At 41.2% G+C, this 248,715-nt stretch overlaps 6 protein-coding genes and 1 long non-coding RNA gene across 26 annotated transcripts; 4 read left to right on the top strand and 3 right to left on the bottom strand.

Moving 5' to 3' along the window:
• Positions 1-66,173: 66,173 nt before the first annotated feature.
• Positions 66,174-71,607, bottom strand: BAG5 (BAG cochaperone 5). Of its 2 annotated transcripts, none has more exons than XM_063159869.1 (2): positions 71,545-71,607; positions 66,174-70,967 (listed from the first exon to the last, which is right to left on the bottom strand). In XM_063159869.1, exon 2 carries the CDS (start codon positions 70,936-70,938, stop codon positions 69,586-69,588), a length of 1,353 nt encoding a protein of 450 aa, XP_063015939.1. In that variant the 5' UTR covers positions 70,939-70,967; positions 71,545-71,607; the 3' UTR covers positions 66,174-69,585. The 2 variants fall into 2 exon arrangements, with proteins under 2 accessions (XP_063015939.1, XP_063015938.1); XM_063159868.1 differs by lacking the exon at positions 71,545-71,607 and adding an exon at positions 71,348-71,470.
• A 125-nt stretch (positions 71,608-71,732) lies between these two features.
• Positions 71,733-78,750, top strand: LOC134420110 (cytochrome c oxidase assembly factor 8). 2 transcript variants are annotated; one of them, XM_063159866.1, is made up of 5 exons: positions 71,733-71,859; positions 72,704-72,901; positions 73,897-73,960; positions 75,897-75,987; positions 78,499-78,750. In XM_063159866.1, exons 1-5 carry the CDS (start codon positions 71,734-71,736, stop codon positions 78,602-78,604), a joined length of 585 nt encoding a protein of 194 aa, XP_063015936.1. In that variant the 5' UTR covers position 71,733; the 3' UTR covers positions 78,605-78,750. The 2 variants fall into 2 exon arrangements, with proteins under 2 accessions (XP_063015936.1, XP_063015937.1); XM_063159867.1 differs by lacking the exon at positions 78,499-78,750 and adding an exon at positions 76,440-78,492.
• A 14,875-nt stretch (positions 78,751-93,625) lies between these two features.
• Positions 93,626-136,914, top strand: KLC1 (kinesin light chain 1). 9 transcript variants are annotated; one of them, XM_063159856.1, is made up of 16 exons: positions 93,626-93,923; positions 110,470-110,731; positions 113,849-114,079; positions 116,098-116,176; positions 118,042-118,267; positions 118,789-118,876; positions 119,542-119,643; positions 120,263-120,436; positions 120,528-120,627; positions 121,477-121,526; positions 121,613-121,680; positions 123,043-123,151; positions 125,139-125,249; positions 130,446-130,576; positions 135,145-135,211; positions 136,549-136,914. In XM_063159856.1, exons 2-16 carry the CDS (start codon positions 110,471-110,473, stop codon positions 136,612-136,614), a joined length of 1,863 nt encoding a protein of 620 aa, XP_063015926.1. In that variant the 5' UTR covers positions 93,626-93,923; position 110,470; the 3' UTR covers positions 136,615-136,914. The 9 variants fall into 9 exon arrangements, with proteins under 9 accessions (XP_063015926.1, XP_063015924.1, XP_063015925.1 ...); XM_063159854.1 differs by having other exon boundaries at positions 93,627-93,923; positions 125,139-125,276; XM_063159855.1 differs by having other exon boundaries at positions 93,627-93,923; positions 125,115-125,249.
• On the bottom strand, positions 110,729-153,652 carry XRCC3 (X-ray repair cross complementing 3). 2 transcript variants are annotated; one of them, XM_063159865.1, is made up of 8 exons: positions 153,268-153,525; positions 151,887-151,997; positions 151,396-151,533; positions 150,317-150,529; positions 147,305-147,459; positions 145,667-145,876; positions 144,277-144,323; positions 110,729-111,333 (listed from the first exon to the last, which is right to left on the bottom strand). In XM_063159865.1, the coding sequence occupies exons 2-8, from the start codon at positions 151,939-151,941 to the stop codon at positions 111,240-111,242; spliced, it is 912 nt and encodes a 303-aa protein (XP_063015935.1). In that variant the 5' UTR covers positions 151,942-151,997; positions 153,268-153,525; the 3' UTR covers positions 110,729-111,239. The 2 variants fall into 2 exon arrangements, with proteins under 2 accessions (XP_063015935.1, XP_063015934.1); XM_063159864.1 differs by lacking the exon at positions 110,729-111,333 and adding an exon at positions 141,318-143,231 and having other exon boundaries at positions 153,268-153,652.
• A 367-nt stretch (positions 153,653-154,019) lies between these two features.
• ZFYVE21 (zinc finger FYVE-type containing 21) lies at positions 154,020-168,528 on the top strand. 3 transcript variants are annotated; one of them, XM_063159850.1, is made up of 8 exons: positions 154,020-154,157; positions 158,895-158,945; positions 160,234-160,402; positions 162,086-162,161; positions 162,537-162,628; positions 163,435-163,488; positions 164,935-165,077; positions 165,905-168,528. In XM_063159850.1, exons 1-8 carry the CDS (start codon positions 154,035-154,037, stop codon positions 165,938-165,940), a joined length of 744 nt encoding a protein of 247 aa, XP_063015920.1. In that variant the 5' UTR covers positions 154,020-154,034; the 3' UTR covers positions 165,941-168,528. The 3 variants fall into 3 exon arrangements, with proteins under 3 accessions (XP_063015920.1, XP_063015921.1, XP_063015919.1); XM_063159851.1 differs by lacking the exon at positions 163,435-163,488; XM_063159849.1 differs by lacking the exons at positions 163,435-163,488; positions 164,935-165,077; positions 165,905-168,528 and adding an exon at positions 163,139-163,428.
• On the bottom strand, positions 166,967-236,623 carry PPP1R13B (protein phosphatase 1 regulatory subunit 13B). 7 transcript variants are annotated; one of them, XM_063159845.1, is made up of 18 exons: positions 236,519-236,623; positions 210,966-211,113; positions 204,267-204,386; positions 202,715-202,782; positions 185,418-185,519; positions 184,208-184,382; positions 183,640-183,836; positions 181,724-181,888; positions 180,739-180,919; positions 178,880-179,035; positions 175,944-176,113; positions 174,605-175,106; positions 173,314-174,080; positions 171,649-171,786; positions 171,415-171,548; positions 170,537-170,703; positions 169,377-169,576; positions 166,967-168,503 (listed from the first exon to the last, which is right to left on the bottom strand). In XM_063159845.1, the coding sequence occupies exons 1-18, from the start codon at positions 236,525-236,527 to the stop codon at positions 168,462-168,464; spliced, it is 3,441 nt and encodes a 1,146-aa protein (XP_063015915.1). In that variant the 5' UTR covers positions 236,528-236,623; the 3' UTR covers positions 166,967-168,461. The 7 variants fall into 7 exon arrangements, with proteins under 7 accessions (XP_063015915.1, XP_063015914.1, XP_063015912.1 ...); XM_063159844.1 differs by lacking the exon at positions 236,519-236,623 and adding an exon at positions 229,922-230,031; XM_063159842.1 differs by lacking the exon at positions 236,519-236,623 and adding an exon at positions 222,795-223,014.
• Positions 236,624-237,306: 683 nt separating this feature from the next.
• LOC134420104 (uncharacterized) lies at positions 237,307-240,062 on the top strand. Its single transcript, XR_010028248.1, has 3 exons — positions 237,307-237,474; positions 238,812-238,880; positions 239,920-240,062. It is a non-coding gene; the product is annotated as an uncharacterized LOC134420104 (long non-coding RNA).
• Positions 240,063-248,715: the final 8,653 nt, after the last annotated feature.

Below are 248,715 nucleotides of genomic sequence, written 5' to 3'. Positions count from 1 at the left end.
AGAAGAGAAGGATTTCATTTCTGTCTCTGCAATATTTAAAAGGCTTTCTGTGGTTTTGTTGCTGATGGCAGCCATGGCCAGCAGCACTGCACCACTTCCTGCTGCTGCTTTGTTGTCAGGGTCACAGGGAGGGTCCCACACTGTCCAGTGTGGGCAGTAGTGTCCTGCCAACCCCTCCACTGTTTAATGCTGCTTATGGTCACCTGTGTCCTACATTCTGGCCAAAAGTGGGAGATCAGAAAGATGGGTCTTTCCCTCCACGCTGGGGGAATCTGCCTGGGCCATACTTTTACATTTCTCTTCTGAATACATTTTGGTGTCCAGTATGGAACAAAACACTTCTTCCTGCCCTGGTGCGGTTCAGTCACACGCTCAGGTGAACCTTTTCACTGCTGCCGTGCACCAGGATCCCTCAGCCATGGATGGGCACTAGGACACAGCCCTGCACAGCAGCCAGGTCCTGTTGTGCCCCGTGCCCTGCAGGCTGGCATGGAGAGCAGGCTGTGACACCTGGCAGCCTACAAGGCACACAGCAGTGACTAAGATGAGTGACATGAGAAACACTCAGAGCTCTGCTGCTGTTCACAGTTTACCTGTGCTTTAATTAAAGCTTCACAGATCTGCATCTCACTGTGGTTGTTTCCTGCCTACCTGTTAGCACAACACTCTTCTCTGAAGATGATCATAAATCCTGCTTGAGAACCTTAAAGGGATAAAGTGACAAAAATTCAGAACTCTTCTGTTGCATTTCCTGCTCTGCCTTCTCCTTAGGTACTTTGGGATACGTGATGGTGAGGAGATGGTTCCTGCTGGGAAGCGTTCCAGAGATGAGGGTTCTGGCTCACACTCAGTCCCCTGAGAGTCCATCTGTGCTCCATTAGTGCTGGTGAGCAGGATGTCGTGGTGACCCAGGACCGAGGGGGGCCCAGAGATGCAGTGATGTACTTGGGAACGAGTGCTCATCCCGGCAGGGGCTGCATCACTTGGCTTCAGGAGTGCACTGGGCAGCCTGGGTGTTCATGCCCTCCCAGGTTTGTTCTGGCCAGACAATGGAGATCTGTGCCCTCCTGGGCTGCAGCTCAGGGTGTTTGGTGGTCCCAGCTCACCTCTGTGCCAGTGGGAGCAGAGCAGGCTCAGAAAAGGAAGGTTGGGAAATGCCTGAGCTCTTGGAGGCCATTGCTGGACTCAGTCTCAGCTTCTGCTTGCACAAGTAGGAGAGAGGCACGATAAGAGCAGAGTGGGAGAGTCAGTGTTGCATAACCATGATGTTACACCAAAGGTACGTGCAGCTGTGACCAGTCAAAGGGAGGAAAGGGGTTGCTGGAGTACCAGAAAGTTCTGTCTGTGTCACCATGAGGGAAAGCATTTACATGCTGCTTGGCCTCTCGAGTGCTCCTGAGGAATGATGTTGTTTAGATGCCAAAAGAGGGGAGCCAGACTCTGTTATTTCCTTTCTCCCTACGTGACAGCTTCTGAACTGGAATGAATCTGCATCAGCACCAACACAGGCAACAGAGAAACCTTGAATTAAATAGTGAAATAAAAATAAATCTCCTCACTGGTATGCAGCCCTTTACCTGCATATCTCGCCCAGGAGATCTGTGTCCTTTTGCAGGCTGTTGTCCTCTGCTGCAGGGCAGCAGCTTTGAACTCTGAGGTAAACTGGCTGATATGCTGCTGATAGGAACAACCACAAAGGCAGCTGGGAACAGTCCTTTGGGCATCTCACTGTTCCTTGTGCTTCCCCCTGGCTGCTAAGGTCAAGTGCCCACAACTGGGCTTTTCCTTGCTATGAGGGGTCCCCTCTCATCATCCCTGCTCCTGCCCTCAGACCCCAAGCCAGCAGCCATTCCTACAGCATGCACCAGCTCTTCCTGCTGCTCCCAGCCCACTGAGATTGCACAGCCAGGCTTTGGGCAGAGCAGTTTCCTCTCCTCTTTACTGCAATGCAGGACCAGGGCTGTATTTTGCCACCCCTCAGGACCTGCAGGTACAGTTGTGTGCTCCTGACCAGGCACCTGCAGAGAGCAGCAGGCTGGAGCTGCTGAAGACCTCAGCCTGAAGTTATTTCAGTGGGGGCTGAGTGGGTTGATGCTAAGCATCATATTTCTTTACAGTTGTTAAGAGGGCAATCTGCATGAGTGGTTCCAGTGGAGCTCTCCCCAGAGGTTCAGGTAGCTGCAGGATATGTCAGAGACCAGGACTGAGTGAATTCAGAGCTTCTGCTGCCTGAGGTGCAAGCTGAGCAGTCAAAGCTATGTAAGGAGGAGAAGGAGCCTTTTCCATCTCTTTCTGAGCCTTTTCCATCACCTTTCTGATCCTGATTCACCATGAAGCCCATGTGCATGACTAGGTCTAGCCAGCTCAGAGAAGCTGTTGCTTTAGCAACCTCCCTTTGTATTAGGCACCGTGCAGGAAGGGGAAGTCTGCAGTGGGATTTTCCTCTCCCTCATGTTGCTTTGGGAGAGCTGTATTCCCCCCTCCAAACCTGAGCCAAAAATACATTTGCAGTAGTTTTGCCTACCATGTGTCTGCAATTCAGCATGGCTGGTCCCTGGGCATGGGGAATGAAAGTTTGTGATGTCAAAATATTCTGAGCCAGAAGTTTATTCCACTTGAGGGGTGAGGAAGATGTTAAAGTTATAGGCTCTGATATTTTTTACACTGGCCCCTCCTCCCCTTAGAAATTGTCCATAAAGTACCATTTCAGAATAATTAAAGAATCAAGGGCCACCTGTTCGTAGGAATCAGCTGGATTTGAGAACCAAATCTGCTTGGAGAAAGCAGGGGAAGGAGCAGTAGTAAGGTGGAGAATGATTTCTAGGAGAAAGCTCTTCCTTTCCTTTCCTGGCCTTTTGCAATAAAGAGGCAATTTCCCAGGAAATTCCAGATTCTCCTCTTGAAAGCTGTGGCTCCGAAATGCTCATTAGTGAGGATGTCAGTTCAATCAGGCTGTTTTAACAGGGGATGTAGGGTGGGATCTACAGCTGATGGAGTGGAAAGGAGGGAAGGAGAGGGAAAGAAGTCTGCAGTCAGCTCAGCCTGGTGCATCATGTCACACTGTTAGAGGAGTTCAGTATGGTTTAAATTATGTCAGCAAAATACACAATGTAGTTATGTATTATACAAAAAAGAATGACCCATTTCAGGACATTACTGGGCAAGAGAATTGAGTAAGAGATTTGATTGCCTATGTTGAAAAATCAGATTTAACTAAGAAACCAGCTAGTTTCTGCATGTTCTCTTGATGTGTTTTTGTGTCCTCTGTTGGATAAGATTGAAACGTGTAAGAAAATGGATCATATTTGAGTGGAATACAGAGCCCACAAGCACATCAACCTTCCCAGACAGGAGACTGACTTCCAGTTTTTACCACCCAGGAGGATCCTTCATTGCTGACATTTCCTCGCTGATCTTAGCAGCCCTTTAAAGAGAGAGGGAAGTGCCCTTTTGCAGCAGGGTGTGCAGGTTTTTCATGGTCACAGAATCACAGAATCACAGAATTTTCAAGACTGGAAGAGACCTATAAGATCATCTAGTCCAGCCGATGTTCTAACTGTTCAACTAGATCATGGCAGCAAGTGCCACATCCAGTCTTTTTTTAAATTCTTCAAGGGATGATGCCTCCACCACCTCACTGGGTAAATGATTCCAGTTTCTGACCACTCTTTCTGTGAAGTATTTCCTTCTTACTTCTAACTTACATCTACCTTGACGCAACTTGAGACTGTGTCCTCTTGTTCTATCCGTTGTCGCCCGGAGAAAGAGGCTGACCCCCAGCTCACCACAGCCACCCTTCAGGAAGTTGTAGAGAGTGATGAGGTCACCCCTTAGTCTCCTTTTCTCCAGGCTAAACAACCCCAGCTCCCTCAGTCGCTCTTCATATGGCTTGTGTTCCAAGCCCTTTATTAGTTTCGTTGCTCTCCTCTGGACACGCTCAAGTAACTCGACGTCCCTCCTAAAGTGAGGGGCCCAGAACTGGATGCAATACTCCAAGTGAGGCCTCACCAGTGCCGAGTACAGGGGAAGAATGACCTCTCTGCTCCTGCTGGCCACTCCATTTCTGATACTGGCCAGGATGGCATTGGCCCTCTTGGCTACCTGGGCACACTGCTGGCTCATATTCAATCGACTGTCAACCAGCACCCCCAGGTCCCTTTCCACCTGGGCACTATCCAGCCACTCCATCCCCAGCTTGTATCGGTACAGGGGATTATTATGGCCGAAGTGCAATACTCGGCACTTGGACTTATTGAAGCTCATCCCGTTTGATTCTGTCCATATGTCCAGCCTTTCGAAGTCTCTCTGAAGAATCCTACACCCCTCTAATTGATCTACACTCATTCCCAATTTGGTATCGTCAGCGAAACTACTAATAAAAGACTCTAAGCCCTCATCCATATCGTCAATAAAAATATTGAACAAAGCTGGTCCCAACACAGACCCCTGAGGGACACCACTGGTGACTGGTTGCCAGCTAGATGTGACACCATTCACCAGCACTCTCTGGGCCCGGCCATCCAGCCAGTTCTGAACCCAGCAAAGGGTATTCCTATCCAGACCACAGCCAGCTAGCTTGTGTAGGAGTATGCTATGGGATACAGTGTCGAAGGCCTTGCTGAAATCCAGAAAAACAACATCTACAGCCTTCCCTGCATCCACTAGCCAGGTTACCTGGTCATAAAAAGTGATCAGGTTAGTTAGACATGATCTACCCCTCCTAAATCCGTGCTGGCTGGGTGTGATACCCTGGCCATCCTGCAAATTTTGCATGATGGCACGTAATATGAACTGTTCCATTATTTTGCCAGGTATAGATGTTAGACTGACTGGTCTATAATTGCCAGGATCATCCTTTGCGCCCTTTTTGTGAATGGGTATCACGTTGGCCAGCTTCCAGTCATCCGGAACCTCACCAGTGACCACCAGCCTGCAGACACATGTCAGAGCCAGGATGGCAGCACTTGGCTCCTTTAGGTTTTTACACAAGCTATAAATGAGACTGTGTTCCTCTGAAGGCATTACAGCCAGCCCTGTGCACTGCTGGCATTAGAGCAGCACCAAGAGGCCCAGGTGGGCTGAACACATGAACCTGTCACAGCTGAGAAAGCCACGAGCAAAGTGTGACCTGGTCAAAGCCACGAGCAAAGTGTGACCTGGTCAAAGCCAGGAGCAAAGTGTGACCTGTGCACAACTGTGTGGCACCACAGCAAGCCCAGGGCTTCCTCCACCTCAGGGACAGTGCTGGGCCTTGAGCATTATCCCTTGGAGCATCTTCTGTCCCCAAGGAACACAAGGGCTCAGTTCCCCTCAGACTAAACGCCTTTGCCACCTGCCATTTCTGTGCCACTTCTGACAGAGCTGTAGTCCAAGAGTCAAGGTGCAGCGTGCTTGGCTGGGAATAGAAACTGCAGCTCTTCCTCATGGTAAATCTCTGCGTGAGACAGGATTTCTGCTTCATAAGGAAACAGTTCCTCGTTTATCATGCAGTTTGACTTTGATCCTGCAAACATTTACTAAGAGAGGGGAAGGGCTTTCCAAAATGGCTGTGGCAGGAGATTGGAAATCCCCGCGGCTGTTGCGAGAGTGCAGTGGCACCTCCACGTCAGGGAGCTGCCTGAAGAGAGAACAGTTTCTCAAAGAAGGTAAAGGGATTTCATGCCCCAGCTCCTACTGATTTTTCTTATTTATTTCAGTGGGATTTCAGCACAACTCCCTTGATGACCTCGGCCCTGGTTGTGTAGGTTTCTTTGGGAATCTCACAGCACCATGCTCCTTCCAAAGGCTGATGCGTGAGGGGATTGTGCAAGGCAGTGGCAGAATGAAAAACAGGACCTGATGCTCCAGATCTCCTCACAGTTCCTTCTTAAATAACAGTGCTCTCCTAATGCTCAGCAAGAATCCCCTCCAGAGCAAAACTCTCACATGGCAGCACCCCAGTGCCCACAAGCTCTTACAGTACCTGGATGCAAATACAGTTAGATAATGTCTTGACTCATGTCACAACTCATTACCAAATCAGAGCATGCAGCCATATCAATGCTTAATGATCTTCTGAAACTTTAATTCATTTTACTCTGTAGCCATTTTCATTAATTAGCTGCATTAATTTTATACAGATTAAAAATGTAAGTCAAATCTCTTTGAAGTAGAAAAGTGGCATTTTAAAAATTGACATTCTATCCCAAGCCTATAAATACATCTGCCTTATAGAAATCAGCTGTTTATGGTAGTTCTTATAGCAGAGAGGGTGACTCAAAGAGGCTTATGTGCTGCATTAGTTTTATCAGAGCTGAAAAAAACCTCCCAAATTCCCTGTGAATTAGAAGGATCAGTGACTATAGATAGATCCTATGCTCTTCCCCCACCAGCTGAAACATGGCATTGGTTTTGTATAGTCTGGATCCAAAGCAGTCACACTAGCAGAAAACAGTCACATTTTGTTGCACTTTTACAGAATACTTTCTCAAGTAAAAATCAACAAAACAACAACACCACAAAAGCTGTTAATTGCTCAAAGCACAGTCAGTGTTTTCCTCCATGCCTGCCCCACTTTGTTATAGAAAACCTAAGAGTGGTTGAATTCAATTACACAGCCCAAAATAATATTAAAAGACCATGAATAAGGCTGCAGAGCAACCCATGGAAAAAGCTAGGGAATCTAATAGAATTAAGGCACTTTCTAAGCCATTAGTTGTAGGATAAATAAGGCTGAGTAACAAGCTCAGGGATAAGGGACAGAGGGTTGAGGTCCTAGCTGGGTCTCACAGGAGTCTGGAGGTCACCAGTGGCGTCCTGGAGTCTGTGCTGGTGCTTGTGCAGCTCAGTGTGGTTATAAACGACCTGGGAAAAGGGCTGAGCACTTTGTCAGGGGACTCTGCTGATGGTGCACAGTTATTTATGGCACTGAGCATGGGGACAGGTTATGAGGAACTTTATGGGTGAGTCCTGCCTGATGACAGCCTGGGCAACAAAGTGCAGGTGGAACTGAGGCAGATCAATGCAAAGGGGTGCTGGGGACTCCCTGTGGGGAGCTGTGAGCTGAGGGTCACTGGGGCTGCAGCACCAGGGCACAGGAGCTCCGTGCTCTGCTGGCTGCTCCAACTGAGGAACACCATGAGAGGGGCACTGGCATGCTCTGAGGGAAGTACAGGCTTGTTCCTTTCCACAGGAGCTGTCTGAAACCTCCTTGCAGAGCGTGACTAAGCAGAGCTAATCTAGGAGATCATTCCCATTAACTCCACTGTCCCACTGTCCTGCCAGTGATGGTCTAAAGCTCTGTGACACTTCCCAAACTTGTAATGGCTGCTTGTGCAAGTCAGAGTCAAGTTCCAGTTGTGTTTTCAACAGTAATAAGATTTATCTTGCAAAACTTTAGTGGTTCTTAACAGTACATTTGCCCACTTGTAAGACCATTATGCCTTTGTTTCCTAAACATTTGAAAGCCTTTGAAAAGCAGAGGGCTTGCTCAGCTGTGTCCATAAACACTCAAATTACACTTGACTTATTTTCTACCCTGTATTTATCCTCTGTGTGTGTGCATGTTGCTGTTTAGCAAGTGCAGCAGTCCTCAGAGACTGATGATGGAAGAAATCTCCTACCTGCAGCGCAGCCTGGGCAGCTAAACCTCCTGGCTCCATGCTTGAATCTGGGGTGGACCAGAGAGTAAGAATTGAAAATTACTTATTTGAGCACCATTACACCCCAAGAATGAGGGCAGCAGCCAGTGGAGTGCCAGGAAGGTGCTGCCAAGGGCACTGCCAGGTGGCAGCTTGGGGTGCAGTGGCTGGTGGAGAGCTGGGCACCCTCCCTGTCCTGCCACTGCCCCTCCCAGCCCACTGCCTGCTCCAGGGGCTGGAGCTGCTCCAGGGGATGGATGGAGCCTGCTCCAGGGGTTGGAGCTGCTCCAGGGGATGGATGGAGCCTGCTCCAGGGGTTGGAGCTGCTCCAGGGGATGGATGGAGCCTGCTCCAGGGGTTGGAGCTGCTCCAGGGGATGGATGGAGCCTGCTCCAGGGGTTGGAGCTGCTCCAGGGGATGGATGGAGCCTGCTCCAGGGGTTGGAGCTGCTCCAGGGCTTGGGCTCTGTGCCCGCAGCAGGAGCAGCCCCATTCCCCTGCCTGGCAGCTCCAGTGTCCTTGGAGGCAGCACAGCTCAGCAGCAGCAGCTCGTTTGCAGGCAGTGGGATTTTACAAGGACTTTTAAGAGGCAGCCCTGCCTTGGGAACAGGTGACACAGCAAACACTGGGGACGGTGCTCTCCCTGCAAGGCACCACGCAGCTGTGGGGCTTATCTGCTTCACTGCTGCTGATCACAGCTGCCCATCATATTTCAGTGTATTTATGACAACCATAGGTCCAACTCTTCCACTTCTTTAGGAAAAAAAAAATGCAATAAACACACGCTACAATTTGCACAAAAATTTTCAACAGCCCAGGCTAAAATCAGTCTTTATGTGCTTGGAATTTATTTAAAATAATTGCTATTTATGCTTTATTTTTTGGCTTTTTACCAATCTAATCAGCATAATTTGACTGTGCTGGAACAAATCTACAAGACTCCAGAACTGCTCTTGCAGATCATGCAGATTAAACATGAACTAATTAGTAGATTTCTGGATTTCTAAATCCACAGCTTTGGAAAAAGCTGACAATGTCCATCAGTCTTCACACAACGAGAGAGAGGCAAAACCCAGACATACAAGAAAAATGGCTACAGATGGACATATGTGTCAGAAATCTTTGCAAAGGGAAAGGATTTAAAAACATAACCAAAAACAACAGCAAAAAGACATTGGGATCATAAGCAACAGCATTTTGGGGTTTTCTTAAATATTTCAATAATAAATTCATGTGTCTGCTTTTTCTGTCTTTAGTTCTGTCTTTAGCTCACTCTTTTGTGGAAATTAAACATGGTTCTGTAAGAACTAGAGGCCATAAACCACCGTGGGATAAAAAGGAAAAAGTAGCAGAAGCTGCGAAGATGAATATTGAATTCACCCACGAGTTATCTGAGCACATCCAAAAGCCATGACGTCAGTAAAAAGGAAAAAGCCTGACTATTGCCCTGGGAATGAAACCAAAAACTTGCTTTGCCAATATGTGAAGGTTTCTGAAAGTCTTCTAAAAGTTTCCTCAGGAGACAACAATAACTCGATTAGAAATGTTCCAGCAGATGATGAAGAACAATAACAGCTGCTCCAAAGCTCACTGCAAACAATGGAAAGTCCCCGTTGATTTGTTCAGCCTTGAGCAGGCTCCAGAATTCACAGAATTTCACAGAAGAGGTAAAAGCAGCTGTCTGCCTGCGACAGCAGCAATGAGGGGACAGGAATTGCCCCAGCATTCAAGCCCTGTCCAAAAACTGCCACTGACAGGCAAGGGACTGAAAACAGGCACAGGGAAAATGGGTTCAGTGCTGGTCTGAAAGAAGGATCTTCTCTTCCCAGGTTTGATGGGGTAACACAGACAAACTCAGCAGGGTCTCTCTGGGACTGAACCTGTGGTGCATAAATTGACATTGTTAATTCCTACCTGCCTTAAGGAAGTGTTTTTACTTTCCTGCTTGGTTAGTCACACACAATCAGGATGTCCTCCTGACTTCACTGGTAGCAGTTTTATCAGTTTTATGGCAGGTCTCTCAGCTGCATTTCTTGGCACTGAGCTTATTAAACTGCCCATGGGGGTTGAATGGGCTGGGCAGGCTCTGCTCTTTGCTCTGATCTGATAAACACCCCAGACTGTGTCACCTTCTGAGCTTACTTGGGAGATACCTGGACATAAGTTTGCTCTAATGATTTCTCCTTGTCATCACCACCTAAAGCCTTCCTTCCTTGACTTCCAAGAGCAGGGAAGTCTCTGCCCAGAGCCCCCATTCCCATGCCCAAGGCAATTAGAGCCTCTTGCCCTATGCAGTGCAATTAGAATTAATGAGGAAGTTTAAACCAATGACATCAGAAATGTGTTTGGCTCATTATCTTTGAAACACAGATAAAAGAAGCAGGGCAGCCTCAGAACCATATGACAAATGTGACAGTGCTGGAGTCTGAATTCTGGGACTGCACCAGCACCTGGGGAGTGCTGGGCTGAGGGGCACAGGCTGTGGGTGATGGAACAGCCTTGGAGGGAATTCAACTGCAGATAGGGAAATGTTGGGGCAACAGAGTAAGCAGTGGGTTGTGCCAGCAAAAGGACAAATTCCTCTTTCACCTCCTGAGGACCTTGAGTAAACCTGCTCAGCGAGGCTTTGTGCCTTCCCAGTTCAGAGCAGCTTTGTGCTGCAGCACAGGAGCTGGGCAAAGGCAGCAGGAATAAACTGAATCCTAATAACATCTGCTTCACTCTCCTAGCTCATCCCCCACCACCACCTCACAAAAAGAGAAGCATTTGGGAAGTCCAAGAGATGCTTTCCTCATGATGCAGCCTAAAGTTTGTTTCAAAACAAAACCACATTTCTCTGCAAATGAAGCTTTAACTGCAGTATTATTTATTTAACAGGAAAAAACAAGACAAAGACAAAATAAAACTTAACCCTCTTCCTGAGCCTTTCACTAGGTACATATTATTTTGTACTTTCTCACAAAATTATGTAATCTTGTATTTGAAGGGAGCCTGTGTTGCTCATACTCTTTTGGCCAGGTACAATAAATACTCCCAAAAGTAATCCTAATAAATCTTGTGCAAGCATGCACATTGCAAGCATGCTCCCTTCCCAAATTCCCGTCCCTGCCCCATGGAACTGAAATCAGGCTTTTTCCATTACATGGTTAAAGCCTGTGCACAGGCAGAGCAGAGGCTCTGGATCCTTGTCCAAGTAGTTAAAATCCCTCTGGAATTTGTGTCAATTTATCCAAAGGGCTACTTGGAAGTACTGTGCAGGGCTTAAACCCCCCTCCTCTGCGCTATTTTCGAGCACAAGCTCTAGCAGCTCTGAAGCATTTATTCCCAATTGCACCCACAACTTTTCATTTTGGTCTCTTTAATGTGTCAGTTTAAATCCCTTCCCCTTCCTCAGGCAGCTCTCAGGCTGTGTGGTGGCGTTGGAGCTGATGCCTGAGAGCAGGAGCTGTGCAAAGTGCTCTCACAGCAGCAGCACTTTCTCATTTCATGGCATTGCACATCTTGGATGGCACAGAAAAGGTTGGTTTATGCCCCCAAAGGCACACCGGCACTTTGGCATGTACCAAGGCCATGCAGCCTTTGCTTTATCTCCAGAATCATCTTCACCTGCCTGGGTCATGTGCTGCAAATTCAGACATCAGTTATGGGTGGGGTTCTCTTGCATTCAAAGTTTTATTTGGGGAAAACAAATCAGTTGTACCCGCACCACAAACAATCCCACTCAGCCATCAGTCTGCACATGCAAAGCAACAGAAAGTTCCCCCTGAGGTGGATGTTCCCAGGGGCAATGCTGCTGTGAGCTGCAGGAGCAGGAGGATGACACGTGCTCTGTGCCCATCTGTCCCTGTCACCCGGTGGGACACTGCAGGGAAGGGATGTTGTCCCTCTGGAGGAACCATGCTGCCTCCACATCTCTCACCAGGAGCTCACGAGGAGGGAGGAGGCAATCTCAGAAACTCACACCCCAGAACTGGGAAGGCTTTTTCCATGTTCCTTGCTGAAATTAGTCTTTCCACTTCTCTGCCAGTCCTCCTCCTCCCAGTCAGGCCTGTCACTGAGGAAATGCAAACTCCAGGAACACCAGCGTGGGTTTGGTGCACAGGAAGGGAGACTGCCCCTGCCTCTCTCTGGGGAATGAATCCCTCCATGAGCAGGGCAGTTTCTTGCAAATTCTAAACAAAGAAATCAAGGAAAAAGTGATTACCTACAGGAAAGCCTCAGCTGATGGAGCAGGGCCAGTGTCCCTGTGACTGTGTCCGACCTTGGTTGGGTCACTTGGGTCCAGCACTGTCACAGGCAAGGGCTCTGCAGTCAGCCAGCACAGGGCCAGGCACTGCTGCTGGCTCTGCCCTTAGTGTTCTACTGTTCTTTTATTATTCCTATAAACTTTTCTAACATGCTTGTTTATAATATTACCTTCTACTCTAGGCCGTATGGACATGATGATCGATTACAGGCTAAAAGCAAAGTGAAGGGTGCTTTTTAAAGTCAGCTTATTAAGGGTTTATTCAGCAAATTTATGTCTTTTAGAATGCTTCTGTACACAGAAATAAAGATGTTTCATAATTACATCATTCAGGTCTACATTTTATATTTCTGAAAGCCAGGGAAAGTTCCAATATAATTCAGCCCCATCTCTGCACAAAATAAGGACCCTGCACTCTTCATCTAACAGGAGAGCAAAGTGTTTGGAGGTCTCTGGAGTAGAGTTGCAGTGGCCAAATTCAGCTTCAACACACACTATCAGGGAGCCAGATGAGCTTGTGGTAGCACAGATCATGGAGGGATTAATGTGATGCAGCCCTGGGGCATCTCCTCTCACCTGCATCCCACAGGCCTGGGTTACACAGGGGCAATGCTTCCCTTTAGCACAGAAAGTGTCCTTTTTTTCCAGATTGTCACAAGATATAGCCTGTTCTCAATGTAAATATCAAGAATCTCAAAAAGTTCTCCCTCACACACAAAGGTAAATGAAAATGCCCCTTCCTTGGAGCTGGCAATGTTTAAAAAGCCTTAATGAGCTTTTCTTATTCACAAAAATGCCTTGTTTTTAAAAGCTTGCCATTTCCTTAACAGCTTTAAATGTGTCTTTTGCATCTCTCCAAATCTGCAACTCTTTTTCCTCCCACTTTCCTCCAAAGTCCATGTTATGGAGTATACATGATATGGTCTTGCAGCTGCTTCTCCCTGAGGAAAGTCCAACAACCCAAAAAATGGCAACAAGGAGAAAGGGTCAGTGGGGAAAGTTAATTTTAATGAGAAGAAAAGAAAATGCCCAGAGACAAAAGCCAAAGCCGGCTTGTGTTGTCAGTGGAAACCATTTGGTTCTGTGGGACATTCAGAAAACACACTCAGGGAAGGTGAGTCATACATGCACCTTTCTTGAGCTTTCTCTCAAACTGTTTCTCCTAAAGTCCAGCCTGACACAGCTTAACATGGACATCTTGCATCATCCTTCAATTCTGCCTGCCTGCAAAAAATTGAATTGACATTCTCTTGTTAATTTTTTTTCCAAACAAGAACTATTTTTTAATTACAGGTTTAAAGACAATATAATGTCCCTCCTGTGTTCTCAGGCTCCCTGCTGTTTTGCAGAGCAACAGTAATATCTGGCAATGATAAGATCTTTATAAACCTGTTGTCCTTGTTAAACAAAGAGGACTTTGATTCTCCAGTAACATTGCATTTGGTGAAAGCCTGATTTGCTGACAGTCTTGTCCCATCAGCCTGCTATGAAACTCACCCAGTGACCTTCAAGGGTTTTGAGTTCATGTCTAGCGAAGCAATGGCACAGTGAGCACCTGACTTCCAATCCATTTGTCAGACCTGCCACTGCTGGCCCCACCTCTGCCTGTAACCTTCAGCCATGGATTTGGAGCTTGGAGTCAGCTCTTTCACCACCTGAGCCCTTTGAAATGCCTTTCAGCCCCGTTGCAAATGGCAATGCAAAAATGGTGATAGAGGGAGATTAAAGGCTGATGGCAGGTCTCAGAGGAACTGTGCTATCTCTACAGTTCTCTGCCAATATTTTCCAGGAATCTAGTTCCTCTTATATAAGTTATAGATATATTTTTAAGAAATTCAATCTGCCTTATGCAAATATTTCTTATCAGCAGATAATGCCCTTGCAGCACCAGACATATTGATTAGAGTACCTGGGCTCGAGGTGGCACAGTGGTAGCACATAGTACTGTGCAGAACAGCAGCTGGACTCCTTCCACCTGAAAAGTTATTTGTTCTAACTCTAAGGAATGACCCATTAAGCACAAATGACCCATTGAGCAATATGCTTTACAGACCACCACTCAGTGGACCCTCCAACTTAGCCATTATGTGCCAGCTCAGAAGTGGGGTGAGTGGAAAATGTGGCTTTACTCCCTTAAACTATTGAGATTAGTAAAATAATGTAAATGTGTGTGTGATACAAATTGCATGTCTGTGATCCAGGGTGCTTGCTACTGTGGCCCCCAGAAGGTCCCCAGCAATGCTTCCTTTCTTATGACAATAATCTGTGGATCAGTTTTTAAAGGTGCCATGTGCTAAGTGTTTTTCTCAATGAAACCATTCTCAGAATTGGGAGGTCAGCCCTACACCCACAGACATCACTGGCACCCTCCCATTGACTTGAGCAGCCTTTGAATCAGCCCCTGCTTTCTGGGGGAGCTGTGGGAACATGGATACACAGTGCTCTAAAAGGCAGCAGCCTTTTAAAAATGTATTTGGGATAATTTCTCCCTCAGGCAACCTCGAGTTTAGCAGCCTAATCATCAGCCAGGAAGAAGAGTAGCAGAAAGATCTTCCACCTTCCTGCAATGAGTTAATTCTCTCCCCTGCTATATTAGCCGTCATACATCTAAATATACTGGCATTTGTTTCTCACCCTCCTCCAGATCACAGAGCTGCTTAATCACTGCCTGTCAGCTCCTGCCTTGCCATATTTCAGCCTGTTCATTTAAAATGTTGTTATTTGCTCCCTGGGCAGCCAGTAGTAAACCAGAGAAGCGATCAATAAATGTCCTTAACCGGAGCTCAGGCTGCCAGCGGAAGCATTGTCTAAAGCGATGGGGGCAGGATAAATCCCTGTTTCCTTCCCCCAGCACTGCTGATGGCACATATGCACTGATTCACTTGTCAGCTTGCCATAGCACACACACTCTGCCTCCCAAAGCAAAGGGGTTGTGAGAGGAGAGAGAGCAAACCACACACAGGGACAGCCTCTGCTCCCGGGGCTGGGCTGTCTCCTCCCCTGCTGGACTCACACTCCAGGACAGCTCTCAGCTCTCCCTGGGCAGGGCTGGGAACCTGCAGCCTGGCCCCACTCCCAGCACCCGGCAGGGTCTGCCCCACAGCATCCCACAGGCAAGCCACGCTCCAGGGAAGGCCCATGGCATGGCAGCAGCAATCAGCACAGTGCTCTGCAAGCCAACACATCAAAGGGACCAAATCCAAGGTGACCACAGCCACAGCTGGTAGCCCTTGGACCTGCAGGTTGGAGCTGGTAGCCCTTGGACCTGCAGGATGGAGCTGCTGCCCCTTCAGAAGGGGGGAGGAGCTGGTCTCCTCTCCATCATGACAGCTGGTGCCAAGTTGCTCCATCCTTCCCACCTGTTGCCTGCTGTGCAGCTCATCAGCAGGAGCCAGGAATTTCATTCTGGCCTTGAGCAGCACCCCAAAGCCTCCATAGCTATTGTCAGAGCTGCAAACATTGCTCAGATGCAAGCAGCATCCCCTTTCCCCTGCCCTCCCAGCCTCCTGTGTCAAGATTATTCTTTGGATGCAAACTAATTTTGTTTCACTCCTGCCAGCCACCCCTTTGGAAACTAGAGGGATTATTACTGTTCTTACCAGCACTTTGCACTTGGATATTACCACAAGACTACAATACAACAAAAGCAATCCTGAGTGTTGGAAACTGCAGTTAAACTCAAAGTTGTGGTCCAGACTGTGAAGTTGCCTCCTGCTGTAACTTGGCAATCAAGCAGATATACCAAGTGGGTCTTTAAAGGGCAGCCTAAATAAGAGCTGTTAATTCCACTGCTGGCACAACCAGTAACTGCTTGGAAAAGGATTGGTGGGTGAAAAATGTGGTCAAAATCAGTTTTTATTTTATTCTGCTGTGATGGAAGCCTTTTAGATGGCTCAGCCCCTGCCAAAACTCCCATCAGTCAGTGTCTGGGTCACCACACTCCAGTCTGGCCTCAGCTCCTGAGCAGATGTTTCCATGCCATTTAATGCCACTGTGATGAACATCGTAAGGCATAAACCTGGCATTAGGTGAACAACAGGGACATAAGCTACCCCTTCTGGGGCTTTTGAAGTGCCAGACCAGCTCCTCAGGGCTGGAGGAGCTGCATGCTCTGGGACATGCCAAATGTGGCATTAAAAGGCCATGGCACAGCCACTTTGGGTGCACAGACTGAACTGCAAGACCAAACTGGTTTCTGTGCCCAGTGATGGGAGCTGGAAAACCCTCTAGGGGCAGATGCCACTTAGTTATTATTTTATTTTTAATTCAGTACTTATGCTCTGATCATCACTGTTGGTCCAAACGTAGCACGACAATTGTCCTGCAAACCCCAGAGACAGATGAGAAGCTCCTTTCAAGTCAGCAGAGGGATTACCAGGGGTGCTAAAGCAGAACTGAAGTAGATATAACATAAAGCAGCTGCAAGTCATAGAAAGGGAAAATATTGTAGGGAAAGAGTAAAGGAAAGAGAAGGCTACACAGATACCTCAAAATATCCTTTCTTTCCTGCCAGGTATTAATCAGTCTTGTCTCCAACCATAACATGTCTCCTCCTAAAAAATCACCATTCTCTGTCCTCCTTCTCCAAATGTGATCCAATATCTTGTGCCTTGACACTGGAGGTGGGGAGCAGGCACCCAGCTGTCACCTTTGCAGCTGCCAAGATGGAGACAAAATACCCAGGCAATCCTGGCTGATCCCCCCATGTCTGCCAGTGATCAGCTGTCAGCAGTGACTGGCTGTTCATGTTGTCTTGCCCCATGCACAAATGGACCTGGCCCATACCTTTCACAATTTTTTCCCTTCTTCCTCCACGTTCTCTTGTAACAAATCATGTCCCTGGATGGGTGACAGGACAGCAATACCCCACTGCAGCAGTTCTTGGGTACAACAAAAGTTTGAGAGATGCTACCACAGGACTGCTTAGAAGAAAAAACACCTTGTAAACTCCACTCTCAGATGATAAAATGTGTCACATGAATCATCCCCATCCCAGCCCAAGAGCTCTATCAGTGTCAAGGGCAATAATAAAGAAGATAAGAAGTGCAGAAGAGCACATGCAGCCCATTCTCATTACTCCCATCACTAACAAGTCAATGAATCAAAGAGTGAAAGTGAATGTGTGCAGAAATGTGTAAGGCTGAAGAAAGCATCCCTTATTCCCTGACAAGGAGGGAGAATGCCTCTGTCAGCAAAACAAACCTTCAAAAGCAGTGTGAAAAGTTGAGCCTGAAGCTGTGCTGGTCATAATGTCAATGGTCATTCTACAAAATATGGATGATGCCTCCTTTCCTGCACTGGTACTCATCTGGATTTGGTCTTTTTCCAAGTTCCCCTGGTAGGTGGCCATTCTCTGCCCAGCACACAGGAACTCCCACATTTAGGGAGAAAGGATCCTTAAAACCTAAGTAAAAATCCTCACAAACTGTCCTTGGCTGCATTGCACACAGAGGCAGTGGGCAAGAGGCTCTGTAGTGGGCTGAAGATTGCTAGATGTCCTCTCTGCAATCAAGACATCCCTGTGAGGAGACTGCAATGTCCTCTTTAGTACCCTTTCTCCAACACAATCATCATTACTGGTCCAGTACTCATTACTGGTCTTTGTATTCCTCTCTTGTCTCCACTTCAGAAGACCTTGTGATATTGCAGCAAATTGGCAGAGAATGAGAGCATTCAGGCAGTTTTTAATCAAATCATGCAATGGTTTTCCTTCTTGTTCTGCCAGACAGGGACTCACCATCATGCTCTGTAAACGTGTAAACGCCCTCTGCTCTGGAGCAGGAGCATCAGCCTGGACCCTGTCTCAGGTTCTCCATGTCTGGAAGGAAAGGACTCATCCAGGACCTGATTCAGAGCCTCCTGACACTCAGGAGAAGGGCCCATTCCAGTCCTGATTCACACTGCTGGGATCTGATTCAAACCCTCCTGGCCCAGCAGGGAAGTGGGACCGTGACTCAGATTTCCAGGTTCAGAGCAGGGTGACTCAGGACACACATGGACCACAGCTGGGACAACTTCTCCAAAACCACCTCTGCTCCTCTGCTCCCTACTGGGGGACGTGCTGCCACCTGGGAACTTGGCATGAGCTGTTCCAACACACTTTGGACCAGGTCAGTACAACAAAGCCGTACGCTCAGAGAAGAGTGTGGCACCTGGACATTCAGGCTGAAGTTTTCCCCTGGGCAAACAGGTGCTGATCCACCTCTGGCAATCACTGCATTTCCAACCTGTTGCTAGAACCTGCCTGGCAGAGCCCCTTCTCCTGACAGTGCCAGCTCCTGTTCTGCAGGCACTGTTGGACTGATGCCCTCTGCGTCCTGCCGTGAAGAACGCAATGAGCTCTTTCAGCTTCAGCAGCTCAGGGCTGCTGGGTTTGTACCTCGTGCTTACACTTATGGGACCTGACAGTGGCTCTTTAATTCCTAATCCTTCTGAGAAGCAGACTGTGTGTTCTTCCAACTTGGATCTGTCTGGACCTCATTAGCTCCTCTCAGTCACTTGTGCCCAGAGGAGGTGGCAGACAAACTGAGCCAGGAAAATCACAGTCCAACACTCTGGTGTCACTGTCATCCAGCCCTGGGAGTTTTGTACTAAATTGGAACTGAACTCCTCAATACAGACCCTGAGGCTTTCCTGGTATTTCTGGTTTTCCTTAATATACTTTCCCTTTTTGCCTTCCAGTTTCCACGTGTGTTCAGAGCAGGTGTTAGGCTGGACCACAGGATGCAAGGTGCTGATGCGATCTGTCTGAGGATCCTTGCTCTCAGTAATGGTGGGTGTTGGCTGGCCCCACATCTTCGAGGAAGTTTTGTGGGCATGTGTACATGGGGGAGGCTGGAAGCTTTAGAAAATCTTCCATGATGTCATTGATGAGCAGTGAGAAGAGCAATTAAAGGCTTTAAAGAATCCAGGGCATGGTCCATAATGTTACCTTGTGAGCAGTAAATTCTACTGGTGCTCTTGGTAACCACCCTCCTTGCATGAGGCCTGAACAGGTCAGCTCTCAGGGGGCTCAAGACATCAGCACATCCATGCTCTCCCCAGGATCAGAGATACATTGCCCATTGCTACAGGCTTAGATGGGGTTGGGCCAGCCTTCCCTTGGAATCTCAGATGGGCAAACCACACACAAAAAAGAGAAAATGAAGAAAAAGAGAAGAGAAGAAAAAGAGAAGAGAAGAGAAGAGAAGAGAAGAGAAGAGAAGAGAAGAGAAGAGAAGAGAAGAGAAGAGAAGAGAAGAGAAGAGAAGAGAAGAGAAGAGAAGAGAAGAGAAGAGAAGAGAAGAGAAGAGAAGAGAAGAGAAGAGGATTTGTATCTCACAGCTGCAGAAAAAATTAGCTGTGATGGAGGTGGACTGTTAACTTTGTCAGCTGGTTTGTATCTACTGGGACCAGCCTGGTACCAACAAACACTGTGGCTGCAGATTGGGCTTGTGGAAGCTGTTAGGTACTCCAAAAGGACCAATACTGATCAAAATCAAACACATATAAAAATGTCACTAAATACAGCAACATTTGAGCCCTCCCCACAGGCCTGGGAGTCAGGAACCAAAGAAGGAAGCCAGGATGTCTCCAACATCAGCTGCCTCTGGCTGTTAGCAGAGGGCAAGAGTGGCTTCAAAAGCCCAGTTCATAGCAGACCCCAAGATGCAGTGAGACCAGTAAGAACTTCTACCATTGAATTTTATACTGAGAAATGCAGAGTTTCTTTCTGCTCCTCAAGTTTACTTCTGCAGAGTGGTATCTAGCTCAGAAAGGGAAAAAATGCCTTGCAGGCCTGAGTGCTGCCTGAGCACCCAGAATGGAAAGAGGCAGAGCTTCTCCTAGGCACCACAGCCCTGGAATTGTTTGCCTTGCTAAAAAAAAAATAGTGATCCTAACTTGTTTTAACCCTGAGATCCCCATCATTTTCCATAGTGCACATCAGACCAGCCACAGGGAGCTGAGGCTGAGAGCTTGGCATTGCAGATGGAATTGTCCCCAGCTCAAGAAAAGTCCATCTCTAAGGGCAACAGAAAACAGGCAGGGCCCTTTGTCTAGAAGGAGCAGGATTATTTGGATTGGCTTTCCAAAGAAGCAAGCAAGGATCAGAGCCAGGTGCCAGCACCAATTCTGAAAAGTCCATTTTTTAAGAATTGAGAAAAGTTTCATTGTTATTTGTTGCTTTTGTCTTGGCCCTGTTACTTTAAGTGCGGCAGGGCCGGAGAGGAGGGGCAAAGTTTTGTTAAGGACTTAATCCTTCACTCTGCATCTCAGGGAAACTTTATTTCCCTCATCTTGCTCATACTGTGGGACTTCAAAATGCAGCAGAGTCTTGGCCACTAAGCATCAGCCTCCCAACAGTTAATGCAAAACACTCTGCAGCACCATTAAATAATTCTTTCTCACATGATGCAGCTGCAATCTGTCCTTCATTGTCACTAAAACCAAAAAAAGCTGGGAGTAAACTGTTCTAGGACAGAGCTAAGTGACCAACAATTCTGCTACTATGTTGGCCCTGAATGTATTTTTTTCCAGAGATATTTGCATTTGCTTGCTCACTCTCACATGATCAGCAATGTTCCACTCCCTGAATTTTCCTCACGAGAGGTTTATGGGCAGATAAGTAATCTGTGCAGCCACGTTACCATTTTGTTCTCTGAAGAGCAGCATGTGCACTGCAACAAATCCCTGGCACAGCCAAACACAGAAAGCATCCCTGCAGGCAGCAGGAGCAGCAGAGCTAACAGCCTGGCTCTGCACTATCAGCTCTCCCTCCAGTCACATCCTGCACCTTGGGCGACCTTGCTGACATTTCAAGCAACACAGAGCACTTATCTGAGCACTGTGTGAGCCAAATGTAATCCCACATATGATAAACTGAGCCACAGCTGCCTGAGTGAGAGCTGTGTGTTTGCAGGTTGTCATTTTTCTAGGAAAATATTTCCTGTCCCCTTTTTCAACAGGGGCAAAATTGGTAAATTGGGCAGAGCTGAGGTAAGCTCAATCTGAACAGTCAAACAAATGATTGGCCATGTGGTTTATGCTGAATTAATAACCTGGGCCTCTATTGATTTCATGGTTGTAGCTCCACTGGTTTCATTGTCATCTGCCTGTTCATGTGAACTTTCTTTTTGTAGTAGTTTGAAAGGATGCAGCAGCACATCTCTCTATCACCACTGCAGCTGCCCCCTGCTCTGCTCCCAGCCTCATCCCGAGCACAAGTCTACTGATGCCAAGGGTCTTTGCACACTGCAGAGGCCTGTTGGCATTCAAGTCACTCCCAAGATCTCTCTTTTAAATTAAGAAAACAAGAGGAAGTACAATCATCAGAGAAATTGTGCTTTTCTGTTATCTGCTGCCCATCTTTGGAAGGTGAAGGTACAATAAAAATGCTGTTTGTGGAAAAATAGCCCTTAGCTGAAAGAGGTTCAGGCTCTTGTTCTTCAGTCAGAGAAATCCCAGCTTAGTTATTAAAGTCACAATCTTCTTTCTTTACTTCTGATTTTTTTGTCCCATATCTGCACAAGCTCCCAGCCCCTGCTCTTATCTGACCTTTACTGAAAGACCTTTCTTAGACCTGGCTGTTCTGTACCCTGCTGCCAAACATCTCCTACCTTTACCAGCTGCATGGGAGCTGATTTAATTGCTCTTTAAAAAACCATCTTCCCCTAGACATTTCTTCTTGTAATTACCCAAGCCTTTGTTTCCCTTTCACTGCCTGATAAGTGCTATTTATATCCACAGCTGCTGAAGTATCTTCTTCCCAATAGCAGGTGAAGAAGATTCCTATCACAGCACATGCTCTAAAAATCCTAGTCTGTTTTCTCAAGTCATTTGATGCTACCTGTCTTTTGCCTTCTGGAAACTGCCTCTCTATATTTTGGTGGCACATACAAAATGACAGGACGGTCCCTGGGAGCGGGGAAAGCAATGAAAATTTAAAAAAAGCACCAGGACAACACAATTAAGCTGAAAATGGTGGTCCCACCTCCCCTCACCTACAATGAAGCAGGAGTTTCTCCAGGTATGTGGAGGAACCTAACAGATATTCTCCTTTTCCTTGTGGGATGAGTTTTTCAGATTATGCATCTCCTTAAACCTCCTCACTCTACTGGCACAAGAGGAAAACTGGAAGCTTGCAAGGGGAGAAGATGGTGGAAGAAAACAACTATCCCCTACATCCCTAGAAGTGTGCTTGGGTCTGGAGAGCTTTATCCTGGGGTATTTATTTTGATGGAGTTATAAATCTCCCCCATACTTAGAGGAGACACATGGAACCATACACCAGTGATTAAATTAAAGTCCATCCTAGACAAATAGGGAACAACACCATGGAACTGGCTGAGAAGGGAGCCATCCATGAGGTCAGCTGCTCCTGGCCTTGTAGCCTGTGTTGCAAACCTTGTGCAATGCTGCAAACCACACTCAGACTGTGCTGAAAGCCTCACCCAGACCCATTCCACACAGCTACACCCAGGCAAACATTCCCAGGGCCAGCAACACCTGCGCTGCAAAGACCAGAGTCAGAGATTTTCAGCTGGGGTATCAAGAAAATCAAACTTCATTACACCTGGAGATGTTGTTGCCAATTGTTTGTCCTACCACAGGGCAGAATTCACATCTGAATTCAAACGGGCTTGGATCCCTTTTGTGTCTGTCAGTTTTCAAACCAATTGTGGTTGAAATTAAAGCTTGTGCTAAAACTGACCCTCATATTAGCAATTTCACTATAATTATAGAGAAGCTTTTCTATTTAACCCTACACAACAGTCCCTTCAGGCTCTGCTGTGTGACCAGTGATTAAAATTTAAAAGTCCATCCTAGACAAATGAAGAGCAACGCTACAGAACTGGCTGAGGAAGGAGCTCAAGTACAACTCTCTGTAGCCTAAGGGCTGGTTCCTGCCCTTTGTGAATTTGCAGACCAAAGCACAGAGGCTCTGGTGAGAGCTGGAACCTACCCAGGCAGCACAACTGGTACAGGTTAGTCCCATCCATACCTCAGTACCCAAGGGAGCCTTTGCAGGATTCATCCTTCAAAATCTCTGCAAATTCCCTGGGCATACAAAAGGGAGAACAAGTGTGCAGTGATCACAGCTCAGTCTTTAGGAGTTTTGCAATTGCTCCTTGAACCAAAGGAGGAATGACCACTGTGAGCCCATCTGGAGAGAGGTCAATGAGCTGCCCCCCAGCAAATTGCTGATGGTGTCTGCTGGCTTCAGCTTTACCAGGTGCACTGCAATGTGCTACACAAATTCATTTTGATTTAAATCCCAGCACCTTGTGCTCAAGTTCAATGTCCTGGCCTCTCATGTGAGACTGACAAGATGTATCACTGTTCTGGGAGTTCTATTAACTCTGCAGTGCCAAATACTTTAAAGGGGTGTTGATGCTAAAAGGATGCTCTGAGTTATTTTCACCAGAGGCAGCTGGATTGAGCCACCATAACATCCATGGGGACAACTCCCCAAATAAACATAAAAAGTGCAGAACATGTAATGATGTGTCACATGAAAACAAAAAGCAGGCACTGCTGTGATCCCCAAGCTCCATGCCATGAGGAGAGGCAATCATTCCATATTTTGAAAGTTACAAGGTTTTCCAAGGAGGAGAAAGGGTAGGAAGTCAAAAGAGGGTCATGAGAAAAAGGGAAGAATCTTCCTGTTAGAAATGAAGGAAAAGTCTTCAGAGCAACACAAGCCATTGGGAGCAGACCCACCCCAGGAAGGGATCTGAAATGGCACAGTGAGAGCATTGATAAACCACAGTATGACCACGTGTGTCTGAGCTCTGAGAGCAAAAACGTCAGTTTTGTACAAACACCTCTGCCAGGACACATTTATTGTGGTTTCTACCTCCTGTGCCAGGCCAGCATGCCAGTCCCTGTGTGTCACTGAGAGCAGGCAGCCACTGGGAAACACTGTGTCCTGGGAATGCTGTACATGTGTGCACTGGGATGAGGAAATGTCTGGAGATACATTATGTGTCATTGGAACCTAATAACCTCTACTCACAAAAGCCACTCTGATTTTGGACTTCTCTGCCCTGGAGAGCCAAGGCAAGCACACGTGAGGATGTCTGGAGAAGATGCCAGGTAAAAAGCACAGTCCTTGTCTGGGTCAGGCTCCTGGGAACAGAGGGGCCTGGATGCAGCAGCCACATCCCTCAGGATCACCATGGAGCCAGCAGGAGGCACAGAGGAGGGACACAGCAGGGACAGTCCTTCCTCTGGCCAGGGGCACGGCAGCAAAGGCCCCTCCATGCCACAGCCTGACAAGGGCAAGGAGAGAAAATGCCCTTTGCCTTCTTTAGGATCTGTTCCCTCCCTGGGTGCCCTCCCAGGGCCTTATCCATGAACACTTTGTAAACAGAGGTGTGTTGGCTGCAGAGTGTTCCTGACTGGGCTGGTTGGAGCTGCCTTGGCAGGGCAGAGGGAGAAGCACCTGCCCTTCAGGTGCCGCAGGACAGGTGCTGGAGGCACGGTGCCAACACAGCCATGCCAGGCTCTTTGCTGCTCTCAGAAAAGTCCACATTGCCCAGGGGGATTGCAAGAGACCCCTGTCTGTCCCTGAAACCACATCCACATTTATGTGTGGGCACACAGGGGTTCCCACCACAAGGTGCTCTGAGCTCCCCTGAGCAAGTGCTGACCCACCACATGCATCCCCTTCCTCCTCAAAGCATCCCCCAGTTTTCACCAAAATGACCTGACCTCACCCCTAGGGGCATGCCCAAAGGTGGCATACATGGTGAAGACCTCTGGCTGTGCCCATCCCTTGAGGACTGAGTCCCCCCTGCAGCAGCTCAGTGCTGGGTATGAGAAATCCTGCTTGCCCCATCCCCTCCCAGGACAGATTTGCATATTGGGTCAGGCAAGTGTTTCCAGCCACTTGATTTCCAGGGGATAGTTTTATTCATGAAGCTATTTGCAGTCCCCCAATCCTTGGTTGCTGTTTGTTGTTTTCTTTCTCACTCCCTCTTCCCTACTTTTTACTCCCCCCTTGGCTGTTGGTCTGTTAAAAAAAAAAAAGTTTCCCTTGGCTGCACTTTCAGTAGGACATTCCAAAGTCAGGCTGAGATGTGTATTAAATGAGGATAGATGCCAGGTTCCTTTTCACTACATCCCAAACTACTAGAATAGCACTGAAAGCTGTAAATTAGGTCAGCTTTGCACAACAGCTCCCCGAGCCTTTTCTGGCTGCACAGCCTGCGGGTGACCGTCGCTTTAAGCAGATCTGGTGCAGCCTGTCTTGGGGGACTGGTGTGATGCACTGGCAGCTCTCCCAGGGCTGCCCCCTCCTCTATATAGACACAATTTGGGACCCAGAACTGCCCCTCTGAGGGGTGCACAGTCAAGGGGAGGCTCAGGAACCCCACAGCACCCCAAGGCTGCAGCCTGATGGTGATAATGAATGTGGGGCAGGAGCCCAGCCCGCAGAGGGGACAGGGTGGGTGGAGGCAAGATGGGCAGCAGCAGCTCCTGGATGAACAGCAACAGGCTGAGCAGCAATGCTGGGGTCTGAGATTCACTGGGGGAGCTTCCCATCAAGTCCTGTGTGGCTTCCAGCACACCACTGAAGAGCCTTCTTTTCGGATATCAAGAGCTTCATTTTGGAAACAGCCAGTGAACCAGGAGGATTCCTGGTGCTAAAATGGTGCACCTGCATCTGTGGACAGAGGGACTGAGAGGCTGCCATCTGCATGAGCTCTTTTTTGCCAGATAAACCATTGCCACCTTGGTACACCATTCACAAGGTGAAGCCAGTTTCCTGCTCCCTGTTGTGGATGATTAGCTCCCATATTTTGAAAACCTGGAAGCAAGCGAGTGGGAATATGGCAGGGGATATTTTGAGAGAAATTCCTGTGGAAGAGAATTTATGGTCTCATAGCTTTTTTCTGACTTTGCAGAGCATTTGCTGGTGCAGCACTGAGAGGAGCTACCAACAGAGCTAAACTATGGGCTCCATTCCCAGAAGACTCACCTGGCCCTGCAAGCCACAGCTCAGGGACGTTCTCATTTAGGGGTCATGTCTGTGTGTTTAGTAGCCCTGGGCATATTTGCCTTCAGTGAGTTTGTCTAATTGCTTCTTAAGCCTGTGTAACCTTGGGGTGACAAGTCTCACCCTTCACATTTGTGTTTGGGCAATGTGCAGGCTGTCTCCTCTCTGCTCACTTGGATTTCAGAGTCCTGCCCCATCCCATGTGGCACCCTCAGCCCTGGCTCTTTGCTAGGACAGGACCATCTCTGGGACAGGTATGCTGGGAGGAGAGAAGAGGAATGAGTCCAAGTCCTCAGCCATTAATGGAAACACAGGAGCAAAAGGAATGTAATTAGCATCTTGGCATAGTGCTTGGGAAAACCAGAGAGGCACGTCAGAGAGGGGAGGAGAAAGGGATCAGGGGATAAGCCAGGGAGCAGAGATCACAAAAACAAAATGCAAAGCACAGGGCCAACATTGTGAGGCCCTTGAAGGCTTGGGCAGCTCCTTCTTCTGAGGAAGAAGCCACCATGCCTCTTCTGGTGGCTTCAGGGACCTGTGGCACCTCTGGGGAGGAAGGAGACAAAGCCTATGGTATGAAAGTGTTTTCCACGGAAATGTCAGCAGCAGGAGAGGGTGCAGAGGTCCCTGCATGCTGGGTGGGATGGGCAGGACAGCAAGAGCAGTCTCATTCTCTTGCATCTATTACAAGTCTAAGCAAGTACACAAATACAGATCAGATAGGAAAATCTCACTGCCCTGACACTTGCAGAAAGCACTGTGAAGGTTCACACATGGTGCCCCCCTTGAGACCTTTGCATGCCAGAAAAGGCAAGAGGAGATGGAGAGGGGAACAGAGAGCTCCTTACTATGCTCGAGCTGAGCTCCCCGTGGCAACATGGTCCAAAACAATGAGAAAACAACCACTTTCTACCCTAAATTGCATCAGCAGACCTTCAGCAAAGCTTTAAGTTAGTTTAAATTGCAGGAGTGAGCTGCAGCTTGGGTCACCAGGGCCACCTGTCCCTGCTCCCTCCTGGACAGTGATCTGTCATCCCACAGCACAGCCACTGCCTCCTGGGATGAGCACAGGAGAAAAGGCTTGGAGTTCAGTGCTGAGTGTTTATTTGCAACATGCTGTTATGTTTGGACAGAGTTCCAGGCAGGATGTGTCTGCAGTAAACACAGGAAAAGGGCTGACGCTGGAGGCCAGAGGAAAGGCTGGCAGTAGTCTCAAGTTTAATTAAAATGGCCCCTCTTGGGGTAGCATGTGACTCCTGAACAATGGCTGATAAAGACAGGCCAGCTGCCAAGGGCTCATTTCTCAGGGTGCTCTGGAGGTGCCTTGGCCTTTTGAGTTTTCTTTCTAGGAATGGCCCAAAGAGACACCAGATACAAACATACACATGGATTTAAACACTGAAACCTCTGATTATGTTCTTCAACCTCAAAATCAAGTGTGTGTCTGGGACAGAAACAAAGCCAGAGCTGTGCAGAGAGAGTGGTGTACAAGCCTCTCTCGATGGCAATCATCCTGGACAGAGACTAAGAGGGATGTTAAAGAGGCTCCAGGCTGCTAGGCCAGGCCCTGAAATGTCACGGTTTCCATGCTCAAAATGGCTGAAGGATGGAGGATGGATTTTCCATAGAGCACTGCCCCCTGCTGTGGGCTCGCCATTCCCACACGTTTCACTCCTCACAAAAACCTCTTGGTAGGAAAAATCTGCAAAATCATGGTGGCCTCACAGAATTCTGGGTCATTCGCTGCCTATGCGTCAGCTTGATGTCCTGAGCGTCTACCACAGAGCAGAGGCTTCCTCAGAATGTGAGGAAGAAGTAATTCCAACAAAATTACTCCAAATGTTCATTAACAACTTGGATGCAGGAGTGGAAGGAATACTAAGTAAAGTTTGCCCACACTAAACTGGGAGAGTCGTCAGCTCCCTCGAGGGCAGAGAGGCCTTGACAAGTTTGAGATGGGCAATCACCAACTGCACGAAGTTTAACAAGGGCAAATGCTGGATTCTGCACCTGAGACAGAGCAAGCCTGGCTGTGTGTACAGACTGGGGCATGAGAGACTGGAGAGCAGAGCTATGGAAAGAGATCTGGGGCTCCTGGTCAATGGCAAGTTGAGCCAGAAGTGCCCTGGCAGCCAGGAGGGACAATCCTGTCCTGGGGGGATCAGGCCCAGCATGGCCAACCTGGCAAGGGAGGGGATTGTCCTGCTCTGCTCTGCACTTGGGCTGCCTCACCTCGAGGGCTGGTACCATGATATAAGAAAGACATAAAGCTGTTACAGAGCTTCCAAAGGAGGCCATGAGGAGGGTGAAGGGTCTGGAGGGGAATCTTTATGAGGAATAGCTGAAGTCACTTAGTCTGTTCAGCTTGGAGAAGAGGAGAGAGCTCATTGTGGCCTTCAACATCCTCACAAGGGCAGCAAAGGGTCAGGTATCAATCTCTTCAGCGACAGGACCTGAAGAAACAGCATGAAGCTGAGTTGGGTGGGTTTCTGTTGGGCATCAGGAAAAGGTTGTTCATGCAAAGGGTGGTTGGGCACTGGAATAAAGTCCCCATGGAAGTGGTCACAGCACCATCCCTGACAGAGTTCAAGAAGCATCTGGACAATGCTCTCAGGCACATGGTGATATTCTTGGGATGTCCTGCTCAGGGTCAGAAGCTGGACTTGATGATAATGAATGATCCCTTCCAGTTCAGAATATTCTGTGAAAACAAAAGGAGGAACGAGAGGCAAGGAATTCAGTCAATGTATCCCTTTACCTCCACAAAATCCCCAACTGACACCTGAGATCTGGGGGCATCTGGGTGTGCAGCAGCTGCAGCCCAGGCCCTTGACACCAGGACTTACCCTGCAGCAAGGCACATGGTGTGTCTACCACAGCTGCTGGTGACAGATGGGACCATTGAGCCCAGCTGCAGAAACCCTGGGGCAAGCCCACATGCTTGATTTCCTGCTCTGCAGGGATGGAGAAACACACACCTCTAAGGCATCACTCACCCCAGTGGCAGCGAGGTGCTGGCACCAAGCTGAGCCCTCAGCTGTGGTGCTTGGGGAGTTACAGCAATGGGAGAGGCACCCAGGAATGTTCAGGCTGCTCACAGGGAGCCACGCTCTAGGAGCTGTGTCCAGCAAAATGCTGCTGTCACCAAAACTCTCTCAACCAGTCAGGACATAAGAATTCCCCCCAGTGACATTGTATTTGCAGCTACCAAACCTCTCACTTGCTGGCACTGAGCATGTCCATTTGGAACGACAACATGATTTTCACTTTATGATTCTTTTCTCAGCATTTGCCAGGACTAATGTGTAAAGCTCAGGGTAAGTGTGGTAACTCGCAAGTGTGATTTCTGGTAACTCAATCTGCTGTTGAGTGAGTGGTCTTCCTGCAGCTGTGCTGCTGGATGGACTGCTTTTTATGATGGATGATGTGTTTTGAAGGTGCCCTCACACCCTATGGAGGTGATACTGTTCTCATTTCTGGTAGATGAGTGTGGTAGATGAGACCCAGCCTTTCACCTGCTGAAGTCCATCACAGCTTTGCCTTTGTCTTCAGGAGAAGCTGGTAGCAACTTTCAGTTAAAGAAGGAAGAGAAAATGTAGAGGAATGAAATAAAGTCCTGTTAGAAGCCAAGCTGCAGGAGGAAAAGCTGGTGTCTTTATAAAGAGGATACAGGGAGCACAGGAAATTTTGGAAACTGCACGAATTTTAGATTAAATGAGCTTAGTGTGCATTTACTCTGAAAAAACTATGAAATACCTTGTCAAAAGTCTACCCTACAGTAGATTGTAAAGTATTACATGTTAGATTATAAAATGACTAGTGGGAGAATACCTTGATTGGCAGATAAGAAGAGGTGGCTGCTGTAGTGAGATTCACAGAACGAAGCCCCGGGGCACTGCTACCTACAAAGAGCAATTCCACCCACACCACAAAGACATGGCTGCAAGCAAAGGAAAGGGAGATGAGAGTTTCTTACATGGCTGTAATTGGGACCTTGGGGAAGCAGAGATGGAGATGAGAGATGGAGATGACTCTGAGAGAGATTTATTTTTTTTAGCCAGGAAGAAGGCTTTCTTGGTTGACATTCATACTTGGAAAACCTGCTGGTGTTGGTGAACTGCCAAACACTCAGAGAGTCATTGCATCATTCCATGTTGGTTTGGGAGACACAAGGTTGGATTCTGCAACCAGGCATCTTATTCCTTACGTCAGCAACTCCCAGCAAAAGGCAGAAAATTTATCTTGGTTGTGACATCTGTGGCTGAGATAGGAACTGAAATAGCAGCTACTGAGTAACTGCTCTGCTGGCCTGGAAAAGTCACCAAGGTGGTGCAGTGTAAGGTGTATTTCTGCATTCTTTGTCCACTTTGCAGTCTGAGACAGCCAAAAGAAAAGGTTTGGGACGTTTTTTTACCCCTCCCACTTCCATTTATTTTCTTGGTGTGGCTCAATGTTGTCATTAAATTAAATGCATCCAGGCTATAGGAGAGTGAATTTATGCAGGGATTAAAATAGGCTAACATTATGCCATTGAAAAATTCCTTAGCTTGCTATTGAATGAAAGCACAGTGCTGACCTGCACAAGTATTTCTGCCCAGGAACAAAAACAGGTCTAAAAGACAGAACTGAGAAGACAGCTGGCAGGATGAAATGAAGAAAGAGAATGTCAGCTGCCTCTCCAGGGACCAGGCATCTTTGAAATGAGCCCTGCCAGACTAAACAGAAGTCTTGTTGCTGGGCTCTAGGAAAATGCTAGCAAAGGCCAGATCTGGTAAGCCCCAAGGCTGGGGGATATCAGTGTATGATTAAAGTGGTAGGAGTGGAAATGTGAATGCTCAACTCAGCATTAATGCTCACTGCTCTCTGCTTCTCAGCACACCCAAGAGAAGATAAATGAGTTTGCCCTGGCCCCAGGACCAGGACCCATCAATGCTGAGGGCAATCCCTGGTGTCTCTCTTGTGCCACCCCCCTGCAAAAGACCAGGGGCAAGGAACTGTGCCCAAAGCATCAGGGAGATGGACAGGGAGACCCAGCATGGGTGTTCTCCCACAGTGCCAGGAGGGTCTGTCTCAAGGTTAAATAGGGTTTCACAGTAAGATGCCACTCTGTTAGCTGGTGTAGGTCACGTGAGCTGAGGATCTTCTTGAAATGCCACCAGAGAAGAGAAAGATTTTTCCTTTATCATACTAGTATGACTGAAATCTCAAAGCCAGAAGGGGTTTGGACAGAAGGAAGGATTGTAACCCGCCTCTGGCCATACTTATTTCACGACAGCTGTTCAGACAGGGCATTGGCACTTTTTGTCCTGCCATAATTATTTTTGCAATGTGTTGTTTGTTTGGTTTTTTTAATTGATACATCCTGGAAACAAACTGTATAGGAAGTTCACTTTTATAAGATTCATACTGCTAGCCATATGGGTCCATACTGTGTCTGCTACATAGGACAGATTAATAATAAACCTGTACTTACTTCTGTATGGATAAGAATAAATATTCATCCCACTAGCTGGTAAATCCCATTTCAACTACTGTATATAGTTATATGACTAATTCCTTTAGTGCATAAATTGTTCTGGTATAACAAGTATATCTATTTTAGACAAGAAGAGTCATTTAATTTATCTACATGAGTAGCTATCCCAATACAGATGTATTTATACCAGCACATCTGCAAGAGAGCAGATCTACCCCACTCAAAAGGAGTTTTGCCATGTTAACTGTGTGCACAGCTTAGCATGAGGGTACCTTCCAGTCAGCAGATGCTGTCAGAGAAATACAGTCTGCTATAACAAGAGAAAATACAATCTGCTATAACACATCTCCTATGTAAGACCTGGTGAGTCCCTTTCCTCCAACAATACAGGGAGGTGAACAACAAGTAGAGCCACTGTTGAAAAAAAGTAAAACAGATGACCTCTGACATCAAGAGAGCTTCAAAGAAATTGTGTCTTTCCTCCTTTGGGGAAAGTAGAGTTGTTTACTCCTCTTTTGGTCCAGCAGCAGTGGGTGTAATTAAAGGCATGGCCTGATTTGTTTGACTCATTGACAGCCTGAACAGCCACCTCATGTTTTGTTTGGCCACACCAGAAGCCAGCCTGTTTTGCAGGCTGGGGTTTAATGGATGAACAGCCCCCATTCTCAGGAACTTCTCTTTTCCCCTGAGCCACCAGGTTCTTTCAGCATTTGACACTTCCGCAGAGCTTTCCCCCCGTGGGCTTTCCACATTGCTATTTTTGGGAGATTTCAGAGAGATTGCAGCACAACCTTCTCCTGTTCAGCTTCTCTCTGACTGTAATAAAGCCGCCCTGCACCCCTAATCATCTCAGTGTTTGGTATTAAATTATCCATCAGAGCTTCTTTGGTAGCAGAGGGAGTTGATTGTACTGTTTTTACTGAGGATAAAAATAGCAACCACTGCAAGCAAGGGCAGTGGGGAGGGCTGAGGCAAATGGAGGCAGAACTTCTACTGGGACTGAGGTTGGTGCCTTCACCTGCAGACAGCAGGGATTGCTGATAAAGGATCTAGTTTCTGTAATAGATGGAAATATAAATGTTGCTGTCTGAATCCATGCTGATGACTTTGATCTGTTAGGTGAGGAACAAGACACTGGATGTTGAAAACTGCCCTGCAGTACTCTGAAATCCCTCAGTCACTAGCTCAAAACTCCTTCCTGTTTCTTCAGCTGGCTCCATAAGACAGCCCTGCTTCCCTTTCCAGTGCCAGCTTGCAGCCTGCACACACAGCCTTTCAGGAGGCACAATGAGCTCCTGGGCTCTGACAGGGGAGAAAACAGCTCCTTGGAATTTCTGCAGCTGTTAAATAAGTGGGGCACCCTCCTGTGCTGCTCTGATGAACCCCCAGCCCCTGCCAACCCCCTTCCAGCTGCTCTGCTCCTAATCCAGGCTCTGACACCCCTTCTCCACCATGCCCACGGGTACCATCAATGCTCTGAGGCAGCTCTGTCTCCAGAGCTCACTGACAAACTCCCTGCCTGCAGCCCAGAGGCAGGGCTGACATGCAGAGGCAGGAGTCATCTGCTGATGGCGTGTCCTGGAGCAGGGAGGAGGTGGGATTTGCCTCCTGGAGCAGGGAGGAGGTGGGATTTGCCTCCTTTGGCCCACGCACCCGCGAGCCCACAGTCGCCAGGGCGTCGTGTGCCGCTTTCCTGCTCCCTCAATGGGCTGGCCTAGGAGAGCACAGCCATCTGGCAGCTCCCATGTGTGAATGATGCTGCTAAAAAAACGAGGATTTCACATTCAGATCCTTTTTTTTTTTTTTTTTTGCAGAAGTGCCAATCAAGCGTGTGCTACTTGGACTGGGAAAATGGTTTAAGAAGTTTGCCAGGATTAATGGAGCTTCATATCAGTTGAGTGGAAAGAAAATCAGTGGGAGCACATTCCCCTGCAAGGCCAGGTAATTTTCTGTCCGTAATTCCGTTATTCTGGGGCTAAAGGAAGACCCCAATTATCAGGAGCACTTCAGGAGACAGCAGAAGAATACAGTTCAGATCAAAGTAGACCTTTGGGTAGTGAGTTAATATCTAGAAAGGGATGCACTCTGGTAGCAGGCAAAGTCAGTTCTCCTTTTCACTAGGATGAGGTACTGGGGGCATAAATTTCAGGGATCTGAACCTACATCCTTTGGTACAATAAGAGCAAAAAAAAATAGGTAGTGAATCCTTTACTGTTTCCTATCACTTTTTAGGCCACTCTCAGAATTTATGCACCCTCTCAGACACATACCTGTTCATCAGGACCTCACAAGGGACATACCATTTATTGATCTGTGATCACCTTTTTGCAGTATTGAGCTTTCATTAACCACTAACTGGATGACTGTGTCTCAGAAATACTGATGTTCTGCTATTTCAGCACTGCACGTACAGCCAAGGGCAATCCTTCCCCAAAAAGCAGCGAGCCCTGTCCATCCCCACCCCATGAGCTTTCTGGGAGCACCTGGGCTCTACTGACCCAAGCAATCTCTGAGAGCACATCTCATACCAAACCAAGCCACTAGTGTCACCTCAGGCCAGCTCCTGAGGCTGTGTCTCCTAGAAAGAGAGCTCAGTGGTCCTGGGTGGGTGCAAAGGAACACAACTCAACACATGCAGACAGCTACAGTCAGAGGAGACCCAAACAAGGAAGATCTGCCAAGTCCCCCATGTTTCCAACAACTCAGATGTTTCCAGGATGAGTGCTGAAGGCAGGAGACCCTGGGGTGGGGAGAATGAGTGGCCACGCTTAGGCTGAATTTGGTGCTCACCAGCTGTAAGAATCTGCCTTTGTGTTTGTGGGGCTAACCACAAGTTACATATTCAGCCCTAGCAAAGTTTTTTAACTGATGGAGACTCTAAGGCACAAAAGGAAAAACAGTCCAAGATGATCCTGCTTTGCTGAAACTTACATCTGCAACTTATAAAGCAAATTGCTATGGCAAATAGTGATCAGTGAGGCTGAATCATCTCCCCATCCTCTGCACATTTTCACTTTGACATTTGTTGTCCTTCTTCTTCTGTTTAACGAGTGACTGAAAGATATTTGAAACTCAAGTTAGGGCGTCCTAGCAATTGAAAAAGTATTCCAAAGAAAATAAATGCATTTAAAAGCTGTTTAAAGCTTCTCAGTGTAAACAGAATGATTTACCTGTGCTATTATTAATTTTATTCTGGTCTGCAGCAAGTCAGAAATAATAAATCTGAAGATCCAAAGCAATTAATACACTGCTTTCTTTCTACCTTTCCTTGCCATCAACTCCATTAAATTTTACTTGGGTAAATTAACCTTTGATAGTTCAGCTTTACATATTATGCATAAGACATATGCATTGACATACAAATACATATAATCTAAATATCTTTGTATATACATAAAAATTCTGAGATAAATAATGTATAAATAAGTGTATAAATAATAATAATAAATATCCAATTAACATATGTAAATTCTGAGATATCTTATTTAGGAGAAAACTGAGGCTTCATGGCACCTTTAAAAAAGATGAGCATTTCATACAGATGAGTTTTGTGAAGATAGCAATGTGATGACTGGTCTCTGGGTTACTAACACTCCATTAGCTCTTTTTCCAGCCTATTACTCATGTCAGGAAAAATGTGTCTTTCTGAATAATCTTCATTTGAGTGCCATGTCACCCAAAACTTCACGAGGCAAATATCAAATTCAAGGAGCAAGAGCCACTGGATAAGAGACTTTATACTCTCTGTGAATGTGCCAGCAGTGTGCAGATAATACCTTTGCTTTTTTAAATGGGAATAAATTGTTGCAGATTCAAGGCCAAAGTTATTGCTACTGCAAATTAAGCAACTCTTCACTGACTTGAATAACTTGCAATAAAATATGGCAGGAACAAATCAGACCTAAATCCAGCCTGGAAAATATGGAACAGTCAACACAGCTTTTTGCAAAGCTGGTGACTGGGGTGGTTGGAGCAGTGGCTTGCTCTGCAGAGAGGAGCTGTGACGTGATGCACGGAGCTGTAGGCTCAGTTATTTATGAATCCTCAGGAGATTGGTGGGGATCCTTGTCAAAACCTGAGAATGCATTGAAAACAAGAGAAAGGAGCTCATTATACAAATAAGGAGCTCTGCTTGTTACCCAGTGCCAGCAGGACCTCACCTGTGAAAGCCTCCAAATGCTTTCCCTGACTCCAGGAGAGGATGATCATGGAGCATGGCACCGATACTGAGCCAGGGGACTAATGCCACCCATGAATTACCTGTTCCAGTGTGCAGTGCAGGGGCATGGACTGATCCCATGGCTGTGCAGCCCTGCCATGCCTGGCCTGCAAGAGTTAGTGAGACACTGAGTGACAGCGAGCCCAACAGGGACAGGGGACCCTGTGGGACAGAAATGCCATCCCTGTGACAGCTGTCTGTGGCAAGCAAGAGCCCTGCCCAGCCAGGTGTGTCAGCTCAAGGGAAACAAAGGTGAACGCAGGCAGGAGGGGAGGACGGATGTTGAGGCATGCTCTGAGTGATCTAGCACTGCTATTAAAGTGCAAATTTAAACAGCAGATGGATATGCATGTTTATAGACAGAGTGCAGAGCTGGTAACTGCCTGGGTTTGGCTGGTACATCTCTGTGTGAGAAGCAGAAGATGAGCCCAGACAATTATACCTTGAAGGGAGCCCTCCAGGTAAGACTTTTAAGTTATGCACTACTCAATTTCAGTCACAACCAGCATCCAGTTGCCTGAAATTCCAGAGGAACATCAAACTCCTCCTGACACATCCTCATTTTGCCCAAAGATTCAGTGGTTGCCATATCATGCACTCCCAGTGACATCTCCTTGCCCAGAAGCACCCACTGCCCAGTGAGGGACAGGAATTGCCAACAGCAGTACCTGAAGCTGCCCATTTTTCCATGAGTGATTTTGTTCCTTATACTCAGAATGCCCTTTTATTTACAAGGGGAAGAAGAAAGAAGGTTTGCTCCCCAGCCCAGGGAAATACCGCAGTCAGGTCATACATCACTGGGTAAGAAAGTCAAATAATTATTCCCCTGACAGAGGTATGACAGTCTTTGCAGAGATGCTCTACACTTAGTTGTTATGCCCGAGGCATCACACTTTCCCAGGGATAACATATGGCAGCATATTTATCCCAGGGCTTGTAGGGCTCCATGTTTTTCTTCATAACTCACAGGTATGAAATTTGTCCTTGTGACCTCATGACATTTCAAGACAGCACAAAATCAATAAAGCACATTGAATCATCAGCCAGCTTAAAAACCGAACCCAGCTGCAAGCATCGTTGTAACAGCGACAGATGAGCATTACTATTAAACAGTCAGAAGTGTCATTTGTCCCCAACCTGCTCCTCTGCTTTGGTCTTTGGGGTATTTCGGAGCAATTCCTTTCCATCGTGTCGTTTAAGCAGTAAAGGGGAATCTTTTATAAGCTGAGAAAGGGCTGCGGTAGCAGCTGACGTGATTTATGTTTAATAAAGGCCCTTTTAGCGCCAGGAAAGAGGGGCCCTGCCAAATCTCAGGCGTCTCTCGAGCCGCTGCTATTGTCCCTGGGGCAGGAGCACTTTTTAGGTTCCCTCTCCATCGCTGCGAACAAAAGGACAGCTGTACGCTTGGCTGGCTCGGGACGGGGCGCTTTGTGCGCCATTAGTACCCCGCGCACATCATTCACGGCTCTTGAATAAAGATGACCTCTCGCAGGACGGGATGAGGGGGAAAAAAGCCTCTTTATTCAGCAGCGCTTGAATTAGCATAAGGACAAGGAAACCGTTCCTTGGAAGTCACAGGATGAGCTAGAGACATAAACAAGCAAACTACATGTTCCCTGCAAATAGTCGGTGTTCAGGAGCTGGGAACTGTAAATCCGAGGGCAATTGTCCCCACTCGCGGTGGCTCCCGCGTGTGCCACCCCTGGCCCAGATGTTCACCCGCAGCTGGCGGAACAGCTTCGCCACGGAGCTTGTGCCCTAAGGAGGACAAACACAGCGTGCAACGCGGCCAACGTGGGCTGATTTCCACCACCGCCATCCCTGCACCTCCCTGGGCCCGGGGCAGCCCGGTGGCTCTCGGAGCAGCGGCGATATTCGCTTTATTCCCCGCATTGGAGTGCGCGGCTCGGCAGCGAGCGGGGCGGGCGCGCAATGAGCGCACACACGGGATTGCTTCACACGCGGGGTGACACGATGGCACACGGGATTGTTTCACACGCGGGGTGACACAATGGCACACGGAATTGTTTCGCTGCTGGGTGACACAATGGCACACGGGATTGTTTCACATGCGGGGTGACACAATGGCACACGGGATTGTTTCACATGCGGGGTGACACGATGGCACACAGGATTGTTTCACATGCGGGGTGACACAATGGCACACGGGATTGTTTCGCTGCTGGGTGACACAATGGCACACGGAATTGTTTCACATGCGGGGTGACACGATGGCACACGGGATTGTTTCACATGCGGGGTGACACAATGGCACACGGAATTGTTTCACATGCGGGGTGACACAATGGCACACGGGATTGTTTCACATGCGGGGTGACACAATGGCACACGGAATTGTTTCGCTGCTGGGTGACACAATGGCACACGGGATTGTTTCACATGCGGGGTGACACAATGGCACACGGAATTGTTTCGCTGCTGGGTGACACAATGGCACACGGAATTGTTTCGCTGCTGGGTGACACAATGGCACACGGAATTGTTTCACATGCGGGGTGACACAATGGCACACGGAATTGTTTCACATGCCGCGTTTCCCGGCCGGGCCAAGGCGATTCAGCGGCTTAGCCCCGTGAGTGCCGCTGCAATTAAGAGCCGTGGGAGCAGCGGCAAATGAAGTTCTCCTCCCGCGGTCCCCCCGGCCCCCATCCCTCCCCCTGGCCATAGGAACAGGCTGTCCCTGCCACCCACCGCAGCAGCACAATCGCGACCCTTATACTCGGGCTGAGCTCCGTGACCCAGGGCCAAGGGCATGGCAATGAGCACCAGGGTGTCCTCCAGAGCCAACCTTCGCTTCACATTAGATTTCAGCTGGAGTCCTGCTGTGTCAACTGGAATGGCCCTTAGAAACAGGGATTTCTCTCCTGGAAGTCTTAGCAACAGCAGAGTTAGCTCGGATTAAAAATTAGGTAAAGGCAGAAGACAAGGAGTGAAACAGAGTTTAAAATTAAATTAAATTAAATTAAATTAAATTAAATTAAATTAAATTAAATTAAATTCCAAAACTGTTTTTAAAGCACTATTACCACTTTGATTTTCAATGCTTACAGTAGTTGCTCCTTTCCTACATGTTTCACCTCTTGAAAATTATCCCATCCCTCTTTTTTCCTTTTTAATTGCACCCTTTTTGCTGAAAAAATTTGAATATGTGGCACTGGCTGTAGTTAGAGGCTCTAAGTAGAGGAGAAAAACATGAAAAAATGCATATTATTTCAGAATTTGTGATTTTCAAGTCTCATCGCTTCTAGTTCTCTGCAGATGACAGCACAATGAACAAACCAGAGTCCTTCTTGTCATTCTTGTGTTCTGTAAAAGCTTCATGACTCTCCAAAGAATCTGTGGCAGAAAAATGCACAAAACAGGGCAAACTAAGGAGATGGCATCATCCTCCTCCAGTGGTCAGGGTTACTTTGGGGTGGAAATTAACACAGGCCAGCTCCAGTGTGGGCAGCAAAGTGATTTACACAGGTGGGCATTCTCCTCCTCACTCTTGCAGGGACCATAAGCCAAGTGTTTTACCCCTAGGCTGTGGTTTATCATTGGAGAACTAAGTAGTAGGACTTCTACTCCATGTAAAAGATGCATGTATGTACTTACCACTCCGTGTAAAAGATGCACATACATGGGAGGACATGGCACATTGCAGACTTCTGACCGTGGGTGGTCAAGAAATATTGCTGGAATAAAGACATTTCCCACTGTGCATTAGTCCTTGTACTTTAAATGACAGAAAATTTTGAGCCATTTGAAAGATATTAAACCACTTGCTTGTTTCCTCCCACTCTTGCCTTCTTTCAGCTCCTTACCCTGCACCTCCAATGTGTCTTGTTTGCTTCTGTTCATCTTGTGGGGAAAACAACAGCCTGAGTGTAACTGAGGCTAAACTCAACATGTGCAGCAGCAGCCAGTGATGGATGTGATGGAACACACCTGCACCACTAACAGCCATGCTGGGCCTGCAGAAACAATGAATGATTCCACAAAGGAACTGAAATGCATAAAAATTTCTGAATGAGGCTGCGAGAAAACTCAAGTGCATCAAAGGGGATGCACTACAGCTGAATGAAGGGACTTCTGAGGAGAGTAGCTAGTGAGAAAAGATTATCCAAAGTGCTTGTTATTGAAGGATGTTATTAATACAAGGAAACTCCTGCCATCCTTGGAGGCACTCTGCCTCTCTGTTTCATTATGGAAATGCTTCCCTCAGGCCCCATCTGCCTGGTTTTCTGCTGCAGATCAAGGTGACCCAGAGGGAATTCATTCCCACTCATCTCCTACAGCAAAGGCAGCCTTGCTGCAAGCCAGGCAGCGCAGCCTGGGAGGCTCTGACAAGCACAAGGCTCACAGGACACCCCTGTCAAAAAGATCCCCGTGTGACAGTTTGTGCTTCCTCCTCATGCAGCTGGACCTCTTGGCAGCAGGGAGGGAGTTTGGGAGAGTGGTATGACTCATGTAGGGCTTTTTCTGGGAACATGCTCCAACAGGACACAAATTATAGTGTGTGCTTGGATCAGGCACTGTCCTGGGTGCAGGCAAGACGTGAGAGCTATATACAAAGGAGATGTCTAACCAGGGAAATCAGGCAAAATGCTGCAGGTCCCAGTCAGGGAATATATATATTTATCTCTCTTCTTCCATGGCTCTTCTAGAATCACTCACAGATTAACCACGCAGTGCAGCTAGGAGTACTAAAGCAAGCTTCACTAGTCAGTGCTAGCAGAAAAAAATGGGGCATAAAATGTGAAGTATTTCATTAAAGGCCAACAAGAAGTCATAAACAGACTTCCTGCCTGTTTTTCAGTATTCATGACAAAAAGGAAAAAAAAAGGAAAACCAAAACCCAAACAAACAGTGGAGTTAGGCTTTGCCAGCTTTAAAGGGAAAAATAAAATACATAGGGACAGATTTGGCAGGAATAGAAAATTCCCAGCTGAGGAATAGAGGTGAGATCCTCAGCCTATAAGTAAAGCCAGGGCCCATATGACAATCAGATTCTGAACACATGGCACCTTTTGCATATGTAAGTAAATCAGACAAAATTAACAATCTCATGGTTTATGTGTGTCATAAATCAGGGAGATGAGAGGTGAGTAGTGTATCTCAAGCATTGACTTTACCTTGGAGGACCAGGATTTTCTGACAACATCTGTGCCAGGTACAGTTCAGTTGGCTCAAGCAAGCAGTTGAGGGGAGTTCAATGCCAAAAGGCTCAGTCTCATAAAAACTGCTGGTAGAGTTACACACCCATGTGACTCAGGCTCTCAGCTTGTTCAGCTTTATTCCACAATAAAAAGAAACACAGACAGACCCTCACAGCTTTGACCAGCAGTGTTTGTGAGGGCCTATCACCCTGCAGGCTGCAGTGCCAGCCCAGCATCTTTGCACCAGTTCTTGGAGCTCTGGATGGGATGGCTGGACACACACAAAGGAGATGCTCAGTGGCTCTGGGGGACTCTGCCCTAACAAACCCTGGGGTCCCTCTGCTGCTGCTGTGAGAGGGCCTGGCAGGGGAGACATGGCATGAGCCTGCAAGGATATTCCCAGCAGAGGATGAGCTCAGCACCTTTTCCAGCAGGATGTAGGGCCAACACCAGTTCAGGAGAGGTTTGGGAAGGAGATTCATCCCCTCCTCCCTCAGGCATGCCTGCTCCAAGCTATGGAACACCAGACCCTGTGGAAAGGTTACCCAAGGAACGGCCATTGCCTCCTCTCCAGTGTACAAATGACATGTGCAGTAGTTCATTTTTTCACACATCCATGGAGCTGACTCCCTGTCTTTCTGGCAGTTTTCCATCTTTACTGAGCCCCAGCAGCAGCTGAAGGATGCAGCCTGGTGGGGCACAAATGGGAGCAGGAAGGGACCAGCAGCATGTGAAGGAGCAGGGCTGAAGATTCCACATCACCAGTGGGACAGGCAGCCTGGAAAATGGCATTTCAAGTGTTGTTTGCTGCAGCTTGGCTTGTAAACCCCAAGGTTTATAATCTGTTGCAGGAGAAAAATTGGGGTGCTTTGTGTGTCTCCTGCTGGAATTGTATGGACTTTCTCCAGCTGCTTGAATTTCTAACCTAGCTCTTGCTTAAAAGCCTTGATTTCAGTGTGAGGCCATGAACTCAGCCTGGTCTGTGGCATGAGCCACATGAAGGGCAATGGCAGAAATTTGTGTTTTCTGGTGAGATGGCATCTGTGTGCCCCTGGTTGGAAAGAGACATTCAGGAGCCTGTGCACCTCCCTCACTGCCCTGTGGCCTCTTCAGAGTGAAAACATGGGCAGACTCACACACCCAAACCATCCTTTTTGGAGTATGAGTAGTCCTTAAATACCCCATTAAAAAGAGATTTTTCTCAAGCCTCGACACTGACTTTAAAGAGCTGAATCCTGATCTTTGCTGTAGTGTGGCAACTTGATGCAGTGTTTACAAACATTGCAGGCATAGCATGGTAAAACAAATGCCACCAGTCCTCCAGCAAAATGCACGATTTATTTCCTACTTCACCCACAAATATTTGTGCTGTTCTGTCTCTGAGAGCTGCTGAGTGAGGGTAGTGAAGCAGCTGAGCCAGGAGCTCTGCCTGCACACAGCTCCTCCAGCCCCACTGGGACCCAGCCTGGCTCCCACAGGGGCAAATAACCCTGTGAAAATTCATTTTGGACAGGCTGTTATCTTTCTGAAGCAGGAAAGTTATATTTATACTAAGTAAAACCCTAAAGGAACTTTTTTTTCCCCTAAGAAATAACAAGATACTGTTTGTAGTTCACCCAGGCAGAATTAGTGGCAGATATATAAGACAAATTTAATGACAAGCTTGTAAGCTTCTAAGTCTATGTAAGAGCATAAAAATTTCCCCAAACTGTCCAATCCATGCCATCCTTCTCCCTCAGTGTTGCTCAAAGGCAGAGGGGCAATGGGGAGGATGCCCAGTCCCTCTGCCCCATGAGGAAAACCAGCAAAGGAGGATTTTGTTCCTTCTCCCACCCTCCCAGCACTGAAGCAGCTCAGAGGATTGCTGGAAAAGACAGATCCCACAAACCATCAAACCACCAGCTGGAAAAAGTGCAGATTAATGCAAACATGGTTTCCTTCCTGTCCACAGCACTGGTAAGGGGTTTTTCACCACAAGTGCATGGGAGGGGATATAAATACATTTACAGCTCAGGGGAATTTGCTGCATCACCTCTGCTCCTGCAAGCCTCTTTGCAGGCTCCTGTTTTAGGGAGATTATTTCTCCCAGGTCCCAAAAGGGAGGTTGCCCTTGCCAAGGGAAGGTTTATGTGAGGATGTGGCTGCACAGAGAGGTCAGCTTTGGGGCAGCCTGGCATCCTCACCCCAAAAAGGCATCAGGGGAGAGTGGGCAGCAGGACACCAGCATCAAACAGCACAGCAGGGTTGAAGCAGGCCAATCCAGCTTCCACAGGGAGACATGGGATGCGGGGAGGGCTCAGCTTTCTCAGTCTGGGGCAGCTCCCAGAGCTTCTTTGGTTTCGTGCAGACAAGAGCTTGGCCTCTGTCTCTCCCCTAAAGCATGTTTCCACTCGTCATCACTTCTGTGTCCATGCTCCATTTGCTTGGACCGATGACATGAACCCTGTCTGGGCAGTAAGCACTCACATTTACTGACCAGGGCAGGCTCACATGGGGAGGGGATGAGTCCCTGCAGGTCTCAGCTGCTCACTGCACACTTTGGTTCCCTTCCCCAGACAGGCTGAGGCAGCTCATCCCTCCATCTGGGCTTTGCCGGGAGGATTAGTTAGCACACATGACATGGTTACCTGAGATAGCCCAGGGCTGGATTCAGTGGCTGAGGAGCTCCCTCTGTTTCCAATGTTTGCACAGACTTTGAAGCCAGAAGCAATAAGCATTGCACGTAAATGTGCAGCAAGCTGTGTTTGCTGAGGGCCAGATGCTTACAGCAAACAGGGATGCAGCTGGGGAATGCTGCCAGTGGATGCAATGAGCACGTGAGAGGAAGGGGTTGGAGTCTGTTTGGTAGCAGGAATGACATTACACATATAAATTTGATTTATTTCCCCTTGCAGACGGTGCATGTGGTGGGGTTTGCACCCCAGGCTCCCTCTGCAGCTGTGGTGGCAGCACCCTGGGGTGCTGCAGCTCAGTGCACTGCATCTGACCTGGTGTTTCACCCCCAGGGACCTTCCCAGGCTACCCACTCCTCGCCCCATCTCCATGGCATTGCCATGGGCAATGAACCACGGGGCTCCTCTGAGGGCAGGCAGGAGAAAAGGGGATGTGACAGGGACAGTGGCAAGAGAAAGGGATGCCTGAGGGCTGTGGCAGCCCAGCACCAGCTCTGGTCAGGGATTGCTTCCCATAAAACATGGCTTTCATTAGTCAGACTCAGTGACATTTATTTCTTTTCCTGCCTGAGCTGTGTCTAAGTGCCTGCCCATATGTTGGCTCGCTGGCAGCTCTGGGCACCCGGGGAGTGCTGTGCCTGTGGTCAGATGGAGAGTGGCTTCACCCTGCAGGGAGCTGGCTCTGGGCTGCATCCTCAGGTGCTGGCTCTGCTTCCCCATCTCCCATGTCACCAGCTTTCACCACAAGCCAGCCCTGAGTGTGGCATCATGCCCTACCAAGTGTCACTGGGGGACCCTACTACAGCTCCCAGACCTGGCAGGAATCACATTTTGGCCTCTTTGGGATGCTTAAAATGAGCAGAGCAGCCTGGCCTGTTTTACAGAGAGCTGCTGCTCCAAGTCCCAGCCCTGCTCTCACACTTAACTGGGAATTTGCCTTGCTCCTGTGATTGTTTTATTTCTATTTCCCCGCTGTGCTCCCTGCATTGCTGCCTGAAGATGTAAATATTGTAAAAAGCAATCCCTGTGCAAGCATCATCTCACTGTGTCCCACAACTCTGAATAACACTGAACATGGCACTGCTTTGTGGTCACTATCCAGCTGTGATTTTAAGGGGCCAAGAGGGACACCATGCTAAAGGTCTTCCCACTGCTTCCCAGGAAGAAAGGAAAGAGAAAAGAGAACAACTAGTCCTGATTAAAAGCTTTTTTTTTTTTTTTTCCCTTTTTCCCAAAGCGGTCTCTGCATGCAAAGATTTGGTTCAAGGAGCATTAAAATCACTGCTGTCAGTTGAGAAAGAAGGGCTGAAGGGAATCTGGGCCACTGGCATTGTGCAAGGGTTGCTATGGCAATCCTGCAGAAAGGCAGCTTAATAGGCTTTCTTCCCAGGAAACTCAAAACTGCAGCTCGCAGGCTGCAAAGCGGCGCGTGCAAAAATATTTTCATGAATAGCATCTCTGTGCAAAATTGTGTTGGCTGTTTCCACCCTCCCTTTGGAAGCAGGGAGGTGAGGAAGGTGGTGGCAGATCACCTAGAGGTGGCTGGTGACGTGAGGAGGGGACAGGGACCCTGCCAGGGGATGCACAGGGAATGTGAGAGACTTAAAAGCACAGACAGAGGTGATCACACCAAAAAGATGCTTTGGTGAACAGGCAGGACCAACAAGGGGCTGCTTGCCCTGAATTGTCTGTCTCCATTCACTGTTATTCCCAATGCAAAGTTTCGCTGCCTCTCCGCTCTCCCCTGTAATATTTATTGTATTAAAAAAATAATGGCATCAGCTAAAATATTCATGAGTAGCTAGCTGAACACCCTGCTTTTTTCAGAGGAAGCTTCAGAGAATTCCAGTGATTCAGGGCTTACCTGAAAAGCCCTTAACTATTGTGGATTAGGGAAACATATTTTATCTTAATGAAAGGAAAGAAGGACTGGGGATTAAAACATGAGACTGTGAGAGAGGATATCTCTGGCTCTGGCAGACCTGGATTTTGTGACGTCTGAGTCACATAAATCCCTCTGTCCCTCCCTACCACCTGTAAACTGGTAATGTTACAAGCAGTTATTTACTTTTCTGGGTACTCTAAGATTTCATTGTTTTGGTGTTCTTGACTGCATGTTATATAATATATGATTTAACGTAAAGAAATTACAATCAAACATGTACATGCCCATCTTGCTGGGGAAAATATAAACGGCTCACCAGGCTGGCATATGGCAAGGAAGATTTTCCCTTTTCTTTGGCAGTAAATGCTTTGCACTTTGGAGCAAAGAGAGCTGAGTATCTCTTTCCTAAAGCCAGGAAATTCCACGTTATCACAATGTGTAGCACAGACCTAACCCACAAGTCTTAAAAGGTCATGAGTTAGGTTAAAGCTACTGTACTTTTTGCTGTAGCTCTATTTTCCATTTCATCTGCAATTCCAGTGTGGATCTCTCTCAGGGCACCAATAATGAGTGCATCAGCTGAATAAAAACCTGCACTTATTATAAAAGACAGATGTGTGGCCAGGAGAAAAAAAAATTAAATCAGAATTACTTTATATTTGAAAATCAGAAGAAACCATAGAAAAAATTACTTGGGATGAGTCAGGATAGGAAAACAATAGATAATGGTCTGAATGCTTTGCTCCCCACTGAGTCTGCAGCCTGTCTGGCAGAATTATGCCATTTCCCCTGTTATGTAAAGGGATTACTGCCCTCACAACATTAAGAGGAGAATCTGAGCTCCTAATTTTTAGATTCAAAGCCAGGCTCATATAATAAAATGGAAATCAGAAAAGGGTGAAGACTTTGGCATCTGTGACTTTTTTTGTGGGCTCACCTCAGTCTTAGGGAAGTTTAACAACTAATTACAAAGAAGGGGGGAATGGTCTGCATCCCTTTTAAATCTCCCTGTTAACAGAGACAAGTCAGATGTAGGAAACCCCAAACAAGCTATAGCAGCCCTTCCTCTGTCACTAGCAGATTGTGAAGCCAAAAATGTAACAACACATTAATTTGTAATGGCTGGGGAAAATTATGTCCAGAGGAGCAAAGCCATGCCTCAAGGTCCCACAACCTGTGAAGATTTCTTGGACTTCTTCTTGAGCTTCTCTCTTAACTTGATTATGTAACTTAATTAGATTCTTTATTACTAAAAATTCAGAACTTGGTCTATTCTTTAACCTATGAGGTAATGAAGAGATGGTATGGAGGCAGAGCTGCAGCTGCTTCATTGTACCCAGGTGTGCAGTGGGAAAACTCCTACAAGCTTGTTATTTCTGTTCCTTGCAGTGAATGACTACAGGACAGTGCCCTCTGTTTATCTTTCAAGCCCTTTCAGGTAGGCAATGCAGAGAAGGTTTGGGCTGATCAATTTTTCAGGAGCCAGGCAGCACATGAATAATTTTAGCAAAGTCTTCTTCCTTGGAGCCAAAGCTGGAGGAGAGATTATAGACCTTCAGTGACCTCTAAATTGAAAGCTACAGTGAATCCAAATGAAAAAAAAAATGCAATTTACATGTGATTATAACTCATCTGCATAAAATGAAGTTGTTTCACTGCTATTTTTGGCAAGCTTAAGCTTCAACAAGTCCTTTCCTTCGCACTTTCGAAATGACTTACTTTCATTTCTCACTTTCTCACCTTTGTTTCCCTGCAGCCCTGAATGCCAGAGGATCAGAGGGTTATCTGGGTTACCGGCTGAAGCCTGCACTGGGACCTTGCTTCCCTGAGCTCCAGGAGGTGTTTGGAGCTGAAACCCCACTGCATTATCTGAATAACCGGGGCTTCCCTGCATTCAGAAAACCTATTCTTATGCAGCAGCTACGAGCACTTAATCCACTCAATTTTGCTCCCTGAAGATTCAACCAAAGTTTATCCAGTGCTGGCTTGTCTGAAGGCATTCAGAAATTGCCATAAAACCTCCTTTGGAGCAGCAGCTAAAGCAGCCGGGTGATTACAATGGATGAGCTCATGCTTTTCCCTGGAACAAGCGCGGCTTTGTTCACGGCTCCGGGGATGGGAGCAATGAATGGCAGGGAATACACTAAATATCGGGGTCAGATGACTCAGGAGTAAGAAATTAAATTGTTTTCTGTGGTGAGTAGGTCAGAAAAGTTAAAAAATATGTTTTATAAATATGCTGGGCAGAAGGGGAGAATATTGTGCAAAAACCATTCAGCCCTGCTGTCTCCTGCGTGTGAGTAGTATTTGCCATCTGCTACAGAGCCTGATCCTTCTCCCATTGATGCCAGTTACAAAATCCTGGCTTCAAGCAGCAGAACAGAGATTTTTTTATAGTCTGCAGTGCTGTTCTGCAGTGCTAACCACGAGTCCTTTCATTTCACCCTTCAATTGCTGTCACTACAGTTTTTCCTGTAGAAGCACTAATGTAGAAGCAGTGCACTAATAATAAACTGCTGCTGGTATATCAAAGTTGCAAATGCTCTACTGCTAAAAAATGATCGAGGAACAAACCAGGAAGGCATTTGAAATATTATGTTTTTATCTAGATGTGTGATTCTAGAGAAAAAAAGCTCTCAAGTGAAATTCTTCCCAAATGAAGCCTCATGCAGAACAATAGCAGACTGCAAATGCCGTTAAATGGCTGAGAAGGTTAAGAAAGGATTTATGTAAAAAAAACTGGAGATCATTAATTCAGGTTCCTATTTTGAGATCAGCTTGATGATAGGAGATTAAGACAAAGACAGGCACAAACGCAGAACAGATGCCAAGATATGCTAATTTACTACAGGAGAACAAATAGTGGAATTATTCTACTTTGGCAAAAATCTTAAGCCACATAATAAATATTTAGATAAAGAAACATTAAGAAAATATGTAGTTTCTGTACTTCTCTTCTTGGACTCTTGTGCACTAAAACAATGCAGTAGCTGGATGATTAATTTTACAGGAATAAAGAAAGGGAGTTAACCTGAAATGAATCACAGCTCATGAAGCTTATGTCATATTCTTGAATTGAAGGAATTTCCTCCATCCCAGGAACCTGGTGAGTGACAGCTCTGCTGAACAGCATGCTCAGAGTGCCACCTGATGGCTGAGCCCTGCTTTCTCCTCATCCAGCTGCCTCCAAAGTGGAACAGGGCCATCCCTGGGCTCATCACTGTTTTCCTAAGTAATAAAAAGGTATTCTGCTTAATTTGCAAATGCTCCTTTGCTCTGGAAGGTGTATCCTCGGTGTTACATCTCCTCCAGTCTGACAAACCAGACTTTGGTCCACTCTGGACCTTCAGTGGGTGCATTTGGGGCACACCCTGTGGCCATCAGTGGGCCAGGGATTGAACGGAGGTGGGGGACACCTCACAACCAGGGAGGATCCTGGAGATCATTCACAGCTCCAGGTCACCTCCAGACAGGAGGGAGACAGCTCCAAGCTCCAGAGAACCAGAGTCTTATGGAGTTCAAAAGATGCCTCAAAATCCACATTTGTGGATTAAATAGAGACCCCTCAGTTAATACCTCATTCTGCCTTCTAAAATCCCCCCAGGTCTGCAGCTGAGGATGGCTTCTTCTGGAGGCATACACTGGGTGAGCCAGGTCACATCTACTGAGCTGCAGCCTGGATCTGATTCCTTTCCATTGACACTGGAGAGAAAACATGAGATTCTTGCCTGACCTCTGCCAAGTCAGCAGGAGCAGCCTCTTCCTTCCTCCAGCACTTCTTACAGGAGTGAGATCTTGTCCTTGACTGCCTGGTGGAAACAGGGCCATGCTCCCACCTTCCCTTGCACTCCTCTGCAGGTTTTGACACGGGGGAGGAGAGCATTTGCTCTTCCCACTGAGGACAGCAGGCATGAACTTGCTTTCTGGGGAGGGGATGTCCAGGTCCTCTTCCAGAGAGAGGCACAATTCCAACTGATTTCTACTAAAAAATTATCTCATTCTGCTTGATACCCAGTTTTAATGCAGAGTGATTCCACTTTGCCACCTGCATGGGCCAGCACCTGTCAAGTCACAGTGCAGCCTGAGGTTTGACTTTGTACCTGAACAGCTGCAGAGGCTGATGCCAGAATACAAAATAAGAATGACTGAAATGTTGCTTTGTGCTTCTACATATCTCTGGTTCTCAGGAGAAACTGCAGGCCAAGCTTATACACAGTAAGCCATGGTTTTATCTTCCCCAGAAGGAAGCAAGAAAGAAGCTCATCATTGTTCTTTAAATAACTATATTTAGTCTTTAAAACAGTGTCTCTCACTCCTCTCCTAGGGCATGATCAGATAAGATTTCAAAATAAGCATTCATTATGCTACTGCTTGCAGGAAACCCACATCAAGGACAATCTTACTTTATTTTAATCCTTGGGGGGTAAAACACAAATCCCTCTAAAATCTCACACTCTCTTCAGAAAAAGAGAAGAGGCAGCATTCTTTAAAATAGATGAAAGTATTGATCCAAGCTGATTTATAACAAAGCAATATTTCACCATGACAATAGTGGGACACTGGAGCAGAGGAATGGAAACAGGTGGACTCTTCGTCCCTCAAGAAAACTCATTTGGAAGATGCCTTGAGCACCTGGATCTGAGTTCAGTCAGGCCTGTTTTGGGCAGGAGGTTGGGGGGAATGACCTCCAGGGGTCCTTTGCACTTAGATCATTCCCCATTTCTATGATGCAGACAAGGAGACACGCCCTGACTCTGAGCAGCAGCCCATGAATTCAGCATTGCCTCTCTCCATGGGCAGGCTGCAGCCTCTGAGTTGCTGATTCAGCCAGCAGTGATGCCAGACCAAGTCCTGCAGCATCACCCTTTGGGAGCTCCTCTGGCTGGGGCTGACCAACGTGCCCGAGTGTTGTCTCACATTGCAGTGAGCTCACAGAGCTCATTACCACTGAGCAAACACAGTGTTTCAAATCCAGCTGACAAAACAAAGTTTGGGGACCATACAGCACACCCTTTCCCTTTGAAAATCCCCATTAAATGTGGGCACATTTCTTACTCATCGTGCTAGCTTTCCCCACTAAACCTTCCTCCAGTCCATACATCAGAAATTATCCCCTTCTCAACATCCAAAGGCAAAATTTTTATTAACTGCCTCTGTCAGCTCATTAGATGGGCCAAAATACAGCTCTTGCTGGGCCTGTGTGGATCTTTCTTGTGCTCAGATGGCTTTTGGTTTTGACTGCTTCCCTGAAATCCCACTGAGATGGACAAAACACAAATTTCCAAGTGACACCTTCTCTCCATTCTCTTACAGAAAACACTCCCAAATTTCCCTTCAGGTCAATTTTACATTTACTATCTAAGTTATTTCTGCTTTGTCACTGCAGCCTGTGAACACCTGGCCCTCTGAAAACAATTACTTTTGCACAGTGGATCTCTGCTGCATGTTTTGACCAGTTTGGATTGGAAAATTCCTGACCTAACACCTTTTTACTGCTCAATTTTCACTTTACAGTTGCCTGATTTTACAGCTACTCAGAGTTAACTGCTTGCACTGCAAAGCCCTTCAAGGTCTGAAAACCTCAGGGATGGCCTGTGGAGGGGCACAGGGATATGTCTGAAAAGACACTCAGAGCTCCTTATGGATGATGGTTACCCAAAGCAGGGAAGATTGGACCTTTCCCCAACTCTGCTGCCACTGGGGTCCCCCAAGATCAGAGCAGATCTGGGCTAACAGCACCCTCTGTCTGCCCTCATAACTCTATTTAAATGACTCTCACGATGCCAGATATGATTCACAGACTGTGAAAACCAGAGGGAGTGTTGCAGCACTTTGGTGTGACTCCTGAGCAGCCCAAACCAAAGTCTCTGCCTCTAACCCCAGCAGCAGAGAATTATTCTTGACTTGTGATGTGGACAGCTATCTGCTGGGACTCAAGCTCGTGATGTAGAGTTACCAATAAGGAAAATAAATGGGCTGTGTGTCATGGCCAGAGTTTCATTAAATGGGAATTGAGCAGCCCAGCTTCCCCAGTAAGCAAAAATCTTCAGGAGGTACTGGGACACATGAGCCTCCAGCTGATACCTCATGGTCACCACCCTCCCTCACCAAGGCCGCCAAAGGTTAAAATGCACCAGAGTTTCCTACACCTCTGAGAAGAGCATGACCAGCAGAGTCACCAGCTGACATCTTGTTCTTCAAAAATCTGAGGTTTTAATAGGGAAAGGAAGGGAGGGGAGCCCATGTGCCCTGACATCTCTGCTCACACGGACACAGAGCAGCTGAGGGCTTGTGTTTGCTCCTCATCAATGCAATATTGGAAACAAACCTGCCAAAGCTGAAACCCCATGTCCTTCATGCAACCCAAACCAGCAGCAGCCCTGCAAGCTCTGACTTTGTAAGTGACTTCCCTTCTTCCCATGGGCTCCTTATAACTGACTTGTCTTCTGCCCATGGGCTCACACAAACAGCCACAAGCCACCTCTGCAATCACAGCCCTGACTTCCACAGAGGTGAAAGAGAAATGAGGGAGATGCCTCCAGGAGCTGCTGGTGGCAGAGGAAGCCTGCAGAGGCAATCCCTGGCTGCAGCAGTGTTAATGCACCCACAGAACATGTTCATAAACAGCTTCAGCAAGCTCCCTGCCAATCCTTAATTCTAGAACATCTGTGGAAGAGCTGACAGCCTGTACAAAGGGTACATAGGCTGAGGCATGGACAGTTTGTGCTCCTTCTTTCAGGCATCTCAAGGCCACCAAGGCAGGGGTGAGTTCACCCAGTGCCTGGGGCTCAGTCCCTCCATTTGGGGCTGCTGGAGCTCATGTAACACCCTGTGTTGCCCAAAAGGACAGTGGGGGGAGGTGGAAATGCTGGAGGGGACAGATGGATGAGAGACCCAGGGTTGCAGTGGGATGCTGGCTTGCTTGTCTGTGGGTCTAATGGGCCCAAATACCTTGATTAAACACTGCTGAAAAGCATCTGTCATGTCTGCCACTGATTGGGCTGCTTAATTAAAGACTCCTGAGCAGTTACAGGGCATTGTCTCAAAACCAGAGGAGACATTACATTTGTTGCTTGCAGTACTAAGGAATTGCTGCAAACCTTTTCCTTAGGGGTGTCAGAGATAGAAAACTCTTAGGGTGGAAAACACAGTGGATAAAAAGTGAACTTAACCTCAAAGATGTAAGTGTGGACTGCCTCATGGGAGGCACAGTGCAGAGAATGCCAGCAGTGGGTTCAGGAAAACAAAAATGTATTGGTGCAGCTCAGATCATGGAGATAAACCTTTATTTGCACAGGGCTGGTGTTTCTGAGTCCCTTTCTGATTGCAGAGAACGCCAGAAAAGGCCATCTGCAGTGCATAGCCTACCCCAGGAGAGATGGGGCCTGGATGTCCCAGGTCACTGGAAGCTGCTGGAACATCCCCCATCCTCTTTGGGCTGAAGGGTCATGGAGCCACCCATGGCAGCTTGCACCCATCACTTCCTCTCCTTTTATTGTGGTTTCCTTCTTGGAAAAGAGAGATGATGGCTGTGCCCTGTGTACAAAAATGCTTTGGGACCCTTGAATGCAGAAGTGCAAAGGGAACAGGCAGCTGTGGGCTGCTGTGGCTGCCACTGTGCTGCCCTCAGGGAGCAGGCAGGGCCACCAGGCTGAGCCTTGGCTGGTTTGTTAGCAGCTGAATGTGCAAAAACTAATTAAATACATGTAAAGCAGAGAGCAGGTACCAAATTCCTTTAGTTTATTCCTCAGAAGTACATAAAAAATGTGAATGCTTTCAGATTTCAGCCATGGGGAAAAATCCAGGAAAAGCCTGTTTATTTCTTCCTGGCTTTACCTGGTTGTTCATCCTCATCATTGTCCCCTGATATTTGCCAGATCTCCCCTTCTTCCTGTCCATCCCAGCTACACAAACAATGCTCTGCTCTCTCTCCATTCAGCCAATCTCCCTTACCTGGCTCTCAAAAGCACAAATCCTCAGCTGGCTCTGTGACTGCAGATGGAGCCACAGCTTGCACAGTGAAGGACCCATCACTCAGAGAATTAAAACCCAGGGCACAAGGACCATGACACTGCAGAAAACACTGCTGGAAACAAATGAACCAGTGGTTATCTGCCATGCCATGCCTGCCCACTTCCAGGCTGCTCTGAATATCTCACACCAGAGCCCTCAGAAGCTCCCTGGCCATGCAGGGAATGTGGATTTCCCTCTTGAGCCTGGAGCCACAAGCACTTGGTGCCCACAGCAGGAGCTGAGTGCAGCCCTCTCTCCTCCCAGGTGGAGCTGATGTGTTAAATGACCTTCTACCATCTCCTGTTGTTTGCAGACAGGTCTGTCAGGCCTGCCTGTCACTTGTCCTGCCAAGTCCCTGAGGCAGATCAGTGTTGGCAGAGAGATGGAAAATTGCTGCCTCCCTTCTTAGCTTTTATTCAGGGATGTTAAAAAATTCTGCTGCTTACTGGCAGAATTTGTGGAGTTAACTACAGGAGATCAATAACTACCAGATTTTTTATATTGTTTGAGACTACTCAGCACAAGGATAACAGCTGCTTTTTGCTTCTGAGAAAGGTCTAGAAGGAAACCAGCACTCAGCTATTCAGCCAGGTGCTTCTCATCAAATGAAAAGTCATTTGCTTCACAAGGCAATGCTTCTAAATTTGGATTCACCTCATCAGGAGGGTGCCAGGTATGTGCACTCTGCTGTGAAGAAGGTCAGAAGAAAAATCCATGCTTCAAGCATTAGACACTGGGTTAGAGAGGGTGGACACTGCTGGGGTAAAAAATTAGGGAATGCAATATCAACAAAGGTAAATGAAGATTAAGCAGTGCTGTGTGCTGGTACCAGTGTGACAGCAGTACACCCTCTGTGGAAAGCCCTGTACCAGCCTATTTTTATCCCTTTCTTTGAGTCAGAAACAGCAAACACAACACTCTGGCGCCGTCTCCAGACAGTAGGGCTGGTTCTTGACAAAACATTCCTGTCAGAGCATCTGCACCTCTCACACCTACCTGCTCAGATTCAGCATCTCCAGAGAAAGTGGGCACTGTTCCAGCCTCCTGTGGAGGAGCAAGAGGATTTACTTTTCTCAGTGCCCTGGGCACTGGCTGTGTGCAGCCAGGCTGGTTTTTGGCAAGGCTGGGCTCTCCCAGGGCAGTGGGGATGCAGGGGAGGGCAGGAGCACCTCTGTGTGAGTGGTCACTGTGACACAGCCTGAACTCACACAGATGAAGCAGAGATCACAGCAGGCAACGTAGCCAGGAATGAATTAGTGCACAGATAAAGCTCTTTCTGGTGAGACATGGGAGACCTTTGGAGAAACAGTGAGAAAGTTGTTTACTGAGGAACGTGCAGGCTGCTGAAATGTGCCCACATGCCTGAGGACAAAGACCCCAAGGAAACCCCACACAGGCTGTGCTGGGACAGACTGCCACATAAACACAAACAGACCCAGGGGAGGATGTGATTTTGAATCTAAGGGACAAAGCCAGCACAAGGACAAACTTGGTTGTCAGCAATCCTAGGTGGGACACTGCAGCTGGCAGGGAGGCTTGAGACCAGGGTGATGGGAGTATTTTGGGAGGAGGCTTGATGAGTTAAAGGAGGGCATGAGAGAGAAGTGGTGTTTGCCACAGCCATGGTGAGGAGGCAGCAATCCCCACAGAGCCAGCCAGCCCTGGGGTGTGAGTGATGGCTCTGCTCCTTGGAGGGGCTCAGCAGGGCCTGGCCAGGGCTGTGCTCTGTGCCCAGGGCTGAGCTGTGTGCCCAGGGCCGAGCTGTGTGTCCAGGGCTGAGCTCTGTGCCCAGGGCCGAGCTGTGTGCCCAGGGCTGAACTGTGTGCCCAGGGCTGAGAGCTGTGTGCCCAGGGCTGAGAGCTGTGTGCCCAGGGCCGAGCTGTGTGCCCAGGGCTGAGCTCTGTGCCCAGGGCTGAGAGCTCTGTGCCCAGGGCTGAGCTGTGTGCCCAGGCATGAGCTGTGTGCCCCGGGCCGAGCTGTGTGCCCAGGGCTGAGCTGTGTACCCAGGGCCGAGCTGTGTGCCCAGGGCTGAGCTCTGTGCCCAGGGCTGAGCTCTGTGCCCAGGGCTGAGCTCTGTGCCCAGGGCTGAGCTGTGTGCCCAGGGCTGAGCTCTGTGCCCAGGGCTGAGCTCTGTGCCCAGGGCTGAGCTGTGTGCCCAGGGCTGAGCTCTGTGCCCAGGGCTGAGCTCTGTGCCCAGGGCTGAGCTGTGTGCCCAGGGCCGAGCTGTGTGCCCAGGGCTGAACTGTGTGCCCAGGGCTGAACTGTGTGCCCAGGGCTGAGCTCTGTGCCCAGGGCTGAGAGCTGTGTGCCCAGGCATGAGCTGTGTGCCCAGGGCTGAACTGTGTGCCCAGGGCCAAGCTCTGTGCCCAGGGCTGAGCTCTGTGCCCAGGGCTGAGCTGTGTGCCCAGGGCCGAGCTGTGTGCCCAGGGCTGAGCTGTGTGCCCAGGGCTGAGCTGTGTGCCCAGGGCCGAGCTGTGTGCCCAGGGCTGAGCTGTGTGCCCAGGGCTGAGCTGTGTGCCCAGGGCTGAGCTGTGTGCCCAGGGCCGAGCTGTGTGCCCAGGACTGAGTTGTGTGCCCAAGCCCGTGCCCCAGTCTGGCTGATCTCCGGTGAAGGGGCTGTGCTCCCAGCAAGAGCTCTGGAGCTGTTTGCCTGTGATAGAGCCCAGGAGCTGGAAGGGTGCCCTGGGTGTGTCCCACTGCTATCACGCTGCCAAGGGCCTCCCATTGCCTTCATCTGCTTGCCCTGCCATACAAACAAGATGGACAGCAATTCCTGGAACTGCTGCCCTTCTCCATATGCTAAACCAGCAGGAGTGGAAGAATGAAGCCCTGGGGACAGCACACCGTGATTCACAAGAACACACCAAGCAGAAAGCCAGGATCAAATTTTTGACTGAGACTTCCCACGGCTCATTTCTCTTCTGGCCACACTTATATTTATTTTTTGTTGTTGTTGTAAGGCAAATCTCCTGCCATTTTATCTTCAATATGGGGTGTTCTTGGTCAGTTCAAGTGACCAAGGGTGTTCCGGGGTGTTCAAGAGCTGGTTTAGGTTTGGTCTTCAGTTCATATTGATCCTGAGGTAAAAGCTCCCAGTCCCAAGCAGTGCTTGTTCTGCTAAGCAGGTCATAGTGCAGTTACCATCTGGCCCTTCATGCCATCTCCTGTGCATGGGTTTGCACTTTCAAATGACTTTGCTGGCTGAAGTAACAGAATTTGCATTTATAAGCCAGAAACAACAGAGAGACAAAAAAAAAAAAAAAAAAAAAAAAAAAAAAAAAAAAAAGCTAGCTAAGCACTAGTGTCATGATATTTTCTGAAAGGTTTCTGAAAGGAGCTCTATTAACCTAAACCTCCTTCTGCTCACTGAGTTGTTTAGTGCTTCTCCTAATGTTTACATTTGTGAAGGGCTTTTAAAAAAATCCTTCATGACAGCATTTATGTTGTTGAGTTGTATTTTAGAAATATAGTCAGTCTGAAAAATGCAGACACATGCATCTTCTTCCACTTTAGTATTTCAATTTTGGAAAATCACAGTCTTTTCTTGACTGGGCGCATGATGACACCAGCTGCAGTGCCCTGTCTGAGCCATTTATCTGCCCCCTCACAGCCTCACCCCTTCAGGAATGTAACACCAGTGGCTGGAGATGTATCTGCACCCTCTAAACATCTGCCAGTGCTTTCCTGGCTCTGTGAGCAGACAGGTTCTCCTCTCCCTCTGCACAGGCCAGGCCACTTGAAGTGAGGAGAGGCTGAGGATTTTGCAAGACTGCATTCCAGATAACTTTGGAGAACCACGTGTTTAGGGATGAAAGTCAGGGTTCTTTAGACAAGTGAAGGAGCTGAATCTTGTTCCCTACAAATCCTCATGCAATAATCCCTCTGACTTCCTGCACTGCCAAAATGCCATGTTTGTTTTATTTCTTGAAGTTGTTTTGCAAAAAGGTGAAGCCAACAAAGAAATAAAAGCCTGCTGCTTTCAGTTAGAAAAGTGACAAGTCAGGTTGGCAATAAAAGCCCTGATGAAAGCTAAGGAACTGTTTTTCCTGTTCTGCACCCTGTGACAGCACAGCAGCCAGTGAGTACTGCAGCTTATTTTGAGAAGTGCGTCATGCACTCCAGTTATAGACAGAAAGCAGCAGATTAGGTTGTGCCCTGTTTCTTTCAGGACCCTCATGAGATTTAGGGGACCAGGCACAAATCTAGTGCCCAAGAACAGGACCATGTCAGACAAAATGGGTAAGCAGAGAAGAAATGGAATTTCTCACACCCTGCAAGGCTGCAGGATCTGGAGCAATGTACAGAAATAGAAAATTGCTGCTGTGCCTCCCCCTTCCTTCCCATACAAAACCTATTTCCACCAAACTGCAGTGACACCTCAACCTAGGGACCACGTGCCTTCAAAGTGGAGTCATCCTGGTGAGATTTAAAGGTCACAGCAAATACCAAATCAGAAGGAAAATCAAGGAGCAGCACAAAACACTGCAAAGTGTTGTCAGGGTGGGTTTTCCACCTCCAGGGAGGAGGAGAGATGAGATATCCTACAGCAGAGTGATGTGCTGCCTTGAAGGAAAGAACAATGGTCCAGGCAGACAGCAGACACTCCCAACACACCCAGCAGCTTATACAATGCCTGGAAACATCCAAGTGCCTGTTGCAAAGAAGTGAAGTGTCTTAACTCTTTGATGTCAGGGAAGGGGTTGCTTTCATCCACAGTCAGAGGATTTTGCCTGCACAAAATCTTCTCAGTTTGAGTCTCAAAAAGAGTTGAGGTTGCCTTTTTAGTCCTGTGTTTCTCCAGGTGGGCTGATGCCCTTTGCTTCCACAGTGGGAGGAGGGAAGGAGCTTCTTCCTACGAGATGAATTCATGTGAGGAAGTGTCTGGGATTAAGCTAAGGCTGGCAATCAAAGTGGGAATTGCAGTGCAGGTGTTTGAGCAGGAAGGTGAGAATCCCATGGAAAGGCCATGGAGAGACCAAAGCTGACATCCCAATATTCACATTCAAAAATCATGTTGGAAACAGGCTCAGTGGTCTGTGAACTGCTTGACCTGTGAGAAGAGGCTGCTGTGCTGTCAGTTGTGGTGGCTTATCTCTGCAATGGTGGCTTATCTGTGTCTGCCCTCTATGCAGACACAGCCAGGGTTGGAGCTGTGGCAGGACACTGAAGTCAGGCTGGAAACTGCAGTTCAGCCCATGGCTTCAGACTGAGGCAGGTGCTGAAGTCATGCACAGACATCTACCCCTCTCTCCAGGGTCACCAGTCTAATCCTCACTGTGCTGGCTATTGAACAAAGATCTCACCATTAACCCAGGAACCAACAGCTCAGGGCCAGATATCAACATTATCCCATGCCTGTAATAATGATTGCCACTTACATCTATCTTTTTCCTCTTAAATATCATTCTCTTCCAAGCTAGAACACCAATCTGAAATACAGAGTACACAGAGAAAGCTTCTCCTTAAAACACAGCCTGGCAATCACTAGTGCAAGTGACACAATGCCCTGTCTGCCATAATCCAGACTGTGTGGAAGGGAATGTGTCCATTGCCAAAGAGCTACACAAGCCCATAAAACCCCAGGAGAGTGCTCTGGATTGCAGGAGCAGATGAGCATGCCAGAAAGCAGAAGGCACTCCTATTTTCAGCAGCTGAACATGTAACACTAAGGAAGGGTGTGGGAATGAGGAGAAGGCTTAGCAAAATGAAGTTTCTAGTGACTATGTTCACCTCTTGAAGTGCCCTGTTAGAGCTCTCTGAGCAGTTCTTTTTCCTCAGAAGATGTTTGGGAGGTTTCAGATCAAAAAGCTGAAATGTGCCCAGCACAGCTCTCCCCCTTGCTGTGGGCAGGCCAGGGGCAGGGACCAGTGCCAGGAGTCCTGCACATGATGGGAGAGATAGACAGGTCAGGGCTTATGCAGGATCCTGTGCTGAATGTGACTCAACTCCATGATGCTCTTGCAAGGAAGGGGTTCTTGGCTGTATTTATAGATCTGTAATTGCTAAAATATGAAAGGCAATTATGCCATGCTACTAATTGTCAATGACTCCCCAGCTGCAGTCCTGTGTCCATTTTTGGGAATAGTACTTCAAGAAAGAGTGAGCATATATGGCAGAGACACCTCAGCAACAAAAATGTAAATAACGTGGCGTTATTCTGTGATGGAATACTGAAGCTGTTTGGGTGCTTAGTCTATAAAAGCAATTGCTAAAAGGAGAGCTGAGGAAACAGCTATTTTCTGTGAATAATAAAGGATTAGTTATTTATTACTAACCATTACTTACTCTCCAGACTCATGAAGATAGAGTAATGAGAAAAAAAATCAGCACTATTTAAATCTTTAGATGAAGAGTCAAGCTGCTAGGAAAAAACTTGCTAATTATAGAAGTAAAGAGCTAGAACAGGCTGCCAGCAGAGCATGTGGATTCTCTGAGAAGGTTACACAGATATTGGTCACTCATGATCTGTTGATACAAATCCTCTCTTAATGCAAATGTTTTCAATAAATGCTCTCCTTACATCCCTCCCAGGTTACTAACTCTTTTGGGGTCTAAGTCACTAATTCTGTGATTTAATGTCTGCCAGACTTCTGCTTCCCATCTTCCTATGAAAAAATGCCTTCATTTGGTGGCCGTGGGCTCCTGGAAAGTGCACTCCCACACAGACAGTGAAGGCATCTCAGAGATGATCATCTAAATTTTAACAGCCTGCATACTGGGGATGGTGCAGCCTCTCCCACCAACTGTCTCCAAAGCCAATTAGGAACAAGGAATAATAACAGCCCTCAGCACTCCCCGTGGGTGCTCTGAAATCAAGCTCACCAATGTCAGTGAAATCTGCTGAGGCTGTGATGAAGCTAGTCATGCAATACTCAGAGTAGGATTTATATTATTTGCAGGAAATTATATAAATGTGGAGCCAGATATGGAATAAGGAATTTCAAAAGAAATATTGAATAACATTTTAAGAATTGTTACTTAACTGCATTACCATCATAGGATGGCTTCTTGTCTGTAAGAATTTAACAGAACCTTACAGCTACTCTGAACTGGGCATTATTTCCAAAGCAGGGTAAGCTAAATAGAAATATGTCACATAAGAAATATGTGACATATGCTAGCACATCCACAGAAGAGTTAAGAAGGCAGATACTCAAGGACTTAAGGTATCTTTTGGGTAATCAAGTCAATGCAACATCTCATATAGCTTCCTTCAGAAACTGCCTTTTTTTTTTTCCCATTTTCATGCTGGCTCGTTTCCATCTATTTGTATCTTTGCCCACACCATCCATTAGCTTAAGTAATTGTTCTTTCATCTTTGATACTTGACCTATTTAGACAGAACAATCTTACATTTTTTTCTCCAGTTTTCATTTTCCTGGGCTACAAAACCCAGCTCTTTTACTGCCTTCCACTAAAGCAGGCTCTTCACTCTTCTGGTCTGTGTTGCCTCTCTTGTGGTCATTAATCTTCCCTGAGTGGGAATGACCAAAAGTGAGTATGATATCTCAAAGTGGGTTCCTTATTCCCCTGTGCAATGTCAGTAATATTTCCCTTACTGTAATGGAGATATTGAATCTGGGGCATTCTAGGAACATCTTCATCATCTTTATGTCCATACCACAGGGATAGCTAGAAACACTCCAGAAAGCTCTCTGTGAGGTAGTGTCAAAACTGAAATGGGTACTGGAAGTGACCACTCAGATTTCCACATGAAGCTCTGTACAGCTTCAGTGAGTCAAGCTCACAGCATCATCCTATAAATCATCATCCCAAATAGCATCATCCTATAAATCATCATCCTATAAATTATCACCCCAAATAACATCATCCCATAGTAAGGAAGTCAGAATGCAATTGCATCATGAGCTTTGGGTGTACAGGTGTGTGGCTAATTTTGTATCATGTGATCAGAAATTGCACACTTGCTGAAGGTCCAGACCTTTTCCACACTCAGGTCCTTGAGGTATTCAGCAGCTGACTTTGCTCTCTGGATTTGTAGGAATGCATCCTTATACCTGAGACCAACACCAAATTTCCAATGGTTTAACCTTACCCTGTGGTCCCCTAACTGCTTGGCAGAGTCTGTCTCAAACATTGACCCCTTTGATTGGTATCCTTGAATATTTGGAGCTGGGGCCCTGCCCCCAACCCTCTGGCTGTGTTCCTGGCCTGCCCTCAGACCTGCTTTAGCACCAGCCTTGCCTTTTGATCTGGACTCCTGGCAGAGCCTGGATTTAGTCTCAGGACCTGCCCTGCTGTCATGCTGCCTGCTGGAGCCCCATGCCATTCTCCATTTTTTCTCCTACCTCCCATCAGCTGAGAATATCAGCAATATTAGTATTTTCAGTCACCTTGTTGGCTGTTCTTCTACCTCCTCATGGTTTCTCATTTGTTGCTGCAGCCTCCTAACATTCTCTTTTTTCTGTACAAGGAATGAAGCTCATTAAAATCCTCCCAGCTGCCTTGTAACTCAAACAGCTTCTTCTCAACTACCAGGCCCTGGGTCCCAGAGATCCATAACAGAGTAACTCGTGTGGAGAACATGTATTTTTCCAGTGTCTCCAGGTCTGACCAAGTGAGGAAAATTTATCTTTTCCAAAGAAATGCACCCAAAATGTCAGCTGTGAGGTTTGCACCAGGACAGAGAAATAGCTCAGCCATCAGTGACGTGGTGGAAATACTGCTCACAAAATAATTAGTAACTTGGGAAGAAACTCATGCTTGGGAAAAACAAGATGGACCAGATATGATGAAATCTGCCACAAAACTGAATTAATGGTTATAAATGAAAAGACAGAGACAAATACAGCAGAAACACAATAGCTCTGTAGAAACAAAGGAGACAATAAATTGGCTTCTGCTTTGAAAATAGGGATGCTGAGAAATGTTCCAAAACACTGAGTTGAAATGAGGCTGTTCTGAGGCTTTCTAAAACAGCCACTGGCTTTACTGCATGGCAATAATCTTTCCAGTTAGTATTCTGCAGACTCTTAGTGATCCCTGGCACTTTCAGAAGCTCCCAAAAGGCAACAGTGGTCAGCAGATTTTAATTTGCCACATGTATTTTTTGGAGTTTATAACTTGAAGAAGGTTGAAAACCACAGTGCACAACTCGTATGAATGTTCACTTGTGTATAAATGCACAGTAGGATGTTTTTGAGTTTATTGGATATTTTTTCTTGAGATTTTAGTACTCTTAATAATGAAAATTGGAACATATCTATATATGACAGCAATGTAAATCATTTTTCTACAGTATGGCCACACTTACTAAGCAGTCTCCTGTTTTGACTGATGATTTCAAAAACCTTTGCCATGAATTGGAGTGGACTCTCCCCAAAGAACCGTTTAATCTATTTAATCTATTGCACCTGCCAAAGTAAACTCACACTTCCAGTTGAGTGAAATGGTCAGTGAGATGTTCTGATACAAAATCCACTCACACATAGTTCCTTCAAACAACAACACACCTACTATTGATGCAAAACCATCCAACATAGCAGAGGTTGAAAACATTTCTAATCCTCTTCAGCACTCAAAACTATCAATTGCTAGAATATTCTAATGGCAAAGCAAGCTGGGCATGATGATAATGCCATGAAGAAAGTACTGAAAATAAGTAATTCACAATTTCTGTGCTACAGAGCTAATATTAAAATTTCTTTTCTATATCCTTTGAAACAATACATCCAACAGTGTACATGTATGGACTCCAAGTTGGAAGTTTTTTGTCAGAACTGGAAAAACTCCTGAAAAAAATGCAAAGTGCCAGTTATAATTTGTTTTGGATTCAGAGAATAGAGATTTTCAAAGGAGCTCAGCCTGTTTGGGTGTGTATCCAGAGCTGAGAGGCAATTCAGCTGTGGCCTATAAATATATTGCAGACTACACGCTAGGGGAGATGAAAAGCTTCTCATGAATATGTTTATGCTGGAAATTAGAAGGTTACTCAGTCCTCACAGCAATGATGCTTTGGAACAACCTTTCACTGGAGAAATGAGGCAAAGCCATTTAAGTGGCTTCTTGATTAGCTGCAGGGATGATCCTGTGGTTGTCTGTGACAAGAAATGACAGTGTTTGGGTCTGTGCATGGGCTCCTTTTCAAAACATGCCCTTACTTGTCGCGGTGGGAACTTTGGATGCTGAGTGTTTTGGAAAATCTGGGTTTCACTGCCTGTCTGAGAGTGAGCAGAGGCCATTCATAAATATCCATTGACATGGAGCTCTTCAAACCTCCTTTTCATGTGGTACTAACATGGGCCATTCTGGAAGGTAAGCAAGAGACACTTGATCACAGGCTCCAGGTTTGAATAAAATGTTATGAAGAATTTTCTTTAAAAACCTAATAAATTCAGCATAAACACACAAAAGATATCTTACTCAGACTTGCTAGCAGTTATTACACAACCCCTTCCAATTACTACTTTATTACAGAGTATCACCTTCATGCTGCACACTGCCTTGTGCAAGCCATGCTGATATTCTATGTGCTAGGAGTTGCCACAGCACACATTTCAGAGAGAATGAAGGCAATTATGGTATCCCTGGAGATGGGTGGCACCCTCTGGCCCGAGGGCACTCCAAGGCTAACCCCCATCACCTACTTCGTGCCCCGGAGGAGCACTTAGGGTGACATAGGGTGGAAAACAATGTGGAACTGCAGGGCGTAGACAATGTGCAACTGCACCCAGCCAAAAGGCAGCTTTGCTTTGCTTGCTTTTCTTGTCATAAAACGAAATTAAGTTGGTCAAACCTGACAACTGCACTAGTTTTTTGTTTTGCTTTCCTCCAGCCTTTCTTGTCTCTCTGCTTCTTTGGTTTGCACTTTTGGTGGCCATGATGACAGATTGGTTTGGGATGCGGGTTCTGGACCTTACTAAGGACATTGCGCTCCATCATGGTGTTTCCTCCCTCATGAGATGCTCCTGATTAGCTGCCTGAAATACAGGTTTCACAAGGAACTCCTGTGGCACAGAAGTTTGTCTGGCAAAACTAATTGAGGAGAAATGGCCCAATTAAGAAACTCATTGTACTTTTCCATTTCTAATGGCAAACTCTGCAACAATTTATGTCCTGTAGGAAGAGTTTGGAGACTTAGAAAAGGTCCTCATTATTTTTTGAGCTGTCAAGCAGTGCAACTCATGCAATCATCTGTGTTTGGCAGCCCCCAGAACCAAAGGCTGTGTAGAGAATGGGTAAGTGTTGTGCAAAGCCTTCAACAAAAGCCCAGCTCACTCTCAGCTTCTTCAGCTAATGACCAGCTTTTAGCTGACATGTGCATGCCTACCCATATAGCTGAAAACACCGTGGACATGGTTGTTCCATGGAACAAATCAGAATGATACCCAGGTCTGCCCCACCACACCTCAGCAAAAGCTTTAAACCTAATTTCTCAGTTTAATCTAAAACAAAAAGCTCTAGAGTGTTTCGGGGAATATTCCCCTAAGAATCCACTTTCTCAATGAAAGCTCATCAGCAGCAGAGGGACAGACACACAGCTCTGAAAAACATTTGGTCGTGTCTCTGCTAGCAGTCTCCTCTAGCAGGAACGTTTTCCTGGATCCTGCCATTTAAATGTCTCCTTCTGGCAGCCAGCTTGAACCCCCAGGCCTTCAATCTATGAGCTCAGTACTAATGTCCTTCCACCCCTTAAATTCTCAGCTGAGAATTCTCCAAAGGAGAGGATACACCTAAAATAAATATAGCAATATATAAATATAATAGTATAATAAAATATGGTGGTTTTCCAGTTGAACCATTTCAGGCACCAAAACACACACAAAAAATATTCTTACAAGGTTAATTCTCTTTGACAAGTAAACAGGCAATCAAGACAAACTGGTCAGCAGCTGGCTGAGCAACATCTAGAGCCATGGCCCAGAGGATTTACTGGTCTTTGAAAAATATATTTCCTTCAAATAAGCTCTATTGTAAAAAGGGAAAGAAAATACAGTGAAGTTGTTACCTATGGGAACATTCAACCTTTATAAACCCTGCTCTTACCCAGTATTTTCTGGGCAAGGCTTTTCCAGAGCCTGTGTAGTACTTTAACATGATTGTACTTTGTACAAAGATACAAAACCAGTCAGTCTTTTCCAACCTTACCTTCTATAAGGATCCTTGTGACATGATCATGAAAGTGCAGTTGAAAGCCACTGGTTTATTTTCCATACATGATTCATTTGTATTGCCTTCATCACAACCCATTAGTGAAGCAGAAAATTCCTACTTCTTTGTAGGAGTTGATAGTTGACACTTTCCTTTTTCCTCCTTCAGTTATTTAACTTTGCAAGTTGATCTAACGACTTGCTGCTACCAGAATTGTTACCATTTGCTCCCTAGTCCATGGCTGTACCACCCACCCCTTCATTTTGCAGCAGCCCTGGCCCACATGCATTTCTGAAAGCCAGTTTGGTTCATTAAACCCCCTTGTCCATTTTTGTTGTTTGTTTTCTCCCATTTTATTGGAGAGACTTATTTACTTCAATCACTCACTGAAGTTGGCCAAGCAGCAGAAACTGCACAAAGCTTTCTGGGCAGAGAGAGAATTCTCAATTTCCATCAGCAGCGAGCCGGTAACGTGGCTCACTGCACCTCCAAAAAACACAGGGAGCCATCAGAGCAATCAGGGAACACAGGGCACCTGCCTCATGTGCACAGCCTGAAACCAGCCCAGCTGGGCTCCTGCTAAAGGCTCTGGGATCCATCCACGCTGACTCTGCACCAAGAGAATCACTCCATCAGTTTCACCAGCTCATCTGCTCAGGCAGCATCCTCCAAAGGCAAAGAGGCAAGATCTGCATGCTGCCACCAGCGCTGCTGCAGCCATCAGCCAAGTGCAAGCCTGCAGGCTGCAAAGCTGCTGCTGGGGAATGCAGAGAAACCAACAGGCACCAGATTTAGCAAGTAGGAGTGGTATCCACACAAAGAACTTTATTTTAATCAATACAGCAGTGAAAAAGCAAACTTTTCAAGAAGGAGGGGGGGGAAAAAAGAGCTTTCTGTCTTTATGTTTAATAAAAACACTTGCTCTAAGACAAAAATAATTTACATTCTGATAACTCACATTCAAAAATAAATAGAGAAAGGCATCAGGGCGTAACATTCAAATGAATACCTAGTAAAAGCGGTAATGTATTTGTATTATTAATCAAGAATTTAACACTGCAATATTTAATCTTGGATCTGTGAACACAAATGTCAACTCCTACACAGCAATAACTGAAGACAGGTACACCATTAGGAGCACAGACACTGACTTCTGTTAAGTTTAAAAGGTAAGAATTGTACTTAACAAAAATCTTCTCCATAGATTTGGATTTCTGTGATATAGAAATCCAGAAAAATCACAGAAAAACCACTCTGAGTGGCAAACAACAACAACAACAAAATACTGAAGTAACTAAAGAAAACTGGTTTAAAAAGAAATTTGGTTAACAAACAGGAATCATGATGCAGGATTACCTCTCCCCCAGAATATCCACTCGATTATTTTGCTCTAAGGTACATAACGCAGCACACAGAAAAGTCATTCTATTTTATACAGCACTAAAATGCAGGCTTCTGCCATTTGGTCCATTTACATTTTGTTGATTATTTTAGCCTGCTGTATTGGAAAGAAAAGTTGTGTCTCTCTGAATCTTTGGATATGAAAAACAGAGAAATTACATTCTTCAGCATAAAAGCAAATTTTTGAGAAACATGTGCATTTCTTTTTTTGGTTTTTTGGGTTTTTTTGTTTTGCCTTTTTTTTCTTGTTAAGCACATATATTTTATTACTTTCATTCATGCAAAACCTGTGAATTAAACCCATTCCAGATGAAGATTATACCACAAAATTTAAATAGTCAATTTATCAGAGTACAGAACAAAGGAAAGAAGCTTAATTCACATAATATCTTGCTACTGGACTCTACTCAGTCAGCCAAGTTACACTATCATTACACATTTGCATTCTTAGAGATGCAGGCATAACAATCCATCCAGGAAAACTAAAAGACACATTTAAAATAGGACAGATCTGATAACTATACTTACTCATTTTTACATAAGAGGCTCAAATGCTTATAAAACTACACGTATCTGCCAGAGAACACAGACACTAAACTGCTCAAACAAACTACAAGTAACCACTGCAGACCCAACAGTAATACTAAAGAAAAATTATTAACATCATTACAATATCAAATCCTTATCTTTCCTAAAAATGTAAGTGCAAATCACAAGTTGCAATTCAAACATGTAGAGAGCTTGAAATGAGTAAAATAATTCAGGTGTATAACATTATTAATATTCTGTGTTAGCCACATAATATTCAAACAGAGATTGGAATTTTAATTGGGGGATTTTTTTTTTTTTTAGTGAAGGAGAGTTAAATTCCACGGGGTTGTGTCTCTGAAGGAGCAGGAAGAATCCTCCAACAAACATTCTGTCATTGCCAAATCGTGCCTTAGGCACTGTACTCAATTACGTCGGTTTTGGCAAGCAGATTTGCAAAGCAATCACCTGCACAATCACAAACAAAATCTATTCACACTCTGAAGGTATGCAGCCTTCAATCAACATCTCATAGCATGTTATGAACAAACATATTATTCTTGTAGCAATAGGCACAGAAGACCTGCCCAAAGTCCCCCACCTCCACACCAACACTTCAGTTTTTAAGCAGAATATGAATTTCCCAAATTTGATACTCATTCTCAGGACTCTATAGGGCAACTGTCACCTATTGTATTGTGTTAGCTTGACATATACTACGGTAGAATTAGATATATACCTGAAAAATCCAGTTTGCAAAGATTACAAATGTATCAAGCTGCCAGTAAAGAGTTCCTATATCTACATATGACGGTGCAAGATAGCAGTGTCATAAAGGCACTTGTCTCTCACAGACAGTACTGTCTTCTCTAATCAGTCAAAAATAGATCTTAAAAATATTTATTGTAACATCTGAAACGGTTTCTACTCCTTAAAGTGGTGCAAACCATCATCTATAGAATACTAATTCCTTAGTTCATCCTGAAAGAGCTGAGTGCAAATTATCCACAATTGAATATACCTTTATATATGTATCTATATTCTTTATATATATCTGTATATACTCAAATCATTTCAATGCCATGCTTTCAAAAAATGCCAAAAAACACGCTATAGTAGAAATGTGATTGGCACTAGCAGCCACAAATAAAAAGGTAGGTGCATACAACAGTACAAGCAAGCTTATTTATGAAGCTTCTGAAATAAGTGAATGAGTTGCAGAGAGAGACATTTGCCACAAGTCCTTCCAAGACATGCTCGAAGCCACACCTGACCATGTAGCACATACTTACATCATTAGGGACATCTTTATAGCTGGCTACCTAATTTTACAAAAATAATTCCAAAATGCACATTTCACTTCAAAGTGAAGTCTGTTTATGTTTTCGCCAAATGTGAAAACCAGACACAACAGCAGAGTTTAAAAAGACACCTAAGCAGCCACTACATAAAGTTCAGTGCAGTTTTCAAGGGTGTATGGATGGCAGTTTGAAATCCTCAAAATCCCCTTTATCTGTTTGGTATAAATGTACAGATTTTCCTCCCCAAGTCTCAGTACCTTAAAGCAATAACTTGAAAGAATTTCCACCAACAAAAGACCTGGTTTTGCAAATCAAAGGGCTCAGGTATTAAAAAAATTGACATAATTGGCTTTGCTATGTAAATGCTGATTTGCAGCTGGCATTATAGCTCCATTAACTGAGATATCTAGATGCTACGATGGATGGAATAAATCAAGTACAATCCAAAAGCCAGCAGGCTTTTTGCCCTTAGTACTTTATGTCATGACAGCACATTAACAGGACATCCAGACTGCTGTGAAGTTGCTGGATGGAGCCTCATGCCTTAATAGTAATTTTCATGTTCAGTCTCCTTAAATAGTTTTGACAGTATTGTACCATAAGAAAGTTTCTGTGTCTTTGAAAAACCTGCATTCACTGAACATTGCACAAGGCTATTGAAATAAAAACAAGAAAGAAAAAGAGAAGGGAAAAAAAAAAAAAAAAACCAAGAAGCTATTTGATCAAGTATTAAGCTATTCCTTCAGAGAATTGCACTTCTTTGCTTATATCAGTGACCAGAATTGCTGATGGTGTACTGACAGTTGCCATGGCAAGTGGGTGACTGCGTGGGACAGCAGACATATAGCCAAGTCAACTGCTTATGCAATTTCCATGATTTCAGCAGGCACAGAATACTTTATTATGTGCTGCCAATGATCTTCCTAAGGTGCCAAAGGGGAAAATGTTCTTCTGTGTCAGGCCATGGCTCTTTCAGTATTCCCATTCGTCTGTTTTCATGTCCAGGTAGTAAAGAATATTCTGTGCAAGCTTTACTGCCTGCTTCCTGGCAGCCTTACACCGCTCGTCACCTTGCGGATCAACAGCATCCAGGGCTAGAAGCTGTTTTGTAAGAAGTTCTTCCAGTCTCATGTAATTTTTATCTGTTCTGTTTCCATCAAACGAAATCACCTCCTTCTGTATTTGAGACAAGTTTCCAAGTACAGTCCAAACTGCTTTATGACAACGATGTTCAACAGCAGTTTGCTCTGGATACTTTTGCCTTTTTTCCAGCGCTTCATTCAAATCAATATATGTTATAAGAGTCTGAACTTCAATTACTGCTCTTCTCCTGGCCTCTCTAATACAGGGATTTTTTCCTGGACTCACTTCATCTAGGTGGGCAATTAGTCCCTGCAACTCTGCTTTCAATCCCAGATACAAATCAGAGGCATTCTCTGTTTTTAGAAGTAAGGAATGAACTTCCTTCATCTTCTTACGGATCTCTTCTATTTTCAGAATGGACTGATTTTTTGCCAAATCATAAGCCTGAGTAGAATTTGCTTCTTCATCCAAGTCCAGGTATTTCTGCAATTTATTGATCTCTTCTACTACTTCCTTTCTGTAGTTTCTTATTTCCGTGCGACCACAGACATCTAAAGCATCCAAATCAGCAATGAGGCCTGTGAGCACACAGGACAGATGCCTGCAGGTATCATTGCTACTCACTCCCATGAGAAGCGCAATGAGAGTTCCTCTGGCTTTGTTCACCTCACACATTACAGAGTTAATTTTGGAGACAGAAGGGTGAACATCATTAGAGAGTGGCAGGGACAGCTGTTTCTTCACAGCATTCTCTATAATCTCCTGGACAGTACATATCTTTGTCAGAGTCCGGTATCTTGCTTTGCGTAGAGAAATTTTCCCTCCAGTTTTCACCTGGGTAAGCCTCAGCACAATGTCCTGAATGCCTTCTTCAAATTCATCACTTATACCGTTTCCTCCTTCGTAAAAAGGTGTGATCTCGCGTTCCACAAGAGCCTGTGCCTCCTTGAATAAAGCCTCTATTTCCAGTCTGCGCGGATGGTTTGCATTTTGTTCCAGTTCCTTCAGCAGCCTCTCAGTTTCCTGGGCAGCTCGCTTTCTGGCCTGCTGGATATCCCCCTTCCCTTCGGTGTCCACAGAATCGATCTCAAAAAGCTGTTTTGTAAGGTTTCTTTCCAGTTCCTTGTAATCTCGGTCGGTAGACAGACCGCTGAAGACAGCCACTTGCTGTTCGATCTCTTTGACTTGTTTCTGTATCTCGTGTAACCGTTTCACGGATGGGTGTTGGTTACCCATATCCATTCCTCTTCCCCCGTCCGGCTTCTGACGAGCTACAAGGAAAACGAGAACAAGACTTGCTTAAGTGCTACACGAGCACACACTGCAACTTCTACATTGTGAAGCACTTCAGCAAGCTATTTTAAGTACCTTCACCAATACGAATAAACCGCTCAGCTGATATTTCATAACCCTTTAATTTTTTTACACCTTTCTCCCGGCCGGGCCGCAGGGGCGACGCTTTGGTTGCCGCACGCCCAGCTCCAGGCTGCTCACCCCCAGCCTTCCCCACCTGCTCTGCAGCCGAAGCCGCCGCAGAACAAACAGGGCACCCGCAGCCCAGGGAGAACCCGGAGCGAGGGGAGAACAGCGGCCGAACCCGACGGCTCTCGGGCGCCACAGCCGCGGGGCAGCGCTCCGACCCCGCACATACCTTGGTGGTGCTTCTTTGAACTCGTCGCCCCCGCCATGGCCGCAACCTCCCGCCTCCCCCGCGGTGGGGCCCGGCGCAGCGCGAAGAGGAAATGACACCGGGCCGCCGCCGAGGCACCTGCGGGAGGCTCGTCCCCACCGGCCCCGCAGCGAACCCGCGCGGCGCCCGCGACCCGCCGCCGTCGCTCACTCACTCACCCGCCGCCCGGCGAGGACCCGCTGCCCGGCCCGGCGCTGCGCCACGGGCCGAGCGCCGCGAACCGCCCGAGCCCCGCCCGGCCCGGCCGCGCAGAGGGAGGCGGAGGCCGAGGCGGGCCCGGGCCCGGCCCCGACCTGGCCCCGCCCCGCCCGCAGCCCCCGCACGGCAGCGCCGTAAAGCGCCGGGCCATGGCGGCCGCCCGGGTGCTGCGGGCCGGTGGCTGTTACCGCCGCCACCCCCTCGCCTCCGCGTCCTCCTCCGCCTCCTCCGGCAGCGGCCGCGCGGCGGAGCGCGGGGAGCGGCCGGACAGCGTGGTAAACCCGGCGGGGCGCGGCGGCGTTTCCTGCGGGGGCCGCGGGGGAAGCCTCGGGGGCTGCCGGCTCCGCGGAGCCCTGAGCGGGGAGCGCTCCGGCTGCCCCCCGGTAACGCCGGCGGGGCGGGGGCAGCCGGCAGCAAACCGCGATCCCCGCGGCTTCTGGTTTTTGATGAGCTTGCCGACGCCCCCGGTGTTGGAGGGGCGCTGAGGTCCGGACTGTGGGCTAACCCCAGGTGTTCCGAACCCGGCTGGGGCAGGCACACGCCTGTGTGTGGGCACAGGGATGCGGGAAGAACGCCGGGCTGGGGAAAACTTAGAATCGCAGAATTATAAAATATTAATTTCTAGGCCACCACAAGGATCACCGAAATCCTATTCGTGGCCCTGCACAGAACAGCCCTAAGAATCGCACCATTGATAGAGTTGCCCAAAAGCTCCTTGAGCTTGTCGTGCTTGGGGCCGTGAGCCCATCCTTGGGGAGTCTGTTCCAGTGACCCTCAGCCCTCTGGGTGAAGAGCCTGTAATATCCAGCCTAAACTTCCCCTGCCACAGCTTCACTGTTCCCTCGGGTGCTGGCACTGGTCGCCAGAGGGCAGAGATCAGCGCCGCAAAAAACTTGGATGCACTTGCTGGTTCTCTCCGTGAAATCAGTGGTAGAAAAATGAAAACAAACAACAAAAAAATTTTTAAAAAAAACCAACTGGTCACAGTAAATAAATGTGCTTTATTTCTGAACTTGCTATGCTTTAAGGCTTCGTGGCGTTTGGGAATTTATTCCAAATTGCGAGGTCCTTCAGCAGCTCCGCAGCGGTGCTGGTGACGCGCTGTGTCTGTGTTTGCAGGGCCTGGGTTTCCGTCCCCCTCCACACTCGCACAGTGACTGGATCGGGCCCCCGGACAAGCACTCCAACCTGCGCCCTGTCATCTTCTACGTGCCCCCCGAGGAGTCGGCGCTGGAGCGGCGCCTGCGGGAGGCGCGCCAGGAGGCGCAGGCCAGCAACCAGCGCTTCTGGGCACGGCACAACCGCGCCTTCCGCCAGGTGAGCCCGCCGGGCCCGCGCCCGCTGCTGCTGCCCTGCCTGCCCGGAACCCGGGGCTCGCTTCTGCCCGCTGTTAACGCGCTCAGGGTCACGGGGGAAATGATGGTTTTGTCCTTCATTTATTTAAATGATGCACAAAACTAAACATCCCACGTGTTTTATTGCTGCCTAGTGGCATAGAGTATTTGTCTTTTTCCCGTCTTGCACTGAAAGTATGAAGTTGTAGCTGCCCGACATGCTGGATCTGTGGATAGAGCAGCTGTTGAAAATTATTTCATGGCTGGTTTTTCTCTTGTCATAAGTGAGAGAAATTTGGTGTAATTACCAAGACTAAATGAGGGTAAATGATATGTCCCATTTCACTGGCAGCACATCCCAGCAAGGCTAAAGTGAGTCTGCCTTTCCTGATTTTAGCATCTCCCAGCCAATGTGGCATTTTTGGAAGAACAGTAACAGTTCAGTAATTCACCATTGTTTATGATGTTGAACATCATATCCTCTCAAAACTTGCAAAGATCCCAGAAAAAAATAAGCTTGGTGTTTTTTAATTCCACAGAACTGTTTTTAAGTCTGTAAAACTCACACACAAATTATTAGTGTCTAAATCATTTTAATTTTTTAGGCTGCATGTTTTCCTCTATGCTCAAAATCTCAGTTATACAGTACAGCACGTTTCCATAGTTTGTTTTATAAACTGAAAGTTTGACTCCTGTCAGTCAGCACTAAAGTTTGGCTGTAGCATTACTCCACAAATCAGTTTTATGAGTATCAGTAGGACACTTGCATGAATTAATTGATGCATGCAGGTAGCAGGATCTAAGTGACCAGAGTAACTCGCTAGACTAAGAAAAGTGTTCAGTTGACACTTGCAAGTATAACAAGTATTGCTAGTTATTTCAAAGGGTGTTGAACACCACATTGCTATGTAATTAAAACCAATGGTTAGATTCAAGGACTGACTACATCCCATTCTAATGTGGAAAAACATGTTTTAGGAAAAAGAAGAATTTATTTATTCAAGACTGAAAGCCAAGGGTCTGGAAATGAGAGATGAATCAGGTTAGTGAGATCTTTGTTAATAACTTAGGATGCATTCTGCTTAACTTTGAATTTGGTTAGTTTATGCTCTTTGTGTTCTGTCACAAGTAAATCTTAGGGGTAGGATTTAGAGCTGTTTTCAGGAGTGTGATAATAAGAGACAAGGAGCTTTTCAGAGATGTGCATGTGGGGGTCAGATCATCTCTTGCACTGTTCTCCCCCTAATTCCTTCCCTGCAGCCAGAGGGAATGTGCTGAAATCCTAGCCCAGTAATGTAATAATTGTGTAGCCTGAGGAGGAGGAAGGGACTTTTTACTTTCACACCTCCTAAGCCAGTGAGCTGCCTGAGATAAACACACAGAGCATTTGCCTGAAGTGCATGTTATGGATGGTGGATAAATAAATTCACAGTCTTGGGCTCCAGGTCCATGGTGTGTCCAATGAATACAATATTTTTCCTTGAGGCAGGGTAAGGCAGCTGCTATCTGCCTGTCTCTGCCTGGGCACAGTAGCTATAAAATAGTTGTCCCTCTAATTCATTGTGTGAAAATGAAAACAAAATGCCTTCATAATAATGGTGAATTGGGCATTGTAGTATGAGGTTGAACACTTTGTTCACAGAATAATGATCTGTTTGAGTTCAGTGAAGCATCTGCTCTGACGTTCTGTATGTCACAGACCATTATTTTTCTTTTCTGTTTGTATTCTGGTGATCACTGCCTGAGAAGTAATTTTAATTAAGATTTATGTTGTTTCAAACCCACTTCTTTTACATTGCTGTTTTGTTGGGGTTTTTGTTTTGCTTTTATACTCTAGAAGTAAAAGAGAGTGACCACATACTTCCATTAAAAATAAATCTATATCAACTGCATGCCTTTGGTGAGCTATTCTATAATACAGCTGTGAATGCTTGTACAAATAAAAATATACACAAACAGTTGGAACAGAACTTACTTTCCTATGTAATTAATCAGTTTTCTGATACCAGTATGAAGAAACAAATTAACTGTAAGTATTAACCTGGCAGTTTTCAAATGGTTTTATAGTTAATTTGTCCCATAGTATGTTAATACATTGTGGTATATTAGTTTTTTTAATAATGACTAATAGAACCAATCAATAATTTACATTTCTGTGGTCAATCTCAAAAGCCTTAAAATGCATTTTGGAAGCGTAGCAAGTTGAATATTGCAATTCCATTTCCCTTATCATATCCATGTTCCCTGGGGCACTGAGATTTGACTGTCATTTTAGGGACATTCTGTGCCAGAAGGGTTATGTAGGAATTGTCTGGTAGAGCTGAGAATATTTGCTGGTTCTCAGGATTAGACATCTTGTGCTGTAGCCACAGGTCTTCCTGGACCTTTTATATTCTGGTTATGAGTGACATATTCAAAATCATCTTTTGTTCTCAAAATAATTGCCTACTAGATTGTTTGGAAGTCTCATATCTCAGAACATAAACTTTTTGCCTGAAGTTACTTGGAATTTATTAACAGAAATAGAAAAAGAATTACATCTGAAAATACCATGTCAGTTGTGGATAGTGTTCTTTTGATATTTATGGACTTGCTTTAGGGGGGGAAATTAAGTTACTAAATGCTCTTATTGGTACTCTTTATGCTTCAGACCTGTGAGAAATTATTTTATTTGAAGGATAGATACTCCTAGATCTATGCACATTTTCATAGTAGCTCGCTGCTTCCCTAAGAGCTGATAAACTTTATTACTTGCACAAGTAATAGGGGTTTAAGAACTATGCCAGCTTCAAGATGATCAGTATTTTTAATCTGCTGTGCTCTCTAGATAAGTTTTAAAAGGTTAAAAGTTAAAGGCATTAACTTGTTCAGGTTTACACAGAAAGCTTGTAGGAGCAAGGAGTTAGACCTAACATCTGAACCCAGTGTTTTGGTCCAAAGAATTGCCTTGACTTTGTTACACCAAAACCTATTTTCAGGTCAAAAAGCAACACTGAGTGCAGAAGAAATGGCTGACTTTTACAAGGACTTTCTAAGTAAAAATTTAAAAAAGCATTTGCAGTATAACAGGTATGTAGAAGGTGTTTATGTTGACCATTATACGTTACCGTTTAAGTGAAAGATGTAAGATGAAGTTTAAAATTTGAATGGTTTTTCTGTAATTGGTAAAACAGCACAAACCCCTGTAATTTTGGAAAATTATTTTTTTAATGCTGTTATTAGCATTTGACAAATCTGCATTATCATTTGAGTTCTGCTGCTGCTTATTGTTGTTTTAGCGGAAAGATAAGCTCAAGTCTGAAATTCAAAGAGACAAGATCAGGCACATTTTATTATCTTAGGGCACAGGTCTTTTCATGCTGCTAATTGAAACTGATAAATATGCAAATAGACCACTTGAAAGTTCTGTATAACAGATTCTAGCTGACTGTTAAATAAGGACAAGTAAATGTGATTTATCTCGAAGGAAAATCATTTAATGGGAGTAATATTTAATAATCCTGGGTCTGTTATTTTGCCAGTGTCTAGTAAAAAAGTGATCAGCTTTTGAGTTTGACAAGGCATAAATTGATCACCAGTCCTGGGTAGAACCTCAGCTACATCTTGGTGAACCCACATCCAACTCTTCAGAGCATCTCCTGCCTTGTTTCAGTGTTACTGTGTGTACAACAACTCCATAAACTGGACTGGGGATCTGAAAGGGGGGAAAAATGACTTACAAACTCACATACCCCTGCAGGTAGCTGTGCACACTTGAAAAAGGGCTAGAAGTGAGGGAGGAATGGGAAGGTGAAGGAAGACAGCACTTAATCCAGGAATGCTGACCACTGAATGTGAAAGCACAACTGCAGTTTCCTCTCTGTACTGGATTGGGAGATTATTGGGCTCAAATATCAGGTGTGACTGGGTTTCTTATGGCATAATGCTAGTGAGAGTTCTGCCATCACTGCAGCTGATCTGTAACCAATGGTGGCTTAAGTTTCTTTGTATATTGTCCATAAACCATAAAACACTGTAAAATCCTGTAAGAACAATTTAACTCACAAATATTTAAACCTACACATCTTAATTTGCCCATGGAGGGTCAGGGGGAAACCTCACCATAATCCAAAACAACAGCATGAAAAGATGCAAAATAAGAAATTGTTTTTAGTGAAAGGATTGTCAATACATTGCCTATAATTGATAAGTGGGAATGCAAATAGTTTATCTTAGAACTGGTTTCCAGTTGCCATTGTTGTAGTGACTTTAGGATAGTATCCCATCTTCAGGGGAAGAAAATTCAGGCTTTGTACTTATATATGACTTTCCTTGCTACTGACTTGGAAAATCAGATTGTGTTGGCTGCATTGTTGTAGTTTCAAAGTGGAACTGCACAGCCCTGAAAACAGCAGAGCTTTTTACAGGCAGTCTGATTTTGAGGGGTCATATTTATAAAAATCTGTTTATGCATTTAGCTGTATGTTCTTTTGCAGTATTGCCAGCTGGCCTGAAAACTGGCAGCTGAAGTGTTGCAACTTCTAAAATGTAGTTAAAATTGAAGCAATGACTGTGCATAGATGCCTTGAATATTTAATTCAGGGTACTTAGATTGGAAATAGAGTTTAGTTTTGGAAAAAAATTCAAGAAGGATATAGAAAATTAAACGTGAAAGGGGAAAAGAAACAGTTGCAATGCTGGCATGATACTTTTATTTAACATGACAATTGAAGGGGTAGCTCAGTGCTGCCTGTCAGTGTGAATTTGGCTGCTGTCCTCACTGAGAGGCTGCTATCTGAGGCTTATGTTAGATCGGTGCATGCAAGGTTTGCCCCAGACATCTCAGGAGAAGACCTAAATCCTAGTGTTCTAGTTACAGAATTCTATGTATCCTATTGCTTCTTGTGAGCATTTTACAACATGGAAGTGAGATTCTTGTTAGAAACTAGAAAAAAAATTTGATATTATTTTAATTTGTAACAGGGGCAAAGAACTTGAAGCAAGTTTGCAGACAGAGGTTAAAAAGGGCTGATGCAGACTATACTGTGAATAATTGTAATTGGTTCCAGAAGCCATGCATGATTAATAAAAAATTGTTTAAAGATATAAAGACTAACTGACAATATTAAAGGCATTATCTTTAAAAGATACTGCAATAGAAGGGTAATGTTGGGTTATACAATTAGCCTTTGAAGTGTGATTTGATTTTATTTTTTGCCACCCTTGTATGAGACCAACTCTGCCCTTTTTAACACAGGCACCTTTATCCACACACAAATTTTACCTGAAGCACAGCACTGGCAGGTAGTCCAGATAGCTTGCTGATCTGCTTTACTTCTGAAACATGAGACATGGGTTTAACTATTGTATCTCACCTGATTTCAAATGCAGTTGCAGCCATGTAATCCATGTGCAGTCTGCTCCTGAATGTGGATATACACATAGACTTTTTCATAGGTTATTTAACTCTTAGTAGGCAGGAAAAGGGTTTCCACAAAGAACACAATTTGGCAATGCCAAAGGATATTTTAATATAATTGTGTATTTTTTTTCCTGTTCTTGTTCTGTGTGCTGATGATTTTCTTGGCTTTGGAATCCTAGAGATTGGTATAAACATAACTTTAGGATCACATTCCTCATGGGACAAGTTGCACTGATGAGAGCTCTGAGGTGGCTTCGTCGGAGAAAGAAAAATGTAGAACAGTAATCACAGCTCCATGAAGAATGCAACATTACATGTTCTAAAATTGTGGTTTTTAGTAATGTTCAAAATCTGAATGATTGATGCAATAATTACTTGAATTTGTTTGTTAAACTATGTAAATAAAAGTCAACACTGGTCTTAATTTATAATTAGTATGTAGATTTCCTTTACCCTTTATTCCAGGAATATCTAAAATATTTCTCCACCAAAACACAATGAAGAAAACATTTAAAAACTGTTCCTTGTCAGATGAAAAACTGTTCATGTCAGATGAAATGGGTAATGAGTGTCCTGTTTTTACTATAGAGTTATGACTGCTAAATAATATGAGATTGTGTGCTGCACCTGAAGTCTGGTCTCAGAATGCTATCTCCACTAACTATATTAATATATAAAGACAAAAATTCGTCATTTTGCAGCAGTTGCCCATCTGGGGCAGTAACTACCCATAAGTAATACAATAGGGATGAAGAAACAAGTTTGAATTGAGAGTATATATACAATCAGTTTAGAATAATCCTCTCTTCAGTGTGATTATCTGCTATTTTTGATAAAGACTTAAGATATGATTTCATATAAAGTGTTATGCAATAGAATCTTCTTAGATTTTCTTTTTTTTTAATTAAGAGAAATGTGCCTCCCTTGGACAAGAGCTCCTCTGATCCATAATTGGTAAATGTTTTAATTGCTGAGCAGTTTAACAAATGTGCTACCCATCATTTAATCTTGGTAGAAGACAAAACTGGTAACTCCTGCATGAAGAATGACATTACTACAAGCATGCACTGCTTTCTCCTGGTTCATCTCTTCCAAAAAATGTGCTCTTCTCACCAGCTTCTCCAAAGCACTGAAAATAACTTGTCTGAGGGTTGTTTTTGTGGCCTCCAGGTAGGTAACAGCAATTGAAAGGAGCTTGGTTCAAGTGAAATCCTGAAGTATTATGCCATTTTTAAATTAAAAGAAGTCTCATTCCTCACTATCTTCTCTCTGTCCATTTATACAGTTAAATTACTTTTTTCAATCCAGTACCTACTAAGAGGATTCTGTTAAAAAGAACGTATGCTGTCAGATGAAGTGTTTTCCTAAAGCTGGGCTGTAGGGAAGGTTCTGCTTTTGGAAGCATCATCTCAGTAGCCATTGACCTATTTTTCATATCCAAACATGACATGATTTGTTCACAGACTTTTTTCAGCTGGAGCAAAAAAGGCTTTGTCCACATCAGCTACAATAATTTTCTGCAAAATGAAATAAATTACTGATACAGTAGCAGATCACAGTGTTTTTCATACAGTTATGATATTATCAGGCTAAAGTGGCCACTGAATTGTGGTTTTACATATTATTAGTAAATGAAAACAGTGATTAATGGTGTTTGCTGAGATAATAACCAAAACTTTGAAAATATTTATGAATGTTACACTGCATCAGTTACTGTAAAGGGTATATATTAAAAATTTAGAAAATACCATGTTTAGGAAAATAAGTTTTTGAAATAGACTATAGTGGGTATGTCATATAATTCTTCAGGGCTTTACAGTAAATCATATCTTACAGTATGTAAGCTTTGACCTCTATGTGAATTCACACTTTAATAGGTAGTTCTGATGTAAAACAATAATTGGATAATACAAGAAAATATCCCAGAATGGGAGGGACCAGAGCCCCAGTGGACTGGTGGTTAATGGCCATATGTTCTGACAGCCTGTGTAGAACATCCCTAAGGTAGATTCACATATGCTTTAAATGGGTAGAGGTCAATCAAAAACATTTTCATTTTCTGAGCTGCTCACTTCCATTAGCACAGACATTTTTGTGTCTGCCTGCTGAACCAGATCAGGAAATTGATTCACTACTCAAACTAATCTAAGGAAAAAAAACTGTTCGATGTCAGATGAGTTAATGTGCCTCATCATGCAGATATGTGTTATTTGGCATGGGGGAGCTGTGGGAATTCAAAGGGAAGGTTTCGATCGTGCTTCTGTGAATTCACAGTTAAAACTGTTTTCTGAACATGCAGTTTTAGTGTTTGTCACCCAAAACCAGTATCAGCATACACTGGACCATGCTAGGATTAAGCTGTGAGCTGCTTTGTCTTTTAAATGCCTCCAGGGACAATGACTCAACCATCTCCCTGAGTAGCCTGTTCAGCTGCCTGACAACCCTTCTGGGGAAGAAATTATTCCTACTGTCTCAACTTCCCCTGGTGCAGCTTCCAGCCATTTCCTCTCCCATTGCTTGTGGCTTGGGAGAGTGACTCTCACCTCTCCAGAACCCCCTCTGGGGTGGTTGCAGAGAGCAGGAACACTCCAGCAGTGACCTCCCTGAACTGGGGGGCCCAGAACTGCACACAGCAGCTGAGGGGAATGGTCACTGCCCTGCTCCTGCTGGCCACACCACTGCTGACACAGGCCAGGATGGCTGTGACCAGTGCAGAGCACAGGGGAATGGTCACTGCCCTGCTCCTGCTGGCCACACCACTGCTGACACAGGCCAGGATGGCTGTGACCAGTGCAGAGCACAGGGGAATGGTCACTGTCCTGCTCCTGCTGGCCACACCACTGCTGACACTGGCCAGGATGGCTTTGGCCTTCTTGGCCACCTGGGCACACTCTTACCTCATGGTCTGACACTGTTGACAGGACCATGTTGACCCTCACACCATTGGCCTTGGCCCATCAATCCAGCCTGTCCAGAGCCCTCCTGCCTTCCAGCAGATCACACTCCTGCCCAGCTTGGTGTCTTCTGCAGACTGAGGGGTCCTGGATCCCTCATCCTGGTCATTGATAAAGATATTGAACAGAACTGGCCCCACACTGCTCCCTAGGGAACGCTGCTTGTGACTGGGTGCTAAATGGATGCAGCACCATCCACCAGCACTCTGGACTCAGACATCCAGACAGTTTAACATAGAAGAGTGCACCCATCCAAGCCATGAGCAGCCAGTTTCTCCAGGAGAATACTGTGGAAAACACTGTAAACAAGCTTTACTGAAGTCTAGAAGGAAACATCCCTTCCCCTCATCCTCTCTGCAGGTTATCTTGTCACAGAAGGACATTGGGTCAGTCAAGCAGGACCTTCCATTTGATCGTTCTCAGGCACTTCTGGGGTTTCCAACACATCAATATCCCTAGTGTCACTGCTGCCACATGGAAATCCATCCCCAGTCTCCATGAGACAACAGATGAAAGGAGATCCCCAGCACACCATCCCTCAGACACTGGCGTGTTGGCCCAGGCTATCTCCAGCCCTGGTTTTATCCTTTTCCCCCTTCAAATTCATTAGGATTCTGTGTGATGTGCTGAGTCCCTTCATCTAAAACCTATTGAGGGGGTGAGGTATTTATCTATTAGGTAAGTGTTGAGGTCTGATTTAAATAGATTTAAAATATCTAATAGAACCACTGTGAAAAGATGTTATTAAAATTAATCTGTCTGAAATTTTGAATCTCATTACTAAAAACCACATGCATTTACTGAGTTAATTACATTTTCTGAACAGCCAAGAGCTGTATCATTTTCACCAGTGTTGCATTACTTTTGTTGGGTTTTATCCTTGACTCAGAGCAATTGCAATAACACCAGCTGCTTTTAGATATTATTGATCATAAAACCTTTAGACATCAAAAGAAAGCTAAGGAGATGCCAAAGACTACTAAAAATAAAATTTTTATGTACACAAAAGCCTGCTACAGTAACTGAAGCTAGTGAAACAGATCAAAGAGTGACTTTTCTGTGCACATCTTCTGAATATAGGAAAAATACAGGGGAGTGTTCTTATCATTTAAGTATTTAGCTAATCCTGTCAGAAGGAACAGCAGTAGTTCATATTCAGTAGTGTCAGCATGTGCCTTTTTAGTCTCTCTCATATGCTTAGTAAGTCCACAGTAAAGCAACGTTATTTTGATAATATTCAAATAGGTTTAGTTTGTATTGACTTGAGGTGGTTTTGCTATTGTCTGAATTTCTCTGTTGGACCATTAATTTTGATAGAATATGAGAGGAGAAAGGAAGTGTCAAATGGGAATTAAGCTGCAGACTGACTAAAGGCTGGGTTAAAGTGATTGCAGCATCTTTACATATGATTAATAAAGACTTGGACTTAAAAAAGGGAAGAGCTTTTCTCAATTTCATTATGATATTTAAAAGCAATGATAGCAGCTATGGAGGAGACAGCTTCTATGTTTAACTGAAAATTCTTAGGCATGCTATTAAAATCTAGTTCAAACTTCAGATTTGCTGTTTAGAAACTGACCCTTCCTGGCCCCATTTCAAGTGGACTGTCCTGCTTTGCAATTTTTAGCTTCCACTGTCACTAAGCAAGATGGGTACCCTACAGGGTAATCAGATTTAGCCAAACAAGAACTTAATTTACATCCTGTGCAGAGCCCACGGGCCAATCTTTTGCATAAAGACTTGAAGATTGAAATGTTTTCATGAAAGGATAATGTATGCCTGGAACTGTAATATGCACAAATAACATTTTCATACTAAAAATTATATCCACTGATCACTGTAAACTGATTCACAGAATAATAAACCCATAATTGAATATTCAAGTTTATTTCTAAAAAAAAACAACAAACTAGTAAGGGAAGCAAAGCTCATTTTATTTCTTAATAGTTTATGTTTGGAGAAGAGTTTATAAGTGCATGGAATGTAATCATCTTGAAGCACATACTCATTAGTATTCACAATTATATAAATCACTTCTTTGTGCCTTGGCTTTGCATGCATTAATGGATTAAGATTTACCCAAGTATTGTGAGATTTACTTGAGTTATATATTCAAACAGCAGATGCTGTGGAAGTGCAAGAGTAGTACATGGGGCTAGAAACAGTAAAGGCAAAAAATTACATGATCCCTTTTCAAGTCTGATCTTACTCAGAAGAAGTATCACTATGTAGTGACTTATCTAGAGTCAAAATCAGCTCTAGAAGACATGGTCCATTCCATTCACTGGCTTGTAAGTTTTGGCTTGTGGTTCAAACCAAACACCCATTTAACTGAGTTTCTTATATTTTGCAGGGAAAGGCACAGTGATTTTGCTTACAGGTCTCATCCTTAGGGTGGTTCCAGGTGTGTTGTGACTGCTTGAGACAGCAGGAGGCAGCAAAAATGTCTGTATGCATCTCCTGAGGCTGCCAGGAGGCAACGAGCACCTGCCCAAGCCAGAGCAGCCCTGAAGCCACTGTGATGGACCATGTGTGGGATGAGTTTCCAGCAGCCCCCTGCCAGTCCAGGCTTTCTGGCACTCAGCAGTGCTCTGCTCACGCTGCTGCCTCCAAAGAACCCACTGATATGATTCAGCTGCAGACTTGGCTGTGATACTTCCATCAGATGAGCCAAAACACATTAACAGGCAAAACGCAAGTTTCAGAATCGTAAGAAATTCAGGTCACTATTCATATCTCATTGTAAAAGAACTTCCTGTTGACAAATTGTAAGAAATCCTTGCCATGGAAAAATGATTGGGGTGTAGCATACACTGGCTGTTTTTAAAGGGTTCCAGAAAAGCTATTCCTGGAATGACTCAAATAATTAAAAGTCTAAATTCTTGAGAGAGAGCAGAGGGGGTATGTGTTGTTTTGCAAAACAGACTTTGTAGTTAAGGCTATTTAAGAAGACAAAATCCATGAATTTCAAATTTCAAAAGAGTCTCACTGCCTTGATTGCTTTCCAAGTGGTTGTATTACCCTGGAGTGTCATATAGAAAATAGCTGGTATGACACAGCATAAATATTCTGCAACAAACCAAGTCCAGTCAGTTCTGACCTTAGTAACTCTACAATAAATACTTAGGAGAAAACACTTATTTTTTCAAAATTTTATAAGAATAGAAGACAAAATGGAAACTAAGTTCCAATGAATATGTAAGAAAATGTCTTCTGAATTTATCAATCTTCTTTTCACATTTACCAAAATAGCATCTCACTTTTACTGTCATGTCTGGAAAACCTCCAGTTTCCTCAGGCCTCATGAAAAATTCCATCATGGAAAACAGAACAAAATACTAAGCTGACATATGAGTAAATAGCCACAGGTGCCAATTTGTGCCAAGGAAGAAATCCAGCTCACTTCAAAGAAAAAAAATCAGTTCTGCCATAGGATATTATAGAGCAACTTGAATTGACAAGAGATGCTCAAAATTAATTTTGTTTGCTGCCTCTCCCCTTTTTGCTGCTGGGCAAAAAGGGCTCTATTCAGGGGGACACCTGAGGGCTTGATGGGCATATCTGAGTTACCAGGGTATCTCAGCCCTATATCTGAGATCCACAGGACTGAGTAAAACAGGGACAAGGTGGCTGAAGAGCTGCCACTGTGCAGAGCACTTCTCCATCTCGGGAACGTTTTTCTCAGGCTTTTAAATCATGAAGTTCACAGTTTCTCTAAAAGGAACAAAGCAGCTTATTACTTACTGACTTGAGTCTATAATTTATAGGTATTATCAAACAGCCACCTAGCACTCAATGTTTGTATGTAATTAACAATGTCATTTCAGTATTTATAGCTACTATATGTTTACATGTAAATTAGAAAAGCAACCTCACTTGTTTACAATATGGACTTTGGTTTTGGGCACTACCCGACAGAACTCATAACCAAAAATTCATAACCAAATTCATATGAGTGTTTGTATGAATATTCATTCAGAATTCATAACTAAAAAGAGATAGAAAAGAAGTTAAATTAATTAAAAAGATGGTTAACACAGCATTCCAGCCTCTTTTGGCTGCAAAATGAGTGGGATGGGAAATGACAAATGTGTGAACCATCCTTTAAAGGAATTTAGAGTGCTTTCTGCATTGGTGCACAGTAAACCTGGCAGCACCATTTTACAGTTCTGTAGTTAATTACAAGGATGGGGGGCACGTTCAGCTGCAGCCCACGATGGAACCATTTACAGGGGAGATTTCTGGTCAGTGCTATACGCTGGGGAAGGAAGATACTGTTACTCATCAGCCTCCTCTGTGTGAGTCATGGCAGCTTTCAAACATATGGTGATGGTGTACTTTGTGGCCCTTCAGCATGTAATATGAGGTGTAACTCTGTGTAGGCAGTGCATTTCACTTTCATGGCTAATTTATATTTATCAGTTGTTCCCAGCTTTGTCTTAGTTTTAAGTGAGGCATGTGTCAGTTCCTGTTTGCAGCCCCATTATCTTCAATAGGTAAACTTTGATAAAAAACTGCACTAAATATGTCTTTGAAACAATTTCAATATATTCAACAATTTCAATATGTTTCATTTTGAGCTTTCATTAAAATAATTATTTTAGACATTAAGGAATAATCTTATGTTAAAATACATGGATTCAAAATCTAAATGCCATGCATATGGCATGTTTCAGCAATTCCCCAGGACTTTCCCAGGAGGCTGTAGTTAATTGGTGTGGCAGAGTGAACTGCTCTCTGTAATCAAAACACCTCCAACAGTCCAGGTGTTTTAGGTGACAATGCTGTCATAGATAACCATGGCAGCATGGATTTTTTCCTTCAAAGAAATGACTACAATCTCCACTCTGTGAATTTTCCTATGCCCAGCTGACCACCAAAGTCAAAGGCCAAGGAGTCCTGCTTTAAATTCCTTTTTATAATTGTCCTCTAAAGCAAAATTGTAGTCTCAGAATATCTATAATGACCTACATACCAATGAGGTAACTGCCTTCTTAGCCAGTTGCTGCATAAATTACCTAAATTAAATCTAGTCTTTGGCACAAGGAAAACCTTCAGAACATGATGTGATGCAGCAGTGTCTGCCAAACTTGTCAAACTAATAGCATCCCCTCACTGGGTTTTTTATACCTATACTGGTGAATAAAAAACATCTACACAGGTGCAGGAGGAATTGCTTTCTTCATGAATAGACACCTACAAGGCTGCTTTCTCAGGCCTCCTTCCACATCCCCTAAATGCAGGGGGCACTCTGAGTGTGGGTAGGCTGGGTTAGAGATGGGCCCCATGGAGGGAGATCATCTGTCCTTATCCTGCATCTGCTCTGTTTCCCAGGAGACAGCATGAGGAACAAAATATCCAGCACAGACAGTTCTGTTTGCTATTGATTTTTAGAGTGACTCTGCCCTTCTCAGCCCCAGGTCCTGTCTACCATCCATCTTGCCACGGGCACATTCAGAGAAGCCATTTTCTGTACAGACATAATTGGTCATTGGCACAGAAATGACAGAAACCATTGTCACACAGCAGAAGCATTTCCATTTCCCTTTCCCTTGGGGCAAACTGTATTACCATGAAGTCCCCAGTATAGTGCAGCTGGGTACTGCCCCTGAAATACCCTCTTAACACAAACTTAAGACAAACTCCAACAATGAAAAGTGGATGTACAATGGCCTCCCATAAAAAATAAGAAATTCCAATCGACCTTGAATGCCAAGTGAATTTGGTATAATTCCATATAGAGCATTAGCTAAGGAAGAGAGAAAAGCATTTAACAGAAGAAAGGGCTATAAAATTTTGGCAAATACTGTGCCATGTGCAGAAAAGGAATACATTAAATGTAAGGGAGGTTTACTGGTAAATCTGACTTGGGAACAAACATTTTGGGTAGTGACCATGGCACAAACAATTGCAGCTCTTTAGGCTCAAGGAAGATGAAGCAAACAGAGCAGAGAAGGGCAAACTGAATAATCAGGGAGATGTAGAATCTCTTTAAAAGAGATTAAGAGTTCAGTTTGTTTAGCCAAGCAAATTGATGGTCATGAGGGGAGAAAGGTGTGCAGAATCTGCTACACAGGTGAGTGGAGGAAGAACCAGCTAAGAGAGTTAAGTAGGAAAGAATCTTCTTTTTATACAATAATTTAATTAAACATATAAAAAAGAAGTCCTATCTGTGAGGACTTCCTTAGAAATGCAAACATATAGAGAAATGAGGACAATCAGTAGCCAGGGAAAAGAGTCAGGAAAAAAAAATAACACAATTTGGCATAATATCTGTATGTATATATTATCCTTGAGAATGCACAGTGAAGGAGTGATGTTCTTGGGCAGGAAGGGTAAGAGCCTGCTTGGTTTTCAATGGACTTTGATAATTACATTTAGAAAAAGACCAGATTAGGTGTTCATCTGTAATGGCTTTTAGACTTCAGAGATTTAGTTGTCTTTCTTCCATCAGTAGGTGCAAATTTCTACTTGGAAAAGGTCACATACAGCCACATACTGGCATTAGCATTTCTTGTGATTAGCTTATGCATAAACTTTAATAAAAGGCAGCATCTGAAAAATCACAGCTTCCTTCTTCTCTAAATGTATGTAGGAACCTCAGTGAGAATAAAGAGAATAGATCTCCTATATCAGTGTGAGGAAGCACCAGTTATCCTGGTGCTGGGGCAAGTTTATATTCTAGTCTGTGCCTCTTCCTGATGTTGATTAGAAAAAAAATAGTGCTTTTCCTACATTTTCTAAGATTCACTTCTCAAAATAAGAAAAATCTCATACTGCTTAAAGAAACCATCCCAGATTTACACTGGTGTGTCACTGAAATTACAGCCCTCATAGGTTGGTTGTTTTAGGAAAAAGTGTTTTTCATAATGAAACTCTGGAGGATTTAATGAAAAAAGGTTATCTATAAGTCTCCTTTGCTGAGGATCCTAAAATGGCTACTGAAATAACCAAGGAAAGACTCTCACCTAATCTAATAGCAAGTAATCTGGCAGGCAAACCAGATGAATTAGCAGATCTCTAAAGGAATGCTGACAAACCATAGAGGTAATAAAGAGCTGGTGTTCTAAGAAAGGGAAGGGGATAATGGAAGCAGTAAGAAAGCAGACACTTAAAAATCTGTAAAGGTGATCCTTTTCTTCCCCTGCTCTTCCTACATGTTCCGTGGTTTGAACAAAGACACATGATGTTGTGTTTGGAAGAGTCTGTTTGTTGTGTTTGCGGAATAAACTTTTTCCCCATCAATACTAGGCTTTATCCCAATATAAAGGTAAAAAAGGGAGCTGAGTCATAGTTGGGAAGTAAGGATATAGGAGGATGAACAGGAAGTACTGTAACACAGACTGAATGTCTAGTTGTGTGATATTCCAGCCACAGCATGTTTTTTATTTCCTCTGGAGGACCAAATACACTTCTGCAATGGTTCAGTGGCTGAGGAAGGTGAATACAGAAATAAATGTAACTTCCTGTGACTCATATGCAGAGATTAATAATCCTCATAACCTTGAATAAGCAACTGGAACCCCAGGGGAGAATAAACTCACTGAGAAGTGAAAGTATGGAGGAAGGAAAGGAGGAACCTAAATAGGATGTTATCTTCATGCATAAGCACTAAAAGTCATGCAGAGTGAATATGGAGAAGGGAATATTTCCAAGCCTGAAAGATGCTGGTAATCAACCATCAGCTGAGTGTGGAACATGGAAACAAGTGAGGAAGAAAGTCACTTCATCTTTCAATGGAATTAGAGATATGACATCAGGCAGAGCAGAAATTGCTGCTGGAGCATAGTGAGTGTGGTGGTGTAAACATTCCCTCGTAGAGGTGGCAACGAATTCCTTGAATGCAAGGAGTAAAAATAAAAGTCTAATCATCATCACAAGCTCTCCTCTGTGAATCCTTAACCTGTTCAGAACTTTGATGTTTAAAGCAGGATCTTGGAGAATACTGACAGTGTCTGTAAACTCATATAGCACAGAGTATTAGAACTTGTCAAAGGGTGGAATCCTTAGCTCCTTGATCACTTACTACTTTGAAGATAACAGTGGAACTTGGGATATATATATATAGCTGTGTTGCTGAAACTTTCTAGTATTTTCCTCTATGTTCACATTAATATTGACATGCAAATTCTCTAGCTTTCCAGTGATTATTTTAACTGCATTACCTGAGGTTTAGAAGTCTGTTTTTCATAACATAATTGTTTTAAAGCTAATTGAATGGGCTGCTTAAACCTTTCATTCAGTATGTTATGTTCTTTAGCAGCAGCACAACTCTGTAATAACTGAGAGTTAAAAAAAGATCTTGTTAACAAAATGTCCAGTGCAAGTATCCTGCTCTGTTTTAAAAAATATAACAGAAATTAAGTGTTAAGATTTGAATTAACACTGCATGCTTTATTTCCTTGTTATTTCTCTGTGGAGAGAAAACAGCAGGGAAAAGCAAACTGGCTTCCATTTGTTAGAGCTTCCTAGAAATCCTTGTGACTCTGAAAAAGGAGAATTCACTTGCATGTAAATAAAGCTTATTGACTTGGGAAGCAGGATCATGATCAGTGTTTATTTTACTTAGAATTAATGCCTTGCCTGACAGTGGGTTCCCAATGGTAAGTTCAGGCATTTGACAATGAGTCAAGCAAAGCAAAACACAGTCCTTTTACCCCAAAGTGCCTGAACTCCCTGACAAAAAGGTAGCTCTGCATGCAGTAATTGCACATATGAACAAAAGAGCTGGGCTAAAATTGTGCCTAGGACTGGGTACTTGACACTTCTGAGTCTGGTTTTTATGTTTCCTCTTTTCCATAAAGGATGTTCTTTTAGGAAATACAAACTAAAACATATGCAAGTGTCAAGTGGTTGTGATGAAAAACCAGATAGGTTGCTGAATCTGGCCTTTCAATATTTATTATTGCCAGGATGCTTTTAAACAGCACTTTAGCAGCAGTTGAAATTACTCCAATATAGTACTTTATTGTGGCTGTATTTCTGAAATGAAGTCATAGATTTTATAGACTATAAGATTAGATTGAAAAAAAATAAAATTCTCTTTTGGTAGATTCTCTAAGATATATATCCAAGAAGGATATTTTTTTTTTAGTACAATAGTGTGCTGGTGGCATTTGGCCAGCGTCAGCCCATCACAAGTGGTAAAATAAAATGACTCACACTTCTTAAATGAAGTGAACCTGAATTTCTTTAGAGCCTTGCCCCATTTGTGGATGTCAGTTAAGCTGACCTCAGTTTGCTGTGTGTATTTCTCACACTGTTGCACTTCAAAAACCACTGAGCTTTGTGCTGCATTAGTTGAACTGTTTGCTTTTTGCTCTCCCACTGTGAATTACAAACCTCCCTCTCTCTTCCAGGGAAAGAGGGAAATTGGTATATTGGGACTAAAGAATCCAGCATTGTAAACAATGTGTTATGGGGTTATGTTTTGGTGTGCATTCAGAAGTCTGCAGAAAAGCATGGTGACCTTGCTGGTGATAGGCAAAGGATCACAGGAGCCACCATGCTTGGAGGTGTTTAAGCAAAGACTGGACATGGCACTTAGTGCCATGGTGATGTTAGGCCATAGGTTGGACCTGATGATCTCAGAGGTCTTTTCCAACCTAATTGATTCTGTGATTGTGCATTATACTAGAGACAGCATGTCTCGATAATTTTATCAAAATATCAGGGCATGCAGCATAACTAGTTCCTGAAGAGAAAATGGAAATGTGGGCAGTGAATAGTTTTAACTGCTAGATGAACTTGGATAATTCTCATTAGATGAGACAGGAAAAACAAGATCCAAATGAAGAGGAACTCTTTGGATATTTCAGGTCAGGCAGTAGCTTGAGGAAAAATCATCTTCACCAAGTCTGCCCTGTGTCTAACTTCTGCTGAGTGCCATAAACAGAGAGGAGCAACACTGCACCATAGCTCCATTGAGCTAATCAGCCTTCCTGCAGGAGGGAGCTTATAGTGTGTGCTGTTTATGTGGGAAATTGCCAGGATGCAAATACTTGATTAGCCAGCATATTATGAATCAGGGTCATAGCTGGAGTAGTTGCTTTGTTCAGAGATGCTCACATCCCTGGGGTAAACAGCTAATTGCAGGAAATCTTTTAAAGCAAATGTGTGATAGGAAGAAAGCAATGAATATTGTTTATTCAAAAGGCAGGAGTGGTTCCTTTGAATCAGTTCTCTTGCATAATTATGTAATTAGGGCATGTTCTATTTTTAATTAAATCTCTTGCATATTCATGAGAATACTCTGAACCTGTGAACCAATTGGCATAACTCTTTAAAATGTAGTTTGTGTAAAGGAATGCCCTTCAATCTTTTTTTCCCCTTTCATATTACTGTGCAAAGAGATATTTCACATTGTTATAATTAGGTTGTATTGCCTGTCAAAACTAGAATGTGGTTAATTAAACCATTAATATAAAATTGCCAGAGAAAAGTTGTAAATGAAGATGAATAACTCAAGAAACTGCTGCATGGAAATATTTGTATCAAAATTGGGTTTTGCTGGACAGATTAATCTGTGTAAGATATCAACCTGAGAGTGGAATTCAGTAAGTATACTTTATTTTCCTCAACTTTTCAAATCCAGCAATGATTCTCTGTATTTACAGTCTGAAGACTATCCATCCTCCCCTAACTCTGCTTTGTTTCTTGTGGGCTTCTGTCACTCTTCCTGTTCCTCTGCCTCTTTGACAACAACATTAGTTCTGATTCCTCTTCCAACTTCGTGCTTATTCTTAGGAGCCTTGCTTTGTCACCCAACTCTTGTTCTCACATCTGCTCTTCTGTAGACTTGCTCAGCATTGTACATGAGGGCAAACATACTTAAGCTCTGCTTTCCTTGAATATTTTAAATATTGCCACTTAGGTGAGGCTGCATATTTTGATTTACCACTATACCTCTGTTCTTCTATTAGGTTATGATTCATACCCTCTACATACTGCAGGGACTAAATGACCATTGCAGGTCCCCTCCAACTGAACAATGCTATTCTATTCTATGTGGAGCCCAGGTGATAATCAATATAACATCACAATATAACAATAGGTTGTCACTAATCCCAGATGATTCACAATGTACATTTTACTGCTTTGCTATATTTTGAGGTTTTTGTTGTGATTGGTTTTGTTTTGTTTTTTAAACTGTTCTTTTTCATATTTTTTTTTTCTATCTTATACCTCAATTCCTTCCATCTTTCCTTTCTGGACTTAACTTCTACCTAGTGAAATATAACACAAAGAAAATACAGTGGCTGTTCCTTCCTCTCTAGCGAGAGTGGGAATGAAATTGGAAGCTGCAAAGAAATAGTTCTTGTGACAAGTGTCACTGTGTTCTCATGCAAGTCTTACTTTTCATGTGTAAACCTTTGTATGAGCAGGGATTTTTCACTTACTTCCATGCAGAACAAAGACAAGGGCATTGAAATATATTAGCAACACACACTGAGCTCTGTGTGGGGGCCCAACCTTCAACACGTCCTTCAGCTGATTTCTCTGTGACTTGCTCCATGAGCTGCTGCACACTGCGAAGATTTTCAAGCACATTTCATGAAGTCATGGTTGGAAGAGGCCTTCAAGATTATTCAGTCCAATCATCAACCCACACTGCCCCTGTAACCCCATGACCACTGAACCACACTGTCCAGTGCCACATCCCCGTGCCTCTGGAGCACCTCTGGGGTGGCGGCTCCACCACCTTCCTGGGCAACCTATTCCGGGGAGTGATGAGGTTCCTCCTGAGCCTCCTCTTCTTGAAACCAAACCAACTCAGGTCCCTCAGCCATTCCTCCTAAGATATGTTTTCTAGACCTTTCAAAAGCCTTGCTGCCCTTTGCTGGACACACTCCAGCACCTCCACGTCCTTTTTAAAGGGAGCGGAAGATTTTCCCAGAGGCATCCAACTGAGATGGGGACATCAGTTTCACGATGCCATAACCCTGAACTTCTTTCCACCACAGAAGGTCAAACCAGCGCCAGGAGCATCAGCAGTGGAGCCCCCTTGGAGCGAAGCCGCCCCAGTGTCACTGAGGGCGCCCTGAGGAACCGCCGGGATCTGCTCTCCGCTGACATCCACTCGAGGCGGACGAGGCGAATCTCAGCAGGGTTTAGCGCGGCCCGCACCGGCAGCCTCGGGGATGCACCTGGAGCCCCGAGCTCCCTCAGAGCATCCCGCCGGCGCTGCCCGCTGCCGCGGAGGGTGACGCCATGAGGGGGGGCGGTGGGGGAGAAGGGCGCGCGGGCGCTTGTGGGAGAAGGGGGGGCGCCGCCATGTCAGGCGGGGCGGGAGGGAAGGAGGGAGGGGAGCGCGGGGCGGGACAGGGGCGGCGGCCGCAGCCGCAGCAGCAGCAGCCGGGGCGGTGGTGGCGGCTGCCGGCAGCTGTCAGCGCCCGCTCTGCCGGCGCCGACCACCGCGGCCCTGCCAGCGCCTTGCGGGAAGCACTGGGTCCGCCGTGGTGCTGACTCGCTTCTTTCACGCCTCCCCTCCCTCTCTCCGGTCCTCTCTCCCCCCCAAAAACCCTTTTCCTTCCTCCCTTTCGCCCGCCCATCGCTGACATCCTCCTCCGGCCGCCTCCCCGCCCCGGGCTGCGCGGCCCCCGCCGCCCCAGCGAGCGCTGCGCACATCGCCCGAGCTGCAGCACCGAGCGGTGAGCGGGGGCAGCCGGCCGGGCCGGGGCCGGCGGGCCGGGACCCGGGGCGGGTGTGTTTGGGTGTGGGTGCGTGGGGTGTTCAGCTCCTCTCCCTTCTCATCCGCCGCTGCGCAAACAACAAAAGGCTGCGCGGGCCGCCCGGTCCCCCCGCAGCGCCGCCGCTGACAGCCGGCCCCGTCCTTTGCGCGCCCAGGGCGGGGTGGCTTTTGGGGGAGGCTTTTTTTGGGCGTTTTGTCACTTGCGCTCGGCGCTCGGCTGCGGGCAGGGGTACGTGCCTGGGGATGGGCATCGGCTCGGCTTTGTCCCCGTTTCCTGTGCCGGCTCCCCACGGTGCTGCGGCGGGCGCCGCCCTGGGAGGGAGCGGGCAGAGAGGGCTGGGGAGGCTCCGGCCTGCGGCTCCGGGCGTGCGGCGCTTTGTCTGCGCTCCCCCGGCGCCGGGGCTGCGCCGTGCCAGGGCGGAACTGCTGCGGGAGGGCGAGGCTAGGACAGGTCTGCTTTGGGCTTTGTACACAGTGACCGGATTTATGCAGTGTAGGTCACCTGCCGGGCTGTAGTCCGAGGGGATTCATAGACTAAGGTCTTGCCCGGATTTCTGCATCTCCAGAATAAGGAAAGCATTGGTTAGAAACAGGTTATTCTAGCAAAAATACATAATTGATTTAATTGATAACTAATTGTATCTTTAGAGCAGAGATTGATTAGAAGGACACTTTAAAACCTTACTTATTTGGCTTTGGTCTTTCTGATATTTCTAAGTAACAAGATGCCAGATTTGCAGAACTGCATAGCAGTTGAATGTAATCAGAATAAGGAAACTTCTTGACACTTGATTGAATTCTGTGTTCTAAGCATATTGAAGCACATTTTAATGGCCAAGGTGGTATCACCTAGTGTAATACTCTTGTGTGGCTTTTGAAGGTGGCTAAATCAATGATGGTGCTTTTTTTTCCCCTTGTGTTAATGATTTCCATTAGTGGGTATGATGTAAAAGTAATATCAGTACTCAAGATACTCGTCATGAAGTCAGAATACAAACTCAGAAAACAAAACTGGCTAGGAAAAAGCAAAAGTCTGTTTTTATAGTTTGCTCTGAACAGCAAAATTATAAGCCAGTGTCATTCATATAGCATGCTTTCAAGTTTACACATAAAAATACAAAAAACTAAAACAGTTAAAATTCATTTTTAGCTGTGTTGTGCTTGACAGAAGATTTAACAACAACTGCTCTGCAAAGTAATTGTCTCTTTCACTTCCAGTTTTGCATTTGCTCATCACATAAATAGGAAACTTATGCACAAAGGGTGTGCATTGGAAGCTAAAGAGGAACTGTTGAGGTTTTAGACAGCTTAGCATTTTGATTAAAAAAAATAAAAGCCCAACAAAACGGAAAGCAACACCTTTTAGAACGCACTGTTGATTTAAAACTCTTTTGGAAAATAGCTTTATTTTAATTGAGTATGAATTCCAGAGCTTCAGCGAAACATGATAGAGGATGTTATAACCCTAGGATTACAGATACAATTGGAAGTTACACATTCAGCATTTACTGGCAGCAGAGAGAAAGCTGATCCATCTGGTGAGGCTGAGCAGAAGACCTTGCAAGTCACTTGCGCAATTATTTTTGTGACCACATGGTTTAGGAGGACCTTTCCCATGAAATTAGAACAGCTATGGAGAACTCTTGCAGCTCCATTTAGGTAGACATTTCACATAATGGAGAAGCATATGGGTAAAGGCAGGGAATTTAAATTGTCCATTCCTGAAACTCGCTCACCAATGCAGTATCACTTCTGCATCACGTTGCAGTTAAAGTTTGGCAACCTTCGTGTTTCTGAAGGTTGATGATGGAGCTGGACAGTTCCAGTAATCAGAAATTCTAACAGCAATTTGAGCATAGTTTCTCTTTACTTGCTGCTATATATAACTAAAAAAGAGTATAAGGTTACCCCCCAAAGGTCCTGTGAAGTAGCTTCATGAATTGTTTGTCAGATTCCTATGATATGGTTAGTAGTGCCTTATTAATGGAAATGGATTCTTTTAAAAGGTCTGTGTTTGACAACAGAGGAGTCACATACATAATTTGAAATTAAATATGCAGGAGTCATTCTGAATGTTTTTGACACAGAACAAAATACACTGTACAGACATTTAAGGGATATAAGGACAATTGCTGCTTCCTGTGTTTGTGCAGAACTTGCCATGCTCATGTCAGAAACCTCTCACTCATGTGCTGCTCATACAGTACACATATCTCTCTCTCTGTGTATCTTTTTGTGTATATACACATACCTACATATGTCTCTTATTTAATTGGGAGTTTGGGGAAATACTGTAGTCTTATATTCAGTTCTGAGTCCATTTAATGCAGCTTCTGTTTCTCTTGAAATGTGGGCTTGTGCAGTTACTCTTTCATCTCTTCTGTTTGACTTCTCTGGCAGACGTGCAATTGAATTTACTCTGGGATTGATAGCATCTCTCCAGTTGCATAGCTCATGATTATTTTAAAGCTCAATTTAGTGTACAAATACTTGTAAAATAAAGTTTTTCTAAGAGGAGTAACAAATACAGAAATCTGGGTAAATTCATGAATAAGCAAAGTGTACTCTGTGTACAAAGAAAAGTATATTTGGTGTTGAAGAGCAGAGTTGCAGATATTGATGGGGACAAGCATGCTAGGTCTAGTTAAATTAACATTTTTTGTAGTCAGTATTCCTCCAGGGTGTTGTTCAGTATGACACAACTGTTGTAAAAATGGACCAATTCCATCATCATGGCAATAAAGTGGGTAGCCACAGGCTTTCTCTTAATTCAGCCTTCATAATATTTCACATTTCTAAAGTATTTCTAATTGTTTTTCAAGAACACAGTATTTACCTTGACCAAAGTTTAGAAAAACATTTCTTTTCGATGTTAACTCTGATTTTCCTTCAAGCAAAAGCATGACAAACATAATGTCTAAAATGTATTTGTTGTACCCAAGTACCAGCCAGAGACACCTTGTTCACTCTAAAAAGATTCCTGTTTGACTTCAAAATAGAACTGGTTGTAGCAGTTACCCTGAGTCAGAGTCAGCTTCAGGTGTTCTCGAGGTAATAAAGTCTTTGCAGTGTTTGATTTAGTGAAACATTTTCCTCTCTGAGAGTAGGATATAGAAGGAATTGTGGTTCCTTTGAAAATTACTAAAAAAAAATGCCTGACCAGAGAAAGGTGCCCTTTTTGTGACTTGGATTTGCTGAGATATTTGTTGTCGTCATCTTCCGGGATTTAAATTGGGCACTTCGTTATGAGGATTAGAGCCAGAATTGCAGATGCTCTCAGTGATACAGGAATTACTTCCAGAGGATTCTGTGGGAAGTGTTTTATAGTCATCAGGCATGAGATGACCCTATTCATGGGGATTTTTGTGCTAGACAATTAACATGCTTAATAATAAGAGGCCATACTGAAAGGGCAAGCTTGAGAGCTGAAGGTTGTGTGTATGCTTCTAGTACAATAATATATTTGGGAATGTGAACAAAAGATGAACACTAAAGCACAGTTAACATTAGAGATGGTAAATTCTTTAATTGTATAAAGGCAGTCTCTGATAGTTGACAGTTTCTTCAGATTCAGTCAGCTAAGAAAACAGAAGCAAGTAATAGTATCTGTGTGTTGATTTAATCACTGTTTGTTTCTTTGAATGCAGCTTATCTCCCAGGAATGCTGCTATTTAACTGCAGTAAGAAACAAGCTTTACTCTGGAAGCTGTATTTTGGCATTTGGCATGTATGTAGAATTAAAATGAATTTAGTTTGTCAAATAGTTATTGTTGGTCGTGTTTCTTGCTGAAAATGAGGAATATGGGCTCATGCCATCTTATATTTCCAACATGCTTGTTGTCTGCTTAAATGGACATATTTTGTACATGGTTTCTCAAGATCAAGTCTTCCTTACAAGTGAAAGCAGTAAAATATCTTTTGTGAGTAGACTTAAAAGTGAGCAGTTTCATATTTTGATTATTTTGTAAATACCCACCATAAACCAAATTCATCATATTTAGATTTTCTTTCTGGGATTATGTCAGAAACCTAGCTGATTTTATTAAATTTAAAGTGACTAGAAGAAAGGATGTCACCAATCTAGTGGATTGTACTGGCTTCCTTACTATCTGTAGGGTTGGGGTGGGGGCTAATTATATTACATTTACTATGGGATGTACCCCAGCAAACCATTTCAAAAGTTAACACTGCAGTTATGTTCAAAAGTTTCAAGAAATGTCTGACATAAACAACCTTTTGATACTATTTCAAAAGTTATATCTACAAGTTAGTCTTTTTAAAGGACAATACATATATTTTTCAGGATTACCAGGTAAATTATTATCTTCATTCTCACCTGTGTTTGTATGTAGTAGTTAAGTAGTTAATGTTAACAAAAAATTAAGAATACTGGCAGTGTGCTATGATTAGAACTTGTGAGCCATTTCTCAGTGCAGAGGCTGGTGGTTTAAGCTTTGGAAAGGATTGCAGTAACTGCATTCCTGCCCTGTATCCCGAGTTTGTTCCTTCCAGCTGACAGTAGCTGAATGATTTGCAAACCATGTCATTATAGATTAGGGACTGGCAGGGAGGAGCAGGGTGTGTGTTGGTGTGGTTCTGCTGCTTTCTTTTTGTTTTTCTAAATAATATTTTATCTTAAGATTTAGGGCTTTTATGAATGTTCCTTTATCAAACAATGTCAGCCTGAACAATGTGGAAAAGCCAGAGTTTCTTTCTCTTCTGGCTTGAGCAGCTGTTACTCTGTCATCCCTCCTGTCTTTGCCATGAGCGGATTTTAGTGTATCCCCACCTTTAATGTTTCATTTGTTCATGTGCTTAAACTGGATGTTCCACCCTGCTCTCCCCCAGCTCCAGGTCACATTTAGAGTGTATTTAAAGGGAGGAGGGTTGATGAAAGAAGTGGATTCATCTCTCCCTCACAGTGGCAGAGTGCAGTCAGATTAATCCAACTAGTGGGATGGTAATATGTGAGGACACAGGGGAGGTTATAGTTCTGAGCTGGGAGGGGCACTACAACCTCCTGTAATGTTTCTGTTGACAGAACAGGAATATATAATTGATCTCTAAGGATGTAGATGAAATGTTCTTCAATCTCAGTGCTGGTTTATGTAGTTCCACAGTCCTGCTGCTTGTTCCCTTTTCCTTATTCCATCAACACAGCTGGGGAAATAAGTGTATTTTGGTTGGCCTGAACCTTTTCTCTTTTCTGTCCCCTCACTTCTGACAGTAAAATAATCCAGTAAAAGGCACATACCTTTATTTTGATTTATTATGACATGTGGATGAAGTGTGTGGCTGCATGAGGAGCAGTGCCAGGTTATGATGTGTAGCCATAGTCTTGGTGAGTAAAAGAGTGCTCAGGGTCAGGTGTTTGCAGGAAGCCTGACCAGATGATTCAATCTCTAAATTCCTCTGGACATAGAAGGCAATAATGTGTGGGAAAAAAAAGAATGTGCTGTTCTAGTGATGTAGAGGCCCAATTCAGTATAGTAGCATTCAGTATAATGAATATTACTGTATTGAAACATGGAGGGGTGCAGAAGTCAGGCTGACGATTGGCAGTGTGTTAGATTGCAGGATAGTGACCTGGAGGTCTTACTAGAGGTGTGAGGGAATGAATCCCCAGAAAGACATGTTAATTTTGAGGAATGTTGTATTTTGGGAAGATGAGATGTGTGAACCTGAGGACTATGGCTGTGGTAAGGCAGAGTTGTGTTTAACAGAGAGGATGTAATAAAACTGCTTAATAAGATTCTGGTCTGGGAGCATTCTGGAGCAGATGATACTGGTCCTTGCTAGGCACTCCCAAGGGCTTAAGAAATCATACAGAGATGAGATGTAATGTTTTCTTATGGTACTTACAGATGTCATAGCCAGGTGTCCTAATTTTTAAAGAATTTGTTACCCATTCTATACCTTTTGAAAAAGCCAAGAGGCACCACAGGGTGACTTTGTCTCAGAGTCTCAGTAATTTGCTGTTACTTAAATACATCTTTCCATTGTTCAGGAAATAGATAAAGGCAGATTAATGAATCAATTACTTTGCTTTTAAGTACTTTTTGTTCAATTAGTATCAATTTCTCTCCCTGGAGTTTTAAGAAAAAAATCATATTCTGCATGTTGATTCTAGCCTGCACTTAAAATACTGCCGTTGGAATACATTGTTTAATTAAAGAAAAATATCTTGGGTTTGGAATTTGTGCTGAATGCAGGTGGAGAGCAAAGATGCACAGCCCATTTTGGAAGGGGTTTGAATTACAGTGACTGCTTGTACTTTTTGTGGCCATTGAATCTTCATCCACACCCATTTGTTAGGATAACAAATAGCTTGAAACTTTGCTTGCTGACTTCTGTTTTTTCTTTTCCTTTTTTGCATTGCAGCCTGTAGTGTGGCTGCACATGGAGCAGTGCTTGCAGGCACACGACACGGTGCTTTTAATGGTGTGCTTGTTTTAGGGGCCACTGTTCTGCCATCCTCGGGAGGGGGTGCTTTCCAAACAGATCATCCAAGTGAGATGGTTTAAAAAACAATATTCAAATGAAACTTTTAGCTTCTGTGTTGATTTTCCAGTTAGTGTGCTCTTGTTCTGTGTCAGTCCACCAGAAGAGCAGTGTCCTGCAGCAGGGTGGGGGGAACTGTCAGGTGAGTGGTGTGACCACAGTGAGGATTTCAGAGTCCCAAAGGGACCCTCTGTGCCCAGCACTAGCTAAGGTAAATCAGGAATGTGAAAGATCACTGGAGAAGGGGTTGGGACTATGGTTTGGTCCTCAGGTGTGAGTGCACAGAATGTTAAGGTGCCTTTGTGAAGTGTTGAGTGAGGGCCTGCTCTATTGCTCAGCACCTCCTGACCCAGGAGAATTCAGAACATCAGAATCAGGCCTCCAGATTATGGAGTACTCAACAAGGAAATTATTTCCAACCTTACAGCTAAGTCAGCTTTCTGAAGTTGTAGGTAAGAATCAGTGAGTGATATGTTTTTCTAGATGGTTGTATCATTTGCTGTTCTTTTATGAACTAAAATATGTAAGGTATGAAAAAAAATGTTCTCATAACTGGTTATTGCTATTGAAAGTGTTGATTTTAATGTAATATTGAATGGGTTAGCATTGATTCTTTATCAATATTAAAGGTTATGCCTGAACAGTTTGATTGTGAAACTTTTTCTGTGGCCTTTTTAGTGTTTTGCATTTCTTTTTTTAATTATTGAAGGAGGAGCAGGAGGAAGATACTTTCCCTAAAGCTTGAAGAGACACTGCATGGTTTTGCATCTTAATGTGAGCTATTAAATAGCTTCAAAATCCAATGTAAGGATTTGTTAAAGCAAAAGGCTGCTGTGTGCTGAAACACTGTTAGTGGATGTTCCTTTTATGCCTGCAGAAGAAATTGCTTTTTTTTCTTGTTTCAGTCCAAATAACCCTTTTCTTCAATGTCATCAAGCATGTAAGAGCATTGTAGTCAGTACCCACAGCAAATTGTCAGCAGAGCTTTCTCACATGGATGCAGTGATATGAGGCAAGGTGTGGCCTTCTCTGCCCTTCCTGAATGCATTTTCCAGATCTTTATGGGTATGCTATAAAAAGTAGATTTGGTTAAGATAATAGAATTGATGTTAGCAAGCGGAAGCTGATAGCATTTCTAATGTATTCTGGAAGACTGATTTGATGGGAACATTCCTGTGCTTCTACTTAAGTGCTGTTTAGAGATTAGATAAATAGATAACATAAATGGATGCTTGCTTTGATTAGTCAATAAAGCAGGTTTTGTCCAAAAATAACAATGCAAAATGAAAGAGCTAGAGTTAAGCTGAAAAAATGTTTTGTCTACACTATTGAAAGCTTCAAACTGCAAGACAGGTAGCTTTGAATGTTGCTGTATTTCCTCTTATGCTATGTGCCCTAACCCTAGTCCAGTCTCAAAGTCTCTCACACCAGCAAGAACCAGCCTTATCAAAACATTTATCAAAATTCACTGAAGACCTGTTTGCACAAGGTGGCCTGTCCATGAAAAGCCAAGTGCTATTTTCACACAAAAATCAATGCAGGTTCTTGGAATATTGAGAGGAAAAACTGTGTAATTTGATAGTGATGATGGATCTGTTACTCAGACTTTCTTGACAGTATTTGTTTTAGAATACAGTCAAAATTTCCTTTCAATCCACTTAAAGTAGATAATTTATGAAGCATGTCCTTGTAACTACAAAATACTAAACTACAATACAATTTTTGAACAATTAGCCTAGATTTCTCCTGATGTATCTTTGATTCTTGTGACAAGACTTTTTAATAATTAAAGGTAATTATAACTACTTTTTAACTTGTTACACCTCTGCCTTCTGATTCATTTATGATAGTTTATTCTGTCTTTATGTAGCTGCTCTTGATACAGTCATGACCTTTTTGTTAAAGTGATCCAGTGAGGTGGGCTTTGTTGTCATCTCTCACAGGAGAAGGCAAATCTCCTGTGGCCTAAACTGGAGTGTTGTGTCAGTGTTTTAGGGAGGGAAAAAGCTCTCCTTTCTCAACATCCATTGGTGGCTGCTTGAAAGTGTTTTATTAGTGCTCACAGAAGCTGAGAAGTGCTGGCTCTGCAGGAGACCAAGAGACGCTGCTTCTGTTGGCACAACAGTGGTACAGGAGGGAGACAACTCCCTTGCTCCAAGGGGTAGGAGGCTTGGAGCTTTGCAGTCTGCCTGCCTTCAGAGATTCCATGGACAGAACTAAAATTAAAAAAAAAACAAGTTTTGCCCAACACTACCAAACAGCAGAAGAGGATTGTATGCAGTTTTATTATTCTGGAAAAGAATGGAGTTTGAATCTTGCCACAGGGCTGTTTCAGATTTTGAGTAAGGAAGTTTTGTACCACCAGCATGTAACAGATGATAGCGGCCTTGATTAACAAAGAGTTTATAAGCTGTACCTTGTTGAAAGTCTGGCTTTTAGTGCAGCTCCTCTGGACTCCTGGCTCTGGCTCTGTGGAGCTGCCTTAGACACACACATGCCTGTCAGATTGCTTTTGCACTTGTTTCAGCTTTGACTAAGAGTAATCTTTTGACAAAGAGTAATCTTTGATGTGATACCAAATTCATAAAAGGGTCTTAGTATCCATCCAGTTTCATTTGAAATCTGAGATATTGGAAGGGCTTGGGTATGTGTACAGAGAATTAATTTTCTCTTACATGCTTATAATACATCCAGACCAGTTGTAGTATCTAACACTTCTCAGAGAATCTACAGTGATTTTAGGATGTGTTGCTAGTCTGTGTTTCAGTCATTTTTAGGCCTTTGGAAGGTAAAATACAGTTGATGAGATGTGCAAAAAAGAGGGTACTTTCCCTTGATTCCTTCCACAGAAATAATTGGAATGGTATAATACTGTGTAAGGGGCAGTCACATCATCTGAGGGTCTCTGCTGCAGTATGTGAACAGGAAAAGCAAGATGGGATTTGGCCTGCAGCACTATGGAATTCCAGATATGTTTGAGTCTAAAAGAGATTTTAGAATTAGATGGGCAGGTCATCTGGATTGTCTGCAGTTAAAAGGATACAGATTTGCTGTATCATGATAATTGAAATGCCTGCTACTAGCCAGTGTTGATTCAGTGCAGCACGGCCAAGGGATTGACACCATAATCTTTTCTTTAAGAGGGGGGAGAATAATCTGTGTAGTTAAAGAAAGCTTTTGTGTCACTGAATACTTTTACACTGTATTCAGATTTTTAACTCAGTTAACTATTTCAGCAGGAAGTAATAAATTTCATTAAAATAGTTTGCTTGCTGCAGAAGAAAGAAGGCTGATGGCTGAAATAGCTCTCAAGGCATTTTTGCCAGCTATCTTTGAAACGTGCAAAAGTATTTTTTTCAAAATAGTATTAAATTTGTTACCTTTAAGAATCTAGGTATGATTGCTAAGAAAGTGTTCATTAGTGTTGAAGTAGCGTGCTACAGAAATCTAAATCAAAGGACTCTGCAGCAGAGCAAATCTTCTAGCTTGTACTTTCTCAGCAGTGCAAATCATCTTAGCTTGTGCTTTCTCAAAGAGAATTGTCAGCTTCACCCTTGGTAAGGGTTTTACAGGAGCTATTTTTGCTATCATCTCTTTTTTTTAGCAAATATGGTTTGTTAGTCTGAGTTTCTCTGTAATAATTTTTTCATTTTAGAAGAAGCTGAAGATTTCCCCTGAAAGGTATGATTTGTAATTTTTTTAATAGCAGGCCCCACCATTAAAACATTCCAAGATTATTTATCAAGGTAGATGTACAGTGGCTGTGTTCTTCAGCTAAACAAGTACATAATCCTCTTCACTTAAACATAGTTTAATGCAGTGCATGGCCTTTGGTAGCCATGGAGGTTTTCTAGAGGCTGGCAGTGTTTTTCAGGGGTGGAGCTGCTGTGCTGCAGGGTAGAACGTGAGGCCACCGCAGCCATGTGGAGAGTGGGCTGCTCCTGGCAGTCATGGCAGAAAAGCAGCAGCCTTGTTGGAGATGTGGGGATTTCTGCCAGTATTCCAGGGGGGTTTTGTTTTACTCCTTTTAGTCAATCTGTCCTTTGCTTATTATTAGTGTCCTGTGCATTTCTTCAGAAACCTCTGGGCTTGCCTTTAGAAATGCCAAAACTTTGCAAAGGTTGAGTGTTTGTCCAGTTTACTTACCAACACAGACATTTTGTGATGTTAAGGCTGTAGGTCAAATTCCAGATGTGATTCTGAGCTTTTCTTGGGATATGTGCCCTTGACATTAAGGAACTACAAATGTCCTTTTTCAGGGCATTTATTTACCTAGCATACCTTCACTTTAAACCAGGTGGTAGGGCAGACTTCTGCATTCAGGGCTAGCTCTGAATTGAAGGCTGGCAGGAGGAGCACAGTAGCATGATTTTTTAAATTCAGATGCTTACTAGCTGGTAATTGGTAGAAAAAGCAACTCCCTTTGGGGAAGGGGGAGTTTCTCTGTAGCTTAATACTGGTTGCTCGGTAGTGTGCAACTCCATCCTCTTACCTGCTTCTGGTCAGTGATTTACAGCCTCCAGAATGTGCTGCTGATTGTCCTCAGCGGGTTATTTTAAGGCAGCCGGTGTACCTGTGTGTTAAATGCTGAAGGTGCTTTCTGAGCTCACGCATTTGGAGAGCCGGGGCAGAGCAGAAGTGCAGCAGTGTTCTGTTTATAGAACTGGGTCAGCCACTGTGCCTTAAGTCTGACCTCCACCAGGACACTGTTTGCAGGTGCAGTTCCAGATTTTCTATTTTATGCAGATTCAAATATAGATGATGGGAAGAGTGATGACTAGCACTGGCAGGGAAGCTGCAGTCCTGAATATGTCAAGAGGGAAAAGCTCCTTTCCTCTGGGAGTTTAGGGATCATGTCATGGAAGAAAATTCCTGACTATAAGGGATCATTTTAAGTAAAAGGAAGGCAAATCAGACAAAAAAGGAAAGATTATAAATATTCCTTATGGGAATATGACTTGTGACAGTAGAAATAGTCTCGCAGGTAAAGAGAAATTTTACATATTAAATTTGAAAAAAACAACAGATAATCATTGTTCTTTCAGACTTGGAGATTCTGACTGAAAGCCATAACAGCAATATAGTCCAAATGGAGTGTTTGTTATGTGAGTGCTTTTACAAATACCTTTCTGAGCGTATGCAAGGCATCCGTGAGTGAGATTCATCCTTGTCCTCTCTGCTGTTGCTGAGCTGCCTGCAGCAGGGGTGCGGCTGATGCGGCGTTTGACACTCTGCTCAGTCCTTCCCAAACTGCTTTTCATCTCTTGCCTTTGTTGCTCGGTTTTTGTTCTTGGAACAGCCTGTAATGTTTTGCTGGTTGTTTGAGAAGGCAGTTTTCCACATTATGAAGATCAGCAGTTAAAGCAGCCCGTGGCATTTGAAGATGGTGCCTTCCATGATGTAATGAGGCGCGTTCTTGCTCTGAGCAGGGAATTAATGACTTGTAATTTGCAGCTCATACAAAATTGAAGCAAGTACATGGCAGATGTAGGATGCTGAACCTTGCCATTCAATTAGGAGGAGCTAAGAGTGAAATTAGGGTTAAAAGCCTTGAATAGACTGATTATTGTTAGGAAACTGGGAACTGTTAGGTTCCTATTAGAGATACAAAAAGCTCAAATTAATTTAACTTTTCACTGTAACTTTGTGGAATTTGCAGTACACGTCAGTGACAGAGCCCCTAGGTATGGCTTGAGCCAGTCTTGCAGCAGCTTTTACTATTGGGAAGATGATTTACTCTTTTTTATATGCAAACACATTCTTTGAATTATTTGAAAATGAATGAACACATTGAACACATTCATTTTCAGCTATGCTGCCTGTCAGCTGTACATTCAGAGAAAAAGTTTAGGGAGAATATCACTTGACAAAGCAGTTTAGACTTGGGGGGTTTTATAATTTATTTATTTAAAATTATATTTTGCAACAATTTTGATCAGACACTAAGTACATTAAAAATTTATCTTCCAAGCTTTTAGTACTTGAAACTCATTAAATAATAAAATTATCAATATAGAGAGGGGAAGTCTTTAGGGATTCAGACCAAGGAAGAAAAATTAGAATGGTTTTATTTATTTGTTTTTAGGATCCATGCTAATCTTTAGTCAAGGGAAAAAAATTATTGTGGATTTTTAGAATGAAATTCTTTCTTGATAAGTTTTCCTATGCAAAGAGGGATTCATACATGATTTGGCACAAGAATATTTTGAAGGGACCTGCAGGAAAGCAACTCTTCTTTAAAAGCAGCTGGGTAGGAAAAGCTCTGTAAGAGATCTTTAAATATGAGCTGGAGAGCTTAGTAGCTGGCTGTGATATGTGTATGTCTGTGGAAGAATTTAGGCAGAAATCTGTGATGTCAGCATTACTAGTGTAGTTGGTTTGAAAGTTTTATGAATAACAAAATACTTAAACTGATTGAAGATAGCAGCCACTTAAGTTGTTTGTATATGATGAGATTATCCCAGTGGTTACAGACTGAAAGCTTGGCCTTGCTTTCTTTGGTTCAGACTCTTGCTATTCTCAGTCCATTTCTTTGTTTTGAGTTTATGTTACAAAATATTGTGGAATCCTCTTTAGTTGCAGGGGTTTTTATGTTGATCTGTCAAAATTAATTTATTTTGGTGTGTTTTAAGGCAGTGACTTGGTTTTTCTAGAAGTTGGAAAGCATTTAGTGACTTTTGGACTTCAGCATAATCAATATTATTACAAACAAAGAAGGAGGACAATATTCAAGATCTACACAGACACATACTTAATATAACGGTAAATTTCTTAAGCCAGCTAGTGATCTGTAACTCTGGCTGCATTACATATTTTTTTTCCTCATCCAAAATTCTGTTTTATAAACCTTTGTACATCTTAATTCTTTGCTTTGTTTTCAGTTGTATACTGAGCTAAAAACTAGTATTTGAATCTAGAAATTTGCAGTGCAGTGGAGTGCAGGACAAAGCTTAGAGGAGCTTAAGAAGCCTTTCCCTACACTCTTTTTTTTTCTGTAAGGAAATATGTAGGAAGAAAGAGTTAACATTTTTGAGAAGTGACAATAGGCTGGCTAGGTTTTGTCTCCTTTCCTCTGTATACATCCTGCATATAAACTTCATTTGTTTGCTTCCTGTGTGACATTTGCTGCCTCAGGACATTCAGATCTAATTTACAGAATCCCAGAATATGCTGAGTTGGAAGGGACTCACAGGGGTCACTGAATCCAAGTCCTTGTCCTTTACAAAACCTTCCCCAGTTATATGATTATGTATTCAAATATGGGCTTGTTTGGTGAACAGGCAATGATCTTTTGTAAAATACATTTTAAAAAAATCATGATGGCACCACACCTTCACTTACTGCCCTTAAAGGCTATTAGATATTTATTCATAAATTTTACTCCTGCAGAGTCAGATTTGATAGCAGGACAAATTAAATGTTTGTTATCCTCCTGTTTTCTAAATTATTCTCCCAAGCACAATTGGTAAAACTCTGAACACCAACAGACACCCCTCAAAACTTATCCCATAATATTTATTCCTTTCCTGTTAGTGGGAAAGATTGGGATTCCAACAGTGTTCACTGGAGGAGGCTTGAGAATCCTCTTGCAGGCTCTGCAAGGACCTTCATGTCAGTCTGTCTTGATGCAGCTTTTGGCTTGGCTCCAGCTCCAGCAGGTCCCTTGTGCTGCTCGTGCAGAGGCAGTGGAAGCTTTTAGCTACATTGGGGTTGGGATGAGGCAGCTAAAAAGCCTGGCACACTGGATTGAGACAGGGGGAATGTATTCATAAAGCAGGTCTGCTGCTGGGATGGTTTGAGTGTGGTTTTGCCCCATCTTGTTTAAACCTGCTTCTCCTCTCTTCAAAAGATGCTGTGCTGGCTTGGCCATCCTTAGTTACAGCTTCAGTATATTCAGCCAGTATTCTGGGCCTTTTAATGTATCTGTATTCATCTGTATTCATCACTTAGAATTAATTTTATTTCTACTGAGGTGTTTAAAATGTGTAATTTTTTAAGACAGTGTCTATGTGTGCATTACATATATGTATGCAAACATCTGCTTTTCATTTTGCTGTAAAATGGCAGAATATTGAGGCGTGCAGAAGGAATTGCTGCTATCTCTGTTCACAAAAGATATACAAATAGTCACTTCATTAGATGTCTCTGCTGGTTTTACTTCTTTATAACCAAAGGTTCAGTTCTGTGCATTCAGGATGGAAATTGTTAATTGAGGCTGTGAAAGTGTGCCAGGGCTAATTAGGGTTGTGTGCTGAGGTTAGTATAATCCATAACCATTTCCTACATGACTGTGTGTTAGAAGCATTTATTTGCAAATTTGGTCCACATTAAATTGCAGTTCATTTTTCTACACAACTTCAGGGAGTCTGTACTTTAAAACTATCTTTTTAAGCATTCTGGGTCATAGTTCTCAGGTTAGAAGTGGGAAATGTGCAAATATCATTCTCCAGGCCTTTATGGGTTAATTTCTTATGCCATGCTAGATTAGTTGCTTTATACAGATTTATTTGTTTCTTACTGATTTATTTGTGAATACGAAGTTTCTGCATTAAATCTGGGTAGAACCAAATTCACACTTCCTCAAATTCTGTGTTTTCAGATTATTACAAAAAAATCCTACTGTCATCTACAGCTTTGGTTTGGTAACAAGTGGCTGTGCCTTTTGGGTATTGTATTGCAGGAGATCATCACAGAGAGGGTGATTTGAGCACATATAAACAAAGAGCAGCCTTTTATTTTTAATATAATACAAAAGCATAAGAGCACATCCTTTGTCTTCTTACAGCAGTTTTAATTCAAGAATTCAATGGTTCTAATTATTTTTTATTTCTCCTAAAATTACACTAGTTTTTGTAGTACAAAGTTTTAATACAGTTTTAATTCATTTTAAATGTTAGTTTGCCAGTGCTTAACCAGGTGTCTTCACATAGATGGGGTCATTTATTGCTTTTGAAAAATCTTTCCTATTTTATTCTAATTTATACTTCCTGGTTCACTCAAAGATTTAAATAGCTGAGGTATAGAGCAGTAATTTCTCAAGTCTTTATTTTCATTATAGAACATTTTTCTGGTGACATTTAAAAAGGGTCAAATGGTTTGTGTGTGTTCTGTTTACATTTTTACATTTATAAGCTTGTTTGTCAGTTCAGTAACAGCATGTGTGATAATTAGAGAATCTGAGTCTCTGAGCTTTTTTGGGTCTTCATTTGCATTTGGTAGAGGTGTTGACAAACATCCAGAAATTTACTATCTTTAGTGTAATGCTTTAGATCTGATAAAATAGCACAGTGAAATGTTTCTTGCTGCAAGGGCTGTACTGTACAAACTGTTTTTTCTGGCATGAGACAGGTGTTCCATCTTCATCAAAACAGCTGCATCTAGACCTGTAGGCAATTGAATATCTATGTGTTTAGAATTAAAATAATGAATTAAAGTTTCCTGGGGGTAGTTGTGATGTTCAAAATACGTAGTGGTAAGAGTTTTTGTAGTCCTTGGGAAAGGATGAGGCTGGTGTTACCTTTTTGCAGGAGAAAGATGACTTTTCTCATGACTGACTGATGAACTCTTTCAGAAGGCTATGTGATATTTCTTCAAATTCTTCAAGCTCCATTTTGTGGAGTTTTTTTAGAGAACTACAGATCAGTGGCATCTGGAAATAGCTATATTTATTATAGTGTGTATTTTATACACCACCTACTTTGCTTTTTCACAAACAGAATCCTGGAGTTGCAGCCCTGTTCCTCAGTAGTTGCTACAAATTCTGTTGCCATGTCATAGTCTGTGTTTCATGATATGTTTGGTTTTCTTGGTTTATCAATGAGTGTTAATGTTAAATCTGGAAATAGAAACTGGGGAAGTTGACACTGTACAAACTCAGGACATGAAATATTGTAAAAATTGTGCACAAATATAATTGTATTCTGAATATGCCTTTCAAACTTTATTCACTTATATGCTTATTTTATTTTTCCTTTTGTATTAACTAGCATATTCTTCCATTTCAGAATGTATGAAAACATGTCCACAATGGTGTATTTAAAGGAAGAGAAGTTGGAGAAGCTTACTCAAGATGAAATCATTGCCAAAACTAAGCAAGTGATTAATGGACTAGAGGCACTGAAGAATGAACACAATTCAATTTTACAGAGCTTACTTGAAACTTTGAAATGTTTGAAGAAAGATGATGAAACTAATCTGGTTGAAGAAAAATCAAACATGATTCGAAAGTCACTGGAAATGCTGGAGCTTGGCCTTAGTGAAGCACAGGTAAAATTGTGGTAAAAGTGAAGCATTTCAGACATTTCTCCCCAGATATTTGTAATATGCTGGGACATTTACATTATTCTTGCATATAATGGACAAAAGCTGCTGTAATTAATAGGGGTAGGTACTGTACACCATGCTGTGTTACAGAATTGATTATGAGGTTAATGTTAAAGCACTCATGACTAGGCTCCACTTGTCATCAGTGGCATTCAGTCTAAACATTTTCTGTTTAGACTTTCCACATCAGGCAGGTAATGTTGAAGCAGTTCAAGAACTGAGCAGTGGCATTTTAACTCTAAAAGATGACATAGAAAGGTCTCAAACAAACACACATATAATAAATGTATTTTTTCCAGCCTTTGAGCTTTGGTGTAGCCTTAAATTCATGTTTATATTCCCTTGCCTCAGATTTTTTATAGTAGCACATGATGCTTTTAGTGCTTAAGAATCTCTAATGTTTATTGAACATTTTATTTAACCAAAATTGAAACTAAAAGCATTTTAAAGTTTAAAACTTGAGTACAGGATCTGAACAACTTTGATGCATTAAAGAGAGGACTCTGAGATAATTTCTGTGGACTCTTAGTTGATGAAGATACCATCTGCAAAAGATAAGTGAAAAGCTGTATGTTTATTGGGTTGTCAGGACTATATTTATGATATTTTGTAAGTCAAAAACCTGAAATGATGTGGTATGACACTCATCCTTGTAAAATAGGAGAGTGTTTGCAAATGAGTTGAAATGCCCATGAGTTAGTTCTACATTAATAGGCCTTCTGTTGGTCTGTAACTGTGCTCAGACTTCTCTTCTGGACTGAGCTATTATTGTGTGCTGATCTGGAAGCTGTGTGCATTGGATCATGGTGAATTGAGGCTGAGAGAATGAAATGTGGGTTATCAGGCAGGGGAATATAGAAGCACTGGACAAACTGTCAGGCCTTAGTGTATATGTTTTATATTCTTTGATATGTTCTTGTTCAGGAGGAAAATGCTAGAAGATACATGGAGTAAAATTGCAATAGTTGAGTTACCCTTAATGGTTGTTTGTAGAAGATGTGCAAGTGAATGAGTAACTTCTGTGTAGTATTAGGACTCTGAGAAGCCAGTTCTCAATTCTGCTCTATCAGGAGCCTCAGTTGCAGATGTTCCTGCCTTGTTTGCCTCCCATGGTACTTTGTGAACTGCAGTGGTGAGGAGCCAAGAAGTCTGCATTTGCTGCCTTTGTTAGGGAGCCAATTACACTTCAGACTGCTGCTCTCAGACCTGATAAGGCTACTCTTCCTGAATGCTTTGAGTTATAACAATGTAATTTTTTTTTTAATTTTTAAATTTAAGATATGGAAATAGATTTTTTTTTGTGGCATGCATGTAGGTCTGGTGATGTGTTATTTCCATGAAAATGAAACTAACTTTGCTAAAGAAGTAATCAGACTTTTCTTTCAGTTAATTCTAGTGAGTAAGATTACAAAATATTTTAGTTGCCATTGTAGCTTCTTCAGTGTTTGAATACATTGACCCTATTATCACAATTTTCCTAAATCTGCTTTCTCATTATATAAATGCCACTGTTTGAATTGGCCAAGTAATTAAAATATTAGAAAAAATTTTAATATGTAAAAAGGTACATGGAGTCTGGAGATTTGGACTGGTATTAGGAAATCATACCTGGAGTTTTCCTTACCTTTACAGGAAAAATTAGTTTCTAAAGGCTTAATGAACATTTTGACAACTAAAACTTCAGCTAAGACCACCATCTGTTTCACATGAAATACTTAGTTTAACACCACTTAGAGATAACTTTGTTTTTAAAAAAACCATGAACCTGAGGAGATGAAATACAGGTAACTTGGGGATGTCTACCAGATCTGAAAGATTTGTACTCTCACCAGTGGTCCACTCTGGCAAGGTGTGCATCCTGGGACTGCTGCCAGCTGTTCTGCATGTGTCAGTGGGAGAGTGCATGAACAGTGAAAGGAGAATATCTTCTGCTGGTAGTGTTTGGCTTTCACTTAATAAGCTCCTTTTTCATTTAACTTTGCTCAGCAAAAAAAAACCAACCCAGTCCAAGTAAGCTGCTTTTATGGGTGTTCTATTTTTTGCCCTTAAAGTGACTGTGTTTGGAAGTCTGCACACTCAAGCTTATGGCTAGTAGTATGAAATGCACCTGTAAATTGTGTGTTCAGTTGCACATGCACATCTCAGTGAAATAAATATCCCTTTGAAGTGTTACCATTGTGCTGAGGTGTTCAATTTAGGAGATACAAGCATGTATACAAATCCCTTTTTTGTCTGGAAGGTGCTAAATTAGAACTCTGTGTCAGGTTTTGGGTTATTTTTATGATCCTGCAAATTGAATGTATTACTGCTCCATTTTATGTTAGTGGAACAAAGATTTCCAGTTCAGTAATCTAGTTCAAATTTTTCATGCATTTTAAGATTATATTCAATGTTGAGGGAATTCTGAAACAATTTTAACTTCTGATAGCATCATGGAAAACAATTATTTAGTAAAGAGTTCCTGTAGGTTGGGACCCCAGCAAGGGAAGGACAGGGACCTGTTGGAGCAAGTCCAGAGGAGGCACAGGATGACAACTGGGGCTGGAGACAGGCTGAGAGAGGGGGAGAAGAGGAAGCTGCAGGGAAATATTAGAGCCCCTTCCAGGGCTAGAAGGGCTTACAAGAAGAGGGGCTTTGAAAAGTCATGTAGTGATAGGACAAGGCAGAATGGCTTCAAACTGAAAGAAAGTAGGTTTAGATTGGATTTAGGAAGAAATTCTTCCCTGTGAGGGTGGTGAGGTAGGGGAACATGTGCCCTGTCCCTGGAAGTGTTCAAGGCCAGGCTGGATGGGGTTCAGATCAACCTGATCTCGTGGAAAGGTGTCCCTGCCCATGGCAGGGGGCTGGAAGGAGGTGATCTCAGAGGCTCCTTCCAGCCCAAATCATTCTAAATGGTAAAAAGGTTTAGAGGAAAAGTGAGAACCATATCTAAAATAAGAGAAATAGGAATGTTTTCCACATTTCACAGTTGACATAGGTTCAAATAATGAAAGCCTTGTGTGTTATGAACAGGACTGCATTCTAGGGGAAGGATGCCATGTGACACATTCTGCTTTTCAGGTAATGATGGCTTTGTCAAATCACTTAAATGCAGTGGAATCAGAGAAGCAGAAGCTGCGGGCTCAGGTTCGCCGGCTGTGCCAGGAGAATCAGTGGCTGCGGGATGAACTCGCCAATACACAGCAGAAACTGCAGAAGAGTGAGCAGTCTGTGGCTCAGCTGGAGGAGGAAAAGAAACATCTAGAATTCATGAATCAATTAAAAAAATATGATGATGATATCTCACCATCAGTAAGTACTTCCATAGTAAAACAGTAAAAACACCTTACATTTACATGTGTTGTAATCTGCCTGTTTAACAAGAAGTAACAGATACTTTTTATTTGTCCCTTAGATGTAATTGTCATTAAAATACTACCTTGTACTAGTGTCACATAGTTTGCAGAATGATTCTGAAAGCTCATTCTTATTTTAAGAGAGTATATATTTTACTGTCTGCAGATAATAAAATACATGAGGAACAGAATTGATAAATACTCATTTAGTAGCTTAAAAATGTGAAGAACTGGGCCAAAGCAAAAATCTCACTTCTATAAACTTAGCAGTAAAAATAAGTGAGAAGTATAAGCTGTGAGACATTTTACATACCTAGAGGACTTGGCTTATTTTGACTGCAGGAAAAATACTTCATTTTTGTCTTGTGAAATCACAGCTTTTGTATCTGTTGAGAATTTACACAAGGATAAGATGTTATTGAATCCCCTTTCAGGACCATCTGCCAGACACTGTAATCATCTGCATATATACAAGCCCATTGTGTTACATATTCTTAGATTCAGAGAGAAAATGGACACAACTTTAATTTACAGAAGGAACTTAATGCTTAAAAAGACTTCTGATTTATTTGCCCTTCATTTTATAATTTTATTTTGCTTCCTTAGGCTAGGTGGCGCAGTAGAGAAGAATCTAATTTTGTGTGTTCAGACCTTCTCAGTGGTGTCTGGGAAAGTGCAGTTTTCATAACTAATTATTTCAGCAATTTTAATGGTTGAAAATGGGTGTGATTTACTCATGCTTAACTGACTGCTTGACTAATCCTTTTAAAAATATTGTACATGGTGAGAGTTGTTTGCATCGATGGACCTGGAATTTTTCAGTGCTGTTCCATGACTTGGTATTTGTGGATGGATTTGCCAGTGAAGCCTGTTCAGAAGAGGGGCAGAGGAGGGAATGTTGGGATTGTGATGTGCTGTATTGTCAGACGGTACTCTGCAGATGAATTAAGTAGCTCCATTATTTGAAGTTTAATTAACAAATAGAATCCAAGTAAGCCAAGCATCTTTATAGTTTTGCTAACCATATGGATGGTGTCTGCTTCTAGCCTTTGTAATAGTTAGTTGTATAGGCTCAGTATGAGGTTGGAGTCAACATTTAAAATTATGAACATCTTATCTGAGATGTAGTCCCATTAATTTGCTGGTTTTACAGTGCCCTTGCTCTGCTAACATTGATTGAATGCCAGCAGCAGTTGGCTTTTTCTCATCTGTGGAAAAAGGTGTTGATTGGAGAGACAGAAATATAAGAATGTGTTCTGCTTCTGGGTTTTCTCCTTACTGAGCTCATCCTTTCTGAGAACTTCAACTATTTATATTGTGTAGGCTCAACATTTAGGAAACAGGACTGAGAGATGATCTGTCTCTTCATTTTATATTTGAAATTATATGTAGATGCTTAAAATCATTTTAAACTGATGGATTGTGTAGAAATTAATATGGTTCCAGATGGAGACTATTGGAAATGAACTTCCTTTCAAGTGTTCTTGTTTTGTTTTTTTTTTTTATTTTTGAACCTTCCAGACTAATTGCAAAATCTAATTATTTGTACAGAAGTTGAGTACTCAGAAATTGAGATCTCCTTATTCCTCTCCCTTGCCCAACTATATAACTGTGTTTATGACTGAGAAAGGTACCATGGACAGTTCTGTACTGAGCAGTGCTTTCTCTTCAGTGGGTACTTTCATGAGACCTAGTGCCTCTGTGAGAATGGCAAATGTGTTCTTGTGTGCTCAAATTGAGACTGAAATCTAGGAGACCTCATTTCTATTCCTGGCCCTTCTGAAGGTGTCCTGTATTGTTTTGGGACAGAGTGTGTAAATACATTAAAATATAAGACCTACCTTTATAAAACTTTATTGAGAAATGTTATTCTTGTCAATTCTGAATGTGGGGTTTTCCTTTAACATTGCTGGTTAATTGGCCTGCCCTCTTTTGCCTTTGCTTTAATTTGTTGGGTTTGGGCTTGTTCTGTAGGAGGATAAAGATTCGGATTCCACCAAAGAGCCTTTGGATGATCTATTTCCCAATGATGAGGATGACCAAGGACAAGGAAGTAAGTGTACTTCAGACTACTTTGTTGGTGTGTTTCTGCAGTGCAGAATATAAAGATGCACTTTTAAAAAATGCTTGCTTCACCATTCCACTGCAACACAACTGGAGTGATTAATGCCTCTGCTGGAATAAGGAATCCAGTAATTGATTTACATTTTTTACATTGGTGTGTACAGAACTGGGGCTTAGGTTTTTTAGAGTTTACTAGGTGCTGTAAAGTTCAGACTGATTTAAATTCAGAATTTCTCCTGTTTTCCTTCTTAGGGTTCTCAGAATGGTTAGTTGCAAGTGACTGAGGCAGATTCTAACCAGATAGTGGATTCTGTTTATGACCTCTTAAATTAATCTGATCTGAGACTTTTGTGGCAGGTTTCAATAAGAAATCTTTTTCATATAGTCTTTTGTCCTTTGCTAAGATTGTCTGCATAGTTTTAATACTAATTGTGGAAGCATTGTTTGTCTTCAGGTGAGCAGGACTGAGGAATATGCTGTGGAACTTGAGGCAGATGTTTGGTAGTGTGATTGAATAAAGCTCTTGGTAGATAAGTAAACTCTGCTTAGTGGAATGTGGTTTTTGTATGTTTGTTAACAGAACATATTGATGTTGTGGAGTCAGTGCAGTGTGGTGGGAGCAGAATGGTTTTTACCACAAAAATAACTTGAGGGACAATGTCTGAATGAACCCACCTTTGCAATCAGCAATTTCAAATTTCCTTTATGGGCATGCCTACAAGATACACTGCATTTTTGTCAGCACAGCAAAGCTATCCATAAGAGGCACTGAAGGGAAGGCTTGAAGGGTTTGCAGCAGGTCATTGTTGTCATGAGCTCCTTCCTTGCTCATCCTTGCTTCCCTAGAATTTTGTAGTTGGAAGGTTGAGAGGAAAAGCTCCCTTACTTCTCTTTACAAAAGACAAAGTTGACATGTCAGTGATTTCTCTGACCTTCCAAAAAATGCTGAAATTCTTCAGTGCTTTGGCAGGCAGTGACTCTGGGTATAGGCTTGGACTTGTGTGATTTCACTGCCATAAAAAGTCTCCCACTTTCTGTGAGAGTGGTTTCTGCTTAATAGAAAGGAGAGAGTAAAGTCAGGCTCAGAGAACGATAAACTTGTTCTCTAGAGTTTAATGAAAATGAACAAGACAGAATATTCTAAATCTCAGAAATTGGTCAGGTAAAGAGAAAAGGAGGCAGTAGGAGAGTAAGGGTTTTTGGGGGCAATAGGAGAGTAAAGGTTGCAACAACCAAAGGTTAGGAGCTACTGGGAAATAAGTGGCTAAGCTTGAGGGTTAGTGAGTAAAACTTGAAGGTTGACTTTGACTCGGGGCCTTTTGTCTTGTAGCTGTTGTTTCTGGCATCCAAAGTGTTTCAGTCCTTTATTGCTAATCTTAAGTGCTCCTTGGCATAGCAAACTAAGGAAAACAAACAAAGTATGTTTAGAGAAGAAGAATAAAGGAAAAAAGCTTTTCTGCAGATATTCAGCTTATATATGTTGGTGTTCCTTGCCATATGAAAACAGCAATATTTGTAGGTGCAAAATTGTTAAATCATCTTGAGAATGGTTTGCTGAGCCAAAATAGTTTCTTGCTTTCCTCATTAGTTTTTTATGTGTAGCCCTTTGAGCTATGAGAACTGTAAAAATAATTGTATTACAATACTGGACAGGATATGAGGACTAAAACAGTCATACTTCCACAGTCACTGTTGAAGACAGCCTGACTGCTGTGACCCATGCTCTAAAGCTAATTCTGTGTATTGAAGAAATAAAATTCAGTGAGTCTCTTTTTGTGCCACTGAGCACTCAAGTGAGATGTTTTATTTACAGTCATCTTTTACACAAGTTGAAATTTTGTGGATTTTTTTCAGTTCAACAGCAGCACAGCAGTGCAGCAGCTGCTGCCCAACAAGGGGGCTATGAAATTCCAGCAAGGTTACGGACCCTACATAATCTTGTTATCCAGTATGCTTCCCAGGGTAGATATGAGGTTGCTGTGCCTCTCTGTAAACAAGCTCTTGAAGATCTGGAGAAGACTTCAGGTCATGACCATCCTGATGTTGCCACTATGTTGAACATACTTGCTTTGGTGTACAGGTTGGTATGCTGACATAGATAAATACCAGTGAAATAAATACTTAGTTGTTTGGCTACAACCTTTTGATGTTCAGACTAGAATTTTTTCCCTGTTCTATTTTCCTTTTAAAATTATTATTAAAACCCTCCAGAAGTCCCTTAAATATTTGTATGTCTCCCTGTACTTAAACGTCAAACAAGTTGCTGTATTTTTGCCTATACCTTTGCTTTGGGAATGAGGCTGGGTTTGATTTCTGTTTTTTTTTTTTTGTCTACTGAGGGGATGTGTCTTGATTACCCACTTCGAGGTAATCTAGAGGTAGAAATTGGACATCAGTGTAGAAATGGTACATGCTCAGTATAGTCCTCAACTACTAAACTATTTGCAGTCACAGGCTTCAGGATTCTACTTCCTAATTTATTAATATATTCTCAATTATTCTTTAATAGTAGCATCTTTAGGTCAGCAGTGAACTCAGCTTAATTGTTATGATTTTTCATTCCTGAATCCCCAGTGTTAATTACATCTCTTTACAATTCAGAGACCAGAACAAGTACAAAGATGCAGCAAATCTCCTGAATGATGCCTTGGCCATCCGTGAAAAGACTTTGGGCAAAGATCATCCAGCGGTTTGTATACTTGCAATAGCATCATTTTAGTTTGCTTTTCATTCAACTAATTGCTTTTTATCAACTAATTCCAATGTCAAACTCAACAGGAAAGGTTGTAAGACCTGGCTTGTCTTTAAACAGTACAGGTAGGAGGCCACATTCTATTCAGTGCTGTTTCACCATGAATAATTTGCCCATACTTGATTTTGGATTGCCTGGATTTTTTGTGGGAAATCAATTTGTGAAGAAAGATTTTTGCTTACTCAAATCTCTTTATTATACTCAGATTGAAGGGGCATTTCTGGTTTCATTTACTGCTGCTTGTAAATGAAATGTAAATCAAGCATTTGGAAAATTCATGTGATACATTTGTGGCCTGTGGGACACAGGGCAGCTCAAAGTGTAGATGTGAGAGGTGCCTGTGTAAGAGAAGAACATGTGAAAATGTGTGCACTAAATGCCATGTCCACAAAGGAAGCAAAATTACTTCATGATTTAGGTTTTTCTTTCCTCTGTTGTGTATGTATGCATTTAATAATAATTACTTCTTCACTTCCAAATTTCAAGAGGTCTATCCTGTGCATGGAAAATTTAATAACATCAATGCCTTGCAGGTGTGCTCATTTATCAAGTATTTGTATCAGCACATTTCAGTGCACTTAATGTTTCTCTGCTTTTGACAGGTGGCAGCAACTCTTAACAATCTTGCAGTACTCTATGGTAAACGGGGAAAGTACAAAGAAGCAGAACCTTTGTGTAAGCGAGCTCTGGAAATCAGAGAAAAGGTAGGAGTGACAAATACAGAGCCTCTACAGGGACTTAGGGAAGGAGAAAGCAAAGTTAAATGCTTACTTTTTTGTACTTTGGTTGGGTAGATCTGTCAGATAAACCCCATTGTTAACAATGCCTAGTAGTTAGGAGTGTCTGAAATTGAAAACAGTAGGAAATTCCAGTAATGCTACGAAATTGCTGGAGCACGCTGGGTGTATGCTAAATTCTGTATTTTATGAGAAACTTCTTTACCTTTTTCCTTCCTCTTTGATAGCTAAATAATTGATTTGACAAGAGCATTGGAATTAAAAAATGAAACTTAGCTAAAATTTTTAAGTTGATTATTCTCTATGTGGATATTTATTTTAGTCCATGAGATTGCATCTTCTGTTTTATATAAATAATAATTTCCCTATAATGTTATTTTACTACTTACTTTGTTCCTCTTATGGATTGTTCTGCATGATTCTCAGTTTGCAGTAGAATTGAGTCATTTTCATATCTTTGAAATGCAGCTTTTGCTTTTGTTGAATTGAGGAGGAATAAAACTAACAGGATGTTTCTAAATTATTTACTTCTAGACCATGACATGATGATTAGAGAATGTTTTAATACAGTGTATTTCATTTCCAGGTCCTGGGGAAAGATCACCCTGATGTTGCCAAGCAGTTAAATAACTTGGCTTTGCTATGCCAGAACCAGGGGAAATATGAGGAGGTTGAATATTACTATCAGAGGGCACTTGAAATCTACCAAACTAAGCTGGGACCAGATGATCCAAATGTTGCAAAAACAAAGAACAATCTGGTAAGCCTTTCCCAAAGTAGACCTGAGACAATTGAAATGCACTTCTAATAAAGCAGTGTGCTGATATCTTTTGGGGGTATTTTGTTTTTAGGCATCCTGCTATCTAAAACAGGGCAAGTTTAAGCAAGCGGAAACTTTATACAAAGAGATTCTTACTCGTGCTCATGAACGGGAGTTTGGCTCTGTAGATGGTAAGAAAATGAGTCCCTAGATTTGAATTTATGTTTTATTTTTGTACTTATGGAATAAAATTTGCAAGAAATGTCCTGATTAAAATTGTTGTCTGCTTTAGGGGGACTTAAAAGGTGAGCTGATAGATGTGTTGGAGGTAACATTCATCATAAGAAGGCTTTTAGATACAGCAGCAGACATTTGATTCAAAACCATGAGACTTAGTGGGTTTATGTTTTATGGATTTTGTTTCTGGCCTAATTTATCTTACACCCCACTAAACCCAACTTTGGTATTTTTATAGAGGCAGAAAAATGTACATCACTTTTCAGTCACAGGAAAAAGTCAATGCAGGATTTTGGTGACATAAATAAAGACATTGTTAATGCAAGTTCCCCATTAACATATTTAAAGAATGGGGAAAATACCTTTAAATTGAGAATTACACTGTACATTGAAGTCATATGCATTTTATAAAGCAAAAATCCCACTAAAGCATTTCCACTGCATTCCATGTCAGTAGCATATGCACCACTTAGTAGATGACAAAGTAGTTGTTAGGATAAAATAAATAAATTCATGTTCTCTAGCACAGAACTAGACACATGACAAATGGGTGACAGTGTATACTTACTTCAAAGCTTCTCAGGAGTAACTGTTTCTAACTTCAGATAAGAAAGAGACAGAACTGTAAAACTGTAAAAGAGCTCTGTGTTTTATTTATCTGCTGCTTCTACATGGACAGTAAGTTTTTTTTGCAACAATAGTATAATTCCCTGGTTCTCAGCTTCATTTCAGAGTAGTGAAAATACAACAATCAATACTTTGTAGTTTTGTTCTTCTATAAAATACTTTTCTTGTTTCACCAGATGAAAATAAGCCTATCTGGATGCATGCAGAAGAGAGAGAAGAATGCAAAGTAAGGCTGTTGTTGTAAATCTTTTTTTGAGCTTATATTTGTTTAGGTTGCAAATCAGATTTTTTTCAACTGCACCTTTGTTCTAGGGAAAGCAAAAAGATGGCACTTCTTTTGGAGAGTATGGGGGCTGGTACAAAGCTTGCAAAGTTGATAGGTGAGTAACTTCTTCACAGGACAACTCATGAATGCTCAGTGTCTCAGATTAAAGTATTTTTAAAAATGGAACCAAAGCAGCTCCTTGGTTAGGAGTATAAAAATGAAAGTATTAAACATTCCAGGCTCAAGACTGGTTTTCAGGAATGCAGCAGCAGTTTTCAAGTCCTGAGGCTGCTCAGATCCAGTGACATGAAACTGCCCCAGTTGTGTTCTTGGCAGTCCTTCAGGTGGCAGCGTGGGTCACCTTTCCCTCTGTGCCCCTCCCTGCCTGGGCAGGGCCAGAGATGAGCCTGCAAATAACTGCACCTTCAGTTACATAGCTGGCACAAGAAAACAAAGCTGAACTGCCACAACTAAGCATTACTTGAGTTTGTCAATCTTCCAGAATGTAGTTGTGTGAATGACAATGTATACTTTAAAGTGAAATAAGGGAAACAAGGATTTCAACTTGGATTATAGTTGGTGGAATTTTTTTTTTGCTCTAATTTTGTTCCATTACTGAAGCTTTTTTAACATAACCACTGTAGGTGGTGCAGTGCCTGAAAAAATCTGCAACTAGTACTGATAGTCAGTGAAAATTTTTTGTTTATTGAGTATTTTAATGCTCATGTTTAACATAACTCAGAGCCCTTGTACTGTTGAAATCTCTTTTTTTCTCCATCCTGAGTTCTGTGTACAATACATTTTATTGGTTTGTTTTTCATGTACTTTTTCATTCTAATGCATGAGAAGATCTTTTCTCTGTTGTTAGTGGAGCAAAACTTCACTCAAAAATACTATGATTGAGCTAATTTTGTGCCATTGAAACAAAAGTGTCTTTTATATGAGACTTGTTAATGAAATGGGCGATTTTTTTGCTTTTGTTGTTCAAGCAAATTGGAATGCACAGAAACTGCAAATAGGTGTTAAGTAAAAGCTGATGAAAGCAGCTGTTAATTGCTTTTGTGACTAACACATGCTACATGTGGTCTCTCTAATAGTCTATGCATGAATAAGCATTTATTTTGGAAGCTGCACAATTATTCAGTTGGATACACTCCTCTAGAGCTAAATTTTCACCTTGAGGTGCAGCTGGGGAGTACAAGGTTCTGGCATTGCAGTTTCAGGGATGTTGGCTACTCACAGAGACACTGACAGGCTTTGAAAGGGGTCAGCAGGTTATTGTGTGTACATGAAGGACAGTGTAGTGCATTTCAATAATGCACTGTAAGTGCATTTATTCTCACTATGAGTGAGAATAAATTATTAGAAAATATCATAAACACTGTGTTAATTTAAGCTTTTATTAGTGAATTGAGAAGAGTTTACTGTATGAGTATATATTTAACATAACAGAGTTATTTTTCCTTTCTCTCAATAGTCCAACAGTAACAACTACTCTAAAGAACCTTGGGGCACTTTACAGACGACAGGGCAAGTTTGAAGCTGCTGAAACATTAGAAGAGGCAGCAATGAGATCTCGTAAACAGGCAAGTATGAAAATTCACCTGAATGGTCTTTCTGCCTTGTGGTCATGCAGATTTTCAACTTCCTGTATGCAGAATATAGAAAATTTCAGTGCCTGGTCATCCTCTAATTTCAGACTGAGCTGGTGATAAAGTGATACATCTTAACACTTGCAGTTTGGTTAATTGTTAGGGCAGTGGCACCATGTACTGGGGACATGATTCAAACTGGAGGTGAAATTATGTGGAAAATGGAAGAGCAGAAACATTGTTTTGGCCAGCAGTGCTCAATTAATTGGCTGCTTGTCCTGGGAAACAGACTGTAGCTGGGGGAAAATGGGGAGGTTCTGCTGGAAATCTCCTTTGCCAATCATGCTGTTCTGTTTTTAATAAGGAGCTGTCAGAATTAAAAATGTTCAGTTGCTGCCTACAACTGACTAACAGAAACCTTTTGTTACTTCTGTAAACAAATGAGATAAATATTACAGTTTCAGTGGGGACTTCCTTTTAATGTACTCTCTTTGTCCTCTCAGATCTACTCTTCAAGTAACACTTTCTCCCTTCTCTTGAAAGATAGAAGAGAGTTTGGGTTTGTTGGGGGTTTATTGACTTTTTTTTTCTTTCCCTTTTGGATGGTTTGATAATTGACACTTATAAGACACTTTTATAAGTGTCTAAGACTGAACAAGAAAACTTGGGTTGTCAATTAGTGTTAAAATCGAAAGCAAAGTAAGAAAATAGAAATAAATAAGCATCATAAATGTTCAATTTTAATTTCATTTTTTTAATATGAGAATAAATAGGACTTGTATTTTTTTCTTGAAGCTTGCTGCTGACTGTTTATTTTTAAGGATGCTTCAGATTTTCACTGTGCATCATATACCACCTCTTCCATTAATCCATAATATATGGCAGTCTACACACCCCTAGATTTAGATGTAGGAGACAATGTTGTGTTACAGCAGCATTTAACACTGCCTTTTTATTCTGGGTCATTCAGGAAATGCTCTTCACTTAGGGAAAAACAGTTACATGGGAACAAGAAACTGACATCTCCATGGCACTAAAACATCTTTCATTCTTTTTCATGCACTTTTAAGAACTTTGGCATCCTTTTCACTTTCTGTATTGTGGTTGGCTTTATGGGTTTGCCACACCACATCTCTGCTTCATTTGCTGCTAGTGCTGTACTGTGGAAGATGCAGAATATTTTCTTGAATATAAGGCATTCATCTGGGATCTCTTCCTGTCAGCAAATACTGGTTATGATGTGGAATAGGTTTATTATAAAAAAGACAAAACTGAAAATAAGTATGATTTGAGTTTCGATATTTTCTAGTTTCTGTGTTAAAGAATTCGGCTTTAGTGCAGGGTTTTCATAGAAGGTACTTTAGATATTAAAAGGATTATTTTATAATTGATAGGCATGCTTTAACACAAAGTAAATGTATTGACCATATATTAAATATGTTTATCACAAGTTTCTATTCTGTGCCATTTCTTTCTGAAGGAAAATTACATTAATGCCAAGTGTTCTATGTCAGCATTTTTAAATAACACAACGTGTTTCTGAGGTACTAGAGATTCAGACACCTCTCCAGAGGCAGGTGAAAACTGCACCATTTGATGGGTGAAAAACTTGAGAATTACATTGATGGGTCATGATCTATAAGTTGCTCAAATATTTAGCTGCTTGCCAGATTGCTTCAGGTAAGTGACACGAACACCACAAGGCTTAGACAAGTGATAAGAAAGGAAGAAAAGAAGGAACAAGTCAGGAATTCTCAAACTGCTAGACTGTTCCCTTGATGCTGTGTTGATCCTTGCAGTTTAGAAAGGGCAGCTGAGCTGCTCTCTGGGAGCAGAACTGGACTGATGGAATTGTGGGCTGGTTTTACTCCTTGCTCGGCCCAGCTGTGTGTGTAAGTTGTAGCTTAACAGAGCTTGTAACAAGATAAAGCCTCTTCCCATTCTATCAAATTCTCAGGGTCTTGACAATGTTCACAAACAGAGAGTGGCCGAGGTGCTGAACGACGCTGAGAGCGCGGAGAAGCGGCGCAGCAGGGAGAGCCTCAACGTGGATGTGGTAAAGTACGAGAGCGGCCCCGACGGCGGCGAGGAAGTGAGTATGAGCGTAGAGTGGAACGGGGTAAGTACAGTACACAGTTGCACACACTAGCTAGGAGCTCATCCCCTAACAGCTCACCAGCCTGCTGTGCTCTCAGGAGTCTCCTGCTTCATCTACTTCCTGGTTTTTAATTTTGCAGAAACAATTAAGAAATTAAGAATAACATTTTGTCTGTCATAATGCTAAAAAACTCATCATATTTAAAAGTTTTAAGACATCCTTTCTGTTGCTGTCCTGAATGGTGATATTTCTGCAAGAATCCCAAGCAGTTGTATCTAAGGCCAAGTTGTGTAATGCTGATTGAGTGTCCTGGTTGTGGTCTGGTGTACAATTGCTTGTCAGTGGTTTGTTTTTACTGGTAGAAATATTCTTGCAATTAACTCACTTTTGCTTTTTTCCTTTTGGTGCCATATTTCCTTGTAATTTAAATGTTTATTTAAAAAATACTCCCTCAGTTGGAATCATAAAAAACATTTCCTATGGAAATATACTGAGTGTTAGCAGTTTCAAAGTAAATTAAAATGACCAGTCTAACACTAAAATAATTCTAATCTCCTCCTTACCCAGCTTGCTGGAGGAAGGAACACAGCTTTCCAAAGTGCTGTACAGTCCATTTTAAGAGGCAGTGCCATCACATAACGATGTGATGGTGACTTCATTACTTTCCCATATTAAAATTTGTCTGGAGCCAGGGCTTGTTCCTATTTGTTTCCCATATATTGGCTTCACTGTGTTACACTGATTGTCATAAAGTAAAAACATAGATATAATATATATATATATATATAATGTGATTACATGTGCATTTCTCTAACCATTGTTTTCCTTTCATTGGAAGGACAGTGCAAGCTTTCAGTTATTACCTGGCCTATGTAGTTTGCTTCTGTCACCAGCTTTCCCATGCTTTATCCCATTGCTGGCAATGGGATACACATTGCACTCTTAACTAACTCCCAGCTGCAGTTCTGCTGAAAATACTCTTAGATAATAAAAGTGGTGTTGCTTTTGCTGTGTGGGAGGGGAAGTAGCCTACTTTGCAATATTGAGTGTTCTGAAGCTTCATTTCTCTTACAATAGCAATCTTTTTCTCCCCATCTTTTTGTAAGCCACATGAGACAAAGCTTAGCATTCCAAAGCAACCTTGAGAAAACATGTAGTGCTTTAGTCTCAAAGGAGAATGTTCTTTCCATCTTTGCTTTTGTCTCTTTATTACTGTTTTCTTGGCATTGGTGCTCTCAGTGCCAAGACAGTCAATCAGCATCTATTGTGAATTAATACTGCATCATTAATAAAGCCAAAGTCAGGTTGAATAACTCTCTTTTTAATTCTCATTTTGCCCATTCAACATTAGAACTGTGTACTGTACTCCTCCCCTAATTTTCACTATACTTTGCATGACTGTATATTCTAAATGGATTAAACTTTTTTTCTGTTGTAGACATTAATGCATGCAGGGTTTGGATGGAAAGGGCCTCCTGGGGAAAAGCAATAGACAGTATTTCTAGGTCAATATTCGAATCAAACTCAGTGATAAAATTTGCTGGTCTGAAAAATTAAATTTTGACATCTGAGAGTAATCAAACTTCATTTTTAGTGTGCTGAAGTGGCATTGCTTCATTCTCATCTTTGTTATTTCTTTTTCCCCCCTCTTGAGAGAAGGTATTTTGTATTACATGTTCTACGTGAAGTGGGCAACTCTCTCTCCCTCCCCTGCAAGTGTTTCTATCTCAGTGATGTTCTCTCCTCTTCTTTATATTGTGTAGTTTTTTTACCCTTGTGTGTTCCCTCCAGACAAAATACTCTGATTCATAAAGTGGTGTAGGATCTTTTATTTGTGTCTGCAGAGCCTGAAGAGAGGCCTTTTCCATTTAAATTCTTTTGAAGCGGTCAAGCTGACTGAGAGAATAGGTGGAGTATGCAAAGGGACAAACTCAACAAAATTCTCTCAGAAGATGTAATTAAGGGCCTTCCACATGTAATGTAATCCACAATAAGCACTGAAGGCTTTGATGTAATATTTTACACTCTTACAAAAGAACAGAAATCTCTGTTGAAGTAAATCAGCCAGTAATGATTAAAACAGACACATTTCAGTGAGGTGTTATGGTGCATCTTTACATGTCACTTTTAAAGTTCATGACTTAAAGTGAACAGAAGATACTTGAAAACGCAAGGAAGTACTTCCTCTTAAAAATATAAAGTGGGAAGGCCCAGATTTGAATCTCTTATTATACTTTTATATAAAAAATAACAGTGAGTACCTGTAACTGGCATTTTTTAACTGATCTGGCAGCCTGCTGCAGGACAGATGAAAATCTTTGTGCTTCTTATTATAATGTTTGTAGTGTGAGGAATTATCTTTTCATAACTCCAGCCCTATGCTTCAGAGAGACAGGCTTTTGGGCATGTAAGTGCACTTCCAGGTGTGAAGGGAGAACTATGGATTTCACTGCCACAGACAAGAATTACTCTTGTTTAAATAAGTGCCAGACAGAGAGATGTTGTGGCAAAGTGCAGGAGATGGTGATGGTAAGCAGCAGTAATAATGGGATTCTCATTCTGAATGACATAAAAATTGGCAATTAAACTTTGCCATAAAAACAGCTTGTGAGTTTGGTTTTTGTTTCCTCTGGAATCAGGAATGGTGTTGTGTTTTTTTTTTTTTTTTATCCTGAACTCAATATTTTAGAAATGTTTTGTTAATCAAGCAGTCAGTGTTTAACTTAGGAGTTTGATATTTTTATTTTTATTTGAGGTACCCAAAAGCTTGTCTGCTTATTCCTACTTTTCTAGTTATGTTTACTGTATAGAGTTATACTCTATACCTACCAAATTTGTCTTGCCTTTGGATCATTTTCACTACTCTAGTATTGCTGATTGCAAACCACAGGAATATTTAGCCTTTTCACTGATCTAGTACTCCTAGCTGGAATTTAGATTCAGTTTATTCATTCCTGCAAAGCTGAAATCTGTCTTTAAGTGTGAACAACATATGCAATTTAGTTTGAAGCATAAATACTCAGTTAGATTTAGGTCTTCTGATCACTTGGTAGCAGGGCATTTTGCCATTTCCAAGGATAATTTTAATTACTGTTTATTCCAGTTGCTATAGGCAAAGGCTCTCAAGACAGGTATCATGAACCTATCAGTAATTGTCTCTGTACTTGTACAAAGAATTAAAAGTGTGCAAATTGAACCACAGTTTATTTTAAAGGTACATTGTTTCAGCTGCCCCTCACTGCATTAGGGACAGTAGAGAAAATTCCACTTGGATTATAAATATAGACAAAAACACAGATATGTTCTAAAAATACTTGTGAAAGTGAACTGACCCAGGCCAGTTGGATTCTAGTTCCTTAAGGGAATGATGAGAATTTTGTCTGGAGGTTAGGTGAATACCTCTTTCTTCTTGCACTTTTGTTTCAAGGAAAATTCCTGACAGAAGTTAAAGCTGAAATGAATGCACTTTGCTCTATTATTTTTCCTTTTTTATTTTGTTTTCCTTTTTTTTGTGAATGTCAGCTGAAAAAAAATCCTTTTTTTTTTTTGTTTCTGAAATGTAATAGCAAAGCTATTTCTTGTTAAAGGTGTTTTGTGTTTCACACAAATTCTAATTTGAATGCACAGCATCAGTCATGCTCATTTGTCAGTCCCATCTCAGTGATGTAGGTGAAACTGCATGAAGATGTAGGTTCTGGTAATTGCAAGGGCCTGCACTTTGTACTTAAGGGCTGTCCAAATAATTACTCTGGAAAAAAAAACAAGTTTTGAACATGACCTAGAAATACTGTAAACTAACTGCTCAAAATTGAAAACTGTTGAATTTTTCCCAACAGTTTCATTCAGTTTTTCTCTCTCCATTTCTGACAGGCCTAGATGCCTTTTGTGATTCTTATACTGTCTCCTGCATGACGGGCGTGCACCATCTTCAAGCTTTAACTTCTCTCTTCAGTACTGACTGCTGTGTTTTAGCAAACCCCTTAAGATTCTTGTCAGAGCTACACTTCCCTGTAAACTGGCCATTCCTTCAGTGCTGGTGTCATTTTTGGTTTTCTATTTCTGTACCTGTGTAGCTTTGCCAGATATGTATCTAGTCATACCAAATGTTACTACAACCATTTGCTGTGTAATACATTAGTAAGAAAAAAAAACCAAACAAGTAACAATGACCTTTATAAGTAGCTGTTCACTATGGAATAAAGGTAGTTAAAAGTATCACACAAGGTATTATTGAAATGGCATGATGGTGATCTTTACAGGAGAAAAACCAAACCCGTAAAAGTAAAGCATGTTCTCCAAGTGCTTTAAAATGTATTTAGAGACCTATTATATGGTTAACATCAATATGGAACTCTGGATGTCTTCACTTACAATTATTCTAAAGTAGCATTGCTGTTTAGTCTTTGTGTGAGATTTTGGCAATTATGCTTTTCTCTACTAATCTTGGTGTTCAGTGATTTGTGTATTTGTCTTTCTAACTTCTAATAAACTCACTCCAACTCAGGTGTCTGTCTTTGCTTAGTAGTGCTTTTTTCTTTTTCAACTCTTCTTTCATAATCACATAGGTTTTCTGTGGAGTAGGAAGTGGTCACTTCTAATCTTACTAAACTGTTGGGGTTTTGCAAGAGCAAAAACATTTAAAAATAGAATCGTGGTCACTCTGGGTCAGCACAGCAGTGTAAAACATGAATGCAATGTATGAAAAATGAATTTCATTGTGGTTTACTTTTTTGGTAAAAATTAAAAATGAAGCACAGGAATTTGACTATAAGTATTTCTGATCAGAAATATTTTTGTTTAAGGATTTTAAGGTTAAACATGTTTGCAAGTAATGTAGATATGTAGAAAGATGATGGAATGCTTTTGCTTGGGGCTCGTACTCTGTAACCATGGTGTGCTCATATGAAATGGTGGTGGTGAATAGTTGGACTATTGTGGTGGGGCTTTATTAATGAAGAATTGTGGCTCGGGCATGCGTTCACATTTAGAAATCTTTGTTGCACTTTGGAAGGAACCCTTTTGCTTCGGTAAAGTCGTAGCTGTATGGAATTACATGTTTAGGTAAATGTATACAGTATGAGCATATATTAATAGCAATTAAAAAGTACTAATTCATGCCTGAGCTGTTTTCAGGGCAGGCTGGGGGAGGGCAGCAGCTCCTGCAGTTTCACATGTGTTCATTTCTTTCAGGATGGCACTGGATCCCTAAAGCGCAGTGGCTCCTTTAGCAAGCTCCGAGCCTCCCTTAGGCGCAGCAGTGAGAAGCTGGTTAGGAAGCTGAAGGGAGGCAATTCCCGGGACAGTGAACCAAAGAACCCAGGGTAATTCCTTATCTGCTCTTGGCTGTGCTCTGTCCCTTGCTCTGTGCCCCACTGCAGCCCAGGGGAGCTCCCAGGGCAGTGTTCCCTTCCCTGCTTAGCTAGCTGCATAGCAGACACAGCTATGTCTTAAAGAAAAATAAAATAGGAAATAACTTCTTAAACTTCCAAACTTCCATTGTAAGTTCTGTAACATCTGAGGATTTATATTTCCTTGTAAGAATTAACTCTATTAATTATTTTTTTTGTTGCTTTAGCTACTTGAAGATTAGAAAAGCTTCATAGAACTACTGATAAATGTTAATTACCTGCAAAATTATTCTTTTCACACAGCAGTGGAGAATAATAAATATTACTGATTTTTACAGTAAAAGCCTGAATACACTAAACCTGCAACTAACATTCTCGAAATAGCTTAGTATCTTGATATATTCTTGATATAACTTTATATGTTGCTGTGAGCATAAAGAGAATTACCAACTGAAGCCCCTCTTGGTTTCTGATTTTGGAAGACTCAGATGTCAGAGAGCAGAGGAGAAGTTGAAAAAACTTGAGCCTAGTTGTGCATCTTACTAACATTTTGGCTCCAATGAAATCTGGTAAAAATCCACATTTACTGAGTGTGACTGCTCACTCTTGCCAACTTGCCATATGATGATGGATTTTAATGTAATATTTCTTATAAATCCATAAAACCATTCATCACTTAATGGCTGCTGCAGAGAAGTTGAAATGTTAAAATGGACCTGCTACTTTTCATAGTGGCACTTCTGGGTGTTCCCCTCACCCCCAACACAATTGCAGTCAATTTTACAGGGTTTTTGCCCTTGTTGTGAAAAACTACAACTTATTTAGTTGTAGTGTGAATTTGAAAGTGACAGTGTGAATTTGTGCTTTAAAACAGTCATATTGGAGAACTTGGGGTAGCTTCTGATGGAGCAGCTGAATCTGAGTAATGTAGTAGATGATGATGATGATGGTATTAGTTAAGACAGTGACCTGGAGGCAAGGTCTCACTGTGTTTCTGGAAGTGCTCCAGAAAATTTGTCTTATTGTTTTTATGGCTGTAAAACATGCAGAATTATCTACAATAGCAGCAGTACATGTAGAATTATCTTCCTTGCATATCTGTTTCAAATTCAGCCTGATCTGAATTTTAGAGTTGTTACTTAAAATTTCACTGCCAAACACTTCATGTGGAAGGCATTGAATAGAATTGAAGGCCAAAATTCCTTTGCATTTATTGATCCATCATTAAGAACTACCTCTGAGATAAGAGGTTGGGAATAAACTATGGAAAGCACAAGATTAGAAGAATGAAATATGTAAATGTAAAATGCTTTAGGGAAAACAAAGGCAAGCCAAAATAGGATAAAAGGGAGATTTCCTTCTTTTTCTGCAGTATTAGCAGCTTTATACATTGGTTTTCTGTTTCTATTCAATTCTGTCCAGAGTTCATACATCATAGTTCAGGTGTATTGTTGTACGAATAGATACATTTATCCATAGCTGAATTTGCATTTTCTCCTCATTTTTGTGAGATGTGGAAAGGCTTTCAGTTTCACAAAAGCCAGGAGGTTTATTCCTTATTCTCCGTAGTATTTATAGCTAGCTCTTTCTGCAGGTAAATAACTCCATGTTTTGGGTGTAGAAAATGATGCTCACATAGAACTGGAGATGTTTGGCTTTGCAGTGCCTGTGAGAGCTCACCTGCCCTGTTATTGTCTGCCTCTGAGCTGTGTTAGCTGGGCAGAGTCCTGTCCCCAGGCTGACATGAGCTGCACCCTGGGCTCTGGAGCACCAGATGAGATTTCCTCAGATGGAGGCATTAATGTGAAACAAAACTGAAAGCAAAGCTGTATCTTCCTTGCTTTCCCTTTCTGACAAAATTATCTTGTTTTTAGATGTCACCATAGTTCTCAAGGAATAAAACTTACAATAAGTGTATTATATTGCCAGGCTTTTCTGTAGATAGGCACTTCCTGTGTATAGAACAATAAATGCTGTAATTTCTGTTCTTGTAGTAAACAGAGTTTTTAAATCCTGATTTATATTAGCTGGTTTTAATAACAGATGCAGAAACTTCTGGTATTAAACACCAGCTTTGTAGGTCATGAAGCATAGCTTACATATTGGTATTCCAAGAAAACATTTTGATTTCATTTTGTGAAGAAACTTAAATGAATAGAATTATTTTTTTTCTTCCTCTGAGTGTAGCAAAAGGCATATTCAGTTGTTACCATGCAGACCTTTGGGTTTTAGTGTGTTTGACAGCTGAATACTTCAATACAGACAGCACAAGCATAAATCATCCTTGCTGTGAAGGCAGCCACTCCAGGCAGAACACTTCTGTGCCTCCCTCCTTGCCAGTGCATTCCCTGCCTGTGTCTCGAGGAAGGCTTTACTTAGAACTTGATTTACACCTCTTGTTTGTACTCTGCTTCTCTAAATAGCAATTGACAGTGCTGGTGTGAGCAGAGTGAGAAATACTTGAATAGCAATGACTCACAGGATGAAGGAAGGACTTAGTGTCCATGTTGTTACTTGATACAGAAGGTTGAAGAGAATGAAATGGAAAGCTCATCAGGGAGATTGTTTCTTTACAGTCCTGCAAATGCCTTTTTTGACAAATAAGTATCTTAAAACTGCTCTTTGAAACATGCAATATCTGAAGCAAGGTATCAGTTCTTTAGAGAATTCAGTTCTGTAATAATTTACTTTGATTATTTGGTGTTCTTTATTTTGTCACTTCAAAAATAATGACCACACAGCAGAACAGTTAAGATCTCTAATCTAAAAGGAAAAATCAAGCTTTCATTATTGCTATTACTTATGCACAAAAAAAATTCCTGCATGTTCTTTGTGGAGTCATGTTTGTAACATGGAGGGAACAAAAGTGCAATTGCTAGACTTAAAGTTCTTAAAAGTGTTGATTTAAACAAACCCAAACAAACAAAAGACCAACCCACAAACAAAGTAGTATCTCAGGTATTAATATTCTTTTTTTAATTGGCACTTTAGCAAGAACCTAAAACACCCGTGTGAACTTCTACTGGTGGATTTTCTGTTTCCCTGGAATGTTTTCCATAAACCTTTGTGCTCTTTTGGAGAGTTTTCTGTAACATTTTGTTTGTTTTACAGATTAACTTCCTTTGACTTCCATATATAACCCCTGTTGTACCTGTTTCCTTGAATAAATGAGAGGTGTACACCATGCATGAGTCCTTGCTTTGTTGTTGCTAACACTCATGTCAGATATTGTAAATTCTGTGCTTCTGGCTTTGGAACACCCAGATCTAGTGCTGGGAGAACCAGCCAGGCTGTGCTGTGTGGAAGCTGCTGCCTCATGTTTTGGTTCATTGTCCTGCTCAGCTTTTGCTTTACCAAAGCATTTCAAACTTGTGCTTTGACTGTGAGCAGTGTTGCTTCAGTAGGAAGGAAATCTGGTTAATATCCAATGTGATGTGTATGGAAAAACCTTCCCATGTTACTGGAAGGCATTGGAAAGTTTGCTTTAGCTAGTTGTCCTGAGCTGCAGGTAGCACTGCAGGGTTGGGGCTCATTGTCTTGTGACCAGTTCATCAAATATGTATTCAGAGCTCTCATTTAGTTCTGAAATAGGTAAAGAGCTCGTGAAAAATCAGAGCAAATGCAGAATATTCTGAGGAGTGGACAGGCACTGGTGTGAAGGACATCAGACATCCCATGGTAGGAGTCTTAGGGCTGACTGTGAATTTCATGATTCAAAAACTTGAAAAAATTTTTTGTTAAATTTTGTGTCTATTTGAGAAATGGAGGTAAATTATTTACCTACAAATTAATTCTCATTTGAAAGAGCAGCAGATACTGCAGTTAATGCAGTGATATTTTGACTGTAGTAGCTCCTGGTTGGTGATGAATTTTTTCCCCTTTTCCATTGCTTTCCATACTGTATTCCAGAGTCCATGTTTCCACTGCTTGGAGTGTTGTAAAGCCAAAAGCACAACCAAAGTTAACAGCAGCAACCCATCTTATTTCCTTTCACTTTGAAATACTTAAAATAAAACATTTTAAAATGCTTTTAAAAATTTATTCTGAAGGCTTAGCTAAATGAGGCAGAAAGTACCAAACTAACTTCTGTTGTAGATTTTTCAAGGTAAATGCTGCCTACACAACAAAGTCATCTTTCAGATGTTTTTTCCTAAACTGTTTGAATGTTTTGATGCTTTTGTAAGAAGCCACTCAAAATTGAAACTGATAATTAATTAATTATTAATTAAAACTCAGTGTAAGTCACTGTATTAATTTGATATGCTTTAAAATTGAGATTTTGAGTTAAATCAGTTGCCTGAAATGTTTAAGCTCCCAGGAACATGTAATTTCGGGGGGGTTTGTATGTAATTAGAAGTGAGTGCAAATCTGTTTGAAGTTGTGTAGTTGTTACCCTAAAGGCTGTGCCTCACATCAGTTTTGAGGCGTTGTTCCCACTCCCTTCACTGTGCATTGCTCATTGTTGTACTTGTGTTTTTAGAGCTGTAGTTTTCAGCCATTCTGATCAGTTTATCCTTGCATGTTCACTGTCCTGGTTGCAGCATGAAGCGTGCCAGTTCTCTGAATGTTCTTAACATGGGTGGCAAGGCTACTGAAGATCATTTTCAAGTAAGAAGCCCTACAATACTCTTACAAAAATAAATACTGTTAGTAGGGTTTGGGATGAAAAGAGTGTGATAAATAATAACCCAACAACCTCACAGTGATTGTAAGATCCTACTTCAGTAAGGTGTTTGAAGGCTGTGCTTAAGGCATCATTCTCTGACACTTTGGTGAATTATGATTAATTTTAAGAAAGGGTTCAAGTCTAACCAGGAAAGAGCATTGGCTTTTATGATACCAAGCAGTCTCTTGCTTTGGACTTCTATCACAGTGGATATAAAGCTTATGGAATATTACATTCTTGTAAAAGCAACTTAAAAATGGAAGAACTGTTAAAGCCCAATATTTTCAATATTTTTTAATTCAGCCCATTTATTGCAAAGAGCCCTGTCATTGTAATTGCTGTATGTTACCAGGTGCCCTTAAACACTTCAGTTGTTTCTGAGGTGGCACAGGAGCAGTCTCAAAAGTTTGTCTGATCTGTGTTGTGCTTCTGCTAATATAAAAACTTATTTTGCTTAACTGTTCATGGTGTGCCCAAGTGCTATTCCTCATTGCCTGTTTTTACCTAACAAATCACTGTTTAAATTGTCAAATGAGTGAGCAATGTTCTTCTAAACACTGCTGTGTGTTTTACTAACACAGTAACTGCTACTAATTTTAGGAGGATAAAATTGCTTCTCTACTAACAAAACTGTAGGTGAGGATCTTCATCACCATCTCCTAAAGTAGCAGCAGGGAGGCCCCAGCTGTGGCTCTGGTTGCACTCCCCAGTGGTGTAGAGGTGGTGGAGCTGTGTGATCCTGATGAATGTGCTGCAGAGTTCTCTGTGGTTAAAGTGTGAGCAAAACTTTGCTCAGGGTGAAGTTCAGCCAAAACCAGTCCAGGGTAAAGCACAATTCTCTGCAGCCACAGTGCCAAGGGTGTCACAGAGCTGTGTCCCAGGTGCCCCTGACTGGATGGGTCCCCAGTGTGTTAAACTGGTGTCACTTCCAGAGGAGGGGATTTTTGTTGGTTGTACAACCCAGTAGTAAAATCAGTTCTTTCTTCTTGTGAACTTTTGTGGTCCCTCCACTATCCATACCCATGGCAATTCCCATAAATGGGCTCTTGCATTTCTGAGGCTTAGGCTGGATTGTAAGGGTGTTTATAGTATTGCTAGTTAAAAATTGGGGAAAAAGATGTTTATTGGACTCTGGAAAGCATCTCCCTATCCAGCATGAATGATTCTCAGTAGTTCCCTATGTTTGTTCCCATTTGTTAAAACTGGTACTTTGTTTGTTTGCTTGAACTATCTGGACATGTGCTTAATTTCTTTGTTTGTTTTTTTCCCCTTCACGCAGGAACGAAATAATTGTCTGACAGACTCGCGAGCTCTGAGTGTCAGTCATTCTGATCTGGCACACTGAGAGCTGGACAGAAGCTAGCTAATATTCCTTGTGAATAAAGAAGCACTGAGACCTTCAAAGCTTTGGTTCCTCATCCTTGTCCATAGGAACACCTAGTTTGTAGATGTTGTTGGTCTTTTTCCAATGGACTGCTGTTTTTACTTTTGAAATAGGGACAATTTTAAACACAGCATTAATGAGTGTTTTCTTCTAAGGGAAAACTATAGATAGGTATTGCTCATTGCACTGCCCCTGTTCATGCTACTTACATTAATTTCTTTAATAGATCTGACTATTACAGCAGCCAAAAAAAAAAAAGAAGAGTAAGAAAACAAACACATTTAATGTGTACCAAAATGCATTGGTGTTGGAAAATATAAGCAAACTGTGTGGCAGTAAATCCATGCAGTGCTGGAATGAGAAATGGATAAATTTATGTGCATTACTGTAAAAATTCCAGTTCAGCATTCTGTAGTGGTGGGTTTGCCCTTGCACTGCTGATTCTTGTAATGGTAGAAGCCTTGGCTAGCAAACAGCACTTAGACATGACTGACTTGACCACTAGACTGAGCTATTAAATCTTACAAAGTGATGGCTGGGGGTGAGTTACACTTAGATAGAATAAGCAGCAACACCTGTGACCATAACTTCTGATGTTGCAAGTCTTAGGCCACAATAGTCAATGGATATAGGATGGTTTGTGTACATCAGGAGAAATGGAAAAAATCCTTTACTTTGTGTGATTGAAGAATACTCAAGTTTTGGACTGCAACTGTCCCAGAGCAGCTGCTGCTGCTTTCAGGGGAGCATCGAGCCTCAGGTTGACTTTCTCGCTTGTCCACTGGAATTCACAATCCCATTCTGTGTTTGCTGAAAGTGCCCAACATTTCCTTATGCTGATCCCAAATCCTGCCTTTTTCCACACCAGCTGGTGACAGCAGAAGCAGGCACTGCACGCCAGGATGTCACACTGTGGAGTGGCTGCTCTGCAAGGACCACTCCCTGCTGAGGCCCTCGTGGAAGCACTCAGAGGCTGTAAGTGACCTGTGTGACCACATATCCATGTTACAGGTTAATATATATGTGCTGTCTGTATACAGGACTGCTGCTGGAACAAAGTATGTATGTATGCTTTAAGGATTTTACAGACCTTAGGATTTCCTTTTGCTTTTCTGTAAAGCTTGTAATTTTGTTCATCTTTTGTAAAAATTCCTATTTGTGTGAAGTTGGATAAGAAAGTAAAAAAAAAAACAAGCAGTGTGTGTAAAAATGTATTTGTGGTCATAGTTGTGAGTTGGAAAATGTCGAACAAAATTAACTTTGGGAAAAGCTGGAAAATTCATTCAAAGTCAGCACCAACTGAAGATAAAATACAAGAACATAGGAAAGTTTTAGTATTTGAACAGGCTGTGAAAAGTAATTAGAACTAGTACTTAGTAGGAGTTTCTGACTGGGTTTGCACCTGGTTCTGAGTTGGTTACAGTAACTGCTGCAGAAGTTGTCTGTGTAATGCACTTGCCAGTGTTTACCAGGAGGTACCGTCTGAGCACCTCTGCAGAGGGAGCCGTGCATGGTGCACCTGCTTTAGAGACAGTGTAGGAATGCTGAGAGACAATGCTGCTAATCATTTTGTAGAAGTTTTAGCACATAGTGCAATTCCTTAATGAACCTGAGCAGGAACAGGTTGTTGCTCGTTTATCTTAACAATAGATACTCATATAATGTTGACTCTTGAGTTTTAATCTTTTTATTAAGAGCTTTTTATATTAAAAAATATGTAATATATATACTTCTTTCCCCCCCCCCCCAAAGTAAAACGTGCTCTGTGGCCCTGCTGGCTGACTGGGCTGGCTTTGCTCAAAGATCCAGGTCAGGCTGCCAGGCCAGGGGGGCCCTTGTGCAGCCCCCACCCCACTGGAGTCTCCAAAAAAACCCACAGAACTATTCAGACACAAAATGTTTTGGTAGTAAGGAATTATTTAAACTGAAGGATGTGATTCCCACATTCAGCTTTGAAACAGAATTCTTTGCAACTTCTCAAACCCCCAGCCCTGTGTAAATAAGCAATAAGTTATGTAACCATGCCAAATGACAATGTACAGTAAGTTTGAAAGTGCAAGACTGTGGTTTGTAGAGGGTGATGGTGAGGGAAATTTCCTGGTCAAGATCTTGCTGGTGGTGGCATTACTAATACTGTGCTTTTAAATGTTCTAATCCTTTGTGTAGTATTTTAAAGTGTGATGGAAGGTTAAATTGTTGAGCTAATGCACATTAAACAACTTTTATATTTAAGAGGTTCATTTTTTTTTCTGGGAACAAACAAATTTCAAGAGTTCTTTAATCCATAATCCCTGAGAATAGTAGCCAAGGCCTTACTGTTAGGAGCCAGTGAGCTGTTAGCAGTTTGAGAACTTTTAAAAAACACAAACCAAATCAAAGTCAACATTCCCTGTAAGCATGGATGAGTTACTGTCAGGACATGGTTTATGTACGTTTGTATTTCAGACAGCTTCTCAGTTCACTTTTATGCAAGATTTTCTTCCTGGATTTCTTTTTGTAAGGTTGCAGTTATAGCTAAGAGTCTGCATAAAGAATATATCCAGAATATCCAGTTATATAATTCTGGGATGTCTTCAGCACCAAATTAAATCAGCAGCTCTGATGAAATGGAAAACCAGAAAAGACCTTCAAAATTGACAGACACCTTGTTAGGAAAACTGCAACAGTGCAGTTGTGGTTTTAATCTGGCATTTTTGGTCTTAACTAAAATTTTAAAGGTGAACTTGAATGAAAAGGTGATGAGGACTCCATGTTGGGACTCAGATTCTCCCACATCAGTGGTGAGTCTGGTGTACAGCAGGATGGGGGATGGATTGTCCATGGAATTGTTCCTGATGGAAAGGTGCCTGTTACCCTTCTGTCTCTGGCTGTGTGCTATATTGGCAAAATTCAGTCTTGAGTTTAGAGCTTACTGAATAGTCTTGTAAAATGTAATTGTTTCATGATTGGCTCCTCTTCTGGAGGAGTAACTGACCTGCTGCTGTGGTCACAATGCAAAAAGAGTCAGTTATCTACAGTTTGTGCTCACAGTAAATGACACCTTCATCCCCCAAGCACTCCTTATTAGTAAATTAAAATGGCTTTGAGCTTGAGAAGTATTTTTATGTAAATTGTATAATTTGAGTCCAGAGATTTTGCAGATGGTATGATTGTGTTGTAAATATCTAATAAAAGGTGTGTGCAGTGCTGCATTGCCAGTTGTGTTCACAGCAGTTGCTGATAGTTGGTTTTTGTTATGTAGGGCACACGTTGTGTCTGAAGGCTGCCAGGAGTGGCATTTTTGGTCCTGTTAGTCTGTACTGAGAGAATAAATGTTAACAGATCTGATGCTGACAAGTTTAGTTTCATTGTCATGGATTTACAGAAGTACACAGGGCTGTGTGTGTGTAAATATTTAGAATTGAGGAGTATCTCAAACATCTACATTGGATTGTTTTTTTCCCCTAAAACCATTCACAATTGTGCCAGTACACTGAATAGTTGAGGTCAGTTGTTAAAAAACCTGAAACAAGAAAGCAAGAAGCCAAACAGAGTGTGGGGGTCTGGTAGAGGTGCAAAGGCCCACGCTGGGAGGGTGCTTGTGTTCACAGGGAAGTTGCAACACTTCCTTTACATCTGCTTGTAAATGAGAAATATTTAGGGAACCATAGTTTCTCAAGTGTCATTTAACATTTCTTTTGAAGTGTAGAAGAATATTTAAGTAGTCTTGCAGGATAAAGACTTAATACATTCTAGACTGTAAATCTTCTTTGTAAAAACTACTTCCATTTTTTTTCCTTGTATAGAATACAAATCTCAGTTGTGAAACCCAAAGATGAATAAAGCTCTATAAAGGGAAGGTTCTTAATTTGCATTTATTAAAACTTAAGCACCTTTCAACACTTTTGAAACAGGCTTCAATGGACAGGTGCTGTGTTGGGTTCCTGTGAGGGTTTGCAGCCCCAGAGCTGTGCTGGGGTGGGACTGAGGGCTGGGGGAGCAGCTGGAGTGATTGGGTGTTGGCTGTGAGCCTCAGTGGGCTCAGCTGCATTTGAGACTGCAGGGTTTGTGTGTGCTCAGGAGCCAGGAGACAAACAGCTGGAGAGAAATAACCAACAAACCAACAGGGTACAGACACAACACTTGAGCAGGCAAAATGTTACTTCTGTTTGTTGGTACAAGTGTTTTTCACCAGGTAAATGAGAACTTTGATTGCACACCCATCTGTCACTTATAACACTTCAGGGCCATTCCAGCAAGCATTTGCAAGTTGCAAAAAAGAGTGATCAAAATATCATTGACTCAGATTTTGATCAAAATATCAAAATATGACTGAGCCATTGGGGGCTTCACACTGTTCTGGACATGGCTCACAGCAAGGCAAACTCCTGGGCCTGGAGCCCAGCATTTGATGAGGCTTCTCTGTAAATGCATAACCAGCTGGGTTTGGTGACTCCATGAAGCAGCAGCACCTCTGTGTGGCTGCTTTCCCCAGTCCCACAGTGGGATGATCACTGCCTTGGCTGCAGTTCCAGCCCAGGGGCACAGGGCAGGAACAGAACTGGAGTGGCACCTGTGCTGCTTTAGCTGACCTTGATTGAAGTTGATAGGGAGGAGGCACAGAAGGTGAGGGTTTTAGGGAGGAGGTGGCCCTGCCTGTCAATTTTCCTTAGAGGAGACAAAGGTTTCTAAGTTCCATGGTTGGATTTTATTAAAAGAAGCTGTGAGATCATTTCCAAATACAGAGAATTAAAGACATTTTACAAAAATGATTTGGACACAACTTGTGCTATTTGCACAAGGGCCCCTGAGACATCTGAAGGGGTTGCAGAAGGCACTGAAAGCAATTCATCCTTTCTGCTTGCTTACAAACTCCTTCCTTCAGCTTCAAGCTGTGCCTGTTCTCCTCTGGAACCTCCCCAGGCAGTCACTCAGGGTCTCTTTTCCTTGAGTAACACTCAGTGGTCCCTTGAGAAATCTGCCACAGTTGCAGCTGAGGCAGTTTACAGCCAGACAAAGCTTTCAGCTCCCCAGCTGCATGCTTGCACATGGAAAGAGGGTGAATGTCCTGAAGGAGGAGGCAGCTTTTCACAAACACAGGGTTTCTGGCCAGAAGGAACCTGAGCAATGCCACCCCACAGACACACATGGAGTTCCTGCCTGTGCCAGCAGCAGGAGGGGAAAGGTGAGAGCTTGCTGAGTGTGTGATACAAGAGAGCATGACAGCACCCACAGAACAGAGGCCTCTGGACAGTGTAACTCCACCTGGCTTGCTTTCTCATGGAACAGAGCAAAGGAAAAATTCAGCTATTGGAGAGTGGATGGCATGGCAGTGATCTGAGGACAGCAGAAAAACGTGACAAGTAGCAAAAAGACAGGAAGAATACCCATGTGAAGCTCTAACTAAAAAACAAAAATCACCTCAGAAGAGCAATAGCATCTGACTGGATGAAAAGAGCTGAAGGTGCCCTTCAGGATCATGGCTGAGCTGAGAGCCCACAGCAGGGACACAGGACATGAGAGGCACCAACCCAGCAGCCCATGAAGAATGCTGATTTAGCAGAACACAGAGCAGGGCAGAGCATCAGGGAGAACTCACAGAGCTTGCCCTGAGGCTACACAGCTTCAGCAATGGGCAAAGAGAACAAGGGGATGGGGGATGTGGTTTGCTCTCCTTCAAATAAAAGAGACTAAAGAGGCTTTTGCTATGAAGGGAAGGGACTGAAAAGCAGGAAAAGAGTAGAAATGAACCATTAAAAATTTTTAAAGAGTTCTGTGAAGCTAGATACACTCATCTAGTACAAAGGCAGTGCAATTTTAATTCTTACAGTAATATGTTAAAGTACCTTTATGGGATTGTTTTCTTTAAAATCTTAATAACAAATGGTTTTAAAATAGGCCAGCTGCTTTGTGACAAAGAATGGCTATCCTTAATTGGCAGCATGAGACCCAGAACCACCAGCAGGCAACATAAACTGGTTGAATTTCAAGTCCTGTTGGGTCTGGAAACAGGGTACAAAACTACAGTAAATGCTGTTTCTAGATGAGCATGCTATTAGAATAAAATGAGACATCAGATCTCCCCCATCCTGGGGATTGCTACATCCCACTCCATTGTGCAGCCTCCACCTGGCCACAGCTTCCCTTTCCTTCAGAACCTCCAGGGTGCTCATCTCCCAAGGAAAAGCTGAATATCCAAGAGTAAAAAGACAATTCTGCACAATGCAGACAAGGCTAAATGTAGCCATACCATTGTTCACAGACCTCACCATCAGCTTCTCTCATCTAGGAACAATTGCATTTCACCAGTAATTCTTCCTGAAGCAAAGTCCTGGTACGTTGTTGGAGCAGGAGCCTTTACTATGCAAAAGTGTTACTTTATTCCTTTTACACCTTCCAGCTGCACTGTGTAGTAGCAGAAGGATGGAGGGAGATGAGGAGCAAAAACAACACTTAAAGTCCTCCTGCTGCCAGGGCCAGGTGCTGCTGCTGCTGCAGGGGAGGGCTGGGGCAGCCACAGCCGCCGGGCCATCAGCCTCACCAGCAGCTGGTTGGACCAGGTTATCCCCAGGGCTGGAGTCACTCTGCTGCCCACCACCCTGGAAGGGAAGCATTACACATTTCTGCATGCATGGACTCCATAGGAAATACTTTCTGTTGTAACCAAACTGCACTAGAAGGCATCAGGTATTGTTTCTCTAACATTCTCTAACATTGAAAACAATGGGTCTTTGAAGACAGAGGTGACAGGGTTTACTCACAAAACTTAGATTCTCCCTTTGGCAAGGAAAGAGCTGGAGGAGAAGTGATTCTGCACGGAACAGCTGTCATTCTTTCAACTACAGCTAGGGGGAATACCTGCCTCCATCTGGACAGGCCTCTCTTGCAACAGGAAAACCACACGAGAAAAATGACTGAACTTTTAATATTTGAAGTGTGTAACTGCTGGCCTTGGATTCCATTTGCAGGTATATTTAGAAATGTTGGGTAAACAGAACACTGCATTTGTGTGACTTTCAACTCAAGGTTTAAAACAATTTTTTTTCCTGGAAAAAGTGCGATTTCTCCAGTAAAATAAATACAAGATAATCAGGCAAAAATAATAATTGAACCTTATCCTTGTTCTGTGTCAGTTCCAGAATCTGAAGGACACAGTGAACTACTCACAAGCACCCATTTATGTAGCACCCAGCTTATGCAGTAAATCAAGGTTATAGTTAGGATTCAAACAACAAATATGTACATTAATATCTTGGTGTCAGAAGATACTATTTTGGGTTTTTCCTCAGCTCACTAACAAAGCTTGCTGCTAGGGTTTGGCTGCTGTATTTTTAAAGTAGACAGGAGGTGCATGCAGTTACATCAGAGAAAGATGCAGAAATACCCTGGTGTCAGCAGGTACTCAGGCCATTGTTCCAGGGCATTTTTCCTGCTAACCTGTGATCAGGGATTACAATGTAAATGTGTGTGACAGTTTCTTCCCCTTCACAGCACAAGCTAGTGCTGATCTCCAGCAAATCCAGCATTGCTGGGTAAATGTCCCAGTGCTCCTCACATGATCTTGTAGCTTACCCTGGGGTGACAAAGATCAGAATGGCTCAGAGCTGCTGTGTTTGGCATTGTCACTCTGTGTGGGTGACTCACCTGCAGCTGCACTGAGCAGCTTCCGACTCGCTCACTGCGTCCGTCACCTGAAGCACAAACACAGAGGTGCAGCTGACCTGGGGTTCTGGGATTGTGTTCAGCAAGCACAGGGGCAGGGAAGGGAACCAAGGCAAGGAAATCCAAGTTATCACAGCATACATTAAGCTAAGTTAGAAAACACTTATTGTTTCAAGGCAAACTAAAATGGATTTGGGAATCACAAGCTGAGTTTACAGTGTTAGAACTACTTAGCAAGGTACAGCTTACATTAATTAAACTACTACTAGATGGATGCCTTATTTGTTAAAAAAGAAACCCAAACCACAAGCAAACCCCCCACATTCACAAAACTGTTCCAGTGCTGTAGCTGGAGATAAAAAGTACAAAAGCCCAGATCTCCCAAAAGTGCCCTGTTCTCAATGATTTCAAGACCTTTGAAGTTTCTCTGTGGCCTGCACATTCCCCTCCCAAGGCCACACTGGAGTATGAATGCTTCACCTCTGGCATTCAGATGCTCCTTCAGTTTGTGAGTGGACTAAGAGCAGTGTCTTGCCTTGTTTTCTCAAAAGAATACTCTCTGTGACCAGTATCATTGTGGGCTTTTGGTCCAGCTCAAGTCAGTTCATGCACTTCAGTAATCTCAGCAGTTACACAAAAAAAATGCTGAGTTCCACAGAAATGAAGCAAAGTCCCTGGTGCTTCACTGTCTCCTGGGACATAACTGCCTGCAGAGCTCCCAGAGCAATCCTCCTGACAATGGCATTTGAAGCCAGTGATAACAACTCTGTTATTTTGCTTTGATGCTCTGTGCAGTTGCTATACATATCTATTTCTGTTAGCTTTAGTGGACAACTTTTGAGAATGTTAACTCTTGTCATTATATAGCAAACATTCCATATTGTTGTCTCCTCATTGCAAGAGTTTCATACCTCCTTAATGTTTCTCATAGGGAGCTCCTCTAAGCACTGACTCTTCCTTCTTCACAAAGCAGCCAACTGAGTCCAGTTCCCTTTCAACCAACCACTCACTCTTTTATAGCACTCATCTTCTCATTGGTTACAGCTGTGGCCTGTTAAAGTCAGGCCTGTTCCTAATCTCCAATAATTGGCTCAGCTGCAACTCCTTTAGGGCTAAGATTACTTTCTATACTACCTTATTTTCTTATATTCTATCCCTCTACAATTAACAGCCTATAAAAGTTTAAATAATAAACTTTGAGTAGTTAACATTTACTAAGGCACATCAGTTTAAGGCAGCTTCAGTTTCCATCAGTCATCAGCTGACAGTGCTAAATACAGCACCATGAAATCTGCATTTTCACAGATCGTTCCATCACCCTCCAGCCATTTATTGAGCAGTGCCTACAGGTGAGAAGCAATGGACACCTTACCTGGTTAATGCACACGATGGGAGTCCTGAAGCTGGTGCTCAGGCTGTGCAGCCGAGCCCCAAAGGCCTGCAGGTACCGAGCCTTGAGGGCAGCGTCGGCCGGGCCGAAGTCGGCGCGGAACAGCGCGGCCATGGAGTCGACGAGCACGAGGCGCGCCATGCCCCGCGCCAGCAGCAGGGACAGCCTGGCCAGGCACTGCTGGAACGTGTCCTGCACACACACAGGGACAGTGACACGTGTTGTGGTGTGCTGTAATGTCCCATTTTGGCCTTCCAGGTCATTTCCCCAGGTGTGCCTATGCCTCTCTCCTTTCCCCCTTGCCCCCATGCTGAGTGAGTCCTGTCAATCAGGCTGAACATTCCAGCAAGGCGTCGTGTGGTTGGTCAAGTTCAAAAGATGCCCCTATGCCCAGGGGTCATTGGCCTGTCTGGGTGTCATCTTCCCCTGAGGACCTGCCCCTCTCACCTGGTTGCTGGCTCACCTGTACCTCCCCTCCCCCTGTCCCTGAGATTAAAAAGGTGATCAGACCATGCGGCTGAGGTTCTGTTGGAGCAGTTGCTCACGTTCAGACCTCTGTAACCTTGGAATAAACCTCTGGACATTAAACCCTCCAGCAGAATCCTCTCCTTTTTCTCTTCACCATCGCCTGAAGCTCTCCTCCTGAGGTAAACGGGGTTCCTAACAAGCCTGGACTTGTTCAGTGCCCAGCTGCAACCACCAGCAAGCCAAGGTATCTCTGGGGTGACACACCGCAGTTGCTGCCTTTGGCCCGGCAGCGAGGGTCAGACTGGCCCAGGCACAATCTAACTGATAATGTTGGGAGCCTTATTCCCATAGACACAGGCAAAGAGCCCTGCTGGACATCAGGAGACTGAACTGCAGCAATCACCATTGCAGCATGAGCTCGGGGAGTTCTGAATCACGAAGGCAGCTGGTGGATCTCTGAGTCTCACCAGTAACCACAGCTGGTGGTTTTACTGAGGAGGAGACAAAACTGCAACCTGCATTTACCTGCAGCTCTGACTTCACTGATACTTTTAAATCTCAAGGGTGTAGTACTACACTCCTAAACTTGCTGTTTTCATAGAATTATTTAATGTTAAGGAGTTGGAATGGACCTTCAAAATCATCCAGTCCCAACCCCCTGCCATGGGCAGGGACACCTCCCACCAGAGCAGGTTGCTTGGAGCCACATCCAGCCTGGCCCTAAACACTGCCAGGGATGGGGCAGCCACAGCTTCTCTGAGCAACCTCTTCCAGTATCTCAGCGCCCTCACAGTAAGAATTTCTTCCTAATATCTAAATTTCCCCTCTTTCAGTTTGTACCCTTGCCCTGTCCACATGTCCTGACAGAGACAGGTTCTCTAGGTTCCCTGCAGCTTCTTCAGACACTGGAAGGCTCCAGTGAGGTCCCCATAGGAGGGCCTCATTTTATTCTCCAGGCTGAACAGCCCCAACTTTCTCAGCCTACCTGGGCAAGGAGTGGCTCTCACTGAAACACTCAGGACATGACATTATCATTAAGTGTTCCAAACCAGTTACAAACTGTGCTGCTCTTCCACTGATGACCTTAACAGTAAAATACTGCCTCAAATCCATATTGATCAAGAGCCTTAGAGACATTGTGCTATTACTTACCAGGTCTGCTGCCTGCTCAACAAAAATATTGTTTCCAAATCTGATCTTCTGTATGATTTCAGCTGGAACATCTGCACGCAGCTTCTGCTGTTGGTCTATGAGCTGCTGCAAACGTTTGCTTGGGAACACATCTTCTGTACAAATGTAGACAGCTCCTGTAGCCAAGGAAACCACAGGCCCTTACAAACACAGTTTTCTTACAGCACACAAATGATAGCACACATTCTGCATTTAAAAGCTGGAAATTCATGTTTGTTTGGTTATTTTTTAACCATGTTTAATCAATGATGGAACAAAAACCGCCCTTCTGTGACTCTCCTGCAGATGGCTGGTCCTTTCTTCAGCACCAGCTGGGACAACTGGATTTGTACTCTGCACTGGGTGACACTCACTGTGCACAGCTGAGGAGCACCTGATCACTGCCCTTGGGATCAGGAGTATCACACTTGATCCAACCCACAGAGTGGCACTGCACAGTCTGCCTGCTTCAGCCAGAAATCCAAACCACAGAAATCCAATTCACACTATGAATTTCATGCTAAAACACCTGTGCTAACTTGTGTTGAGACAACAGCTCCTCAGTAAAACTTTCTGGCCTTCTCAGCTGCCATGCTTATTTAAGCTGACTACCTTTTGCACAGTGGTGCTTTAATGCTGACAGACAGGGATTTCTCTACCATGAACTGTGGGCTCACAGAGAAATCATCTGCTTTCTGAAAACCAGACCTGCCTTAAGCAGGAGGTCACTTGTCCTTGCCTTGGTTTACTTAAAAACGGTGGAATGTCCATTTCTTCAGATTTCACAGTCACTGGGGTTCTTCCAGATGCAGATTTGCATTTCTAGATAGATTGATGCTCTATTGATTAAATAATTGTATTTTGATCCACAGTTATTGGAACATTCAGGACACTGAAAACACAGTCACAAGTCCAACAAAACCCAAACAGAAATCAGCAATTTCATCAAACTGTTATTCAGGCCAATAAATGTGTTATGCTGATTGTTGACAAAAAATACCACCAAAAATCAACTAAACAGGAATAAAACCTATTAAAACCCCCCAGCCTCAAAAAGAAAAAAATTTGATTCCTATGATCATAATCTGCCAGGCACCAAACCAAGTTTGTTACCAAGAATCAGTAGCAAACATTATTTTCTAATTCAGAATTCTAATAAGGAAATTAATTTGTTCCATTATATTCACATATTACTTATGAATATGGGCATATAAAATAAATTCAGCCAACACAACTGAACACAACTGACATTCCAGAAGAGCAGAAAGATATCCTGGAGGCAAAGGAGGCTTTTGTTTACTTTCAGCATTTCTTTGCTGCCAACCTCCTTGCCCTGAGAATTACAAACAAGACTAGCAGTAAATTTAATGAAGTAACTGCTTAAAGAAATGTATTTCAGCTTCACCACTAATAAGAAGGGAGGGAAGTTTGTAATCAGTAAAAAAATAGAATGCAGGGATAATAATAATACAGGAATAATTTTAAATCAGTAGCAAAATCTTCCACTGGTAGTGCATAGTTCTGTGAGAGTTTCTAAGCATTGCTGTTCTCCTCAAGTTTTCTAAAGGATAAAACTCCTCACATTTAACCTAAGATTTAATTGCTGTATTTCTCATGGGAGGCTCAACACAAGAGTGCCAGTAGGGTGTTGGGCACCTTGCTCTGTTCCTTGATTTCAACACAAACAGGAAGAAGTGCTGGAGCATGGATAAAAATGTATTTATTTAAACTATGTGCAGCAGTTAGCAGCAGCACACAAAGGAACAGAACAAAATAGAATTGTTTCTGCTCTGATTAATGACACCATGTAGTGTAAGCCATGGGCTACTCACAGCCCTTTGAGCAAGATCTCAATTTGTACAGCCCATGATTTTTCCACAAGGGTGGATACAGTAAAAGGAGGAAGTTTCCCCACAAGGAGCCACTGAGCTGCCAGATGAAGGCAGTGCTGTTGGAAGGAGCAGCAAGGTCACAGGCAAAACACACCTAAGGCAGAGTACCAGAATCCTCAGAAGTGACACAGGCTTCCTCCCCTTCTATGGCAGCAATAGTAAAAAAAAAATAAAAAAAATTGGGAGTTAGATTAATATGACAGAAGGGTAAAAAAACCATACTCAAATCAAAGAATAAACCTGCATACTTTGGTAAAGCCAGGAAAATCACAGGTACAAAACAATGTTACCCTTTTCAACTATATTTCTGTTGCAGACATTTCTTCACAGAAATCCTTTCTTTCGGATTTCTGCATCTTCTGGAGGCCAGGGGCCTCAGAAGGGAAGGTAAACAATTATTATCAGCTGCTGTGGAATGTAATAGGATGCACCTTGATTGGCTCATGCTTCTTGTTTATAATTAAGGGCCAATCACAAAGTGTAAGCCAGGGTCTCAGTCCTTGGGCACAACTTTGTTGTGGAATTCTATCTATTCTTAGCCTAGCCTAGCAGCTCTGCAAACCTCTCTCTATATTCTATTTAGCATAATCATAATGTATTATATATGATATAAAAATAAATCAGCCTTCTGATTCAAGAAATAAGATTCACCGTCTCTCTCTCACCAGCAGCGACCCACACAGGACATTGTAATATATTTCCATTGATTTTACTCTGTAAATCAGTACAACTATTGTTATCAAAACAAATAATCTTTGAAATTTGAAATCCCCAGCTAAGGGAATATGTACCATAGACCTAAGACCCACTCTCTTTGTAGAGAGTGATCTGCTGAGCTGTGCTGCTGACCTGAGGAGCCAATGACAGCACCACTTCTCTTCCACTGTTTGTGTGCTGGGTTGAACCCAGAGTGGCAGGCAGGGAGACAACAGCCAGCAGGAACTGTGGATGAATTAAGCTGTGCTGCAGGATGAGCAGCTTTTCTCTCTGCAAACACTCACCAGCCACTGGCTGCTCTCCTGCTGAAGTTACATGCACTGAGCCTGTGCTGAGGCTCCTGAGGACAGTGCATTCCCTCAGCTGGGTTTAGTTCAGCACTCACCAGACTCCAAGCCCCCGTACTTGTACGGGTACTGCACACACAGGCACAGCTGCAAACCAAGCTGAGTCTTCCCAGCAGAACTCTCCCCAGCCAGCTCTGTGATTCCCACCAAAGGAATGCCTCCTTTCAACAAGCTGTCCAGCACTGCACACCCCAGGCTCAGCTTCTGGTGCTGGGAGGTGACAGGATCTTTATCTTGGTAGAGCTGAAGTGCTGCAAGGTTTAATGATTAAAAAGAAACAGGTAGTTTTATTTATTATTTTTCTAACACACAGTGATACAGAATAGATGCTGTACACAAGCTTTATTCCTACAAGAGATGCTTTCTTTGTTGATAGAGAATTTCCCTAATTCAGCCTGGTCTTCCCCACCTCTCTTTCCCCATCAGACCTCTGCTGAGTATCTGGACAAAGATTGATAATTTACACTGAGTTCTCTCCTGCTCTCAAACTCTTTTTTTGCTTTCTCTGCCTCTAAGGTGTCTCTGAGGAAAGTTACACTCTGAGAGGATTTTGACAGCAAAGGTTCTAGCACAGCAATTATGGAAATGGAAATAGCAGAGTACAAAACAGCACAGCAGGCATTTGCTCAAAGCCTGAAAACACATACAACCACAAGAAAATAGGTTTTAAACACAAAATTGTTATTAAGAATTTGTGCAGAAGGAGCTATTAGGTCCTGCTTGTTTTGGAATGAAGAGTTCATGACAAAGCAGTTTATGAAGCTTTTAATATATGATTTACATTTTTCAACTAGTCTTAGTCCAAAAGGAGAATAGTGAGAGAGAGGAAGAGAGTGTGAAAGAAAAAGGAAATATTTTGTTCCTGTGTTTAAGTGTTTCAGACTGTGAAACACGTTGTCCTGTTTCAAGCAGGCTCAATCCTGAAAATGTCACCCATTCACTTCCATTACCCCCAGGGGAGCTGTCCTTGGCACAGTTAAATAATTCACTACAGCACAATTAAAACACTTCCATTCTCATTTTAACCCATTTCTGTGTCATTGAGGAGCCAGAACCACATTTTCTCCCAGTGACAGTTCTGAACTTTATCTAGAAGATTTTCTATGCCCTGCATTACCTGTGAGCATGCTGTTCCTCCTCAGTGTGTGAGAGACTGTTTTCAGCAGGCACTGGGTGTCTGCACTGGAGAGCTTCATCAACCTCTGCAGGTCTGCTCCAGACAGGTTTAAAATCTCTTTTACTGATTTGATGTCAGCTGAAACAAGAGGAATTTTTATAAATACTTTTGGCTGACTTCCACGGCAAAGTTTTCCCAATTTCTAATTCTCATTTACTTGAGGTTTATCTATACTGCATTCTTGTATGGTGGGCAGGCAACACTCACGTGGAATGTACCAACACAAGCTGTAAAATTGTTTGGAAATTTATTATTGAAGCATGGGCAAAACCCAACACTTTTAATTACTCAGAAAACTTCTTTATGAAATACTTAATTACAGTTCTAAAATGTTAGTGTCCATCTGCCTGCTTATACCCACAAACACACAATTATGTCAAGGATGTCACCGTGGTGACAGATCTGTTAGAGACAATGGCAAATTAAATTACCTTTTTTCAGGGCAGCAATTGTTTTAGGGTTCAGGTCAAACTGGTCCCAGTCCATCTCCTGACACAGCACAGCAGTGAGCAGCACATCCCATAATTATCTGTGATAATTATCTGTGATAAAAGATAATTATCTGTGATTAAAGTGGCTTTTATCACAGACACGGGTAAGGAAAAAAAATAGGCATAAATCAGTGTCAAAAGTTTCCAGAACTAATTTTTTTCCTTCCTATTTTTAACACATTTATTAGTTACCTTAGAGAAGTAGCAATTATTCTGGGGTTATTATGAGAACTATTGCTGCTATTATTTTATATATTGATGTAATTTTACTTGGGAAGAGTGTGGCCAGCAGGCTGAGGGAGGTGATCCTCCCCCTCTGTCAGCCCTAAGTGAGTGCTGAGCTCAGTTCTGGGCTCCCAGCACAACAAACACAAGGAGCTGCTGCAAAGGGCCCAGCAGAGGCCACAGAGGTGAGGAGGGGTCAGGAGCATCTCTCTGCTGAGGAGAGCCTGGAGAAAGCAGAGAGGGGACGTCACAATCCAAAGGTGGTGCCAGCAGGATGGAGCCAAACTCTTCAGCTTCACCTCAAGGTGAAGAACAGCTCTTACACCGAGGGTGGCAGACACTGGAACAGCTGCCACAGAGACATTCCAAACCCACCTGGACTCATTCCTGTGTCCCTGCTTTGGGTGGCCCTGCCTGGGCTGGGTGATCTCCAGAGCTCCCTCCCAACCCTGGCTATTCTCTAACCCTGAAGTCTTCTCTGATGGCTGTTTACATTTATCCTATTAAAGAATTCAACCCATAATCCTGCAGTTCAGAGCTCCTGGTAGTTTGAATTGCCTGTAATTCTGCATAGTGCTTTTGCTCTATGTGCAGCTCACAAGCAAGCAGGACAGTGATTTATTCCTGCCCTGTCAGTCCTCACACGAGGCTTTCATTTTCTCATAGAAAAAAATCTCACACACCAGCAGTTTAGGATGACCCAGGATTATTGATGCATTGGACAGTCATTTATTTAGCTATAAATTTACATTTATTAGCTAAAAGCAAATTTAATATTAAATCGTTCAAATCTGTTTGCTACTTGTGACAATATTAAACAGATTTTTAATACTTCGGCGAAAACCACAACAATTTGGCCCCATGGATGCCTAGAAGAGGTTCTTAGCGTTATTCTGATAAATTTATGAAGGATTGCAGCAGACAGCCAGCATTTATACGAGAATATATGACTTTATGAACAATCCCTTTTTCAACACGGGGGGGAGAGGTTGTGATGGCCGCTAATAGCAGAATAAATCTAAAAGAGAAGCAAGTTACTTTTAAGTAACACCCATTTAAAGCAAAATTCTGAGAAGATTTAGAAGCCGAAACTTACCGACATCAATCATGGCTGTGACGGACCTCGACTGAAGGGCTCCAAACCATTGCGCGCTCTCCGCTCACAGGGAGCCGCTCCATGGATGAGGCCCGGGGGAGAAAAAACCACCGGGAGCGGGTCACGGTGCAGCCGGGGGGGTGCCACGGAGCAGGAGCGAGGGGAGGACAGCCGGACACACGGACAGCGGGACACAGGGACGGACAGAGCGGGGCACCGCCACAGGGCCCTCAGGCCGCCACAGGGCCCTCACGCCGTCACGAATCTCCCGCCGCCCGCGCAGCCAATCAGCGAGCAGCCTGCCCGCCGCAGGCCAATCAGAGCTCCCTTCCGTGACTGCCCCGGCGGGACAGCCAATGGCGGGGCGGTGCTCGTTCCCCTCCCGCTGGGCCGGCCGGGAGCGGCGGGGCCGGGCTGGCTCAGAGCCTCGGGCGGGCGCTGCGGCAGCGACCGGGGGCTCTCTGCGGAGCCGCGCCCTGCAGAGCCGCGCCCTGCGGAGCCGCCCCTCGCGGCCGCGGCGGTCCGGGCTCGGTGTGCCGCTTCCGGGAACTCGGCGACCCAACCCTTCGCTTCCGGGTTGCGGGACACGAAGGAGGCGGGACTAGTGCACCGAGGGGCTCGGGATTGGCTGGAAAGCCCTGAGCGCGTGGGCGGGGCCGGAGAGCTGCTGCTTCCCATTGGTTGAGTGCCGTGTCCATCGCGCAGCACCGCGCGGCTATTGGGCGGCGGCGCGGGCGTCCCTTGGCGGCGGCGGCGCGCGGGGGAAGATGTCGGGCGGCGACGCGAAGAAGCTGGTGCGCTCCCCCAGCGGGCTGCGCATGGTGCCCGAGCACCGCGCCGCCCGCAGCCCCTTCGGCCTGGACGAGCCGCCCTGGGTGCCCGACAAGGAGGTACCGCCGGGGCAGGGGCGCCGCGCTTCCCTTCCCCCTGTTCCTTCCTCCCTTTCCCTCCGCTTTTTCGCTTCCCTTGGGCTGATGGGTTAAAGGACGCAGGGACGGGGCTGTCACTCGCTCCTCTCCGCTGTGCGGCCCCGGCGCGAAAATTGGCGAGCGATTGGTGATGAGAAGTGTAGCGAGCTGTGCGGTGTTGCTTTAAATGCTGATAAAGGTGGTTCTGGTTTAAAACTAACTGCATACATTATTGAAGCATTAGGGCTGAGGTAGAACAGCCCTTCTGGCTCTTGGTGTGAGTGTTCGTGGTTAAACAGCCATTGAACAGCTCAGTCTGTTTCAGTCCGCTTTGCTTTAAACAACTTAGCGATGGTGATATTTTTAATTTCACGTAAGGAGAGTTGATTGTTGCCAGCCGCTGCACCCAGATGCACAAACAACATAGAATCCATTGTTGGTTTATTTATTTATTGCCGGCGTTCTGTGGCGTGGACACACGCCAGTGCATTTACATGTGAGCGGAATGAGGATTTATTTAGTGAGGATTTCAGCCGGGGTCAGCCAGCAGAGCGTTCCTGGGACGTGCTGGGCTGTTCTGCACGGGAACACCGAGTCCTGCTTCGGTCAGGAATGGAGAACAAAGCCTCTCCCTCTGCCTCGTATCTCTGCGGGCAGAACGTTCTGTGTAATTCAGCTAAAGATTGTTTGGGGACTGTGGTAGCATCTAGTTAAACTTGTTAGATATATGAAGAGAATTAAATCTGTGTATTGTGGCTGCATCAGTATAAAGTGCGTTGTTAGTTTGAATCCTCTATTACAATTCTATTGTAGTTTCATTCTCCTTAAAATTCAACTTTCCCCCTGTAGTCTGCAGATCTATAGGCTGAGGGTGTTGAATTGTGACTGAATGTGCTCAGTGATATTTGCTATTGAGAGGAAGTGTGATAGAGGTAAATATTTAAAATGCATTTGTTAATGCAAGATTAAGACTATGAATTGTTATTTTGTGGTTAGTTATTTTACTAGATTTCTGGAAGTAAAATATTTTTTTACTAAAAAAAATTTACTAGATTTCTGGAAGTATGCTAGAGTTCTGACATCCCTTTTGTTAACAATTGCCAAATATGTTGCAAAATTTTGCCTTAAATAAAGCAGGTATGTGATACACCGGGAAGCTTATAAATCCCAAGTTTTTGTTAAGAACAATTAAATTTAAAGGCACAGGGTTACCTGGGCAATGAATTAGTTGAGAATGCTTGCTCTTGTTACCATGTCAGACATAATTAAAAATGAAGGGTCTATGTCCAAGACCTTGAGTGGTGTTAGCAAATTCTTATCTGGCTTTTCAAATCCATTGGCTTTTGCTGTGCAGCCAGTAACACTCACAAATCCAGTAATTTTATTTTTCTTATGCAAGAGTCAACTGGCTTATTTTTTTAAATTAAGGCCACCTAATAATTATGGCAGTTGGTAGTTTTGTGCAGCTTATACAGCATTGAAATGTAATTAAGTTTTAAATTATTTTTATCACAAGATTATACAGTCTTAAAATATCGGTAGCTGTGAGGAATTTGAAATGCAAGGCTGGAGCAGGACTACTGAAAAGTTTACTTTTTAAAGTAATTTTATTTGTAGTAGAGGTAATGAGTTGAGGGGGATTTATGAAAGTCTGTGCTGAGCATCATTTAACTTAGGATGTTGGCATCTGCATGTGCCTTGTCTGACTCAGAATTTCTTTGTTAATCACCAGCAGAGCTCAATTGATGATATTTCTGTTAAGGAAAGCTTGGACTAGAAATTGAGTAAGATGTGTCAGTTTGCCTGCAGAGGTGGCCAAACCTTGTGATATCCAGCTGTGCAGCAGATGTTTCCATGGCTGAGGAGCTCTGTGTGCTGCCCAGGAGCTGCCAGCTCTGCTGGGAGGGTTCCTTCCTTGCTGCCAAGGCCAGGCTCAGCAGGGTCAGAGCAGCCCAGCTCTGCCTGCCCTGGGTTTGCATCCTGCCCTTTCCCCCTCTGGCCAGGTGGGATTCCCTGAACTTCCTCCTTTGCAGAGGTTTCCTGTGTTAGGGAGCTCAGCCAAGGCTTCCCAAGCATCCCTTCTTGAATCACTCTGTCATTATTTATGCAAATAAAGCATGTGGAGTGTAACTATTGATTCCTGGCCATCCATGGGATCCTCACCTCTGGCTGGATCTGTGGGATTATGGAAATAAGTTCTCACACTTGAGCAAACCCATGACAAGTTTGCAATGAACCAACTCTTGGTATTTTTAAATTAATGCCAAGATCCAACAGCTGTTGGATGTTCTTCCATTTTGCTCTTTCTGATAATCTGTAATCTGATACTGGCATTGGTGCTTGACTGCACATGAAATGAATGTACTTCTGACATGAATTCTTACTTAATTTCTTGCTTCACATCTTTTTATTTGAAGACACGAGAAGTAACTTGGACACTGTGCTTCCTTCTCTGCTAATGTGATAAAACCCCTCCAAGCAATAAAACTTAATTAAATGCTAGTCAGTCTCTGATTATGTCAGTGTATGGATGAATGGGAAGAATTCACATTTCAAGATGTTCTCAATAAATATCTTAGTCCCAGGCAAAGCAGAAATTGACATTATGCAAATGTTTCACTCCATTCTGGTTACTTAAAGCAGAAATACCTCGAAGGAACAGTATCTTGAGCTTGCTTCTGTCAGAACATTTTCCTAAGAAAATCCTATTTTGCAATGCCAGCTACCATGTGCTGCTTGACTTGTGATTTATTTAGGACTGCTGTTTGTATCAGGCAGGGCTCTCATAATGGGTCTGGAATTAAGAAATAATTTTCTATAGTTTGTGTTAAATAAGAGGATGGATAATTTTGTTCCTTCCTAAAAACCACTTTTATGTTTAGCCTAGCATTCTGTATGAAATCTATGTAGAACATAGAATCTGTGTAGAACATAGTATTTAGAAGAGTTTGGGTTTGATTTTTTTTTCCCTCTAGCTTGTGACTTGTGCTTTCTGCCTTTTGGCAAAAAAAACAAATTAAAAAATCCCAGTCCAGGTGAACTAAAAAAAACAAAACCCACCACCAAAACCCAACCAAAAACCTCCCAAATATTTTCATTATGAAAATTAATTAGAACTTGGGTAAATTGAAGGCATACTAAAATTATTGCCAGGACCAGCTCCCAGGCAAATTGTTAAGCTATATGTCAAAAATTAAAACCAGGTAGAGCAGAAGATGACATTAGCTGTAGAGTTCTTCTTGTTACAGAGGTGAAACCTGGTGTGTGCTGAAATTGCTTCATGCTGATGTTATTTATCAGTGAGTGTTGAAATAAGCTTTTCTGCAGCCATTGTGAAAAGCTGTGTTTGGATGCCTCAGTTCAGTGTTAGTGAAAGCAATTCAGGAACACTTCCAGTGCTCTTCTGTGTGGGATTTGGAAACAGCTTGTTGTAACAAATTCTGCAAGTAGGTGTTTACCTTCCACTACAGTGACTGCCATTACTGTCTAATGTGTTAAATGTCTGTTTAGACAGCAGAGCCGTTCAAATAAACTATCACCAATTATTAACAAGCTTGCACTTGAAAAGGACATGAAAAATTTCTGGAGAATTTTTAATTTAGCTGCTGCAATATTTTCTTGGCTGCAGCTGTTGGATTTGTGACAGTGATTGAGTATCTGCTGGAGCAAAAATCCCTGAATAGAAGCTGTTGTAACCTGAGGGGATTTATAGAAGAAAAAGGGTTAAGTATTGAAATGTGTTAATTAAAGGCAAAGGGTGATTACTGTGTGCTTAGCAAATAGCACCTGCTCAGCTCAGGGCATGTGGTGAAGAGGACATTCTGCTGTAGTCTGAGATAGTCTGCTTTGAGGGGTTTCAGTTTCTAACCAGGCATAATTTTGCATTAATATTTGCTAGTAAATACAGCAAAAATTGCATTATAAGCCTCAGACTGGGGTTTGATATGGTAGATAAAAACATGTAAAGTTTTGTTGAAAATCCAGTGACCTAAGGGTTGGGTATCAACCTTTTGGTAGGTGACTTTCTATACAGAAAATTTTGATTGTCCAGCAGTCACTGATCACTTCTGGTTGTTAACACAGTCAAAGCTGTCACCCCTTAAACTCTACTTACTTGGAAGGGAGAAACTCCTTCAATTTTTTTCTGTCATTTTTTTGAAAGGAGTGTGTGGGTGTAAGTTTGTTTTAGGAAAGAGATATTTCAGGAAGTGACTTTTTGTAGCTGGAATAAGCATTAGGTCTTGGTGGCTTGGAAGAAAACCAAATATCTCTTAGCATGTTTCAAAAATGTGTGAGTATTGAGAGCATTAAATTGTGTAAACAATGTTTTGGCGAGTCAGCAGAGCATGGTAGTAGAGTAAAGTGAGGACAACTTACATAAAACCAGTTGATTCTGGGATATGGGACTGTCTAGATAGCCAAACATTATCAATGTTTGAATGGTAAATAATTCTGAGATGTACTTTTGCCTGCTGGCAGGATGCACTATTCATTAGGGGAAAGTTTGGCAGCTCTTTTTTTTGTCTTGCAAATGGAGATGACATTATTTTGCTACATCAATATTAAATGAAAGCTATTCATGGTGAAAAGATAAGAGATGGAAATTTGTTGGAGGTGTTTCTTTATGGGGCATAATATGAAGCTCATTCTTTGTATATGGTGGTAGAATTAAAGGTTTAAAAAGATTGTAGACTAATCTTAATTTGTACTGTTTTCTAGTGCCCAAGATGTATGCAGTGTGATACAAAATTTGACTTCATAACTAGAAAGGTAAGATAATTTAATGAAATATGAAGCAGTAAGTGTTGAAAAATACTACAATTGACTTATTTTGAAAAGTAAACCAGGATTTGTCTTGAGTTTGGAAGAGAGAAATTCCAATTAAAGTAGAAAGTGAAAACTACATAATTAGGCTCACTGGATGAAGAGAAAACACTAACATTAAATTCTGTTATTAATGGTAAGAGGTCACTGTGGAATGCAGACTGGTGGGCAGAATATGACATGGAGAATTCTACAAAACACCCTCCCAAAGAAGGCCAGCAGTAATTTTTAGGAGGGAACATCATTCCTTTGTATAATTACATTGACACTTTGTTAGCACAGGCTTACAAAAGTGAAGAAAGATGTGAAAGTGTGACTTGTAGTGCAGTGACATGGTTCATGTTTTTCAGTTTTAAACCAGACACACTCACATGTTGTACCAGTTGACAAGCTGCTGTGTTTCCCTTGTGTTAGCTGTGGGAAGCAGTTGGGGGTAGCCCTGGGAAATGGGTACTCCAGAGAATTTTGCAGAACATTTGGAAGGAAAACCTAACACTGACCAAAAGTGCAGTGTTACCAGTTCCTTGTATCAAACTTTGAGGGTTGCTTTGAGCCACAGATGAGTTCCTGCTTGCCTGGGAGTACTTGTTCTGTCATGAGAACTTGCATCAGGAAGATCTGCTGGTACTGTCACACCCCTGATCTGGAGCACAGGCCACTGGTTGCAGATTTAGGGGCTGTGAAACACACTGCAAGACTTGTTCTGGTTTCACAACTTCCCTGGATTTGTGCTGTGCTGCCTGATACTTCTGATAAAAGGAATAGCTTTAGGTTCTAACTATGAAGATTCTTATATTTTTCCCATGGGAATAAGAGAATAAGTTTTAAAAGAGAGAATAAGTTTAAAAGAGAATAATAGTATTTGCAGTTGAAGAAGAATAGAAACTTCAGTTGAAGTTCTCCAAGATCTTTTGCCAGAAGTCCGAAGGCACCTGGAAACCACTCTTGTCATGGGTTTTTATTGACAGGGAGGTGAAGGATTTACTGGAAATTAAAGGATGCTCTTTTTTGCTCCAGAAGCATCTTTAGAGAGTGCCAGCAAAGGCTTAGAGTGCTGCTGTTTATATTATACTCAGTCCTTTGTGTCCAACCTTCAGAGATTCCTGTCTGCCCCTGTAACAGTTCATTTCTTCTACCTGTCCCTCAGCTTGCACGTTTCACACCTGAGAAACTTGTAGTAACCTCTTAGTTTCCTTAGTAAATAAGTAAAGGAGGTGTTCTCTCGTGCTTGTAGCATCACTGCAGAAGGTGTGGGAAGTGTTTCTGTGACAAGTGCTGCAGTAAGAAAGTGCCTCTGCCCCGCATGTGCTTCGTGGACCCCGTGCGGCAGTGCGCCGAGTGCGCCCTGGTGTCGCAGAAGGAGACCGAGTTCTACGACAAACAGCTCAAAGTGCTCATGAATGGTAAGCACCCAAGGTCCTGGTTGTGGTTATTCAAATTCCAGTGAACAGCAAGAGCAGTGCTTCTTGTCCCACAAGCTGTGGTTTTGTTTCCTCCTTGCTGTGCCTCTTGTTTTGCAGTTAGTGATTTTGTGTTACGGGTTTATTCAGAGAGAGGTTCACACTTCGTAGTCAGTGTTTGCACCTCTCAGTTTGTACTTCTTGGTCTTGATGGAGAGTGATTTAATTAAAGATAAATTTTAATACCTGTGAGAACAGATGAGTATGCAGTTGGCATTTTCCTTGAAATAATACATCTTTTAACCATATTCCTGTTACATTAAATAAGGATGAAAAATACTTGAGAGAATATTTTAACATTTTCAAACAAGATAGAGTGCTTGTTTCAAGCTTCATCTGAGAGCTTTGATCTTGTCCATGGCCTACAGCTGTGGTTGATGGCAGATCATCATGAGTACTCAATTTTCCATAGGTTTAAACCTTCACAATACAGTAATTCATGTTCCAATTACATTAAGAAAGCTGAAACTTCAGTTTTTAAAATAGTCTGTGATCCTTCAGTGCCTTTTGATGATCTCTCAGCATGATGCCTGTGTGCATAATGGGTAAGCTAAGCCCCACATGTGATGGGCAAGGATGTTCCTGGGAGATCCTGGGTTCAGAAGGGAGTGTGCTCATCCTGGAGCACATAAATCATTCTTCACTCTGCTTTACCATGAGGGCGTAGATGAGTTTTTAAATCCCATCTTTTAAATTGAAGAGTTTTTTTAAAAGCTACTCCTGTTTGCTTTCATGTTCTGAAGTTGTTCCTGCCTTGCTGTAGAGCCACAGATGGTGGTCAGAGAGGTGGTGGTGGTGGCTGTAATGTCCTTCTCCAGCCTTGGTGCTGCTGGCTCTGTCTCTCTTCAGCAGCACAGGCTCTGTGCTGGGGGTCAGTGAGCCTGGGTGAGCTGGCAAGTAAGGAGGTGGAACTCCAGGGCTGCGTGGTTCAGGCTGTGGGGATGGATTGCAGACCATTGGGCAGGGCTGGATGTTGTTTTCTTCATTTCCCAGGCCAGCCCTATTGGGATTGGGTAACACAGGGAACATGAGGAGGAAGCAGAGGGGTCGGGTGTGTAGGGCTGCTTGGAGTTCTGAGTCACCTCTCTAGTGGAGCAACAGTGACCTTCCCCTTGCCAAAGCAGTTTGGAGGGGGAAGAATCAACATGAAAGCTGAAGTTCATTGACCTCACAATAATACTGAGCCAGCCTTCAGTAATGAAAAAGAGATGTCTTTACAGCTTCTTAAGCATAGAACTGAAGGTCACATCCTGCTATTAAATTGGTTTTTTTAATACAGAAAAAATCATTTGTGTTACAGTGATGACAGAGGGTCTTTAGTTGCCTGTCTTTGCCACCTCCAAATTTTTTCTCATTTTAAAAAGATTCCTCTTGGATATCATCTGCATTTCTACACATGGGAGAAATTGCATAGCATGTGTGAAAGGTCCTGTAAGTCAGAACATGATAATTAAAGATCAGCTTTTTATACTTGAGTGTTTTGTGATGTTAATCAGTTTAATTTTTCAGTTACTCCCTTATTTCACTCAATTCAGTGCATTAGTAAGTAAAAGTTAGCTGTTCTTTCTGATACTTGAATGTTGCTTCTTGAATTCTGTATTAGAATACTAAACCATTTCTTTCCAGGTGCTACATTCTTTGTAACTCTGGGAACATCTGATAAATCTGAGCTCATGGTTTGTCGACTTTCCAACAACCAGAGGTGAGAAAGATTGATGGAAACTGCACTTGTAAACTGTAGCATTGATGTACTTACAGCTCTATTCTTACACAATAACCTAAAAAAATAGGAGAGTAACATGCCCTGAGGATACTGGAGAGAGTCATCAGACTGAAAGGATAGATTCAACAATACTGGAATGTTTGCTTGAATTTACTAACAGTGTGGATCAGAATGTCTTGGAAGGGTGAAATTTCAATGAAAAGTAACATTTTCTGCCTGATTTCTATCCCTCCTCACCCCAAAGAACAGATAAACAATGTCACTGAGAGATTGTTTAACTTTTTTCCTCTGATTTGGAATTGATCTTGTAGGAAAAAAAAAAAGTGAAAAAACCCTTTTTCTTCTATTATGTAGATACCTGGTTTTGGATGGAGACAGCCATTATGAAATTGAAATTATACAGATTTCAACTGTTCAGATACTTACAGAGGGATTTACTCCTGGAGGTAATTTTTTCTTTTAATATAAATGAACTATTAAGAAAAAAAAAATGAAGCTGTAGTTATTGAGCTAGACAGCGAATTCAATGTTTAACTATTGGTTACAACTGCTCTCAGAATAGAGCACAGTCTGTGAGACCCTGTCCCATGTGGCTGCTGGGAGTTGGGGGAACACCTACTAAAGATTTAGAAGTTCCCCCACAGCCTTAATGTGGGAGAGACTCTTGATAAACCTGAGTAAGGGTGGTTGTCACCTGTTCTCTTGGGTATGTAAAAGTATTTGCTAATTTAAGAGCTCATAGGAGGGAACTGTTAGTCTTTGGTAGCTTCCATTTCAGAATCCAGCTGGGATTTTGCCTTGACTGGTTCAAACATTGTTAACAGAATGAAATGGGGGAGGGGGAGTAAATAATTCAACTATCCTTTCTTAATTTCATTCAAGACAAAGGGGTGGCCAAATGAAACTGGTAACATATAAATTGGAGTGCAGCAACTTACTGCCCCATCTCTTACCAGATTTTAGAGTATTTCAGGATGAACCTGAATATGAATTGACTGAAATGAGAACAAACAAGGTCAGGAATTTCAATAATTGTTCTTTATCAACACTTCTGTCACTGCTGGGTTTTTCTAATTGCACAGCCCATCTGTGCATTATTCAGTCAGTACAGCATGTTAACTTGAATAAACTTACCTTGGTATTTAAATCACCCAGGTATATTGCTGAGTCACTTAATGCTCCTGTAATTCCTTGTTCACTACTCTTCTGATTGCTTTATCTCTTTTCTGCCTGCCTTCCTTGTTGATGGTAGAAAAAGATATTCACACTTACACCAGCCTCCTGGAGAGCCAGCCTGTTACTGAAGGTATCTGCAGTGCCTTTCAGCATGACTCACCCAAGCATGCCATGGCCCCCTCACCTCTTTCTTCTCTGCAGTGCTGATTATTTGCTTGATCCATAATTGCTGTTCAACTTGAGTTATGTTTGAGTCTGATACATATCTGTTCCTTCCCATATGTCTGTTTAATAAACCAAGAGTGAATGTTTCGTAACACTCTGGAGGAGAACTAAGGTACTCAAGGCCTTCTTTAGACCAAAGTGCTGTTGTCCGTGCTGGGAGAAGGAGAGATGAGAAATGCTATCTGCAGTAGTACACAGTGTTACAGATTACAGATCATCTGCTTAGCAGGTTGCTGAATTTGGCATGCTAGAAATAAATATACTCCCTGTGTGCTGTCTGGAAAGGCTTTGCACTGAAACTGTTAATTATTGGCTTGCATTTACACAACTTTAAAAGAAAGGCCTCTTTGTTATGCAAGGTGTATTCTGTCTTAGTAATGCCAGACATGGGCAAGCTGGTCAAGGCTGTGGGTGTGTGATTTCCACTGGTTTATCTTTCAGTAGACCCTTAATCCATTATTCTGACTAGTAGGTGCAGAGAAGCAATTGATGAAGTTGAATTTCCATTTATCCTAGGAGAGTAGAAAGTAGCTCTTTTATAAACCCTGCTGTGGGCTTCTGATTGGGTTGGGTACATTAACAGCACTAACTAGATCGAGTTTGGCTTAGATTGTGATTTGTTTTGGCTCCTCAGATATTGCAGTAACAGCCTCCAGGGGCCCTCTCATGCAGACACTTCTAAAAAGAGCTTTGTAAGAAGTGTCCTGTGTATGCTAGTGCTGCTCCTAGAGCTTAGTTTGTGCTCCACTGCTGCAGGAAGTAATGACAGCAATGTGTCATTCTAAAAGTTCTTGTTAAATGTTTGTATTTTTGCTTTGGTTTATCTTCATCTCTGCAGCCTCAGTAAGAGAGAAGCAAACACCTCGCTTACTGCGCTCTTGGCAGAGCAGTCTTTGGCAGCAATTTCCTTCAGGAAGTAAATGATGTTGCCAGCTGTTCTCTAGCCTTATGTAAGCATCATTCCACCCTTTGCCAGGTTTGGAGGGACTGCTGCCTGCTTTGCCATCAGTTTGATTGGACCCTAAGCCTACAGACTGCAGGCTACTGTATGAAACTGTAGTAACAGTGTCTTAACATGGTGCTAGTAAATCATGAAGGTGTTCCAGGTGTGTGGCTTTACCTGAAGGCTGATGCAGGTTCTGCCTTGGTGCTTGGCAGAGAGAATGAAGCAATAGGAGGCTGCAGGTCCCACTGCCTGCACTGTGGTCATGAGCTCCTCAGATCCAGCAGCTGCTTGTGCTCTGAACTGAGCAGTGAGCACATTTCTCCAAACATACTCATGAGCTGGAAAATGTTGTGTTACTTAGTTGGTAAAAGCTGCTGCTGTTCCAGATGTTGTTTCTCTTTCCAGGAGGCAACACTCGTGCCATAGGAATGGTCCTGCAGTACAAGGTCCCGGGGTCAGAGGAGGTGATGCAGATGAAGTTTACTGCTGGTGAAGACTTCAGCTGTAACAAGAAGCTGTCAGCAGCCTGGCTGGCAGCTATGCATAAGGTAAGCAAAGCAGCCAAAACTTAGACAAGGCTGAAAAAATCTTTACCTAGGCTGTTCAGCAGCACCAGAGAGAGCATTCAGCCTTAGGAGTATTTCTGTTATTTTTTTATCAAGGACTTCAGGGCCTTGTTGCTTGGAAAACAGAAGCTATGGCTGGGTGTAATGAACATGACTAGGTTTCTGCTCAGAGACTGAGGAATTTATGCACTCTGAAGGGTTTCCCAAGATCTTATGTATGTTATTAGATGAAAAGAACTAAGAATTTGGCTTTAAACTTCCTTGGATTTTCTTACTGGCTGAAGAATGTGCACTATGAAATGCTCATGTGACCCTAAGTTCAGCTAATTGTTTTTACTGCTTCATGAAGATTTAAAGAAGTTGTTGATTTTGGAAATGGAAGAGTTTAATCTTTTGGTGCTAGGTCCTGCATGGGTAATGAAACTGAAGGTTGGTATTTGGTAAATAAAAGTTATGGTGGGAAAAAACCAAAGCCCCATTCCAATCAGTCAGCTGATGGATTGCTGATCAGAACTGTCATTTATAATGTGTATGGGCGGGTTTGTGGCTCTTTGTTGCTTCTTTGCCATTTTAGAACTCCCCAGGTGCCCCACCCCAGCCTTTACTCTGCTCAGCAGCGTGTGCTCAAACTTCCATCACCGTTTAAGTGCATTCAGCACTTCCTGAATGCTAGTACAGGCCTCAGGTGGAGGAAAACAAGGAAGAATTCAAAGCCCTGGATTTAAAGGAGGTTTTTGGAGGGGTGGGAAGCAGATAACGTGCCTGCAAGTGAAACTTCAGTTAACACTGGCATTTTCCCTTTCTGTTAGGCAACAAAACTTCTCTATGAGTCTCGGGACCAGTGAGAACTGCAGCTGTGGCCTCCTGAGGGCACACACAGACACCAGCCTCCACAGACCTGCCTCTCACTTTGTGCTGATTTGACAGCTGGAAATATTTGCTGTTCTTGACTCTCTCTCTCATTCCAGCGTGGTTCATTATGTAAGAACTGGCAAATGCAATGTGAGTATTTTTTTGAACCATGAGTATTCACGGTAGTGTGCAATATGTATACAGTTAATGCTTTAAACAGTCTCACCTTTTAAGACTTTGTATATTTTGTTAAGCCTTTACTGGCACTTAATATGAAAGTGACCTGCACTACAGCTAATGTACAGCACAACTTTTATAGTAACCATTATATATACTGTTTGCTACAGGAAGCAAACAAATGTCTATGTCTCTTCTGCAGAGAATAGCTTTTGGGTATAGATCTCAGGTTTTTCCCTCTATCCAAATGTTTAAAATCAATGTACAAAAAGAAATCTGCCTTAGATATGATTTTATAGAAATCACATGGGTTTTTTTAAACATTTAATTTTGAACATCTAAATTTTTCACTGAATACCACCAGATTTGACTTGTATGAACTCGACCGTGAAACTTCACTTCTGTAATAAGCTTCCAGAATAATTTTTAGTTTTGTATTTTCTTTGGTAATGAGCTTTTGTTAATCTAACTGTAATGCTATCTGAAATTGTATACAATTTAATGTACAAATATGAATAAATTAATTCACTTATTTAAAAAAAGGTGTTATTTAATTTTGTAATATACAACTTCTTTAGTAATAGCCACCATAGTCTATGAACTGTAAAAAAATTCACTTTTTCTAAAGAAAACACTACTTTTAGTTCTAAGTTAACTTTTCCCAGTTGGAATACTGGGATACTAGTGTGTAAGCACATCTTCAGTGAAGCTGATAAAACAAGGAGGAAAGATGGGTTGACAGCTGTAACCTTGGCAAACTACAATCAGTGTTTTCATGCAGACTCTGACCAAAGCCACATCTGCTGTTGAGACCTCTATAAAGAGAGTGGAGAATGCAGCCATGCCTTAGCAGTACTTTATTGTGCACATTTACATGTTCTCTGAATTAGTGTATCATAGGCTCTTGAAATCATCACATTCATGTAGCAAATTCTTCAACAATAATACCCTTTCACTTTTCACCACAATATATACAGTTAATGCTGACCTGTGGTAAAAGCAAGTTACAGCACTGCAGAAATGGATATATAAATTATACACAGAACTTGTACATGAAGAGTTAATCAAATTGCATACTGTTAAATGGGAGAAAATTACAAGAAATATGGCTAAAACTTATAACGGGAAATTCAAAATATACTTTTGGTATATAAAATCATGTACAATTAAAATTCCAGTGAAGTGCCTGTTTGTGGGGTTTTTCTTTTTTGCTTGAAACTACAATGTAGTGGAACAGGTTATTGCATAACTTGCCTTGGCAGCAGTTGTAGGCTGCCAAGAACCACAGAAACTGTCCTCAAATAAGCTATTGCCTTTCTTAAATCCTTCTCTAAACCTTGTTTCTTTCTTCTCCTCCACTTGGCATCTACACGACCCTCTTTCTCTACTTCTATCCAGTCCTTCATATTTTCTTCTAGACTGACTACTCAGGCAGACTTCAGGTGACACAGTATAACCCTTACCAGACTCTTACCCTTTTCAACTATTGCACTTTCATCCCTGCAGACATACAGATCCCTTAAGCTGCTGCAACTTCAGTACTAACTGTTGTGTCCAGGCTGGATGAGCTCAGGGGGTTAGTAGGGGAACCTTTACATTCGTAGAGGTAACACCGGTGCTGTAGGCTGAATAATAAGAAAATAAAACACCAAGTGAATATTGTGTAGGGATTTTGAGAAGTGTACAAATACTGTTGGTTTTTGTTAGTTCTCTAGCTTGATTCTAAATGCAAATACTGCAAGATGCTAGACTAGGTAAAGCTTTCGTTGGGGTTGTCCAGACTAGGATTTAAGTGTTTACCATGTTGCCACCTAAAATCCCAGCCTTCACCAAGCTTTGGTAACTACTTAATTATGCATGTAACAGGTGAAGATCTTGTGTCCTAGAACCCAAAGAGCTGATCTGTAATGAGAACTCAACATTCACTGGTATGGAACAGAAATACCCAAAATCCCGACATGGGACAGTTGCTGTGGGGGGTTGGAGCAAACTGGACAGTGCATCTGCACTCTGCAAATGACACCTCTGAACATGGAACACAAGGAAGCTCCTACCACGGAACTCTGACTGAAAACACCGCGTGAGACGAGAGCTGGCACAGCACTGGCGGTAGCGGAGGCATCGCTCTCCTCCTCAGTGCTGCTCACACAAACAATCCTCGTTACAAACTGCAGATCTTGGAAATCGTGGATGCTGTCCATTTAACAAGAGAAAGCACCATTAAAACTAAATATCATAGTTTTATTTCTCTGTGTGAAATGACCAAAAATGATGGCTCCAGTGTATGTTCTAAGTTTCCAGTTACCAGCATGGTACTGCACTGTTGTACAACTGAATTCAAGCAAGGGTTCGCTGTCGAGGTTTTATTCGTGGATATAACTAAAAAAAAACCAGAATAACAGTATTAGGCTTTGCATGGTTAATACCAACTTAAATAATTTATAACTAAAGGGGTACTTTAGGCAGAACTTATTAGGCAGAACTGAGTGATAAAGTGTTTTAGGGGGTGGGGTTTGTGTAAGCTTGAGGGTGTTCTTAAGCCACTCCTGAAGAACAAGAAGCAGGAAGAAAAGGGCTGATTTACTCCTGCCAATGGCAGCAACATGGCTGCTCTGAAAATGACACGGTGCATTTAGCTCAAGATCCAGAACAGACAAAGGATGCTTTTACATAAGTACAAAAATTCCCTGTTGAGCACTCCAGAGAGCTTATTTCCTGCTCTGCAAGGTTCTCTTATGCATTTTGTCCTCAGTAGCTCTCTACTTAGTCACCTTACATTCCTGGCCTCTCCTGACAGTGTTCCATCTGTCTGAGCAGCATAAACAATGTGCCCACAGTTGTCATCTTCAAGGCTCTTTCCTGTTTTAAACTCACACACACCTATGTCCTTACCTTGTGCCAGGTATTAAAAACCTTCTCAAAGAACTTTCTGAACCAAGGCTTCAAAATTCCTAATAGAGCCACCATATTTTCCATAAGGGCTCTATAATATTTTACCAAGGAGGAGAAAAAGTCTCATTAAAGCATAAACTATATTAAATATACTATCTTGCTCAAAGACAACCAGTACCAATTTCCTAACAGTAGCCTCTCCTGTTTGTTTACAATGGCACAGAGGCCAGAGAGAATAATCTGCTTTACACCACTTCAGTGTGCTGCGAATGGTGCACAGAGGGATTCTGACTAAAGATCCATCTTTTGTTCCTACTTCAGGTGCAGGTGACAAATAGAAGGGAGAGGTAAAGAACTTACCCCCAGGAGGTTTTTAGGCACATAGCCTTCCTTGTCATTGAGGCGGGCCCACCACCACTCCGTCTCATTGTCATCCTTGCGCCGCAGGATAGTGATGGCATCGCCCTCGTGGAATGACAGCTCGTCATTGTTCTGGGCTTCATAATCCCACAGAGCATACACCACCCCTTTATTCATCACTCCAAGCTTCTCCTGCACTCCTGTTAACAACACCAGATGGTAAAATAGACTCTTTTTTCCCTCTGAGATTTTTATTATTGACACAGTGGCCCTAATATTAGTCTCCTGTTAATAACATTTCATGAACAGTTTTGAGCACTTCCATGATGAAATGCTGTCAGAAATTTAACTGCATGATAAAACAAAATCTTGCAGAATAATTTAGAGAATGAGTTTTTCTCATTTATTATACGTGCAGTGGAAACTGCTTCCTACAGCAGGCCTTCTACATAGACACTTGTGGCTTTCAAAGCTCATACAATGTCAGATCTGAAACAGCCTTAATGAAGCTTAAATCCTCTCATGGAAATAAAAAATTTGTCTGCTCCATTGAAGTGCTTTTCCTGCAAAATATATTTTAGTAACCAAGCACTCCTGTAAAATAATTATTCATAAAGCATATTTCTTTCTTTGTGTGATCTGCTAGAAATTTGGGTATAGATCTCAGATGATAATAGATAGTTCTGAATTTCAGCATAGGGATGAAAATCAGAGCACAGCAACACTACACAGACACATGCTGCCTTGTCAAAATGCCTTGGAAACACCAACTCTTAATAACATTTTATGGGAAATAAAAGGCTGCTCCTACTACTAGAATTCAGTTGACAGCCTGTGCATCAGGAAGTTAGGAGTCTCTCTGTCAAAACACTTGCCAACTCACTGTTATGGTCAAAACCTCCCTGTAGAAGCATTTCCTGAAATGAAGCCAAATTAAAACTTTAAAAATCTTAACATTTGAAGGAGCCTGTGAAGTAATTCAAAACCCAGAAGGACTAAGACCAACATCACAGTGAAAAGGTGATGCTGGTTTTAGCACTTAGAAGGCACATGGACGTGATGGGCCATATCCTCCAGTCTGGGGCCTAAGCAGATGTTTCACACAGATCAGAGGGACAAGTCAGGATGAAGCTTAAGAAAGATGTGGTGTCACAGCTTACCATACAAAAACTGGGAACACTGAATATAACCTTCTTCCATCTCCTCACACTTGTCTGCAGCAGTTTCTATATCACTTATAGTTGAAGCAAAAATAGCTGCCCCAGATTCAACCAGTAGTTTACAGAGATGAACACTATTGCAAGAAGCTGCACAATGCAAGGGTGTCCTGAAATAAAGCAAAAAAATGTACATGTGAAAAAAGAAGTTTCCATGAATTCTAACTTTCATCTTGCCCTTTACAGCCCGTCTATTTTAAAAGGAAATTTTTCTTTATGTTTAAAGTACGTGTATGCATTGTCTAAAACCTGTCAAGCAGCTAGGGTGGATTTCAGGATTTACCTGACTCCAGTAAAGCCAAGCATTATGAAACAGATGATAGCAAAACTAATAATTTTCACAGCTTACAAAGCTGTTGGGTGTGAAAGGGTATTTTCTAATACAAGGAAACCTGAAAGGTAAAACAAAGTTGAGGATTCACATTCCCACCCCTCAAAAAGACTTTAGGAATGCTACAGCTACCTGTAAAGTGAGATTCTTCAAGAACACCAACATCTGTAGTGGTATCTTTGATGAAAAAACTTAAGCAAAATAACTTTTGTCATTTGTTATTTATAGTTTAATTATTTCAGCATCTGAACAAGAAATGCAACTCTACCACTAATTATCACAAACTGTAATCTAATTTATGGTTTAAGTGTGCTTGCTTGGGAGCTGTAACCTTGCATTTGAGTTCATCTCCACCTACAGCTTAGAGAGTACTCATTTGGTAGGGATAAAGAGGAAGGAAATTGTTCCCAGAACAGGTTTCAATTAAAATCTGAATGTGCATCTAAATGGTGCTTCTCCCAGATACCAGGCTAAAAGTCTTGATACTTACCAGCCATCACTATCTGCTGCATTTACATTTACACCAAAATCAAGCAGGAATTTCACAATGTGGTGATGACCAGCACACACTGCATTATGTAAAGGTGTAATGCCTTCATCATTTGGTTTACTGGGATCATCAACCTGTCAAAAACATAAAATAGTTTAGCACTTCCTTTTCCCTGAATGGGAAAAGGGTTAAAAAGGGTTTAAACAATGGGGTTGCCATTGTTTAAAAGCTTACCTCATATATGATTCGTTGTACCAGATCAAATTCACCCTCCAAAGAAGCATCTAGGAGGAGAGCCAAGGGATTGAACTTCACTCTCAAACCATGGCCTGTTCTTTCTGAGTTGGGTTTCTTCAAGTTGGTACGTTTTGTCTGAATAAAGATGAAGGTTGGAAGGCAAAATTTCAGGTTGTACAAGTAGGAAAAATGATTCATTTATGAATTTCATCTTCCTTAAATGATATTTAGAGCTATGAAATCATTTCTATTTAAGTCTCTAAATAAAAGCCTTGATACATGACTACATTTTATGCAGTTAAAAAAATGAAAAAGCAAGCCAATATAGTTTCAAAGCTTCTAATTAAAGATAGTGAGTACAAGGCATGAAGTACTTAAGCCAGTGTTTTAAGCATCATCATCTTAATTGTATCTAATATAAGGTGTGGATATTACTGGTGGATTATCTAAGACACTGAAAACTTTTGCTTAGCCTGGAAAGCACCACACAATTAAGCCAGAGTCTGTACTTAGAGGAATCAATGCCTTGAATGAGCAGGAGTCTCTGTTGAAGGTCAGACCTGGCAAGTTGGGAGTTTTGTTGTAGGAACGAAAAGTACAGAACATGAAGCTATTTTATGTGACATTCTAGCTGGTGTTATCAGAAGCTGCATTTTCAAGATCTTAAGCACATTTAAATGTGTTTTGAGAATATTCTGAATCCCTTACATGTGTCCTTGTCACTTGCTGTGGAAAAAATAATCTATTATTAACTACAGCTTTTATAGAATGCTTTTGGTCTCTAGCTCTGTAGGATCTGTTTTCACTTATGGTCCTATATAGGATGGCTATTTCAGTTTGGAAAATAAACCCTTCATATTATGAATAATATTAGTTGATAGCATTTCCCATTCTCCCAGAAGTATCCTGGCCCTTATGCTCATGGGAAACCATACAAAGCCTTGTGCACACTGCAGTCGAATTCTCAGAAGAATGCAAGGTTCCTACCTGAATCTAAGAGTGAGGATGAACTTTGGTTTCAAAGAGTGATTGATATCACAACAACAAAGAATAAAATTAATTCTTTTCTGTATTTTTCAATTCTCCAAATGTGGTAGATTTTGTTAATGGCAAGTTAGTGCAGCTGGAGGATGAACTTTGAAAGCAATTCAAAGTATGTGACAGAACATTTCTGCTATCACAAGCCAGCTATGCTGCTGCTGGAGTTAGTCCTGTTCCATCTCCTCTGAGAGGGGAAAAGGAGAGCAGTTTCCCCAGAACAGCTATTTTAGCTTGCCTGCAAATTAAAAAGCTTCCCACTGACCTAACTATTTGTATGAAACTAATGGTAAACTATCTTTGAAGGCCTGAACAAATTAAAAAAAATAATGGAATCTCCAATTCCTGAATTAGTTCTACAACAAGAACCTCCAAAAAGTTGAGAAACACATACACAACCTCCCATTACCTATTTGCATATTTTCCTAATTAAGCAGGTAGAGTAGCAAAGAAACTAATCCATCAGAATTCTCCCTGGAACTCCCCTGGTTTTCTTTCCTTTTAATATCATGAGACTTCAAGTGCAAAGCTATTGCTGAGCACAAGCCTACCATGTTCCAGTTATGCTTAAGCACAAAGCTAATTCTGTAGTTCACAAAGTTGTTCTTTTGCTTTATTACTTACTGGAGGAAGTGGAGGAGGAAGAGCAGGTGGCAAAGGAGCTTCATCTTCTACTGGAGAACTGACCTCTGGCGTGGGACTGGGTGACTGCTCAGTAGAAGGAACTATAGAAAGGTTGTTGTTGTTGTCTTCAGTTGTCTCAGATGTTTGATTTGTGGTTTCAGTGCTTATCAACTCCTCGGTAGCAGGAGAAGGTAACTCATTGTCATTGGCATCTGACGAGGGGGGCGGTTCATCAGGGACAGGAACCGTAGGTTGCACGGGGACCGGTTCTTCAATATTGCCATTGGTGCTGGCGTTCCCGTTATCAACGTCAGCTAAGTTGCCTATGAAGTCCTGTGGATTACTGGGCTGATAAAAAGGAGCACTTTCTATCCCCCCAGCCAGGGTGTTAAAGCGCTGGTACAACAATTTCTGTATGTTTGGTCCACTGGGGCCCTCTGGCTCGGTGATGGAGCTGCGTTTCTTTAACGGCCTCGGAGCGTTGGCCAATTTCCTCCTCAGAGCCTCCAGGTCAGCATCGCTCTGATACCGCAGCGGCGAGTGCACGATAGGGGTGAGCTTTGTAGGACTGAGAGGACGGGGAATGTTCTCCACATTGCTGTTTTCACTGGGTGGTGGAGCATTTTCCAGCTCTTGATCCTTTTCAGTGACCTCACTCTGAGGCTGAGGTGGTGGCTGTGAGGGAGACTGGGCAGGCAAAGAGCCATGAAGGAATGGCAAGGGTGAGGGAGAGGTTGAACCAGACTGTAATACAGGCTTTCCATAAACTGAAGAAAAGAAAGATGGACAACAGTGAAGAGCTGTTTTTAAATTACATTATAAAATATTTATAAATAAACTATTGATACTTGTTTGACACTAATACAGAAAGAAAAAAAATATTGTTCTGGGGACTGTCAAAACAGAAATAAATAGTTACCTGTTGGTGATGCTGATGCTTACAATTATAAGCTACAAGGAGCATCTGGAATGGTTTTCCTCTTTCACAAGGAAACAGTAGGAGAAGCAAAACTCTTATCTAGACACTGGTTTTTCAACTTATTTATCAAAGTATTGATAAAGTATCCAGGCTATATTGTTCCAACTGCATGTTGCTTTAAAATAAAATCAATGCATACTTATTGATAACCTCAAAAATATATTAAATTATTTTTCTGCTATGCTGCATGCACAAAAATTATTTTCCTCACAGATTTAGACACGGTTTTCCAAACCGATATGGGAAGTCAACTAAGCTAAACAAGTAGATCTTAATGTATTTCAAAGAAAAAAAGAGCAAAATATATTCTACCTGCTTTTACCGACTTATTTAAAGTATTGTACACAGCTTGTTGGTAATTCTTTGGTGGTGTTGCTTGCTGAAGATACACTGAGTAGATGGAACTGGAGTTCACTGTCTGTGGCCCTTTTCTGGGAGACTGAGGTCTGGATCCTTTATCAGCGAGAAAAGGTCTGATTGCCACAGTCAAAGGCAGTTCTGGCCTGCCCTCTCCTCCTGGGAACAAGGGGGGGCCAGAGGGTTGATACGTGGGGCTGGGAGGGACAGAAATTCTCTGCTGGATCTGCTGCGAGGAGCTGGGCTGGTGCACGTTGCTGGGCGGCGGGAGCGGGACCGGCCTCTGCCGATTTGCTATGCTGGTGCCAGGCCTGGGCAGGCTGCCATCCTTCCTCCTTTCTAGAGAGTTTGTAGAACCTGTTCCTAAGGGAACTGGGCTTGGATAGGTCCCATAGTTCTGAGGCAGCTGCTTGCTTACACCAGGAACTGTTGGTGGCACCTTCCCCAGGTCAAGGCCCTGTGTAAGAACAATAAATAGTATATACCATTCAATTCAATAAAGTACTTCTGGGCAAGAACATTCCTTTTTCAACATACCATACAATCTTGTGGGACAGAAAAGGAGTCAACATAAACAATTTGTGTTCCTTTATCACTAGATAAACTCAGGTAGAATCATATCTGAGGATCTCATCATACCTCAGACAAAGGCCACTGTTGAAAGGCACTTTCAGCTCTAACACATTCATATCAATTTAAAACTATTTGCATACATGCAAAGCCTGATTAACTTGTTCTAGGTTCCAGATCTCAGTGTCTAGTTGATCTTGAAAACACATACTGTCAGAGTTTAGCAAAACAACTAGAAGACCAAGTCCTTATTCTTTAAAGATTATAGTCATAAAGAATTCATAAAGTACTATTACAACAGTGAAGACAGATACCACTATTAGTCTCACTTAAGGATGGATTTAATGACTTCTTTTGTGAGATTTTAGAGAAAAAGAGTACACTGAAAAAGTAATAATCTATACAAAGGAAAGAGACTAACAAAGATATGAATTAGAAAAACATGAAGGAGAAGGGAGAGGATTAGGAGAAGCAAAGAGGAAGAAGGGGAGACTAGATATGTAAAAGAACAGGAAGGAATACAAAGTACTGAAGTTGAAAGAAACCCACACATTTTAATGTGATAAGAACAGGAAGGAACAGAAAAAATATAATTTTCTTTATGACTTTTTAAATAAATAGTAGAAGGGAAATGGAATGTGTAATTGAAGTGAGTTCAGCTATGAAAGCCAAAGGTTCATAATTTCAGCAAAGCAGAACTATAAATATATCAGATGAAACCCACCAGCTTATCAGTACTTCCTAATACTGAAGTTGGCAAAGGCTGGCTGGATATAGTTCCTTGTTTTAAAGCAGTATCCATGCTTGATTCTTTCCAGTCTGTGTTGGAGATCTGAGGGGGTTTTACCACAGGGGCTGAGCTCTGTTTAAGTAGCGGCCAATTTCCATCATTAGCTTGAAAACAGACAAAAATACTAGATTTAAAATAATCCATACTAGCATTGCAAACAAGCAAAACAACATGTGAAATAAAATAGCTTAGATTACAGTGGGATTAGTTTTATTCTAGAAGAGAGATAAATCATTATTAATATTTGATTCAGAAATCAATATTGAAAGCCAAATCACTGCATAGAATGTGCTGTTCACAACCCTTTAAAATTCAAATTGCACTGAAAATTTCTATAGAAAAAATGTGATCAAAATTTTGGCTTGAGTATTGCATATTCTGCTATTAGAAAGCAAACAAATTCAGAGTAGCAATCCGCACAGAAACACTTCATCAACACAATTCTTTGGGTACTATCCAGAGACAAAGTCAAACTACAGTAAATGTTAAGTCTATGTAAGCCCTGAGTGGACTTACTCCAAATTTAAACTATGGTTACCAGATTCATTCACCCATAACAGGATGTAAAAACTCCCTTCAACAGCAGGGTGGAACAAAAGCACACATTCCTTTGCTGGAAGTGGTGGTTAACTCACCTTTTGTGTTTCCTCAACATACTCACCCGATTAGAATTGCCCCAGCAATTTAATATTAAATAAATTTATAAAGTCAGCTGACAACTTTAACTCACAGCATGAAGAAGCAAGTCATGGGCTTTTATCTTCATCATATGCAAAAAATCATGCATAGCTGCACATAAACTGAAGCAACAAATCCTTAATGGAGTCCTAGAGGCATTGATGTTACTTTATTAACTGTGTGGGACTATTTTGTTTCAGTTCTCTAAGTAAGCAAAAGAGTTTAAGTAGCCTAATAATTAGATATAGTTTACAGTAACTAAATAAATCCTATGTTAGACCCTAAGGATTTGATTTGCCTTTAAAAGATAAAACATCAGGCATGTCTTCCTGTAAGGAGACTGGAGATCATTCCTCCATCCCTATGGCTTGTAATTGTTGTAGTGGAGCACTTAAATGTGTAAAGGTGATGTGTAACATGTAATTGACTTTACTACAGGATAGGAGCTAAAATGGAGGGGATTGTGCCTCTGTGGAGAATGAATGAGATTTCTGGACCCCACAGTAATACAGTATCAAATGAAAATCAAGTATTTAGGGGAGGCCAGGTTTCCTATTTTAGTTCTAAGCTTCTGGAAAATAGAATCAGCAGGACTATTTCTAGAATTCTCTGTCCGGTATAGTAGATAGCCTCAAAATAAGCTGCATAGGAACATTCTAATGAGAATGAATTTTCCACCACCACTCTAGTTTCTACTCATGAGCCTTACCCTCTTTGTTGAGTATCTCTAAAAACAGGATTAACACTTGCATACTTTTACACTGAGAATACAGTATACAGTCCAGAAATCACTTTTCACACTTGCAAGCTGCTAGGAAGTAAAGTAATGAGGCCCAGTTTTAATATTGGCATTATCCACAAGCTGAAAATGTTGTGGGTTTTGTTTGTTATTGTTTCTAATAATCTGGTTATCAAGAGTGAGACCAAAAAGGTGTCTAAACTCTTAGGCCCTAAATAATGGCAAACTTTTCAACTATGCACTGAATTAATGCTTACTATACAAAACGCACAAGACATTCTATAGCTCCACTAAGGTTACAGTTCAGTAAAACCTTTGTTTTGAAGATCAGTGAAAGGTGTTATAATTGATTCATGAAAGCATCTGGATCTGTAAGTTAGTTATGAGGAAAGCACTTACAAAAACAACAGCAAGAGACATGACACATTTAAACATCTTACCTGCAAATTCAACACTTTTCTATTAGAAAGACAGATACACAAAAACTTATTGTAAACAGCATATTTTTCCCCAGATAACAGACTGGAAGTAAATTCAGACTCTCTCTCCTCTCTCTGACCTACACTGTGGGGGTGGGGAATCAGTGGCACAAGTTGTCCAGGGAAGTTGTGGATGTCCCATCCCTGAAGGTGGTGTTCAAGGCCAGGCTGGATGAGGCTTTGAGCAACCTGGTCTAGGGGAATCTGATGCTAACACTTCTTCTCTCAGCCACCCCAGCTGCTGCTCTCAGCCACCCCACAGCCAACTGGCTCCATCCACCCCTCCAAATGCACCCTCTTGCTTGTGCCTGTAAACATAACACCCACTGCATTTCAGCTCTCACCAGGCCATGGTGCATTTACAGAAATACGACAGTGACACACAGACACAAAAGGTTTTGTGCATTTTCTCTGACTTTCCCTAAAATTTTTGTAGGTCTGGATCTAGGCTACTTACTACAGCAATTGATGCATGCTCCAAGTCCAATGGAAGGCAGCAAGACTCTGGGTATTGACTTGGGCAGATTGGGCTTTTATCCCATCTCTGGAGTCAGTGCAACACAGAAACTTGAGGTTTCCCACAAAGTAATTCAAACTAAGCCTCAAATGAAGTACCTCAATTAAGATGTATTTTATGCCTCTATCCAATCCAAAACACACTAAAACCCTTTAGTGATTGCCAGAAGTTTCTAACATTGAGAAAATGTTGAGGTTTTTCAGAGAAGACAACTCATCCCTGGTATACTACTCCAGTACTCCTGGGATGCCTCCTGGGATGCATTTGCTGCAAATCTGTTTCATTCAAAGATGAAAAGCAACTTCTCAACCAATTTACATTTTAACAGCATCATCTACACGCCAGACCACGACACAAGTTCTAAAGATGCTGTTTAATATGCATCTGTGTGCAAGAGCTCAGATGACCATATTAAAAACTGAGTTCTTAGCTAGCCAGAGATCTTCTACGGACTCACAGTGCTGGGTGTCAAACAGAGTAGGTGCCAGGCGGATGACATTGTGAACAGCAGACTGAAGAGAAGTGGGAGGTGACAGAATAGGATCCACTATTATGTCTAAATCAGAAACCTTCCAGGTGTCTGGAGATTTTTTCACACACCCACAGTCTGTCTCTACCGGACGCACCAAGGCAGATCCAGTTACACAGAAAAAGAAAGAAAAAAAGTGGTGGAAAAATTATAACAATGACAATGGAGAACATTAGAACAGGAACACTCAGATAATGAGAAATAAAAGCATGACAGTTGAAATAAATTCTCAATTTCTTTTCTTCCTGGGAGCATGTATGCTTCTCCTTACATAAATCTATTTTACAGAATTTCATTCAAGTATCTTCAAAATAATAAATACAAAGTCAGTCCTAAGGCAGAATAATTACTTTTATAATATTATAAGTCCCAAGGTAGGTCTAGAAGTGGGTATATATATTTTGGGAGGTTGATATTACAAAATTGTGGTTTTTAGTTAGGAAACTTAAAAGTTAGGAACTGTCCTTTTCCGTATGTGGAAGAAGGATCCATGAATCTGAAAACAAAACTGTTGCAAATCTGCACCTTTACCCCCTCAATTAAGTCATTCCATCTTCTTGAGACTTCTCCATAAAACCACAGTGATGGGGTTTGCACAGATTTTGAATACTTTTAGCTGATAAAGGTATTGTTAAATCACTAATATCAATGGGAAATACTGGAGTCTTTTTTTTAAGTTCTGTTAGGCCAGTTTTACTTTCTGACCTGGGGCTTTTTGGGGGGGAGCATTTCTGACATTCTTTCCTACAGAGAGGTTCAGATTGTCTTCTCCCATCTCTTCCTTCCCATCTGGAAATCATGATGCGAATTTTGCTGGAATATTCAGTTTTAAGTCCTTGACTGTATGTGAATATTGCAACAGCTTTTGTCTCCTAGTCATTCCTTATCCCCTTTTTGATCTCTCCTAGGAGCCCAGGTAAAATAAACCCTATGGTTGGACCAATGGGATCATGCATTTTTATTTGTATTATGTATATTTTACCAGCTTATAATTTCTTAAAATTATGATTTTTCTAAAGTATGAGCAAACAGATGAGATTCGCTGGAATTGAGAACTTAAGGCACAAATATGACCTGCTTCCTTCAGTCTCTAACAAAAATTAAATAATAATTCTATTTGAAAATTTTAGATGGAATTATTAATAGTGGGAAACATGGGAGCCAATTTCAGACACAAAGTTCTGAGGAGTTCTGGAGGGGCAGCTTCTTCACTAAATGGGGCAGAAACAAGTAAACAACATCAATGTTATGGTTATTCCATTTCAAAAATGCTTCAAAGACCACAAATTCCCACATCCCAGATGGAGCAAAAACCTCTCATAGTTTTATTCTATTTTCCTATTTAGTCTCTTTCTGAGAAGTATTATTATTATTAACTCATTAGCTTTGTTTTACTTGACAAAAAGCAACAAGGTGTAAATAGTTATTTATAATACAGTTTTCTACAAATTTGATTTCATTATTACATTCAAACACACAAAATAATTGAAAAAGCTATTAAAGACACAACATAGAATCTGTGAAGAAAACATGCCCCTTTTAGGGATGTACCAGCCAGTAAAATTTCAAAGAAAACACTCAATTTCCTAAGAAAAATTAATGGAAAGAAGCAAAAATGCCACAGATCAAATGACTGATGTCCAATCCACAGAACAGTATTAACACATCTAAAACTTGCCTCCTCCCCTACACCAATTATGCCAACACTGGGTCTCTGAAAATTACTCCTTTTCTTTATTGCCCCTTTTCAAACCATTTGTATTAATAAACATCACACAAGTACTTACCAGATTTTGATCTTCCATGTGTTGAGCTGGGAGCAATGGTGAGAGACTGTGGCTTAACTGGATCTACTGGTACAGCATAAGTGCCAGCACTTGGAACTTGGATGTAAGGCCCTACTGCTGCCACCCTTCCTGAAGCACTCAGGGATGACTGGGGTGATGAAGTTCCATTAATTCGATTCAACTGAAAACGATCAGAAAAATTGACACGTGAATGTCCATTTAATCCAGGCCCTTCTGCATGAACAGGGAGGTCTAAACTTGATTATCTACAACCATGCACTGTAGCTAGGACACCTTACAATTAAGTTATCATACTCTATGCTTCTACAAAAAGAGAAAAAAAACATGGTAGGAAGCACGAATTTTGTTCCTTAAAATCAACACCTCAAAACTTAAATCTTTTAGTCACAGAACATGTGTCTCTTGTAGATACCTATTATCTCTGTAAAGTCTCTGTCACTGTGTCTTTCTCAAGCAAATGGTCTAAAATGAGTTCTTAAATGATCAAATATGTATGTGTTGGGTTTTTTTAACGCAATACCTCCAGCTAGTAATACATATAGAAATCCAGACTTCATCTCTTAAAATCTTTCTGAGACTCCAGACAACTATTAAGCCTAACTTTATCAAACTGTTTATATTTTTATCCATTTTCCATACTGGAAGGTAAGCATTTTATAAAACTTAATTTTTTTATGCATTCATGCTTTTAAACATGTAGCACATAGTCATACTTTCCTTCCTAGAAATATAAACTTTTCTGATTTTTAATGCAGTATCATCTGTGCCATAAAGAAAAATAAAAGAAAACATATTCTGTCTTACAGTTTTTGGATACCTATGAGAAACCTTAGAATAGTTTTAAGAGACCTGCTACTTTTATCATAGGTAACTGTATTATTTGGGTGGGAAAAAGGGAGATTCTATGCAGTTTTTATAGGCCCTTGATAAACTGAATTGTGGCCCTTTTAACAGTTTATCTTACAGGAATGTTTTCTTTTTGACGTGCCTCAACTTTTTTCTTGTACAGCCGTTCGCGCAGCTCGTTGATTCTCTTGTCCATCATGGCCACCTCCATATTGCGTTTGTTCAGGAGCTCTTTCTGCTGCTGGAGCTTGGAGTTCTGCTCCTGGTTGAGCCTGTTACGGATCTTCAAAAACAAACAAAAAAATAAAACAAATAAAACCCCACTTGTTAGAACAGTTCTCGGCAAGATGGTTTGCAATGCAGTGTTAAAAAAACCCCAAAGGAATTTGGATCAACAACTTGTTCTGGTGTCTCTATGGTTCCACACATCCTGTCAAGTTAGCATCTGCAACCATGAACTACTCCTAGAAGAAAAAGCTGAGAAAATATCCTAAAAAAGCTAGTGGATGCCTATTAAATACATAGAGACTGCATCCTATTTATAGAAAATGGATTGAGGAATTAGGCAGAAAGACATTTCAGAAAATTTCACTGTGAAGAACTAAATCACAGAAAATGTTTGTTTAAAGTCATGCTTACCCAAGACAATTTGTCTATCACGAAAACTAAGTGATACAAAACTTATTACAGAAATCATGCTATTGATTCTGTTTCCAGATCCACACGAGACTTTGTGATGTCTGGAAGGGGTGTTAACTGAACTGCTAGTGCAGGGGCTCTACACAGATTTTCCTCTCTGCATGGGGATTAAACCGAAACCTTCACAGCAGTTTTCCAGTGCATTATGAGGTGGATTACTTTTATGGTTTAAATCAACCATGACACTCTCTATAATTACTTCTCTTGCTTTGCTGTTGGCATTTTTTCACACCTTCAATAACTCAGACATTGTCTCAGTGTTCTTATTTTCATGGTAACGTTACAAGCAAAAAACACCTGAGGCAAATTTAAGCCTTGATAAACACATATGGGATCACTGCAAAGCACAAGAGAGAAATCTTCATCTATTGAGCATCTTTGCACTTAGAAATACTCAAAGGCAGATATGCCTTGTACAAAGGAGGAAGGAGTAAAAAGAGAAAAAAGGAGACTTATTCCTAATGCATGAAAACAGAATTGATTAAGTTCTGCTGTATTTGCTCATCTAAATAAATGAGACTAATTTTGAAATTTAAATTAATTTTAAAATATGAAATACTTAAAATTAAATATATTAGAGTTGTTACCTCGATCAGAATAAAGCCCTCAAATAAAAAAGCCCTCAAAATCCTAATACATTAGCACAGAATTTGACAAAATTTCAATTTAAACTAGATACTTAACTACTTGCATGAGAGCTACACTCTAGATATAACAAGCTTCTTGCAGGAGATATACAACATTGATGCAGGGAATACTGTGTGAATATACTATAATTATTGCACTATGTTACACTATCTCGTGCAGGGAATATAGTGCAGCTTGCATTTCTAATTACTCTATTAAAATGTGTTATTTAATTCCTATGTATTTTGTTTATCCACACCAGACAATGTAGCTATATTTTTACAATACACTTTTAAAATTACAGTCACGTCTCCAAGTTAAGATGACATGTAAGTGAGCTTGCTATACCCAGATAAGTGCAAAATAGAGAAGTACCAAAATTAGTTTCACAAAAAAAAATTGAGAGAGATTAAAACAAATAATAAATTATGTAGACTTTCAGTATTTCAGTATTAGGGTCTGAGAAACTCCTTTCAAAACACTTGCACACTTTGTATCATTACATGTATAAGGAACAAAATAGTTTTTAATGCTAGTGAAGTTTTTTCTGAAAAAAGGCTATATGCCAACTACAACCTCACACATTAACAGCATTCCAACACACTACTTTTATAAGGTGTAACAGAACCAAATTGCCACTCATAAGAACAATAAAAAAACTTTTAAAATCTACAGTTGTAATTTAAATAGCATGTTTTTGTTACTTACCTGTAGCTCTTGATACAACTTTTTTAATTCTACTGCTGCAGGCCCTGTCATTTGTCCATTGTAAGACTGAAACCCGTTCAGTTTCCCTTTCCTTAAATCCTCCAGCTGCTGAGTGAGTTGATCCACTTTTAACACTGCAGCCTGCAGTTCCTGCTGCTTTTCCTGGAACATGGCACTTATATGCTCAATTTCAGTTGCTAAAATTAACAAGATAAAAATAACAAAAAACCAATTAAATAAGGCAGAAGTTGTTAATTTTTTAATTCTACAAATACTAATAAATACACCATATTAGCTCTACATCTAAAATACATATAAAATATTTGTATAGCAAATTTGCTAACAGTCATCAGATTTCTAATGGTTAAAGAATAGACTTATTCTGACTGTGTTTGACTATACAGAGCTAACAAAAAGTTCTGTTGCATACAAATGCCATGGAAACACAGAACTTCCATAAAACAAAAAAATGAAGCTGAGAACCTGCACCAATGCTATAGTGACTTAAAATAGAGCATTATTTGTTAGTCGTGCAGTGAACAGTAAATAAATTAAGAATTCCACATACACAAATTGCCATTCATCATCTTGCTGTAGTCCACTTGTCCTCTCATGGCACGGATTTTCTTCAGCTTTGTCTCCTGGGTTTCAACACGTTCTTTAAGTTTTTGGAGCTTTTCACTCTCAGAAACAGATTGCTGCTGCCGACGTTCTTGCTGCTTCAGGTAACGCAAACGTTGCTCCTGACAAAAGGAGGTTTTAAACAAGACAAATCTGTTACCCATTTATTAAAAAACAACCTCAACACATTAGCTTAGAAAACCCTACTATTTTGATCAGGTTTTCTACTTCCACAAATCAGAAAATGTTGTATTTCATTGAATATGTACCAGCCCTAGAAAAACCTCTTTAACATCAATTAATAAATCTGTTTCAGAGCAGAGATTCAAGATTTTTTTTTAGACAAAAAATAACAAATTTACATAGACATGTGAATACAGCCCTAGTCTGAGCACTCATTTGAATACATCTGTGATGCTTCCTCTGGCATTTGTTTTCTGCCACTACTAACAGTTTTCTTGCTGTTGGCAAAATAAATTTCCAGTGCTGTTACCCAGCTTCCCAAAGATGACAAAGTATGCCCAACAGACCATTTTAAGGAAATTGACCTGCTGTAAGAAAATATTCCACTTCTAAATAATAATTCTTCTGCTGGGTGCACAAGCAAAAATATTTTTTTAGTATAATTTCCATCAAGAAAGAACAACAGAATCAGTAGGTTGACTCTTAGGTATTCCAAGCATCAAAGGCATGCTGTATAAAACTTCAAACAACAATGTCAAAACCATTAAACCCCCTCCCCACTCTACAAACATGCTTAGATTCTTCTGTCTCTGAGACATGGAAATGCAATACATAAATTTTTATGAATTTGGCATATGCTCACCCCACCCCACTATTATTCTACTGAATGATCCCCTAAAGATGAGCATGGAGTCAAGCCAGTTCTACCACAGATCATGAAGGGGGCCACACATAGAGAAGAGGTAAACATACCCTAGCAATATTTTTGTAAAGACACATTACATTGGTTGTTCTAGCAGTATTTATGCCAAAAGACTGCACTGCCTAGGCTAAGATTATTCTGGTAAAATGATGCATTTCTCAAGCAATTTCTTGAGCTTAGAGCTTAACTGAAATGACTTAGTGTGTTTTTTTCTATCCACAAACTTATGCTTGCATATATTGAAAAGAAATGGTCTGTATATAATTATTACCTTAGCAACCAACATTTGCTGTTGATTTTCAATCTGTTGCTGTTGTCGGGCAGCCATATCCTGCAGTTCAGAAAGAGTGAGCTCCACACGTGGATTCCCAACCTGCAGGACAGAAAATATTCCATGAATGTGCTGATGTGTATCAAGGCATTCTGAGCTGAAAACCTAAACCCCCACTCATCAGGGGAAGGTTAAAAGCTCCTCCCAAGTCCTCAGAGACAGAGGAATGATGGGCACCTGTGAAAGAGTGAGGATCATCAGAGCAGAAGGGAGGGACACAGACCATGCAATGCAGAAGGGCAGAAAAAGCAAAAAAGTGGGAAAGTGGAAGGAGATGAGAACACTAAGAGACAAAACAAACAACAGGAGAAAAAAAGAGCCCTTATCCTACATTTAACTCCTCTCTGTTCAGATGTTTGGTAGCACTGGCACACAGTCCTGGTAAGGCACACATGATAACACACATACAAGCAGGATTTTAGACAGCAGGAGGATCTGAAGCTGCTTTCCTTTCCCAGTATTTTCAGCACAACTGCCTTGGCAGTTTAAACTGCTGGTTCACATTATTGACCTGGCACAGGACAAGACCACGTGAGAACCCTTAGATAAAGGGTCACTAAGATCACACTCAAAGATGGTGAAAATTCTGATATATTGGGCTCATTCAAGGTAAGGATCTGTGAAAAACAGTCTGTACAAGTGAAGAAAAGTAAAGCTGATTCCCTTCAGATAAGTAAATGACTATTAACTTTGAATGAAATGCAAAGTATTAACAAGGCTCACTCCTTTTGCATTTCAAAACTAACAGAAGCTAAAAACTTAGGATAGAGACACAAATGATGAAAATTCTTTAAAATTCATACCATGTGTGTGACCAAATTTCGTATGTTTTAAAACATTAATGCATTGTTTCAATATATTCATAATACTATCAACAAATATGATTTACATTTATAGACCAAATTACTTCAACCACACTTTTTGTATGCAACCTCAAGAAAGAGTGAAATGTTTCAAGAAAAATTCCAGAAGCTGACCTTTGCTATTCAGAAAACCAAAACTCATAACCTTAGAATTGTGGTTTAACCACAACTTCACAATTTCCACAGAAAGAAAATATCAGTCTTTGAAAAATTATGCTGCAAAGTTCAGAATAACCCAACATCTGTTTCAAATATTTACAAATAATTCAGTTAATTTATTGGATCAATTAAAAGCTGGACTATTCTAATAATTCAGTAAACACTGTAATTTTTTCACCAAATTACATGACTACACTATTAGTAAACCAAACAAACACTACATCACTTGCTACCCACAATACAGTCAACACTGCAGAAAAAGAAAAGATAAATAAATATTTTAGATATATTGATAAATAATACTGTTTCAAATGCTTATAAAATGGAATGAGGTTTGAACATTTTACATACAGAAAAAAAAAAACCCAAACCAAAACCATCCCCCAGTGCCCAAAATAGATCACACATCAGATTATGGATCTGATCACACCTGACCCCATAGGAAAACTGATTTATCTGCTTTGCTTTTCTGGGCCCACCCTACTGCTACCCAGCATGTGTAGCCTGCAGTACTTGTACTTCACTCTCAGAAACTTCTTTTTGAGACCACATTATCTCAGGCACTTTGAATGGCTGTTTTCATATTTCTACATCAAACTCCTACATAAGTATCAATTATCCAACCAATGCACAATACAGTAGTTTCTTTAAGCTTCATTTAAGAAATTAAAATACTAATTGTTTTAAAGTAATTGTATTATTTTTTGCTACCTGAATTAATATTTCATGTTGCTGCATATAATTCTTCAAATAAGACAAACATCAATCATGAAAATGAGTCAGATTTGGTTCACTAACTTTTAAAGCTGCTCCATCTTGGACACATGACATAGACATGTCAGATAAAATGTTTAGATAAGGTTATTGTCCCTGTTTGAACATTTTCCACAGAGCAAGTTACGAAGTGAAATTATAATGCTTATGGAAATAACAACTGAAATTCCTCTTATTAGTCAACACTAATGAAAAATTTTTAGAGTAGAGCAGTAATTAAGAGAGGTGAAGTCCACTCAAGATAATAATTTTCTATTTCAACACAAGGAAGAAGTAGAACTTACTAGTGTGTACTTTTTTTATTAGCATTACTTATGCAGAGAAGAGTCCTTCCCAATATTCTTTCAGGGCAAAGTAACTTGTACTCTCTTGTGGCCACCAAGAGAGACATTTTATTATTACTTACTGACTGAAAGGCACTAATTGGCTAAGAAAGTAAGGAAGCTTCTCCAAGTGCCATTCACAAACCAAAATGTGCTTAACTTGAGAAAACAAAACAGAAAACCAGATGCTGCTCCCAAACACCTTCAGGCTCTGCAGACTTCAGTTGGCATGGCCAACTGCGAGAAAAACAAACTTGTGCATCTGCTTCTGCTGGGCTCTGCAGGCAATCCTTACAAGGGGCTCAGAATGGCATCGTGGCTTCCCTGGATCACTGATTTTAAAAGTTACAAAGGGAGTATGTGTGAATGAATAGTATTCTCTCAATACACATTTGTGCTTTTTCAGAAATATGCAACATGCATCAGACAATGCATTGTATTCCCAATGCTTCCTTTCTTTCTGCTTTAATTACCAGTTGGAAACTAAAAACATTAATAGCCCATTATATTTCCAGTAGAAATTTTGAGTACAACACTGTCTAAGAAACACAGAGAATTTTTATTCCACTAAGTGATCTTGTTAAAAATATATCCGGACTCAAAAAGTGATATCTGTATAGGGACTGTGAGCATTTCAAAGTAAAAAAGCCATTTAATGACATGAAAATTAAATATTTTCTAAATGGATAATGTAACCTGGAAAACACAATAACATAAGAAATTGGTTTGTAAATGCACCAGAAACTAACAGAAAAACCCCAACCCAATTTAATCCAAGAGCTCAGTATTTTCACTGTTCTAAACAGTCATATTTGGAAGTCTCTCTCATAATGCCTAGCAGAAGTACTGTATTATTTTGTATCATGTAAAATGTAGAAGATTAATTATAATATTAATGCAGATATTAGCATCTCCTTGAAGAAGCTATTAACTACTGTAAAATGTTCCATTTACAAAGTCTAATGTCTAAAAACCTTCTATAAATGGCAAAGCACAAGAACATGGGAAACAGTGATAATTAACCATTTAAATATAAACACCCTATGAGAAATCTTTTAATGTTCACCTCACTGAATACCAATACCCTTTCACTTCAAGAGCTACACTATACTTAGGGGGAAAAAAATAGCTGAGGAAACAGAGCCTTGAACCTGTAACTTCACTCGCAGTTTTCTCCTTTTCATCCACATGGCAAAAGCAGCAAACAGCATGAGCAGAAGTCCTCTTCAACATCAAATCAATTCTTTTCAGGTAGACTGTTGCTGGTTTCAGGTCTCCAAATCAGCAGAGCTTCATTTTTGAAACAGCATGAAAACCACTGAATCCTTCTCTTGTCGAGATCTAGTTAAATTGATTAGTTCAGAGCTCTTCATATTAGTTGAGTCTGCTTGTAATAATGTGTATGCAAACACCCCACAGAGAAAAAGCCTGTCTCAGTCCTTCTCCAGAACCTCAGGCAAAGACAGCTCTGTGCTTTCAGCTCCTTAACGAGGCTGCTGGTTTCTCAGATTCTTACGTTTGTGCTGCTCCTAGCAGTTATTAACAATTCCATCCACCAAGGCAAGACACTCACCTCGCATAACAAACCTGAGCCTATCACATTGAAGGTCCAGACCTCCTCCTTTCTCCTGCAGCAAGGGAACCAGACCTCCTACAGAACTGAATTCTGAAGGAGGCACTAAAAAGCCACCACAAATACCTACTCCTCCAGATTCCACAGATTCATTTGCTACATGGTGATACATCAAAGCAGACAGTTTTGCTGAATTGTAAATTTCTTTTCATTGATTCACAGCAGCATTTACACAGGGATGAACTCCTAAATGAAATGCCATAGAGCAAACATTGCATTATTAGGCACTGAGAAGTATTGTGTATGTCTCACATAGGCAAGAGTAATTTACACCTATATTCACCAATTTCTTAATATTGACAGGGATCTTAAAAAAATTATACTTGTATTATTTAACATGCACTTTAAAAGGGCATGATGAAAGATAGCATTTGTAATGAACTCGAGTTTCAGCTTCTGACATCACCCTCCTACTACAAGCTAATATTTTACCATTTGATGATTAATATTTTTGAGACAGGTGAGATGAATAGTAATTAAACAGTTTGGGAACCAGTTTATAAGCAGCCTCAAAACAAATCATACTTTAGGCATTTAATTAAGGAAGCAAAACTCTTTAATATTTATTTCTACATATTAGTCTTGTCACCCTAAAAATTTATTTTCTTATTCCTCCTTCCTTTCTATGCTGTTTAATATCACAAACACCTCAGTCTACATACTTCTGGGCTATTATGAATTGCTTACTCATTGGCAACTCACAATGGTAAATGAAAAATTGCACCTGAACTTAAAATACTTCTTTGACAAGCAGGATGTACTGTAGTCAAGGGATGGAAGCAATAAGGGCAGATTCCAGTGGTTTTTAGCCTTTACTCCCAACAGAAAACTTTCTTTTAAGAGGAATCTAATTATGTCAATATTAAAATAAAAACCCCATGAGACCAACCCTTTGAATAAATTATTTTTTAAAAGATGATTAATTGGGATGTGGTCTGATTTTATACAACTTTTTTGCTTCCACATTTAACCCATGAAGAGAATTATTTCTTGTAATTTTCTAAATTTGCACTAGTAAGAACAGTTACTTTGAAAATAATAATAAAACATACACTAAATCCATACCTGAGACTGCTGTGATTTCAAAAGAGCTTTAAAGGAAAAACCAAATATTCAAAAGCTTTACAGGCCACTATAAGGACTGGTGGTCTCATGCTTTGGTTCAGCCACACCCAGCCAGTAAAGCATAATGTAACCAACTAATTGAAAAAGAAAAGCAGAGTAATACAAGAACTTACTAATCATTTCCTGCACACTATCTCTTCGGATCTTTTTCTAGGTTTGCAAGAACCACCATGTCATTAACGTCCCTTATCTATTTATTCCTTCTTTCTAGTTCACACCCATCTCCCACACAATCTTCTGAAGTTCCCTTCCCAAAACCCTGCATGGGGAACCACAGGTTCAAGTAACTCAAGCTTCCTGAAACTGGCCAAGCTCCACCTTCTCCTGTGCATATTCTTGTACACTCAATCATGTTCTATGAACTCTCACAGATTTTCTAGTCTTCTTCCTATCATTCCCCCCATCACCTGTATCCTTTCTCCCTCATTTAGTACTTCTCTTCTTGTACTTTGTTCCACCACTCTGTTCCTCTCTTGTCACAGCCAGAAATTAATCTGAGGTTAAACCACCAACTGCCAAGGTCAATGCCACTTAAAATGTGAACAACCAGCACACAGAGTTTAAAAAGCCTGTGCCTTAGCTTCTACTGTGGAGCCCAGAAGAGCTGGTTCTGGTTTGCCCATCAAAATGGTGACACAAAGTTTTTGCTTGTGTTGCACTACTTTCAACCATCTTTATTAAACCAATATTGTCATTCTGTCAGTATTCAGCCAGTTTATTAAAAAGTCAATACAGAGCAGCTGCTGAAAATAAAGCAGCAGATACCTCACCTGCAGCCCAGCTCCACTGTTTATTCTTTACATAGGTTGACACTCTAAAACTGTTATACCAATAAGGAAGATTTTGGCCAAATGACCTTTATAGCAAAACCAAAAAAAAAAAAAAAAATCCCCAAACCAAACCAAAAAAACCACAACAAAACCAAACCAAAAGGACTTCTCTGAATTCCTCCATACCTTCCTTCCTGTGATAGTAAAGGTAACCATATCCTCAAGGAGAAAAAAATGTGAAAGATACACTTTTTACCCAAATGGGGTAAACACTAGCATATCAAAGACTGAGGGGGTGGGGACACACGCCCATCACCAAACCAAAACCACAGTACTATTAGAGGCAGAAACTGCAAGAGAGAGAAAAATTCCAAGAAGCAACAACTTTGAGCTTGTGAAAGAATTTATATCCCCCATATGGACTTCATTGAGGAGACATACAATTCTGCTATGGCAAAAAAAAAAATAATATTTTCACCATCCTAAAAGGAGAGCACAGCACAGGTGAGGAAGATGCTGCAAATTGTTCCTGAGAAGGTTTAAAATGGCTACATGGAAAGGCACAGTAAATATTTAGGTCTGCACACAGTGAAAGTCAGCTTTCCATAATCCACAGCAGTTTTAAGTTGCTCTGACTTCCTAGAGCATAGGAGGGAATACAAAATTTATCTCCAGACTAGGGATTTACCTTTGCAGAGCTGTCAAATGCTAGAAATCTACAGAGCTACGTGACAAACAGAACTGGCAGATCTGGAACTAGGTATACGAGCATGTGGGCAAAGAGGGAGTGAAGTGTATTATATAAATGAGCATTTTCCCAGAAGAAAGCAGAATGACAACTATGAAATGAAAAGGGGTAGGTTGGAGTGATCTCCAGCCACTGAATTCCAGACAGGGATCAGTGCTCTGTCAATTCACAGCCTCTCCAAACCAGGGTGCTGTCACCCCTGTGGGCCATCCCTGCATTTCCTCCCTTGTGTGGCATTTACAGCAAAGGAATAACAGCTCTGGCTGAAGAATTCCAAACTGCCAGAGCAGAAGAGAAAGGAACAGCTTGCTTTGCCTGCTGAATCTACCACAAGACTTCCAAATTCTCCAATGCTAACCGGGACATGAGCAGCAGAAACCCAGACGGGTTCCATCTTTGCCTTAAGCTGCATTCAAAATAACAAAGGGGAGGATGTTCTAAAAAGCCCAGTTGGCAACAAAGCCTTAAGGGTTGCTGGTGAGAATATCCAACACACACCTTGGGTACCTGTCCTTGGCACAATAGTAGTGATGAGGAAAACAGATGGAAGATATCTGAGTTTATTAAGTCACTCCCGCATCAGATAGGTCATAGATGAAAAGTATGTGGCCTCCTTTTGCTCTCTGAGGTCTATAGGAGGAGATGGAGCATCTACTGAAGATTAGTGATTCAGACCTCTGTAAATTTCTGAAATATATTGACCCTGTATATCATCAAATTAAATGTGGTCATATGACCAAATTTTCCATAAACCTGATCTTAGTGACACACGCAACAAACAATCTGAAAATCCTTTGTCTAAACTCATGTGTAATGCTATAAAAAGACAAAAGAAAGTATCCGTTTTTATTTAAACTAAAATAGAGTTTTGCTGATCTCGACATGGATGACATTATTTCCAGTTTAGTGGCTTTATCCACAGCTCAGCCTTGCATTTTTTTTAATTGGGTCAGAAACATGCCGATAGCAGAAATCCATTTTAAAGAATCCAATGACAATAGCACGTGCCTTTTTTTAGCTTAATGGAAATGAACGAGCTAATTAAACCCAGTAAAGATACCCAGAATATTGGGAATTAAAGAAAATCTAACTAGTGGGTAATATCTCATGATAATAAAACAATCCTGCAATTAACATCACAAACAAAATTGGGTAATTTTACCCCAAAATCCTATTATAAAATATTATTGCATTATGCAAATAAAGACACTAACAGCTTCTTACAATAAAGTTGCTTCAACTGCATCACAGTTTGCTGAAAAATGTCACATTATCTATAGTTGATAAAAATCTTAACCTCTCTCAGTCTACACTGTCTTGTTAGTAATTCCTCCAATTTGCTCATGCTTGTGAGTCACTCCATAAGAAAATGTTTAAAGTCTACTCAGTATAAGCTACAGACTCCAGATTTCCTGTTTTCCCATATTACTTTCTTAGTGAAGCTGCTATTTTAAGCAGAACAGCTATGAAAAGACAGAATTTAACAAAAATGAAAACAATGTTAGAATAGATTTTCCAAATTAGAAATGGATTTAAGCATATATTGAACATCTGCTACATCTGAAATAGACTGCTTATAAATTACTTCTAGGAAAGTAGCATCTGAAACTTGTTTATTTAAAGCACTACTTTCTTCCTTGTCCTTGCAGCCACTTTTAAACAGCCACAGAAATCTTAAGTATGTTTATATTAATTTTAGTCTTGGCTAAAATACCCAGTAGCTGTTTTTTAATTAAACATCAACCTCATACTCCTAAAAAAAAGCATCTTAAAAGACATCATGCATTCTTGTTGAATATGAGTTGTGAACAAAATCTCAGACCTTTTTACAACATGGATCCTTTTACTCATAGTGATTTTGAGTCATAGACAAGTTACAATATACATTGAAAATACACTGTCTAGATCCTTTAGAAATGCTCTTGGAACTATATTTTTATGGGTCTTTTCTAAGAGCAACAGCTTATTCTGATAGGATTGCTAAGGATGATTAAGATGCAGTTACCATTAGTCTGAATAATGTGTTTAGCACCAATTCTGTGTTTATTCTGCCCTTAATTGTTTCAATAAAAAGTTTTTCTATGATGTAATACTGTTCATATAAGAATAGTAGAATGAAACATTTCTAAAACACAGAAGCACAGCAAGTTAAGTATCCTGTAACTGAAAGATGTGTTGTGACCTTAGTGTACAATTTGTACTTCCCATAAAAGCAAACTGTTAAAGGCAAAAGTTGACCATGACATTTTGAAGTAATGAGCTTTTGATAAAGTCTTAAAACATAAGAAAGATAGTAAATGCATGTAAGAAAATCTGATAAATAATTTCAATTCAGAGATAAAGTGTTACAAAACCCAAGCTGGTCTGCATTCTGGTCATGTGACAACTAAACCCAAAATCATTTAAATTGAAGTGCAAAAGCTGCACAGCACTTAAATAACATGCCCTCCAAAGTGCAAAACAAACAAATTTTGAAAAGTAATTTATTACCTGTTCACTATTTTCCCATCTAATTGCAAGAGAGCACATCTTTATTTCGCAGCAGTGCCCGTCAGCTGTAAACATTTCCGACGCTTCAACACGCTTCAGCTCCATCCTTCTGCTCTTTTCTGCCTACACTGCTGGTTTAACAGTTTGTTGTGAGCAAGCCAAAACAACAACCCTGCACATCTTACCAGCTCCTGCATGGCTGTTTGGCTCAGTGCAATCAATAGTAGGTAGGATGCCTTTTAATTTGACTCCATGTGGGATGCAGGTTTCCCCAAACTCTTTATCGATATGAAAAGCTGTCTCTGTGCATTCATCAGCAATCAGCTAACGGAAAAGGCTAGTGGATTTTGCCAGCAGTAAAAGACCTAATCACGGCAAGATCAAGCCAGCTGTCAACTATAATCAGCTTGATTCATTGCACTTTTCATATTCAATGGAAAATGTTGAGCAATATACAGTTCTTTCAGTTATCAGGTTAAACTGAAAGTGTAGGACTATAGACAATTTAGCTTGAAAAACACATGGATTATTTGTTCCTTTGTATTTCTGTAGTATTCACAATGCTGGGCCAAAACTGAATACCAAAGAAATCACAAAAATCATTGTTTTTTGTATGCAATTTTATCATTTAAAGTGATAGTAAATCATACCACCTGAAACTTAACAAAGAGTTTCTTTATTAACAGAGACTGACTAAGATTAAAGGCAAACAGAGTCACAAGAGATACCACAATTTTATGCAAATAACCTTTCCAGTGTTTGCAATTTGCTTTTTCCCTACATAATTCAGATTTTTCTTAAATCTTGCATGCAACAAGATGAAGATATGAGCCAGCAATAAAGCTAAAGCATGTGTGCAATAGCATAAATCAAGAATCTGCAAGCCAGAGAAGAGTGGAACAAGCCAAAACCTAGACCTAAGGATTTTTAAATATTAAACATTACAGAAAATACTAAACTCCATTAACAATTTCTTATGTATCTACAAATCAGGATACTGTAGAAGATAAAATCCCAAAACATTAAAAGCTGTAATTTACCTTGTCAAACTCACGATGCCATGCAAGTTCACCCTCTCTTCCTTCTTTCAAGAAAGTAATTCAAGCATGATTCACTGCACTTATACAAGAGATCCAGTCAAATGGGTCTCCATAAGAACAGTGAAGAACTCTATGTCCAAGCACAAAACAGTGACTATTCCAGCTGAATAAAGAGGAGGCTTATTTTTAGCAAGCAAGTAAAGGTATGAGCTGTGGAGTACGATCATCCACTAGGAATACGAGAAGAAGAACAAGTTTAACTCCCTGGCTCCTAAATTAGCCAGAGGGACTTTCATTTTTCTCGGCTTTGATCCGAGGAAGACTGCAGGGGGAACAAACTTAGCAGCCATTAGATCTGGAGGCAGCTGCAGAAACAACAGAGAAATAGGAAGGTTCACTTGCCTGGGAAAAACATGCAGGTGGGAAATAGGTATGCCTGGTGTCCAGAGGCAAGATGGACAGGAAACTAAATGAGCAAGTCTGTGAACATGGAAAGGTGTGTCAGAGAAAGGAGGCCACAGCTGCACTGCATGAGAAACACCACAGAGACCATGGAAGAGATGAGAGAAAACACTGATCTGCAAATGACACAGCTACATAAAAGACAGAACTCTAAATTTGGACTGAAAATGAATAGCTGGCCTTGCATGGACCAGTAAAGTATCCTGCTCTGAACTGAAAGCTGTTCAGAGTCAGAGCAGCAGTCTAAACTCTCAAACTTTAGCATTTAAGCTCTCAGAGCCACACAGTGAATTTCATAAGCAGTCTCCTATAATAATCTACAGAAATAAAGGAAAAGACAAGTCCCAACTTCCCTAAAATAACTTGATACTAAAATATTTGGTTTAACTAAAAATGATACTAACGTGACCGCAAAAGGATACAGCTGTGACAAAGGGCATTGAAGTGTACAGTGCAGGTGTAAGGGCTGCACAGCAATGCTTCAGAAAAATATCAAGTCTTTAAGTAACATTTACTTAAAGTAAACATTTACTGCATTTATATTTGAGTTTATGTGTGTAATGTTATGCATCAGCTGAAACACTCATTCTAATTTGTTCTAACTCTATGTAAGAGAGCCAAGCAGCTCAGGATCTCTGTGCAGTGACAACTGGAAGCAATTCTTCACATGCTTCATTTATTTAGAAATCCAGGGAAAAGAGTGAATTGTATTGCTCCATGTCCACAACACAAACACAGGAAAACAAATACCATAGTTAGAGTTTAAACAAACAGACAGACTTCTCCTCCTGCCCCTGCCATGGATATCTGCAGCTAAGTATAAAAAGTATATAAAACTGCAAAGCCATGAGTGAAGAATAGCAAAGATAGATTTGCAAAAACAAGAACTAGAGATAGAGATTCAGTAAGTGGTACAGTTTAGGTATTCTCTCCTCTGTAAAATGGGAACACATCTCTTGGCTGCTCTGAACTAGAAAACCACACATTCAGTTCCTGTAACTTGTTGAGCAGAACTCTTTGATTCCCAGAGAAGCAGCAGAACTACAAAATCCATTCACTGCAAATAAGTGTGTGCAAATGTCTGTATGATACAAGTCTGGATACTGTGACTCTCATATCCACAGCCCTCTAAACAGATATCTGGTATCTGGAGTGAAAGAGATTAAAAATTACATAACTACATGGAGAAGACATGGAGGAAAACAGTCCTTTCACAGGTTCCAAGTGGGTTCCAAGAATGCTCCCTGGTCCCAACTAGTCAAATAACCCTTAGACTCATCAAACCAAACTAAGTCAGATGTTAAAAGTGAGTATTAGTCATAAACTAATCCTAACATAATTAAAATTGTAATAGGAAAATAATCACAGAGTAAGTGGAATGAAACCTATGAAATTATTCTCACAAAATCTAAACATATAGTAATTTTGTCCATTATGGACTACAATATATTTGAGATTGCACAGGACAATTTAAAACACTGTTTTTATGACATTCCAGATCCAAGAAAGATGTGATTCTGCCCAAAAGGTTTAAAAAAGGTCTCAGAGGGAGGTATGAGGTCAAGAGCATTTGAATTCCTACAGCTTCACAGAAATACTTTCTAGAAGATCACATAATTATTAGTCTTTTAGAGATGTTCCCCTACATAACTATCCTTTACTGAGGTGTGAAAAGACTCAGATTTCTAGTCTGGCAAGAATTCAAAAGCTATTTGTATGCATTAAAATTAGCTTTAGACTTTAATTTTTTTTTCTGCTTCCTAATTTAATTTTTTCCCTTAAATCCTTTAGTTGGATTAGTTTTTCTATTTTTTTGAAGAGCAACATACTGCCAGCTGTCTGGAAAATGCTTCAGACAGACTTAAAGAACTCTATCAGTCTGTGGAGAATCCAAACTCTATTAACTCTGAGCGAGGAACTGAACTAGGAATTTGACGGTGCAAAAGGTTGCTGCAGGGGCAGCAAGGCTTCCCTCTAACAGATAAACAATTTTCAGAATCTATACCTTATAAAAGGGAACATCTCTGGCAGCCGGAGTAGCAGACAAGTTTTTGTCTCTTTAACAAAAGCAACAGAGAAATTTGCAGCAGAAAACTGGGAAGACTTGAATCTGACTTAATTACCCTTTTATTAGAAGGTCAAAAGGTTCCAGGAAGCTTACATTAATATTTCTTCAGGGAAAAATACTTTCCTGCACACTGTTAGAATTGTTTGTGCCTAAATTGTTTAAAATCATATTTTAATGGAATTATTTGCTTTGACTTTGCTATGAGACACCTAAACCTAAATTTCAACAGTGACATAGTTTTCTGTTCATTTTAAACAAATTTGATTAAAACCTGCCTTATGTGAATGGCAGCCCCTTCCAAGCACACTGTTAAATGTTATAAACAGAGTGCTTAATACTTACAAGCTTATATTAAATTGAATTTGCAGCTCAGCTTTGAAGAACAACTTCTATCCAGACTAAGCTCTTTATCCTTCAATAGTTCAAATGAGAAACTTCAAACAAATACATATAATGTATTTCTCATCTGAGTTTATTACTTCTGTTAAAAATGTGACTTGTTTGCCTTTTTCCTCACAATTAGATTTGTTATATCTTGAGAAAGAATACTTGTAAATGGCCCCCCATAACACAGTGTTCATTAGATGTTAATGCCTTTTTATCTGGTCACACTCATATGGATGAAATGGTTAAAACTAATGAACAATTTATAATTCTATTCAGGGATTTTGGCCCCATTTGTAAATCTATCTAATCTCTAAGCACAGAATGGGACAAGTCACACCACAGGCACTCAAAAGCAGTGTAGCTTTCCTGCGGTCATGATGGAGTGGAATACAGAGACTCCATCAGTAACCATTCACTCTTTGAAATTAAATCAGTGCTACAAAAAACTGCCTTGTGTATACACATATGTAGAAGTTCTAACACATCTGTTAATGGAATTTCCTTAAGAATTCCCTCAGTATAAGATTCTCCTGATACTAAAACAGCTGGACTACCTGTTGTAATTTTTGCTAAGAGCTTGATTTGAGACACTTAAACAGAAATAGTGAGCATGAATTCTGTTATCTAATCAGCACAAAACTTTTAACACTCAACTTCATCTACTGGTCACAGCTTCAATACTAAGAAAATTTGCAGGAGTGTGTCTCTGGTTTGGGATGATGGTCAAGTTTTCTTCCTCTACACAAATTTCCTTTATACTAATGTTAACACAAATTCTGTAGTGAGATAAAATGAGGTTCCACTTTGTATTTCTTGGCAAAGTCTCCAGTCAACATACATTAAGAAAAAGGCTTATTGATATCATTCTCTCTAAATCAGGGAAGCAATTTTACAAACAGCAAAAATAAGTTAAAAAATTGGGCACCAGAGACCACAAACTGAGATTTTATGCTCCTTAAGTAAATTATTATGTATAAAATAGTCTATACTTAAATATATTGTTATTTATATATAAGCAACTACAGCAAATGAGTATTTCTTCATATACAGACTGTTTTCATTACACTAATCTACTTTTAATCAGTCCAACACATTTGACTTCTGTCATGTTCCTGTACCACATCCCTTTTTTTTTCCCCCGAACTACATCTGTTTTCCTGTTTTCTCATCTCCAAGAAATTTCTGGGTTATCTGATTACCTTTTCACCTGGACAACTGTTATTATCCAGTGGGTGCTCCTTCTGGGAGAGCAGCATCTGATCCACATCTCCTGCCGAGGGCAGCTCAGCCGGGATGGGGCTCCCCAGACTCTCCTGTCTGCCACTGACCCCCAGTGGTTTCACCTATATTTGCTCTGCCTCACTGTTCACACACTGCTGCTGCTATGGAATGGCGCTTGGATCATGCCAGCACATCTGAAAGCAAACAAGACCCAGCATTTGGATGACCACTGTTTCATGGCCACCAATCACAGAATCAAAGAATGATTTAGGTAGAAAGGAGCCTCTGGAAGTCATCTGGTTCAATAAGCCCTGACTGGAGCAATTCAGACTGCTCAGGACTTTATTCAGCTAGATCAAAATTCCACAGACTCTGAAGAGTCTGTTCCAATACCTGTTATTCTCAATGATAAAACATATTTTTCCCCTTATTTATTTAGAATTCCCCTTGTTACAACTTGTGTTCAGCCCCAATTGGCTCAGTTACACAAGCTAAAGAATGGAAGCAGAGGAAGAGGCAGCTGTTCTCAGAGAAGAGAATCCCTCCTGAGACACTGTCCAATCTCCCTGGCAAAAGGAAATGTTTAGTTATGTAAGTCTGATCTTCACTCATCTGTACCTTTGTGTACTGGCAGAAAGATCAGGTCCCTACTACAGCATAATTCCACTTCTAAGAAAGAAAGTTGTAAACAAAAAGCAAACCCCAAAAGGTCACCTCTGAAATAAGAGCGCCTGTCAGTTCACAAAACCTCATGGAATTTTTCTTTTAGACTTTGTTATGCAGAATACAAAGCTCCCAGATGAATACTTACAGGTAAGTATTCTTTTTACAAAAAATATTTCACTGCTGGAAGAGACAGCCTATTCTATTTTTAACTTGAAAATAAACTAAGCATTTAAGCTTTTGAAATTTAAGCATTTACATAATGTGATTTTAAGATAACCAGTATTTAAGTAATTGCTGATCAAGCACATATAGTTTCAAAGAACAACAACAAAAAAATCTTATTGCATATGACAAAATGCCAATTAATAGAATCATCTAAATTTAACTGGATAGATTGCCCAAAATTTTTTCCAAGACTATTGGTTCAATCAATTAAACTAACATTCATCTTCAAGTTTTCTATGCATATCACATTTACAGCTCTACCCAATATTAAGCAAGAAATCAACTATTTCCTTAAAGCAGGTACACATAATAAAAATATACCTGAATGCAGAGTATTTGGTAAAATCTGAGCTGCCTTCAATGTTCCATTGGTTTGTGTTGATTTTAGGGCCAGTCTAACATTCAGCATTGCCAGCAACAATGAATAAGCCTAATGCATTACGTAAGTGTAAGCTGATTAAATCCTTGATCCTGAAGCCACCTCTTTTTCCCCCTCCCCCTCTGATTTAAAACTTAGCATAATTGAAAATCTTAGTTTTAAACACTTCCAAATCCTAATTTGCACCGTTTTTAGATTAAAACCCACTACAATTTTACATTACTATAACGCCCTCAGGTTTCAGTCTTTCTTCTATTTTCATAAATCTGGTATTTAATACACTTTATTTCCTAAACCTGGTAAAAGTCTTTTAAAAGTGATCAGTTCCCCAACAAATTTTAATTTTATGGCAAACTTTTGGGATCTAAAAAAAAAAAAAGAAAAATAGCTGTCCTGAATGGAATGAAGATAAAAATGTTATTCAAGTTATCAAGTCTGAGCTTTACCCCTAAAACTCACAGCAAATTAAATTCAATACAAAGCCATGCTATCATAAAGCTTAGCCCTGGCAAGAAGTGAGACTGTAAGGCATTCTGCTGCACATGCCAGTCCTAATTTCCAAATATATTACATCTCAAATGTAGTATCTGAGCTACAACCCACATAGAAGGGTGGATCAGGGGAGGTCATGAAAGAGTTATATTCCCCCAGCACTTTAGAGCACCATGATCTCACTACATTGTCAATATGACAATGGCAGCAGGATAAACGGATCCATGCAGCACAGGGTATCAGCCAGTGCTCTCTACAGAAAAGGAAAGCAATACATGATTAACTGTTGTGAATAGGGAAAAAATTCCTTCCCCTAGGTCCACATGCCATACACAAAACAAGCTGCAAAAAGCTGCAAACTGACTGAACAACTCTGTTGCTACATGGGAGAGTGTGTGAATTTTAAATGTTAATTATCAGGCAATATACAAACATAAAACTGTCAATCTGCACAATTTTTTTTAAGATTCTCAGCTTGAAAAAACTTATTTGTTTGCTTTTAAGCTTTAAGTATTACTTTACTCTAAGAACCATACACACATTTGTAATAAGTGACAGATCTTTATTGAGATAATATAAGTATGAATTAGTGAGTTCAAACATATTTATTGAAATTTTAAAATGTTTAAAAATGGCTAACTATAGCTGGAGTGTCTCGGTAAAGGCAGCACAATGGTCCTGAACAAACAAGAATAGACCATGCTTTGCAGAATCTTCATTACTACTGAAGATAAGAGAGAAGAAAGCAATAAGAGTTTCAGCTCAGGAGTAGAAGGCTTTTAAGCCACGTTAATTTTGAAAGAGATAAACTATGTTTTATGTATAAAAGAGAAAATGTTCGAGCCAGGAATCATGGGTTGCCTATGGTATGTAATTTGTATTTTTAATTAGAAACATAATAATATATTAGTTAAGAAACCTCCATGTGTAGAAATTAATCAAGTGCATAAAGCCAGTATAAAATGATGGCTCTGAGGTGTGTGCAAGCTCTTCTACCAGCATCTGAAAAATCCCAATTCACAGACACATCCTCATGTTTCAACATATAACAATATGTCATGAATCAGTACCAGTGAGATAAATCAAAGAAAAGATATGCGGACAGGCAATATAAGTGTGAAAGTATAATGTAGCTTGTTTTTACTTCACACAAAATGAATACAACAGATTAGAACATGAATTAATAAGACTCCAGAGCTTCTCACATCATGTAATTTCTTTCTAGACAGAAAATTCAGAGTAGCTGATGAAAAAGACACATCATCCCATTCATTTTCTAACAAAATTTTAAAAAAGCCAAGATCAATATATTTTTCCCAGTTCCCATCATAACACACTTTGAAAAGTAATAATTTTTAAAACACAAAGTGTTTGAGTGGTGTTGATCCAAACCTTTAAGATGTATTACATACCCCATTCTCTGTTCTTTTCTCCACAGGTATATTTATACCATTTCTTTGATTTTGGGCTTGACGTCCACCTAAAAGTAAAGCATCACTCTTAGTGCAAAGTTCAGTTTTCAACACAAATGTATTTTACTCTTGAGACTGTTCTCATATATTCTTAGAATTCTGTTCAAGAATTTGTATCAAACTTTTACCTGTGAATTTTTATTCTGTTAGTTCCAGCTCTTTCTTAGTAAAGTTACTTTTTGTAAGGAGTGAATCAGCAGAAATAAAGCCTTTCCTTCACAGAACTCCTCAGTTAAAAGTACAGACATGCAGCTCTATTTTCCTCACTTCTCTTCAGGCAAAATATGATGAAGAGCAATGTACTCAAGTTTTATATTTTGTGTCCATAAGAAGCAGTAGCTTCAACTGAACACACTATAAATTAAGACAGTAGAGGAAGTTTTTCTAATGTGTAACTTATAAACAACTTTAATCTAGAAATCTATCCATAGCTCAATGATGGATTAAAAAGCCTTGCAAGCATGGTTCAGGAGCAACATTTTCCTTGCACATTGAAATTCTTTGGATTTAAGCGTATCTTAAATTTCTTAACATACTTTATATTTGTATTGCCCAAAGGATAACAGACTATTTTACAAAGTACTTAATTAATACAAAATTCCCTCACACATTTTTGGGTCTGCTACTTCTGCATTCCAAAAAAGCAGGAACCACTTAAAAATAAAAGAAGCAGCCTCAGCTGAAAGCAATAAGGACTCAAAGACTTGAAATCCTGTTGTTAAAAGTAGTCAGATTAGTTGAATGAGTCAGGATATTCTGGGCATGCAAACACACCTCACTGAGACACCTTTCCTGTCCTTCAGACAGTCTGACAGCCATTAAGTCTACAGTCTCAAAACTCTTCTCATAGATTAAGTACAGTCTACACCATTAAGTTCAGAAAGCTAAAACACTTCTATTTTTTTCTTCCAGTCTTTTAAGAAACTCCACTTGATAGGGCACTGCTTCATATAAACACTTCTCCTATAGAACCAAGCAGACCAGCAATTTTAAGATGCAAATTTTCCCAACTATTAAATATACCTACATGAAGCACTGAAAGAAAGCAAAGGCATTGAAACCTCTGCCAGTGATGTCTGTAAAATAGATCTGAGTTTTTAAAGGAGGCAAAGGACTTTACCAAGTCTTTCTCTGTGCAACTGAAAGAAGAAAAAAGAATCATTCTACCCTCTCAAAATGTAGGGACTTTCAATAAGAAAAAAACGACATCAAGTCTGTAATATCCACCAACTTTTTTGGATCCAAATTAAGCAGAATACAAACAGATCTTGCTATTACTCAACAGACTGGTAAAAATTATTCTGAAGAGGAGAATTGGTGCACAAGAACAAGAATAAAGGTGCCCCTGAGGAAGGTTTAAAATGGCTTTGGTACAAGGAAGTTGTATTACATATAACCACTGAGGTTCACTGAATGAACTGAAAACCAAACTCACTTCAGAAATCTTTTAAAATCTGTTTCAGTCACAACACTACAGGATAAATGCACTTACTCTGATCATTGCTTTCAGCTGGTGACTCTTCATGACGAAGAAAAAATTTCACCTCCTCCCTGCGTGGCCCCCACTTCTGCAGGTGGTCATACATCATGTGGTCAAAGGGTATGGGGCGCTCTGCAAGGACAAAACCAAAAAATCATCATCATCATAACTCCTTAAAACCAAGCAGGGTTACACAGAACTGTTACTAATAGTTAGAATGTCCTTTTTGGTAGCAGTTCAACCTATCTGATGTATTTTGTCTCACATGAAGTCTAAGAAACAGGCACCAAGTGGATGTATGGTATTAAAAGCTGGCCTGTTACTGTAGCACAGCTCACTGCTCCACAGGACTACAGAACCTGCTTGCAAATCCATAGCAGTGTTTAGGAACCCTAATTCAGGAGATAGCAACTTTGCTCCCCATCAACACCAAATGGGCCATTTGTTCTATTATTAAAATGATTAATTCAATTTGCACCTCTGGGTTTCCACACAGACAAAAAGCCTTATCATTATATTGACATTTAATCTCCCAAGTACTTCAGGTACTCCCACTCTAACACACTTTGCCAGACACTAACTTCCAGTATATGTGGAATTACTGGTGACTCTTTGAACAAATAAAGACTAAGTTCTATGCAACAGTCAGTCTCTTTGCTTCTCCCCAAGAAAACATTTGCATACAGTAATTATTTCTTCTAAATTAATCATACATGTTGTTAGTAAGAGACTGCACACTATATATTTAGTATTTCAAAATGAAAATACATTTAAGAAGACAAGTTTTTCACTGCTTCCATAATTACACTTGCATTTATTACCAGATGTTTTTATTAAGATAATAAAATCCCCATTTTAAGATCTAGTACTAGCTAAGGTACCAAAATATACCTTCTAACTAGAATAAAATTTTATTGTTTTATATACTATACTTTGTTGTTAAAAGCAAAATACTTTTGGCCTCCAAAACCCAAAGCACACTATCTCCCACTGGGAAAAGTGCCTCTCTTATCCATTTCATACTTCACTCATTTGACATGAAAAGACAAAATTATTCAAAAATATAAGAACAATCTTGGGAAAGGCTTGGGAAAACCAATTCACAAATATACCTTTATGTAATGAAATGTACCTAAATTTATATACATTATGAACTACATAGATGTACATGTCTTGATACTCTTAGGATACTTAATTGTTAAAAACCAATACAATTTAATCAATAGTTTTACAATGCATTTAATACAAAAACTTTTGTCAAAATATGTCATGTCAAGTAGGTATGTGATTAACACAATTTAGGCACAGTTAGATCTAGCTGCTTTCAGTGGGGAAAGGTCATTCAAACCACAAGCTAATCATATTCATCAGGTGACTGGTTATTTATCATTAAAAAAAAAAACAAACTTGCCCTCCCGCCCCCAAACCAACAACTACATTTAAAAAATGGCTGATTTGCTTCACTTCTTCCTGTGCCTCACTCAAGTGGTGTAGTAGAAACATTGTCAATAATGTTTAAGCACACAAGAATAAGGTCAGTAGCTTATTACTGCTCAGTTCTTGAAAAGGAATTTTAAAAGCATGATTTTCAGGTTTTTCAACTCCTAAAGTAAAGTAAGGTTTCAAGTGCTTTGAAGCATATCCACTAAAATTGCAGCATGAGTCTTCTAAAGATCACTGAATTTAAAAATATTTAAGTGGTTTAGTTCAGAGACTTTAGAACACAAGATATGAATCTTTAGGAATTTCTCCCAAACAGAAAAATTGCTAGACAGCCCCAGGTGTAACAGGGCTGGACTAATTACGGAATGGTGAGGAGCAGCTGCAGCTTCACTCCTGGTTGAGCTGGTCTCAATAAAAGCAAGGCCTGATCCCAGGAGCCAAAGTAAGAGGTGCCATTTACATAATGCACCTTCAATAATTAAGACTAACATATTTCAAACAGTGACAATGGAAAGAAATGGCAAAGATGTTTTCGACTAGTTTAGCAGTTCTTCCACAAAACCAGTTTGGGATGTTATCCTCAAGTAGACAGAAAACAGGTTAAAGTAGCAAGAGCATCATCAACATCACTGAAACAATGAAAACAAAGATGGAGCAGCACTAATCATTCTGTGCCACCTGGCTACACTAAACAAACCCAGGAAATGAAGAGGAAGAATTCATTTTCATTTAATGTCCATTAACACTTGACACAAAACATGGTAAGAACTGAAATCCCCAACTGTAGGAAATCTTTCCTACAGTTTCAATCCTTTAAATCCATAAGAAGTGTGAGAAGAAAGCATGATTTTATATTTGTAGTATAATAGTACAAGAGATATTTTCTGAAAATCCCTGTTCTTTAAGAACCAAAATCAAATCAAAACAAAGAGAAACACTACAGTTAAATTTTCCCTGGTTGTTATAGCTTCAGAAATATTTGTCAGTAACTGGTTCCTCAAAACTATTTCAAACTTCATTATAATTAAAAAAAAAATAAAAGAGAGCATTCTGAGAGTGTGAAGAAAACATTAAATAGGAAAATGTATGTAGAGTAATAAAAAAAAGGCTGGATTCCTATACTTTAGCAATACATAAAAATTATCTAGAGAACATTTGTTTTCATGAATAACAAATCAGAAAACTATGATAAATGCATACATCCATACTTACCTGAAAAAACTGCCTTTGACTTTAAGCTGGATCAAGATTCTAAAATATTTTTGAGAAATGAGCTATACTCCTTTCCTTTTAAGTAAAAGTCGTTTTTAGCTAGTTTTAAGTATTCCAAAACAAAACAACCTGTAAATCTGAAACACAGATACTACACCAATGTTTCAGAAAAGAGTTGCAAAATTCTTCTAGTGGAGCTACAAATCCACTACTTAAAAGTATGTTTCAGTCTTCAAAATCTGTTTTTATCCTGATTTCAAGGATCCTGCTATGTGAAATCAACATGGTTATGCCTCCTCTACATGAAACCAGAATAAAATAAAATGGATTTTCTCCACAGGGAAGTTGTGATATCTGGAATGAGTTTTTCCCTGCTCAGCTTTGTAGAAGTATACTCAGAGTAAGAAATTATTTCTTTCACACTCTCTTGGCTCCTATGTTACCACCACACTGAGGAATGTTTGACCAGTTGCTGAAGGGCATTCCAGGTGTAAATGAACTGAAAAATTAAGTACTGGGTGGATTTAAAGGTTGTAATCAATTCTCTCTTGAAACATAGTACAAGTTCCTTGCCTCACACCTGTCTTTGACCCTCCTAACTGACTGCTATTTGCAATAACAGGGGAATGAGGAAGAACATTCTGGGTTTGTCTCCTGTTCAGCATGAGAAATCCTTGCAAAAAGAGTAAGCTCCAAACTGACAAAGGCTGATATATCAGGCAAAAACCCTATTGACTTTTTCAACTATTACTCATGTCAAGAAACTGGGAAGGAGAGGGAACAGAAAATGAAATACCAAAATCAAATGTGAATAAATGAAATGCTTAGGCCATGCAGCTCTTATGAAGCCCTGAACCATTTCTTTGTCACACAAAAGCAAAGAAATGAAAGCTACAATAATAAATAAACCAATATGTTTTCCAACAGCTAAACTTTTATAATCTTCCTCTGCACTGTAGAAATCTTACATAATTTTTGGATTTAGTAACATTTTTCTGGAAGAAAATTGGTCTCTCATCCTCTAAAAATAAAATCAAGTGTTTATCATCTACTTGTACATACACATTCAAAACAGGAAGACTATTGAAATAGACAGCATTTTGCTGGAGCAATACAGTTTAGAAAGGCTTTTGGGCATGCAAACTGTTATTTGTACCTGATGATAAGATTACAGTCCACAAGCCCCAATGTTTGAATTTGAATAGACTGAATAGAATGCATTATTCAGCTGGGCTGCCTAAAAGAAGCTGTGGCTACCTGGAGAGCAGAGGAGTTGAGCGTGTTCCCAAGAGGCCAGGCATACTCTCTCTTATGGAGGGAGTTGTAATTTGTCATTTGTGCCACCGGGAGAGACTGCCAGCAAAACAAACCACTTAGTGTGTGACTAAATCTAATGTGTTTTTTCAGCCCATGATTTGCTGTATTAACTTTTGTTTTGAATGTTACTTTCCAAAATGTCCTCTGAAAAAACACTTGCAGATCTTTTGAGGATAAGGGTGAGGGATCAGAGACAGTGTAATAAAAGAGATAAAATATGCTTTTCCACTGGCACAACATGGAGCAGTTTTACTGCAAATTGCCTCACACTTCCCACTCAGAACCATAGTTTAAAGTTGGTTGTTGTAACTGTCGCGTTTAACTGTTCAGACTCTTGTTTTCTAAATCAGATCTCTGCTCCAGGCAAAATTCTTTAAAATATTTCAGTGGAAAGAGTTCAATTCAGCTCTCAGAAGAAGCAGTAGGAAAAATTATCATATATATGCCCAGGTTGTTCCACTGAGATATCTATGCACTGTAGACTTTGGGTCAGGAAGCTGAGGTCACAGATTTTCTAACAGCATCCTACATTTAAGAACAATGAAATAAACATTTGTGCTGAAAGTCCCATCAGAGAGCCTTAAAACCAATGTGCAGGATATCATTTTTGCTGACACTACAGGTCAAAGACCCAGAAACATAAGTGAGTGTTTTATTTTTTTCTTTCATTCTCTTCAGTATTTTCTGTTCTACAATTTCAGTGGAATAGATCTATACAGTTATCACCTAGGGAATTTAGCAAGTAAAGCTACCTTTGTGAAAGCTCACCTTCATGTGAGTTTTACCAGAAGCTCAGAGCTAATAATAGACAGAAGCTCTGGGCAGGCCTCTGCTCCTTCACCTAAGTGTATGTATGTAGATCTCCCCTTCAGAAAACTGGGTGAGATCAACAGGAATGTAACAGAATTAACAGAAAACAACTAAGCTAAAATCAGACATCTCCTTATTCTATTCACAGTAATATCCAAATCTCCACTGACTTCAATGGGATCAAAGAAAGATAATTTTCAGGGCAGATAGAGAAAATTTAGTCTTAGTCCCTCTATTGCAACTTCATGGATAAACTCTATTTCCCACTTTATAGAAGCTTGTAGCTTTCAATATCTAACACTTTGAGAAATAAAGTATTACACCAACAGACAAAATATTTTCTCAATCTTAAAAGTTATCATAGAAAACCTGTGCTTCTAAGGTCCAAGTTTTGCAAGATTTAAGTGTTCCAGGAAGATGCTTTGGATCACTTTTCCAGTTTCCAGTCACCCTTTAAAGCTAGTTGACAACATTCTTTCCTACATTTTTAAAGCCTTCAAAGTATTGTGAAAGCAAAGGAATAAACAATACCACATATGACACTTTCACTGACAAGGGATTGGAAAATATTAGGAATATCTGAGTGTAGTTGAAGTCTGCGGATCCATTTAGAAATCTGTGATGCACTTGGCATCACAGACTCCATAACCTAAATTTCCAATTTGAAGAACTTTTAACCATTCTTCAAGTCCTATCCTAAAAGAGAAGTCTTCTAACTGAGTGTGTACTGAATTTGTATTACTGGAATTGCAGGCATACAATTCTTAACCTTTCCCCTGTTCACTCTTGCCTAAACTCTGAGTTTCCACTCAGGTAGGAAATTACTTCAGGTACCTTTTCCTTTTACAAAGTCTTAGAACAGTTTAGAAAAAGATGAGGCATAGTATTCCTAGGAGGAAAATATTATGGACTGCCTATAGGTAAAAGTTCCAAAGGCATCCAAAGGCCTGTTGTGTCTGTCTGGCAAAACAGGCCCCAGTCAAAATAAAACACCTCTATACAAAATTGAAAAATTCAGCATCAAGTTATGACCTCATCAGCCTTTATACAGAACAAATTACATTAAGTAGGGGTCACTTTAATAATAAGAGATAAGAATGGGGGATTGGAACTAAAGGATCTGTAAGGTCCTTCCCAATGCCAACCCTTCCATGGTCCTATTCTGTGATTCTATGAACATGTCTGTTATCCCATCCACCAATTCTGCTTCCATCCATCCATTGATAAACAACCTGGAGGTTTGTACTACATGCAACTACAAGAATCCATTTAAAAACAGAATCTACTGGGCATGGATTTTGACACATTCCTGAAAAGAACTGCCTGCCTCATGATTCTGTGAAATAATAATTGCAACACAAATAGGATATGGACACTACTACCTGCTCCAAAAGAGGCTGGCAAATCTTTGAGAGGAAATGTTCATGAATAGGTGAGAGATACTAACTATGTCCCATTCTGCCATAACACTGTCTGGAGAACATCTGCTATTCATGATGCAGAGGGAAAAATAATCTACATCCTTTCTTAAATTTCAGCTAGTGCTCACATGTTAGCAATGAGGAAATAGGACTGGAAAGAATGCAGGTGGTGATCTGCACCCACTGACTGAAAAAACATCATCATGAGATTCCCTACTGTCATTTAAATACCCTCCATCCTATTAGAAAAACAAACACAGAACACTAACAGGGCTTACACATGCATTTTATCAAATGCCTCATGCTGAGGAAGAAAACAGAGAAGACTCAAGAAATACATTTATCTCTACAGTGATTTGAATTACCATCCTTTGCATCAAAGTCTACTAGACCAGAAGGAAAAAAAAAAGTACAATATGTCATTGAAATAATTAGTATTGAGAAGTCACTCTTTTTTTATAATTGATCCAACATCTTAAACTCCATTTGCAGTGAACATTTCACTCACCATTTCCACGCCACACTTCAGCCAGATGGCAGCTCCCTTCTCCAGGCTCTTTGCAGAACTCCACTACATCGCGACAGGTTGTTTCTGGTGTAATTGGAACTTCTGTCAGAATCTGTTCATTGTTGCTCAGAAACACAGTTAATATCATCTGAAAGAAATAAAAAGAAAAGCAGCAAGACTATTAAAAAAAAAGGAGAGACATAAAAAAGATTATGGGTAAATTTTTTTACCCTCTCTGTAAATGAAAATGTATGCCTAGTATTGGTAACTACATTGCAAAGGTGTTTTCAGTTTCCTGTACCTTTGACAAGGATTTAGTCCTTTGTGTTCATTTTTTTTGACAGCACATTGAACTGAAAATTTTTTTTATAAAAGCTTGAGTTGCTTTAGTTCTGTCTGAAAACAAGGCTGGGAAGAAAGGAACAAGTTTCAACTATGTTAGATGCTTGAAATCATAGCATTTAAATGTTGAGAATAAATTCACACTTTGGCAAAGTAACCAGAAGCTTCAGCATGTACTCAAATACAAGTATTTCTAAAATGCTCTAAACACTCTGAAAGACACCTTACCCTAGGCTCCTGCTTAAAATTAAATGAATCATTTTATATATTCTCTCTGTACCTTAATTCCCATCTGTAGTGACAACACTATTCTGTAAACAGTGGATGGAAAAGACAAAAGAAATGTTTTGGAAGGCAAAAAATACCCTAACAGTAAGTGTCCCTAAAGAACATGATGAAGTTAGTAACTTCAGCTGCAATGAAAGTTCTGCCAGATCTTTCCCATAAATAAAATGTGGCGTCACACACTGAACCTAATAACAGCTCTTCATTAAATGAGCACTCTCCAGGTAAATAAAAGTTGTGTTCCAATTTGCATAAGCAGCTCCTAAAAACATTCATAATACTTTTATCTGTGGGACACATGCATCAGCCAGACTGGAGACTGACATTAATAACACAGATACTGAGTAAGAGCAGTCTGTCTAGAAATAGACACAGGACAAATTCCAAGAAAGCCCAGGCTTCAAGCTCTCAGTCTCGTCAGTCCTCCAGGCTATTTCAGTCCAGGTTTCTACTATCCCTTAGCCTGCCAAGTTTGCATGCTGTGTCCTGAAGTTTTCAAGTACCTACACTTCAACACAATTAGCAGCCAACCAGAACTGAAAATATACCAGAATTTACCCCCAAGTTTTTCCAACAGCAGCATAAAGGAAGCCATGGTAAAAGCTGTAATACAAGCTGGAGGAAGCTATAGGATGCAGCCAACAGATAATAATGAATGTGCCTGTAACCACCTACTGTAAAAAGCTCAAAACTTTATTGTTTCCCCAACAGAAGATTCAGACAGTCTCCATATTCAGTGACTGTGGTCATATAACAAGTGACTGATGTTGAATCTATTAGTGGAATCTGACCTCGTATTTAAGAAGAAAGAGTCACACACATGAACATATACCAAGAGGCTTAGAAGAAACCTTAAGAGGTCACCTAATGCAGTCTCTTGGCCTCAGGCAGGATAAACTATACCTGCATTATTCTGCAGAGATGCTTGTCTAACCTGTTCTGAAAAGCCTTTCATGATGGAAATTCCACCACTTCCCTAAGCCATCCAGCCCAGAAATCCAGGATTCCTGTTGCAAGAGGAAGTTTCTTAAAGCCTAGTTAAAGTTTTCCTTACCACCATTTAAACCCCAAAGTTCTTTTAGCCACAGGGGAAATAGAAAACACATTTTTCCTCCTTTTCCCTCTACAGTTAAATTTAAAGAACGTGTAATATGTAAGGAAACTAGGTAACTTAAATTAAATAACACCAGTTTAACAAAGTTATTAGTGCCAGTATTCCAGTTTCCTCATAGCACTTGATAGCAGTTTCAGAACAAAACCCAAATTTCTGAAACTTTTTGAGAATACCAGGTGACCCTGGCTTTACTGCCTCAATCATGAGTGGAAGATCTGTTTTCTTGGTATGAAAGGATACAGAGAATGGCTTAACATCATGTGACTTTACATGGTTTCCAGGTTTTGATTTCCTTATTGCTGTAAAAGCAACACTAGCCCAGAAAACTTGTTTTATGTCTTTAAGATTATATATCTGCTTCTGCAGACCAACTGAAAGAGAAAGAAAAGCCTTGTAGATGTGAGTTATCCTATTTACCTTAGTCACTTGTCCATAAATTCCAATCTCAAGCACTACATGAACTCACAGCTCCCTTGGCAATGCCAGGACAAAGTTGGCTGTACCTCAATCACCCCACTTGACTGCTCAGCTCAGAGGGCATCAGGATTGTCCTCTGCAAAGCTGGGTGGCACAGTTTCAGCCCAGGGAAAGGTATCTCACTAATGAGGAAGCAAGGTGCTGCAGCCAACAACTGCTGTAACACTCCTAAAAGAAACTTGATTAGGTAAGGATTTGTTTTCAGCAGGTTGAGTAATACTAAAGGAATTGAAACACAGCTGCAAAACAAATATCCTGAAACATACACAGCAAGACTGGAAATATTGAACATTATTACAATGTTAATTATATATATATTGTAATATTAATTACAATTTCAAGTCAATGTCATAGCTGTCCCTGTTTGTGGTGGGAATGGGTAAGAATCAGAGGTTCTGCATGTGATAAAATACAAATAAGCATTGATGGAGTCTGGAAATTTGCTGCTGAGGAATGCAAGTGAAATACATGTGAAATACCCAAGTATAACCTACTGAAGTAAACCAGTTGCATTAAAGAAAAAAAACATTCTTCACCAAAGATTAGGACGCAAAATAACTGATAAAGTCTTTGATTTCTCATTTTAAATTGATTTCTAAATAGGAGCAGCTGAATAAAACCTATCTTGTAAAATTGTGACCATAACCATTGTAGCATTTCTTTGATCATCTCTCAATCCACAGCTTTTAATATGGGAACACAATGTCACACAACAGGATCAACCTAACACTCACAAGCAAATCACCTCAGGGATTCCAAATCATGTCTTTTTTCCACAATAAACATCAGGCTCCAAACCTTACACTTCTTCCTTCTCACCACACACATGGGTATTACCTGTTACTCCCCTCTATGGCTCCTGCTACCCAACCAACGGTTTGATTCCAACTTTGACAAATTCTCATTTATTTTCACTCATTTTTTCATTTTTTAACCTTCGTGCAAACTCTAGTGTATCCCATCACATTTCAGGTCTTTTTCACAGCAAATAAGCTCCAGCAAACCTCCCAAGCTGGCTTCCAAACTACTGTCCTCTCACTTCCCAGCTCACAGATGACCTCCTCCTAGGACTTGGAATCAGTGTCACAACTGAACCTTCTCTGTCCAACAGATCCCTGTCTAATACTTGCACACATTCCTCTTACATGGTCTCTCCCCTTCATCCATCCCCTCTTCAAACCATACTTCAGGTATTATTTAAAGGACACATTTCATCATCCCTGCAGTTTTCTCAAGGAGACAGAAACAGGGATAAACCTACAAGAACATTTTCCTTGCTTATTATCTCACCTCTTTCTACAGTTGAATAATGCTACCTACAAAAATTTCAATAGGCATCGCTCACACAGATGACAGTTTTATCTATCTACACCTGATCTCCTGCTAAGGAAACTGAAATGTTGGCAATCTTCAATTGACTCTTATGAATGCCTGGCTGTCAATTCAAGTTCTACAAGGCTGTAACACAGTTCTTAGGCACGTTTCTCCAGTGACTCCCTAGATTTCATTCACCAGATCACACAGGTACCCAATCACCCTGAGCTGCAGGATAGACATCTTTGACACAAAACATTTTCTCAGTCTTCTATCTCAGATCTATTTCTATTTTTCCTGTACCATATGTAAAAGAGAGAAAGGTGTTTTTTCCATAAAGTAGTGCAGCTAATGCTCTCAGTGTGCCAACTTGCAAAAAATGTTTTTCAACTTTTTCACTGGTGTGCCTTTTTCACTCATGCCACTGTCACAACAAAAGTCACCCTTTATGCCTGTAGCCTTTACCCAGCTGCATTTCTGTCAGTCCTGATATGCACAATTTATTTGTTTTCACTTTCAATCTTCTTTCTTATCACTTTTCACTCTCTATCAAGAAATTTACATGAAATTGGCTCTTTACCCCTGTTTCTACTCTCCATGTGCCTAACACTAACAGGTGGTTTTATGGTTTCTTCAGTGTTGTCCACCAGGCCTTATACACACCTGCAAAGCAACCTCATTATTTTTCTTGGAGATCCTCCGTTGCTGTTCTGGCTAAAAGAACACACCAGACACAAATCTAAGTCACAAATATGCTGAACAGTGCTTTCAATGAGGTGATAAATATTGTTTTGTCTCCTTAGACTTCTTTAACCTTTCAGTTCATTGCTTTCTTCATCCCTAACCAAGATTCCAAGAGTTGTGACAAAAAGATACACGAACTTGTCTACCAGAGCAGAGATCCCACAAGTCACAACTAAATGCCTTACACATGACTATACAGAAACAAATCACTTTTCAAATGGGTCTGATGGCCTTTCTTCTAAATGAGCTTGGTCTGGCTGTCCTGGAATCCACCTTGACCTCTCTACTTGTGTTTTGCTATTTAAGTTACACTCCACTAGAACAGTGTGCAATTACTTATGACTGCAATAAAACCAGACTGCCACCCCAAAGGCAGCTGATGTAGCGTGTTGATTCTTAGTTAAGGTATGGTCTAGAAAGCCAGCAAAGGCTTTGCCTCACCATTTTTCTAAAATCTTACTGAAAAAAAAACAATCTTTTTTCATCTTCAGCTAGTGAATTAAAAAAGTATACAGTTCACAATTTTTGTCGTTCTTGGAGACAAGAACTACATCTCTCTCAACTATTACCTCATGCTACAAAGACTCAAAACACTGCAGCTTGAGAAGAAAAATTGTACACCCACACCTCCACTGCCTTATGCCTAAGCCAATTCACTATGTCAGGCAGCTGATAATACTTATTGTAAAAATAACAAAGTCCATATAAGTAGGCATTTCCTGATATCCTACTCACCCCAAACTGAGGTATTTAAGCTATCAGAAAGGAACCAGACAAGTATTATTTCAGAACATGCTGAAACATTAGAATTGAAAACAAGTTTAATATTATTTTCTTAGAATAATATTGATGTATTCTACTTCAAAAAAAGGAAGTGAGTTCTGTGGCTGACAATGGCAAACTATTCAGTTGGCTTTTTATTTTCCATATAACCAGATTTTAACTTAAGCCCATGTTTCCAAACATGGGCTTTTCCTGAATGTAACTTTACATCCATAATTTTAAAAAGAAAGACACATATAGTAAAGTTTAGAAGCAAGATCACTCCAGCAAAAACCAAAGGTTAAGAAAAAACACAAAAACAAAGGTTAAGAAAAAACACTCCTACATCCCAAGAAAAGGAAAACAATGATTTTTTCTCTGTGCTATTACTCTTATGACTCAAATTTAGAATGCCTACATGACATTAATAGTAGAGCAGATAACAGAGAAATTTTTGAAAAACTTTTGTCAATTTAAGAATTATCCAATCCAGAATTATCCAATTATATGACTGAAATTTAAAAATATGCCGGATATTTAATATGGCTAAAGACACATATTACTCTTTAGTCATATTAGAATCTCACTTTGCTTTTTTTTTTCAACCTTAAACCAGCCTAGAACTTTCACTGTGAAAATGAACAAGAAAAAACCAAACAAAAAACCCCTCCTCTTCTAGCAGATCACTGAACAGACATTTCAAATACAAGGCTGACACACAATGAACTTGAAGTACAAAACAATTTCTGATAGAAATGCCAACTTCAATCCTTCTGTTTCACAGGAACTGGAAAACATTATCTTCTCACCATGCATTTTCCCCTAACAAAGAGTTCCAAAACATTCATTGATGATCTTGCAGTGCTTTGCCATTTCAGAGCTTTTAGCGGTGCCTGAAACTCCGAGATGAGAACAATCGGTGAACACAGGACTTGTTCCAAGTTAATTTCTCCAGAATAGCAGAGACCTCAGCATGTCCCAAGAATTTTAACAACTTTTGTCCTTGATTTTTCTAACTCAGGAGTCCCAGGAGTTTGCTACAATAGAGTTTTAAGTGGAAATTCCAAACCCATATCTTACTGAAATGTCCTAGTCCCCTCAATCAAATAAGAACTTTGAGTAAGAGTAAGAATTTCAGCTACTAGAAAAATTATAGAATGGGAAGCAAGAAAAATGTGAATTCTTACAAAAATCATCCCTTTGGTGATGAGATACATTAATATGCACAACTTTGCATGTAGAATGGTCAGAAAAAAAGTTACAAGTTATCAATTTTCTCATGCAAGTTTGCTTGCCTGGGATTCATGCTATTATATGAAACTTCCATCAGCTACAGTTGTAGAAGTTGTAGTTGTACATTTCAAGCATTAAAGCAGTTTTTGTTTTTGTTGCAGTAGGAACACAGCCATTTTTATGATTACAGACTTAATTAGGTAAAACTTTAGGCAATCACATTAAGAAAACCCACAGACTATGAAATTATAACCACAGAGCTGTTTGAATTAAAGCCATCTAAAGACCCTTTCTTGACTGAAGTCACAAGTATTTATTTATAATATTGGGATTTCAGAAGAAACAAATCCCAAATAAACTCTGCTGTTATTATGTGGAAACCCCAGAAAAATAGTAGTAAGATTAAACAATTTAACTTCTCTGTATTAATAAGAAACATTTCAAATCCATCTAACCAACAAGTTATTCACCAGCATGCTTTTTCCAATAATCTTCAGAATAAAGCTGTTATTTTTAAAAATAAGTCTGCTGAAGAATTTTTTGCAGTATGCTTGTGAGCTTTAATTCAAATTAAAGCATCAGGACATACAGCAAATTTATTATCAATTACTGTGGTTTTCACCAGAGGATTTCTTGACTCTAACATCTTCTTGTTCCCATATATGGGATGAGAAATTACTGCAATCAATTTCCATATTTCTAAACAGCTTTCCTCACATCCTACTCACATTCAAGCTGTGTAAACTTAAGAGTTCAGGACAAAATTTAAAGCCCAGTGATGCTTTTGACTGTATTAGTAAAATTCACAAAGGCAGTGCAACCAACAGACTTCAGCTTGCACAGAATAAAAAAATGAGCAAAATTTTCTGCCAAAATGTAGACTTGTGAAACCAATAGTTTCTTACTACACTTTCAAATCTGAAGCCAACTTCCTCCATATGGCCTGCAAAAGAATCCACAAAACTGGGAGTGAATCTCAGACACAAAAAATGTAAAGTATTAAGCTATGGGTTACTACCAAAAATTAAAACCATAAATTTTACTATTGGTAAACTCAAGCATTCATGCAGTTACTCAAAAATATGAACAAGGTCATATTATTTAGGGTCAACACTTTTGATTTTGATCAAATCTGAAAAGTTCATGTTGCCTAAATGTACTTCAATATATTTATCTCACAAAAGTGGCTTTTTTTGCATCAGCTCATATGCTAGTTACAATTATTTGCTATTTTGCTATCACTGGGAAAAAAAAAATCCATGTTGAGATCCACCTTCATCATGCTCTGCACTAGACAAGCTGCCCACAGAAAGCACAATCAGGAGCCTGTCAGACAATAATTGTGCATAAAATTACTTCTCTTGCTGAAGCATAGGAATAATTTTAATTAAGTATTTAACTCCTCTTTTCGAAATGTAGATGTATAGAGTTTTAAAAAAAATCTTATAAAAATGTAGGGAAATCTTGTTTAGGGCCTGCATGTTGTTAAGGCTTAAGGAACTGACAGAACCACAGAGATTTCCTCTCAGGATTTCCAGGATTGTTGCCTTTGCCCCGTTCATGAGCTGCCATATGCAACAGTAGGTGGTCAACAGGACTCAGGCTATTCCTACTTAGACCTACCTGATACTTATTTGCTGAGGGGATACTTTGGACACTTTCTTTTCTTTGACAGAAAAAGAGCTATAGCATCATTGTAGATCTGCAGCCTGAAGCCCCTTATTCCTGCAGGACAGGGAAATAAATCACCATTTTTGCTAAAGGAAGGAGACAGCAACTATCATCTGCAGGACAGATCCACAAACTGTTAAATGAAAGGTTCACAGCAGCAACATGAAAGACTTCCAGAGCTCTAGGAAAACAATACCTACTGAAAACAAAGCAACCAAGAGTTCACTTGTGTAAACAATGAAAACAACCCACAGACTGCAGGCTGTGAGAAGCAAGATATCAACAGGACTAAAAAAACCAACTGGCCTAACAAATGTTAAGTTTCTAGCATCTGCCTGGGACAGAAGAGTGACATCACTCAGGCATTATAATCCTGTATCAGATTTTAGACTACATTTTGCTATACAAGAAGTCAGAGTCAATCCATGGGAGTGAACCAATGCCAGATCTCCAGACATTATCTTTAGAGAAGCCATTTGTTATTTGTTAAAACATTGAAATGCCTTGCTTTAGATTCAGACAGCTCTGCTAAAACCAAGTGAGAGCTGAGATTTACACAAAATTTAAAAGGTGAGCAGTAAAGTTGTGGCTACAGCAGGGGAAAATGAGTATAGCTTAAAAGGGACAAACGAAAAAAACAAAGAGATTGCATTACATATCACACTGCTATTTTAGAAGAGTATCTGTCCAAGTGCAATATTTATCACCATCAGCTAAAGCAACAAAGCCTGAAGTTAGAGAAATCTATAAAACATGCCTCTTGTGATGTTTTCTAGTGGGAAATATAATTTGGCACTTGCTACAGAATGAGTTCAACATCCCTGCATCATATTATCTTTTGGCTTGATTCCTAAATCGCTACATCTGGAGGAACAGCAAGAGATCTTGTTGCTGCTCCTTGACACAAATAATTCTACCCAAGGACTGTCAAGACACGGGTTAGCACGTAGGGACTTTGGAGCACAGGCATCATTCTACGTACACTAACAAGTTCTGCCTGATAACATTTCTCCATCAGGCAACACAGATTAAAAATGGATTTTTATTCTCCCCAAAACAAGGCTCTGAAATTTTGCTTTCTTTCACTGTTTAAAAGACAGTGTGCCATATGCTATCTTTTCACAATATACACAATTATTATTCAAAGGTGGAAGCTGGAGACTCTTCCTGAAAGATTCTTGCTTCCTGAAAGATTTTCTGCTCTAATCAGTTGATGCTTACAATGTTCATGATGGTTCAATACTTAAGTTCTCACCTTGCAAATTAGCATTATATGATTCCTTATAGGATTATTGCATATGGGCCCCATCAACCAAGAGCAGAAGACTGATCTTTAAATCAAGCAGCTCTGAAGAAGTTCCAGAGGTTTTTTTTATACTTGCTGTCTTCATTAAGGATACTCTGTCTTCTGGAATATTTTTTTACAGTGAATCTTCAAATGACAAACCTCATCTAGTACTACCTGCCTAATTTCAATGAGATTTATCTAAAGCAGCTTGAAACAAACCAATAAAATCAGCTGTCAAAATTTTATGCTGATGAATTAAAAGTAAAAAAAAAAAAGATATTCTAATCTATTTAAGAAACTAGCAAATAGCCCAGCAATATATAACAAAGGATTTTGGAAGTTGATAAGGCCTATAAATATGAGAATTCCTTAAATAAGGCCTATAAATATGAGAATTCCTTAAATAATGGATTCCCACTAAACTCTCAGAACACTGCAGCAGTTGCTGCATTTGCAAATGCACAAAATATTACTAACACACAGGAAAGGTCAGAAGGATGGAGGACAGCAAGTCTCCAGATCAAAACAAGGCTGCAGTGGTGCAGTGATCTTTCCAGTTGTCCATAAAGTCCACCAGCTCTATTTAATAAAATATGAACATGATGCTCATACTTCACTGTTCTTCACATCTTCAGGTCAGGGTCCTCCAAACCAAACGGTTCAGAGCTGTGTGGGGACCCCCAGTACAAGGTGAGGAGTGGCCTCAGAGCACCTCAGAAAAGGAGGGAGGAACCACTGTGGCACTACAACTGCATCTCACTGTACATCCCACACATCACCCGGTTCTGATATTCAGAGATCTGAATCTTTCACATCTGACAGGGTAACCAGGATGCCTCACCTCAAATGCATCACAAGCTTGCTAAAACAGTCCTAAAGTACAAGCTGCCCATTCCATTCCATCAGCTGATGAGATATGAATAACATGTTAAAAATACTCCTAAATATTTTATTCTCCAAATCATTAAGGAAGATGTGCCTGAAGAACAACACAACCATAGTGCTGTAAAATTCACAGTACACACGGGTGAACTGGCAATAAATTAAAACCAAAACTAAACGAATTCAAGATGACTCAGCTTCAGAGATCCTTTTATTACATAATAATCTCAGCTGGAAAGTCGGGGAAAAAAAAAAGTTGTGTTCACTAAAATGAAAGGTTTAAAAAAAAATAAACCCACCCAAACCAAAGAACCACACACAAATGGAAACAAAAAAATGCCCCACTTGCAAACCCAAACCAGAAAAAACCACACACACAAAAAACCCCCTGAACCCCAAACTCCACACACAAGGACACCCTCCACCAAGACTTGAGAACCAGATGATAGATAAGAAAGACCAAAAATTGAGTATTTTACTTTTATTAGGTAGGGATATGGAGCAAAGTCCCATTCAAGTTTTTTTGCATATTGGAAATGGCAACACTGCAATTTACTTAGAAAGAAAGCTCAGTCTGACAACACCAGGCAAAGGTGAAGAGCAGAGCTCAGTGTGAGGGTTTGAGTCAATTTTCCTGAAAGAAAACAATCTTAAAAATCCGCATTTAACACAAGTGTCCCATTGAATTTGTAGCATAGAACCAAATGTTCTCAAATTATTAAAAATATTTTGGCCAAGGTTAAGGACAGGGAGGTGCTGATGTTTCTACAGTCTTGTGTTTGACCTTGTCAACAGCTACAGCAAAGTCATCAAAAATCCACTGAATTCCAGAAAAGCCTGACCTACCTACTGCATTGAAAAATAATCCCATGGAAAAAGCATAGGATACAAAACCAGGCATTTGTATCTTTTCTTTTACAAACTGTTCAACAAAATATGAAAAAGACACCCCATCAAACCAAAACATCTAAACCACAAACCAAAAGAAAACCAATCAACATGGATTTTTACTAAAGATCATGCTTTTTGCCAAATAATAAAGGTGATTTGCAGCACTGATGATAATTTTATCATTTTACAAACAAGGAACAATTTCTACAAAAATCTGGAGAGACACAACCGTATGTAGTGTTGTAAATGGAACTAGCACTATTCTTTCTTCTTTATTTTCAATAGTGTGAATGCAGAAAGTACTACCACAGCTTTCTTCCACTAAGCAGGAAGTATTAATAAAATACTGATTGTTTAGTGCATTGCTTTCAGGGAATACCAGCCATTCAATCTCAGATGTAAAGATGTTATCTGGCTTGGTAAAAAATAGTAAATGAAAAGTGAATACATCCTTGGGGATTCAACAGGCAAACCAGCAGAATTTTCCTCCCATCAGAGTGGAATGACTCTTTCCAAAACATTTCTTTAGTTTTAAGGTGGCAGATTTAAAAATTAAAAGCTGTTGTTTTATACTCAGAAGTCCACTTTGGCTGAATCAAAAACTAATAATAATAAATCCAGCTATGCAAGGTAAAAATAAAAATTTCAGGCATTTTATACTCATATAAGGCAAAAATTCCTGATGTTCAAGTAAAAATCTCACTCACAAACACTCTCTCACTCTCACACTCTAATCCATTATAAAGAGTCACTGTTTGGTTTTACTAAAAGAAATCCAAAACTGCTTAAGATTACAGCAAACAAACAAAAAACAATGTCGTCCCACCTTCTTTTTCATAATTCTGTCCTTGGTCCGCTGTTTAGATTTAAGTCCAGTCGTTTTTGGTAGCCAAGATTTCCCTTTTGATGCTTTTACAATATTCTGAAGAACCATCCTTAAAATATTCTTCATGTGGACAGTTGTAAATAGCAGTGAATATAAAAATAATGTGTAAAGCTAAAACCTAATAACAGTTTCTGTGCAACAACTACAGTGAAAAAGTACTTAAATGGAGTATTTTTGGTCTACTGGCACATGAATTCAGGCAGCAATGACGAGCACTGATAAGATGTTCTAAAGAAACAAGACAGGCCACAGCTGTGACAGGAACAAGATAGGCTGGATCAAGTTTCACCTAATTAGGCAAGGTTGCTATACGGGAGTTCTGCTATCCTCTCATTGTGCAATAGTAGACTTTGTTGCTATTATAATAATGACAAACAGTAAGTATTTATCTTAAATAAATTTACATGTAAGCCTCTGACTGTCTCAAAAGACATAGAAGTGGTTTTCCTGCTGAAGAGGCAATGAAGGAGGAGAAGTCCTAAGAGCAAATGATCCTAACAATTGTCAAAAGACATTTCCATGACACATTTTTTTAAATCAAAAATATTTGAAGTGGAACAACCAGCTTAAAAACAACACCACCATATATTTATACCTAAAAATATGACAGTTCAGGCACTACTCCATTCTTGGCAAAGTCTGTCTTCTTGCTGGACATAATTCAAACAGCAGAGAATATACTGTAAACTGTTTCTGACTGTCCCATCATGTCAAGGGACAGCAAATGTTTATCATCCTTCCTGTCAGCACCACACAGGATCGGGCGTGGGGAACAGGCAGTGCCACAGCACCAGCAGGGCTTTCAGCCCTTACTCTGCAACTGCAGGAGCAAAGCACAATTCTGCAGCCTGATCCTTCCCTTCCTAGAGCAAATGGAGAGAGGAGGGACCCAGGGGTAAAAACAAACCAAAGCCAAACCCAAACAAGCTGACCCGCACTATGAAATATCAGCAGAACCATCTCTCCCAGAGCTAGGAGCCACATTTTGTGTAGGACACTGCATGGAGCTCCCAACTTTGCTGTGAGCCACAACATTTTTACTTTACCCTTCCCTACCAGCAGCAGCAGAGCAGGCAAAGCTAATGACAGACTTCATTTGATGTGCTTTGACATTCAGAATCAGGACTGTCCCTCCATAATGCATTGTGTCACTAACAAAAACATTCTGATCCCATGCAGTATTCTTCCTTCCTGCACAGCAAACATGTACCATGTTGAGAGATTTATCGAGAGTGTCATTGGTAGAATAGTGTCAGATGTTTAAAATGCTGCAACTTAAAAATATTAACCTGTTAGCAACTAAGAACATTTTAAATAAATGAGAAACTCAAGGTTATTTTTTAAAAGGGAAGGGTTGTTTTGCTTTAGGAAGGATGGAAAAAATCTAATCTGGTTGTTCTCCAAAACCAGATTGTATCTTGATCTGCCAGAAAAACAAACTATCACATGAATAAATATTTGAGAGGAAAAGCTGGGCCTGTTTTAAGACATACTGTGCCATTCTTTCAACCATGGCTGTGGTCTGAATTCTTCTAAACTGCCCCCCAAATTTATAAAAGCCTTACTTAGGAAGGCAAGACAGACATGCAGAACAGCAGCACACGGGAGGATCAAACACTAAAGCCTGTCATACCTATTGGATAACTGGATTCTTTCAAAAGAAGAATAGGAACTAAAATAAACATGTGTCACTGAATTTCCCTTTCATCCTGTCGTTCCCTCCTGAAATAACTGAAAACATCTGTGTGTATTTTGTTAAATCAGATAAATAATAAAACCAATACAAACACAGAGTAGTCCCCTGTGTTCTATGAAAGTACCATCTCCCCACTGAGTACCTGATCCAGTGCAGGCATTTGGCTGCTTTAGAACTCTTACTGACAGACAGGTAAATACAAATCTAGGCTATATGGAGAGAGATAATAATACCAGTCTCTGGTTGCTTAATGTTTCAGCCTCAAAATCCTGAATTAAAGAAAGAAGGGGATTTTCCTCACTAAAATTTCAAGAAGTTTTGAATGTTCTATATGAAGGAGGTAAGATAAATGCACTATTTCACTGACATAAGCTGTTTTCCTACATTAAATGCAAAAAAAATCCCATTTAAGATCCAAGAAGTCTTGTTCTGTATGACAAAGCTCATATGTAGCAAATCTATACACCTGCAGACTATGTAAATCACTCAGCAGGAAAGTAATTGCAGCCTGTGATCCCACTAAAGTACCACAATATTAACACACTCACGATCTCTGAAAACTGCACAGAATGATGGAGGAAAAAAGGATATAAAGGAAAAATTAAAAAGTCTAATTCTCTGAAATGTATACAACTTTGCATCAAACGCTTGTACAAAATGGAAAATGATTGAATATAAAGAGGCGAAAACTGCTAGGTGTGAGCAGCTAAGGACACTTGGAGAAGTAATGAACAAGTAAGAAGAAAAGCAAGTTCAGAAGGAATATAACACCATACTGCATGCAGGGTAGCAATAACTTAAATTAAGGCTTATTTGTTTTAATAACTTCTGCGTCACTTTGCCAGCCTATTTTACTCTTTGACTATTGTCACTTCTCTTGCTATATTGTAAATGCTGAAAGTGCAAATGTACAATTTATTTAAACATGCTTAACTACAAATATGCATGATTGCACAGAGGCTTTCTAAGCTAAGCTTTTCCATATTTGTGGAAAATTAATCTAAACAGACACCTTAATATTACGCACAGATTAAAATTAACTTCTTATCATTTGCATCCAAGACTTTAAAAACCCAAACACCTTGGGGTTTTTTCTATGTATTCTCTTTCTACAGTAGGACCAAGCAAAAATTCATGGATCATACTGGGAAAACAAACAAACTTAAAAACAAAACCCATCAGCAATAACAACAAAATCAGTATTTTCACAGATAAATTAATAACACTTAATGAGACAGGTACCTAGGTTTACATATCACTTCAACTTCAGTAAACTGACAACCAAGTCTATGCATTTCTTGAGCCTACTGCAAGAGGTAAAATCATGATGTTCCACTACAAACAACTGTACACTCAATAACATACAGAGAGAATGACTTTTGGGGTTTTTCCCTTTTCCCATATGAGGCTGGAATGAATGGAAGGGATTTTACAATCTGCTCTCCAAAAGATGTTAGAAACACAGTGGCACTCTAAGCCCACAGGAAACCAGACTGTTTATCCCATTATTGCTTCTGCTACTGATATATAAAAACATACAAATCTACATGAAAACATTCATATTTTTGCTTTCTTTCACATATTTGAACACATCTTGTCTCATAAGAAAACTGCACTAATTGACAAGAAGAATCACTGAAAGACTTTGGTCCCCACTTCAGGAAGACAAATTCAGAGACATCAGAACAGCCATCCCCGAGCACTGGAAGAAAAGAGGCTGTTGAAACCTCAGTGCTTGAAAAATTTCTAAATCATTGGAGAGATAAGAAAAAGCTGACCAAAAGCTTTTTCCTGCTCAGCAAAGATAAAGGCAACTAAGTGCAGGCTCCAGATCAAGCTTTCTTGTAATTTTGTGTCCAAGCCTCTCAGTTCTTCAGAACTGAGCAGTATTTGGGAGCTTCAGATGGAGGGGGGAAGGGAGCAGCAGCAAATGGGGGTAATCCAGTAATGCCTTGAAGACTCAAATCACAAAGATTTGTCAGGTTGAATGTTATAAAACACCCAGAAACACAAAAATCCCATATTAGAAACACTGTACAGTAAATCCTCTGGTGCAGTGTGTCTTTTATGTCCCTTAAAGTGCTTTTTCAGGTTATAATTTTGAAGCAAAAACACAAGAATTCCTCTATCAAAATATTCTAAAGGTTGGTACTCATGAAAGAGGATCCAATTCAAAAGTACTTTGTTTAGCTGAAAATGAGCAAAACTAAAATACCTGATATATAAATTAAATTATTCCAATGTAACTATTGAATTGGATTTCAAAATCACATTGGAGTAAATAGAATTTAAACTGATTTAACCTCCTTCACAACTTTACCTCCTGTCACTTTGACAAAAACAAATACTATTGCTCTCCACCATCTGGGGTGAGGGGAAAAGGAAAAAAATAAAGTACTGCAGCCAGGAAACTGGCAGGAAGAGAGCACTGCAAACAAGACTTGAAATATATTTGTTTGAGTGTAAAGCCTGGATATGTATAGCACCTTCCCATATCCAACCAGCCCTTGCTGAAGTGTTAATAAATAACAATAAAATGACAGCTACACTGTACTATTAGTAGAGCAAAAAAACTATTCAGAAAATGGGCTGAAAAGATTTCCAAGTGGCATGGGCTGGAATAGACTCACATCCATGTGATATGGATTTAAAATAATTGCATTGAACCTGACATGATTTAGAAGTGTAAGGGAGGTCAAGCATTCCAGATCCTTTTTCCACAATCAGAAGTATGTGATTCAGACTTGCAGCTAAAATGGACTGAAACTTAGATGACTTGGGACAATAAAACAGTACATTAGGAAATTAAGCATCAGGCATGCTGAGACATTCAGAGCTGCATGCAGAGATGAAGCTGCACACAGAGAAGAGTTTCACAGTTTATTTTTACAAGACACTGTTTCAAGAACTCAGCCATCTCCCAAAACATACCTAGAGTCCAATGTTTGGTGCCTGCACAGTAATTAACCCATTCACTAGCCTGAAAAATCATTCAAAATTTCCATTCCAAGAACTTGCATTTTAAATACACAGCAGCAAAATCTAACCACTCCTCTGTGGTTAGCAGCTTTAACACTAAGAACCAGGTTTGACTGCTTTGCCTCATATATTTGAATAAGTTAGGTAGCTAACATACCCATGTAGTATAAAAACCATCTCGCAGGATTTGTAAGCAATGGCTTCACAGATGCTTTCTCAGATGCCAAGTTAGTTAAGTTGTCAGTGGGTAACAGTTTCAGTCAAATAACCACTGGTAACTGTTTAAACTTGTTAGGGATTCTGGTTTCCTATGCTGTCCATACCATCACATGGTTTATGCCCTGGCTATCACATTATCCTCTCTGTGAAACATTAACAGCCTGCCAACCATCTTACAGACATCAATTATACCACAACAATGTGAAAATATCCTCTCCTCACATTTTATCTCTCCAAAGGAAGTGACTGAGATATCAGTAACATTTATTAAAGACATATTATGACAATGTTTGGGATTTAAGTAATTTGAAAACCCCTCTGTCCAGGTAGAATAAATTCAGGACAGATTTTGACCACCACCCTAGTTAAGATTTCAGAAAATAGTCAGATATGCTTTCTGAAGCATGTTTGTTATAAAGTAGTAGGCATGGGGGTAAGAAAATAAAAAGTTGAATTATGTTGAAAGTACCATTAATATGTTGAAAGTATCATTAGAGCAGCAATAAGAATACCAACAGGTGCACAACTGTCTTGAAACATAAACTAGACAAATTGCATTAGGAAACAGGATTAAAAAAGGATTTTCTCATGCAAAAATGCACTCAAAGTATGTCTTCTCAACTTAAACTGTACCTGTTACTGTAAACTAAGACTTTACCCAGCTTCTTAGAGAAACTAAAAAAAAAAAAAAAAAAAAAAAATTAAGCAGGTAAGCCTGTACTTAATGGCTGTGGTAAACCTTGCCAGGCTCAAACCACTGTTTCTTTCCCTTTAAACACCAGAGAGCAATGCAGGCAAGACTTTCCTCCACATGTTAATGCAGCTCTGTCTACTTTTTTCATCTGATACAGGAACTCTCAACAATTCTCTGCTATTCACCTTAGTAGGTCTGGACAGACACATTCTGGATTTAAGGAGAACAAGGCTCACTGGTGCCCCAGTGTCCAAGTGGCTCCCAAGAGATTAGAACACAGAATTAATTCAGATGCCAGTCAATGCATTGTGCTGATGAGCATGGGATTTGGGACTGGAGAGACTCCTAGATTAGCCTGGCAGAGACCTTAGAAACTCACTGTTTACTTGTTCTGACTTCAGAGAGCAGGGAAGTTATGTTGTTTGCCATTCTGGACATAGATCCAGGTGCTTTTGGTAGGAATTCATCTCCCCATCCATATTCATTCACCACCATGGAGTAATTTCAAGCTACGAGATCCAAACCTAAACTGATAAAACTGATTACATCCTTCCTGCAATCCACACACTCCTGCCCTTTCTTGGGCTGGTTCCAGGGCTTATCTGACCCTGCACAGAGTCAGTTTCAGTGTGCTCAGATGGCAGAGAAGTATCCTGGCAGGGGAAAAAAGGAAACAAAGGAATAAAAAAAAGTAAAGGCAAACAACTTCCTGCTGAGTTTGCAAACAGCTCAGCAGAGAAACAGATAAATACCAGAGAGAGCCAATACAAGGGAGGGGGCAGCAGGGATGCAGGACTTCAGCAACCCCTGCAGTTGCATCCATTTCATCTACACAAAACTGAAGCCTCCAATTCTTCCCCCATTCTCAATTTATAAACAAAAGTTTAATCATGCAAACACTGAAATCCTTTTGTCAAACAGCCATAAGGACACATGGGTTAAATACAGTGTCTGCAACATATGCAAGTTTAGATGAGATTGCTTCCTGCTGCAGTTGAAATTCCTTAAATAAAGTATTTTATAGCTACACTCTTCACACATAAATAGAATTCTGCTGCTAAGCAAAGCAGTGAACTGGAAACTAAAAAATCTTAATTGTACTTCCACTAGCAAAGAACTAGGCTAGAATACACTATGAATCTAGAGAATAAGGAAATAATGGGCAGAAATCAGAAGGAATGCACTACTGCAAAGTGAGGGATGGAAAATTATGATAGACTAGCAACTGCCAGGTAAATTTTATTGGTTTTCCATTTTTTTTTGTGTCCCAACTTTATACGTGTTTCTCAAGATTTCCTCAAAGACCACACATTTTACCAAAAAACCAATATCCTTTACTTTTCCCCATTTCAGAGAAAATGTAAAGTGTTACTGGATATGCAATAAAGATGTGGAAAGTGGTGAAACCATAACTTATCTCTGAAGTAACAACGTTACTGCACTGCAGAGACTTCAGTTTCACCTCACTGCTCTACTCACCTGCTCAAAATACATTGCCTGGGGTAGAGCTCCACAATAAACTAAACTGAATAAATAAAAATACTTGAAGAGAGAGATTCCACTTGGCTGGTATCAATCCCCTTCTCTGGTATCAATCTTAGGCAAGCAGTGAGCTCCCTCCTGTACCAACATGGATAAGACAACAGTCAGTGCAATACACACACATGTACATGGATACACTCACATTTTACACACATGTACATAAATCTCTTCAATTCCCTTTGGATACAGCTATTGAGAGGTGTTTAGTGAGCTGGATGGGTTTGCTGAGACGAGCAGTGTCGCAGACATTTCTCCACAGAAATCCTTTCTTTCGGATTTCTGCGTCTTCTGGAGGCCAGAGGCTTCAGAAGACAAGGTAAACAATTATCAGCTGCTGTGGAATGTAACAGGGACACCTTGATTGGCTCATTTCCTATGTTTATAATTAAGGGCCAATCACCAGTGCAAGCTAGAGGACTGAGTCCTTGGCCACAACTTTGTTATAGATTCATTCTTTCTATCTATTCTTAGCTAGCCTAGCTGCTCTGCAAACCTCTCTCTATATTCTATTAGTATAGTCATAATGTATTATATATAATATCTTAATAAATCAAGCCTTCTGATCAAGATACAAGATTCACCGTCTCTCTCTCACCAGCTGCGACCCACTCAGGTGCGGTGATAGAGCAGGGCAGTCCATTCACAGCCAGTGGTGGGAATGGGCAGCAGGGCAGAGGAAGCAGCCTCTTCCAGAGCTGCAGGAAATGGTTAACCCAGCTCATCCCCACTGGGAAACCTCAGCCCAGAAAGGAATTCAGCTGCTCCAACATCCTGCACCACAGTGACAGATAAACCTGCTCTCCAGCACATGTGCCTGCTTCCAAGCATGAGGTAAGAAAAATAACAGGGTGACCTAAAATCCAGGTAAGTCACTGAAATTTGGAGTTCAAACCATTTTTTGTTCCTCCACTAAGCAGTTCATATTCTTGCTGGTCCTTTGAGTTATTACAGAATTTATGCTTTGTCCTCCAGGTACCATTGTTGCCTTTGACACACAAATCTGCTTCTGAAGGATGGTGTCTATTATTGCACAATATAATTCTATTATTGTCTGTCATAAAAAAATTGCTTGCAGAACCTCAAAACATTGAGCACACTCCACTGATAAATTGCCTAACACATTCAGGATTATTACATGCTTTCAAGTTTAATAGATGATAATGGCAGATTTCCCAACTCCCAGAAAAATGTACCAGCCTGAAGTGTTAAAATTCTTATCTCAGAATATTTGTTTACTTAAAAATCTTACCACAATTTAAGAACAAATGAGACACTAGATTCAAGGCTGACAGAAAAACTGTTCATAAATGCAGAAAGATTTCAAAGATATTTCGGATCACGTAATAAAATAATTTTTCAATTTAAGAAAAAATTTGTATCATCTCCTTTTGCTGGGGTCTGATACAAACCCAGGAATAAACCTCCTATATCCCAGGCTAGCACATTCATTTTAGAGGTTAAGTATTTTGAGCTATCTTGTGTTAGTAATTAATGTATGGTAATATTAAGCTTTTAATTTAGACAAACACATAAGACTTGTAAATTCCACCAGTGAGTCATGAGGGAAAGGGAGCAAGATGCCTTCCCCCCTCTCCCCAAATCAGGCAATAATTTGTTTCCTTCTTCAAACCTCTATTCCCAGTAAAGGTTTTTTATTTTTAAAGATGCCTATAGTTTACAAAGACAAAAAAAAAAATCAACCCCCCCTCCAGACATTTAAGAAGATAATAAACATGAGCACTGGTTGTAATACCAAGCACTAGATCTCAAATTCTTTACAAAAAAGCACCACCTTTTTTCTGTCTATGGGCAGCTCTTGGCATAATGGGGGCTGCTCCACAGCTGTATGCATCTAAATATAAATATCTGAATTAGCAAGGTTTTTTTAAATAATGTATTTCATATGAAACTTGGCTTTGTTAGAAAAATCAATCTGGTGGAATGGAATTTTGTTGTCAAACAAATAGTTATTTTCTCTGAAGTCTGCAATGGACAACAAAGTCATCTATGTTAACACATGAGAGAGCATCCTTTCCCTCAATTTCTCATCCATTTCACAGACCCACACAGATCTAATAAATACATTTAAATATTCTGTTATCAGACTAGCATGTGTATAGTACATTTGTTGACATGGTGAAGCTGATGAACTTATTTTTACCACAGAATAGGCCATATTCTGTCAACCTAAAAAAATAGTGACATGATCCAAAAAAACATGAAATGGCCTTTAAGCTTTGTTGCAATAAATAACTCCATTAATAATGGCTGATAAACATGCAAATTATTCTCTACAGTCAGTTCAGATTTATTCAGCAAACCAGGATATCAGTATTGCTGAGAACTTGGCTGAATTAACAGTTCTGAATTAATCACAATATATTTTATCTCCATATCACTGAAAATTGCTCATATTAAAATAATGAAAATTCATAATATTGATTTAACTGTATTAAAATGACACATCTTCCTCTACAATGTTTAATTATATCAGTAGCAACCTTCCTTTGGAAAGAGAACAGGGGACACTGATTTAAGAATATTTTGATTTTAAATTATAAGCAATATAATAAACAATGCCCACTTTGGACTTTTTGGGAAATGTTTTAGACCAAACACGGGACAAGTGTATACTCATTTTAAAACAACCAAAGGACAAAAAGTCCACCAAACCCCCCACTTTTTCTTAATTCACCAGCTTAATTGAAAAATAACTCCTGAGGATATCCATCTTTGCTTTTTATTTTATCATAGTATTCATCTTCATAGCTCAGGAGCTTCCATATAAATTCTCTAGTCTAACAAAATGTGCATTAGTCATGGGCATCTTCAGAGAGGACCTGCAGTGTCCCACTAAATTAACTAGAAAAATAAATGAATAAACCCATTAAACACTGCAGACCTTTCACTGTCCCTTCTGTGACAACAACCATCACAAGTACCTGATCCTACACAAGGATGTGTCCAGCAACTCTGACCTCACACAAAGTCCTTAAAGCTCCCCTAGATGCTTTCCAAAATGTGAATGCTGGCTGCAGCCTCACTGATATTCATGAATTAAAGGCAAACCCAGAACAGCTCTGCTGGGAGAACATGCAATACCAACTCTGCCTTCTCACCATCACAATTTCTTACACAGCACCCACCAGCACCTGTCTTGTCATGGTATTGATGTTACATGAACTCCACACAGTTCTTCAGTGTGGTGTTACCTGCTCACATGCTGGGAAAGAATTATACCCAAATTTAAGGCAAAAAGAGGAAAGTGTCACACTCTTCTCCAACATATTAGTTCCTTATTGCATTGCATTTCTTTATAAGTGGGCAAACTGTGCTCCTCATAAGTGACTTTTTCTTGTGTGCACCCTTGTGCCCAAGAGAAATGCTAATACTTGACAGAAGAGGTAATTCTGGAACTATCATGCAAGAAAAAAAAACATTAATTGCATTATTTAAGGGAAAGTTTCCAATACTTTCAAACACAAACTCTACAGTACCACAAATAAAAACCTCTCTACTGAGTCAAATAGACAAAAATATACATAACTAAGTTCCTCCAATCATGTTGTAGATTTTGTGGCTGAAAAAGGAGCTTTATCCACAATAATTTTGCAAATAAATGTAACTGTGGTTGTTTTAACCCCAACAACTTCCTCTCTGAAGGGATACCACATAGTCCTATGCTTGCATGCTTTATTCCAAGAATGCAAGAAAGACTAACCTTTACTCTTCAGAGAAAAAATATCCCTCTAATCAAGGCACACTTTTGGGAACAGAGGTGATTTTCAGTGTAGCATCATAAGCTCTCCATACACATAGCCCTTATCTCCTGAAGGCAATGAAAGGGTTTATGATTGATACATCTTGTCAGCAAAGCAAAGGGGGAAAACAACCCCAGGTGAGAAATCTGTAGTCTAAATCATTAATTCTTCTTCAAGCTCAACTGTGTTTAGGACCAAGAACAGTTATTCTGTATTTTTCAGAACCAGAATAAGCAGTATGAAAAAAGATAATGAATAAAATCCTTCCAAGAAAAGGATGCTGAGGAACAGAGTGGGAAGTATCCCACTCACAAAAGAAACTGTAATTGATAAAAACCTCTGAGAAGTAACACTGTTCCCTATGTGAGGGGAGGAAAAAAATCACAACAGACACCAAAGGAGAAAACAGGGACTTCAGATACTATTTCACTCTTATAAATGGTTGTACAAATGCCAAAAAAAATTACCAATGCAAAAGTGGCCCAAATCAATTACTACAAGTCTAATATATGTGAATCTTAAGAAACTACAAAAGTTAAACATTTAGTTTGAACTATGGTGATGAACTGTTGTAACAAGTAGGTAAGTCCAGCAGTTATTAAAATTTCTCCTCTTGCTAGTTTATGTTTTTGCTAATTATATAAAAAAGCCCAAAGCCCAAAACACCCACAAACAAAAAGCCAAGAGGTTTAGGGGGAAAAAAAAAGCTTCCATGACTATGAAGTCAAGGAATTCTCAAGGTAAAAAGTTAGATCACTAACTTTTCCATTCTCAGAATACAAAAAAATGAGTAAAAGCCTTAAACACTTGGTCCAGTTCTACAGCCATATGTTTATATTATTTGGATATTATATATTGATGAGTACAGTAAATGGAGTTGGGTTTTTTTCACTCTTGCAGCCTAGCTGGGATGAAAAACTAGAAGACTGAAGGCACTGTTACGAGTCCATTTAAATATATATATTTATTTAAATATACATATTCCTGACTGATAGACTGTCCATAACAGCATCTAAAATGGCTTTAGAACAATGAAGTATTTATTATTTCAGGACTTGGACCCAGTAAACTCTAATCTGCAAGACTACTACTCCTGTAGCAAGGTAATTTGTTTTTATTAAAATTCATCCGTCAGTTAAAAATGCTTTGAAGTGTGTTTCAAAAACACAGTCAGAAGTCTGAATCTTCAACCACCCTCCAATAAATATAAACAACCACCACATTTGAACAAGCAAGAAGGTAACACAAGACACTGGCAGAAACATCCAAACAGGTAAAAAGAAACTTTCTAAGAAGTCAATCCCTGCACTACCCAAGTTATGACGTTAACCTGAAAACCACACACAGGTTAGTAATGGGAAGCAAATGCGTTTGTTCTGACTTAGCATGTCATTGGCATGCTGGGTTTTCAATAGGAATTTCATGAATGTAAAGCATAACCAAAGCTGAGATGAAGCTGTCACCTTGTTTTTGTTTCTGCATGCTAACATCCATAAGTTCATGGCACAAGTTCTAACTCCATGAACTTTGTTGCTGGTTTCTAACACGCCCAGTGCACTGCAATTCTCATCCCTATCAATAGAGTATTTTGGCACCCAGCAGCTGGAAGTTAAAGTGCACATGATGTTAAAAGCTTGTGATAATACCTGGCTTTTAAACACTACCTGTGCTCGTCAATCTGAAATTTTACACCCAGTTTGAGCTATTTGTTTTCTCCGCTCAGTCACGAAACAAATTTAGAGCAATAAAACCTTGTTAAAGACGTCTTTAATGTTCTCACAGAGAAACATTCTGCTGCAGTGCTTCAGCTGCAAACACTGCAGAGGAACTGTAAATAAAAAGCTAATTTCTACTAGAATTAGAGAAAACATGGGAGATAGCCCCTTATATTGGAGTATCTCATAAAGCCACATTTGAGATCAAATAGAGTTTGAAAGAAATCAACAAAAGGAATGTGATTGTTTATTACTCCGTCCCAGAGGATCTTGACATAAAACGAACAGTCATCAGGAACAACTCTCCTCTGACCACTGCATCAGCCCTCAGCGACAAGGGAGGGAAGCGGGGGGCAGGAAACGGACAGGGATTCTGTCACAGAAGACAATCAAGGTTGCTTGCAGCGAAAGGAAAGTGTCTGTCTTCGATAAATAAGAGACGGTGTCACAAAAGCGGTGACAGGAACCGAGGAAGGAGGCAGGCTGACACGGCGCTGCCGCCTGCGCTCGCCTGACCCCGGCAGGAGGGCCGGAGCCGCCTGCCCCGGGACGGTTCAGCCCTTCCCCGCACCGGGGCGGCGAGGGATCGGGGTTCGGGTGGAAAACCCCGAAACAAACAGACACACCGCCCGCACACCCACTCACCCAAACACAGCGCACCCCCCACGCCTCACGGCGGGCCTCGGCGGCCGGCAGCGACCCGGAGGCGACCCCCGCTCCCCGCCGGGGTGCGTGAGGCGCCGCTCCGCCACAGCCCGGGGGGACGCGGCCTCGACCTGTCACGGCCGGTGCAGCCCCGCGGGTGGAGGGGCGGGGGCAGGTCGTGCCCCTCCACAGCCGGGGACGGCGGTGACCCGCGGCCCCACCCCCGGCACGGAGCCCGCCGATGTCTCCGCAGCCCCGCAGCCCTCTGTCCCGGCTGGCCCGGGGATGACGGCGGCGCCGCGCACTCCATCCGCCGCCGGCAGCCCCGCAGGAAACGGCGAGGCGTCCCAGCGCCCGGCAGCGCGGCGCCAGGCCGGGGAGCGACGACGCGAACTCTCCCCGTTCTCACTCACCGGCATCATCTCCGCAGCCTTCTCCGCGCCGGGCCCGCTGAGCTGTGCCGGGCCTCTCCTGCTGCTGCCGCTGCCGCCGCCGCCGCCTCTCACCGCGGAGGACGCCGCGCTCGCCCTGGCGGCTGTGACAGGTGCCTCCCGCGCGCCTCGCTCCGCGCAGCGGGCGGAAGGAAGAGGCGAAGGCGGCGACGGCGGCCGGGCTCCCAACCCCCTTCCTCCTCCTCCGGAGCGCGGCCGCCTCTCCCGCCTCCCTCCCCGGGCGCTTCCTGCTCTGCTCTGCTCGGCTCCGCTCCGCCCGCGCCGCCCCGCCACGGGTTAACCCCCGCCACCGCCTCCTTGCCGGGGCGGGGCCGTGCGGGGAGGCGCAGCGGGGCCGCACGTGACCGCGGGGCCGGGCCGGGAATGCGGGACCGGCACCCGCGCCCGCCCCCCGTCCCCGCCGGGACCCTCTCGCTCCCGCAGCGCCGTGCCCAGCGTGAGGCTCGCCACGCCGGTTCTCCCCCGCCCGGCCTCCTCCTCCTCCCGGCGCTCTGCCGCCCTGCCCCCGGGCCGGGACCCGGCGGGCGCCGCCTCCTCTGGGCGGGCTGCCCGCGGCCCATTGCTCCCGGGCCCGGGCGGTGGAGGAAGGGGCAGCGGCCCCGGGCGCTCTCTGCCCCCGGAATGCGGGGAATGCGGGGCGGCTCCGCCCGGCCCGGCCCCGCCGCTGGAGCGGCCCGCGGCCCGCTGGGCGGTAACACGGGGGTCGGGGGTCTCCCGAGCCTCTGAGCTGAGGTCGCTTCTCGGCAGCTTGTCCTGGTCCGAAGCACACCTTGGATAGCGTGATGCCTATAGCTTCACCTTCCTTCCACCGTCCCCTCCTTGTGAAATCTGATGTACAAAACTCCGCTTAGCAGCAGGAGGGGAAGGGTATTTTTGTCCTGATGTCAGACTCATGAGATCTGGTCTCGTGTTTGAAAGTAAGGTTCAGTTTCCTTCATTTTCTAGTCTTTCTGTAGAGTTACAACTGCAAAATGAAAGTTAACAGCTTGGAAGAAGCCAAGCTCATCTAGAAGTCAAAACATCACCATATGTTAGTACTGCAACACATGCGATGTAGACAAATTTCATATTGCTGGGAGTCTTAAATCCTAATCTACAGCATACATGGACCTACCCAGCTCTCCAACTGCTTCTGAAAAATGGCTGGTTTCCAGTCTTTGTTACTTTATTTGCAGAACACCGTGACAGATCTCAGCTAGGAGTGGAAAAAAAATGTGAACTTGGCAAGTTTTTGAGGAGCTTAGATAACATTTGTGTAGGTCTTTGAAGGTAACTGGTAATAGTATAATAATCTCACATTAATGTATGAGCCTGTATGGTAAGAATAACCTATTCCTGTAAGATTCTGTAACAGATAATTGTGTAAATTATCTTAATTTATACATGCTTAAGATTTCACTCTGTATCCTCAGTGCATTTGCAGGTTCTGGTGTCAGCTTTTTGACAGGTCAAAGCCTCTGCCTCTTCTACTAAAATAGTCCTACAAGGAAAATCTATCAGCATCACAAGTTAGTACTATGCCAGTTTAATGTTATTTTGCAATAAGTACCAGTTGGAGTGCTACTTGCTGGCAATCACAGCAATATCATCCTCAGGTTCTTGTAGACTGTGATCCCACCTCACACATGGAGCTTTGGAAATAGGTTACTCAAACCCCATACAGAACTCCAAGATCTACTTAGAAGAGCATTAACCCTGCAACTAGGCTGGCTTGAATAAACAGGCTCTAAAATGCTCACAGTCATCTATCTTAAAAAAGGGGGGGAGTGATTTGTCTTCATCAAATTCATATTGAACTTTAATCAACAAAAAAATAGAAGTGAATAGAAATTTATTTGTCCTCTTACTACTTACAGTAATTCTCATTTTAAAATTGGAAATTCTAAAATTCTAACACCGAGGGATTTGTGCACCTTTTGTCACCTTTGTTCTATAAAAATTAGTCTTTCTCATTGACAACGTTAATTTTCATTGCCAGTAATTCTCAAACAATGGTCTATAATTTTTTCCAGATATACTTGATAGTTGACATTTCCCTGCATTAAATGAATAATAATAAAAAATAAAATACTGTAAATTTTATCCCACTATTACTTTTCCCACTATTGCTGTAACAGCAGGACTGCCTACAAAATGAAAAGTGGGAGAATATGATGTAGACAATTGCTGGGGATGCAGACACTCCTCCATGCAACTCCTCTGCTGGAATAATGGCCTGTAGTATAAAAGTTTGTCATTGTGTTGCTTTTGGCAGATGAAGGTTCAGCCAGTGCACAACCAGACAGACTGGATACTGAGGGCTGGGAGGAAATGTCTTCAAAAGGTAGAGTATGTATTTTATATGCAAGTCTGCTCCTACTCCTATTTCTGCTTCCCTTGAAAACACCACTTGTCTCAATTCTTCCCATCTCAATTTTTCTATAGAAATGCAGAAATAAAAAATATTAACCAATATTTACCAAGTATAATACTTAAAATTCTACCTGCAGCATGGGGAGTTATTTAACACTTCTCCCACAGAAAAATCTTTTTGGGAACCACTCTCTTAGCAGTCAAGAGAGAGAACAGCCTTTATAAAATTTTCTGATTCCAACTTTTAACCAGAAATCTGTTTACTGTGAGCAAAAAAATGGTCACTTATAATAATGTAGATTTTTTTTTCCACATTGTCCATGCATATCCACAGCAAATGACTGGTCCAGTTTTGTAGAAGTTATGGTGCTTGGCCCAAGGAGTCAGTGATACCTACAACTCAGTTGCCTTTCTGGGATAACTGAGGTTGCATGAAAGCAGTCAGGATTTGGGGAATGCCTAAGAACATAAGGGAAGAGAATTTGGTTATGGAAGCAGATAAAGCCAGAGGTACTAAATCCAAATTATTTGCTTCCAAATCTGCTTCCTTTGTGAAAGGTGTTCTGCTTTTGTTGACCTCTTTCTAAAGGAAAGGGTTTGTGCTTATTTGTTGGTGTAAATATAAAAATATGTTATACAAATATCTTTTATTCTTCTCTTGGTTCTTAAAAAAGCTCAGCAAATCTATTAAACTTTACAAATTGAAACCTCTGTAGCTTAACACACCTTTTTTTAATTGGTAATACATTAAAAAAATGAAGAATTACTGCTTATTGATTATGGTATGGTGAGTTTTTCAGATGTGCAAAAGTTGTATTTACCTAGAAACTGAAATTTGATTGGAATGCATAAACTGTCACTTACTGTTTTGCTAAAACATTTGGAATTTATGAGTACATAGGAAAAAAATGACCAAAACATAGTGTGTGTTTAACCTAGGTTTATTGGAAAAAGGGATTTTAACTTCTGTTAATAAATTTCCAAGCCTCTTATTTGATCATTTTTCTTAGGACAAGCAGAGAGTCCCAAAGATAAAGGTGGCACATTAATAAAATTTTCAGGAGAACTCCTGCTGCAATTCTGAATGCTACTTGTGTTTTCTAAGTATCTTCTAGCAAGATTTTCAAAGGTAGGTGTTTTTAAAAATTTAAAAACTAATATGTCTAAATCTCTCCTACTTCTTTTCTATGCATAGACAAAAGGAGGAAAATGAGCTTTCCTACCTTCTGAGATCCAAGTGTTCTCCAGTTTTGCATTCACTTGTTAAGGTGCTTTTCCAGAGCATAGGAAAATGTTTTCATGCTTTGGAGGTGTCACAGGAAAATATTTTTGAATTAATGTAACATTCTTTTTCTTTTCATGTGGTATTATTTTAAATAACAGATACTGCTATTTATAGCCAGCAACAGTGTCAGAGGTCAAACATTTAGGGTGGGATCCATGTTATCCAACTTGACTAAGGTAGGAGTTAGGTGTGTCATTTCAATCACTCACTGAGGCTGCTTCTACAGATAATCAGGATGGGGAGGGGAGAGAGGCAGCTCTGCAGGTAATTCATTCACCTCGAGATACTCATCCCACTATCTAAATCTCCTGCTCTTTGAAGGTCCCTATCTCTGTATTGATTTAGGATGGAGCCTGGATGACTAGCTCTGATTGGGGAGCAGACTTCTGGATGGCTAAAGTTCAGATGGGTTCACTCATAACTGGCAGAATAAAATTTCTAAAAATGAGTATGGGTAGGAGCACTGGGGTTTTTTTTTTGCATGTATTTAAAGAAAATTATGTCTCTTTGCTAGATGTATAAGTGGATTACTTTATTACAGAATACAGTTCTTTCAAAAATTGTATTTTGCTGTAATGGAGGAGGAACTCTGAGTAGATAAGCAATTTGAGAAGCTGAATGACAGAAGTACTTTTAACTTGACAGGCAGTTCATGGGGTGGCTACAGAGCAGTGCTGTGTAACAGATGATACAAACAAAAACACTGAATGTTTCATGGGGAGTTTCACAGCAGGAGCCTTAAATCTTTACTGAATTACAGTGTAAAGTAGGAGTGTATATGTAGGTATATTAAGGTATATTAATTTGTTACTGTGGCCTTAAATAGCCTTTCATTCCAGAATCACATTGGCTTCCTAAGGCTGCAGCCACAAAGTGCTCCTAGTGAACAATAGTCATATGCTGCCATGCTTGAATTCACATACAGCCAAGGCATTTCAAACCCCACCAAACCTGTTCAGAGATAAATAAACTACAAATAATAACCTAAAGGAAACACTTTGATGTCTGTTTGGTATACAGTATTTAAGACACGTGAACAGGAGAAAGATACTTTTTCATCACTGCCTTGTAATATTCTAAGGTAATGTATGCTGGACTAGGTGACTCATGATCTGAAGTTTCCATAGCCCAGCACTCAGTGCATCATTCTGAGAAGTGTCACAATTAAAGCAGGAGTGAAGCATTATGTGTGTGTAGCAAAGCTGTGTGCACTTCCTGGGATTTGGGTGTCTGGTATGTCATGTGTTCCAGCCCTGCATTTGCTGGATTAGAGGTAATTTCTTTAAACAATAACAGAAATTGTACACTTAATCCAGTACACATGATGCAGAAGCACCTACTTAGTGCAAAATGCTGTGGTCTCATTGGGACTGTGGTGCTGTCCACTCATAAAATTATTGCACTAAAAGGAATTGGTTTATATTGTAGCTACAGAAGACACAGTCCTGTAAGATGACATGCCACCATCTTTTAGAGATGGAAAATCTTGTTCTGCTCCTCTGTCATTTATAACAAGGAAGCCATTAAGCAAATGCAAAGAGGTGGAGAAAACAAAAACTTCAACGTCCTGGGAGGCTTCCCTCTGCTTGTACTTTTAGGCTTTATAGCCATTTGAGCTCTCATGATGTTTCTTTGTAAAAATCCTTTTTCTTGAAATTTTCAATGATGAGTGCAAGTATCTGAGATGAACCAGATGATAGGTCATTAATTGAAACATTAATTAGGGACAGTCAATCCTTCACTCTTTAGTCCTCTTTTATGTATGTGCTACTGTGTTTTGGGTGTACCACTTGGTTAATGTGAGGAAAATGATGGATCATGTTTTAAGATTGAGCCCAGCTTTTTAATTTGTTACTGTAAGACTAAAATTGTTCTCATGTATCTCTTCTATTACATAATTGTTTTTTCATTTAAAAAAACACTTAAGTGTTTTTTACAGTTTCTGTGTGAAGGCATTTCAAATACTTTCTCTTTCAGCTAAAAGGCTAATGCAGAATGCTGTGATACATGATTAGTTTTTCCCTCATGCTGCAAAAATTTGGGGTTTTTAGTCTTCAATTTTCTATTAACTACATCATTCCTCTGTTTTAGATGGCCAACTACTTATTTAATATAATTGAAACCAATCTCCTTTTTTATGTTTACTGCTGCATCAGATGCAGGTTTGTTTTCATATTAGATTTATATTACTGCAATATTCAAACCAGTAATGCTTAATTTGAAATGTGCATCTCCTACTAGAATTTGTCATTTTCTTAGTTACCTTTCTTGAGGTAAACAGGTCTAGTAAGAACAAACATGAAGGGGGTATCATGTAATGAAGCTCCAGCTGTTGAACCTGGTCATGGGTGAACTTGAAGGAATGCAGCTTGGAAGGGCAGATTGGCCAAGTCCTCTGCTCAAATCTGAAGTCTGGGATGTACTGAAAGGTATTTTCTAGCAATTACTGACAAAGTGATGTGCAAAGGAGGCTTAGAGAGGAAAACATGCCTCTGAGCAGAAGAATGCTCATGTAGAGTAGGAGAAAAAATTATAAACCAAATTAAATGTGTATTTCAAAAAAAACCTTATCATCTGTTTCTACTTAGTATTTAAACAACTACATTATTAAGACTACACTACTGGAAATAACATTCTTTGCCTTTTTTATGTATGTACTTATCACAGATTTTACAGATTAGAATACACAAGGTAAGTCTCCTCTTAAGAGACTAAGAGTATTAAATCTGTTAAATAAAGCACCATTACAGATGTGAAACAGGTTCTGATTTAACATGCATCTCTATGGAAAACATTTCTGCACTCTCTCTGACATATGTATCTGTATAGGTAGAGATACACATATAGATATGTGTATATCTACATAAACACCACCTTAAATTACCACTTTTGGGCTTTTTGATTACCAAAATTTGATTACAGAGCATGGCTGTCTTCTATACAGGTATATACAAGTTATTGTGAATCTGAGTTTTTCATTCACAAACACTATTTTAGTAGTGCATTTAATAGAAGAACATCTGCATCAGGTAATCTGACCAGCAGATGTAATCTAACATCTGCAATTATGATTTTTGCATGCTATGAAAATAATGGGTTTGTGCCTTATTGATGCTTAAGGTTCATCCCTTCTGTTTCTGTAAATATTACTTTTCCACATAAAGCAACAATATTCTAGTCCTTGGAACATTAATGAGACAAGCTGATTCTGTTTCCAAGTGCCCTATTTTGTCATCTTCCAGAAATACATTTCTGAATTTTTATTTTTTTTTTACTACTGTGATCCTACAACAAGGTTTACTACAGTTCTTAGCTGCATAAACAGAAGAATGTCAACAGCAGAAGCAGATGAATTGTGTAGGGCATTGATGGAACCTTATTGAAAATATTCAGTGAAAAGCTCTAGAAATAGTGACAGAAGAAAATGTATCACTGGTATGTATTTAGAATCTATTTTAGGTTGGCTTATTCAGAGAAGATACCATCATATGCAGCTGAACCTGAGAATATTTAGAAGGCTGGAAAGGAGTGTGTGCATCACGGAGGAGTACACCCAATAATAACCTACTTGCTGGGGGATGATTAGATACTACTTTAAAATTTGTCTACTATTTATGTCTCAAATTCAAAACCAGTATTTCTGTTCTGTAAATGGACAAGCTACAGCACAAGGTACTGTAATCTTTTTTCCATTTCTTCCAGTTCCTATGGGAATATTTTTTCTTGCCTTCTGCCTTTCTTCCTTCTAGAAAGGTCTGAGTACATGTTTAATGTACTAGTCTTAATTTAAAAAGAGGTGTGATAGTTAGCATTAATAAGAATACATAATTTGAAAGCAAAGTAAAAATATTTTTGCAAGATTCCTTTTCTAGTTGCATTACTCCAAAAGAATTACTTAAATCAAAGTATGCTGAACAGTAAGTATTATATCTTGGTGTTTACTTAAACCAAGAGTCAGGTCTTTTGTTAAAATTGCTATGACTCAAATTCTTACCTTACTGAAAGAAACGCAAAATTTAAATTTTAGCTAAATATTTTAAAGAAGTGCCTAGAGATCCTAACTGAGATCAGAAGAATTTTCTTTTCAAGCTGTATGTAATATGTGGAATACAACATCAGGGGTATAAGGAGAGAATTGTAATGTCAGGTCTAAGAGAATTTAAACAAAGCTATTTCTCTGTACAACTGCACTAAATTAAAAGGTATACCTGAAGAATCATGGTCAGTAAAAGGGCTAAAAAAAGCATCTCTTGAGACATATATATATGTACAAAATAAAAAATAGCGTTAATTATAAAAGTGGAAATGTTTTTGGTTAAATCTCCCCCAAAAAGGAGGTCCCTGTATTCTTGGTCTTCTATCAAATGCCCGTTCACATTCTAGTCCACTTTATTAATCCTTCCTTTTTCCTCCCATAATGCTCTGCCTCTTTTCAGTTTAGTTGTTTGCTTGTTTACACAGCATTCCATATGAAATACCTCACAACAGTTTCTACTTCATACCTGAAGAATTCCCCTTTAATTGCAGCAATTCTTAATATTATCAAAAGCATGCTAAACACAACAGGTTAAAACAAGAAATGAAGACTACAACTAATACTGCAGAAAAAAAACCTGTGTAGGCAGCAGTCACCACAGATGGGATTCATTCAGTATACAGCTCTTAGTTCTACCACCCACATAATCCCCATTATCATTTCCTACCAAACACACTTCATTAGCTCTGAAGAAATCTCTATTGTCTCTCCCAGCAGATCACTGAAGGTAATGTCATGATATGGATATAAAAGCTAAAGGTCATATCAATTAAAAACCATTCCTTTATGATCCTTTAGAAGGCCATAATAATTAAGCATATTTTCATTTGATGACAACCAATAATATAACCTGATGAACCACTGCCAATTTTATCCTTTTCAAGTAAAAGTATTCTTCCTGCTAGTACTGAGCATTAGGATATCATCATCCAGTGGTTCTCCCTGTTCCCTATTTGTTTGTCCATTTGTCCCAATTAATTAAGTGATAGTATAAACTCAAGAAAGCGATGTGCTGTCCCAGAGGAAGGAAGCAAGGCTCTGCCTTTGCTGCAGCACAAGCTGTCATTCCTGATTTCTGTACAGGGTGGAGTTGTGCATTCTTTTTATTGCTCCAGCTGTTGACACTGATGACAGTTCTTCCAGGAGAGACAGTGCTTTGATCATGTGCTTTGTGGATGAGGAGGAACCTTGCATTGCCTTGTATGAGGGACACAACGACTTTGGGAACTTGGCTGAGTAAATGGGAGGATAGAAATTCTGATTCTTCTGCCCTTTTTCTGCAATTCCCCTTGTCCCCTCAACTGCTGTGCCATCATCTACGTATAAAGCAGCTTTGCTGTAAATGGAATCGGATGGGTCCAAATTAAAATGGAAAAAAAAATCCAACAAGAGCTTGTTGTGTTTTAGAGGGGGGAAATCCCATAAAATTATGCAAAATCACCTGATCTTATTCACAAATAACTGTATCAACACAACTATGAGGAGCAAGGCACTGCAGTGTAAGGGTGCAAACTCTACAAGCTGGTGTAGCTGCTGGAGGACTCCTACTGTTAAACCACAACCAAAACAAAATTTAATTAAAACCTCTAAATCATCCATTCTTGTGGTGGCCAGTTTGTTTTGGGTTAGGACAGAGTAACTGTTTCCAAGTACTTTGCCTGCAGCAGTGGAGTAGACTACATAAGACTGTCTTATTTATGAGATTTTAATAAATTACCAAATCAACCATGTGGCTTTATGTTCTTAAAAATATTAGCTGCTACATATTAGTCACTAAAGGTCATGGAATTGTAGTTTGAAAAGTTTGCTGTTCAAGCACTACTGTGTCACTTCTTGTTCCTCCATTTAATGAATTAACTAACAGATTTAATGCCTCGGGGACTCTCCATCTCACTATTCTTTCCTTCCCAGTAACTTCACAGATTGCTTTGAATGAAACAATAGAAGTTTCACACATTGATTTCCTCTGTTTCAGTTCAGCCAGCTGGTGGTGATGTCACACACAAGCACCTGTGTCTAACAAGCACCTGATACTGTGGCTTCCTTAAGGACTCAAAGACACATGAACACACCAGCTCTGTATGGGTTTTGTACTAGAAACACTGGACTGCTATCATGAGTCAGATAAACAGGAGACTTGTTCAGCTGTTTTAGTTACTTTGGATCATTTCCTGCAGCTTTACTCATCCTCCCAATTAACATGAATACACATTTGGGTTTTTTCCAAGTTAGCCATTAAGGAGGTTAAGTAGGTTGGGCCTTGTGACTAATGTTTCTTTGGCTCTGACTGTATTTTGCTGCTCCCCTAGAGTATTCTATCATACTTTATCAGCATGCAGGAGAAACTCAGAGATCCCCAATTGCAGAACAGGACTTGAAATGTTCTAGAAATTTCCAAGCTCCAAAATGTAATCCCAGCTATAACTAAGACCCAGCATGGAGAGGCAAATACAGAAGTACTTGTACTGTAAGAAGACATCCTGCATTAGCATTGCCATCATTAATACAGTTTCCTACTACTGAGCTTTCATGTTCTATATTGATTATAAAAAAAGTTACCAGTGCCACAACAAAATTTAGTCAAAAGGATGCTGCAGTATTTGGATGAGGCTCTCCAACCCCTAAAGATGTTTGTTGTTCCACTAACATGGTAAAGGTAGTGAACAGGTTTTGTCACTGCTGATGCCTCATCACAGGCAACAAATTAAGAATGCAGTTGCTTAAGTATTTTACTACATAAAGTTTAAATGCAATCCTGTTTTAGAAATGTCAGCAATATAAAGAGGCAGCAGCTAAAGGAAAGCCACATGATCCATCAACATGCAGTAAGCATATCCCTCACCAGTGTTTAGTTGTGAATCATGTTGAATATTACATCCATGGATTAATGTCCTGATCTTACACAGTCATTTGCATAGCAAATGAGTTTGTTCAGGAGCTGAGTATTGCCTGTTTAGAAAATATTCTTAAGTTAGCTTTAGAAATCACCTTAGCTAAATTACTAAAAAAGAAGAAAGGCACATATTGTTAAATAAGAGTATTCACTTCAAGGGTGGGTACTCCTTGAAATGTTTGCCTACCTAGGGCTATGCCCCACGTGCTAGTGCTGCAATGAAAATTGATTACTCTTTCCACACCTCACTGCAGATATGAAATGGCTCTTACAATGCCTTAGTTTGCTTTCCTCTATTGTGTTTTACATTACTTCAGCATGCAGAAGCAGGAAGTATAGAGACAGTAGTACAGGTGTTACATGTTATGGGTGTGTTGATTTCTGCCTTCCAGTCAAGCCACTGACTGAATTTCCCCCTTCTGTATGCTACTCAATTAAAAAAACAAAACAAAGCATCTATTTAAACATCAACAGCAGTCTTACTTCCCCTATCTTTTGCAGATATTTGTGTTAAGGATCACAAAGGAGGGAATATTCTGTAGCCTTCATAGAAATTCCTGACAGAGAAGCACAAATGGAAGAACCAGTTACATATGGCATTGTTTCAGTAGAAATTATCATTTTTATAATGCAGACACTGCTGCCCACATGTACTTTCTTTCCCTACTAGAAAATAAAGCAAGTCAGATAGAGAGAAGAGTTAAGACTTGAAGCAGGTGAAGTTTACCTAGAAGTGCAGTGAAGTGTGCTCCAAGGGCAGGCCAGCAGAAGCTCCTCTTGGCTTCCAAGCCAGGAGATCAGAAGAGCATGTTGATGTACCTCAGTGACAATGGTCTGGCTAAGGTGAAGCAAATCTTGCAGTGATTAGTATTTTTTCCTGATATGTCTGCCTGAGCTCTGTAATTGAAAATTCCTAAAGCAAGTCATTTGAAGTATGTGTGGTATCTTAGGAACTATAACTTAGTGATCATAAATTTGCATTACAAATGCTCCTTACTTGGCATAGATTTTCAATCTGAACTGCTTATTAAGTATACCACAACTCACTCACCCTGTAATTACCACTAGCTTAATATCTGTTCATTTAAATCCATTTTCTTCTAGTTTTTATTCTCTATTCCCTTCTCTTGGATGCTTTTGATTTTATGTTAAAAAAATCTAGGAGTTCTTTCAATTTCTCATTCATTTCTCTATGGTGAGAAAACAGAAAAACCCCTATAGAAATTATTAAAGAAATCAACTAAACAGATCAAGAAAAGGTGTAACAAAGAAAACTGTGGAAGGTGGAATAAATATCAAAAATACATGAAGGACATATGTCACCTTTTCAAATGAATGATGCTAAACTTGCCTTCTTTAAAAAACCTCTCAGAGAAATAAGTCTGTAAATTTTACTCAGTAGGTACAGCTATTAAGCATAAATATAAATTTTGAAGAAATTAAAGGCAACAGTGTTTGGAATGTTTACCATCAGCAGGTAAGGTTACCAAGTTCTGAGTGTTTGAATACAAAAATTTAAGCTATGGCCAGATACTGCAGTCAGGAGATTGAAAAGCAAAACTTTAATCAAGCTGAAAGATTTAAGATGTTTC

This window comes from Melospiza melodia, chromosome 6 (assembly GCF_035770615.1).
Source record: "Melospiza melodia melodia isolate bMelMel2 chromosome 6, bMelMel2.pri, whole genome shotgun sequence".
Classification (NCBI taxonomy): Eukaryota; Metazoa; Chordata; class Aves; order Passeriformes; family Passerellidae; genus Melospiza; species Melospiza melodia.
The sequence above is the reverse complement of the archived record's forward strand: the minus strand, read 5'-3'. Positions and strand labels throughout refer to the sequence as shown.

Bases quoted from the DNA above. Each gene is read 5' to 3' on its own strand.
- XRCC3 (XM_063159864.1), bottom strand. From the start codon at position 151,941: ATGGACTGGGACCAGTTTGACCTGAACCCTAAAACAATTGCTGCCCTG. The intron at 151,534-151,886 runs GTAATTTAATTT...CTCTTGTTTCAG, and splicing joins AATTGCTGCCCTGAAAAAAG to CTGACATCAAATCAGTAAAA. The intron at 144,324-145,666 runs GTAAGGTGTCCA...TTTGTGCTTCAG, and splicing joins CCATCGTGTGCATTAACCAG to GTGACGGACGCAGTGAGCGA.
- BAG5 (XM_063159868.1), bottom strand. From the start codon at position 71,384: ATGGCGGGGGCGACGAGTTCAAAGAAGCACCACCAAG. The intron at 70,968-71,347 runs GTATGTGCGGGG...TTTTCCTTGTAG, and splicing joins TTCAAAGAAGCACCACCAAG to CTCGTCAGAAGCCGGACGGG.
- LOC134420110 (XM_063159866.1), top strand. From the start codon at position 71,734: ATGGCGGCCGCCCGGGTGCTGCGGGCCGGTGGCTGTTACCGCCGCCAC. The intron at 72,902-73,896 runs GTGAGCCCGCCG...AACATGTTTTAG, and splicing joins ACAACCGCGCCTTCCGCCAG to GAAAAAGAAGAATTTATTTA. The intron at 75,988-78,498 runs GTATGTAGAAGG...TTGGAATCCTAG, and splicing joins AAGCATTTGCAGTATAACAG to AGATTGGTATAAACATAACT.
- KLC1 (XM_063159853.1), top strand. From the start codon at position 110,471: ATGTATGAAAACATGTCCACAATGGTGTATTTAAAGGAAGAGAAGTTG. The intron at 114,080-116,097 runs GTAAGTACTTCC...CTTGTTCTGTAG, and splicing joins ATGATGATATCTCACCATCA to GAGGATAAAGATTCGGATTC. The intron at 121,681-123,042 runs GTGAGTAACTTC...TTCTCTCAATAG, and splicing joins AAAGCTTGCAAAGTTGATAG to TCCAACAGTAACAACTACTC.
- ZFYVE21 (XM_063159849.1), top strand. From the start codon at position 154,035: ATGTCGGGCGGCGACGCGAAGAAGCTGGTGCGCTCCCCCAGCGGGCTG. The intron at 158,946-160,233 runs GTAAGATAATTT...TCGTGCTTGTAG, and splicing joins TTGACTTCATAACTAGAAAG to CATCACTGCAGAAGGTGTGG. The intron at 162,162-162,536 runs GTGAGAAAGATT...TCTATTATGTAG, and splicing joins CGACTTTCCAACAACCAGAG to ATACCTGGTTTTGGATGGAG.
- PPP1R13B (XM_063159842.1), bottom strand. From the start codon at position 222,920: ATGAAGAATATTTTAAGGATGGTTCTTCAGAATATTGTAAAAGCATCA. The intron at 175,107-175,943 runs GTGGGTTTCATC...GTTCTTACACAG, and splicing joins TAGGAAGTACTGATAAGCTG to GGCCTTGACCTGGGGAAGGT. The intron at 171,787-173,313 runs GTAAGTAATAAA...ATCTTTATTCAG, and splicing joins TTCCTCCTCCACTTCCTCCA to ACAAAACGTACCAACTTGAA.